General features: G+C 36.6%; 4 protein-coding genes and 1 long non-coding RNA gene across 13 annotated transcripts in view; 1 reads left to right on the forward strand and 4 right to left on the reverse strand.

Moving 5' to 3' along the window:
* Positions 1 to 18,747: 18,747 nt before the first annotated feature.
* Positions 18,748 to 86,186, reverse strand: GRB14 (growth factor receptor bound protein 14). 3 transcript variants are annotated; one of them, XM_052674485.1, is made up of 15 exons: positions 86,082 to 86,186; positions 84,400 to 84,532; positions 65,417 to 65,584; positions 47,664 to 47,820; positions 41,723 to 41,844; positions 39,797 to 39,871; positions 33,124 to 33,261; positions 31,925 to 32,035; positions 31,635 to 31,730; positions 31,044 to 31,124; positions 29,289 to 29,405; positions 29,132 to 29,189; positions 28,955 to 29,042; positions 25,851 to 25,944; positions 18,748 to 22,686 (listed from the first exon to the last, which is right to left on the reverse strand). In XM_052674485.1, the coding sequence occupies exons 3-15, from the start codon at positions 65,477 to 65,479 to the stop codon at positions 22,540 to 22,542; spliced, it is 1,347 nt and encodes a 448-aa protein (XP_052530445.1). In that variant the 5' UTR covers positions 65,480 to 65,584; positions 84,400 to 84,532; positions 86,082 to 86,186; the 3' UTR covers positions 18,748 to 22,539. The 3 variants fall into 3 exon arrangements, with proteins under 3 accessions (XP_052530445.1, XP_052530443.1, XP_052530444.1); XM_052674483.1 differs by lacking the exons at positions 47,664 to 47,820; positions 65,417 to 65,584; positions 84,400 to 84,532; positions 86,082 to 86,186 and adding an exon at positions 43,325 to 43,448; XM_052674484.1 differs by lacking the exons at positions 47,664 to 47,820; positions 65,417 to 65,584; positions 84,400 to 84,532; positions 86,082 to 86,186 and adding an exon at positions 42,944 to 43,271.
* Positions 86,187 to 86,663: 477 nt separating this feature from the next.
* Positions 86,664 to 106,623, forward strand: LOC128076623 (uncharacterized). Of its 3 annotated transcripts, XR_008204543.1 has the most exons (5): positions 86,664 to 90,896; positions 95,540 to 95,591; positions 96,169 to 96,238; positions 97,906 to 98,097; positions 106,144 to 106,623. It is a non-coding gene; the product is annotated as an uncharacterized LOC128076623 (long non-coding RNA). The 3 variants fall into 3 exon arrangements; XR_008204542.1 differs by having other exon boundaries at positions 95,540 to 96,238; XR_008204544.1 differs by lacking the exon at positions 96,169 to 96,238.
* On the reverse strand, positions 103,937 to 179,583 carry COBLL1 (cordon-bleu WH2 repeat protein like 1). 4 transcript variants are annotated; one of them, XM_052674481.1, is made up of 14 exons: positions 179,467 to 179,583; positions 137,364 to 137,543; positions 131,335 to 131,536; positions 130,034 to 130,262; positions 128,642 to 128,680; positions 127,714 to 127,811; positions 127,337 to 127,570; positions 120,723 to 120,864; positions 120,067 to 120,135; positions 114,644 to 114,902; positions 112,176 to 112,261; positions 109,978 to 111,596; positions 108,234 to 108,419; positions 103,937 to 105,237 (listed from the first exon to the last, which is right to left on the reverse strand). In XM_052674481.1, the coding sequence occupies exons 2-14, from the start codon at positions 137,453 to 137,455 to the stop codon at positions 105,151 to 105,153; spliced, it is 3,342 nt and encodes a 1,113-aa protein (XP_052530441.1). In that variant the 5' UTR covers positions 137,456 to 137,543; positions 179,467 to 179,583; the 3' UTR covers positions 103,937 to 105,150. The 4 variants fall into 4 exon arrangements, with proteins under 4 accessions (XP_052530441.1, XP_052530438.1, XP_052530440.1 ...); XM_052674478.1 differs by lacking the exon at positions 179,467 to 179,583 and adding an exon at positions 179,129 to 179,438; XM_052674480.1 differs by lacking the exon at positions 179,467 to 179,583 and adding an exon at positions 178,680 to 178,782.
* A 22,345-nt stretch (positions 179,584 to 201,928) lies between these two features.
* Positions 201,929 to 222,599, reverse strand: SLC38A11 (solute carrier family 38 member 11). 2 transcript variants are annotated; one of them, XM_052676008.1, is made up of 12 exons: positions 222,455 to 222,599; positions 219,689 to 219,806; positions 219,190 to 219,264; positions 217,951 to 218,085; positions 216,547 to 216,612; positions 214,413 to 214,519; positions 213,800 to 213,879; positions 207,310 to 207,380; positions 206,776 to 206,937; positions 205,702 to 205,814; positions 204,933 to 205,064; positions 201,929 to 202,697 (listed from the first exon to the last, which is right to left on the reverse strand). In XM_052676008.1, exons 1-12 carry the CDS (start codon positions 222,497 to 222,499, stop codon positions 202,452 to 202,454), a joined length of 1,350 nt encoding a protein of 449 aa, XP_052531968.1. In that variant the 5' UTR covers positions 222,500 to 222,599; the 3' UTR covers positions 201,929 to 202,451. The 2 variants fall into 2 exon arrangements, with proteins under 2 accessions (XP_052531968.1, XP_052531967.1); XM_052676007.1 differs by lacking the exons at positions 216,547 to 216,612; positions 217,951 to 218,085; positions 219,190 to 219,264; positions 219,689 to 219,806; positions 222,455 to 222,599 and adding an exon at positions 215,842 to 215,996.
* Positions 222,600 to 255,267: 32,668 nt separating this feature from the next.
* The window catches only part of LOC128077060 (sodium channel protein type 2 subunit alpha-like), a 73,915-nt gene continuing 40,824 nt past the window's right edge, over positions 255,268 to 288,358 (reverse strand). The window contains exons 18-28 of the mRNA XM_052675704.1: positions 286,416 to 286,901; positions 275,696 to 275,816; positions 274,973 to 275,127; positions 273,821 to 273,994; positions 268,986 to 269,108; positions 266,813 to 267,094; positions 263,441 to 263,494; positions 262,270 to 262,407; positions 260,474 to 260,578; positions 259,126 to 259,396; positions 255,268 to 258,519 (exon numbers count right to left, since the gene is read on the reverse strand). Of these exons, the coding sequence (XP_052531664.1) occupies positions 257,327 to 258,519; positions 259,126 to 259,396; positions 260,474 to 260,578; positions 262,270 to 262,407; positions 263,441 to 263,494; positions 266,813 to 267,094; positions 268,986 to 269,108; positions 273,821 to 273,994; positions 274,973 to 275,127; positions 275,696 to 275,816; positions 286,416 to 286,901 (3,102 nt within the window). The 3' untranslated portion in view covers positions 255,268 to 257,326. The remainder of the gene's footprint in view (positions 258,520 to 259,125; positions 259,397 to 260,473; positions 260,579 to 262,269; positions 262,408 to 263,440; positions 263,495 to 266,812; positions 267,095 to 268,985; positions 269,109 to 273,820; positions 273,995 to 274,972; positions 275,128 to 275,695; positions 275,817 to 286,415; positions 286,902 to 288,358) is intronic.

Below are 288,358 nucleotides of genomic sequence, written 5' to 3' on the forward strand. Positions count from 1 at the left end.
AATAATCATGCAATCTATCTTTCTCAGAAGCCTGTTAACATTAACTTTAATCCTCCTGCACTTAAATTATGCTATGTAAGTATATTGCTTATGCATCTAGGAAACTTCTTTTGCACTCCTTGTTTTGGCAAGGCACCTGCTCAATGCTGGGTCCAAGACACATCATCCTGCCACTGCTGTTTTCCATTCCACTAGTATTCTAAATTAATTAGCTGAAGGATTTTTGGATTTTATAGATTTACATATAGTGTAAAGAGTATAGTGCAAGAGTGAAGAGAACTGATTTCCTTTCAATGAAACAGCTGTAATTATTTATAATTAAATATGGAAATTTCTTTAATCAACATGCAACTAAAACCAACAACAATCAGATCCTTAGACTAGCTTAGAAGCAGTGCCAGAAGCCTAGCTGCATTGACTACAAATAGATGTTTACATGTTTTAAAGAAGCCCAATTTTGGAACAACACAAGTATTTACAATGGAAAATTCTTTGTAATTCTATGTCTGTTTCTATGTTAGAAATGTATAAAATGAGCAAATTTACTTTCAATTCTAATTAGAATCTCTAATCTAATTAATCTAATTTGATCTGAGAGAATATAAAAATAAAGAGAAAACACAAAACCCTGTACAGTTTCTTTTTTCTTTTTCTGGATATAGATGAAATCTGGGGCTGACGAAACTTTACTATTATGTACTATTAAAGATTACCATCATAATTTCTCATTCATATCTACATTAACTCAGGTAATGAAAGAATCTATCAGATAATGATTAATATTCACAGAAGGATTCACAAATCCTTGGATTCTACATTTGAAAGAGGTGAATTTAAGAGACGAGTATGTTTTCCATTGGCTTACCATCTTCTAAGGCCTACCAGATTTACACCTTTACAACTGCAGCACCAGTCTGAATATCAGCCGAAAGGAGAAAGTTGGAGCACCTTCAAGAGTTTTGCCAGACAGTGCCAGAAACATAACCAGATATGATGCAAACTTGTTCTACTGACACCTCACAAATAAGCCCAGAAAATAATCTTCCAACTAAATATACACATTTGTTTAGAGCTCATAACTTCAGCTGATAGTCAGAATAAGCTACCACAGAACATTTTTCTCCACTTTATGCCATAGTCTGTGTATTCTTCAACTTTAGAAGGCTATACAACAACCTGTGCAAGTACAGTAATGCAGAGTACCACCAACTGAAAATAAGAATTCTTTATTATAATACTAAAGCATAATATTTAAACTATTAGGTGATTGAAATTTTACACTGTTATCTTCACCAAGATGGTTTCCGTTAGGATTTTCATTCTATTCTTGTAACCATGACAATTGCTAACTATAATTTAGCTATCCACTTAAAAAATATCTTCATTAACATAAACTGTATCAAATTCAGTCAGTTTTGATCTTGCTGCAGGGAGTACAACCTTCAAAGTCTGATAACTATCTCACCTAACTATTTTTATGCCATTGCAAACCTAGCAATTGGTTTACTGATGCATTCAGCAAACAGGATTTGTGAAATTCCCTCAGTCATGTTTTTCCATCTCTTTAAATCTATACCTGGTCGACTTGCAGAGTTTTCTTTAGCTTGCTAAATTCCTGCAAATCCAATTCTATTACAGTGCCAGAGTAATTTGTATGTGGTTTTGTTTTAGAAGACAGCGACCCAGTCTGGCACGCCGATGGCTGAGAGGCAGAAGTGGGCAGATTTACCAACAGACACGGGAGCCTCCTGGGGTACATGCAGCTGCTGGCAGCTGCCCCACCACCTCCAGGCACTTGAAGCTTTGCACAGGTCCCTCAGCACACACATGCTATAGGGCAGGGGACAATTCAAGCTTCTAAACCCAGAAGCTTGCTCTGAAAGCTCCCGGCATCTGCTGGCTCCCTGTTTTCTTGTTCCTGCTGCACAAGTAGCTGGGCTTGACCTCCCCAGGAGACATCAGGTCCTCTTCCAAATGAATGCTGAGCTGCAAAAAGGAGTCTCTGGGGTCTTGGATCCAAAACCATACATGTTCTGTACCCTAAATACGATCCCCTTTTTTTCCTCCTTTCCCAGTGGTGGAGAATAGTCAGTGGTTCTCAGCAGCAGATTGACAGTCGGTCTCTCTTTAAGTTACTCATGAGCTAAAAAAATAATATATCTGAATTCTGTGAAACTACAGTAAAGGGCCTCAAAATGGCCAATTTTGGTTTTACAGTGAGTTCTTCTATCAGAGGTTAGAGGAAAATAATTCCACCAACTTCACACTATTAACGAAGTCTTATAGCCCAGATGATACAAACAAAAAACTATTATGTTATAGTATGTACAACAGAACCAACAGTTCTTATTTACCCTCTCTTCTGAAAATATTTTTTCCCTCTTTGCAATGCTTTTTGAATCTTGTACTATGTCCATTTGCACACAGGATTGATGAATGACAGTTTTTTGGGGGGCAGAGCAATCATACACACACTGGCTCACTACTTCAGTGGCCAAACAACGTGCCCAGGCTAACAGAATAAGTGCACGGCAGTCCTCATTCAGAGCCCGAGGAAAGAGTACGTGGAATCATAGAATGGCTTTGGTTAGAGGAGACCTTAATGATTATTTAGTTCCAACCCCCTTCCCATGGGCAGGATTGCCAATCACTGAAGTAGTTAAATTACTTTTATATTAACTGAGAACACAGCACACTGAAACCAATTCCTTCTCTGTTCCTTTCTCAATTCAATTTTTTTCCATTCCATACATTTTCATGGATACTGTAATCACAGTGTCCAAACTGTTACATATAGTTTAGCACTCAAAGCTTGTAATTCAAGGAACATGATAAATCACAAATAGCACACACGGAACACTGAAAATTATATCAACCATCGCTATAAAAATCAAGCTACAAAAGTATACTCATCACATGGATAGCTCACTCAACAAGTCTTTTGCCATTGCTTTATAACACAAAAGATAGCTTAGGTTAAAAACGTTTGGTTTCCCAGTTCCACCTTTTACAAGAAGAGCGCTGAAAGCCTGGAGCCAGTCTCAGACTGCAGACCAGCAGCAGAGTATGTTACAGTTCCCTGCTGTGCTCAACACACTGATGTGAGAAGTGTGAGAGAACAAGGACAAAGCTTTGCCTCTCCAGCTCTACCAGTTCTGGAATGTCCTGTGTAGCAACTGAAGCAGCCATGCTTTTATTTAGCTAGACCAGCCTAGAACCTAGAGTGCAAACTGGCCAAACAAATGACAGCAACCGAAAAAAATAAGTTATCATGTTGTGCTTGGAGTCAAACCAATACAGAATAGCAACGCTTTTCTGCTGGGAAAATAAAAATAATAATGAGCACACCTTACAAAACTGATTAAGTAACAAACTGCAATTTTAACCGTTGTCTTTTAAGGTAAAGAAGATAGACATTTTTTTAGCAATATAACCGTATTTCCACAAATACTTGCTGAAAACTGCAACTCAAACAGGATGTTTTACCCTTTACGAAGGATTTTAATAGAGATACTATTTTGATTAAGACCCAGGGAAAATCTGAAGTCACAGAGCAGAGAGAACAGCTCCTGCTTAGAACAATGAAAAACAAATATCCCGTTGTTCATAACTGTTCTGATCAGAGGCCACATTAGCTTTTGTGGTATTAGGCAACAGCTGCTTAAAAACTGCCTTCCTGCAGTCCAGGGGACAAAAACACAGTGTTGTAGATCATTGCTTTTCTGATAAAACTAAAAAAACCTAGGGTGCATTTTAGCTGTTAATAAAGGCTGCAAAAGCCACTTTCTCACACCCCACATACTCTTCTGGTGTGTCTTCAAGGCACGTTATTTCTTTTTAATCATACATTACCTGTTAGCAGCTCTTTGTCAGGAGATTTCCAGCCCCTCTGCCTTTGCTGTGTAGGAGGAGGTAGCTGTCACCCACTCTTTTAACTGCCTCCCTCAAATGCTGCAGAAAAATCTCACCCTCCACTCACAATTGTCCCTCTCTGCTCAGGAACCATCACCACTTATCTTCCGTCACCTGGGTGCTCAGCATATTTGTTTTTATCCTAAGGTACTGCTGAGCAGCCTTTTACAACTGCCTGCCTAGTGCATGCAGACACTTTTCAACCAACCTGAAGCATCCTGGACCTCTTCTGCTCCACAAAAAGCAAGTTGCTACAACACGCCTGCTTGAATATTACCAAAGCACATGATCCTTTGGATCTTCACATCTCTTTTACAGATTTTCATCTGCAAACCAAGTACAGATCTGTGACCTTCCTCCAGTCGCTCTTGCAAAGGAATTTTGAGAGCAATAATTGCCACATTTTGTTTCAATAGGATTTTTACTGCTATTAAATTTAAACCAAGTATGAGTTGCAAATTGCTTCTAGCCTAGGGCAGACACATCTTACTCCAGGGCTTAATACTTTATTTGACCCTAGTTTGACTTCATATCACGATCTACAAGACTAATCAGATAGGTGGCTTCAAAGAGGCTTCGGGCATTAGCTTTTTAGGCCCCTTTTTCAGAAATTGTTCCTCTCAGAGCAATCACAAAATAAATAGCAGACAGCATAGAAACAACATTGCAACTGTTTCCAGAGGATTTTTTATTTTTTTTTTAACCTCCAAACAAGAGTGCACCATATAAGGACTTGCAAATCCTTTATACACAGCAGTGACCTTCCCTAAGAAATGTTAGGCATAACGCAGTAACACAGGTGCTATCAGGTATAAAACCAATGTGGATAAGCAACTTAAATGTGTGCAACACTCATTTCTCCCTTTCAGAAATTCTGACTTCTTACAGAATTGAAAACAAACACCTATAACATATAAGCCTACACAAGCAAAAGTCATATTTTGCATTTACAGCAACTTTGAGAAATACAGATGTACAAGGGTCTGAAAGCCTCAGGTCTTTCTGATCAATAATTATAGTTAGCATCTGGGAGGGCTATGAGAAGCCTTCCTACTACGTTTCTGACCCATTTGCCAACATTCATGCTCTTAAGTATCTCATGGATGGTGATGAAGTTGCTTTTCCATCCCCGCTTGCGTGCTATCCCTAAAACTCATGAGGTTCTTAACCTCTGTTTTTCAGCAATAGATGTCACCAGAATAAAACAATCTTAATAAACACATCCTTGAACATTTCATTTGGAACTAAGGTACCATATGTAAAAAGGAAAAATAATGATAAGTGATAAACGGGATAAAGATTTTAAGGATATTTTATTGTATTTAATTAATGTACCATTTTTACTAAGTTGCTTTCAAGTGAAATGGCTTTTTACCAACTCCTTTTGAAAAGGTTAGAAGGGTATTCCCTGAGCTACAATCATTAGCATATAGATGTCTCTAAGTGTTAATTTCTGTTTTCAGTGAATGAATGTAATTTAAAATGAGGTCCTTTCAAATCAGTTAAATTTGGACATTTTGAGAAAGATAAGAAAAACAGACTCAAGCATGAACCCCAGCAAAACCTGCTTCTTAAGGATAAATATTTCACAGTTTAAGAACGTCCATTGCCACATGCTGCAAATGATAGATTTCAGGAGAATTACGGGAAAGGGTAGAAGATGGGATTAGAGTCCTACCAGCAGGTGACAGAATCCATTAATAGGGTTAACAGTAACAAAACAAAAAAGGGCTTATTTTTATATTTCTGTTTTTAGAAGAGAGTTGAAAACCAACCTAGAAATTGGAGTTGTAGCAACTAGTTTTATACCTAAAGTGAACTTGTCTTGTTCCTTTCTTTTTCAGTTTTATGCAACTAAGGAAAAATAATTTAGAAATGGATCCAGGTCACAGTGAAATGAGTGACATACCAGCCATCGCCTCCAGTTGGATCAGGCTCGAGAGTAATTTCAAAGTTTTCATTTTAAAACACCATAATGCAGATTCAGTACAGTGTCCAACAAATGTGACACAGTTGTCCATCTGTCCATGTCATTTTCCCTAATAAGAGGGTCTCCAGCATGCACACGCTCTCTAACATAGTTAATACAGACAAGGAACATTCATAATTAAACATCTCACTCTCCATCTCAAAACCATATTCTCACCAGATCACAAAATCGCTGAAATTATATTTTTTCAGAGTGATCAATTCCAGTTTGGATATCTTGTGAATCGGGGGGACTGGAGGGAGGAAGGAAACACTTTCATCTTTGGCATGTTTTCTCTTGATAAAAGTCTTCAATTATGTTATCAGAGTGCTCCAGTCCTTCTATACTTTGGAAAACAGCTGTGTGGTGCTGAGCTGCTGCAGGGTTAAACCACAACAATTTCTCCAAACAGAAGTCAATATTATTCCTTCAGTACAAGATTCCTATATCCCCCTATTTTATATTCAAAACCAAGCAATTGTACTGAAATAGCATTTAGGTTGCAGAGTCAACATTCAACAGACAGGAAACGCTACATTAAACAAGCACTAGCAACTAAATTTGTACCCAACATACTGTTTTGATTTCAAGTTGTCTTCCTGGAAAAGTTCATACCATCAAAAGCTTCCCTCTCTAAATACACTGGTTAATGTGCCTCAGCCTCTCTCAAGATCTGTTCTCTTGCCTTCCCCCTCCCCTACAACTGCCAAAAGGCAGCTGATGTCAGCTGCAGTATGGATACAAGTCTATTTGGATTTGGACAAAGACCAGCAACATGATATATGGAATAAAGTGAGCAGATGGAAAGAACACACAGCTTTGATACTCCTTTTTACCCCAGTCACTTTTCTGCGTAAGACTTGCTTGAAATATGCTGATTATGCAAACCCTGAAAATTAGCTTTACATTCTTCAAATAAAAAAAACCACATACATTATCTGATCTAGTATTAGTAACATACAAGCAGAACAGCACCTAGATGGCATTGCTATGAATTACTGCTAATAAGTCCAGCTTGAGTCCATCAGTCATGCAGGGCACTGCAGGTACCTTCAGCCTCCACACCCAAATTGGCCACAGAAGAAAGGAGGAAGGGAGAGAGGCAATACAGACAAAGAGGGGAGTGAGTAGAAGAGCGAGATTGGCCACATAAAGACACCTTCATAAGGTTTTCCAAACTTACATTATGTGTAAACATTTTCTGAACTGTCTATTGGATTCAACAGTGCACTTAAAAACATTTACTTGTAAAATTTTGAGTGGAAGTTCATAAGTAATCCTCCACTGTTACAAGGAAGTCTATGTCCTCCTTTTTCAAGCACTTTCAATGAATTCTGATTTATAATTCTATTTTGCAATTCCTCTTGAAAGATATTCAGGAAAAGGATGGTATACTTTTTTCCCCCCTTACTAAGATCCTTAAAGTTCTGTTATACTGGGTTTTCTTTCCTGCATATACACGCAGCACAGTTTAAATTTAAACATAAATTTAAAAAATATCAAGCTATATTTCCTCACATTAACACTTCCACACCAAAAATGTAAGAGTGTTCTTAGCAAAGTTGCAAATAAAAAAAAGGCATTTTTTATTTTTTTGCAAGCCCTTCATGTAAGCAGAATCCTTGACTGCTCTTAGTGTGTATGAAATGTGCACAGTCTTTAGAAATGCAGATAATCAAAAAAAGAGCCACTAGGGACACAAAGTAATAACATTAGCTAATGCCACACAGTAATGTTTATTTAACAAATCTGTGTTGCATGCCTGACATTTCCCCTGGCATCAATTTATTTTGTTTTGCTTTTCTCTGATAGCAGCACAAATGCATTTAAAATGTAAACTTATTTTACACCTACCAAAGTGTATACACAATATAATAAAAACATATACATCTTTTTTAATATCTTATGGGAATACATACTTGAGATGTGCAGAAAACCCGACAGCCAAAGTAAACGATCTAGATTATGGAAAATGTTCATTTTTAGCTTTCCCAATTGCTACTAAAACTGCAATTGTCAATGCACTGTACATCACTGCATTATGTTATTTATAAAGTGCCACAATGTGACAAAATGATGCTATCCATCAGGATCTAATCTTAACTGAAAGTGGCAGGGGAAGCAGAGCAGACAGAAAAATATCTTAGCCATCCATTCAAACCAGCAGTTTAGAATGGTTAGAAGAAGCCATTTTTAAAAGTTTAATTTACCAATTATGTGTAAAAGTGTACACAAATGATTGATGAAGCAGATTAGGATGAGATGTTTCCACTTCATACTTCTCAGTAGCTGAGCCATCTCACACTCCACTTCCATCCCACCATCTACCACATGGCTTCATTCAGGCCACACTTCCTTCTTGAAGGCCTAGATTTATCATCCTTCCACCTCAGGATCAGTATCTTTTTTCCATTTGGAAAGCCCACAGAAAACTGGCAGCTCAGTGCTCAGCAGAGGTCAGAAAAGCAAATGGAGGAGCATTATGAATTATAAAGAGGGAAAATGAGAACAACAACAAAACAATCATGATATTTGGATTTGTAAATCCAAATTTACTCAGATATTCCACTCCAAGCACAGCTCTGATACCCTCATTATAGGAAAGCAAAGCTCAGAAATGCTCAAGAATAATCAGGAGTATAGAAAACTTACAAAAGGAAGAGAGCTCAACCTGTTTGCTTGTCTCTCTCCCAAGGGAGGAGAGTTACACCAATGTCTGGAAAGTAACAAAGAGGAAAAAGTGACCACAAATCACCCTCTCTCTGCTTCTTCCCCACAACATCTACAGACAGAAACTACTAAACATGTCAGGCAGCACTTTTTTAAAAAACAAACAACAAAAACAAACCAACACTTCTTCCACATGACAAGAAACAAAACTTCTCCTGAGAGGTGGTGAAAACCAAGTGTATTAACAGGTCCAAACTAAGCTGACAACAATTAATGGTCCAGTAACTAATTAAGAGCTGATCAGCTACAGCCTCCCATAAGGAAGCTCTCCAGTGACAGACTAATGACACAGGGGAGGGTACCTCTATGTAACTCCTGTTTCCCATTCCTTTTAGTCAGCATTAGCAATTAACACTGGCAGAAAGAAAATACGGAGTTAATTTTACTTGATAGAATTTTGAGACTCTACCAGAAGTAGGTAATAATGACCACCTCAAAGTTATTTCCACACTGCCCAATATTTTGCAGATGAAGGGAAGATCCTCCCTCTCTCATGGTAGCTGTTGCTATAGGCAAAGGACTATTTGTCTGTTCAATTTTATTTAATTTCTCTGATGCCCTACTTTGCTTTCTACATCACTCATACAGAGTGAGTCAGTCTGTGTTTCTACCTCCTGCAAGCATTAGAAAACTTTCAGGTGCAGGAGCTTGGGACAGAAGGTTGCACATGAGAGAGGATACAAGAAAATCATTCTTTGAACCCCAAGGAAATTTTGACCTTCAAATAACCAAAACAGGCTCATACCTCCTGTTACAGGCCAGACTGTTTAAGAATGGAAGAATTAAATTACAGTGACAGGAGGAGGTTTAATAAGGAACAGTATTCACATGGATGATTTGGACTGTAATGTGAAATTAATACTGTGGGGTTTTGTTTTGCAATTTAGACTGTTGTTAGGAAAAAGACCTGGATATAGAAGCTATTTTATAACATGGGATTCTTACTGCTTTTGCTGCTACATCAGAATCTGGAAGAACACACTAGGACATGCTGCCATATGGTCGTATTTGCTCAGTTGCCCAGCTCCATCTATTTTCTTCCCCAGCATGAGCGCATCTTACAACGTGAAAAAACAACATTAAAGAAAAAGGTATTCTTCTGGGTATAATGTATCATTTAAAAGCCTGTTATCCCAGATATAAATAACACTGTTCACTTATTTGACTGATAACTCCTTTGCATAGCATAGAAACAGAACTTGGATGCTTATCCAAAGACATAAGGTTTTTTTTGCATTACAAAAACACTCTGTAGGTAGGAATTGTTGCAATGAAATACCAAGGGCTTTTTTTTTAAAAAAAAAATAAAAATAAAAATAAAAATAAAAAAAACTGATTTTTTGGTATACTGGTAAACACTGTTGGTATGTATGCTGTACATAGGTTACACTTCAGAAATTTCCATAGTTTTCCATGCTGGTCACCAGTAATCTATCTAACACTTGTTCAAGTTTTGTGCAATTCTTACAAGTTCACCATCTTAGAATCAGTTTAGCTGATGTTCAGCATGAAGCAAACAAGTCAGAATAGACCTCCTTACTTGATCCTTATGTATGTCTCACACGCACACACTTCTTTTCCTTCTGGAGATCAATAGCAAATAAATTGGCAGAAGATACTTCCATGAACCATATACACAGATTTTTGGTCCTTCCTCACACAGATTTACGTGCTCTTAGCTCTTGCTCATGACTACCTCTGAAGAAAACTAACACCAGTCAGTTAGCAGAGGAAATTTTACGTGCTATATTTTTTCCATATTTGTGATGTGTAAGCTCTTATCTCTCATTCTCCTTCTCGTTCTCCCTTCTCCTGAAGATGTTTTCCAACAAATATATACAAGTGCTTATGTCAGAGTAAGGTAGTTAAAGACTGTAGTCTGTGCTGTTTTCATTCCCTTCTTCAACACCCACATTGTTTATCCTTATAGCACCACTCCGGTCCTTTCCCTGCCACAACCATTTCTCCTAACCTGCCAGATGCCCTTTTCTGCATCTGTTGTTGGCTCTAGTTCAAGTTCAAAAACCTTGAAAAGATACAGGCAAGATTCCTATTGAAAATCCATGATGCAGGTCATTATTTTGGATTTTGGAAGTTTCAGCTGTAGAGGAAGTGCCAAACCCACTACTTCTCTAAGTCTCACATTTTTCTACTATATATGAAGCATCTCAGAGGCATATAAGAATCCTTTGGATTGTATGCACACGTTGTTTTTAATATTGTTATCTTAAAAAACAATTATTTTTATGCACTTCTATTGCAGATTGTTTCCATGCCCCTTCTTAAAGGGAAGATACAGAGCAGAATGTGGTACAAAATGTGAAACTGAAACAGGAGTCTAATTCCAAAGCATTCATGTTTTCCCATGTTTTGGACTGACAGAAGTGCTGCTGACTAATGCATTTGATTTAGATAAGGAATTTATTCTTACTCCTCTTCCCACAGATAACATATATATTTATTATTAGAGATGAAAATCTGTTTGAGAACACTAATTAGAAATGAAGTAGTGCTTTGCACAAACAGATTCTCCTTTTCCAGATGGTTCCACTAATACTCACTAATAAAAAGCCCATTTAAGGAGCTTATGTCCTGTTAGATTGAAAGAGGCCAGAAACAGCACAATTATGTCAGCAATTAATCTCATTAGAAAGATTCTGTGTCAGTTTTGTCTGGGAACTCCGTACCTTTTACAACTTTGCTCTGTACAGATTTCATTTCTGCAGTGCAACGTGCCTGACAGCCCTTCAGCAGCAAAGCTGTATTTCTGGCTGTTAAGACAAGGTCTTAACTGGAATCTCATCAATATTTGAGCATGCATGTATTAATGCGAATCCTTGAGGATTTACCTTACAGTTCTACCTCAGTCTTCCATTTATTATCAAAGTAAACATACTGCCTACCGATCAAAAATTTTGAACTGCTATATGATGACAGAGTTCGGTCCACATATCAAAATCTTTATCCTAAGTACTGCTTCTATTGGTGAGTTACTGATCTATTTCAAATGACAAAGCTCCATCGTCTTTGTCTATTCCTACTACAACATCACTCAGACAGGAAGTCAGAGCAATATATTTTTTCTATGTGAAATATTTTAATTCAAGGTTATCTTCACATTGTTTCATGCAGTAGTGAAAACAACACATTAGCAATTGTGAGAAGAAGGTAACACACACTTGTAAGCTGAAACACAATACCTTCTCAAGTAAACACAAAATAGGACCACAGAAGACTTACTAGCTACCTGCTAAATATGACAAAAATTAGTAATCAGATCATACCAAAAAAAAAAAAATAAAAAAAAAAAAATGATATGAGCAGTAAGAAAAAAATTCTACTCAAATTTGGAAAAATGAAAAGTCATATTTTATGTTTCTTTCCAAGAACTATTCCAACTCCAAGTCTAGTCCTTGCTCAGTTCCTTTCAGTCAGCTAAAGAGTTTTTGTTATCTTCCCATACTCTTTGAGGTGGGATTTCTCATTACCAATCTTCATTTAAAATTCTTCTAGCTTCTGAATATCATCTTCTTTCCACCTACACAGAGTGGACCAAAAGAACCTTCCCTCCTCCTTCCTCCCACACTGATGAGAAAACAGGCCTAAGGTCACAACTGGCTGCACCTTATTCCTCAGTGAAGTCTGTGTCCACAGGCAAAATACTTTGTCTTCCTGTGCCAGCTACACTTTCTCCAAGCTGGGATAATGCAAGTCTCCATTTTCCTGAAATCAACTCAAAAATGCCCACACCATGGATGTGCCCTGACACACAGGTAATGAAAGAAGTGCCTCATGCTCATGGTGAACATTTTGTGTGTTCAGACACAGCATTAATAGAACAAGAGAACCTATTCCCCAAGACAAATGCTGCAGTCAAGATATTTAAACTAACATTCCTGCTCCTGGGAAACAGAGACTCCTTGTAAGAGGTACAGCCGAAGGACAGTTCATTTTATTTCTTTAGAAAAGAATGGTGTTATTGAGCTTATTTAACACTTCAAATGTACATGCTTTTAAAAATAATCATCTGCATTATGGAGTTTGTGACATCATGAAAGATTCTGCAAAGTATTTTTTAAACTGTCCCAGTTATATATGTGAAGAGAAACTATAAAGATCAGAATGAAAGAACAATTCTTAAATTAGTACAAGGGCAGAGCAACAGCTTTTTTCAAAAATGGCTTTTATGCTGAACATGTTTGCAGTTTTCAAATTTATGGGTGTAGCTGTCGACATGTATATTCACTTTTAGAATATCGTCCTGGCTTAATGAGGTCTCCTGGAATGATTTCTTTTTAATAAAATCAACACACTTACGTATGGTTTCCACCTTTCTACTTTTTTAATTTTAAACATCCGTACTACTCTTTTGCGGAGAGATCACAGTGAAGTTTAGTTTAAAACTTTACAGTATTTAACTGCTTCAACACTTCCGAGTCACTCAACTCTCAGTGAAACTTTCAAGTAATGATTGTTGCCATAAATTCTTCCTCAACACAAGAAACAACCCAGAAGAAGTCACAAAACAACATTTTAGTTACAACTGCATACCATCACCAAATGGTGACATGTTGCAAAACAAGTAAGATTTCTCACTAGTCACTCCACCCAATCCTCATAGTTCTCACACATACCATGCCTCCACCCCACTTCTTCCTGGCTCACCCTTTCTGCACATCTCTGGTTTATGCTGACATTTTTTAAGCAAGGCAGAACATGAGAGTCAAACACACGCTCCTCAGAACAAAAAGTTTCCCTGCAGCATCTATCTGCTGAGTGATGCGTCCAGAGTTGTTCCATTAAACCACTGATGTTTCATGAGCTCAAAACTGCTCCACAAGTGACTGACAGTAACAATTCTTAAATTCATACACAATCCAGCATGCATGCCTCCTAATTGTGGGTCAAACAGATTAAGACTTTTTCCCCCTCATAAGCAGCTCTCTCACCTCTATTTCACTTTCTCATCCAGTCTTCTAGTTTTTAGGTTTTTTCAGAGTTGAAACTGCCACAGCCTGATTGACTAAGCCACTCTAGCTCTCTATGCTTTCTGTTAGGGCTCCTTTTCTGAAGTCTCTTCAGGAGCTCTCTCTGTTTGTTTCATTTTTCTTCTCTTGAACTACCCACACATAGTCTGATACCCGATAAATGCAACTCACCCCTCTGTAAAGGTGCTCAGTTACCTCAATCCCAGCTTCTTGGGATTCTGAGCAGTACATGTTCATTAATCCACTCCATAGCATGTTTCTGCATTAATTAACCACATACATAGAACCCATGCTTCTTCCAGATGACATAAAAAGTTTGCTAAAAACTACAAACCAACAACACTTTTAATGGAACAGTGAAGGCATTTTCGTCTCTTCTGTGCTATAAGTTACAGGGAAGGTACACAACTGACCAAAGAAATATTTCAAAGTGAAAAAGATGAATTTATGCATAGAGACTACGAAATAAATACAGAGGGAAGAAGTTGAAAATCTAGTAGAAAATTCTTGAAATTCCTTGAATCAATGTGATGGTGAAAGCATGCTCATTCCTCCTTGTGTTTCTAAAGTCATCTGAGCAACATTACTTCTAAATGGAAGGAAGAACAGAAGCAGAACACATTTTCCACAGATTAAGGAGTATTTCACTTCATCATATAACAACAACATCTAGAATTTATTTATTTACTGCACCTTAGCAGTAAATTACTCCTAAGCAAAGGGGTAATGCAATTCAGCTGTACATCTTTGCCATGGGGCAATGGCCATGTGTACTTTCGATGCTGTTTGAAGTTTTGTGCTAGTTTTATTTCTAGCAGAGACAAAGAGACAATCAGATCACTCCCACAATGCCTTTCAGTTCCTAACTCTACAGTGCTGAGCAATGAAGAACTTCTTATTCAGAAGTATCATACATATTATATTTTCACAAGGCCAAGGGCATTTTCAAATATAGATTCCTAATGCAAATCTGTTCCTGTAAAGACTTTGGTGCTGCTTGCTGCTTCCGTCTCTCCCCAACCCCTCCCTCCACCATGCAAGTTGGGTTTTGTTGTTGTTGGGTTTTTTTTGTTTGTTTGTTTGTTTGTTTTAAACTATTTTCTTAGGAGAAGGATGGTTTGTTCTTTAAAATGCTGGGAAGGTGACTGGTTTGTGTGTGTGCACGCGCGTTTTTTTCCCCTCTTAATCACACAATACAGGATAATAGATGCAAATCATAATATCAGTGTACAAGTACAGAAGAGGAAAAGCACCCCTAACTTTCAGTTCAACTTCATACAATTCTCCTCATTTACCTCGAAATATTGGTATTATTCAGTCATAGTGAACCCAGTGACCACAGTCCATCATTAAATGTAATATCAGCTACAATTTCTACTTCAGAACCAAGTGAAGCATCACCTTATTACACTTCCTGAATTTCCTGAAGCCCTCCAAGTTATTTTTGACATCTTTGATCCTGACAACACTTACACATTATCTTGAGCATATTGAAATCCTTTACATTATATACAGCACACAAACAAGCACATGCATCCTTTCAGGAGTAAGGACTTCATTAATTGTTCAGCACACAAGTGAACCCCTTTGTATGTTATATGCATATGTTAGGAAAAAAATAAAATAAAAAAATCACTCTGATGACATATATCTTGTTCCAAATGTTAATATCTTTTAAAATTAACTTACCCTTCCACTCTCCTACACACATCACCTCCTTTACATTTTCCTTAAATGCCTAAAAATAGCTAATTCTGCATATGGTCTGAGCACCGCAGCCCTATATCATGTAACTGAGGAAAGAGTATTTTAGTTTGAATAGCTGACCTCACATCCATCATCAGAAGATATGTTTCCATGATTTCTCTCATAAATATATAGCATACACTGCAGATATTGTGGCAATTGCAGAATTCTCTAAAATTTAACAAATACATTTTTTCAGTAAATAAATAAAGTCTGAAATCTTTGTGTATGTTCTCCCAACTGCATCCTATAGCGTGGTAAGAACCATTTGAAATAATTAGTTCCTTTTCTTTATTTTAAGATTTTTTTTCCACATCAGAAATTTTCTGTTAGCACTAAAAACAACAACAACAACAAAAAAAACCCAGTCCAAACCCCTGATTCTATTTGGGAGCACTTCAACCTACCCCATATTCAGGAAAGTCACAATAAGGACTCACTCACATACTCGGCTTCAGCAAAAAGAAAGAGAGAAGGAAGAATAGGAAGAATCTCATTCACTGTCCTCTCAGTTTTTTTCTACCAACTTGCTTACTCTAAGGAATGTTGTTTGCTATGCCCTTTCTCTTTTCCCAACTAGGTAGCTGGCATAAAAGGGAAGGCTGAACTAAATTTGTGTAAAGTGGCGCTTCAACTTAGCTCAGAGCGAGAAAAAAGCAAAAAAAGAAAGCTGTATATCTGACTTGACACATCTTCCCTAGGACTAGAGAAATGCCTCCAGGACTGTGATCTGATAAGGAAGTTCCTAGGTCACAGTCTAGTTTCAAGCCACCAAAAGGCACGACATTTGGATAAAAAAATTAGTGTTTTTACTTGGACATATTCTCTGCTGCAAGATCCTAGCTATACAAATTCAATGGTGACAGCAATACAAATATCTGCCTTGAGACCCTCTCTACAAAAGGCTCTGCTCCAGTTCTGCTGTCTAATTCAGTCAGGTCTGGTAACATTAGTTGCCATAATGGAAGCCTAAATCACACTAACCATAGCTTAATATCTGAAAATAAAGACACTATAATTTATAAACAGAACAAGGAAAAAAAAAAAAAAAAGCATGGCACACAAGGTGTGTATCAACCTCTCTTCATAATTTCCACAAAAACACCCTAAAGCCAACCAACCTTTGTGAGAGGAAAAAAAAATAAAAAATAAAAAAATAAATAAAAAAATAACATCACTTACTGTTTATGCTGCTCCAGTTGACACACACCACCTTCACATCTCCTTTCCACCCCAATCACAGACCCCTATTAGAGGCAGACTTTCCAGTTCTGCTAGCCTCCAGCACCTGCAGCTCATCAATGCCAGCTGATGGGTCACTCCATGATTTCCAGGAGAAAACAGGTGCCACTAGCAGCTCCTAGGCTGTTCAGAGCCCCTTTTCCTCAAGGCCCACCGAAAGAGGGATCCCCAGAAAATGCTGGAGACAAAGCCTTACCTTAGATCACACCTCATCCACAGCAGCATCCCTCAGACACACTCTTCAGTGGGGCTGTGCTGGTCAGTGAATAAGCAGAGCTGAAAGGAAAGAGGGAGAAAAACATTAGGCCACCAGCAGCTTCAGTGCTCCCTCCCCCTAGCCAAGAGCTCCACTTGCTCCCCTAGGAATGGGACTAAGGGCCCACAGGGCTGCTCTTACCTATCACACAGGTAGCAGTCCACAAGGGCCACAGCTCACAGCCCTGGCCTGCAGAGAGGTCTTGTCACATTCCATCCTGTCTCACAAGGTTACTACAATCTAATATATTGCATGTGACCACAGACTAGCACATGCTGGCAGGCCTCACAAAGCCAGCAGCACTGTCTGGCTCCCGCCATGGGGCTCCCTCAAAGCCCACAGCTGGGCAAATCCACCACAGCTCCCTCACCACAGCTGCTGTGCTACTGGGACTCTTTTCCCTCAGGAAAGAAAAAAACAGTCCCCGAGGGCCACCACCTCACTTCTCTAGTTACTCCCTTAATGGGAAATAAAGTGATTGATTTTATTTTCACCACAGGAGGGGAGCCAACATGTCCTCCAGCACTAGTCTAGCCAGCCTGTTGGCCACATCTCCCTCACACGGGCTCCAGAAGGACCCTCCTGCTACCCACCCCAAATGTGCCTAACGTGCAAAATGTTCCTAACGTGCAAAATGTGCCCTGAGCACAGCTGTAACAGCCTCGTCTCACAGCCCTCTCTGGCTAACTTTGCCTCATGCTGCTGCCCATCAGCTTGCTGCTTCTGTGCCCTGTGCTCCCACACCTTGGGCCTCACCTGAGCACCTGAGCGGTTCCCATGGCAACTCCAGTGCCACACACATGCCTAAATTGAGCATATGCCTAAATGCAGTGGGAGCTCCATTTGGGTACAGAAACTGCATTTTTTAACTCTAAAGCATAGAGGAATGGTGATTATTATCAGTGTTAGTCACAAAATTCTGTTTTGAAAATGCAGCTCATTAGTGGATCGAATTTTCCCAAAATGCTTGAAAGATTAATAAAATAATCAACTTAGCAGAGGGGGAAAAAAGCACAAACTATCCCTGTAAGGAAATCACTTTATTGCCTATACGTGTGAATGAGCTGTTTTAATACCCAGGTTCACTGCCTCCTCTGCGTTTAATCTCTTTCCTTTTATGTCCTAAAAGACTTTCAGGCTTTTTTAAAATTAATTATACAAATCATTAGTATTAAAAAGGTAATGGTTTCAAGAACAAGCTTCACAGACTATCTGCATATTTAATCATCTCTGCTAATAAATTTTTAATCACTCATTGAGTTCAGGTTCTTGTCTTGGAGCTTAACTTGATAACAAACCTAGCAACTGGTAGAACTAATTGGTACAGAGAAAGTGAATAATTTATAAGAGGAAAAAGCACTGGGTGTTCTGGAGGTGTGCAGAGACCACAAGTCACAGATATTTCTGGGAGGCAGCAGGAAAACAGTGGCTGATGACTGGAATTTTGTGATACACTGCTGACATCCAGAGGCCAACAGTCAACACTGTTCACGTGTGTGAATGGGGCTGTAAAGCACAGTGTAAAGTCAGATTCATTAAGTTTTAAATATTCATGCTCTTCATTACAGTTAACATTAATTGCACTATCATACACATTGATTATGCATAGACCATAAGTGTTAAACCTCTGAAAGCTTGTAAGTATGCTCAAGTAATCGGGCATATCCCATATTTGAGGATTTCAGTGAAATCTACAGCTACAAAATTGAAATTGGAAGCAAAATGCACTACTGTGGTAAAGAATAGCAGTTTCAAATATCATAACAGTCATAAAATATTATTTTATTAACCAAGGAAAAATATATGTGAATTATATGCTGCTTTTATTCTTCTAAAATAAAGCAATATGTGAGATTTCTTAGTGACAAATGGTAAACTGATTCGCAAGCTATGTGTATGAACAGTTAAGCATTAAGGAATGGCTTTTATTTAGATGAAGACAACTAACCTTAAAAAACAACATAGCAAAAAAAAAAAAAAAAAAGTTTATTCCTTTAAAATAACCTGATTTGTGCATTAAAATTAAGATGCTCCAAGCCCACATACACTGCAGAGAAATTCTACCCCCAGGGAAACACAAAAAACTACAATTCCGTAACCAGGATGTAACAGACAACATTTGACAGAAATTCAATTGTCCTTGAAAGGCCCCACTTGTAGTTAGTTACATATGTAATCCTCTTTTATTTAACGGGTTAAAGCTCTCTTTCAAAACGTTTGGTTTGATGAACTGAAGGCTTGTTATATGTCTAAAAAGTCATTAAGTGACTTAATAAGATTGTTAAGTAAAAACATTCAGAAGTTTAAAAATGTCATTTAATGCTGCCCATGGAACCTTAATTCTGCCTGTATGTGTATATACATTAGGAAACACCAGTGAATTAACTTTTAATCTCCTTTGAGCCAAAAAGATTTTAAGATTGGAAGCTAAAGCACAAAGGGCATGCCAACAAATACAATGCCATGCTTTAGAGCAATCTGAACTAGCTCACATCTTCCAGAACGCACCGCTGCAGGGCTAATTACCCCACACAGAAAGATGTGCATGCAGTTACACTGTTTCTGGTACTTCTGCAAGGCAAGCCGCTCCCCTCCTGGCACTGCTCTACACAGACACACGCAGAAGTCTAAATTTTGAAATCTGAAGAAATTATGAAGTGTTTTTTCAAACATGATGCTTCAAACCTAGTTTGACATTGATTTTTCTCTAATTAGTTTAAGCCTGTAGACTTTGACCTCCCCAGAGTAAAGACAAAAACATATATCTTTCTTGTATATTAAAATAAAACTTTCCAAACAATATCAATTGCAATTATATATATATATATATATATATATATATTTTTTTTTAAAGGTCTTTAAATCCTTTGGGAGGTAGACATAAAATTCCCATACTTACAGAGAAGTTAGCTGGTGGAGACAGACAGACCAGTCTGCCCAAAATAGTACTGATTTCACCCTGCTGTTAACAACTCCTGATTAGCCAATTTTCTTTGTGAAGGTGGGCACCAAAGAAGTGTGTACTCTTTCTAATTAGAAGCCACAGTACCACACTGAAATTCTATTTCAACAGCGTTGCCCACACCCTCAAAGAACTTTATGGTCAAACATATACTGAGTGATATAATAAAAAACTTGCCATTTTTCTGACAAGAAAATAGTGCTTGCTAGCAAAGATCTTGTAAGTCATACATCAACCACCTGTACCATTTAGCACGTTTTCAAGTACTGCAGGATCTCAGTGTGGGTTTTTTTTTGTTTGTTGCTTTTTCAATAAGACTACTTCTTCCATGCTGCTTTCACCAGTAATACTGAAACGTAGAGGTAGCCTGTTAACTCATTTATACACCAACCTAGATTTCATTAGTTTTACTATTTCAGTATAGTCATAAACAACCACACATTTCAGAAAATGTATGCAGATTTTTTTTTAGTGAAAAAAAAAAAAAAAAAAAAAAAAAAAAAGGTTTTATATTATTCTTAGCAAGATTTCAGTTTAGACTTTAATTAAAAGCCCTGCCAGAATGCAGGAGGCAACACTTTATAGGATAACAGTGCTTTGAATATTTGCCAGCTAAAAACTCTTTCAAATGTCCAAAACCCATGCTTGTTAAGCAATACTGCATTTTAAGTGTTGACTTGTCTTGTTTTTTTTCACTCATGAAAACAGAAGAAAGCAGGCAAGGATTCTTGATGGTTGATGTCTCTCAATAGTCCTCACATTCACTTTTCTAAAGGTGAAAAGATACATACTTACTGAGTGGTTAACTTCTCTACCAGTTGTACAGGCAAATACGAAAATACAAATGGAAATGATGGCAAAGCTTTCACGTGTCCAGACAGACCACAGAACACATTTCATTTGTCAGATAATAAGAAAAATGGGAATGCAACAATTCTCTTTATTCTATGCCAATTTCTGAAAGAATACAAGGCCTCAGAAGAAATCCCGTTGCTAAAATAAATCTGAAAAGGTTTTAATTATAACTACATTTTTGTAATTACAATTTGAAATTATATTCAAGGTTTAAGAGTTAAATTTATTAGTCTGTGAAGAGTTTTACAAGGCATTTCTAATGTAATGAGCTCAGACACCACATATGTTGCATCTTTGGTACACATTATGAAGAGTTGCTTTTTTAATGAGCTTTAAAAACTCTATTTGCATATCAGAGGAAAAGGTCAGTGATGTGTGGATCAAGTCAGTAAATTAAGTATCACAGCATTATGTTATTATGATTGCCTTCCACAGGCACACAGTAACTAAACCATAGACTGTAGCTATCATATTCTAATGCAACCATTTACACAACCCTACCAGCTGATGTGCACTGGCACTACTGTATCTTGTGTCCATCTGCTCTGTCCCTCGGCCAGGCCTCCTTCACTTTCCCTCCCCACTAACTCCTACAGCAGAATACCTGGCGTGCCTGACAATAGGAGAACAAAAGCAGGAATGGGCACAGGGCCAGGATTCAGCATGATGGTCCACCTCTAAGCACTACTTTCCATTACAGGCTTTACTTCAGGGCCACGTCTTGGACCCTCATAATGAGATCAAACCTATAGGATAACAAAGCATCAGGACAGGGGAACATCTTTCAATTCAAGCTCCACTCCACTTAAGCCTTTGTGCAAGGATGCAGAAGTATTGCATCTTTTTCAAAATACAGATACTAAAAATATTTCTACTGCTATGGTTCAAAATTTCACTCCACCTTAACAGATCTTTATAATTGGAACACCTGGCAAGATTGGTTGACTTGTAGCTACATTGAAATGTGTAATTTCGTGATAAATAATAAATAAGCAAGGAACCAACTGCAAATACATTCTTGACAGTTTTTCAGCAAAAAGAAAAAAAATTGTATTCACCTTTATTTGTTCATTTTAAGGGCCAATGAAGTTGATTCCCTTCTCAGCTCTAAAACAAGCCACAGTAATTAACAGGGGTATATGTGTTAGAGACTGTAGGTGTACCTCTTTATGCATATTTATACACGTCACTACCAAGGAAAAAATGCTCCATCTTTGCATAAAGGTGTCAATCTAGTCATTAGGTTGGACAAAAATAATTTTTAAATAATAGCACAATTGAATACAGCCAACCAGTTATAAGTAATTTTAATGATTTTTGCTTTTTGAATGATAATCCTCAAAGTAGAATTCAAAAATATAATGCAAAATATTTACTCATTTTATTTACAAGTAAAATGTGCAGTTCAGCTTATCCTTACCACAGTAAATTTTCTTTTTCTATGTGATGAATAGAAACTATAAGAAACATTTGAAAAGACAAAAAAAACCCCTAAGAACAAAGAACTTCTCTTCAGTTATATTTCGGTAGAAGGTACACAATATAATTAAAAAAAAAACAAAAAAACAAACAAACAAAAACAAAAAAAAAACAAAAAAAAAAAAACACAACTTTTACATTGGGAAAAAAGAAAAAAAGTCCGAGACAACACTAAAGAATTACATAGGAAATAATATATATATTTTAAAACCGTGGAGTTATTTTGCTTTGACAATCACAAAGTTCTTATCTATACTGAATGTACTTTACACTTTTTGGTAGCTAAAACTTTGAACCTTTAAATGTAACATTTTTACCCTTCTGACTACACAAACTGCCTTGAGGAGAAAAAGTATTCTGGTATCTTCCCTTTCCTTTGATGAAGCAACAGATGCTTTGGTTAAAGAGGAATTCGCGCACAATAGTGTTTTAACTTGCAAGGTAGCACTCCTTTATTAAGTTGGTAGAATTCCACTAGCTGGATGAGATCTGTAAATCTGGTATGACCATCATCAAGGGTATAGAACAGCTTCCCATCATCTTCCAACTGTAAAAATGGAAAAACAAAATGGAATCAAATCCTCTTTTGATATGGTATTTCTTCATGATTAAAGTACTTGTTTGAGAAGTCTTCTTGTAGACCAATTCATTATTTTACAGCTATGGAAAGAAGGAAAAATGAAAGAGATCACTGACAAAAAGATCAAGAGCAACAAAAATAATGTATTCTTTAACTTTTCTTCTAAGATAGATCCACGCCTAAAAGCAAAGAATAGTTTAATAAGCATCAGAATACTCGCTTTGAATTGATAATATTATTTTATGCCTTTGCTTTGGAGTGATAGAATTAATATACATACAGTTTTCACAACAAACCAAGTTTCAACTTCCTAATACTTTTCAACCTTATCTCCATTCAGAAAGAATCCTATTGACATTCAAAATCTTCAACGTTTAAAATCTGTATTTCCCTATACCAGCTAACTGAACATTAGCTCTCGCAAAATTTGCATTGCACTGCTGAATGTATAAATATAAATATAATTGTGGAGGTTGGCAGTCCTGCCTGTGAGGGGAGGGTTGGAGATTCATGATCCTTGAGGTCCCTTCCAACCCTGGCCATTCTGTGATTCTGTGATACATTTTCTTAATGTTTCCTCATAAGCTGATACATCTAATATCAAGAAGCTTCAGTGTGATAGTGACTAATTAGCATTAATGTAAATAAGGAAGGGAATAAAGAAGATTTTTAAAAAATTTTAAAATATTTTAGAAGATTAAGAGAGTAATGAACAGAGCTTTCTGAACTATGGCTAGTGTAGAGCAATATTTGCTGTGCTACAGAAAGATGCAACTATCCTACTTGAGAACAGTGGGAGAAAACGTACTTATCTCTTACCTGCAACTAAGTTTTCTCACTTGAAGCAGCTGTTGAGCTGTTTTGCGATTCCTGATTATTCTACTCCTTTCTACCAAATCTGGAAGTAGTTTGCAATTTCTCTATTCTCAAACTTTGATCAATTTAATTCCAACTCTGCTAGTTAAGAAATTATGACTGTGCGCATATATATAAATTCCTGTGTTCCAGGCAAAACCATAAAATGGATTATCATACACTGAACTTCCCTTATCGTGGTATTTTTCTGCCAACACACTGAAGACAAGGAAAAGTTGACATTTCAGATGTGTGTTGTCCAGGATGTCATTTTTAGGCTTTTTTTCCCTCCTCCAAATTACACCCCAAACCTAACGTTAATTTCTACATCTCTGAAGAAAGCAATCAGTATTTTTTCAAAATAAAAGTTCATACTGAATTTATGTTGCCCAGGAACCTAACATTTTCTGCAAGCTAGGAAGACTGCAATGAGAGAGTATTTATTAGAAAAGGACACTCCTGGAAATAGATACAAGTCTTCCTCAACATGGACTACAGAATAGCTCATTTCAGGTTAAACTAAACTGAAATGAATTTCTATCATCTTGGAGTATTAGGACTGAGGAATACATTGAAGATATCAAATACTCTAATTTTCACAGTATTCGATTCCAAACATTTCCCCAAAAAATTCATTTTGAACTATTTACAATCAATTCCCTGCCACCCTCCTGCAATACTTGTTGCACATTACTAATGTCAATATGATGTAGATGTTAATGTAGGGAAAACTTGAACTCACGGGATATACGTCCTTTCCAGGATAACTTTAGTCTTAATTAAGCTAAAATCTAAGAAAAAAAATACATTTAGAGACTGCTGTTTGTGGTAGCTTCCAGCCACATCTGCTCTTCGAGAAAAGAATATCTGTTTCCTGATAAGAAAAAGTGGTATCTTGAACTTAAGAGTTAAATGACATCTCAATGAAGTAGTGTCATACAGTATTTGTACAGAGTTCAGAAGGGTTTTTAAACCACACAACAGTTATCCTAAAGTAAATAGTAGAAGCAATCACAGTCAATAGAAACAGAGACCTTAAACCTAGGATTCTGATCACTGAGTATATGCTGATGCTCACACAGGAACCAGGATATAGATATCACCTTTGGAGGAAGGGTTCCTGCACTATTTGTAATTAACACAACAAAAATCCCAATCAACTATATTTTACCAGATACTGATTCCCTTCTTTTCTCTTTCAAATAATGCTTCAGTCTTATTTTACAGGATTTCTTTTTTTTGGGGGAGGAGGTGGATATCAGGTACAATCCCTAGGTAAGGCATACAGAAATTTTCTGAATGATCATATTTGATCACCAGATCAGGAGAAAAAAAAAACAAACAATCCCACAACACAAAACACTACACCGATTTCCACTGAGAAAAAGCAGAATCTTCCAGAAATTAGTTTAGTTTAGTAGGAGGAAATGTGTAAGCTAGAATATTATTTGGTCTGGAAGAAAGGCTCTTGCCAAGATAGAAGAAAAGCTGCAAGTATTCTCAATTATGCCAAGCATCTGTGGCTAAAATAGATAATGTTAAAAGGCTTCTCATCCTAACAGACGCAGTCTGAAAAAAAAAAAAAAGAAAAAAAAAAAAGAAACCTCCATTATAAACCTCCTCAAGATGAAGTGGGATGAAGTGGAAAGGATGGGGAAGACTGTCCATTCAGACAGAATTGGATATCCTCAGTGAAAACTGATGGAAATATGACTTTAACTGAAGAAATTTCAGGTTACCTGTAAGTAATTGGACTAAGTAAGCAACATTTTTTGTTAAAATTGTCCTACCTAAGAGTACATGGACATAATTATACTACAATAACATGAATCATGAAAAGAGGAGATTAGAAAAAAAATTTTCGTAATAATCAAATGTTTAGACAGATGAGGCAGCAATACACATATAGGCCAAAGGAATCTACCTAAATGAATGACTGAGAAGAAAAGTCATTATGATCTTTATTAAAATACAGTCTTCATGCAATCACAGTTGCTTCTAATACAGCTCAAATAGATTTGTGCATTTTTCTAAGATATTTATTAGGCAAACCAAAATGTAGGATTATATAATAATAGTCATGATTTATAACAAATCAACTGCAAAGGCCATAAATTTTCAACTCTAGAATATTTATGATTCAGGTGATACAGCTGTTATGTTTAGTATATTCAATATCTACTTTAAAGCAGCAAAATGGAGGGGAAAAAAACGTAGCACAATTATTTGATTGTATTGGTTTATAATGGTAAATGGAAACTGAAAATTTTACTTACTGGTACAATTTGAAAATGCTTTATTTTTAATCCATGACTCAATGACAGTACAAATGTTCTGGGATTACTTTGGCTATCACGTACCAAGAACACCCTAAAAAAGATTTGAAAATTTTCAGATTAAGATTACTCTGAAGCTTTGTTAAACATCCTCTAAAACTGTAGTAGTTTTGAAACAGTAAACACTGTGAGAAGCAGAAATAATCTTAATTACAAAAATGCTTTTAATCAGTATTCCTTTGAAAAAGTGTCACTGAAAATACTTTTTCTTAAATTCTTTTTCACCTTGAGTATTATGTGCATGAATAATATGCATGAATGACACTGCAGGCATTTGTTTTTACACTGCATAGAATTACAGTGCAACTCTGCAGACAGAAAAACACCCTCAAAGTGCTTTGAATTAAATTTTTCCTTGGACTCTGACAGTTACCTAAATCTCAAACTTTAAAAGGAAAATTTGAAAGGTTACTATTCAACAGGAAGTCTATGGAAAAGGTAATGCAAGACTTACTAAAATGATTTTCACCTTACCCATACTCATAAATGCACACTCATATCTGTACACTGTCAAAATTCCCAATTCACAGTCTATTTTATAGCACCGTTGTTGAAATCACAACACTCTCAATGGCCAACAGTGTCAGTGCAACTAGTTATTTGATTTCAGACAGATTGTATACATAGCTTTGCCATAACCTTGTAGAGTAATCTGGTGCAGATAAAGGATGAATATAATCTCACTGGACTGTAGAGTTTGCACTACCAGCAGAGATGGACAGTTTGGTGGGCAGAGGGAAATACCTGGGTTCACAGCTTTGTAGCAAAGAGTTTGAACTGCCTGTACTATGCAGGTCTGGATTGAATATAGCTAACAAATATACCAAAGAAGAGAAATGAAGGGACAGTCACAGGAGCAACCATTCTCATTTTTCAGGAGGCAAAAGAAACAGGCAATGTAGACCTGCAGATGTCAAACAAGTGAGAGCTAGCCACCCACTTTTTCCCAACCATGTATCAGAAATGGGAGCACAACTGTATGAAAAGAAGGGATTTCAGAAGAAAAAAGCAGACAGCAAAAACTTTCAGTACACTTTCACAGGATAACAACTTGTATCCAAATTTCTGAGTACTACTATTTAAATTCTAAATATTTTATGACTTCTGTTTTTACAACAAAGGTAAGAAAATATATGAAATTAAGAAATTTTGAGTTCATAATGATTAACATTTCTATCAAATTCAGACTAATTCAGAATGTTGATACTAATTCAGTTATGAAGGAGGGATAACTGCCAACCCACCATACAAAGGTAAGATAACGATTAATATTTCTCAATATTTTCAGGCTCTCCTAATAAGCTCTTTCTCACCATCTAGTGGCTTTTCACCCCTTTCCAGGACATCAATTTTATTTACTTAGTTATTTTTACAAAGCATAATTTCAATCTTCCATGTGTTTGTCACTAAGAATTGGCTTTGTTTTTAATTCAGAAAAAAAAAAAAATAATGATAAGCATGTGCCATTTTCTGAATATCCAAATTGAGTTCTCTATATTAAAATACCATGATTCACATCAAACACTATGCAAAGTAATCACGAAATGTATAAAAAAATGCAGGTGGATTAGGATTTTTGCTGTCATTTTGTTTGCTGGAATAGAAAAGATGTGCAACATTTTTCCCCTTCACATAAAAAGGTCTTCACTCTTTCCTAACTCTACAAAAACTAACCTATTTTAGTTGAAGAAACTTTTAATAAGATCACTTTATTATGAAGAAAGGGCCGTAGTTCACATAAGCTTAAAAATATTGGTTGGAGTTTTTAAAATGTGCTGGATGACTCCAAAAACATTCTCAAAAATACAAAAGGAATTTTCTGAATGACCAATTGCATTTTGTCGTGGGCCTTTTGGAAACGCTATTATCCCACTCATCTATTGAGGGCTGATCAGTTTGCAATCCTGTCAACCACTTATCACTGAAAAGACTTTAAATGTAAAGGGGTAAAGTTCAAAATCTGCAATGCTGCTAAATAAACGCCTTAAGGAATGTTTCTTCTACATTTGAAGAGTAGGTCCAAAAGAATTAAGGTGGGCTATAAAGGAATATGATTTTTGCAGTCTGTAACTGTCATTTATTTATTTCAAATACTGAAATCTTTATTCCTTTCTACAATAGTCCTTTCACCTTCTCTTAGCCACATAAACAGTCTATTTGTTGGTATATATGGTATATGTCACATACATAGGAGATCTCTGCTTGGAATCAGTTTTATCTTTTAAGCACCTTAAAAGGTTCAACTTGAATACTTTTTTCCAGCATACACTGCAGCGCATTTATGTCTTCATTGTAGTTCATGAGTACGTACGCCAGGTTACGACTGCTCACACCACTATGTTATAATCAGTTCTAAGCAGAGCACTCAGGATTATCACTCTCACCAAAATCACAGGGCTTATCTGCAAATAGCTCCAAGAATGTTTCATTCACTCACTGAATGAATGAGACCCGATTTCACACGGGAGTGCAAAATGTACACAGGAGTAGGAATAAAAATACAGAAATGAAAAATATCAGGATTTAATAATGAAATATATATTCTGTCATTTTTCTCTGAATGAATATTTAAATGAGAGAAAAATAGAAGTGATTAGCCCTACCCTAATATTTATTATTTACCATTAAGGAATAGCAGGATCTCTACCCAATGGGTATCCCTACATAGTTCATTTTGGAATAACGTTAGGCAGTTTTCTGAGTTTCCTTCACTCTTTCATCACTAATAAGAGATACAAAAGACACCAGTGCCAAAGTTGATAGGTCACAGAGAATATTGTGCAAATACACAGCTCAGATGCTTGGCTCTGAGAGAACACAAGTAATCTGTCAGTGACAGAACTGAAGTGTTAGATCACCACTTTAATGCTTCCAAAAGACATAAAATAGAAACCAACTGATCCCCAGATAGCCCTATATAAAAGAATTTTTATTTCTATTAGGTAAGTGCAAAATCTTTCTTCCTCCATCTCCCTCCTACAATAAAAAGTAGAATTGTTGGCTAGAAATATGTCTCAGAAGAGTTATTTAAAGAATTAGCTTACCCATCTACAAGCCCATGCTGTAAAATAAGTCTCTGAGCTTCATCTCTAGAGATTTTGTGATGAAACCATGACTGAGATCTGTGAATAGCTGTAGGAATAAAGATATTTTTAAAATATATGTTGCCTTTATTGAAACAACTGCTGCATTTTTTCTATAATGAAATAATTCACACATACCCATGTTAGACATGGCAATAGGACTACAATGTGAGTTCAGTCGTAGGCACCCTCTTCTCTGTGTGAGAGAGAATTAAAAATGATTTCAATACCTTCTTGTTAAAAAAATAAATTAAAATCAGAAACAGTATTCTGATTAAAACAAAGATGTTTATACCCGCCAGGCTAATCCTTCTTCAACTGCAACTGAAAGTGCTTCTGTTGGATTTTCTATAATTCTGCTTCTGTGTCCTGAGAAATCCATTGCAACTAAAGAATTTTCAGAAATACTTCTCTGCAAAAGAGAAAAACAGATCTAGTTTGTTTCCCTATTTTATTATTTTAATTAATGATGCATGTTTTAAGACAGAGCTTCTGAGTAAGTGTTGTGTTTTATAAACAGCGTTTCAAGTATCTGCAATGTTTCCCACAACAGCAGAACTCATTATACTCCAGGTACACCTCTATACGCTGCCACAAAACTAGATTTCACAGTCTGGCAGGGCAAACCATCTTATTTGCAGTACTGTATTCATTCATACTTTTATACATAAATTCTACTTACACATGAATACATACTTTTAACATAAATTCTACTTACGCATGTTAAGAAACTATTATTAAGTTGTCAAATACACACAAGGAACTCAGCAAAAGTAAAATAACAGGGCAAAATAACAGAGTGTCTGACTGTGGGAGAGAAAAGGGAACTTCTTGCTGCTGGCATGGGTACAAATTAATGAGGACTGTGAAATCTGAAAATACTTTCTTTATGAAATATGTCCATCAGCTTGATCACTTAATTCTTGAGTTTATCAAATTTTCTCTTTAATTCACAAATTATAGTCAAGTATAAAAATTGTACCATGCTTGCTCCTGTTTATATATTTGGTTTTAAAATCTACATGAGCTATATTGCATGTGGCTGTGCAAGAGGAGACCAATCAGTAATGGCTTCCAGACCCATTATGAAAGTAGCAGCTGGCTATCACTAGCTTTTTGTAACAGACAGTATAAATACAGTCAGTATACTAAGTGTAATTTTGAAGCCATGCTTATCAGCAGTATTAGAAAACAGTATTTTTGTGAATCCCCATAAAGGCAAATATACATCTTAGCTGTTTCAACAGCAAGAACTACGTTAAAAGCTTCAAAAACAAACAAAAAAAAATCCACCAACAAAACTGTCATAATGGACCCTGGCAACAAGCAATTTTTACACAATTTAAGCAATAAAAAGCATAAAGTGCTACACATCACTCAAAAATAAATAAATAAATAAATAAATAAATAAATAAATAAATAAATAAATAAATGAAGTGGCTGGGATAAGTAAGACAAGGTTTTAAAAGGACAATCCAATCCCAAATTATCTGGCTGGGGAGACAGACAGATCACCAGCCTACAGACTACTATTCCTCCAAAATCCAGTTTTGCCAAATTATGGTACTCCTCTGAGCTCCAGGCAGTATTACATCAGATTAAATCCTATTTAAATAAATAACCACTTGGGGGAAAAAAAAAAAAAAAAAAAAAAGACAGAAGTATTACCACATACTGAAAAAGTTTCTAAAGCTTCCTTATTCATCGTTTACAGTATGTGTAACCTTAAACACTTTATTCATTTTTAATGCATTTACAGTTCTGCTACTTTTTTAAAATCCTCTTCGACAGTGATAATAAGCAAATAAACTCCCCAAATACTGAATATTCTACAAAAGAGAAAAGCCTGCTAACTCATCTGAACTGTCCAACTTGTATGAAATAAGTAAATTAATTAATTAGCTCTCTCATCTACCCTAAAGATTTCACACACTCAAAACACATTTAAAATTTGCAGGATCAGGTCACTAGTATAACTGACAACAGTCACTTGAAAATAGCATGATTACAGAAACAATGTATTTACTCATGGAGCTACTGTGGGACATACCATAGGTGTCATACTCAAAGGGCTGCAGCCACTTCTACCCTGATAGGGTTGTGTGTAATTCTGATACAGCTGCATCCCATACTAAAAACAGAAAACAATATGGTTAGCATTTTGAACCATAAACTGAGTAAACTTTCTTCCAGACGTAAAAGGCAATGCTATGATTCCATGATTTTTTATCATTATAAAATAGGCACAAATGCTGTTAAGATAACGAAAAACACAACACTGTTTTTGCTTTAGTTTTTCTAAATGTACATTCTACATGAAATTCTGCTTATTTAATACACCAATTGACCTGTGCCTATTTTTTCCACAACAAACACATTTTAAAAACATCTCATGTATTCTTCTGGTTTTGTCTGCCATTACCAACAGTGTCTTTAAATACAGCCAGGTTAACAAGCAATATCATTCCCTCCTTTCAGTGATTCCAGTAATTTTATCTGTCTGTTGAAAGTTCAGTTTCTGTTGTACAAAATTGATATTGCTATTGCATAGGAACCTATAATTGTTATTTCTCTACTTCACAGTATCAAAATTTCACATAGTAAACTTAAGAAAGAAGTTAACTCCACACAGAAAAGTTACCTTAAACAACCTTATTGCTGTCATCCAGCAGGTCCTACTTTGTTCATCATCCGCACAGAGTTGTTTCAGGTCTCTGGTTCCTCCTGATTTGTTAGGCTAGAAGGCCACAGCACATTTTTTTTTTTAGCATTAATGCATATCTTGAAGATAATACCTGTTGAAATAAAAGCCACTAATTCTCCTATTTTATAATAGACAGCTGAACATTGTTTTCAAAAGCCTTAAAGAAACTTAAGCTTACCGAAAAACTGTGGCTTGCTTTAATATGTATCAGAATGATAAGCTTGTACCTTAAAGCAGAATCCATAGCTTGTTGGTGCTCCAGAAATCTTTTTGCCTGTCAAAGACATGTATATATCACTATTGCTGAATTCACAGAAAAACTGCAGATGCCTTGGCTCCTATAAAGAAGAGCAATGTAATACAGTTAGACTATTTTCATCTAACCTCTCCAGGTAAGAAACTCAGAATAGTACAGTAGTTATCTTGTTCCAAAATAAGGACTTATATCTCAGTTTTAACGTGACACTGTCTCATGAAATCTAGAAAGACGCAACTCAAAATTCACTTCCTAATGCAGAGAACAAATACCTTAAACTAATCAGAAAGTTCATTCTTCCAGAGAGAAAGAAAACACAAAGTGTAAAAGTTATTAGATTTCTGGGAAAACATCTACTAGATTCAAGTCACAGTAAGAGTAGAAGTTGGAAATTTTGAGAACAGTATTCATTTCAAGCACCAAAATAAAATCTACTTTCAGAATTTGAAAAAACAGCACACTGTAATAATTACCATTCAGTATTAGTTGTAGCTGTTACCTCCATCATCCAAGATAAGTGTAATTAAGTCAAGCAAAAAAAAAAACACAAAAAAAAACAAAAAAAGAAAACCAAAAAAAGACATTGTTGAGGGATGCAAAAGTAGCTCAATTAATACTCTCTGGTGGATAACACAGAAAATTCAGAACGGTGAAAAGCATGTGCTTTAAGTGGTCTGTACTAGAAGTGTCCCTCATCCTATTTGACATAATCAGGCTTAATTTCTGCCATCAAAAGTTTGAACTAGCAAATGAAAACTGAACAATGATAAAAAATTTGACGACTCTAAAAATCTTCCCTTAAAATCCTTCCAAATATAGTTTTTAGTTTAATTTACACATTGAAGTATTGTGTTCAGCTTTCAGAGCATCTACTTACAGTCCAGAATTTTAACTATTATAAAACGATTTCACTGATTGGAAAAATGTTACCAGAACAAAATAAATTTAATAGAAAAAAAAAACAAAAACCCTATGTTTTCCTGATACAAAGCTTTTCCCATTCTGTATCTCAATCTCTGTTTCAAATTACAACAGATAAAATATGATTTCCTTTTTAATCACATTAAGTTAAAATTTAAATTTGAATAAATACTGCATTAAATGACAAATATATACAGATGTGCTCTAAATTGAGAGTTCTTCCCTCTGTTGTTTTTTTCCTTGCCTTACCTTAGATGTACCTTTAGTGGAAAAATAAAGGCCAGATCTTCTCAAAACAAAGTATAATTTTTTCCATGATTTTTTTCCCTGCTCTTTTGCATGTAAATAGCCATGAATCTCAGGATATGTGCTGGAGCTTAGGAACATCTGAAAGAAAATATCAGGCATGCATTTCTTTTTATCTGAAGTCTTCTTGCTATTTCATTAACATATTCAGGCAAGACTAAGAGGAATATATCACTGAAGCCACTATTACACCATAGTAATTCAGTTATTGGATCTAACCTCATTAAGTGTACCTCTCATTTAAGACATAAAGACTGTTACATAATTCCAAGGTATGAAAGGCAAACTACATATTTATATGGAACATATGGTTTGAAATGAGAACATTAGTTACACAATATGTTAACTTCAGCAGCAAAACTAGTGTAAGAAGTTCTGATCCCATATCTCAGACCCTATTTTTATAAAACTGCAAATCAATGCTACCAACAGAAGGAAAAAATATGACAGCTCTCCTCACCCTCCCCTGCCTGTTACAGACCAGAAAATGGAACTGATGTAAATTAGAATTAATTCAGCAAACAAAATATCTATATCACAAATCCACACACATTGGGAGGATACAGTAGTGAGTTGTGAGCTCAGTTGTTGTGAGTTTTCAAAAGAGGAGGAAACATGAAGTCTCTGGAACATGTGTGATGCTGAAGTGGGTGCTTTAGTTGTACCAAGAGCCATACCAGGTATTTACTGCATTCAAGGTCATGTGGAGGAGACTTTTTGGCTGAAAAAATCTGCATCAGGAACAAGATAGGAAGGGTTTAAAGTCTCAGGGGGATCAGCCCTTTTGCCTCCAAAACCACAGGTTTGCACCCTCCTTGGAAAGTCAGAATGATATGGATAGACAGAAGTTAATTGATTCACCAAGAGCAGCTAATTCATGCACTGTCTCTGCTCAAGACATTCACTGACTTCTGCTTAGCCATTTTAGCCAGACACTGTCAGAGAGCAATGCAGGTGTCACATTGTGAAGACCAAGCATAGAATTCTATTCAATCTGCAAAAGCACTTACTAAACTTGTCAACAGCGTTAACTGTATTCTAATTCCATTTAACATATTCAATTCTGTTCCTCTTTAACCATTAAAACTAACCAAAATTATGACTCACACCCAAACATACTAACCTAGAACTTTTCAAATTCTATGTATGCAAAGGAATTCATGTTATTACTACTCTCTTCAAGGAATTTTGACCCAAGCTGGCCTGTAGTAACATAAACAATATCTAGGTTTCAAGGACAAGGGGCTTTCCTGCTGACATCTGCAGCTTTCCTTGTTGTGAGCTCCTCCTATCTGCTGCCACCTCCAGAAAATCTAAGCTGATGACACGAAGCAACAGATTTCCAGGCAAGAGCCTGGCTGGCACCAAACTGCAGCAAAATTATGAAGCAAATGTGATTTTGGAAGTACACCAAGTTTTTCACCACTGAATAATGGCATCCAAATCAAATAAACAAAGCTACTTTCATTTTTATTGTTTTCCTACCTTGCAGTAGATGCATGTCAGTACAACATGTACAACACCCCAAAATGATTAAATTCAGCTGTTATGAATGCAGTAATAAGGGCAGGTTGCATGTGACAGGGGAGCACCCAGAATATCTAGCCCACAACTGAGAATGCATTATGAGAGTTTCACCACAATTTGTATGAATAGTAAATTACAAGACTAGGTACATCCATCTACATGTGCTGCTGTCACATAGCCATGTACAAATATAGTTTAAGCTATTTCATCCATACTGACAAGTAGGTCCTTCTCAGTGCTCCAATCTGTTAATTTTCCCAATTTCCCCATTTGCCATGTATTAACAAATTCAATGATTGTGAATACAAAATAGTTTTTCAGAACAGCCTTTAACTCCATAACAAAATTCAAACTGAAAATTTAGGATATTCTAAGATGGTCAATATATATAAAATCAAAAGAGCATCTCTTTAGGTTGTAGTATCATTGCAGAAGAGAAAATGAGTGCTTTGCTCTCAGTCTGCATGAGCATCTTCCCCACAGTTCCGGTCATAAAAGCTTCCAAACAGAAGCACCATCACGGAAAACACATTTCTTATGCAGCAGGCCAGAGTGCAGGAATAATACAAATCTCAGCTTCAACATTCACTTCTGTACCCGTGCTATCAGTGCTATCAAAGGTAGCAATATTGCTAGGAAAAAGGCAATTCTATATCCATCTTTCTTTCTAAGACAGTTGAAAACTGAGACAGAAAATGCCATTAACTGTAACAAGAAATGAGCGGAAAATTTATTTCAGAGTGAGAACTGAATATATTTGATAAATATGTAAAAATAAACACAGTAGAAATCAAAGTCTTTTGATTTTTTTAATGGAAGCACATACAAGATTAAAGTCTATTATGAGAGAAATAGATTGCTGTTTATGCAGAAAAAAGAAAATCAAAATAGGCCAAAAATCTGGGAAGTCTTTCATGTAGGTAGAAGTTGTTAGGAGAGTTAAATGATGTTATGTTGCAGGCAAGTATTACTGGTTACACAACACGCTGAAATAAGTTTGTGCCCGGACTCTCATGCAGTGAAATATATAGTGTGATGTGTGGGGTGTGTCAAATGTCACCATGTCTTTCAGATACTAATATATGATAGCATCAAGGATTGGATTATTATTTGATTTGCTCTACGACCAACAAACTTAAAACCAACCTGAATAACAAACAAAACAAAATAAAGAAAAAAGAAAGCAAAAAGAACAAAAACCAGTGGAACAGGAAAAACATTCCACTATCTTAAACGAATGCAGTAGCAAAAAAATGCAAAAAATACTAGATGTTACTTGAACAGAATAAAGATCAAAAGCTGCATTCTTAATGACACAGCCTGTTTGTCTGCTTTCGGACACTGAATAATAATGCCTTCAACTTTGTCAATGGAAGAATGGCTGCACTGGGGGAAGAGAACAATATTTACAGAAGTCTGTGCTTCTCAAGCAGATACACACAATTTTGAGAGTTAAACAGAGCAGCTGTTATTTTCCTAAGGCTCTGTGAATTGTGATTTAATTTGATGACTGATTTCTTCAAAAATGCAATGACTGTTGTCCATGACCTAGTCCAAGGCTATTGGGAAGGCACAGGATTTTCCTCTGAGCATGCTAATAAATGTGAGGGTCGCTAAGTAAGGAACTGATACTGACGTGCATTATTGCCTCCTTTAAACTTCAGTCATTCTGAGGGGTTTAGACTGGGAGAAAGGCCAGCAAAGCACAGCGTGGAAGATGGCGAAAGGGAATGTGCAGATTAGAATATGTCTGGAAACTGATAAAAGACTGTAATTCATTGCAGAGGTCTTCCAGTATGAAAACTGTACCAGAGTCAGAAAAAAAATGATCAGGAAAAGAGGGACATGCTGCAGCAAAGGGCTTAAAAAAAAAAAAGCTTGGATCTTAAACCCATGAAGACAAGGAAACAACTAAGAATATGGAGAATGAGATGGAAATAGAGAAAGAATAAGAGGAAAGGGCAAAAGGGGAAGACCGTATTGGTAATTCTAACTTTCGCAAAATTCTGAGCATTTGCTTTTGTAATTCTGTTCTGTCTTTAATTTTTCCATACGTAACATTCACGTTTTACATTTGTTCAGGAAACATACATGCTACTTTCTCTAATATATTCTACACCATGTGAAAGTTTTTTTTTTCATTGCCCTGGAAGATGGCTTGGACAGCTGCTATCTACAATAACTCTCTAATGTACTTACATTATGCACAAAAAGCTATTAGAAAGAAGTAATGAAATTGGTCAATATGAGTCTTGAACTCCGAACTTCAAGTCTAACTACAGAACTTGAATAACAATCACATGTATTCAACAATCAAGAAGGAAGGAATAGGTCTATTCTTAAAGTAAAAGTAGAAGAAAAGCCACAAATGCCCCAGTAACTACAACCTTCCATAATGAAGTTGTGTCATCACTGCATTTAAATGCGACTGACATCCTGCATGGCGAAAAAAATGGTAAAAATTGAAGATATTTGAAAGTACAAAATTGGAGAAATTTTACTCTCAAAAGAAATGTATCATTTTGGTCCCATAAAATAATTTCAGAAGAAATTTATTTACTTCAGTGAGGTTAGAATTTCAGCTAAGAATGAAGAACTCAGTCCTGTCAACACTATCTATGTTCTGCTGTCTATTCATTAGGAATTCTGTCTTGAATAAGAATCTGAAAGGATCTAATGTATATCTCAATGCACATCCAAGAGCTGCTCCAAGAAGCAGACCACATTTTAAACAAGCCACAAGTCCTATTTAAAATTACATGCAACAAGTTTCACATCTAATTAAACCAAGTGAATGAATTTATTGCCCACTTACGAGAATTACTAATTCTCACACAAAACAAAAAAATCTCAACACATAAAAATAACAGAATATTCCATTGTCAGTGAAGTCTCTGATTAACATCTACATATTGCTCTGATTTTTATTTTAAGGCATCCTACTTGCAAAAATAACTTAATATGTATTCCAAAGAACCCAAAGCAACTACAACTAGACACATGCATATGGAACGGTCACACACTAAGCAATATAATCACATACTTCTTTACTTTTTAAGGCTAAAGATCTTTATAGTCAAGATTAAAACCCCGCCTTGTTACACATAGATATTTGGCATACTTCCGAACTAATGATCTTATTTAGCACATGCTAAATAGAGAGGAGGCAGGTAGACATTTTGCTTTCTTTTTTTTTTTTGATGCCATTTAGATATTCTGATTTAAAGTCATGAGACAAAAATACGTGCACTTTTGCTTTCAACGAAAGTCAAGAAAATCATACTTGAAAAACATTTTACTTGCTTACAGGTCAATCCACAAAAAGCTATAAAAGTATCAGAAGTGATTTTTTAATCATTTGTAAGCATTGATTTGTTAAGATTAATGTCTCTCTTGATACCTGACCAAGCACATCACAAATAATAATGCAGGACCATTAACTTGTCTTAACGAAAGTTTCCAAGGAAATAGCAACCCACTGTAAACTATCAACTGAAGAGCTCTGCTGAAACAAGCATGGCAGCTACAAATCTGAGTATTTATGTCTACTAAGTTTTGTTAGGCCAAATGCAATTAAACACGCAATACAACATAAAATAGCAACAGATAATGCATCACAAGAAATTTGTCAAACTTAACAAAATTGGATATAACTATATGTATTCAGAACAATTCTCAATCTGATCCACAAGCCTTGCACATTTTCCATGTATCACATATGTTCTGTGCTGAGGGCTGAAAGAGGTTCTGTGCAAGGGTATAAATGGCAAACAGCTTCATCTTAAAATATTCAAATATGAGGTTGTTTGCAAGCAAAAGAAATGAAATAAAAATTCTCACAATAAAGGGGACAAGATTCGATGACTAAATTAAATACTTGCCTTACACTACATCATCCTTTTGCTGTGTAAACAGAAAAAGTGAATCGATTTTTTATCAGATAAGCAGCATCTTCTGATGTTATAAAATTTGTATTTAAGTTCATAAACATGATTTATGTAACAGTATGCATCAATTACATTTTATGTGGAACTCTTTAAACTACATTTGGGTATTTGTTAGCATTCTCTTTTTATATATTAGTATATATAATATATATATAAATACAAAATATTTTGTATTAAATACATACATGCATACATTAATACATAAATAAGAGAATGCTAGCAAATAGATACATCTTAACAAACATATATATAAGGAGATAACTACTTAGTATAGAAGAATGCCTTGAAATTTAGTTCTTTAATGTTTTTCATTTACTGGTAGAATGTATTGTATAGATGCACAAAAATATCTATTTCCATATTACTTTTAGTTCTACCTTAAAATATCTCTTCTTATGTTGCCTTTCCAATCATTCTTTATCCCCAAAACTCACACACAGGGTTGTTGTCTTAAGACCAGTGAAAGTTCTTCTATTAATTAAATTTCCTAGTGACAAGCAAACAAGAGTGATGTGTATGTTTCCACCTTTATTACTCATTTTTCCCCTCTTTCAGAAGTAAGATGATGATCCCTGATATGGTCATTCTGTGAAATTATTCCCACTGTAAATTAAAATCTTGTGTCCACTTAAAAGATGACTAACACTGAGTGACCTACCATTTTTTTTTGTAAGGTTACAGTAGCCTTCAAGCTAACAAATCATACTAGTCAGTCTAAATTTTCTACTCATTAAGTTCAACCATTTAACTCTTTTTTGTATCCATTTGTGTCATACTGCCAATTCCTCAGTATTCTAGTGTTGTGCTGCTGTACGTGATAATTATTTCAGCACTATAATCTTTCAAGAAAACTGTTTAACCTGAAAAACTCAACATAGGTACTAACCATTTTTCTTTAATGCATTTTAGCCATTTTTGTGCTATCTGATTCTGAAAGAAGGTGCCAATTCTCAAGTATAGTCATATAATAACTGTCTGGAACATATACTCCATATTTCATAAGGAAAATAAGTCATTAACTATGTTTTGAGTTACACAAAAGCTACCAACAGATCTTACAGTGACAAAGAGATATGCTCACCCAATATAGACAACTGTGAATTCCAAAATATAATGGTTCATCTCCTCTAAAGGTTACATACCTGTAATATCCCAGAGTGTTTTACAGCTGCATTGGTCTCACTTGAAAAAGATATCATATGATCAGGAAAAAAGCTCTGCAATGACAATAATTTGTATCAAAGTTTTATAAAAAAAATCAGTATTAAACTTTGTTTCTCTTATGGATGAAAAAAAAAAAAAAAAAGCTTACTTTAGTATCCTTCCTAAATTTGTGACAGCCTATGTTTATTTGCTGAGTAACTTAGAAATATGAGAAAAAACAAGAGGGTTTCACACAGCAGTACAAGTCATATTGCAGTACCTAGCCTTCAGTGTTCTTCTAGTAGTAACTTCTACTGCTGTTGACAAGTAAGACTCACCAGGGGCTTCAATATGCTACAAAGTAGTGATACACACACCAACATACTAGAAAACACTGTTTTCTATTATTTTTATTATACTAGAATCTTAGTAAAATACGTTATAACTCCTGCTAAGAGAGAACAAGTCCTTTAATGTTTTTTGGGTTTTGTTTTGAATTATCTATTTGGAATTATATGAATAAGAATCAATACTGAAATGTGACTACACTAATATGGAAAGGTTAGAAATTCCACATTTAAGGAACTGCCAATTTCATTATCAATGGAAGCACCAGTGGCAATTTATGGCACAGACCTACAGGTGCTGAGGTTCAATATAACCATGTAGGTACGAACCTGAAGAGACTGACCATTACTAGTAGAGTTTTCTTGGACGGTTTTGAGGCTAACACTCCCTTGACCTCCCAATGTTCACTGATTTTCACTTTTAATAAAGTTGAACAACTGCTAGGGTTAACTCACATTAACTCATTTCTAAGAAATGCTACACTAGGTACACTCAGAACAACTCAACGTGAATAGTAAAGGCTTCCATTAGGCACAGCTGCTGGACGTATTCACAGCTGCATGCTTGCCATGCTTCACAGCAGGTTCTGTTCACTGGTACACACATATTTACTCTTTGAAAGCTTCTCTAACTGTACACTAACTCAAGCTTAAAATTTTTCACTAGTACACTGGTATCTGTTTGACATGGAAATACATGACTTGTCTAGAGAAACACTCATGGAACAAGAAAATGCCCTCAAATCTCTTCTACATTTTGCCACATCAACATTTATCTTTTCAGTTACATAATTTAGCTTCCCTTCAACTTTTCACCTTTTAGCTTCTCATTCTTGTTCGCTATTTCTCCCTTTGACATCTGAAACAAGCTGGTTGTGCAAGAGGTAACATTAGGAGTGATACAAATATACTGTGCATATGAGTAACCAGATGGTGAGTTTCTCCTTCTATGCCAGAACTGCTTCCACGGCCTTTGCCATCAAGCAAGGAATGAATCAACAGTATTAACCTTTGCCACATCTTTGAGTTACAAGTTGTCTCTGCTCCCTTTCCATTCCTAACAAACGCTAACTTTCACTTCACTTTCACTTACTCCTAATAGGTTATGGCTGCTCGTGGCCTTTTGTGTCAGCTGCCATTTAGCAGCAGCTCAGAAAAGCTGCCATTGGGCGGTGCTGGGCCATAACGTTCAATTTCTGCTTTAAAAATAAAATAATCTTTTCAACAGATGCCCCTCCTTGTTTTGCTTCATGTTATACTTTATATTTTGTTGCCACATGATGGAAACTTCAAAAAATTCTCACTTTGTCATAGGTCTGTCTGCAAATCTCAAGCAAGTCCATGTCTCTGCTTCGCACCTCCCTCAAAAAAATAAATCATATTTTACAATTGCAATAATGTTACTGGCCAACAGCTACATACACCGCAATATATTCTTATGCTTTTTATACATCTTCCATATCACTCCTTTAGATTCACATTACACTAACAGCTTTACAGTCTACCTGTGCATAACAGAAACTGCGATTTTGCAGCAACATCAAGTAATCACTTCACATACAAGATGTGATGACTTACCACGGGATTTTTAAAAAATTCATATTTGACATAATTTTTTCTAAAATAAAATTTGCTTTCCTCTTCCATCCCCCAGCTTGACTGGACTTCCATCACTAATTCATGGTCTTCTATAGCTCTTTCTATTTAAAAAAAAAAAAAAAGATATTAATCCAGCACATAATCTGCACCTAAGAGCACAACAGCACAACATCAAAACACAGAGGTCAGATAATTAAAACAACGTATGTTACAAAACATTAAACAAGTAATCTGAACACAGTCCATTAATTAGGTCCATGTTACACCAAGTTATTGTTCCACTCCCACTGAATTGGGCCCAGCTTCAACGTTTGAGGTAGTTCACATTGGGGTTGTTTTTCTTGTTTGTTTGTATTGGTTTGTTGCTCTTTTACATGGGGTCAGTACCATTATGCTAACCAATCCACGTGTTCCATGCAACAGAACCCAAGCAGCTCCTGCCACATGCTGTCCAGGGCAGCAGGAAGTGGATCATCTCAACAACTCATCTCTGTCCACCCTGCCGGGGGCATTAAAAATGTCTTTCTGACACCTTCCTCTAATGCAGCATTCATAAGTTGAAAACTGTGCATAACATGGAAAAAATGCCTTCTTCCTTGGACCATGCAATGTTTTGAAGCATTTCTAAAACTGCAGATGCACACAGGGCATTTCAACATTTTAATGCTTTTGCACAAAACAAGGATACTTTAAGAACTTTAGCAGGTGTAGCACTAGCATTCAAGAAGCAAAGGGTAAAAGCCATGAAAAACTAAAAGGAAAACAAAACAGACATCTAAAGTCTACAAAGTGAGTCCTAAAATGTGCAGTTTGGTTTAGCAGAAGATAAAAGGGAATGGAAGAAAAGACAATTCAGTTATTTGTACTTGATGAGCATATTGGAGAAGCATAGGAGGTCAGAATCAGTATTCTCACTATTTTAGACTGCTCCTGCAGCACATATTCTTGATGGAATTTTTCAATTGTAAAGCAGTATCGTAGGCATTTAAGGGAAGACACAGCCTAAGAACTTTCCCGTAGATGTGCTGGGCAAGTTTAAGGGCTGCATACTCTGAGTAATGCAATAAGACTGCTCATAGTGTAGATCTAGGAACAAAACGTAGTCCTTCCTGCCAATTATGGAGTTTTGACAACCAATTCTGATCACACATTCAAAGGGAAAAGGCAATTAAAATATATTATAAAAATCATGCAACTCACGCAATTTTCTGATCACATTTCCCAGACTTCATTTCATTATCATAAGAGATTTATGATACACTTTAAGTGAATTCTGATCTCTGTTGCTCCAAACTTTCTAAAAATTGTGAAAGAAAACTTAGGGTAGGAGGCAAACTGTGCTGTTGGTTGTTTGTTTGTTTTTAAGCATAATTGGCATAACATGAAATTAACATAATAATAAAGGCTAAACAAAAAAGTCAAAAAGAGTTTGACTTTCATTAAATGCAGCATGTGCAACCTTAAAAAAAAACAATCAAACCTCAAATTTGAAATATCAAAAATTAATTAAAAAAAAACCAACAAAACAAAACACAACGAAGTCTCTTTGAATTACAGCATCCTTTTACTATCTTCTCTTGCCTTCTCCTTCATCAGTCACTGCTTCCTGCTTCCTCACTCAGGAGCCTGGTAAGTAGCAGCCTGCTGTAGCCTGCAAATCTGTAAGTTTCTTCAGGAGGTTTAGAGATAATATGCTCATAAAGGTAAATTTTACCTCAGTATGAAAGTATGAAGCACACTACTAGCAGAAGACAAAGTACACATTTGATTTACATAGCAAACAGAAAAAAAGTTAAACTTCCACTGAATTTAACTCATTCTTTAAGCCCATAAAGATGGAGTTTAAAAATCCTATACGAAACTTACATTTTGTAAAAAGATCAAACGAAGCAAATAAATCATGCAGCAATTCACAAAACACAAAAATTCCCCTCCCAAAATACCGAAATTAAGCAGAGTATTTTAAAAGTTTGGACAGGCTGTTCTATTCCAAAACACGTTCTTCAATTGCAAGGGGGAAGAGACGCTAAAGAATTGAAGACCTTACATAAAAAGAACATTTTTTTCTTTTCAGAGAAAGCTCTCATCTAGGATGACATTTAAAACTCTTGAATGCTTGGCACTGTGACATTTAAGAAAATACCATTTCCTCAAGAGTTACTTCTTGGTACAAAAATAAGACATTCTGCATCACCTCAATGGATGGGTAAAGATGCTGTTGGGTTTTTTTTATTATTTTAAAGGTATAACATTACAGAATATTTTACAATTTATTGAACTCATTTTGATAAAAGCAGCAAAACACTAAACTAGTACACCCCAAAACACAGTCCCACAATCAAATTACTAAACGTTGCCATGAGGAAGCTGCACTTTGGTTTAGTTAGATCATTTTTTTCTCTTCCAGCTGACACAAGGAGTGTTCTCCTTTCTCTCTGCTATCTCTTCATTATCACTATCTGTAATACAACAACCAACTGCTACAAAGATCCTTCTTAACTGTGTTAAGTAAATTAAGGAAGGCACAAAGATTCGATACTGAAGTGCACAACATAACAAATTTCAAGCAGTCCCCTCTCAAGCTACCCAGCTGAAGGTGGTGAGAGAAGCAAAATAAAGCAGGAAATGCATTTGCTCCAGACTACTGCATAGGTAACGCTTTGTGTGATTTCCCATCTGGGGAAACCAAAAGCCTTCCCACAAGCAAGAAAATTGCTCACTTTCACAACATTCTCACTGGAAAAAGAAAAAAATATATCAGGGTAAAGAGGATTCTCTTTACAGAAAGAAACAGCTATGGAAACAGCTTTCTTTTTTCACAGCCTGCCCTGTGGCAATGGAGGAGGGATTCGGAGTCTCTAGCTACGACACGGCTCATCTAAGGCTCGCCCCAGCTGCTTCCATCAGTCCCAGGTGAGGTGGAGACAGCACCTTTGAATTCCATCGCCTGGACTACCAGGCCACCTCGCCGAGCGCCGCGCCCGAATCACGCGATATACAGCGCTACAGCAACGGCCGCTCCCCGGGCACCGAACCCCAGCCCGGCTGCCGCCCACCCTGGAGCAGCGGTGCGCGGAGCGCGGGCGCCACCCGGCGGCCAGAAGAGGCGCGGCAGCGGAGGGCGGCACCGCAACGCCCCGGGGCTGCGGAGGCCCCGGCTCCTCCACGCGAGCGGCGGGGCGGTGGTCTCTGCTGCGAGTAACTTTCTTCCTTCTCTTCTAACCTTCACACGCAGATATCTCTGCGCACAAATGAGGACGGGCTGCAGTAATGTAATTAATGCCTGTCTTGTTTAAAAGCAGAACGCTGTGCTGAGCTCGCAATCCTATCTAATTCCACAGCATTCAGACAGATGTTACACGTTAAAGAAAATGTTTGCTAATTGATGAATTAATTATTAATCTCTTCATACTGGAATTTATACTGACACACTCGCTCACAGTATTTCTCTTTTCCAAACCCAAACACATACATTTAACTTGGGAGCAGAAAAGGTCTGTCCACGTTTCCACAGATCAAACTTACCATAGAACAATAAATAGCAGACAGTTCAAAACTAAACCACCATTTGATAAATATTTGATCACACTATTCATCCAGTACTTAAGGACATGCTTAATGGAAATCAAGATCAACACAAAAAACCCTTCAAACAAAAATCTGTGTCATTAATATAATTCCATTATTATTCAGTATTATAAAAAGCAGCAAAGGTATCTCAGGTTTTCCTCTCCTTGGCCAATAGTGCTGAATTCCCATTCTCACCATCTAGGAAAAAAAATTTCTTCAGAAATGAGCCCTTCACTTCTTTGTAAACCTACGCCCAAAGCAACTGGACTGCCTGGTGAATGCAGGTCTGCACACCTGATTGCCAGCTATCACAAGAGCTCCACAAATAACAATTTGATACTGAAAGCTCCCAGCAAATAATTCAGATTGAACAAATCATGCTCTCTGACGGAAAGCGTACTCTGCAATTAAACAAACCTCAAGAAACAATGCCACTATTACTCTGGCATACTTTGCCAAAAACGAATTCTTCAATAGTTCTACACACTACTTAGACAGCAGTCACACTATAAATTACAAAAAACACTTCTAGTATTTATACAGCAGTGCTGTCTAAAGCCATTTTTATACTCCCTCTTCTGTACCAGTCAGTCATTTACAGTCTCGATTCAGATTTAACTCTGACCCTACTCTGAGCTGGAAGCATCTCACAACTGATGCATTCCGTGCAAAAGGTTACAAATATCTTTGAAATGTTACAAAGCACGAAAAAAAAAAAAAAAAAAAGGAAAGCGTTTGTGGCTGTCTTGATAGGATAAAGGAGCAGAAAAGGGCAAAAAACACTTTCAGCTTCTATAGTTCATCTTTAAAATATGACTGTTAAACATAATACAGTTTGAGATTCACAGCCAAGTTTATTTTACACAAATGCATGAGTGAAGACTCATGCAGATTCTGTTAGATACATACACAGTGAGAGAGTTTAATAATATGTTTAAAACTTATCTTAAAAGTTTATTTATGTGTTTTTATTTTGAATTGACAGTACTGTGGTTACCAGGTATCAGTGCTCTCTTCAGAGAATTAAAACATCCAAGGAGTTTCTCTACATATTTTAAAATGCAGGAAGTCTCCCATAGACTTGTTTCTCAAACTTCTCCTTGCTCTAGTATTTGCTGAGTCTGCCTATGAGGTTGCAGAAAAAGCTTTGGTAACTCTGGCACAGTGGTAGAGCTTAAAACTAGTATGAAAATGTTGACTGATAGGAAATTCAAAATATGCGTTTTTATGGCATGAATCTTGCTAGATTTTTCTGATGTAATTTCCAATCAAAAACCAAACACAACAGAATCCCAAACAGTAGGACTGTGAAAGGAAGTACAACCATCTGATTAGAGTATCAATTTAATAATACATTTTTTAGCAGGCTTTTTAATTCATCTTTTGCTGAGCACAGGCTTTCCTGTGTCCTGTATTTTTCACATCTTTGCAATCATTCTTATTCTCTCTGTATTTAACTTGACTTAACGTGCTTTATACTGCAAAATTATTCTATATATATTCTATATGAGAAGGAACAGAAACCAGAAGTTAAAATTATAGTCATAAACTGAAACCACGTATTAAATCTTTAAATTGTATGTCTGCACAATACACATAGAGGTTGGTTGTTTTTTTATTTTCCTCTCTAGGAAAGCACTGGTGATGCGGAAGGAATTCAAGGAGTTTCATTTCTAGCAATTTAGAATATTAAGCATAAAATCACTTCAGCACAGTTCTCTGGTCTGCAACTGTAAATTTAGAAGAGTGGTTTTGTTTTGCTTTTTCCCTGGACCCTCCCAAAGTCAGAATAAATCTAGCAAAACTGGTTACACTAAAAAATAGATAGCCTTCTCTGATGTTGTTTGTGAAGACTTGAGTTCAGCTGTCCAAAAGGGATAGCACAGAGTGACCACTTTCTGTCCTTGATGTCAGAGATTTCACTCAGACATGCTGGGAATAACAAATATTTTATTTGGAATAAAAATATCCCAACTCCTGCTAGAGATAAGCAGTAAATACCAGTGAAAGGGGAAGAACTGCCAAAGAAAAGCAAGGAAGAACAAGGAAGAATTTCCAAAGAGAATCTTAATGGCCACTGTCTTCCAAATCTCTCTTACCGATGCAGATGAAGCAGTGTGAGACAAGATTACTGTCACAAAACTCACTTTACTGAAATGCTATCAAAAATAAGGGAAACAGAAACAACATCCCCTCCTCAAGAACAAATTCACACACGCTCTTTCATCTCTTTTTCTAATCAAGCTTATTACAATTACAACTCTATGTGACAAAAAAAAAAACAACCAAACAAACAAAAAACAACAAAACAACTTCATTTACTGTCATACTGTTGTACAGAATGTCTTACCTAAGCCTGTATGAGTAAGTTCTTCAAACAGTGTCCAGTTGTGGTCATCAATATAGTGGTTCTTCAATATCAACAGCTGACATACATCCCTGGCTGTTATATCACTCGGGATTTCCAGAGTTTTGCTACTGTCATCTTCACTGTACACTTTAATTACCTGCAATAAATAAAAAAAGCTGAAATATCCATAAATTTAATCTTCAGTTTAGAATCTATAGAATAGATTGGTCCATCCATTTTAAACGAGTTGTAAGGGACTGATAAATAATCATTTATCAATGACACAGATGATGGCATTGAGCGAACCCTCAGCACGTTTGCAGGTGACACCGAGCTGAGCGGTGCAGTCAATACACTGGAGGGAAGAGAAGCCATCCAGAGAGACTTGGACAGGCTGGAGAGGTGGGCACATGAGAACCTAATGAGGCTCAATGAGGCCAAGTGCAAGGTATTGCTCTTGGGCTAGTCAATCCCAGGTGTTTATACAGACTGGGCAAAGAACCCCATGAGAGCAGCCCTGAGGAGAAGGACTTGGGGGTCTTGGTGGACGAGAAGCTGGACATGAGCCAGCAGTGTCCACCTGCAGCCCAGAAAGCCAACTGTGCTCTGGGCTGCATTAAAAAAGGGGTGGCCAGCAGGGAGAGGGAGGTGATTGTCCTCCTCTACTCGGCTCTTGTGAGGCTCCATCTGCAGTACTGCATCCAGGCCTGGGGCCCCCAGTACAGGAAGAATGCGGAGCTCTTAGCGCAGGTGCAGAGGAGGGCGACTAAGATGATCAGAGGGCTGGAGCACCTCTCCTGTGAGGAAAGGTTGACAGAACTGAGCTTGTTTAGCTTGGAGAAGAGAAGGCTCCAGGAGACCTCACTGTGGCCTTCCAGTACTTGAAGGGAGCATATAAACAAGAAGGGGAACAGCTGTTTACGAGGGTAGATAGTGATAGGACAAGGGGGAATGGTCTTAAACTGAGACAGAGGAGGTTTAGGTTAGATATTAAGAGGAAGTTTTCCACACAGAGGGTGGTGACACACTGGAATAGGTTGCCCAAGGAGGCTGTGGATGCCCCATCGCTGTAGGCATTCAAGGCCAGGCTGGATGTGGCTCTGGACAGCCTGGTCTGGTGGTTGGTGACCCTGCACATAGCAGGGGGGTTGAAACTAGATGAGCATTGCGGTCCTTTTCAACCCAGGCAATTCCATGATTCTGTGATAAACAGCATACTCTTACATAAACTAAAGAAGAAACCACAGAGGATAAGCAATGAAACTGAAGGACTCTACAAATGCAGAACTATGGAAGTTCAGAGCTAGTTAAGAGAATAGCAATTTGATTCAAGATACTCACAGCTCTGTAGACAACAGAAATAGGAGATGCTACAGAATTTCAAGTTGTCACTACAAGAACTGGAGCTATGAAGTTGGGTTTTTTTGTTGTTTTGTTTTTTTTTCTTTTTTAAATTGCACATATACACCGGTATAGAACCAAAAACATCAACATGGGGAACAACCACCACATGGAAACCAGGAAAACAAAATGTTCTGTAAGATGTACATGCAAAAAACATAGTACAAGGTAGACAAAGTTATTGTTGTTGTTTCTTTTTTAATCTCAGTAAGATTAGCAGTTTCTTTATTCTACTACGAATGTTTGATGGGAGCAGAGGGAAGGAGACAACACAAATTTTCATGACATATCTTTGTCATTCTGACTACTAAATTTCAGTAAGAATTCAACATATGTTACTGTTTCATAGTCCTGAAGAGTTGGGTATCCACTAAGTTCCTGAAAAGGTGAATCCTGGGCTGAACCTGCTTATGCTTAGTTTCAAACCGAAAGGATGAGGAAATCTTATTGCATACCAACTGCTGGAAAGAAGGCATGTCAATTTAGATATTGTTTTGTTTCGTTTCTCTGAAGGAAACGGAATCAGTCAATCAGATTAAGCACTTTATTCACTTTATAATGGAATGCATATCTACTGAAATATGCTACATGTCCTACCTGTCTCCACTCAAAAAAATTAAGAACATTTGAAAACCTCTCATTAAGTCATAAGTTCATTCTTTAAAGAAAAATGTTGCAGGTCAGGATTGAATTAGTTTCTTACTAAACTAATGCTTACTTCAAGTATCGAAAGAACACTGAGCCACAAACTGTTGTCCTAACTTGTTACTGTAACTCCTTATTTGTTTTATGCCAAAGCTGGTAGAAAAATCAGCTGGGAGTTGTAACAGTACTTCCTGGCACTTGATTTCCTCCAACTAGTGACAAAAATACCCCCACCAAAAATTAATTTTAAAAAATTAAATATCAAAAAACCAAACCTGTTCACATATGCTGTCCTAACATCTGAACAAGAAAAGTGGACTCCATTTGAAAATCACTTACACATCAAAGCATGTTTACTTACTCTCTTCATTTTACTCCTCTCCAAAAATTGCTTTTCATTATGTAATTATATATACAACAGTTCTGTTCAAACTTTGGCCCAGCACAGCAAATCAGCATGAAGTCCATGATGTTTTTCTTTAATACTTCAGCTAACAAATAGCTAACAGCTTAGGATTTCCACATGGAATTCAGCCATCCATGTTATGACACTTACAAAGTGGTGAAAATCTCTCTGATTGTGAATTGACATCCTCAAAACAGAGTCCTCTACAGAAAATTCAGGCTTCAGAGAAAGTCAATCCAAAGTCATCACCAGCCTAAGCTACAGCCAAGTACTTACATTTAATAGAAAAGGCAAAAAGACCACATCAATATTAAATTAAGCATTAATACTGGCAAAACTACTGTGGCTGATGGCTATGATTGGTTTTATTCGTTTATTCGTTTTTACACGTTTGTAGGCTTTGGCAGCATTCCTTCCACTAAACAAGTTGGACTGGTAACAACGCAGCGTGCTGGCAGCATGGTCTTAACCCATACACAACAACTTAAACCTCTATGCCAGATACACAAAAATTGTGGTCTGCTGATAAGGATAAATCGGCACGAAGTACATAAATTCCTGCAGTATTTACAAGAATTCAGAAGTGTGGCTGACTGCACAGTGAATGGGGCGGTGGGCTGTACAGTAGAATAGACAGAACAGCCTGCCAGACTAAAGCATGTCCTACTCTGGAGAGTACGAATGGGCAGGGACAGCTTCATCAGTCTCTCTGATAAATGTGGGTCAGGATGAATCTAAAGAAATTTATAGTCTAAAGCACCAGAAAGGAATGACACTATGGAAGAGGAAAGTAAGACCAAAGTGACTTTCTATATATTTCTCCACATGCTTTCATTTATGCCAGGATGAGAAACCACGCTGGTACACTGGTTAAGGAAACTGCCAGTACACACCAGCAACTACAGTTTTCTCCAAGTACTCATCAAGTTAGGTGTTGGGCATGTTTTACAGCAAGAGCACGTACAGCCCATGCTGAGGCCCTTGATGGATGAGTTTTAGAGAAACTCTTTCTAAAAGGGTTAAGAGCAGCAGTGCAGACGACTAGATTCTTATTGCTGGAGAAACAGAAAAAGACTTTTTAAAATGCTGAAGACAGCAACACAAGTCATGATAATGAGGTGCCTGCAGCCATTCAGCTTGGGGAAAGGAAAGCCTTGGAGGTGGCCTTGGACTACAGCAGCACAGCTAAAACAAAACAAAATAACAAAATAGAAGAGTTTGTATTCTCTGAGAGTTTTCTCACTTAAGTTTCTCAGTATAGGGATATAAATCCTGTGCACATCTTGGACAACTGATCATCTCAGCTCATAGCTATGACACGTGCTACATTGTAAAATACATGCTTTGCAATTTTTCCTTTCCTTGCAAAGGATTCAAATGCAGCAGGAGACAACAGACAGGCAGTTACCTAAAAGACCCATTTGAACATTTTTTACATTTTTAGTTTAATGAATTGAATGTGATGTGTAAATCTCATTATTTAGAGAAACCTTCGAGAGATTTTAACTAGAAAAAGTTGCTCAGTCCACATTTTCTGCTGTGTCAAGTGTAAGATTTGCTGGGAATATACTTGTTCCAAAGGGAGTGAAACACATGAAAAAGGACCAAATCAACTTCCCATTTTTCCTTGCAAATGTGTTGCAATAAATACTTCTCTTCCTGAAAGTAGATGATTCAAGTATTAAAAGACTATGATAGAGATGCAATTATGTTAACATCCTATAAAGATTAGAATGCTTGAATGGGTACTTCTTCATTTTTATTAGCATTTATTTTATTATCATTATACATTAGGTTAGCCAGTCATCCTCTTTTTTTTCCCTAATTTTTTTCTCAGAAAGTAGCACACAAAAAAAGAGCTGCTATTTGAGAGCAAGCTAATATTACCATTGTCATTACCATGCACTCTAAAGCTTACTCCTAATACCAGGTAATTTGCCTCGACTATAACTATTAGTAGACTGCAAGAAAAAAAAAGGCTGCCTCAGTCATGCTCAAATTGCCTTTCCTGTCTGATTTATAAACACAGGGATTTTAGTTCTTCCCAGAGGCCAGAAAAAAAAAAAAAAAAAAAACCTAACCTGAATATTTTCCATTTAAGCCACTAACAGTAAGAAATTAGCAGCCCCAAGATCTTAAAAAAGGAAAGCAAAAATCTGGGCAGGACAAGCATCAATAATTTTCACTGCCTGCAGAACTAGACAAGGAGGTACAACTTTCCTATGCATCTTCTTTCCATTTTTCAGTATTTTAAAAGTCAATCAAATTCCCAGAAGCATGTGCAATTCATATTTCATTTCTCCAAATATTCTATTGCTAAGAAATCTTGCTTCAAAATAAAATATGTTATTCTATTTTACTCATCATCTTAACTCAGAATGTAGAATAAATGTTTCAAAATTGAACTTACGATTTAACAAAGAAGAGGGAAAGAAACACTGTTGTAGAAGAAAATCAAAAGAAAAAAAAATCAGAAATTGCTTAAAAGAAAGAGGTGTAATTAAAAAGGCATATAAAGCAATATGTGTAGAATAACCAAAAAAAGGCTGGACTTTAATCTCTCAAGTTTTCTTGCACACTGAACCAACTTTCTCACTACAGTAACTAAATAATGCATTTCATAGACTTTTAAGACAGAGTGTCCAAGTCTGATTCTTCAAAATTTTCAAGCCATCTGTTCTGGAAGTTCCAATCTGCAGAAATGACATAAACATATGGAAAGACCATACCCTATATTGAGCAGCTTCAAATTTCAAACTCTGTGTCCTGACGTGTGAAAAAGGCCAGGTAGATCAACAGAAAAAGAAATGTAGAACACATGGAGTCTGCATAGGGGTGCCTTCATCAAACGACCTGACAGTTACAGGACTCTGACTACTCCTCGATAGCCATTAAGACAATGGATGGTCAAATATTGAGCCACTTTAATAAATAAAGACACAAGTATCTAATTTGAGCTTGTAATTTTTACATTTTTCCCCCATAAATAAGTAATCATATATTTTATACTTACATAAAAAATTTCACTCAAATTTATATCAAATATTGTATGCAAAATCAGGGATTTTATCATCCAGAGTGCTGGACTTCCCCAGTGTTCCTACTAACTTCTGTCAGGCCATTTGCCTGAAGCATTTGTTTTCCATCCGCTAACCTTGCCCCCTGCTAGATAATATTTTTGTTTGGTTTGGTTTGTTTGTTTCTCTCACTTATTTATCTTGGCAGAGGGCAGGGGAATTTGAAGTTCATCTGAACAACAAAGGAAGCACAGGAAATTTCTAACATTTTAAACTGTTTTATGACTTCGAGCAGCAGGTTTTTAGAGACCCTCCTTTTAAGACAACCAAGAAATTTTGAATTCATTAAAGTACTTCAGGACAGATTAACTCATAACTAGCTAGAAAAAAAGAGGAAAAAAAAGTTTGTGGAAAAGTTAACTACATGAAAGCAAGGCTTTCCTCTCAAATATCCCAGTATGCAGTTAAAAAACCAGTGTCCAGCATTCATCCAAAAGGAGAATTTCTAGGCTAAAAGGATTCGTACAGTTTGCAGAAATCTACATCTGCCATTTAAGAAAAATGCACAGCTATAAGATGTAGCTGCCTGCTGCAAAGCAACTATTTTCTCTCTTACTGCAAAAGCCTTCAAAAATTTGTCCTGTAAGTGTCCCTGTGAGAAAGAGACACAGAGAAATGAAGCACAGGCAAAACAGACAGAGAATTCATTAGTATTTTAGGCATGCAAACCCCAAATTATGGTCTTCAAGCTTGTGATCTCTCTTCTGAAGGATGGTTCACAATGCACTGCGTGATTTCTGTGCAGACCAATAACTGTGTGGGAAGGCAGGAATTGTCACTCAGTGACTAGGCATAATTACATGCAAGCCTGTACGCAGGAGAAGACACATCTGAGTTCTAGTATGTTACCCACAAACAAATTCCTGTGAAACACTGGTCACATGGAATCCAGACTTCTTACTTGAAGCAGATTATAGCTTCAAAAGGCAGAAAAACATACAGACAGTAGCACAGATGATACAAACATAAGATTTATATCTCTATCATGCATGGACTCCCTATATTTCCACTGACTTTAAGGAGGAAAATTTTAAGATACTGCCAGGAACATTTCCTATTCTGTAGCTCTGAAGTTCTGAAATGCCTTGCTTTCTTCCTGAAATATATAACAGAAATAAGATTAAAAAAAAACAGACAAGGCAGAAAGATTGGACGCTTTACAAGAAATATGAAATGAAAATGCCACCTTTTACAATACCACTATCAAAAGTTCTAAGGGGAAGTTGAGCACTTTGTACAACATAAGACATATAGTGTAGGCTTGGGAGTAGTGTAGATGTGTAGATGCGTAAATACGTTGTATTATTCAAAAAAAAAAGGTTAAATTACGCAGATCTTCAAATTATAATAAGCTATGTACAGAAATATGCCAGCGAAGTTTTTTTGAACAAAGGTTATGACAATTACATTACGATGTTAGAAAAAAAAGCGGAATGAGGACAATGCTGACTTGCAGTCATTTAAAGACAACGTCAGTAAAACTGAAGAGAAACAAGGTTTGAAAGGCAACAAGCGAGTCAAAATGATAGTATAATTATTTAATCTTGAAGTTTATACATACACTTCTTCAGAAGCAAAAACAGCTATAAATAGCAATAAAAGCTACAAAATATTTAAGATTTCCATATAAAATTGATCAAAAAGGAAGATCTATAGAGAGCAGCTTCCACACTTTGGACAATTAACTCATAGTACAACTATTTTTAGAGCAAACAAGGGATATTATTAAACTACGGTTGGATGGTGCTTTGCTCAGTTGCTATAATTAGATCATTAAATATCAAAAATTACATTGCAAAGTTCATCATACTTTAAATAGGATCTACAGTAATAAATAACATACAGATTAAACATTGAAAGTGAAACCATAATCAGCTATCACCACAACAAATCAAGAGTAGCAAATGCCAAGGAACCTACTAAAAAAAATGTAATAAAGTCCTTAAAAATGCATAAATACATATGGAAAGAGGGCAAGGCACATAGGAAGATTTATTTAAATAAGAAGTCTCAAATTATCAGGTTTTCACACTATGGATACCCCAAAGAAAAGCAGCTAAAAAAGCATTTCAAGTACAACTTGTAAAGTGCATACGAGTAACTAGGAGTTGTGAGGGAATTTAAACAACATGGACAAAAATAATAATAAGTAATAAAGTCCCATGGAATAGCATTACACTATTGAACAATGCTAAACGTGTACGTTAACATTTAACATGGAAGCATCTGAAAATACTCCTAGCCATGAGAAAGGCAAAAGTTTCCTTGCTCCTGTCCTCTATGTACCACTTATTTACAATCAGCTAATAAAACGTGTACCACTTTTCAACCTCAGTGAGTGGTACATACGGATCCCTGGCTATTTCAAACCTAACACATAGATATGTAGATCCTGATTATGGAGTTTTACCTCTTATCCACTAAAAACATGAGGGCCACTCCAAAAGTAACGTCTCCTGTTTTATTATGGTGGCCCACAATCCAAGAGGTAAATGTTGGCAATAGAGGTTGCACTTTTCCACCAACATTCTGTTACACTTTGTTGCCATGTGACAGATGGCAGTGGAGAGGTAGTCTGACAAAATGGTGTCTGACATGGAAGTGCCTATGAAACAAAGGTGTGTCACTGAATTGTTCCGTGTGGAATAAATGGCACCATTAACATTCATTAATGCTTGCCAAATGTTTATGGAGACCAAACAGTGAATGTGAGTGTAGTGAACTGCTGAGTGGTACATTTCAGCAGTGGAAACTGATGGTCACCTCTACTGGTGCACATTTTTATGACTCTTGATGAAAATACATATGTAATGGAGACGACTATGCTGAAAAAGAATGTTTTGTAGCTGAGAATTTGCTCTATTAAATGGTGTTATTGAGCACTTTCAATTTGTTTTAGTTTCCACAGAAATAAATAGGAGGCATTACTTTTGGATAGACCTACATAAGCAAATGATGAAGACAGTGAAGTGAAACTTGAGCAGAATTCTCTAACCAAGGTGAACTAATTTTAAAATTCAGTGGAGAACATGACATAATCTAGCCTTAGAACACGTACATTTGTAAGCAAGCTAAGGTCCCCTAAACTTATATGTCAAAATGTAATAAACTTATGTGTCAACTTCAGTGTCAAAATCCCCATGCTCCTTTATATGGTTATGTCCAAACAACACAGTTCACAATACAGACGTTAAGTTCTGTAAGCCAAATATACATGTTCCATGCCCTGTCATCCTCCTTGGGAGCTACCAACAGTTTTCACAAAACACATAGGCAAGTGCTAAACTAACTAGCAAGGCACAAAACTCATCTTGCTAGTAGCTATGAGTTTCATATTTTTCCCTGGAAATCAAGTCCTTCATCACAAACGTTGAAAAGCTCTATGGGTCAATTTAAGGAGCAATATTCATACTGGGCTTGATTATTGCATAGAGGTTAATAAGAGTGTACTTTCAAGTGTATTTTTCTTCATTAAAACTTAACTTAGTGCTAATAAAATATGTCAGACAAGTGGAGATGACAGCTTATGAGTCCTATTAGTAAACTTGTACTATTCAACATCTTCGGTCCTTTCCTTCCACATTGACTTCTAAGATTTAACTTTATATATTATAGTAATTCACAGGTTTATATTTTACTGTTACTTTACAATATCAAATCTTAGAATACAGTTATCATATGCTGATATAGAATACAGTTATCATATGCTGATAGACAAATACCCAGTTATACAAACAGAAATACTAAAAGAGCAGTTAGATGAAGGGTGGACTATTTGATGGATAAACAATTGGTTCGATTGTCACAGCTAGGGCTGTGGCCAATGGCTCTGTATCTAGGTGAAGGTCAGTGATGAGATGCCACCAGGAGTCCATCTTCAGACAGGTGCCACTCAACATCTTTATATTTAGTAACATAAATCATGGGATCAAGTGCACTCTCAGTAAGAAGTGATGAAGTTAGTACAACAGAAGGAACGGGCATCATCCAAAGGGACCTGACAAGCTTGAGAATTAGGCCCACACGAACTTAATGAGGTTCTACAAGGTCAAGTGCAAGGTGTTGCACTTGAGCTATGGCAAAACCAGATATATATATGGACTGAGAGAAGAACTCACTAAGAGGAGCCCTCTGGAAAAGGGCTCATGGATGAAAAGCACTACATTAGCAAGCAGTGTGCACTCACAGCTCAGAAGGCCAAATGCATTCTGGGTTGCATCAAAAGAGAGGTGGCATGCAAGCTGAGGGAAGTGCTTGTCCCCATCTACTCTGTCCTTCTGAGGTCCTATTCGGAGTACTGCATCCAGTTTTAGGTTCTCCAAAACAAGAAAAATGTGGAACTGTTGGAGCAGGTCTAGAGAAGAGCCATTAAGATTATGAGAGGGTTGGAGCACTTGTCTTATGAAGAAAGGCTGATAGAGCTAGGCTTGTTCATCCTGGAGAAAAGAGTCCCTTTATGGAGCTTATAATCAGGAGCAAGATAGACTTTTTACACAGTCTAATAGTGAGAGGACAAAGAGAATGGTTAAAAACTAAAATAAGGGAGATTTAGATTAGATTAAGGAGGAAATTAGAGTGTGGTGAGGTGCTAAAACAGTTTGCCCAGAGAAGTTGTAGATGCCGCATTCCTGGAGGTGTTCAAGACCAAGTTGCATGAGGCCCTGGGGAACCTGATCTAGCGTCTGATTTAGAGGATGGCAAATCCGTCCATGATATGGGAGCTGGAACGAGACGATCTTTAAGGTCTCTTCCAGTGTAAGCCATTTTGTGGTTCTATTACTTAGAAAAAGTGATGGAAAATCATACTACAGGATTCAAAGAATCTGACTTGAAGGAGGAACTTCAGTAATTCATTTTCTTTTTTTAAGTCTTAGAAATGGTGAATGAGCAGAAAATAAAAATGGTTCTCAGTACACCAGTGTGCATTATTCCCCAAATTAGAAACATGATGTAAGTTATCTACAAACTACTATATTTTCCAAAGAAGTCATGTATGAAGATTGAAGGAGAAAGGATTTTTAATGTATAGCCACTAAACTATACTCATGGATTTTGTTTTCTGTGCACTACAAAGTTAAGGGCAGAAATTTATCAGTCTTATGTTTGAATAGCTTGTCCCTTTTTGTGTCAAAGTGTTAACATTATTTAAAAGAGGCTTTCTGTATTTAATAGTGCAGTTTGTCTAACATATCCTTCACTTGTCAGAGATAAATAGAATGTTGTGTCCCAGCACAAGAGAAAGAAAATCTGTTACTGCCACGTTCTGGCTGCACTGTGTGTTTCTGAAGAGATAGAAGCTATAAAAAGAAGTACCTATTGTTTCTACCAGGGTTTTCATCCTATGTTGCTGGTTTCTTAGCAGAACACTTCTCTTGATGAAGGAGAGAAAGACTAAGTCTCCAAATAACACCAAGTTTTATCAACTAACCCAAGTTACTACAGGAACACAGACAAGACAGGGAGCACCCTGGGCATGGAATTTAGGCTCTGTAGTTATAGGTAGCAAATTAATAGTAGTGTAGTGCAAAAGCAAGTCACTAAAATGAGTGGAATAGAAAGATTTTTTTAAGTGGATGATGTAGTAATAGAGACTAATCATTTCATAAATTCTGTGTATTTTGATAATATTTACCTCTAGCAACTTGTTCTGAAAGGAAAATGAGGTGTACAGATTGAACATTCTTCACTCACACAAGAAAACTGTGAATGCACCTATAAATTTCTCATCTCTTCATATGCTGTGATAATCTAGATCCAGAGGTTTTCTGAACTGTCTAGCTGTTTCTATTCTTCACTATTCATAAGCCACATTCCTATCATCATAAATGTATGTAGTTTGTGTTACAACCTTTCCAAAAGTCTTATCAAATAGGATATTCAAAAGTTTGGTGTCAGACACCAACCCAACAAGAGTCAGAAATCAGTATGACCACAAGAAGAAAAACATCAAGAGTTTGTATATGCAGTTCGTGGATAATTTGAGATGTCGCTATGTCTGGCTGTTAAGCTGGCACAAGACAAGCAAAGGGCTCCAACTGATATTCAGTCCAGCCACTGTTCAATTGCTAATCTCTTGGAGAAGGGAATTGTTCAAACAAAAAGCAGAGTAAGTTGTCTAAGAAGAAAGCATGATGTTAGGTTGGAGGTGGTAACATGAAAAAAAATGCTGAAAAAGACTGCAAAGAAAGCACAGTATGCAGAGCACTAGAAAAAGAGGATTCTAGTAGGAAATAAAGGAGAAGCACTGAGGATATCAGTTGAATGCTTCTCAGTTTTTCATAAGAATTTTAGGGGTGACAAAAGGAAAAGGTATCAGCAATTAAACAAACACTACATATGGGAAAGGCACCACAGATGATTCCCAAAGTTATTTATGATGTCCAAGCAGATTATTCGAGAGCTGCAAGTCAGCAGTCCAAGATCTGCTAGAGAATATGACCTGCCAGAGAGAGGAGATAAATAAGTTACTAGGCAGAATGTAAATGAGGAGTAAGACACCTCATCTGTCTAAGCCTTCATGAATTCAGAGCCCCAGGTCCAGCAAAACATCCACTTCTTAAGCAAACAAACAAAAAAACTTAGCAAGTCAGGCTCAAGAAGCTGGGTACGTATTCTTGAAAAGTCAGACTTGCCTTGCTTTGTGGTGTTCCTTAGGCACCCATTATGCACTGTACTGTACCAGAATAAATCTCTTCTCATGCAACAACTGCAAGCTATGGAAAACAAGCTGCCATGAAATATATAATCATAAATAAAAGAGTGAAAGCAACTTACTAAGTGCAACAATGAAAAAAAAGATTTTGGAATACAATACCAAGTGTTAGAGACTAAGATGGATTGGAGCCAAGATAAAATCTTCAGTATTACAATAGATTTATATTGGTTAAAAAGCTTTGATCATACAATCATAACTTCTGTTTTAAGTCGTGGCATTTCGTCGGAATGAGTCTTGCCTCTGTTCCTGACCCAAACAAGAAGTGAGGTTTAGTGGGGCAGGGCAGTACGCATAGTAACACCATGGAAATGACAAATGGGTTTGCATCTGAGTTACTCCCTAATGAAAGGTGATACATTTTCTTTGCATGTATTCGTAGATCTCCTTTTATCAAAAGTAACTAAAATCTTCTAATTTTTCAGGCCTTTGCTTATGTAACAAAGCATACTACAAGTCTTACACAAAAGACATGTATGTGAAATTTGATTTAAAACATGGGATTTCACCAGCACCAGCTTCTCGCTTCATACAAAGCAACGTAGCATGATAAGTAAGGGATTTACTACAAGTTGAAATAACTATTTAGAAACGCTCATGATATTCTTCAAGGCTCGATAACAATCTGAAGGTTAAGTTCTGACTTCTTCAAGCCTAATTTATTCCAGAGGAGAATAAAGTACTGCGGCTAGAAAATGGCCAAGCACTTTTTTCAACTGATGAAAAAGCTGCTTTTTTCCAAAGGATTTCTGCCAGCAGAAAAGGATTTTGAGCAGAGTAGGCCACTAAACACAGCCAATTTCCTTGGTTACTCTATGAAGGTTGCTAGATGTTCAAAGAAGGCAAGAAGAAACAAAAAAACACATCAACGATCTGTTCAAAAAATGAAGAGAGAAGACTGCAACATTAATTGTGCACTAAACCTTGTCAAACTATACAAGGGACAAGTAATGACCAAGTACATTAAGCTTTTGAGTTTTTAAAAGACTTTCTAAAAATCTCTGCACAGTCATTACTCACATTCATACACACATATGCAAACATCCCCACTACCTTTCATGGCAACTACACAACACTATATACATGCTATATATTTTAAGTTCCGTAAGTTCGATAATCGACAGTTTTGTATACAAAATATTATATAAAATTAGACTGCTTATAGAGACTGGAACAACACAGGACAGAACAAAAAAATCTCACATCCCCCATCTCCATACAGTTAGTGTAATTTTGATGTTATTTATATGCTGTGAGATCATTTTGATACACAATAAAAATGGTAGGAAACTATAATGGTTTCATGTTTGTAGAAGCATTTACTGTGACAGGCCACGTGGTATACGGTTGTCATACCAGAATCCATTTTTAGATGACTGAGTATAAACAGTAGAGCACTGGATTAAGAGGATTTTGGCTAAAATCCTCCTTACGGAGGAAAAAAAATCCTGCATTATCTTCCTCCTAAGGAGGTCCTGTCAGTAGCTCTTTCCTAAACATTACCTGGACCTAACAAGACCTCTCCCACAAAGTGAAAATGCAAATCTGCCACCCTCCTTCTTCCATATCATCCACAAACAATCTCTATAGTCATGCCAACCTCCACCATGAGCAGATAACTTAAAATCTGCAAGTGCAGTAAGAAAGAGGACTGAATTCTAGGCAATTCATCCATTCATATCTAGCACGATATTTGGATACTCCATCTAACAAGTTTCTGAGGAAAGAAGTTTCCCTGGAGACTTTCAAGACAAAGCTGGATAAGGCCCTGGGCAGCCTGATGTAGCTGTGGTGTCCCTGTTCACTGCAGGGAAGTTGGACTAGATGGCTCTCACAGATCCCCTCCAGCTCTAAGGATTCTATGATTCTATGATTCTAAGTAGACACCTTGAAAACAGTTTCACCAAGTATTTAATATTATCAAGAGGAAGCGGGAATTCCAGATCTCCCTAAATAAAATGCAGCCTATTTCTCATATTTCTCATGGGATTTCAAATCATTGCAGGATGTTGCTCTTCATCTTATTATACTGTACAAAAGGCAAAAGAGGGCATGGTTGGTGTTTATATATCTTTAAATGACTATTTTTCAAACTATCCTTATAAAGAGATGCTTCATACATGAATGCTTTGTCTGTTTCCAGGTATCTGTAAAAGCTATCCATTTAATGACACCATTATCATGTCACTTAAATTGCCTTTAGTAAGATTTCCAGATTAGCACATTGGCCAGCATGCAATCTAAAATATATTTTCCTTTTCTAATCATTCTTTTAATACTCAATTTATTCTTCTAATCACTCAATCTAATATTTCTTTCAAAAGAAACATTTCTTCCATTTAAGAGAAACAATGTAATCTCTTCAAGGATCACTGGAAAATATTCATCCTGAGTACACAGTAACTGTTTCACATTTGTGCACTACAAAGTTCCCAGCTGCTGTGAAAAACAACCCGTAACTCCGTTCTTACACTTTGCATCCAATATCAGGTGTATAAGTACTCTTTTACTTATCAACATATATAGCACTTCTGCAGATGTTTGTCTTTAATAAATAACTGGTTTGTAACAGGCTGTAAAACAATGTGCTGAAAACATTATGATCTTTCAAATGTAATGTCTTAAAAACATTTTTGGAGGAGTATAACGTTATTCACAAAACAAAAAAAAAAGATTAAAGAAACTTTCAGCTGTGTTAAATTAATTATATGTGTAGTTTAGTCCATATACTCACTATAAATCTGATTATAATAATATTCAATAGGCATAATTCCCCATGCTTTCTAATCAAGTCATTTTTCTGTCTGCGCTAAAGGATTCTTGGAATCTAAATGAGGCTCTGTAGCTTTAGTTAAAAATACATTATTCAAGAAAAAAAACACCATACCAACTGTGATAAGTACTTCCTATCAAATTTTAAAACAGAAAGCATGAAAAATAAATTGGACAAAGGATATTACTTATTTGGAATGAAAATGAGGAAAAAACATTTATTCAGCGAAGTGGTGGAGCAGCCATACTGTCATATTAATAATGAAAAATATCACCTTCTGTGTAGGAGAAAAAAAAATAATCTCCAGTACCATAATTAAACAAGAGTTCTTACACAAACATTAATGCCTAAATTAAAGTAATAATAATTTTGAATGATCAGTGGCCTAAAATAGTATTTTATGAATTAATGCTGAAGTTTCTCACAACTATGCAGTGCTACCATAACACTTCCAGACTGGCAATTGCCAGGTACTTTCGCATCATAAAAAACAGAAGTTGTAGTACTTTCTGTAGAAGGTGACCAATTTCAGTTAACAGAAATACTATTTAAAGGGAGAGCTCAGCACAGTCAACATGAAGATCCTGTGTATTAGGATAAGAGATTATGACTGAATTAGATCTCTACGTTTCTCATGCCCATGATAAATGTATCTGCACACATACACACGTATTACCCTTACAAGCAAGACTCTTTGTTGCCTGCTGCCTGCCCTCCTTTTTTCCCTGTAGTATTTCTTCTCCAGAAATTAAGTTAGTGCTATAGAAATAACAAAAATGATCTTCTGAATAGAGAGAAGAGACACATTTAGGAAGAATTCTATAGACAAAGATATAAACATCACAGCAAATCAGGTCACAAATTTGGCATACAATGAGCTCTCAGTGAGCATACAGATCTCTCAGAACTTTTTTGCAGCTATGCAATCCAATAGCTACCCACCTAATGCAACATCCTCTGCTGCTTCCTCCTCCCACCTCCATAAGCTTTATTTTGGGCTTGCAAAGTGCACAGAAAGAGAGAAGTCAATAATTACTGACTGCTAATTTAACAACAGTGTGAAAATATTTGTTTTAAAATCAGAGAGAATGTGCAGAAAACTTAGTCACTGTGCCTCAGTAAAGAAAAAATTTTAGTATTGCTCAGAGAATGATGCTCAGCTCTTAAAAGCAAAAGAAGGAAAATATACAATACAGTTACAACTGAGTTTCCTAGCCTTCCAAATGTTAAACTGAACAAAAGTTACACACCTCTTCCCTCCCACACAGCACCATATGCATCTCTAAGCATTCCAGAGGAGTCCAATACAACCTTCCAGTACAACACTTCAACAACAAAAACCTTCAGCCCCTAACATACTGATAACCCTGTAACAGCTGGAAATAAAAAAATTAAGACAACTGAAGATTTGAGACAGGGACAGGAGCACTGGGAGGCAGGGAAAAAGGAAGTGAAGGGAACCACACAACTGGGAGAATGAGTGCTGGAAAGTCAAACTTCAAATAACTTTTTTTATTTTTTTATTTTTTTTTTTGTAGAGTCTAAGAGATACACATCTTGCACATGTCTGAACTTGAAAAGTAGTTTATGATCACATAATTAAGCTAGCAGTATAACCTAATCTTTACAAAACAAATATGCTAAGACTGTGTTTCCACAGGCTTCCCTTGCAACCCAAACAATAAAGTAATCAGACAGACTAACATAAATCCTAAATCAGTAAGAGCTATGCATTCATATACTGCTCTAGACTCACTGGACTCAAGCCATAAGAAGTATATGCTGCATCCTGTGTGAATTGCTTAAGAGTACCATTTAATACCATAGCACTATTTCAGTGAAATTTCATTCCTCACACCACTGGTATATCAAATGCCTCCGCATAACAGAAGAGTCTTTTAACAGTGATCCGAGCACATTATGCAGCAATGAACTCGTGAAAGGTATCTACACTTTAACAAAATAAATCAAACTAACAAATGACTTATAGTTAATCTGAACTAACTTTATTGAAGTTAATATAAGTGGCTTAGTGGTGACGTATATTTCCATAGTTCACGTGTATTTTTACCTTTACAGTTATTGTCAATGTACTGAATTACTCTGGGCAAACCCAGTGGACACAGCCAAAAAGACTTTATATTGTTTCCACATTTGAGTAAGATTAAAACAAAACAAAAACAAACAAACAAACAAACAAAAAACACACAAAAAAACCACAGTGGTTACTACAAAACACTGTACAGTGTTACCTTGATTCCCAGAGTACGTGATGAACCACACACCAGTAAGATGCTAGCCGGAAACGGTGAAAAAAAATCATGCTGCATTTAAAGCTGATTCGAAGCCTATATAAGTGGACTCCAATCAGCTTTTATTGAGATAACTACTGTATCATATTAAAGAGGCTTGTTTCAATATTCTGAAATGCAGTTGACACATTATATTTAAAAATTATATAAGGATGTGATCAAAATAAATTTCTTTCATAAAGAAATTATAATTGTAACAGCAAAAAAAAGCACAGTAACAAATATACATAAACACGTCTGTGTGCACACAAAAAATATTTTAAGTAATGAAATTAAAAAATTTCCATTTATCAGAAAACAAAAATTTTTACTACACAAGGAAAATAACATAAAAATTAAATGTAAGCATATTTATTTAATTTACTCTAAGCAAATGCAATATCAACCCATACTAAAGAGAGTTACAAGATTGATTTAAATGCCATACCCGTTTCTGCAGAGTTATTGGCATTACTGCAGGCAACGTCACTCTTCTTGAAGACAAACTCATGTCTGCTTTTCTTAGAACTTGACAACCTTCACTCAGGTGATAACATGAAACAGAACAAAATACTTTGCAATATTCCTTGAAGTCTAAATTCTCATCACCCCAATCCTGTAGAGTCAGTGCAAAGAACAGAGTAAGGATGCAGTTAATGCCCCTCCGTTTATGCAAATCCAGTCCTACACAAAGGCATTTATGTAAGGCCCTGGGGTAGGACTAACCAGAAATCAACCAACCAAAGAGCTTGAAAACTTGTCTTCTGTCCTTGGGAAGGCTCGCACTGATATCTCTGTCTATGAAAACAAGCAGAACAGCACACATTTCTATCACTCAGAATCCTGTTTTTATTGCCCTAATAATAACAGCAACAAAAATACTCAAAACTACACCATTAATAGTAATAATTTTAAAAAAAAACCAAAAACGCCTGTTAAAGATTTCATTCTGGCAGCAGTTATTGAGTGGTCATAGCAGTGATGTTTTTTTCCTGGCCTTTTCCAGGAAATAAAATGCGTTTCTCAACCAGTGCTCCTGGTTGTAGGGTGTCAGGAAAGTAACTGAGCATAAGAATAAGAGTATTGAATCCATTCCTTGATTCTTTATCAAAGAATCACTTTCTTCAAAGCAAAGTAATTGCTTTTCACTTAAAATAACGCAGCTTTTATCTCTGTAACACAACAAAGCTGTGCAGCTGAAAAAGTGGTAGGTAAAATATTATGTGACCAAATATTTTATGGATTCAAGTTGTTGATCACCCCTACTCACATATTTATTTATGCATCAAATATCTCCTTAACAATTAATTAATTAAGCCTGAGGTTGCTCCTTCTATATCAAAAAATGAAATTTTTCATTCCTTACACGATGAGGCAATATAGAGCTCTATCCAAGGTCTCTTAAAATGCTTAATAGCAGAAATAACTTCCCTATTCTGTTGTTACACAGCATGAATACGGCAAGGATTCTGTGGATAATCAAACCATTAAATATGTTTTAGAACAGTGTCGTTGGATATTTGGATTACAACTCTTGATTAAGCTGTTCATACCAAAAAACATCATAACCAGTGAAGACTGCAAACATTTTGCAAAATTATTTCTATCATTCATATATTTATAACATCTCAACCAATAACATACCAGATGCGGAGAGAACTATCATTTCATAGAAAGTTACTCCAGATAAATTCTTTAATACACATCTCATTATTTTGATGTACTAGAGGTGTTCAAAACTGACCTGGCAAATATTAGAACAATCCATGCCAAAATTCACCTTATCATATTGATACCATTTTTTCCTAACTGGAAACGAACACATCCTTTTGTTACCCCAAAATGTCTAGAGAAAAATATGAGCTACAAGACATACAAAATTATATACTTGCAACTTAAAGATTAACCATGTGTTTAATGTATGAGGGCTGTTCCAAAAGTAATACCTCCTATTTTATTACATCAGCCAGCAACATCAGAGGCAGATGATGTTGGTGTGATGGCAGAAGAGGTTGAACCTTCCCTCTAATATCTCATTCCATGCTGTTGCCATGCAAGAGATGGCAGTGGAGGAGCAGTTTGACATAATGGATCCTGACATGGAAGATGCCTATGAAGCAAAGGAGTGCCACTGAACTCTTCCATGCAGAAAAAATGGCACCCACTGACAATCATGGATGCTTGCTGAACATTTACAGAGACCCACCAGGGGAGATGAGCACAGTGAGGCACAAGGTGGTGCATTTCAGTAGTGGCAGCAGCGACCATGCGTTACCTCTGCTGATGCAGATTTTTATAAGTGTAGTGTGCAGGCTCTTGACCATCACTGATGAGTACATATCTAATGGTGGTGACTATGTTAAATAACAGTGCTTTGCAGCTGAGAATTTGCTCTATTAAATGGTGCTATTGTGCTTTTTATAACTGTTGCAGTTTCCATGGAAATAAATAGGAAGCATTAATTTCGGAGTGACCTATGTAATTTGCTATTGTGGAGTTTTGTAAATAGCAAAACATACACAACAATTTACTGGAAGCAGCAAGATTATTTAGATTTCAGGATTTCAAAACATCTATTCTTGTGCTAGGTTACCTTCCTGAAATCCTAAAATCTGTTTACATCAGGTAAGTTCTGTTGATGAACAATGTAAACAAACATTGTAAAAACAGCAGAAAACAACAACAAAACATACATCTCCAAAACAACAACCTGCCATTAATTGACAGTTTTACCTGTAGCTCTCAAACAGTAATAAGTCACCACCAAAGAATAGGATGTAAAGATAAATATCTGCATAGAGTTTTAAAACCTGTTGTCCTTGACTATGACACACAGATAGAAAAGGAAAAAAAAAAAAAGACAAGAAACTGATGTCAATTAATAAAGAGATTTCGATTGGAGACAGACATTTGATTCTTGCGCAGTCAACTTTAAACAAAGGCTTTTAACAAAGCCATCACATTAGTTCAAAATATTACAGATCTTTGCCATTTTCACAATTCAATAATAAATGCTCAGTTTTAACTTTGAGCATATAGCAACAAATCCATAGTACATAGCCTTCTAAATATAGTATAACATATTATACATATTTACTTCTATTTTTCTCTCAAGCTCCAGTCCAAAATTCTTATGACTGTTTTGAGGAAACAATGAAATACAAAATTATTCTGGAAATCATGTTTAAGTGTTAATTCTGTAATATTCTTTTCCAGTAGAGATAGCTATGATAAATGTCAAGTGTTTGCAATTAGGTTTTTACGTTTCAGGCGCACAGTTTTTTATTTCCTATGAGAACATTTTATAGCATGATTTTAAAACTTTGCTGTAAGACTCAGAAAACAACTTGTGGTACTAGAGCTTGATCCTCTAGGAATTTTACTCCCAGGAATATTATATATACACATCTGCAGCACCAGAGCTACAAACTCCCTCTGCAATCTTTTTTCCTTGGATCTTATGGAAAAAATATTTAGGAAGCAATAACTGTAAATCTCAGTGCACTGCATTAGTAGCTTCCATTGGGAAAGAAACAAAAATAGTCCAAGCCATTTTTCCCTAACCCTGAGTATCGAAGGTCCTTGTCTTTCCAAAGCACATGCAGCTTTTTTCATTCTATGAATAATACTGACCTATTTGCCTACAAAACAAAACAGGGGATCATTTTCTTTAGTAATACTATTTCTTTGTTATCTTCTCCAGCCACATACATAGGCCAGATCTGTTTAGAAAGAAGCAAACACCTAACGTTGTGTTTGACTTCTGTTACAAATGTCAATATTCAGATCTCATTTGACTTTTAACAAAAAATATACTCCAGTCATGTACTTCTACTAATGAAAGCACACTTTAGTTGCACCAAAAAATGCACCAAGGAATACTTTCACCTCTTAAATTTCCCAAGCACCGGGTTAGAAAAAAAAAAAAAAAAAAAGCCATCTCAACTTCTGAGGGCATACCTTGTATAGTCAGTTCACCATATGAAAGCTAAAATGAATACTGTTGATAAATGTGACATTAAAAAGAGGTTTTGAAAGTCTATACACCTGAAGGCAAATATGTAATCACCTTGTTTTATGCAAGTAAAGGATTTGACTTGTCCACGGCAGGTCTGCAAGCAATTCTGCTGGTGGACAAGAAGAAAATCAGATCCAGCTCACTTTCCAGAGAGCTCTGTGAGATGAATTTATTTATGCAGCTTTTTATTCCCATTTTGGCTTCCAGATACAGTTCTGAAACACTGAGCACTAAATAGTGAAAACACTTCTTATCAGATACTGCAAAACATAAACCATTTCTACTTCTTGCTACTAAAGAAAGCATAACTAAATTGACTGGGTAAGAATTGAAAAGCCCTTGGTAAGCATTAGAAGCTCCAATGCTTTATAATACGTGACAGTGAGATATCCTGCTAGTAGAAGAAGGTCAGTGTTGTACTTAAGGTACTGGTTATGGAGTCACAACAGCTGATTTTATTCCTGGTTATGCCAGACATAACAGGAATGTGAGCATTTATAGGTAACAAGCAAATCAGACACAGCTTTTGCCCTGGTAGATAAAAAATCTCCAGAGAATAGAATTCCATTGAAGTTTACAAAAAACTTTGACACTACTTTTTTGTACTTGTTTTTTCTTAAACCTAGGTAGTACTTTTTTACACTAGAGCTAATTACACTAATTTTACTGATGTAAAATTAGGTAAGTTAAAGTTATTTGTTATGCAGCCTGCATTTGTTGACAAAGTACTTCTATCTACTTGGCACTGGTCAATTCTGTCTCTCCACTGTAGGAAGAAACACTTATTCAATTGGCATGACTGCGGCAACATATACAGGCTGTTTTTGGAAGAGGTTTGTCAAATAACTATTTCCTTACAGCTTAAATAAGGTTACCCAACAGGAAAAAAAACCCTTTAACGTGATGCGAGCCTTTCTATTCCTACAGCCCATTATACAAAGAAAGATAAGGTCTTATTCTTCAAACAGAATATGCAATATACTGTCTTAGAGCGCTGACAATGTCTGATTCTTATGCAAAAATAGTTGCATTAAAGTAGAATATATTATCTGTAAAGCAATGTGCATATAACTTACCTAGTAACTTCTAGTAACTTGCAACATTATGATGTTTACTCTTCTGCCTCTTCAGACAATTATCTACCATTAAATTAAGAGATTTATGTGCAAACAAAGAAAAAAAAAAAAAAAAAAGAACCAGCACAACTCATAAATTCAGCTCTTCCACATACAAGGTAGGCATTACAAAGAACATACCACGATAGAGCAGTGCAATGCAAAAGCAAGAAAACTCTACATCCTAAACTGTGCACTGGAAAGACACCTCCACATTTGTCATTTTGTAGCTCTCAGCAGACAGGCTTATTTGCTGGCAAAGAAGAATGTACTGCACAAACTCTGATCTCCTGATCACTGAATTAATAACCCATTTGTCAACTTTCTCCTTCCCCCTAGTTATAGCTACGATATAACCGGGTCAAATTGACCCTTACTCATACATACAAAAAGATTCTTGGATAAAAATTCTCAGAAACTACTGTCTGAAAGTCAAGATTACAAACTGGTTTTATTAAAAAACACTTCTTTTTACCAAGTCTTTTTCTCAAAAGAAAGTATGTTTAGCAATATACACATACAGAATTAAAGCAAAAAGAAATATGGGTTAGAGGAAGAAAGCGAGAAGATACATGCTGAAAAGCTGGCTTTGGTTTTGCTGTTTCTGTATGTCCCTCTTCAGAAGGAGCTGCTTTCATTTCAGAAGCAGAAGCCTTGTTAGTATTTTAGTATTTGTGACACAGAAATCAACGAACAACAGCAGTCAGTCAAGCATGTGAGAGAGCTCCACAAACAATGTATTTTCCTCACTGTATGCTCAGACTGCTTGGACTGAATTGGAAATGTGTTTTATCTCAGTCACAACAGAAGATATCCTCTTAAATCTCATTTAGAAGAGTCCGTAAGAATAATTTTACAAGTGCTGATTTTCATATTTATGAAATATAATAACTACTATTATAATATTATTATAATAATATAAATACAAATATAATCCCTAGTTCAAAATTGCAATTAAAATGAAAGAGCTTAACAGATAACAGATAAGGTTTGTATCAATACATAAGCCCAAAATACAAACACTTGGGGTACTTTTTTCATCATTTCTGCACAGTAGCTCTCTAGAAAAAGCCTAAACCTTTCCCCTCCAGTAATTTATATACTACTCATTTTTCAGCTATCCGACAGATGATGTTCAGCTGAACATGAGCCAACAGTGTGCACAGGTGGCCAAGAGAGCCAATGCCATCCTGGCCTGCATTAGAAATAGTGTGGCCAGCAGGAGCAGGGAGCTGATCATCCCCCTGTACTCAGCACTGGTGAGGCCGCACCTCAAGTACTGTGCTCATTTTTGGGCCCCTCAGTACAAAAAAGACATCGAGACCCTGGAATGTGTCCAGAGAAGGGCAGTGAAACTGGTGAGGAGTCTGGAGCACAAGTCTTATGAAGAGCAGCTGAGGGCGCTGGGATTGTTCAGTCTGGAAAAGCAGAGGGTCAGAAGAGATCTCATTGCACTCTACAACTTCCTGAAGGTAGGTTGTGGTGAGGAGGGGTTTGGCTTCTTCTCCCAGGCAACAAACAGGACCCGAGAAAATGGACACAAGTTGTACCAGAGGAGATTTAGGTTAGACATAAGGAAAAGCTTTTTCTCTCAGACAGTGGTCAGACACTGGAATGGCTGCCCAGGGAGGTGGTGGAGTCACCATCCCCAGCAGTGTTCAAGAGGTGTCTGGATGAGAAGCTACGAGACATGGTTTAGAGGCTCGTTGTAGCAATGGTAATGGGAAGCCTAGATGATCTGGTAGGTCCTTTCCAAGCTTGTGATTCTATGATTGAAATACCCCTTGTTGGGCCTAAAATGCTGAGTCATTTCTGTTTAAAAACTCATTCAAGATTGGGAAAAGTAGCATCCAACTGTAGTCCATCCTTCAGCAGTTCCAATGATTTATTGCTTTAGAATACCTTACGTCTTCCATACAGCTTGATTAACACAGCAGTTACAAATTCCAGCTTCACATCAATTCTATTCCTGGCATCCACTTTTGCCAGTTACTGTTGAAGCATAATGGGAATCTGGCATTGTCTTTCATACATTGAAACCTTCTATGTGTTTGCCCAATGATTGCTAGAAAAGAACTAAGTTATAATGCTTGACTTCCTTCAAGAATGTATTAATGTTTAATCTTGTGTGTTGTTAAATAAAGCTCATTGTCTCACGGGCGGAAGTACAAAGGACAAAGTATAAAATTTTATTAGAAGTAACCGAAAAGGAGCACTTCTCCAAAATCCATCTCGCTTCTGATCTTATTTTAAGAAATATGGGAAATACACAGAACAAAAAAAGCCTATCCACACAACGTATTTTCTTGGTTATTCCCAATTTCCATGAATGAGGAAGCTATTGTCTTAAGATCGTAATAACGGGTAGTTTTGTGGACACCTGGGTAGAAATGAATCCCACTGTCCAGTTGCCCAAAGAAGTCTTCAGAGGACACAAGACAGAAACTTCCTTTGAAAGTTTCATGTTCTCGAATTATCTGAATATGATAAGCTCAAAGTGATTTACCATTATCTATCAGAATAATAATTATACAAATTATACAAAAAATATAAATTACTTTTTTAGCTGTGAAATTCAGGTTTTACCTGGAAAATGAACTTTTCAACACAAATGTTAATATAACACTACAGAAGAAACAAAACAGCCTACCAGGACAATCTGAAATTAGATATCCGTTACCTCCTGTAACACACATATGCACACAAAAACCCAATACTCTGAAAAAAAATCTAGATTAAAAAAAGAAACACTTCAAAAATATAATGAAAACAATCAGATATAAATATTTAAGTGCAACTAGATAAAAATTACACATAATGCTACAACACGCTAATCCAAGAGGGGTTCTACTATGCTAGAGAAAGCTACTGTTATTATTAATAACAATCACACAAGCCTGGGAAAAAAAATCTCCCCTTACATTATTTATCTTCATAATTTGTGATTATGGAAGTGTTCACATTGTAAGAACAATAGTAAAAAGCAGAACACTATCCATTAATGCTGCTCTAAATTTGTAAGCACCGAAGAGCACAGAGTTCTGCATGTTCTCCAATTCTCCATACCAACCTGTGGAATCTGAAATCCTTGTTATACAAATAGCCCATGCAAAGGTTTTTAGCTGCCTACTTCTGCAATCAATAGGTTCAAAACAAATTGAAACATATACTGCTAACAATGTTCTATCTATCAAGTCATAAGAAAACCTTCATACTGTAAGAGGGCTATATAGCAGTGAATTCTAATGATTACAAGATATTCTTGTAAACTTCTAGCCTGTTTTCTTAACATTTGATACCATTACTGTGTCATTATCAAGTGCCTGCAGCTGTTCACAAGCTCAAGGCCTTAATGTAATCAGTAACAGGAGTTATCATAACAGAACTCATATAAAAAGGCTATTTATAGCCCAAGAATGCACCATTGAAAAATCCAATTTTGACTGCAAGGCAATCTACTATATCTTGTTTTTCTGTGGATCTAATACCAAGCTGAAACGCAAACAGACAGAAATACCAGTGTGCAGCATATACACACCCACCAAAAATAGGCAGGAACGATCCATTAGTACACAAATTGGAAGCACAGGCACGTCTCTAAGATAACCAATATACATTTCTCTCTCAAGATTTAAGTATTAAATATCATGAATGCTATTGGGCTGAATACGAACTTCTTAAATGTAAATGAATGTTCTGTGACTGAAGCTGGAGAAAAGAAAGTTCATGCTGTTATCAGAGCAGAGGTCTAATTTCTTCTCCCTTTTAATTCCTCCTCCCACAACTGTCCTTTTGCAAAATTTTCTTTGGCCTGATTAGCATTTTTTTTTAATCTTCCTATTTGAGGTGACTCCTATCAGGACTTTAACATGAGAGGCTTACTTAATTAAGTATGCTGTCCTGAAGATTTCCCTTTATCTTTATTCCCTAATTGAAGGCATTCATAAAGGAATTAATTCCCTTAGAAGTAATCATTTTAAACATTCTCACACAAAAAGGAGAATATGAGCAGTGGTCAACAGCCACCTCCTGCTTATGATTACGAGATTTTACCACTTGCTGGAGAAACATCCCATCTTGTTAATAAAATGATCAGCTGCTAGAAAACTTTGGAATCCCTAAGACCCAAAAATCCCATTGAAAGCTGTATCAGTACATAATTTGTAAAAAAAAAAAAACCCAAACCCTCAAATACATATTTGATTTTAAGTAGATCAGTCTGAAAGTAATGCCTTCTACTTATTTCCATGAAAACTATAACACTAAGAGCACAACTACACACTGTCTGATAGAGCAAATTCTCAGCCATAAAACCCTACTTTTCAACATAGTTGCCACCACTAGTTTTGCATTTTCACCAGTGATGAACAAGAGACTACCTACCAGCTCATAAAAATCTGCAGTAGTTTATGGAAAACCACTGTTGCTGCCGCTGCTACTGGAAAGCATCACCTGCCACCTCACTGTGCTCACATCCACTGTTGGGTCTCCATAAATACACAGCAAGCATCACTGAATGCCAATGGCTGCCATTTTTCCCCGAATGGAGGAATTCAATGATACCTCTTTGCCTCATAAGCCCTTCCATGTCAGATGCCATTTTGCCAGACCACCCATCTGCTGGCATCTGTTACACAGCAATAAAATGTAATGGGATACTGGTGTGAAGGTTCAGCCTCTACTGCCATACTGCCTCTGACGCCACAGGTCACGATAACAAAATGGGAGGCATTACTTTTGGAGCAGCCCTTGTAGCATAAAGATTACCTCTGTAAAGAGCAAAAAGACCATGAAGCAAAAATTAGGGGAGAAAAAAACCCCAGACAAACACTGTACTAGTGTCTCTGGAGTTATCACTCCAGATACTTACACAAGTAAGTTCCCATCTATTTCTTGTAACCAACATACACATCTAGAACTTCACTTTCAAAACACTGCTGTTTAAGTCTTTTCAGATTGTAAATAAAAAAAATTTAAAAAAAACAACAGGAACTGGGGGAGGAGAAAATTCTCAATACTTTAAGAATAGTACAGCTTCAAGAGTCAGAACTTTAAACAGCAATCCACAAAATTTTTCAATATCCATCTTAATGATAACCTCGAGTGCGTGATACAAAATTATGAATGTTATTAAGCACTGTTCTAATAACCCAAACTGTGCATCCTTTGAAGTCAGATAGGAATGTTAATCTGTTTGGAACAAAAGACAGCTCAGACAGCATTCCATAAAGAGAAGATATCATTAGCTTTCTGGTGCTGTAATACTTAGTTTGGCATCCACTTCCCAAGAGTATCACTCACTCACTGACAATACCACCAATGAGGAGCTGCCTCAAAAAATATCTGCTTCGTGGATCGGTCAATGAAAGGTGCAGAGCTGCAACAGAATGGACTAACCATCTCAGTTCTCCTGTCTTTATACAAATGTAGCCATTCCTGGCTTCACTTATGAGTAAGAACAATGTTAGTACCTACCACATCTTCCTTCTGAAAACTATGAGGATTCAGGCTCCATTGGTCAGAGGTTAATCTTTTAAAGCTAAAGTGAATAAAGCTGAGTTATCGGTAGTAACTCGGCAACATTAAAGTGGAAGTTCCCTGCAGCTTCAGTGGGCTTCAACTGTCTTTTGTATATTTGAAGAAATTGAGAGCGTTTTTACCATTGTCTGCTTCAATGACCACATACTTGTATAGCACTTTGGAGAGATCATGGAACCAAAATCTCAGGTGGTCAGGTCAGAATTCAGGAGATGAATACCAAAGCACAGATTTCTGGAGAATCAGAGTTTATATATTTACAGATGTTTTCTTCACAAAGAAGCTACTGCAGTGTGCCAGGTTTCTTACTCCAAATATACCTTTTCAAATGATTCAGAGGAGGCAGTTTATTGTACTGAGAAAATGTCCTAATAGAGAAGATATGAAACTCAGTTTTGAATTTCAAGTTGATGAAGCCTAAAATAATCAAACACCAAAAAAAAATGACCAAAATCATTCAAATTTGACAAACGTTGACAAAAATAAGACCAGAATCTTTGACAGTACTAATGATTTTTTTTGTTTTTTAACGCTACAAATACAAAATAATAATAATAATAATAAATTCTGACAAAAGTGAATTAGAAAAAGATTACAGAAGCAATACCTTAGAAACGAGTAGAGTTTGACCTTGTTTGTTTGTACATTACAATGGGGAAAAAATAAACAAACAAACAAAAATAGCTTGTCTTTTTACCAGTTAGAACGTTTGCTTGGGTTGTTTTTGGACAGTAACAAAGGAACAAAGTACAAAGTTAATTTTTAATAACATTAAGAGTTGATCCCAAGTTTCACAGAAAGAAGTTTCTTTTCTGCATTAAAAAAAAAAATGCAATAATGAATGAACCAATGTAAAAAACTGCAAAAAGACAGGACATAAACATAGGATTATTATGAAGGTGATGTTTCAGCCAGGCCACTTGAATATAAGCCAGGCAATATCCTTTACTGCTAAACTCTGAAATTGTTCAGCTCTGCCTCCTTATTTTTGTCTAAATAAACCTGTAACTTTATTCCAGTTTCAAAATGACTGGTCAAAGCACATAGGTGTGTGCCTTAAAATGACAAGTTGTAATAGTACTCTAAATAACTTTAATCTAATGTAACAGCAACAAACCTCTCCTTGATGGGAGGAAACAGCCCTTTAAACAAAGAACAGACATGGAAACTAGAGCAAAAACCACCAGCTGAGTCACTGCAAAAGGGACCAACTGAATCTGGTCTCATATTAGAGACTTCAAATAAAAATCTTGAGCTCTCTAAGTCAGCTCTTTGTAGGATGTTTTTTCTGTTAGTCTGTAAACTGGTTGGAAAGACTTTTTCCCTTTTCTTCTGCATCTCAAACTGCCTTTTTTGTGTAATTTAAGACTTGTTTAGGAGCTGAAATGAAAAAAGACTAAGAACTGATAAAAGAGAATGTGTGCAATGCTCTCCAGCCTGGAAAGAAATCTGGCAAGAAACAGACGGACTGGAATTACAGAGTAAATTTAACTAATGCATCTTTTGGTTGGAAAAGATATTTCAACCCTCAGGCAGTTAAAAATAGTGCAAACCCTGGAGCAACGCTATTTAAACCGCAGTTTCCAGACCTCCTTACATCTAATACAGACAGAGAAAGTAAATACACAAAAAATAATGATGGGTATCTCTGGCATAATCTTCCAGAACTAATCAATTTAGGGTGTTCAGGCACAATTTTGTGCACAGATAACACAGGTAGAATAGACTGAGATGGAAGTGCCTCACCACTCTGCATCTGTGTCCTACAAGGTTGGAATTTTTTCTCTTCAAGTGCCCAAAATGCACATTAGATGCCATAACATACTGTTCATTGTAAGGACAAACAACAGAATTATTCACTTGACAGCCCTACTAAGAGTATAGGAAACAAACATGAGAAAAGAGTTCTTATCCTTCAAAGCTTGAAAATAGAAGAAAAAGGCTACTGTGAGGAAACAGAGGCACAAACTAGCCCCTGTCTACACAAAGACTGTACACACTAACACAGTTACACTAACGAGCAGTCATTTACATACCCAGAATAAAGTTTGACATAGCACTAAATAAATAGATAAATAAATATTTCTGGTTTTCAAAGTAAGCTCTAAAAGCATTAAAGCAACAGCAAAGTTAGTCAATATTGTAAGCCATGTACTCTATATTAGCATACCAAAGACTACTTGCTTGAAAATCTGTCAATTATTACAGGTCAATAAAAGTGCTTGTGCTTTTGCTTGGTTTAAAAGTCAAGAGAATACAAGAGTATTTCAGCCAAAAAAATCTATCACTAAAAGTTTAAGTATCATCTCCTTAGCAATTTATGTCTGTTAACAGAATTATCTGTAAAACTTTCAAGAATGAGGTTTCAAGAGGGTACACTAGAAGACCCTGAATTATAACAGTAAAAAAATAGAAATTTGACTTCAATTACAACAGTCAAAGCTCAATATAAAATGTAAAATTAGAAGAGGAAACATTTAAAGAAACATCCACTTTTTGCCATAAAGTTGCTCTCAGTTCTTTGCCAAAGAGCTTTATGTGAAAATCTGTTAACACAAAAAAGTGAAGTGACATTCAACTGCAAGCTCCAAAAGTAACATCTCTTGTTTTGTTATGTTGGGCCAAGATCTCAGAGGCGTACATTGGAAATATGGCAGCAGAGGCTGAACCTTCCCACCAATATTCCATTACACTTTGTTGCTGTGCAACAGATGGCAGCAGAGGGGCAGTCAGACAAAATGGCGTCTGACGTGGAAGGGTGCACGAAGCAAAGAGCTATCACTGAATTACTCCATGTGGAAAAAATGGCACCCACTGACATTCATCAGTGCTTGCTGAATGTTTATGGAGACCCAACAGTGGATGTGAGTGCAGTGAGGTGGTGGTGCATCTCAGCAATGGCAAAAGCGAGGTGAAACACAAGCCACGTTCCAGTCAGACACACACATTTTTTAACAAGCTTATCATGTAGTCTCTTGTTCATTACTGGTGAAAATGCACAGCTAATGGTGGTGACTATGTTGAAAAACAGTGTTCTGTAGATGAGAATTTGCTCCATCAAACAGTGTTATTGTGCTCTCCTGATAAATTAAGAGTTTCCTTGGAAATAAACAGGAAGCATTACTTTTGGATTGATCCACATACAATCAAATATGTATGTGAGGGTGGTTTTTTTTTTAATACAAATGATTTCCTGGAAATAACAGTGTGAGAGTATCTGGATTTGGATTCTAAACGATAACAATATCTACTTGTTTAGAGTATCAATGAAGACAAAAGAGGCAAGAAAACATAAAAAAAAAAAAATTGAGTGTTCTTCCCCTTGAGATTCTCTTCAGATTTATTTTTGCACTTCTAATTGAATTTAAAGAAACAAGGCACTAATTACCTTGAACTACTTTTGTGATGAAATACCTCTTTGGCTTATCCTTGAACAGGGGAAGAACTGGCACTCCAATGCAAGTTATTCAGGTTTTGCTTTCAGGAAGACTTAAAAATTAATATTAAATATATAGCAAGTTAGTTTTAGTTCATTTGACCAAAGAAAGCTGAAAGTATACTAATGAATGGAAAGTTATCATTTCCTACAAGAAACATTTTCCCCCACTTATATCCATTTTGATCTTTATTGGAGGCAATAGTACTAGTTACTAATTTTGAAAATTAAAACAGGAAATGCACAACTGTTTTACATGTTCAGTTCCTTGACAGTTCTTACAGAACATGAACTCCAAGACACAATTAGGTTTCCATACGTGAGCTCACTGGTTTCATCTAACAACAGCCAATACTTAAAATATTGTCAAAAAAAGGCAACATTTCCCACTATGCTCTTAGTATAGAATCATAGGGGTTGGAAAGGACTTCTGGAGGTTATCTAGTCCAAAACCACTTCCAAACCAACTTCTCTACAGTGGGTTTCAGAGGAAAGTGTCCAGAAAGGTTTCGAGTATCTTCAGACAACAAGACTCCACCATCTCTCTGCACAGTTTGTTTCAGGACTCTGTCATCCTCAAAATAAAAAAGCCTTTCCTCATGCTCATATGGAACTCCTATGTTCCAGGTTGTGCCTGCTGCTCTTTGTACTACTGCTGAGCACCACTTAAAAGAACCTGGCCCCATTCTCTTGACACCTGGCCTTTAGATGTTTGTAAATATTGATAAGATCCGTCCTCAGTCTTCTCCAGGCTGAACAGTTCCATGTCTTTGTCTTTTCTCATAAGTGAGATGCTCCAGGTCCCTCATTATCTTTGCAGCCCTCCACTGGACTCTCTCCAGAATCTGTCTTTTTTGGCAATTCTACAGATGTGGTGTCACCAGGACAGAGTAGAGGGGGAGGATCACCTCCCTCGACCTGCTGACCATGTTCTTTTTAATGCACCCCACTGGCCTTTTAACGCACACCACTGACCTTTTAATATACCCCAGCAAACTTGCTGAGAGTACATTCTATCCCTTCTTTCAGGTCACTGATGATGTTGTACAACACAGGATCCTGGGGAACATCATTAGCTACAGCCTCCAACTAGATTCTGCACTACTGCACACAACACTCGGAGCTCTGCTAGTCAGACAGTTCTCAGACCACCTCACTGACCATTGGCCTATCCCACACTTCCTGAGCTTGCTTAAGATGATGTTACGGGAGACAGTGTCAAAAGCCTTGCAGAAGTCAAAGTACACAGCATCCTCCCTCCCATCTCTCCTCCCATCTACTGAGCCATTCACAGTATCATACAAGGCTACCAGATTGGTCAAGCATGACTTCCCCTTGGCAAATCCATGTAGACTACTTTCATAGCTTCTGATAATCTTCTTCTCATGCACTTGCTTAGAGGTGACATCCATAACAAGCTGTTCCATCAAGTAAAATGCTATTTATATCAAAAGCACTCAATCCCCTTCTATTTTTCTTCTAAGGACACCAAATTTGATGATTTCATACATAGTAAATTATATAATCCACAAAATGGTTTTACTATCCATACATTCAGCTGTTGATTTCATCTCCATATTACCCTCTTAAGGGTGAGGATATTAAAAAGTGACTCACTTTTTCGTGAAAAGGTAGGGAGATGAACCTGGATGAAAGTAGCAATGAGACAAGGGAAAAAAACTCAGTTTACTAAATATAGTGGTGTAATGTGAGATAACACAGTATAATACAATGTGATTGGAATTGAAACTAATAAATCAAATAAGATGAGGAAGAGTTTTCAAAACTGAAGTCCTTACTCTAATGTTGTAGGTAAAGCAGACAGGGAGCAAAGAGGGAAGTCTCATGGCTCTCAGATCATTTTATCTTTCCCTCCAAACAGAAAACTGAAAAATGAAGTCTTCTGGGAGTTGTAGTTCATACTTTTCTTCTGAGACCAAGAGACCAGAAATATTGACAATCCACGGAAAGAGATGGAAAGCGAGGGGGAAAGGAAGAAAGACAATAAATAATCAAGTTTGCCTCTGAAAGTAAGCTTGTTTTAATTACTGTTAACATGTTGAAATTATGAGTCTGAGAATATAAAACAAAACACTTCCCAAACAGAGGAGAAACAAGGAGACCAACAGCTGTGTTGATGAGACTGACTGAACAACGTTCAGACACACAGATGTCCCACTTTCCAAGCACAGAGGCAACCCACTATTCTGCTATGTGGCTTTTACAAACTTATTTCCAGTAAGTCAGCCCCACAAACAGACATGCTGTTCAAGCAGCACGTTCAATGCTTTAAAAGCTTTATAAGGCTCGTGGTAATGGACTGTGAAAAGACAGTAAGAACTTCAGCTTAGGAAAACAAGAGTTCAAAATAACGTTTGTAATATATTTTGAAAGATATTTAAGTATCCCACCCCTTCAGATGTCATAGATGTTATGACATCTATGATTATCTATTATAATATATATATATAAAAGATATATAATATATATACATATATAATATATATATAAAATATATATAATATATATATATATTATAATTATCTATTATTATTATGACATGTTATGGTAATGGCACCAATAGATATTTCTGAAAACTTCTTTTATTCCTTAGAAATAGAATATATCTTCTGGAGATAAAAATAAGACAAAAGAGTTGCACATTCATTTTTTTTTATTATTTTAGAAACACATATTTTGATAATAGTTATCTATTAGATATAAGGAGAAACCCACTCTGTAATTTTTCTTTATTATTCCTGAAATTAAAAGCATAGCACAAACTAAATCAAAGAGAAAGCAATCTAAAACAAGAATAATTGAAAACATATGTAGATCATCACAGAGGCAGCAGAAATTATTCAAATATTCTGGCAGCTGTCAACACTGTATACAAAGAACAAAAAAGTAGTAGAAGAACAAGAAAAAAGAGTGCTTAAGTTTTAGCTCACTTATCTTAAAAGTTAGGAAACTGCAACAGTAATAAGTGTGACCTTGGGGCTACTTTCAGTTAGAGGCTTCAATACACACTGATTAGGTGCGTGCAGACAGAGTTTTTGCAAAGTAGACAAAACCTGAACATGGTATGGAAATACCACGCTTCCAAGCACGGCCTCCACAGCCAACTGTTGGAAGTCAAAGCCAAAGCCGGTTTGCTCCTCCTATTTGCAGATGCACTTAGCATTCATTCCCTCTCCTTTTCACAGTTAAGTAATTTCACAAAGATATTAGAAGACCTCAACTTGAATTTCAGATATATGAGTTTAACTCAATAGCTGCCATTCACACTTAGACTTTAATAACATTAGATTAATAACAAAAGACCAGTCATGCTGAGTCTGCCTAATGCTCTACCTCACCCAACACAGTTTCTCCACATCTAGGTAAAAGGCCTGTGGACAGTAACTTGTGGTCATGTAAGAATGCCTCCAGAAAACATAAAGACTCTAAATTTTTCAGCACTCTGGAAAATGGATCAGGCTTTCCATGCATGCTATTATTGTTTTAACTCACCTTGTTAAGTAACCAGCTGTTTTCGTTTCTCCTTCTACCAGAGAGTACTATATTCTTTAGTGAAAAACCAGGAGAAATGGAAGGACTGCAAGGAGAAACTGTCATAAAAACGTATAACAAGAGTGCTTAAGAAACAGAAGTGAAATCTGTCAAGAGAGGAACTTCAGTTTCTGAGCACCCGAAGATCACATTTAGCTGATTTAACTGATCGTACCAGTCAGTAATTTTAACCATGACAGGCCACAAAAGCAGACAGCTGACCTTTGCATATTAATTCATGGTTGGGAAATCTATACCTTACAGTTGCAAGCAAAAAGATCACCACAATGGGCACAATTTAAGCTAGCAACATGAGTATTTTGAACAAATTTTTTTAAATGTGGCTTGCAGTCCTTCTATTCTTGAAAGACGGCGTTTTTCCTGCCTCTGTGAAAAGACTATGAATACTTCAGCCTTGCCCAGACATGAAGCTAGCATGATTCTACACTACTGTATCAGCCATGCTTACATATAAACTGACCAGAAATACTTCACATTAGTAGTCTGTTGGTGGAAAGAAAAAAAAGCAGTGCAAACAGTCCAGAAAGCCACTACAGTTATTTTTAGAGAATATGTAATACATGGCAAGAAAGAATCTGTGGAGTTTACCAAACATAAGAGAGGGAAAAAGAAAGAAAGGAGGAAAGGAGGAAAAGAAAGGGATCTCATTAATGCATCAACCCAAAAATTTGCTAGGTGAGTCTCCAGCATCTGTTCTTTATAGCAGACACACAGAAACAACCATGGCTGGTCACTTTCAGAGAAGTCCATAAAGACACTACAATTACAAGAAACTTTAACTTCCATACAAATTCGTGATGGAAAAAGAAGAAGAAAAAAAAAAGAGTGAATAAATATCAGCAGTGTAAGCTTTTACACCTTCATTATTGCCCCTAAAATTATTAGAACAGAGATCTCACAGACCACCAAAACACACAATGTGAAAGAGGTAGCACCTTTAATCTCACGAATGCTCCATGTCAGAATTCTTTCCAGTCTCAAAAAAAAAAGAACAGAGAAATGAGACAGGTAAATTTTTAAAGAGTAAGATAAATCTTCAACATCAGCAATCCCCATTAATTGGAAGCTCCTCCTCTTTATCCTCTATCCCTGCCTGGGACAAGGAATATGCTGCACTAGGAGCACAGAAGGGCTGTCAGTCTGCCCCCTCGCAACTCCCCTTTGCTTACATTTTAGGGTATTTATAGAAGCATAGTAACAAGACATATGTCATATACATGCTTAACAATAATTGTAAACATGCATACAAAATATACACAGATACACACTTATATATAATATCAACTATGCACACACAGATAAAACACAGCCATGCCCAGCGTTTATTCCTTTCCTGGCAGTTACTTTTTCATTCAATTACTCTAGCAAAATTAGACTTCCAGATAACAGGAGCTGTTGAGTGATTGTTAAAACCCTCCATGCTATAGCACTAATGACAATAATTGAAGGTAGAGAGGAAGAAAGAAATCAACTTCTTATTTAAGGATGTAAAATTTTGTCTGCTCCTTGTCCCACTTTATTAAAAAAAAAAATAAAAAATTGCAGAGTCACATTTTTGGTCTGTGAAAGAACTGTCAGATTCTGAAACCTCATTTTCTATAACCAGTAATGGTCTACTGAGAAAATTACACCAAATTACAGAAATATGGAACATCCTTATTAAAAAAATATTGTAATAGGCAACTTGGGTTTTCTTCAAGCCTTCATGAAAACGGTTTAGTATTCGTCAAATAATAATTTACAAATCTTACCTGTTTAGTTCTTGAAGTTGCCTTGGGCAACAGACTTGCTGACAAAACTGATGTAAATGGAGAACAACATAGCTCAGGAAACGGATTTGGAATTGATGGGATTTCCAAAATCTTGCCGTCTGTCTTTTTTCTCCTGTTCAATAAAATACAGAATAATAACTATCACAAAAACTGCCATTAAAATTGCAGTAATCAACTACATTGCATGCCATGCTAAGGAACCAGTACCCCGATAGTTGCTAGCTGCAGCAATTAGCTTCTTGTACGGTTACTTTTTAATCAGTAGGCTGAATCTATTAACATACAGTGCTTAATTCTACTTGAAAGCAATCCAAGTATTCAGCTCTGAATATAAAGTTGTTTGAATACGGGTAAGTCTTTGCAGAGTAAGAGCATGGATATATTTACATTGGCTCCTAAGGACATCGGTAAATATTTTGTTGTTCCTGTATTCATGCCATTCCCTATGTACAAATATTACAACAGCGGATGCATGTAACTTCTCAGTAATACTTCCCAAGCACATCACAACTACATATTAATCAAACAGAAACTTTTTTTCCTCCAGAACCAGGAGTCAAAGTGATTGACAAGACAGAACAGTGCAGAACAATACACTCATTTCTGTCTCCAATTACTTTTGTGTTTGAATCTCCATAGCCCCACCACAATACAAATGGCTCAGTAGTTTCTGGCGACTTAAATCTAATTGTGTCACAAATATAAGCAAGCAGCACTTGCAAGAGTTGGGAAGATAATCACTACTATACTTGCAGAAGAGTTCCATTAGGCACTGGCTCAAAATATTACATTAATAAGACGGTGAAATAAGACACTGCTGCATTACAGGACATGGCCGTCTTACACAAAAAATATCAAGGAGCACTTTTTCTGCTTGATTTCATTTGGGGAGCAGGACCCAAAACACTCAGGTATTTTAACCTGCCAACAGATAACTAGACCCTTCTGCATGTGGGAGCTGATAGCTCCAAGCTTAGTATTTATTACATTCATCGGTGTTATTCTAGATTTTGCATACTGATTGGTACAAAAGTGTAGGAAACCATCAGAGTACAGTAACTGTGGAACAGCAATGGATCTCTTAATGGAAACCCACGCAGAACCTTCACTTAAAGTGGTACTAAGCACTAAAAAAAGAGCAGAAACTATCTGTCGTATGCGGTCTTTCGATACATCCTGAACTCCAGTCTACCAAAACCGATCAGATGCGTCATAAAAAGCCCAGTCACACGTTCCTCGCCCAAAACCAGAGCTCCATGCCTTGAATGGTCAGCCCTAGCGGCTCCAGCCCGGCGGCACGAAGAGGGCTCGCTCTGCCCGGCGCTGCCTGTTGAGGAGGAGCGGCTCCCTTTGCCCCGAGCGGGCAACGCCACCTCTCTTCACCTCAAACTGAGAAACCTCTTTTAAGAAAAGGGAACAGTGGGAGATGCTCCGCGTCAACTGCATTTCGTATAACCTCACCTCGCAACTTTTCAGCGCGTTCTGGGGCCAGGAGCTAGGACTGGGAGCCCTCCCGCCCGCCTTTACCTCTCCCCTCAGCGCCAGCCCCTCCCGCAGCGGAACCGAGCGCTTGCAGCACCGCGAGGCAACTTCGCACCCCGCGCAAGTCGTGCCCGGCCGCCCCTCTTCCACAGCGCCCTCCCGGCGTTCCAAAGCCTCACCTGTCGGGGGGCGGCGGCGGCTCCTCGCTCGGAGCCCGGGGCGGCGGCCTGGGGCAGCGCACCGCGCCGCGAGAGCCGCTGCCCGCGGGCTCTGCCGCCCGTCCGGCGCCGGGCGGTGCACCGGACCACGGGGCGGCCATCGGCGGCGGGGACGTCCCGGCTGCGCGCGGGCGGCACGTCGGCCGGCGGCCCCGGCCCCGCCGGGCGGAGGCTGCTCTGCCGCGGAGGAGGAAGGAGGTGAAGGAGAGGGGGGTAAGCGCCGCCCGGGCGGCGAGCCGTACCGAGCGCCTTCCCCGGCACACACGTGCGCGGGCGGCGGCGGGGGCGGGCGGCCGCCGGCTCCGCGCCGCGGCGGGCAGGGGGAGGAGGCGGCGACCCGCGCCCTCCCGGCCGCCTCCTCCTTGGCGGCGGGACCGAGCGGCGCGGGCAGGTGCGCGGCCCTCGCGTCAGCTGCCCCCCTCAGGGCATCGGGACGGGCCGTCGGTGCGGGAGGAGGCGGCGTGCTGCCGAGTGGCGCCCGACGGCGGCGACTGCGCGGGATACCGCCGGCCGCGGGGCTCGGCCTCCGCGCCTGGTCGCTGAGTAACGCTTCCTCCATCGGTGTCTGTGGCACCTCGGCCGCCCCTCGTGCCGCGGTGGGACCCGCCGCTGCTGCCGTCTGCGGGCAGCCTGCCCCGGCAGCGTTCTCAGTGCCTTGCAGGTCATTAACCGAGCTGCCCGATCCCTCTGTGAGGTCGGGAATTCACGATTACGCCTCGCAGAAATGCGGAGTGAGCAAAGCTGGGAAATGAAGCCGTTACCTTAAAGCCGAGCAGGCAGCTTGGGGAAGAGCTGCGTTCCCAGCTGGGCCGAGGGCGCGCGTTCGGCCTCAGCTTCCCCGGAGCAGAGCGGGAAGGTTTGCTCCTCGTGAGGAAGCTCCGGCTCTGCTTCAGCTACACGCGATGCCAACCATGTGGCTCCACGGCTGTTCTTATCAGTGTTCATCCTATTACTCGATAAAAATACCCCCTCGCTGCGTGGAGAACAGTTTCACAGCATGAAGCGGAATGTGTAAAATCACATAAGCCATTGAATAGGATAGAAAGGTAAAATAATTCAGAGGTTGGGCTCAAGCCCTGGCAGAAACAGCTGTATGTAGAAACCTGATTTTCCTTAACTCGCTCAGAAGCAGAGCTGACATCTGACTGATGAGAATAGAGAGTGCTTTGGGATAAACATGTTTTTCTGCTTTCCTGAGCCCACTGAAGAAATTCCCACACAGAAGCCAAAATTTTGAATTGCAGAAAGATGATATCTTTTTTTTTCCTGAAATAGAAGCAATAATCACAGTTTTCATTTTAGCTGAGTTGCAGATGATTTTGCAGGATATTTTTTTTTCAATGAAACTAAGGATCCCTTGTCTTGAGAACAGTTCATTCTGTGTTCTGCTGACAGCAGAAGTGCAAGTGTGAGTTGATTGAGAATTCTTATATACGGAGACTGGCAAACAGATCCGGAATTTTACACTGTCAGATGATTGATTTGATTTGTTTGTTGCTTCCAAAGGGCTATCTTTTTATACATTTGCACAGGCCAGACTAATTCTGTCTAACTGATTCACTTGTAAATATGTATGTGGCATACAAAGCTTCACTTTCTTCAGAAGATTAGGAGGAAGGACAACTGTGTGTGTGTTCTGGTTGGAAAACTGGGCTCAGGAAGAGATAAGAGCCCTTCAAGCAGCTATCAGGTTTTAAAAAGTTCAACCATGGAAGGAAAGTATGTTTTGAGGTTTTCGGCCTATTTGGACAATTTATTTTGTAGCTACAAATTGAGGTACATGGTAGATTTCTGTGCTTTAGGCTTCATCTCGTAATTATTTTTAAATGGAAAGCAAATAGAACAACACAATTAGAATATTATGAAATAAATATTTACTTGCTTCAAAATAACTTTGCTAGGTTTCTAATGAGTCATGGCAGCAAAAGAGCCCCTTGTATAAAAAGATTTTTTTTTAAATTGAAATGCTGTTATAATTTCACTTGAATGTAGTAATTTAAGAATTCTTAAATTCTTCTTGTAGACCATCCTTGTGCCTTCTGCTTTCTGTGCACAAACAAGACAACGCAGTCATCACAAAGCTGAGGCACAGGAAGACCTAAGGGATTGCTTCAGCGTAGCATAGGAAGCATTGTGTAGATGAGAATGTGGGACTAGTTTTTTCTGACTTACTTTCTCCTTTCGAATAACTGTAAGAATAAGAGATATTGCCAGAGTTTGACTGAAGAGATCTGAGAGCATTTGACCTGCACTCTGTTCGAGAGTAACATTTTAATTCTCTCTTTGAACAAGAACAAACCCAGTAATTGACGAACAATTACTAGTGCTGGTAATAAAAGGCTAGCAGATTTCTGCTAAGTCCTAGCACCAGAATACTTCTTGAACTGTGTGAATTGGCTTCATTTTTGTCATGAACATGCCTAAGCTGCCTAGTCTACTTTTTCATACTTAGAATGAGGGCTATTCTACTGCAGAAGCTAAGACTTACATTTCCTCAAAGCCTAATTTCTGGGCATTCTTCAATCTTCAACTCAGTAGGTTTGTTTTCTCTCTAAAAAAATGTCAGTTTTTTATTATCCTAGTGAGATCCAGGTGTTTCTCAAGTAAAATTAAAAATACATCCTGAAAAACAGATTCAAGCTATTCAGTATGCACCCCACTTTCAGAAAATCAAGCTCTTCAGTTCTCAAAAGCCCATATGCTATTTAGAACCACAGCACTTGATTAATGTGATAAAATTACACCTTTAATTAGAGTAAGCTTTCACAGGTATTACTGACAAAGTTTAAAAAATCCAAACTATCTGGTGATTATCTCTAAAAATTGTGAAGGATTTTTTTACTTCTCCCTTCCACATGTTATCCATTGTTTTAATCAAAGTATTTTGTCTGTTTTTTTAAACTTGTCTAAAAAACGTGACTATAGTGTCTTAAAGATGGTTCTGCATAGAAAAACAGTACCACACCTTTACACCATCTTCTGTCACAGTACCAATAGCAAAGAATTGTTTCTACTGAACCTACTAGGTTGAACCAACATAAGTAGTTTTCTTTTCCCAATACAAGGCTATGACCATGCTCAAGTCTTATCTCCCAGTGTAGCGTTTCCTCTACAAGCTCCATCTGTAATTTTTGTGACTTCATTGTATCAATGCACTCAGAATATGCTGAATACACATTAAGTTTTCTTCCTTGTGGTCCTGACATCAGGAACTGTGGTGGTGTCATTGCGCCTTCGTGAGCTCTTTGGAAGCTCATTTTTAGCTTTGACAACTGGCCCATCTGTTTGGGCAGTACTTCAAGAGAGCCAAATTTATCCCGTAAACACTTGGAGATATCAGTAGTCAACTTTTTGGCAGTCATGCATAACTCTTTGAAAGTTTATCTGTGGTTGAATGTTTTGTAGGAGTTTTGCCTGTTGTTATAGCTGACATCGAATGTTAGGTTTAGAATTACTGCTAAAATGTGTATCTTTCATTGCAGATAAGGAAAAGGTTCCAAGGGATTAAATCAGTGATGCCGAGCCCAGTAGTTTCCAGAAGCTGCTATTCAAACTAATCTGAAACCTCCCTCCTCTATGCATGCTTGCACAAACCACAGCACAGTAATGCTTCCCCTGACTTAATGTTCTCCTTCTACACTTCTATCTAGAAGCAGATTTGTGCTGTGTCTTGTTACTTAGTTTGGGCTTGGGATTTTTCTCTATTGAAAAGTATGAATACTTAAGAGTACTTTTGTAAGAAACTTGAGCTTACGGGTGGATTTTACCTCTAGCTTTGACAACAGTGTTTGCTTTTTCAATAGCAAGTTCTGTGATTTCCTGTGACAGCTTTGACCTCAGACCAGAACATCTCCCTTCTGGAATGTCACCTTAAACTGCAACACATGAACAGAATTAAATTCATTGCAGGGTTTTGAGGATGATCAATCAAAACGAAATGAGATCTCATGATTTTAGAAATAGATCTTTGTAGCTAAATGCAAAAAATGAGGTTTGATATAGGTATGACTGTGTGTTATGCAGGGGCTGTCAGATGCAGGTCAGACAAAATGATATACCGGCTTCTGCTCCCTCAGTCTAAAGTTGTATGAAAACAATCATTCAGCAGCATCTATAATAGACTGTACACTAGCTGATGTGATTTGCACTGGCCAACCTTGAAAATCTTTAGGGCACAAAGTTCCATTCCAATTAGAACCGTGAAAGATCCAGGTGAATGTTACATGTGGATGGATTACGTTGACTAAACCTTCATCTAACGGGTCTGAACCCAGTAGGCTACGTGTAGTCTTTTGGGTAGTTATGAATAGATGAACTGCATAATATACTGCCATGGTTATTTGTGGAAGAGAATTGTCAAGTGTCAGGGAACTAATGACACTGCCAAATGCTTGTAATTACAGTATTGCAGTGGAAGAAATAGTTTTATTTGAATACATTTCTCTGCTCCTATTAATCTCTTATATATATCCATGGGATAACTAATGTTTTCTTAGTGCCTCTGGAATAAATACAGTGAACAGTGAACAACTTTAAGGATTGCATAGCTGAGAAAATATGTAGTTAAATTTTGAAAGTAGTATTTCACATCAGTAGAGTATTACTGATACTTTTTGTATCCTCCTTTCTAGAATACCTTATACAAAGAGAGAACCCAATTTCTGGCCATGTGTATCTTCAGAATGTTGTACGCAAACATATTCACTACGGAAGGAAGGCTGCATGTTACTATGCTATCTGAGACCATTTGTGTTAATCCGGAGCACAGAAATTCAGGTGAGGTGACATGTTGGGAGATCAGATTAAAGATCCTTTAACAGTAGTCATTTTGTAGATGGGGAAACAAAATGCAAGCATTAAGTAAAACAAACACAACCAAACCAAACCACCAAGGAATGTAGTGCTAAAAGGAGACCTTTTTACATACAACCACACCACTCCTAAATCCAGCCATTTGTGAGTTGCTGCCAAGGACACTGAAGCAATAGTACAAAAGCTTACCTTCTGATACGCATGAGGGGAAAGGGAGATGAGGAGCTATTTGGGGCAAAATAATATATATATATGGTCAGACTCACATAGGTTAGTATTTAAATTCTGCTATCAAAGTACAAGTTTGGTACAAGAAATTTATAGTCAAAATGAATTATGTATTTTTGAAAAAAAAAATGATGTACAGTGACTCATCTACCTAAATGCAAACTTCTACTAATTTAAATACCTATTCTACCTTGTCCTAGGGAGAGATGGGTTTCGTGTTCATCTGCTGTCATATGTGACAGCCCAGTATGTGTTTTAGCTATTCTTGGACACTAAATATGGCAGCAGACACTTGTGTTTAGGTGCCTAAATTTTACTTACATTGTTTCTTCTCTGCTTCTCCAACATGCAGCTTACAATATAGATTGTCTATGAACTTATGAAACGAAATGAAATTCTACTGATTTTTTTCTTCAAAATTTTTTTCTTCAAGTCATTAGAATGACATAGCCCAGATTTGCACCCACAAATTTGCACCAGTCCTAACACAGCAAAAGCAATATTAAATCAACATACCTGTGCTTATGCAATTTAAAATGCTTTGAAAATGGGCTCTGGAATGGAAAGCTTGGCTGGACTTTAACTATGCAGAAGTTACACAGCTCCCAAATAACAGAAAGTAAAACAAACAAACATTTATCTGACCAGCTGGGATTCCTGGTACTGCAAATATTGGATAGTATCTGCCACTATCTTAATACATCACCTGATAGGGCATTTAGGACTCTTTGTGATGAATAAATCCCCCAACATTAACACAAAGAAATGGTATTTGCTCTGTCTCAAAAGTTTTTCCAAGAAATCTATGTTCAGGGAGTATAGTATGGAATAAACCTTTAAAAAGAAACCTGCTGTTCATGTTTTAAAAGCATTGTGCTGAGTAATTGGAAGTTTTTACGTTAAAAAGTTATTCATGCAAAATTTAGGAACACTATGTAACAACAACAATCTCATCACTTATTATGAACATAATTATAACAAAATCAGTACACCTAACATTTTAGTGCATTTTTTCCCTTCATGCAGGTGTGTAAGCATTTGCACCTTTATGTGCCTGAATGTCTTTAAAAACTAGCAGTAAGTAGGTATTTAGAGTATCTGACTTTATACATGATACCAGAGCAGTGACGTGATTTAACACAGGGAGAGAGACAGAACTCCAGAGTTCAACTAAAAGCAACTATGGCTCTTAGTGTTGACAGCCATTCCAGAAGAACTTTTTGTATCCTGTGACTACACTGGAAAACTAGGGAGAACTCCCTCCTGACTTAGGTAACTCAAATCTGACAGTGCAATTAATTTGCTAAGTGACTTTGAAAAGATCTAGTGGAATTTGTGGCTGAGCAAGGAATGCAAACTGCAAGTCCAAAATTAGTACTCTAGCAATCAGGCCATCCTCCTTTATAACTATAAAGGTTTCTTCTTTCTAAAAATAAAGAAGGCAAAATATATTAATACTTCAGTACTCCTGACAGTAATCTCTAAGGCTAGTCTAAAAGGTGATTCTGCACTGAGCTGCAGTGCTCTGGAGTTGTTCAGTAGCCACTCTATTTTAAACGCCTTTTTTTTTTTTTTTTTTTTTAATAGTACTAATGTTAACATTGCAAATAGAAAAATTTTACAGGCCTCTGGCCAAGAAATCAGAAAAGCCAGATTGTGTCACTAAAATGTCCAAATCATTCAAACATATATACGTTACCCCGAAAGTAATGCCTCCTACTTATTTCCATGGAAACTAAAACAGTTACAAAGAGCACAATAACACTTTTTGATAGAGCAAATTCTCAGCTACAAAACACTATTTTCCAACATAGTCTCCCCTATTATCTGTGCATTTCCAGCAGTGATGAACAAGAGCCTGCGTTCTGTACTCATAAAAATCTGCTTGCCCATCTGGAATGTGGTTTGTCTTTCATGTCACTGACACTGCCGTTGAAACACACCGCACACCACCTCACTGTACTCACATCTACTGTTTGGTCTCCAGAAATGTACAGCAAGCATCAGTGAATGTCAGTGGGTGCCATTTTTTCTGCATGGAAGAATTCATTGACACACCTTTGCTTCATACATACTTCCACGTCAGATGCCATTTTGTCATGCCCCTCTGTTATATGGGTCACATAAAATGTATAGAGTATTGGTGGAAAGGTTCAACTTCTGTTGCCATACCACCATCAACATCTGCCAACATAATAAAACAGGAGATATTATGTTGTGAGCAAACATATTAAAACAGGAGGCATTACTTTCAGAACAGTCCTTAAACGTGGTGCATGTTAGGTATCTTGCCTAGATTCTTATTTACATTCTGTGAGCCTGCATGATTTTAGTTGGATAAGCTATTTTTCAGTATATCTGGAAGTAGCCCATTGTTATTGCATTCAGCACAAATGTAATGCAATCAGTGAATAGGGTTAATTTTTGAACGGGCTGTTTTGCTTCATTGCAACTTAGATTCAGGCAAAAATGGGTGTACACTTTCCACAATATTTTGAGTTTCCATGAGCAACAAGAATTTACCATCTAAGTATGACACCAGTCTTCTTTCAAAGTGGCTTTAAAAGAAACATATATTCCAATCTCTTTTATTAGGATAGCATTTACAGAACATTTCTCCTTTTGCTTATTTGAAAGGAAAATTTACCACTAAGTAATTTATTAAGACATTAAAAACCCATTTTCTACAGATAGTTTGGCTGCCTCTCAAGCAAGGATGTAGGCTTCTATTGCAACATATTGGGAGCTTTTAAAACCAAAGCAATTCATAATAAATTTATTCAAATTGACACATTTCTGGTTACAATGCCTTCATTATTTCTTCAGAGTTATGAAACATGAATTATATCATTGTAACCACAACACCAGTGAAGGAAATCTAATTTGCTGTGAAGTATGTTTGTGAAGTCACCAAGTAGTCAAAGGCATACATTCCATCATTTTCTTGTAACATTTTTTATATTAATGTTTTTCCAATGAATATGGTATTACACCCTCATTACGTTTTATTTTCAAATACATTCTTACACAGCAGTCTCTGTATATAGCTACATAACAAATCAGAAATAATTATACCATTAAAATCTATTAAATGTATACTGAAGTGTATTACAGATTTTTTTTTGTATATTTCAAACACTTTCTGTGTAAGCTGTATGTGTATTTTTTCATCGCAGTTAGCTGACTAGCCAGTATTTTATTCAATTCAAATTAAAGCTGAATTAAATGAGCACAGCATAAAATTCCCAAACCATGAGAACAGAATCATTGAAGTGATCAACATAAATGAAAAAAAAAAAAAGACATTTTAAAGCAAAATGAAAAGGTTCTCCATAAGTATTTTTTCTCTCTTAGACTTAATTTATTAAATTCTTCCAACAAAATGAAGCGATGTTTTTTTAAAGGAGCTGATAGCCTCTTTTACATCTTCCTGGATGGAAAGATTTTTTTTTCTCTTTCACTTTGCTGTCAGAAATGAAAGCTTGAACAGCAATTATTAAAGGTCTGAATTTGCATTTTTCAGCAATCTGGAGAAATGAGAACAGCTATTGTTACGATCGTTACCGTTATGAAGTTTTGTCCACACTTCTTCTAACAAAGCTGTTGGTCAGCTGTTTGTTAGATGCCTTTCCAGTTATCAGATTATTTCATAATAAATCGAAAAGACCACCAGATTAAAATGATAGCTTCATGTATTCACAAATGATAAATTCTCTATAAATGAATCAACTGGATGCAGTGCCATACTAGCAGCTAGCGTAGGAAATTTGAAGAAGCTAAAAATACAGTGATGGACTTGTTTGTAAATAGCTGATAGGACTTTGTCTCCAAACCCTGTTCTCTTTCTACCAGTCCTCCTTGGTGAGGCAGCCTCTCAGAACTGAGAACTGACCTCTCAAGCTTAGTATTGAAGAGCTGAGTGAGGGAGAACGTTAAAAACACAATAGCTCTTAATAAAAACTTATTGGCCTGAAATACTTGTGAGGAATAGCCTGGGAGAATAGAGTGCAAGATTCCTTCTGGAGTAGTGAGAGGCCTAGGCTACCTTTGCCAAAAATCAGACACATTCAGATCATTGTTTAACTGAGCTGAGTAAAATAGGCAACCCCAGCCTTTCTCTGTAAATGAATATCTACAGACCTGCCTTGGATTACCTGCAAAGCCAGTTCAAGCATAGATCCACTAAAATGGTGTCTCAGAAGCTTCTCTTCTATATAAGTACCTGACAGGAAAATATGAAAGCCAAGCAGGGGGTTACTGTTCCTACGGAAGTTTGAAGCATGATTAGGTGATTATTTTTCTTATACTTTTCCCTTACAAAGATTATTTACTTGGTTGTCTTTTTGTTTGTTTCTTTGTTTTTTTCTCTTGGGGATTAGATGTCTGTACATCCCTTGTCTGTAAAGATGGAGCCTTGCATGGCATCCTCTGGTAAGTCTCAGGCCTGTATAGCTGCAAAATCTGTTGCTTCAGCAGTACTGTGGAAGACTGCAGTGAAGGACTACAGCTGCTGACAGTCTTTTTGCCACTGGCCTTTTACTGAACCTTCACTGCAGGGCCTGGGCAGCAACTGCCCAAGTTCAGTCCATTGCAGCGTAAAGCAGGAGAAATGAAGTGAGGTTTTGGATCCTCCCACTTTTGTAATGCTTTGGAAATGAGAAAAGATTAACTTTCTCTGCAGAGGCTGGTAATCAAAACAGTGAGAATACTTCTTGTTTTTTTGGTTTTTTTTCCTTGTCCTGCACAGGACGCCATATATAAGCTCAGACAGATACTGAGAGAAAAATTGAAAGACAGCATCTACATTTTCTGTACATTCCTTCCCTCTTTGTCTGCTGGTATGATCACACTTGGTCTACCTTGCTGTACTCTATATGCAGACTGAGTAAGGGATGTACTAGAAGGGCCTCCCAAGAGGAGTGAACTCTGAGTCTGCTGAATGAAGGTGATATGCCACAGTAGTGGCAGTAGTCATAGAGAACAACTGAGGTATTGCCATTATTTCCAGAGTTCAGAGAGTGAATACTTTTCCAGTGTCCAGTTGCTGCATAACTAAGGAAAAAGAAGTAATCTAACAGGTAATTTGTTTTCATATTGGGATTCCATTTTTCAGAGATAATAGAATATATCAAATTTTGACCCTTTGCAAACAGGCTTCAACAAATTAATTGCTGAGTAAAAAACTGAATTTAATATTTACAGTGTAATTTCTCACTGGAATGAAGACTCAATTAGAGTCTCAATGATTTACTAAAGACATTTTAAAAATAATGTCCAAATAATGCTACATAAATTAAACATGATGTAATTGAGTGAACAGCTAAGTGGCTCATCACTGTTGATTCATGTGGAAATCACGCAAATTTTACTGATTATTATGCATTCATTCAGTATTAATACAGATACCACATATGCTTTCATAGTGATTCCATTGTTACTCAGCATTCATTAAGTTTTAATGTACCATTAAGAAGTTATCAAAAGACTTATCTAAAAATAACACCACAAAGGTAGTTCATTTAAAGACAGTTAAAGAAGCATAATTCACTTTAATATTGAAATACAAATTAAGTCAGTAACGAATCAGCAGAAAAAAAATTAGGCTGTTTAATTGCAAGTAAGACCAGAAAAAATATTTGAAGTAAAAGCATTCTCCATGTTCCAGATTTCTGGACAGCTAGCAACATTTCTATGCAAAAGTGATCATGCAGATAAGTACATGGCCTTCCTTCAACTGATGCTGTACACTAACCTTCAGTATAGTCATTCACTACAGTGGAAATACTATTTTTAAAAAGAGAAGAGTACAAATTATGGCCAGATTACCTATCATATTCAGTTTGTTGGATGGGGAGCAAAAAGAGACGAGAAAACCAGAGCAATGTTAGTAGCTTGTGCAAAGCACCCTCTTTTTTCCATTTTTTGCCTGCTAGGCCTCACAATGTGCTTCTGCTAGCAAAATGTTTTTTCACAAGTGAACTCTAACATGTAAGCACAGGTCGGTCAGTCTCACCTCCGTGCTTGGCAAATTCATGGAGCAGACCCTCCTGAAAACTATATTAAGGCACATGAAAAACAAAGGTGATTGGTGACAGCCGACATGGCTTCACTAAGGGCAAATCATGCCTGACAAATTTAGTGACCTTCTGTAACGGCATTACAGGATTGGATAAGAGATCAACTAATGCCATACACCTGGAGTTGTGCAAAACATTCAACATATAAGCACATGACATCCTTGTCTTTAAAGGATTTCAGAAGGTGAATAATCACCTTCATGCAATTCCTGCATGAAATAGGGTCAACAGAAATTTCCATCAGAAAAATTGATGGAAAACTCTTATGTAAAGGTGGTACATATTAGTCAAAGGGATGTCCTTATTGTAAGTTGGAGCTAATGAACAACTATCACAGTAAACCGAGCAACATACATACCATAACCTTAAGTTTTTAAATATTTTGTTCACTGGCTAGATGAAAAGACCATCTTTGAATCAGATGATCACAGCTGTGACTAAATATGACTTAGCAAGTTCCAGTTCAACTGGAATAGCAATTTAGAACCATTATGTGGAACTATCTCTCATAAACTGTTGATCTTGGAAGGAGACAAATGTATCCTACAAGTCACTCATAGAAAATAGCCTTCTTTCATTATTTGCCTTAGAAACACGCAATTGTTAGCTTCCCTCAAACAAGGAAAAGCCTCACCTAAAAACTGTGCTGTACATCCATGCCACAACAGATACCATGATATGAGAAATCACCCTTGTGTAAAACCACTTATTGTACATGAAGACATGCATGGCACAAACAGACTGAATTGGGACTGGTGATCAATGCCTCTTTCAGTAAAAGAACGAGAAAGGATAAAAGCCAGAAAGTGGAAGTTTACAACAAACAAACAAGACAATTCTCCAGTTAACACGTGGTTAAGGTAAGTCACTGCTCAAAGTTTACAAGAGTTGAAATAATGAATAACCAATTCTTGATCAAGAAAGCTTATTTAGGCCTAAGAAGTACATTGAAGTAATTTTCACTGTGGAATTATCTGAGCTAAGAACTGTTGAGATCATAGCTAAAGTAATTATTCTATGTGTGTGCTATAATCTTATGCTTTTCCCTAAGTATCAGTTTTGATCCTTGTGAAGAGCCAAGAAATAGGCTTTGCAAACATTCAGTTTGACCCATACAGCTTTTATTCTTTAAAGTTGAAGCAGTTTATTGCTTGAAGATAGCACTGTTACCACCTGCTCTGGTGGAGCAACTTTTGTGTGTGAAACATGGTTATGTCATTCTAACCATACTTCTTTCTTTAAATTTAAAAAAAAAAAAAAAAAAAAAAAACCATTAAACCAACACTATTTCTTTAATCTTGATTAGTTACATTATCTGAAGATCCTACAGTTCTTGTTCTATTCTCCTGCTTACCCAAATTGCTTAACACTTTCAGGTTATCAATCTGAAATATCTGCTTTTTATCAGGTTTTTCTTTGCCTGTTTTTCCTTTCTGAGACAGAATTGTTCTTGCTGGATTCAAGCTTGAGGTCTGCTATACTACTTTCCCTCCTGATTAGTAGTGCTAATTAGCAGTGCCTACTGATCAGTAGGCAACTAACATTTCCCATCTTCACCAAATTCTGTTACTGAATGAATGTAGTAGTTTCTGCAGCTGGCAACAGCTCCTCCTGCCCAAATTTACTGTTGAAGAATTAACCTTATCAGTACTGCAGCTTTTGAAAAGGGTTAACAGCACACCCATCCTTGAAGTGAGGCACCTGACCACATAAGCGCTTGGATGTCCATTTTTCTCCCAGTCCTCTACAATTTAAAAGGAAGTAATTTGTGATCCACTTCTTCACGTTTGTTTTACCCTCTTTGCATCACACAGGCATTGGAGTTTAGAACTGCAGCAGTTTAGCACTCTGTAGGGGCTTGCTTTGTATGTGAACATTATAAATGCAAGTGTACCCTGATGTGGTCCATATCTGTGTGTCTCAGTAAGTTTCAGATTCCAGAAAGCATTTAACTGACTTGCAGCATTTGAAGAAATTGAATAGTTTCTGCTGACCAGATCAATCATGTTTAGCCAAAGTGACCAAATGCATCTCTCTCCACATTTCTGTTTAGTTCAAACGTTTCATTTAGAAAATTGCCACTGATATTACAGAAGATGATTTTCACTTTCTGTTAAATCAGAGATAAATTTATTTCACAGTTGCTTAAGGATTTATGTTTTTGTTCTTACTTTACCTTTTCAGTGTAGCCATTGAGTCTTAGTTCTTGCTCAGGAGCATACATTAAAGTAGAAGAGAGGAAACATACAGGCAAACATACAACCAGCTGGGGGGAAACAAAGTTGACTCCAATAGTAGCTTATTATTTTTGTCAGTAGAAATATATCAACCATTAAGAAGTCTGCTAGTGGTTAACGTGCAGTAGCACTAGTACACTAAGTACACTAGCACTTGGCAAGTAGCCACCGTTGGCCAGATTTATACAACAATTTCTGCAGCTGCATCTTCTGTGGTCTTAGATCTCCCCCTGCACTGAGATAGGCATCAATGCTTTACCCCATGGATGTTCAGTATTGCATAAGAAGGCCCATTATTTAAAATTCCTGTTCTTGTATTTTATCACATTTCAAAATTAATTTCTATGCACTCTGCTGTGTTACTGTGTTGTTACTGCTCTGGCTATGATGACATTAAATATCACAATCTAAGCAAGGTCAGTCCAGCTTAGTACTCAGAGCAAAAGCTTCACGTAAGCATGTTTACCCTCTGTGTGATACAAGAGAGATTGCTTTGAAGACAAAAATAGGAGGTCTAAGAGGTCTGTTCACATGATGTGACAATTTTAGTTATGCGGAGGTGAAAGCCTCAGCTCTCCAGAGAAACTGTATTCTAAATAATTGTATTTTCCATATCTTTCAACATTTGCAAAAGATTCATCTATGTCATTTTAGTGCTACAGTCTACACCCGACAGATAAGTACAAAACACTTATCTACAACCACATCTCAGTTTCAGTGTTTCAAACCAGTGGAATCCTTATCTGAAAGTAAAGGCTATCAGCCAGTAGGCTTCTTTAAAGCCCTCACATAGCCTATGTTCCATGTTTTCTCCTTTGGACCTCCGTATGAAGTTATTTCAATTAGCAAAATTCTCTAATGAGCACACTGATGTAAAAAAAATGCAGTATTCTTTTTTCCATTCTTACCTATTAGAATTTAAATATCTGAATGCTACATGAAAGTAAGATACTATTTTAAACCACCAAACCTTATGCAGTAATATAACCTCATGCAGTAATCTCTGCATCAAGCTTATGATTTATGATCTTCACATATACAGTATAATGACTAATTCAAAGTTTTTTTGTGGGAAGTTGCTTTAATGGTTAATTTTTCTCTCTTGTTAGAAATGTTGACCTTCTTATGCGAGTCTTAGAGCTTTGACTCCCATTAGTGTCAGCAGCACACTAATTCATAAATCAGAGCAGGCTTAAATTTACACCTAAGAAATGAACAGAGACAGCTGTAAAGGAGTGATGACTCTAGTAAAAGAGAAACAGCTTAATATTTCAAGAATTACTGACCCAGTATAGACATCCTTAGGTGCTGTCCTAGTTCATTTAGCAAGAATGTCTAATCAAAGCCCCTGTGTACCTCAAGTGACATTATTTCATTAATTAATAATCTGATTAGTCCTCCCGACAGCATACTGTGAGACATTCAGGGATCCTTCACACTCGAACATGTGAAAATATCTTATCAATTGCACATTTGTTCAACAGTTAAGTTCAATATGAAATTCAGATATGAAGGAAATTTGCAGAGAATTGTAAAACAGCAATGCACCATTGCTTTGACATCACGTGAACACAGCAACAGTAAAAAACAGAACCCCTTACACTGACAATTGCCCTATTTTTAAAGTTTAAACAGAAACCTTCTCATCTTTGAAGACTAAGGGAATACTTAATGAACATTTCTTAGCACACAACAAATTTTCATCTTCACAGTAAACTGAATTACAGGAGACTTCTGCAGATTTATAGTTCACTTAACTCAGTGCAACTAGATACCACAGCTGCATAAAAATGCAGACAAATCAGATGGTTAAATTGATAAGTGTTTGATAGATACGTAAATACTTTTGAATATTCAGGTGATGATCTGTCTCCAGTTTTTGACACTAAATTACTAAGGGAATATAATATTTAATTCATACATGGCACACAGGTATACTACGAAGAATCATGCCAATGCAATGAAATTAAAATAATAGTTAAGGCTTTGCATATTAGATATTTCAGTTTATTCTCTCCAAGGAGAAGGACCAAGGGAAAGGTCAATCAGCAAGCTATGTTTTTCTGGAGGAGTTCAAACTGATCTTAAAGCTTCCCCTTCCTCATCAAGAACTCCGTCGCCTTTTTACTGAGTAACGCTTGGGTCACTAAAACTGGCAAAATCTCTTCTTATATTTCCCAATTCAGTTATACGTAGGTTGCTCTTAAACTAATGCCTTAACTTATTTCCATGGAAAATACAACAGATACAAAAGCACAATAGCACTGCTTGATGGAGCAAATTCTCAGCTACAAAACATTACTTTTTAACATAATCACCACCATTAGTTATGCGTTTTCACCAGTGATGAACATCCATTGCCAAGCATGTGTGATCACAAGCCTCATGGTCCATATCCACATCATTTTAATGACTGATGGTTTTCCTTTATCTTAGAGATCTTCATGCTATATGGTACCATATAGTATCAAATCACAAGTAGTGAGCAAGAACTAGGGCACTGATTACTAAATATATTTCCTAGAATAGCAGCATCCAGTGGTTTAACATCTTTCAGCTGCAAATATGAGAGCTCTTCTCTTGGCCTCAAGGCCTCTAGTCACCACTGATGATTTCCAAGCATTCTCTGGTGATGAATTAAGCTCTCCCATCAAAACAGCTTCCCTTTTCCAGGTAGCTCTTAATTGTATTAATTAAAGCAGTTGTCTTGATTTTATTCCTCTGCAGAGTGAATAAAAGAATAAACTTTAATAACTAAAATATTTGTTTTAACTACTAGTTTTTCTCCCAGCCATCCACTATTTACAAAGCCTTAAAGGCAGAATCAGAGCAAGATCCTCTTGTGCTATACCAGTATCTGCTGTTTCGTGATGAAAGAAAACTGTATGTCTTTTCTAGGGTCTGTTATTTTGTCCATACAATTATACTGACATAATATTTACTGCAGAGTCCTTCATTTTCTTCCCCAAACATTTTGTTTACTGTTCAAAAGCAGCAAAAGGTATGAGAAATAGTTGCCTTGTGTTGGAAAACATCTCTAGTACCATTCCCCAAACTAAGTATTTTTGGGCCAAAACAAAAACATACAGATATTTTCCATACACATAAGTCATCCACAACAAAAATTTACTTCTGCCAAGCTTAGGCTTGCTGTTGCTAGAAAAACTTGCTTTATTACTTAAGAAGATGTTTTCTTGTTTGAACAATTAAGAAACACATCAAGTTAATCACCAAGAGTTTTAATAGAAGAATTTAAGAAAAAAATGCATCTCTAGCAATATAATAGCAAAATATTAAAATATCTTACATGTATGCTGGAAGAAGGGAGAAAGGGAAAGTTTGCTAAGCAATCTTGCCAGCTAGTAACAGAAAATTGTATTGACAAATTTCACAGTACTGCTGCATGTAGACATTTAAGCCGATTACCAAGCAAGTTCAGTTACACAGATGAGAAACCTTACAATTCAGGAAAGACGTTTTTAGTCTTAATCTCTATTACATACAAATTTGTTTGCCTTCAGGAGTTCACATCAAAGGGCAGCATAATTTTAACATGGAAGTGAGAAATACAATAGTAGTACAGTAGCCAAATGCAAATAAAAGAACAACAAAGCAAGGTTATTTAATCTTTCCCAAAACCCAGAATGTTTGGACTCCACACACTTGGTTGAAATAATGAACTATCATGTAGTCTACAGATGGAGATTACATTGTAGAAAATAAGATTTAGTCACCTCCAGCAGAGAAAACAAAAGTTTGAGAGCAAGTATGTAACTCTCTCCCACTCAAGATACAAACAACTACTTTGCAGTGCAACCTCTCTGTGCCACTTGTAGATCAGCGTGTTGTACAGGAATGCTTAAAAAACGGAATTCAAATATCACAACAAACACAGATGCTTTGTAGATTGCTAGGAATGTGTTACCATCTTCAAGACTGTCCCTCAAGACAAAGAAATCTAGAAAGTACAACCCAGTTAGATGTTACAAAGCAATTACCTCTTCTATCTCAATAATTTCAAGTGAAAGATGAAGCGGTGTTTTACAGACAGATCCCAAAACAGGTCTTTTGAACTACCATGTAAGGTTTCTCCTTGGAATCAGCCCTTAACTGGAGGCAAGAAGTGGAAGGAAAAGGAAGTGGTGGCAAGCACTGACAGAGGACTAAGTTGTAGGTATGAAAATACAAGAGAACAGCAGCGAACACATGTTCATCAGTTCTCTTTATGAACTTTATTCACTAAAATCTTTGAAGGGTTTCAGCATTAGGTTAACACTGTTTTACTTGTGATCAGTAATTGAGCCTGTATTAGAAAAGTAATGGGATTTCTGAGATTATTGCACAAAAACCTGGCAGCAAACCACCAACAACCTGCTGAAATGCACATACAGATCAGTTTCTGACAATGAGTTATACAGTGACTCTAAAGTATAAAATAAATATGTTGTTAAAGAATAGAAACTAAATATAATTATTTTTATTTAAATCAAATCCAGCAAGAAAATATTTTAATATGGCAAATATCCCAGCGGCATATCCATAATCTAGCTATTTCATCATGAACGTGAGCCAATATCCACTCTCCCAAAAAGTCTCATCTTGACAAGAAATGAAAAATAGATAAAATATAATAGGAAACATTTTCTTTTTATATATTTATATATATATTCATTCCAATTTTGGTATTTAACGCTTAGTCTCTATAAATAGAAGCTCTCTGACACAAGAATGCTTTATAAGTGTATTATCATGCTGTTTTAAGATTAAAATATTTTATATGAACAAGTGCAAAGTTCATTCTTATTCAAATATCCAATTATACATTTTTAAAATTTCATTAAGTATCAAAATTGGAATTTGCATTTTATCCATAAGTGACTGTATACTGATGAACATTTAAAAATATATCTAGTTCACAAAAGGCGTTGTTCATCTGAGTGCTAGGGAAACAGTATATACAATTACTCAAAGAGAAGATTGGAAACATCATGTAGTGCTAATGTTAAGAAAAGTTTAAGTAGTACAAAAATTGCCAATAATTTATGCCCTGATTTTTTTTTTCTTTAATATATCCTACCAGGAAAAAATTCAAGGAGATTTAAAACCAAAATACTTATCCCAACTACATCAGCTGCAAGAACAACATCTTTTTCTTTTTTTTTTTCCTTTTTTTTTTTTTTTTTTTTAAAGAGAAACAAAAGTATCACATATAGTTTATCACATATAGTTTTCTACTAATTACAAATTTAATTTAACAAAGTAATATGGAGGCAGCATGTGGTAGATTTAAATTCATACAATCTGTTAAAGTAATATGCAACTGAAAATTAATGATCTAAAATCCTTAGATTGCTTTATATCTGTAATTTCAGCATACTGCTACATTTGCTCTGTCTTGAAGGCTGAAATCAACAAATTTTTGACATTCATTCCCACATAAGCAGAGCTCATCTGCACCTTCTCTTAAACCTTTTTAGCAGCATAATCAGCTTTATATAGAGAAAATTATTACCATAATTTACATATTCTAATAATCTTTTCCAAGGCATCAAAGGAACCCAGTGTCATATTCCTATACCAACTGATAAAAATATACTAATCACTTTCAAAAACTGGTAGTTACTGTTAGGGTGGCCTATGAAGGAGCAGTAAAGTGCAAAATATTGGGTATAATATCTAGCGATTCGCTTTCGCTTCTGTGGAATACAAATGGTTACGCCTGGCTCTCCCATTGACAGATGCAGCGTTTGATGGAGGACCAACCTGAATGGAGGGAAAAAAGAGAAAAAGGAAATATTAACCTAACTTTTAACGTGCTTCTGTCTGGAGTGTGTTACAGGGTATTAATTTAAGAAAAGTGCGATACTGTTCCTACAGTTAGTGCTCTTCTCACACAATGAACCATCTCCTACATCATCTCTGAACAAAGCACATATATGCTGCAGAAGTAGGATTAAATGTTTTTAAGTAATTTCAAACACTTCTGTCAAAAACTTCAGTGCATAACTATTAAAAACATGTAAACTTTTGTCAATCTCCAGACCTGGTTGAAAAGAAATATATGAAAAAATCATTCAAAACAAATATTTTAAATAAAATATTGAATAGAACTGATTTTTAACAAAATCTGGCAGTCATTTATGACATAGGAATGTTTCTTGGAACAAACAACTTTAAGGATAGATAGCAAAGATCTGCTTTTCACTGTAGCTGCATAAACCAGTAACTCCAGTTGGAGTTAATGAGAGCCATGTGAGCAGCATACCACAGCACGGAATTTACTAAACAAAATGAAAACATTTTGAAGAGGAAAATAGTTAAAAAGAAACCTCAGATGACCCATTTTAGGTTCGTAATTACTGAGGGTCCTATTCAACGTAAAAGGACAGAAACACAAAAGGCCACAGATCTTGGCGTTGCATACTGACAACTTATTAAGTAAAACAGAAAAAAGAGGATTTGGACAGTGGTGCCAGCTTCCCCCTCATTTTTTACTAAATGACTCCCTCATAGAGCTGAAAGAATAGAGAATATGTTGAAAGGTAAATACAGAAGCAGGCACCTGACAGATCTTTCCCCACTTTTTTTTTTTGCTTTCTACATTACAGCATGCTTTTATTCATGCTCACAGCCTTTCATTCTAATTGGTTTTCCTGTCTTTACCCCCAGTCTCTACAGATGCTACATGGGGAAAGAACATCTCCCACTCACAGGAGAGTGAGAGAGGGACAGGGGAAGACAGTTTTTAGTCATCGCTTCGCTCTTCGTAACGCCATACACACATGTACGACTGGTAAGGACTATGTGGGTCAGAGACACTGAAACATCTCTATTAGAAAATAATGAACAACCATATCACTTTTTTTTTTTTGTCTTTAGTATGTTCTTTAGTATGTAACAACAGATTTCTTGAATTCTGAAAAGCACTTCACAAATTTATTTTTAAAATACTTGCGAGTTACTGTTGTAGCCTGCAGATATTTCCCATAGAATCATAAAACAAAGTTATACACTATGCAAAATAAATAAAAGTATTATTCACAGTGTCATTGGAAAAAATACCTTAATAAAAATGCTTGAAAATACATGAGCTGCTCTGAAAGCAATGCCTCCTATTTTATTACATTGGATCCTAATATCAGAGGCAGATGGTGGTACGGTTGAACCTTCCCACCTATCTTCTGTTACATTTTGTTGTCACGTGACAGATAACAGCAGAGGGGCAGCCTGATGTGAAAGTGCACATGAAGCAGAAGTGTATCATTAAAATCTTCCTCGCAGAAAAAATGGCATCTATTGACATTCATCAACTTGCTGAACATTTATGGAGACCAACAGTGGATGCGAGCACAGTGAGGTTGTGGGTACTGCATTTCAGCAAGTAGTGACAGTGGGTCTCCTCCACTGGTGCAGGTTATTACGAGCATAGCCTTATAGGCTCCTGTTCATTGCTGGTGAAAACATATAGATAATGGTTGTACTTATGTTGAAAAATAAGAGTTTTGTAGATGAGAATTTGTTCTATTAGATACTATTATTGTGTTCTTTGTATCTATTGTAGTTTCCATAGAAATAAACAGAAGGCATTACTTTCAGAGTGGCCTACATGTATTTGTGCAATCAAATAGGTATAGAAAAAAAAAAATCAGATGGAACAGAGAGACATGATCTTTTAAGCTCCTCTGAACAATACAGTATTTGCTTCATCTGAACCTGTTTTTACAGTGGCTTGTGGTTAGTGATATACAGAGGTTAGAAACAACGCTCAGCGCATTATGTAGCACTCTTACTGACTACTAGTTAAGCATGCTTATCTAGCTGTGGACAAACTATGCATTTTTATAACCTTTGTAGGAAACAATTTTCCTATTCAGCATAGAAATACCAGGAAATCTGTGTCAGAGAGATTGTTACAGTGCAATGCTGAATCAAAATCTCAAGTATTTAAAACAGGCGATTCTAATATCTACCCATCAACTGACATATTTTGATCATAGGGGAAATAAAAACTTCAATTAACAATAATTTTAAAACACCCTCACATCCACTCACAACACTTCACTTGCTTTTATTCAAGTTTCAAGTGGGAAAGGGAAGGAAAACAAAACCTACTGAGTTACTTAAGTTTCTGCAATGAGAAGTTATTCTTCAATACAGAATGCAAAATATTAATGCTGAGTCAAGAGAGTTTTGTGTGAGACTATCATTAAATTGTCTGGTTACAAATCTAAAACAATAAATTTTTAAAGTCTGCACTATTTTACCCTGTGAGAGTGCATCTTAGGAGGCAGAAACCAAGCATCATTTTTTACCTGAGGGAGTGAAGGAAAACAGTCCTACCAGGACTATCGACAAAATATTGAGAAATCTCTTACTAATGATGCCAAGGAGGAGGCTTGAAATACATTTACTAAGAATTAGGGAACTGATATAGTCTAATAACTAGAAAAAACAAATATTCGAAACTTCTATCTACCTGACTAGAAAAGACTGCAGCTGAGTCTAGGATGAAGCTGCTTAGCATGTGCTTAAAATCATATATTTGTGCTATCTGAATATATGAACATACAAAGCTGTGTATACATTCACCAGTTCATTCTGCAAAACTGAACTCTCCTCCCACCTCCCTTCCCATTAAAAGACCCCATTCACAGCACTTCATGTCCAAGCTAACTGTATTTAGTGTCAGGCATTAATATGATAATCTTGAAGGATGCACCATGAGTTCATTGTTATGGATGCAATGATGGAAAACTCACCCTTTTCAATCTGGCAGCGGCTTCTCCAGAGCGGATTGCAGCCAGCAAGCTCTGGTGGATCTGTTCTGGGTCAGAGCGCTGGACTGGCATTGAGGTTTGTCTCATAATGACAGGGCGTGAGTGGTCAGCTGAAGCACCTGACTGTGCCTGAATCTGTTGCTCATTATTGCTCACATTGCTGCTTTTCTAGAAACAGAGGAAGTGAGAAGGACAAAAACAAACAAACAAACATCCTTTAATGTTCATTAGCTAATTAGCAGCAAGGAAAAAACTAAGTCAACTCACATGAAGTCACATATCAAACTGTGCCACTATAATATTTGCTTTGTTCAAGCTCTCAGGTATTAGCCACATTTCTACTGTAGCTCTGGGAACAGATCTTCAATTTAGCAGCAACAAAAAAGATATAAGCCAAAAGGAACTTACGAAACTTATTAAAATGATGAAGTAATTCCTTCAAGATGAGCATGTGATACCACAAAGTGATACGATATGGAAAAAAACATTCCAAAAGGAAACACAAATATAAAAATAATAAATCAAGCACTCAAAAAACCCATGATTTTATAACTTGAAATTATATCTCAAGTAAATAGGAAAATATTCAAGCATTACAACTGGTTGAGATCCATTGTTTTTTGTTTGTTTGTTTGTTTGTTTTTGGTTGTTTTTTTGTTTGTTTTGTTTTGTTGTTGTTGTTGTTGTTTTCCTGATGACTTGACAGGCTTTTACTCCAAAATGTCACCACCTAAATTTAGTTCCCTTGACACCACACTGTAGCATAATTAAGCACTGCTTGAAAATTGAAATTTCTAACAAAGATCAGTTATAAAGCATTCCCAGATAAGTGCCATAATCACCACAACATTTATTTTACTAATGAAAAATCTAAATTTAAATCTAAATAAATCTAAATTTGACATAAAACATCCCAGAAGAAGCCACTCTGGAAAGTTTGTCAACGTGTTTTGAACCGCAAGCAGAAAGGAAGAGAAGCATTACTGTATTTTGAATCTACCAAACAAAGATTAGCCTCTAACTTCCATACCTGAAGAAAATGGTCATTATAAAAACAGAATTTCGAATAGTACTGCTTCTTGTCAGAATACTGCAGAACTGTACAGAATATGCAAGACAGCCAGCATCTACACATCACAGATTTATGGATGTGTCAAGCTCCCAGAACAGCTCGAAATGGCTCTCTGAATTTTGGTATATTTCCATCTACACATTTGCAACATTAATACCTTAGTGGATTTTTATGACTTTTTTTTTTATTATTATTTTTTAAAGTTTCTCTCACTCAGTTCTCTCACCTGGTTCAAGTGTTTCTGCCATGATCACTTGAACCAAAACTCATCACATTACTCAAAATTAAAGAAACCAATGTACCAAACCATAAAAAACACAAACCCTCTGAACATGAAAACAGGTATATACAGTATAAGTAAATGATTGTTTAATTCACTGCTCTTCGAAGTTTTAGATGCTAGTTATGGCAAGAAGTAATTATTTCTAGTACTCAAAATGCGACTGTTTTCATCTTAGCTAGCATTCCCTTTTTTCTAGTATTTCATTATAATGCTGTGCTACTCCCAGACACCAGAGGTTGTTCACACTGTATCAGTACAGCTCTTTCTGATAAGCAAGCAGTTCAGAGATAAGCCAAAGCCTCTGCTCTGCTGAAGATGACATTACAGTGGATCACTGATAAATATATATATATATTAGTAATAAAGTTTACCTTATCCATTAGACTATACTGTGGCCCTCCCGTGATGCTGTGTAAGGAAGGGTTTTTCACTTGAGGCATGGAGGCAGCTGAGGAGAATTCAGCTGTAGAAGAGGCAGATGAGAGTTCAACAGGAAATTCTTCTCTTGGTGCCAGGCTAGAGGTTGTACGCGTTTTATTGAATGACTGTGATCTTTTGACTGCTGAGGAGACAGCAAGTGCAAAAGGGGATGGCCTCGAACTGGAGTATGGCTTTGGAACTGCAAAAGTTCTTAGAGTTTTTAGGTTCAATGGTGCTGGCTGACAGGAGGGAAAACTGGGTGGTTTATTGTTTTTAACAGGAGAAATGGAGGATTCAAGTTTTTTCCCATCATCATCCTTGTCTTCATCTGCTGGAGAAGAGGAGCTACTTGTTGTATGTAATGAAGAAGTTTCATCAGGTGATGAGATATTTTTTTTCATCTCTGTATTTTTAACTTCATTTTGAATGGAATTAGGAGCACAAATGGTACTTCTGGCAATTGCAGATGATACATAATGACCTGAAACTCTGCGCTGCATCTGCAGATAAAAAGAACTAGGCTTAGTTGTAGGACTTAGTGCATTTGACTTCTCCTGAGTCTCAGAAGAAGTATTTGAATTACTTAAGCTTAGCATTAGTGGAACATGCTGTTTAGAAGACACTGTTTCTATTTGATTGACCTCAGTGGTAACCCTAGCTCCAGATGGCACCCCATGTTCAGAAATGCTGTTCACTCTGTGCAGCAGATCATTTTTTGCAGCAGGTATATTTTGCAGACCAGTCTGTAAGTGACCTGTACTTTTTGGAAGATGAGGAATTTCAGTTTGCATGATGAATTCTTTGGCGTCTTCATACTTCAGAGAGTTTTTGGAAGCAGTTACCTCTTGATCCTTACAATCTCTAGCTTCTGATTCCCAGCTCTTCATTGTTTCCAAGGATTTTGGAGGAGGCACAATTTTGTAAGTAGTCATTCCAATTTTTGGTATGTAATCTCTTGTAATTTCATTAGCAGGCTTAGGTTTAGGTTTCATGTCTTGTCTATAAAGAGGGTAACCCCTTATAGGAGACCCATCTGGAGTTTTTGTAATTGTTTCTGGCGAAGTAACATTACTGCCATTTGTACAAATATGAATTTCATCTTTCATGGGTATCGTTTTTTCATATGAAACTTCTTGTCTCTGAAGATTTTCTTCTGTTGAAGTTTCTTCATTCTTACATATTCCTTGCATCACCCGAACACCAGGGTTGTTTGTGTCTGTATTGTGTTGAAGGACCATTCCTTTGAATGTGGATGATTCATAGTCTTGGGGGACAAACATTTCTTTCTGCACAGTCCTTTCCAAATTGCTAACCAATGGACCTGTCTGAATTGCAACATCCTGAGTTTTTACGGTGTCCAGGTTGGTTTGACTTGCTTTCTGATCTTGCTTTCCTGGAATCAGTTGAGTGTAATTCCTATGACTTATGGCAATGTCATTTTTAGACACTTGGCAGTTTGATAGTCTGTCAACTTCAAGTTTGCTTTCCCTGAAATCTACTGCTTTAATTTCTGCTGTTTGCTCTTCTCCCCCTTCTTCATTTGTTGTAAGAAGTGTTCTATCACTGTGATCTTTAAAAGAAAGATTCCAGAAATTAATACAAAGGCCAAGGTTTAACCTTCCTACTTATATCACTAAGTTTCAAACATCCAACAAATTTAACTACAAGGACTAGCTCCTCACTACTATTATTATTTTCCTTAATACTTACTTTTAAAAACTATAGTTATATTTGCCTAATATTGCTGAATAATTCTCTTCTTACTCGGATACTCTTCATTTATTATCAGCCTTCTGGTGTCATGCATGAATTACTACAAAAACCTACTACTGGATCATCTTAAAAAGTGCCAATAAATTTCGGTTGATTGTAATAGGAACCAGTAAGGTGAACTCAAAGTCTATTCGGTATTAAGTTAGATGCAATTTTTATTTAGTTCCATCTTTGTGGCTTCTGTTACATGATTTTAATATCAAAAGTGTTTTGTTAACTTTACAACAACAACAAATGTGCTACCAGTTCTTATCACCTCATCTCAGATACACCAGAGATAGAGGAAGTATAAAGAAAATAATTTTATTATCACAATTCTTTAACTGTCTTAAAAGGAATAGAGTTTTCTTCAATAAAACAAGTAGGAACTACTCACCATAATTTTTATTTTGTTCCAAAATTCTAAGCTTCCTGTCTATCTCAAATGCAGCTTGGTCACTGCTTATCTGAGTCTGTAGTTCTCTGCAAAGCATAACAGTACATTAAATATGTTGGTATCATTCATTTCAGTAAACAGAAAAGATGCAAGAGAACTGGCAGTGTTCTCCAAACACAGATGGAGAAATCATTCTGCCAAACACTGGAGTACTAAACAGAATTATTATTTTTTTTTTAAGCGAGAGGAAATGCCGCTATGATATTTTACCAAAATGACATCAGCTCTTCACTCTGCCATGTATGCATAACACGATCAGTTTTCCTTTTCCTCGTTGTTTTGTTGTTGTTGTTTATTCGTTCACTCTGAACAAGCCCCATTCTAGTTAAAACTCAAGTTACAGTGAATCACTAAGGCAATGGCTTATCATTCCTTAACAACATTTTTAGTGTGAAGTCTTAGGACATCCTCCAACATTTACAACATATTTGATTTTTGTCTCCAGCATAATCTGCAGGGAGCTGCACGAGACACCAATTGCATATGAACTGTGCAGTACAGACTTTTTGAAATACTAATGAAAGATGCTCTGTCCCTTTCAAGAAATATGCATAAAATATCTTACTTGCATACTAAACATTTTGCAAATGCATGCAATGTTTGTTCTATGATCAGAGGGGACAAAAGAACTGTGTAAGTGCTCAAAAAACTCTCTTCTGTTTTCAGAAAATAATGAGTATTTGACTTCAAAAGTTAAGTGAAAAATGCCAGCACATTTAAAATTTCTCATTAAAAAAAAAAGTATCAGAACTTCAAACTTTTATCTCTGTGATACTTTTATTTTCTGTAGTAACTAATACTTCATCATGAAGATTCTAATTCATTTGCCACATCAAATGTATCATTAGGAATCACTGTCATTAAATGAAGCATCTGCTTTGAATCAGTTCAAAAAATGAATTATCCATCCTCATGTTGCCTGTACAGTCCAAAACGTACTGTAAACGTCCAACAGCAGCTAAACAGAATCTTTCAAAATATGCTGGTAGAAAGTTAAAGCTCAGTCCTGCCCTCTGTACTCTTGCCTATCTTCATTTCCTTGAACAGAGCTAAGGGACTGAATGACAACCATTTGCAATGGGCTGAACTGTTTAAAAACAAACCAAAAAGGAAAAAGGAAAAGAAAGTCACAAAACGTCAGAATATCAAAGTCACCCGACCTATCTTAAAACATCTGAATTACCAGATTTTCATAAACAAATGTCAGAGAAACATTAGCTCTCATTCCCATCTCTATGATATTTCATGAAGGAAAGGATTTCTGAACTTTGAAACTATGGTGCAGTGCATACTAGATGATACTTAACAGTATTATAGGCCACAAAAGGCTATTACAAGTCAGGGGAGAGGAGTGAGAAAATATCCCCATGACATCTGTCCAAACTGGCACAGTAACACAGCTCAGATAATTTGCAAATAAGAGAGAACTTAAAATGACGCTTGGCTGAGGAGCCACCTCGTAGTTCCTCACTGAGCAGACACACCCAAACAACTGGCACAGCACTCAGGACAGAATACCACAGAATTTGCGAAGACCAACTTTGCTCTGCATTGACAGAAAGACCCTTGACATTCAATTCAAAGCTTTCTATATTATCTTCAAAGTTTCTAGCTACTATAGCATTCACACATTTTGTTTTCAGTATAATAACTGAAATAATTCTTGCAATTTAAATCGGGAACAGTAGCCAGTTCAGCTGCCCCAGGAAACACATAAATAGTGAATTACAATAACACAATGGGACTTCTTAGGACAATCAACACTGATTTGAACCAGGCACTAAATCATGTTGGGAACCTGCAAAGTAGAAAAGAGGTTTAATAAAAATGCTACAAGGCAAAGTTACAGCATCACCAAAAGAAAAAAGGAGTGGTTAAGGAAACTAATGAATCAATTCTTATTTTTCCTGAGAGCAGATGAATCCAGACAAGAGGCTAACAGATGAAAAAAAAAATAAACAAATACATAGAGCAAGGTAACAGATGAGCAATAGATCACCGTAGCAAATATACCTGTTTTCCACCAACTATATGAATGAACTTTTAAATGATAATTAATCCACGTCATTCTACTTCACTCCATTCCCTTCCCCTCCACAGCAAAGTGCTCTAGTAATAATGCTAGATGTTTTAGAGATGGGTTCAGCTGTTCCAGAGTCAGGGTGTTCTAGTAGTAACGAGAAGACGGTCTAACCAGAATAGCCAGCAGAACATTTTGTGATTTATGTTGAAATGCTTCATGAATTACTGCATCCAGATATGTGCTACAACGAAAGCTAAGCATACTGAGTTCATTCCTTTCTCACAATTCTCTATTCTACGCTCCACAATGAAACAGTACCCTGCATTTTATTTGCCTCCCCCATTCCTTCTCCAATGCTCCTTTCTTTGTCACAAAGCGTACTTACTTGCCATCTGTGCTCATATTTTCTTGCTTTTCTTCCTTGAAGCTTTGTGAGTTGTCTACAGAAACAGTGCCAGGAACAGGAACTGATGAAGCACGATCATTTCTTTCAGTTTCCAGTGGTACCTCTGTAGAGCTGAAGGCTGCAGTAGACTCTCCTGTCCTGAGAGCGGTATCTATACTTCCATTTTCTTCTCCCTCCTGCACACACATCTCTTCCTTTTCATCAATTTCTTCCAGACTGTATTCTGAGGTCCTTGCACCTAAACTCACAAAGAATAGGGAGGAAAAAAAAAAAAAAGGAAACACACCTTCAGTGTATAGATAAAAAAGAACTGTGAAGCCAGCTTAAGAAGTTTGATTTAGTAAAATGGGAGTTCTCTTAATATAGGGAAGATGAGGAAAAAAAAAAAAAAGAGGAAAATAAAAAGAATCTGTTTCAATTTCATATTAGTTCTTTTTCAAATATCTCTTTTTGATGAAGATATGATTATTGTCATGCCACTGTCCATCTGTTTCTGCATCTGTAACTACTGCATAATGTTTTCCTTTGTTTAATTCAAGAACTAAATTAGTATGGATAAAAATATATGTAACAAATACCATGAAGACAGGCAGTTTATTTCACACAGATTTCTAACAGCTTTTGTTAGCTCTCCAATGAGGTTTAAAATAAATGGTTCCTTTTTATCAGAGTAAGTACAGTAGAGAACTAAAAATCAACTTAGTCCAACTAAAAATCTGAACTTAGTCCATGTTTTGAACAAGCTTGTTCACCACTATCAAAATTTTCCCACAGTCATCCCAAGGATATCAAAACATATTTAGATGAGTCTTGTGCACTGTCCTGTGCAAAACAAATAAATAAATAAAATTAAAAAAAATACATGGAAAAGCATTAATTCACAAAAATAATGGAATTTTCAGCTAGACCATAATTTAAAAAGTTTAGTTACTGGTTTAGGACACACAGGACAGTGCAACTGATGTTAGGCTAATAAATCTAGTATTTTTGATTTCCAGAGGGACTGTCTCCGGCTTTCCTTTCCTGCCAGGAATCTTCCTACACCAAGATGCTGATTCACATTTGTCAAGTATTAGTGGGTAGACCATAAACTTAACCTCTCAGCTTTGCAACTCGCATTCTGCAAAAACAAACAACATAACTACAATTTCATCTATATATGGCAATATGGTGACATGGAAAGCTACTGGAAATAATAAAGGCACATATAAGCAAAGCACTCTGATCTGAGCAGAGTATTCCTGTTAGCTTTGCATACATCAATACCTATTAGATAGAGGCCTAGCAGTGGGCTGAATCAGCAAGTTTCAAAGCGCAATCCTACTGCAAAAAAGGCTAAGATTGAAAACAAAATACTAGCTTGAAGCAAGCAATCCTGGAAATGGGCAGAACCCAAAGCATATTTCTTTAATAAAAAACATCTTAGATGAATTTTACTGTACAAAACATTATCCTTCAGCAGACCCAGTATTTCTACAGAAGTATCACTGAAGAAAGAAAATAAAAACAGAGAACTGTATGTGACTTGGAAAAAGTCTTCACTGAGAACAAAAACATTTCTTTTTCCAGCACAGTCATTAGCTAGAGTTCAGCAGTGGCATCACTGATCTCATCCACAGTTGCAGAGCAACTACTGAAGTAAAAAATTTTACTATTTAATTCTAGTTAGTTTTTCATAGTGCTCTCTTGTAAAAATGCTTTGCAGCTGCAGACTAAACACTGTCACCAATGTCATGGAGCTGAGTGCAGAGGTGATCTAGATTTCCAAGGAAAGAGGAGAAAGATTGCAAAATGGTGCAGGTGAATCTCCTTTCACATTACTTAAGCACGTGTTGATATCAAAGGGATTTCTTCAGACTTCACAACCAGTAAGGGCCTTTTCCTTCCTCCCTCACCCACAACTATTTGAAATCTAATTGTGGAACCTATTGTGGAATCTTGACTTATACAATAAAGCACAGCCAGGATTTCTAACAAGACAAACAGAATAATTCTGGAGTTGCTATGACTTTATGCCTAATCAATGCAGTCATCTCTGTCATTCTTGCTCTGAAGAAGAATTATAAAGGTGAAGTGAGCACGCTAAATTTCTATTCTTATACTGATGGGATGGGAACTTTGCTTGGCTGGGTAGGAGATCCTACCGATTTTCATCTTACATGAAAGTCCATCCCTTGCTGTGCTAGGATCACTTCCAAATCTAAACTACAAATGCATAATTCCAAACAACAACAAAAACCAATCCTACATACTTTTTTATGAAGTGCCCTTTGTACAGCATTGTCAGCAGAGTATCAGACTTGCTTAGTCTTGCTTAGTTTCATCTAGCAGTTTTAAGTCTGTAACTATTACTAGCAGATCTGGGCTGCCAGTGCTGCAGCAGAATGAAGTGTTTATATACTGAATTCATTCGCGACACGTAACAGCCATCCTTCATTTACATCATGCAGATGAACAGTTTGGATTTTATGACTTGTTTCCAAATCTCTCTTTAGAATTTTATATGCAGCATATCACTAAGAATTACTTCTGGCAACACCGGATACACATTGCACTCTTATTGCCTATGTATTCTCTATGCAAATATGTATATAATATAAACTGTACTTTTGTCTTGTGCAATTGATTCTCTATGAGCATTAATCACTGAGTTTTAAATAGTTCTAAAAGAACATTGTTAAAATCTACACAATGGCACTGTGAATACCTGATGACTGCATTACCAACTGCATGTATCCTTTAAGTCTGTAAGAATACAACAGATAACAGAATGACATTTCTCTCGAGCCTTTTTACGCTTGCAAATAACAGCCAGAAAGCCTGACTACATCATGTAAACCTGGCAGTGGTTTTGCTCAGCCGTATACTCCTTGAAAAGTTTAAGAGAATCTGTAACCAAGAACATTATACCAAGAGATTTGTTTAATGGGAAATCATGTGAAAATCTTCAGCTTTTTTCTTTTTAAAAATTTAACCTTTTCCTTAGAAAAAAAAAGAAAAAAGAAAAAGCATTAATTAAGCTTTGGGAAGGGGAACAAAAAATATAACTGAGAACAAATTGTTCTTTATAATTCCAAATGTTCAAATTAATTCTCTTTAAATGTTTATTCCGTTAGATGTCTTCATACCAGTTTTGTCAAGGTGCAGTCTGCTTTCAAATGTTGCCTATTCTGAACTACACAGCATAGTTCCAATTGACGTACACAGCGCTGGTAGCTATGCAATATTAAGACACCAAATAACCCTTACTGAACACTCATAATGGTTCTTTATAGGGCAGAAGGTAACTCTACTTTCGTAACTTAAATTTCCTTACTTGCTAAAGGAGAAACGTGCAACATAACTGCTTTGAGAATGTTAGTCACAGCTGAGTAAAAACTCAATGCTTCTGGACCCCTGACACTTCAAGTAGTATTAACAAGAACAGAGGAAACTACTGAGTTAATGTAATGCTAAAATTACATCCAATTTAACAATTGAAGAGATACTGACTATTCTATCTTATCTATATTAAAAAGTGCCCAAATTTGATAAATAATTTTCAGACCAGGATTAACTCAAGAGTTGCAAGATTAATTTGGCTGCAGGTAAATACTGGTTCTCACAGCATGTACTAAAAGGACCCTTTATAAAGAGGCCTGTAGACAGTTTCAGAGATGCCACCAGAGAGCAGTAGTATCCCATGAGGAAAAAAAAAAAAAAAAAAAAAAAAAGAAATGAGACAATGCAATGTAACCATCTCTACATTAAAGAAAATGCATTGCACTAAGTCTTCGGCAGAGGATATTATAAGAATACAAGACACCACAAACAGAACTAGAGAATGCAAAATGTCAGTAACTGTGGAATTAAATCTCAAGCCTCACAAAGACTGTTCTAAACCCAATAAGGATGATTATTTTTTGTCCATTTCTTTCTATATTACACAATAAACATTTAATCACAAGAAATCAAATACCTCAAACACAGGTTACTGAGTCTACGGAAAAGTGATCAAGCTATTGCTAAGAAGCTCAAGACTGCTTATTTGCGCAGCACTTAAGATATTATACTTGTGGAAAATTAAGAAATTCTATCTACTTATCTTAAAACAGAAACAAGCTCAAGAAAACAACAAAAAAGCTTAATATTAAATAATAACCTTGCTCTTCATGTTAGATCCATCCCACGTAGATGAATAAGGTTTTGAACACAGAAAACTAAGTAGTAATAAATATTAAGAATGATTCACTAAGTTATAATTCACCACCTTTCTTCTGCTACAACTAAAAAAACAATATTCAACAGTTTTCAAATTCAGATGCACAACAGAAGCTAATACTTTCTATTTATCAAGTACACACTTTATTCTTCAAAGTGTTTGCTTGCTATTGTTTCTATTAAATGTCACAAATGGAGATTTGTGACACAAATTTACTGATGACTGATCTTTCTACTTTTTTTTTTCCCCTTCACCAGAGACCTAAGGAAGCAGATGACATTTTTTTGTTCTTCTTTTGGTACATTTATGTTTTGTTTTGTTTTTTTCCTTAACCACTCCAACCACCATTTTGACTGACAATTCCAATGAACTAACTGAAAAGCTATTATACTTGAGTGCCTATCAACTAAAACAGAACCTCATACACTACTCATGTAGTTCCAAATGTTTAGTGTTCATATATTTCATCCTTAGTGAAATATACAGAAGACTAATTTTTCCAGATTGCGCTGGCACTGATTATTCTAAATGCTTTACAAAATTGTAAAGGATCTAGAGGTCTTCTACCTTGTATCTGAACTGTACTTCCCAATAGCAGTACTTAGTAGTACAAACAAGAAAACCAAGACCTTACAATAAAATACTGTTCAGCAGCTAAGGAACTGTATTTTGAATAGCTATACTTATCATATTTTTCTACAGTACCCAACAAATGAAATAATTTATAAAGAACTATGTATACATACAGTTGATAGTTACATTTATAACTTATGTTTTCAAAGGCTGTTCAGATGCAAACCAAAAAACAAGCACAAATTTTCTCCTACCCCTAAGATTGTGCATGTTAAGGGCAGCACAACAGGATTCTGGAAACAAGACTGTGTTTTAGCTTTTGAATGTTTTGTTATGGGATATACAAAAGTCACCAAGATTCTAGCTTGTTCCTGCCTTGTCTTGTGGATAAAGAGGGGATGCTTAGTTTCTTAAATGTGAAGCATAGAAATCAATACAAAATTTACTGTATATCTTTGTTATAGAAAATCCTATTCATCTTTCAATTGAAAAGTTAATTGATTTGAAGCACTGAAGTTAGTATGTACTTATCTACATGTCTGTATCTACAGTATAGTAATTTATTATTATGACTTACAACGGTTTATTATGACATACATTTAACTGATACATTTGGAAAAAAGCCAACCTGTTTCAGACTGCATTTCACCAGCTCTTCCTTCCACTTCAGTAAGGACTGATTCTGTTGACTCTGTTACTGAAGAAGTAAAATACAACACGTCAGGTAACAAGTATCGTCCCTCCATTTCTATGTTAAACTAATATCTTACAGACTGCTGAGTACTTCAAGAAATGCACCTTCTCTTAAGTAACCAGTGCTTGTTATCATATTTCCCAGGTTTTTTAATATTACACCTTAGGTATTTTTGAACCTCAGAGAGTTGACTTTTTCATCAAATGAAAGAATTATAAAAGTCAAGAACAAAATTTTTCCTTCTTGGCCCATTTCCTATTAATTAGGCCCCTCTATTAATCCCTCTCTGATGCAGAGAAGCAAATCTTCTCTCCTCATATGTGTAACACAAAAACAATTGCTATAGTTAACAATAACTAATTGGGTGAGTGTGCATATTTGATACTAATCTGTATGCCCTAAAACTTGTGTTTTTCACACTACATCAGTCAAACTCATAAAGTAGCATTACTATTTCCCTAAAATCCAAAGATCTTTAACACTCATATTTTTACTTAAAGTTCTTATCTTATTGGGCAGTGTTTCTTTAATGTTTAGCCAAATTGCCATGCCTTCTGTTGCCTCCTAATTAAAGAGTATAAAAAGATTACCAGTCTCATTACTGCTTTCACTTTGATCTTCTGGTGTTCTAGAGGGTGGTGAGGGTGCTTTGCGCTTCATCCTCCGTAGAGAGTTCACAGAAGCTGTGTCACTGAGCGGCAGAGAACCTTTTCTTACTAATCCCGAAGGGGCCTATGAAGGTAGACATGGTGGAAAATGATTATTAGTAATGAAAGACAGAAAAATAGCTCTTGTCATTATTCTCCGTAAGTATTTTTAATATATATTTGGACAAGAGAGAGTGTCCACCTATTACCAAACATATGATGGTTTCTCACTTTTTTACTTCAATTTAAAAATAAAATAATGAACTAAAACAGTACTTTCTAGAGAAACTGAATATATACATAGAGATGCAAGACAGCAGAAAAACAGTCAGTTATTATGTATAACATAAAAGATAATTTTTTCCTTTATAACCTACTAAGGCCATTCTACAAAACTCAAAGAAACCTCCTAAGTAGGTGAAGTAATTATGAAAGAACGCTTCCTTCAGCTAGACACAACAGAAATTACACAGTGTTTCCTTCCCTGTTCCTTCAACAGCATACTTAATTAGACTAGACATGTAACTAATAGGATTTTGTTACTCTACTTAAAATACTTGAACTTTTGTAGAAATTTCTCTAATGCTATCTTTCACAAGTTATATTGGAAAGCACAACTGTGTCATGGTTCTATGTTTTTGTTTTTTGTCTTGTTTTTTTTTTATGGTTTCAGTATTCCACATCAAAACATCATGTAGTGTACGGGGCATTAAAGTGTCACTGCCCCAATCCCAGCTACCTATCCCTGTACATTACAGCAGTCATGGAATCTGGCCCTTCCGGGTGGGGGGCGCTCTCTTGCTGCCTGGCAGTGGGTGCTGGAGGCGCTTTCCTGGCCGTTCCAAGCTTTTCAGGTTTGACTCGGTCCCGGGAACTCTCTCTCTCTCATCTTGTCTGATTTATTAATCCCAATTTCAATTAAATTGTATTATATTTTGTTATCTTGTATTCCAATATTACAGTAAAATAAGTTTTCCTCCATAGATTGTTGCCGCTGCTCTTTTCCTCCCTTCCTTCCTTCCCATTTCTGTGGGACTGGGGTGGGGGGGGAGGGCAGAGGCCTGTCGCCCCTGTCACGGACATAGATTGATCTAGTCAACTCCGTGACAAACTGTCTTATCTATTTATGTTAAATTGCAGTAAATCACAATAAAAATAATTATACTAACCACCAATGTTCAACTGTAATAATCCCCTCATATTATCATAGCAGAAGACTGAGTTCTTAATTTACAAATAATCAAAAGCATTAAAAAAGAAATCAACGAAGATTACTTATGTGGTACCTACTGAGGCTTCTGTTTGTATGCTCCAACAGTCCAACTGATCTTTAAATTGTTATCTAAATACACTCCAATTCCAAAAGACAGCAGCTGTAAATCTGCCTGCCACTTTTAACTACAGTTTGCCTCATGCTGAAGAAAACTTCACTTTTATTTAGTTTCTCATTCACCATTCCCAAACAGTTCTACAGGAGATTAAATTAATAGTATTCAGCATCTGAATTTTTGCAGGATGGAATGTCAAATTTAATGTTACTTCCACAAACAAGGTTTTATTATTATTAAACCATCCCCGTCTTGCCATTGGGTTGGTTCTGTTTCTTTCCTTGTGGTATCTACTCTCCAAGTTGCAGCCCCTCTGCTCCATTCAGAGGTCTGCACCCTCAGCTGCTTTGCACAGCCTCCCTTCAGCTGCTGACTCAGCTGGCATGGAGCTCTATGCTCATTCACTCAGTAAAACAGATGTCACCAGCGTTCCACCTGCATAAGAAAGGGTGTATGTGTAGGGGTGAGAATAATGTTCTCAGCATAAGAGCACAAATGCTCCTAAAAGATTTTTATAAGCCTCTCTCCTGCCCTTTGCATTCAAAGAAATAAACGGTTTGCAAAGAGATTTCGATAAAGTACTAAATGTTCCAGTTACGGTTCAAGTGCTGAACAGATTTTCTAAGGAATTATTCAACATATGAATATTAAGAGCTTTTAAACCCTAACAAAAACTGTAATGTGAAAACAGTACTTTAAACAGATGGAAAAAAATAATGGTATTGAGATATATTTGACAAAGTTTTAGAATGTACATCTGGGCATTCATTTGTCATACCAGCTAAAGCTGCTTTATCAGCTGAACTTTAATTGAAGTTTAGGTTAGCATCCCTGAAGTAATTAAAGGAGAAACAGGAGTGAACACTTTTGTGTTAACTTCCACAACAAGAAGAACATTTCTACTTTTCACACTGTACACCTTCCTCATTCTGGAGAAAACAAGCATGGACATGAAAAGTTTTAGCCTCAAATGTATGTAGAGGCATTTGGCACCAAATCCCACACCAGCTTAAGCCAACACTTACAGAGACCATTGTTTCCCGTGTTCCAGCCTCTCTAGGCTATGGCAGACATGGTGCTGACCCCTTCTAACATTTTAAAAAAAGCAAAAGAAAGCCAAATAAAATAGTTTGCAGCTGTGATAGAAGAAAAACGTTAAGTACAGGGGAAAAAAATAGAGTGGAGCATTTTCAGTGTGTTTAAAAGCATACCATGCAAAAACTGTCACTATGTATGTATTTTCGTATTACCAGCACCCCTTTTGTTCCAAGGTTAAGCATGTTTAGAAGAGGCCATACAGGGGAAGAATGTCAGAATATATTAGGAAAAATACAGTAGACAGTGTTCTGCACAAAAACCCAACGTTACTCATCGCCTGCATGATTTGTCTGAATCATACACCTTTTCCCTAGCTCTAAAACTCGCTAGTACAAGAGGTAGATGAAACAAAAGGGGGACAAAGTCAGGTATTTATATAGAAGACATAGGTGATGCAGTATCCACATCAATTCCAAATCATTTCAAAATGGTATCAGATGGTCTTCAGGCAAACTTAAGCAAAAGATAACAGGGCAGCTCAGAGCACTGCCATCCCACAGCGAGCACTGGCTCTACTGAAGTACTCCTAACGCTCATGGTGCTTGCCGTGTCCTTGTTTTACTGAGCTTCTGATCTAACTTCTGAAGTATGGAACTCATCCTCCTTAGCAATCTTCCAAGTTGTTCCATGACAGTGACTAATAAACCTCTTCAGGCACACTTTATGCTTTAGTTGCTTTCTAACCCCTTTATTTTACTCCACCAACTCCTCCTTTCCTTTCTTTTCTAACAGGGAGACTGGAGATTTCAATTTCTTTGAGATTTACAGTTGAGTAAATAAAAGCTAGCTGTATTTCTACAGTTGTGCTGTTCTGTCCATCATTTCAAACCGTACATGTTTTGACTAAAAACATTCATTCCTATCCAAGCATAGCTTATGTATACTTCTTTACAGTAACTGGAAACAGTGTAAGATGACAAATACTCATGAAAAAGAAATACAAATATATCACTATTTACTTTCTATAAATAAAGCATTTGGAGGAAAAATAGCAACTTAAAAGAAATGCTTTTCTTTTAAAAAATAGCTATTACTAGAATACCGCGTCCACTTTTATGAAAACAGAAGATAGACAGACTGCATATATGTTTAAACTAGCTTGCTCTAAACATATTTCTGGCAAGAGCCACCTTGCCCAAAATTAGAACCAGTATATAAGGGAGAGGTTTTCCATTTTGATTTAACATTGGAATTACTGGACAAAAATACATATTTAAGCTGTAGTAGTCATCTTCTGCAACTTGCAAAGAATGAACAACTCATGCTACCCTAAATTGTATAATCTACAGCCTTACAGCCATCATACTAATTTCTCACCTAAAAGTAAGAAAACATCTTCAAAAACTACTTTGGTAATCATTCTGAAACTGAGGTGGAAAAAAAAAAATCTTATTTTCATGTCAGAGTGCAACTGTTCATGTAAAGAGAAAGCAGTTTCTTTTTTTAAGAGAAGCAAAGAAGGTGAAGGAAGTAAACATTAAAACCCTTTTTTTTTTTTTTATCATGAGAAATTGGACTACAATACACTGTGAATATGCAGAAAGACAACAGTGAGAACACCATTCCCTTAAAGTTGGCTCATTTCACAGCTGTCTAATGCTACTACTTCGGCATGTTGCTATCAAGACCAGGCAAACAGTTTATCATGATAAAACTGATATTTCAATCTGCCTTCTTGGATGTGACCCATTGTTCCACAGCTGCTATGAGGGCATTTCTGCTAGGAAAATGTTGCCCGTGCAGTCCATTCTTCTTTGGCATAAACAGAAGGAAGTCAGAAAGCACTAAATCTGGACTATGTGGCAGGTATAGTAGGACAGTCCAGCCAAGATTGACAATACGTTCCATGGTCTTCAAACTGGTACGAGGCCTGTTATTGTTTTGCAAGAGAAAGGTTGTTGTTTTCTCTGGCCTGACTATGAAGTTCAAGCCTTCAGCTTAGTTAGCATCATGATGCAGAGGTCAGAGTTGAGAGTTTGTCTGAGATGCAGGAAATCTGGAAGAATCACACCTTACCAATCCCAAAGCACATCACCTTACCCACTGAGGGCTGCATCTTGAACTTTTTATTCAACAGGAAATTCACACATTGCCAATTTATGGACTGCTGTTTTGACTCTGGCTCATATTGGTGTTACCACATCTCAGCAAAGGTTAACAATGCAAAATCCAGGGAACTATCACATTCAGCCTCATATTGTTCAGTAGGTCCTGACAGACTTGCAGATGATATTCTTTCTCTTCCGCCAGGAGCATCTGTGGAACCCACCTGGTGCAATCTTTGCAACATTCCAGCATTGTCATTGTTGTTTCCAATTGCACTGAAGTTGATATTCAGTTCCATAAACAGTTCCCCGGTCACAGTCCACCAATTTTCATTGATGAGCATATCAAGATGCTCTTCATTTCATGGTGTGACAACTGCGCATGGCTGCCAAAACATGGGTTGCCTTTATCATCACAATTCCCACTGCTGAAACGTACCACTCATCACCTCACTGTGCTCACATCCACTGTCTGGTTTACATAAATGTACAGCAAGAGATAATGACTGCCAATGGGTGCAATTTTTTTCCCTCATGGAGGAATTATATGACACACCTTTGCTTCATATGCACTTCCATATCAGATGCTATTCTGCCAAACTGCCCCTCTGCTGCCATTTGTTGCGTAGCCACAAAACATTATGGAATAGCAACAGAAAGATTCAGTTTCTACTGCCATAACACCAACACCCACCTCTGAGGTTGCTGATCAACATAATAAAATAGGAAGCACTAATTTAGGAGCAGCTCTTATAGATAGCAAAAAGAAATCTTACATGAATTAATAAAATTCAAACTACAGCAAATCTTCACATACACGTAGGTCCCAAGCTTTGCAATACACAAAAAAAAAGTAATAACAAATCAGAATTAAAAAGGAGTCATTTCAAAGGAATCCTTTTCATGAGTTATTCAATTTCTGTCAAATCACTTTAGATTAATAAAAAATGTCAGTATGAAATAATAAATCCAAGTTATTTCATGGAGTGACAGATTCAAAACCAACAGAATTTTTTTTCCCCTGAAGTTCCTTTTATTAGAATACAAAAAGAAACAGTTGTCTCTTAATGTTAAAACTTTTCAGCAAGATAGAATACGCAAATTCAGAATGTATGTTAAACAGTGCTCTCTTGTGGTCCTGTGCAACAGTAAACAATCAAATCAACATATAAACAAAGTCACAGCTTGAAATTTCTTTCTTTTTCTTCCAAGTGTAATAAACAATAAATCCCTCAGACTTGCATTTCATTTAGTTCTATAATTTATCTTTCTAGCATGCAGATAAACTCATTTACTGAAGACCATCTTTAGATTCTGGTTTTAAAGAAAAAAAAAGAAACAAGAAAAAAAAAAGATTATTCTCAATTTAAAATGATAATGGAATTCCTAACTGGCAATAGAGGTAATATCTTGACATTGCATAATGTCTCATTTTTTCCCCAAATTCCATTGGCTGAATTTCTGCAGTGCAACGAGTATATGGGTAACTTAATATATATCCAGCACCTCATGGCTTCAATTAAATATATTCCCATTTTACTAAAATAAAACTTCAACTTGCTGGAAGCACAAGATTCTTAAGAGTACTTCCCAAGATTTTCACCTTTTTCAACCTTTTTCAAGTAGCACGATGAACAAACTACTCTTAATCATATATAATTGAAACATTAAAAATGACAGGAAAAGAAATCGATTACAAAACATGCTAAAATGAGACCATGTAAAACAAAAAAAAAAAAAAAAGAGAGAGAGAATATCTGTGTAAACTTTAAGTAAAAAAACATACATATATTATTCATCCAGAAGAGCAAGAAAGTCCTCACAGCTTATGCAGCTGTGATATAAAAAGTTTATTTTGCTTTTTCAAAATAGATCAGCTACTTTGGATATATGGCAAGGAGACCAGAAGAAACACATCTTCCAATTTCTGTAGTTATTTTCAAACTAAAATTTTCAAAAGCAAATACTACAGCTTTATTTTTCACTAATTTCAAGCATTAATTTCAAGGCAGATATATAACAAGGTTATTGATGTTATCAGCTCTAAACTTCTTGTTTTAGAAGAAGTGAAAGAAACGCTACTAACCTGTTCGTTTCTGTCAAGGCTGTTAGATTTCACAGTACCAGCTTCTGTCCTGACTTCTGCAAGTTCCTGGGGGGCACTCTGAGAATTTGGTATAGGTGGTAGAGGAGCTCTCCGTTTTTTCGGCATTTCAGATGGCAGAGTGTTGGAATCATACTGCTTGCTAACACTGCTAGATCTCGTGGTAAATGTTGGCCTTGGCTTGCTCATTAATGGAGTTGCTGGGGCACTGGCAGTCTTGGGATTTGGGTGGGAAAAAAAAAATATATATATATATATATATATATGTTACTTAAACTTTCTGGAAAACATTCAACAGTATTGATGGATCACTATGAATATGTTTATAACTTTGTATAAGCAGAACTTTTATATCTTACTTGTTCTCTTTTTTTCTTGCTTCGTTGAAAAAAGCTGAAAAACCCTTTGTTTTCTTTCTCTTTTAAAACATCTGAGTTTTCAGACACACGATAGGAGTCTAAAATAGAAGACAAGAGTTCTAGATGTTATTTTTTGCAGAGATTATTTTTCCTGCATTCTTACTTCTTCTCTGCCTGTCATAAGCCTTCTGGTGTAATATACAAAGCTCACCACAAATCACTTATACTAATAGTTCTACTAAAAGCTGCAAAAGGAACATGTTTCTTACCCTTTCTCAGAGCTCAGAATAGATGAGTTTCAGCTGCTATTAATACCTCCAGAACTTACCCCAGCCCATCCCACTTGTCAAATGCTACAGCTCATATGAAAAGGCTATGGGAGGGAAAAAAGCATCAGCTCTCCCCAGGTCACAGTTCCTAACAGCTTAAATACAGAGCATGGTGTGAAGCAAGGCAGGACAGGTACAGGCCTCCAGTTGGCATACACCACCGAAAGACCAGGTAGGTGCTGCGCATCTAACAGGAATGGCAGTCATAGTAAAGATAATCAAATCTTGCTTTACGTGCCCTTATTCACATCGACATTTTGTAAATATAGAGGTTGTCTTTCTGTAATTTTTACTAGATTTTATTTCCATCAGGAAATCCCACTGAATGCAAGTGCAGTAACAAACAGAAGGCAGTAGCAATACACCACAGGATAGGATGAATGCAAGCACGAGTATAAATTTTGAAGCAATCTAAGTAAAATCATACAAAAATACTTTATACATAGTTGGGTATATACATTTGTACATTTTTTTTAATATGCATTTATGATAGGTCAGAGATGATTGCTGAAGTCACAGTTAAGCAGATATTATTACAGGAGAGAATGATAACGTCATGCAAGTTGTACAGTTTTACAGCCTATTTCAGTAAGGCCTACCTTTCAAGGATGGCAAGTTTAAGTCAACTGGTGATGTGGCTACAAGACAGACAAAAAAGAAAGACAGAAAATACCCAGTGGAATGAAGGATGCAGTTTTAAGTTACAAACACAGAAAACCAAGCTGAATCTTATGTTAGGAAAAATAACTGAAGAAAATAATGCATATATTTATCACTCAATGCAACATAAAATTTAACAGTGAGTCTGAAGGCATACAATGCAGACTGCAATGCAGACTGCATGGAGAGCAATGAATATAATGGAAATATAGTCTGAGTAAAACATGATTTAAATTGTCATATAAAGGCACACCTCACCATTTACTTTCATTAAAAGTGAAAAATTCAGAGCTTTTAAGTTGTATGCAAAATGGAAATGCTAAACTACTTAGTATTGAATGAATTGTAGTTTGTCTGAACTTCCTAGTGGGCAACTGTCTTGTGGGAAGTGTGTCCCCTCCTGCATTCTCTCCTAAGGATTTTTGGCTGTTACTTCATTCAAATGACATGCAGTTTATGCCACAAAGGCAGCACTGCCAGTCTGTAGAAGAAAGTGGCAGTCAGATGACAAAGAAGATAATTCACTATGGGTGCATGTAGTTCAAACAACACAGTTAAGCAGTAGGTTTTGTTGGTATTTTTTGTTTTTGTTTTTTTCCCTGTGACAAAAAAAATACTCCGGTTTTCTCCATGGAAAAGGGGCCTAATTTCCAAATCTGACATTCTCCTGCAGTTCAATATAACTGGTCTTTGGGAAGTATTTTTAATCATGGTAAAATAAAGATAGTCTTACAGCTATAGTGAAAACCAGAAATAGAATGGAAATAGAATGTGTACACAAACATAGGCAAGTTAGTTAATACTGTTCCTGTTGGACCATAATTAAAAAGATAATTATTGTTCCTTCATGACCTACACAAGAAATTACCAAACAATGCTCAAATTACACTGAAAAGCATTATCACAGTATTCTAATATTTCAAAATTATAGAACAAAGCTGTGTTTCTATAATACTTCTGTTCTCAGCGTATTACGATCCTACACATTCTCTGTAAGCTAAGGGAAATTCAGCATTACTGGTATGTTTTGAGAAAAAGCAGGGGAAAAAAAGGGATTTTTTTTTAAAGGATGCTTTGTACTTGGCCACCTATGCTCCTTTCTTGGGATAAGTAAAGGTACACTTGTCCCAGTTTCAATTTTGTGGCATATCAATTAAGCACATACTGAATTGTGAGAGACTAATTTCTTCACGAGTTGCTTTCCTTCTTTTTTAAAAATAAATAAATAAATAAAACCAAGCCAAACCCACTCACACCAAAGCAAATCTTATGGAAATACTATCTAATTATCTTTTCAATAATAACAAGTTATCAAAGGTATCTTTTCTTACCTCGACTGATATCCATGGCATATAATTCTCTTAGGCCAAGATCATTAAGAGATTTTGTCACATCAAGTGCTTCTTGAGACTGATAATTCTTCAGTAAAACAGTGTTTGAAGGATCAAATTCACATTTACTACAGATAATTGGTATGAGTTCTTGAAGAGGTGAATATGGACTAACTCTTACTACCGTCTTCTGTGTCTTCTTGTAGTTTATCACTACTCTTACTGTTTGCTGAAGAGAAAAGAGTTCCAATAAATATCCTACACAAATTTTGAAACAACCAGCATTTTCATAACAGTCTTACAGTAATCACCAGAATTATGATTAGGCCAGATTCAATATTATATATTCAGTAACAATACAAGAGAAACTAAGAAATCTTTTGTAATTCCTTTTTTACCCAGTGAAAGGACACTTGAAATAGCCTGCTCCTTTAGCATCTGTCATTTGTCTGCCCAGCAGGGAACACACATGGACTAGGATGGCATACCATCACACTAGGTAGCTAGAGAAGACAGCAAATGAGCAACGAGAACCTGCACAACGTGTGTGCACAGAACCAAGTTAAAAGGGCAGCTGAAGAGGATCCCGACCTCATGTAAGTGCTTTAGATAGATTAAAACAAAAATAGAAAAACCACCAAAACCACCACCACCACCACCACCAAAAAATCACGGTATTCTTCTATAGTGACAGAGAAGGACAGACAGATTTAGGCAACTCCCAGAAAGTGCTTCAGCACTTCTAAAAGCCCCTGAGTTCTTGAGGGTATATTTAAAAAAGCAAAAAAAAAAAAAAAAAAAAAAAAGCAAAAAAAAAAAAAAAAGCAACATTATTAGAAACTTGTAACATGTTCCATGTAGCATGTAACAAAGGAAAATGAATGTGTATTCACAAGGTTGTACGGGTACTATATTTTTTTTTATGTCCATAATCTTGTACACAACATGACAGATGTTACAAGTTTTTGATTTTCAATTTGCAGAAGGATGTATTCAGCCATACTCCATCTTCAAAAATGTTCAGATGCACACTAAGGCCACTAAGGCATAGGATCTCAAATAATATTGTGATGTTTCTTTCCTTTGGCAGCAAAGATGCTTGACAGAACAAATTAAGATATATTTTTACTTTAGGAGGTCATTAATAGTACATTGACAAGATTTTCACAGGGGTGCATAGTGAGAGGATGAGAAATAACAGGAAAATGTGAAACAAGAGGCTGATCTATCAGCTTAAGTTGTTGAATACAATATACAATAGTAATTCTAGTTTCTCAGTACGCTATAATTTTAGTCCTCACCTCTGGTATCACTGGAGCAGGTTTCTTCTTATCCACTTGTTTTGGTTTCAGAATGACCTTTTCCACTTCAAGCATTCCCACTGGTGTATTAGGTTTGAATTTAATCTGGCTGTTTTCTGCTGATATCAACTCTATTGTGTAACTTGAGGGGTTTAAATGATACTGTGCACAGAGAAAGATCAGCAAGTCCATCATGGGCTTCCTGTCAAATGCAAATCAAACAGCTACAACAGATGATAATTAAGCAGGCTATTAAACAAAGTATGATGCTAAGCATTTATCCTTCCATGACTAAATAGTTACTGTCAGGCACTGATTTTAAATATCTTCAATTACAACAACAAAATTAAAAACAAAAATGAATTTTTTTAAAAATCACTAAAATGAAACAGATTATATAGAAGTATAGCAAGAGCTAGAGCAAAGGGGGGCATTTTTGCTTATCTAAAGTGATGCTTTCTCAGGACCAGCATGGAGATGCGGATTAGCCACCTCATCTGACCATTAGTGGGAACTGCAGTAGTTGTGATGAATGCCCTTCTGTTCAGTAAATAATATTCTTCCACAGCTTCAAATTTTTATATCTACTCTGAGGTTACAAGAGACATGAATTTACAGAAATTCTCAGCACGAGCCATGCAGAAGAAGCAGGTAAGATGAAGTTTGAGGAAGTCACCTTTCAAGGATTTAGGGTTTGCAAAATAAGAGCCATGCAGATAAAGGTGAAGAAGCTAAATCACAGTACAGTAGTTGAATCTCATTTTCATTGATAAAAATCTGTGAGATGCAACAGATGTCCTTTTCACAGCGAACCAAGTCCAGGCGCATTTTACATACATGATCGCTATCAGTATGCCCTTTGCTCTTAGTGAGCAGTGGGGAAAAAAAAAAAAATCACAAAACATATTAAGATAGTCTGAACATTCCCAGTTGCTACTGGAATGAATTTATTGAAGTTGTACTTCAAACGGAAGTATAATAGAAAGATTAAATGCACTGAAGATAAGGAGAGTATGCCAACTTTGTACACTACTGCCAACTGAATACAGTTATAGAATTACCAGGTCACTGGAGCATGAGTCCTAATTTTTGGCATTGGATAATCATTTTTAAGGAGTATTTCATGTGGACATCCTCCACATTTCCCAGTTATAATTACAAACAAGGGAATATATCACCTACTTTGTCTCACAAGGATATTATGAAAATAATATAGAAGTTTGAAGCAATCAAACGATACATTGGAAAGAATGCTGAAGTGTCTAAGTGAAAATTAATGCAAGACTTGGCTAGTTTGTGTTTATCAAAAATCTTAAATTCTAGATGTAAGCATAACAGATGGAAGTCTTCTGGTAGCATAACAGAATGTGGAAATAGATATCTGAACAGTCATCAAGCTAAGCAGAATCCTAGACGACAAAGATTATGAATATATTTATACATTAAGTATGAATTTTAACAGACTTTTTATACAATCCAGTTCTGAAAAAAGAATTAAGAATGACTGAAGCTTAAAAATCATTGCAGCATTATTTTTTCCCCTTTAATAAACCCTAGAATTTAACTCCTATTTTCATCTCTTCTTAAAGAACAATCCTGTGCCTCCCCCTAAGCAGACTGTCTTCTAAATTCTACTGGCTCAGTTGGACTCCCTGGTGCACACACAACTCCTTCCAGTTACTTCTTTTTCAAGAGAAAGCTTCTGCCTAGTTAAGTGGTAGAAGAGATTCCTTGCCTCAGGAGAAAAAGGCAGGTGGCATAACAAAGCCAAAATACATGGAGAAATAATTCCCCATAAAGTGACAGAAAACGGCTATCAAATAGTCTGAAAAGATATAAAGAATGTAATTAACTCCCACGTCTTCATCTAGATGATGTATGTCAGCCTAAAAGTACCATGAGAAATGCAGTGAAAACTAAATTAAAAACAAACAAACAATGATGACAAGAAACTGTTTTTTCATTTAATAAAAAGAAAGACTTTATTTCAGTTCTTCATTTATATATCACAGCCTGGTTCAATCACAAGGAAGAAGGACTATTCTGTTTCTCTTACTTCTAACCCTTAACAAAACAACTGCATCCATCTCACTCCCTTTCATTAGAGAAGATAAGGAGCTAGAAATGCACATTTCACTGGGGGTGGGCTGGTGTGGGAGGAGGCAGCCAGAGAAAGCACCACAGAGAAGTCACCACTAGAAGTACTGTCTGCCTTCTGGTTAGCAGGCTATCCAAGAAGTTTACCTTTTCTCCCAGCAGGAGCAACATAGGAACGCTGAAGATGAGCAGGATAGGAATTCATAGGCAAAGGTCACAGAGAGCCCTTCAGTGCAAACACACCACGGTGAAGGGGGCAAGCCCTCACCTTAACCAGTCACAAATAGTGGCAGGCCAGTAAGCAAGAAACACAGCTGCCCATAAACAGACAAGTATATGCAAAAGTACATAAGGGCAATGTTTCACTGTAAATTTGCTTTCTACTTCCAAAAACAACTTGTGTGACTAAAGGATGTCAGACTCCCCACACTGCTGGAGGCCAAGATGCCAGCCACGAGCGCTTTACATTTCCTTAGAATGATACAAAAAGCAAATTTTCGTAATCACATTCTCCAAAACTCATAAAACTACTTTTTGTTAAACTCTTCCAAGAACGAAGGTACAGAAGTACATGTAATACAGTAAATTTAACAGCTTTCAAATGAGTAAAACTAAGAGGAGCTTAGCAGCAATTTTGGAGTATAATATCTGCTGGTGTCCATTCATCTCATTTCAGTAAAGTTATTATTCGCAATTACTTTAAACTCATTACATTACTTAGTTTTCTGGAAATCTCTCATGACAAGTGTTCTTGCACTTCTCCATTCCTTATCTGTTTTCCTCTGGTTATTCCCATATGACTATATGATAGCAAGAACTGGCTAATAGTTGTCCCATTTATGATGAGTTTCCATCTAGAATACATCAAACTATATTATGTTTATAGCAAGTTGAGTTCAAAACCAGCCATTAAAGATATCACTTCAAATACTGGACCAAGCGTTTCAAGAAAATATCCATCAAGTTTCTACATTCTGCCTTTTTTTTTTTTAATTACGTATTCCTACCTAATCAAGTTTTAGAGGCACGGTCTTCTCATCATGAGTATAATGAGAAACACCACCAAATAGACAAAACTCAGTTAATAGCCACCATAAAGATTACTAGGTGGGCAGGAAGATGAACAAAAATAAAAATACATACGTACATAAAATAAACCTACACACAGGCAATTAGGCTTCCTATAAACCTCTGATTACTTAAGTATGTAGCTCCCTGGCTAAAGTGCTCATTAATGCTACTCTCTAAAAAGAAAAAGGCATTTGTTTTGACAGAGAACTACAAAAAACACCAAACCCTCCAGAATGTGTTACTAACAAATGTAAGTACAATAGATTTTGGAAAGTAGGGCAACACCACAAAGCTTGCTATTCACCATACAGAGTAAACCAACAGTTCTCTAAGCAAACCCTAATGACTGAAAATACTCAAGAACGGATCAAATGGAAACTCAAAAGGCTGTAAAGAAACGAAGTTAGCCAAGCTAAGGTCTGAAATGTGTCTGAAATTAAAGCCATAAAAATGCAGACCAGGAAAATAATTCAATGCACAAATTCCAAACAAATCAACTGTAAGATAGTTCACTAGCACATACAATTGAAACTAATTATTTCAATTAGAAAAATCTTTCTCAAACTACATTTCTTCACTATGGGAATACAAGTCACTAAGTAAGGAAATTTGTCAAATTATTTTTCTTCTTCTTTGGCTGCAAACAATTCTTGAATTCTGTGCTCTATTCAGAACTAATGAGAAGACTCAAAAAATGTCACACTGAAAAACATTTCAAAAACAAATCATGAAAAAAATTTGAAGCTTTGTTAATTCCTTTCTTTGAACCACGTGCCTTCCCCCATCATCACTGCTCCTATCGTGACTTTTCAAAAATAAATAAATAAATGCTTGCTCAGAACACCATGAGAAATCCTTCAATTCTGAATGGTTGAACTGAATCATCATCACCAATGACTACAAAATACAGACTGGTGTCTAGGCTTACATGAAGGAACCCACACAACAAACTCTATGCCCGAAGTTTCAAAATGAGCAACGAGCGATTATTACAGCCCTCCTTTCTGTTCTCAGTCTCTCAGTTTTTACTTTAGTTGTCCTTAAACAACTCAAGGATCCTTAACTTAACTCTCTTGAAATCTTTTCCTCTGAAAAGATTTAGATACAACAGATCCATTTTTATCAGCCACTGCATACCACTCACAAAGATATTTACCTATACAACATCTTATTCCTGCTATCCACTACTCCAAGGCAGGGAACAAACCACCCAATTTCACCTGAGAACAGTGGAGATGTTTCTTGCAGCACATGATTGCACAAATCCCCATTTCTCTTTTTCCCCGAATATGAGATATAAAAAGGTATTTCCACTCCAAAGCTTTAAAACTGCCCACCTCTGGATACCAGCAAGACAAATCAGCAGATTATGTCATTTTCAGTGCTGTCTTGCTTATCTGTCCACAAAATACAATCTTCTAGACAATGCAAAGCTGAAAGAAAAGATGCTTTGAAGCACAGGTCCTGGATAGTATTCCCCTTCACTGTGAACGAGCCTGGGAGCACTAATGCAGGTTATTTGTCAGGGTACCATTTAAGGAATTGACACAAAGACTCTCAGTTGAAAAAGAAAAAAGTACTAACCAAGGGATATTAAAACTGATTGGAAAATGTCTGTACTTCCTAAACACTATCTATTTGCAATGAAGTCTGACTGAGTGAGGAAATAAGCAATTTTCTGGCACTTTGTTCTTGGGAAAGCTAGATACAGCAGGTGTGGTACTCAGAAGCATGGACAGGAGGAGTGAAGAAAAGGGGGAGAACTGCTTGACAGTGAGCATATGGAATCTTATCTTTAAGAAATTTAGAAAATAGAGGAAAGAACCACATTTACAGACAGAAATATTCCTTGCTGTAAACTTACTAGCAGGACACTGTAAAGTATCACAGTAGTAACGAATTATTTTAGAACATCTGTTTTTAAGAAATATAATATTTTCAGGAAATATGAATTAACTTATCCTGAAAAACTAGATGATGTATGGAGAAAAAAATAATAATAATCCATACAAATTAATTTATTGCAGTTCTGATGTGTGATACCTAAAAAATGACTTCATCAACTCTAGCAAATGACAAGGCATGCAAACAGACTTAAGCCACTACAGTCAGTATCTCTGATTATAACGTGAGGTTGGCGTAGCTACATGTTTATGTTACTCAGCACAGACTGGCATTCCAACTGCTCTGATCTACAGAAGGGTTTGCACAGGATCTTCTCAGTAAGAACAGAATGTTAATTATCTCAGTGGGTTAAGTCCCAGGGTTTATGATTTCAACTCACCAATCAATTTCTGATCTAAAAGTGACTTGGGAGTTACATGCACAATCCATTTCATCAACTAACAGACTGAAATATTTATTCCAAATTAAAACCAGGTTCAGCAAAACATATTTGATTTATTAAAAAAAAAAGTTACCAAAGCTATAACTAGAAGCTTTCTTTGAAGCTTTATATATTTTGTATGAAATGATGATTTTTAGGACTACTAGTAGGCAATAAGTAGAAGTGCTGAACACATGACTTTGCAGCTTAGTAGGAAGCAGAAAAGTCTAACAAAGAAAAAGCATATGTGAAAATTCAGTGTACCGCACAAACAGCACTTTTCTACAGATCTGCAGTGATGAGAAAGAACTACAGGTGTATCTTTGCATCCTTATAGGTGCCATACAGACCTTCTGCTTCAAAAAAAACAGTCTTCCTAAAAGGTAAGTAAAGTATATGTTTTCAAATTTACTCAAAAACACCCAGTCTTATAAAACTTGTATATTTTACAGAGTGAGTTATGCCTGGATAAAGGTTGAAATAAACTTCAGTAGGAAAGGAAAATTAAACAGAAATGTCATTCCATGTAACATACCTCCCATTAACCGTAGTGTATTTGATCACATCTCCTGGCAGGACCACTGACAGTTCAATGTCTTTATCAATTACATTCTCTTTCTGTTCCATGATGATGTTGGCTGATTCTGTGTCATCAAATGGACAATCAGTGACCGTTCTGGCTTCAGATGGAGGAGGAGGTGCTTTAGCTTTTCTTCTGAAATAAATGGATACAAGGTAAAGTCAAATATTTGATTCCAGGCCTGCAAACTAACAAGTTTTGAGACAGGAATGAATCATGAACTTAATTCTTTTCACTCATGGCATTAAATCAATATGTGTAAGGAAAGAATGAGAGAATATTTTGCACTTACAGTCAGTTGTGACCAAAGATAAATAACCAAACTAAAATATCTATCTTGTCAAATAAAAATGGATTTGTTTTTGATATGGTAAGTTTAAATACAAATGCCCAATAATGCGAGTCCAAAACTAAAAGCTTTTGTTAATATTTTAAATATACACTCAAAAATAAATGAATTACTTTTCTTCTCCCTTGAGATAGAAAAAGCCAAGACCTTATTTGAGTGTTCTCCAAACAGACTTACTAGATTGGTATAAGCAGAAATACTGAACTACACTGCACGCAGCTAAATTGTGCTGTATGTTTAATCTGTTGGATAGACAGGCATGGCAAAAATCGTACTTTTCCCCACTAATTTATTCTTTTAATTATTAAAACTTATTAAATAAATTCTACCTACTCTACTCTATTTGGTTCTATATAGTAATAAAATAGCAGTATTATTGATCTTTCCTGACATTTCAGTCACAAAATGTTTCCACGTTTTCCTGCCACCTCTGTTGATTTCCTATATTTATTCTCTCACTTTTCTTCCCAGTCTTATTTCTCATGCATACACAAAAACCTTTGCAAAACATTAAAAAAATCTAAAATGGTCCAAAAGGAACATTTTCTACATCTCAATTTGTTTATGCTATGCTATAAATTCTGTTATTTCCTACAACAAATAGTAGAACGTTCCCTTCAAAGTACTTTAGATTTCACCAATATAATCACGAGGAAAAGATACTATTATTAAGAATTTCATCATTAGAAGAAAAAAGCCCTATATGGACATGCACTGTCTCAAGAGAATTTATTTCTTAAAAAGAGAAAGACTGGAAGGAAGCCACACTCACTAAAAGTTAAACTACAAACGTATATATGAGCACGCTATTCATTCCAAAATTATGATTGCAGTTTAGATCTCAGTGTTGTACCAAACTTTGTTTACATTAACAACAAAAACATTGACTTTTGGACTTATCCCACAGAAGTAACATAAAACACGTAGCACAGAATTAGAAACATATTTTTTGGCAAAACAAAGTTTAAAGTCACTTACAGTGAAGAACAAACAAGGTCCAAAACAACAATGCAAAAGATGACTGTGTAACGAGGGTTCACATGACTGAGCTGTTTCTGAAAGTACTTGGAGTTTTGAACTTCAGAACTCTGTGCTGAATAATTAACTATTCACAGCCTCTCCCAGCTCATCAGAACTCCTAAATGTCCAAACACACCCAATGAACATTCATCATCAACATTTGTCTCCTCTCTGTTCATATTTCAAATTAGCTTTGTTGCACACCTCTCTCCATCTAAGACTCATGACATGTGGCGTCAGCTGCACATTTAGCTTCAGTCTCTACAACAGTGTGTTATGAATCAAGCTGTTCTTTACTCCTCCTCTTTGTTTGTTTGTTCTGTATAACCTTAGCTTTCATCTAACTGCCAAAAACAACATAATTACAACTATTAAAAAACAAAAACAAAAAGCCCTTATAACATGTTACTTAAAAAAAAAGAAAAAGAAAAAAGAAAAAGAAAAAAGAAAAAGAAAAAGAAAAAGAAAAAAGAAATCTATGCCCAAAGCAAAGCAATATGCCTTTCCCCTTCTGTACTCATCTTCAACATCTTTAGGCAACTTCAGGTTATTTATCACAAATGAACTCAGAATTCAGTCCCTGAAGATTACATGCCATCGTTCACAAATGCTAGTGGACTCTATTTTCCATTAAGCAGACAAATGCTATTTCATTGCTGGAACTCCACTACTGCTACAGATCATGCTCAACCCAAAACAAACTCATCAGTAAGTGTGCAGCCTTAGTAAAATGCAGGCTTATTTATAGTGTTCAGCTTACACTACAGAGAGCTAAAACTAGAAAAAAGGAGACAAAATTTGTGTGCAACAGTTGGAAGATGATGGGAGACACACTCATGAAGAACATAAGCACATGATGTGGGGTTAGGCAGTGTAGTGAGGTCGACTTTCCATTTACCCCAACAAAGAACAGCAAACCTATCTTATCTACAACAGATCTTTGTAGATTTTTATGGCTAGTCAGGTTTATGTTTCCCAATCCACTCAAAGGAGGAGAAACCTCCAAGTGTATGTTGTCAGAAGATATACTGAGCTTTATTAAGTGTCTTACTAAGCAACAGATATCCCCATACTCTCATTTTCTGTTTCCAGATGTCACAGGGACTTTTTTCTTCATTTTTTACCTATTCTCTCATGTCTTGTACTCCCCCCAAAAGAGTTGCATTTGGTCTTTCAAGGTTTGTTTGTTTGTTTGTTTTGGAGACCTGCATTCACATGATCCCTGAGTTGCTATTTGGTAATGCAAACAACATCAGATGTTACTACATCTGTAGCTGCAGAGCAAAAGCAGCAAGTGACAGGGTGGTGGGAATCCACTTGCAGGAGTACTTTTAACCTGCAAGCCCTCCCCTCCTCTTTTGCACAGTGTAGTCAGCAAGAAGTTGCTACAGGCACCTTCTCTCAGGCACCCTGAGGGACCAACCACCAAAAATCACAAAACCAGCATTATCCAAATAACTCAAGTTGGTGGAATCATTTTCAAATTCTTATCCATCATAAAAATCAACCAAGCAAATGCCTGGTTTTCTCTCATCTCTTCATCTCTGCCAGAAGGCTGCTAGCATTTTTAATAATTTTGCTACAAACACAGAATGGTTAAGGCAGTTTCTTCTCTGAATGTTAAGTAAGGTAAAATGCAATTGTAACAATACCAATAACAATAAATACCAATCATATAAAAATAAACATTTGGAAGTCAGAAAAAGGTGCTCCATATATGGTCCCATTCACAGCACCTTTCATGTTCAGATGGCTTCCAGATGTGCTGGGAGCTAAGCAGGCCTATTCTAATCTAATTTGCAGAGTAAATATTAGAAGTTAGAACAACCCAAAACATTATTTTATTGGCTACTACAGAATTAAAGGAGAGATGTGGGAAGAATCAATATACACCTGATTTAGCCACAGCATACAAACGTGAGTTAAAATAGAAATTTAAATCAAGTAAGGACAAAGTTTAATTAAAATTCCCCTGGAAACTGCGCAGCAGCGTCCCACACAAGGTGGGTGCTCCCTGCTTCCTTGCCCCCCTGCTGCCTGACTGCTCTGCACAGACACAGAGGTGCCAGTCCACACCAAGGGATGTGCTTCCCCAGTTTACCATAGGATAAACAACTCCAGCCACCCACTAATCTGTGACATGAGTGTCATCCATTTAATCATATGAAGTAGAAAAAACCCCACTTTCTTTCCTAATTCTTCCCAGTCCCAGAAAAGGCAGCTAGAGGATGTTAAAGAATTCTTCCAGCTAAAATACAGATATATTTCACCATTTTGTTAAGTAAAAGCAGTACAGCTGTTCAAATCAAATGCAAGGCCAAAAGACAACACTTTAAGCGCTTCAGGTCCCACTTTTACAAAAATAAGTTCCGTTGCTGTATATCAACATGTTTCCTGCTTGCAGAAAAATAATAAAAAAACTAATAGTGCCAATGATTTCAATGTGTGAAAGCCCTTTTTGAAATAAAGGTCTGAGTACAATAAATAAAACTATATTTATTTGATGTTAAACTGGAAAAAAAATATAAAGAAGTTTCAGAAAAATCCCATTAGAAATCAACAAGCAGTGTATTTTATAACTAAAGTATCTTGCACCAGTAACTGGCAAAAGGTCCTTTAAAACAATGAGAAATACTTGAACTTACAGTGACCTGGATATTTCAGTTACTGCCAGCACTTCCTCTTGATAAAGATCACTTTCCCCAAAAACTGGAGAAAAGAGGAAATCTATCTGCTACATTTGTACACAAGCAAAGGCAACAGCATAAACAATCCACCTCTTCAATTCCTGATTTCAAAGGGTATTAATGTTTACAGCACTTAACTTCCAGTCTTGAGCAAATTACTAAGACACCACACAGAGGCACCTTCATAGCTCTTTTAGTGACATTATTTTGGCTCTAACCTCAGTAGGACCAGCTCTCAAGTCTTCTATAGCAATTACTTAAATGATCACACAGGAAAAGACATAAGGGATATAAACTGAAATTGAGTCAGCTCTGAGGTACTGAAAAAATTCACTCAATCTAGAAGAATAAAAGCTTTCTGCTGTACGAGAGATGGATTTAAGTTTGTTAAACAAACTAAGTTTGCACTGTGACACTAAAAACACCCAATTATATGAAGGAGAATGCCAAAACTAGTAGAACTTTTTTTTCCACACTGAAAGTCAGAAAAGCATTGAGATCACCTCCAGAAAGGAAACAGGCCCTTCAGTAAAGCTTCTTCTAGATGTTTTCTTGTCTTTGACTTCTCATTCAAAGCAGTTATCACAATTATTACAATGCTGCTCCACTGCTACGTAGCTGAGGCAGACAGCGGAAATCTTGCACATCATCTGTTCAGTGAAAGAACAGTTAACAAGAGTTCAGGCTTACCTCAGTGTTTTTCACTTACAATGATGCATCAGTTCTGGGCAATATACAGGCTACATATTTAAGCCACAAATATCCTCTACAAGCATTCCCACTTCAATACTTATCTTTAATGCTCACAGATTTGTCATGTACACTAAGTAAGAAAGCACCAACTTTCCTGCTGTTTATTCATTATCCCCAGAGATGTAACTGATTTCACAGCACCAGTGCTGCATATCTTCAAGATCAGATGCTACTTGAAAGGAAAATGCTCCATGACAACCATCACATTACTGTGTGATTCTGGTAGCTATAGGCTTTCCAAGGTAAGTCACTCAAAAAACAAAACAAAACAAAAAAAAACCAACCACTGAACAGAAGCCTTTCTATCTCTTATGAAAATCACAACTATATATTTCGGATGTCAGCCCCTTTAAAAAAAAAAAAAATCTAAGTATTTCATAAGACATAAATTGGTTGGAAAGCTGGAGCTCCCAGTTGAGGACTTGATAATTACATAATCAAAGATGTGAAAAATGGAATAGTACACAATAGCATTATTTTCATCTGCAGTGTAATTACAGATGGTTTCTTTTCCTTACTGAAACACAGTTCAATTTTCATCTGCATTGTTCTTCATCTGAATGCCAACAATGGCACTGACATACCTACCCCATGTACAACATTTTTCTTCAGAGTACATTTTGTTACAGTAGTTACAGAGATGCCGTTTATCCGCTCTGCATAATCTTGTGATAGACCAAAATGAAAACACTTAAGTAGGACCGTTTCTTTTTCCACCCTTAGCACCACTAGCAGAGCAGAACAGCATGTGTGTGAGCATAGGATTCACCTTCTATGCATTTTTCTACCTCTGATCTGATACCTGGCATCTGTGCATTCAAAGCAAAAAATTTCTTCCAGACATCCTACCATATGAGCTTCTGTTATCCTGTGCCCTATTAGTAAAGGACACAGAAAGCCTGAGTCCCCATATATCTGTTCATCATTATGAGGAACCATTGCATAATATCGACTACAGTCAGAGCCTAATGATATTACACAGAGATACAACAGCGTATGTGCTTGGGTTATAGCACATAAGCATCTTAATATTTTGCAATGCTTGATGAGTCCACCTTCCAGCACATACTTAAAACTGTATTTATTTCATACCACAACAGAAGACCTTTGTTGTGTTTTTTTTTGTTTGTTTTTTGTTTGTTTGTTTTCCATTTTCAGAGACTTATCTTTCTTATCTTAGATTCACTCATTCCTATCCTTGTTTTTTTCCAGTCCAAGTTTCAAGTTGACAGAGAAAAAAGGACTGGAAGTTCTTTACTTCAGTTAACTGTAGTTCTCCTCAAAAACAAACACCACCACCACAAAATCCAACCATTTTCAAAAGCAGATTTTTAATTTGATTTCTAAGGTTCTAGAGATTCCTTCCTCTCCCTCCAGTGGCCATTATGCTCAGAAAATGGAAATGAAACCATCGTATGTAACTATTTACACTACATTCTAACCATCTTTCACTGTTGCTTGCTGCATCCTACCCCTATGCACACACATTTCTAACTAGTTACTTGAAAAAAATGTAGAATTACTTCAGTAATTTAAAGTTTCAGTAAAAGAAACAAAAAGTTATGCTATACATATACATATATTAAAACTTCCTCTGCAGTGTTTTGTTTCTGTGGTCCAGGTTTCTGCAAAAAAAAAATTGCAGTACTACAGTATTATTATATTTATTCTTAAAATTAAGCAGCTAGCTGCTCTGCCAGCATCGTGACATCTATATAATGTGCCAATCAGCGTAGATGCTAGGCTTTCATCTCTAGATCAATATCACTGTTTGATACACAGTCTGCATGTTTATTTCCACTATGAAAGCATCAGTTGGATGTTAAGATCAAGGTATGGATCAATGAGAGGCAAGCATGGTTCATTCTTGGGAGGTTATCCCTTCAAGCCAGACTTATGGTATGCGTAGAACAAAATGAAAGAAGTGTTTGTTGTATCTGCTCCACAAATAAATGTGAACTTTCAGGCTCTAAACTCATACACTTCCCTGTTTGGGAAGATTCTGAAGTTACATTGTTTAGTTACTGTACCTACCAGGCACTTCAATAGCTACAAGAAAAAAAAAAAAGTACAGAAGTACATTTTAACTCCAATTTCCAGTTGGAGAAATAACCATGAAAATCTTGTAACTCTTTGAGACAGTGAAGTATTACACAGTGCAGTTTCTATACATATTTATAAGTGGGAAAGAAGATAAATATTGCAAATTAATCTCAGTGTTTACAAAAATATTACAAAAGAAAAAGATACTAGAAAGAAAGGACCAAGTAAAGGGTTCTCCTAAAAGGAAAACGCTTTGTGCAACCAATACACTGATATGTCAGTAGTGATACTACAAGTGATACGATTAACAAGTTGATCTTAGATCATCTCTACGAGTTTACTCAGAATCCAGCAATCCTCTCTTATTTGTGTCTACATTTAGGAGACACAAACAAAAAACACCCCATCTCTCTTCCCATAAATAAAAAGGATCAAGAATAAGCCATCCCAGGAATTAAGATGTGTTTTTAAAGCTCTCAATAGAGAAAAAACTTTTCCTAGTCAATGGAATGTGTTGAATCCCTCCTTAACTGTCCTCAGAGTTCTAGAGAAAAGATTTTTTTTTTTTTAGAAGAGTTTTATGCTAGAGGGAAGTAAATCACTGGACTGGGACCGTAACCATGACAGTAAGATGAAAGCTTCATGGAATCTTTCGGCAACTGGTTCACACTGAAAGCAAGAAAGCAGCAAGTGAATCCTTCAGTTCCCTCCAGATCATTTAGAATAGATATTCACCTGACTGTCTGTCCCCATGGCAGTGGCAATCTTGAAAAGCATGTTTGTAATGGTAGCCCTCCTAGCATTAAAGGGACACCAACTCCAACTTCAACGTAACTAACTCAAATACAAGTTTAAAACTTTTTGGGGAAAAAAAAAACAACAGGATTTTTGTTCATCACTCTTACAAATGAAATAATAACTATGAATACAGTGACCTTTTCAAGGTCACTTAAAACAAAAGAAAGACTGCCCAGCCTTTGCATACAGATAACCATCAAATCTGTGTTCCTTTACACTGCTCAGTGAAAAACAGTGAGCTCCTTTTTAGGCCTAAGAATTGTCCTGCTGCTAGAAGACAGCCAAGAGCTTGCAGTGCTATCAGGCAACAGAGAGTAAAATAATAACAACAACAATTGTGCTGTAAATTAGCATAAACGTTATTATTAAGGAATTAGAAAAAATACATTCTTATACAAATAAATCCTTTATATCACACCCTGTTGTGCCAAAAGCAGTATTACTTCTTAAAAGGAGAAAATTAAAAAGAAGAGTTGTGGAGGAAAATTAGTTCCAACAACATTACTTTTAAGGAGGTTCAGATCTTGGACTTGTGAAGTATATAATGCTAACACAAAATACAAATTTGGCAAGCAGTGTGCAACATGTCTCTGTAATAAGCAGATACTTATTCCCACTCGCAACTTTTTCACAAATTATTGAAAGTGAAAATGAAGTTAGGTTTGCTATCAAAAGAGAAGTGAAACAACCTGAACAGCATTCAAAACTAAAAAAACTTCATATGACTCATTTGGTCTTTATTATATTTACAGTTATGAAAGCAATCTGACAGAAAGGAAGGAGCAGGGAAGAGAAAGCAGTAAATTTGTAACAGTGATTGAGTAATATATAACTGGCTGAATAAACAGGAAAAGAAAACAAAGAGCAGCTTGATCTGAAAGAGGGAGCTTAACCTTTGATACACTAGTAAATCTAACAAGTATTTAAAACTCAAGCAAACATATGCCAGCTCCACTAGGAACAAACTCAAACCTTTTTTCAAGAACTTCTGTAAAAGCACACGTGTACAGATATTCTTTTCCTGTGACCAGCAAGAGAAGTTCAATTAGGGGCTCTCAAATAGAGAAAAACCTAAATCTGCCCTCCTGGCTGTTATCTACTAGCCATGAAAGCAGGTATAGCAGCACATCTTTCAAAGCCTGCAGATGAAACGCTTGGCTCTGCTCACAGGTTTTTTAGCTGCTGTTCTGAACATCAATGGAGCAAAGAATTGCCAATTTATCTGAGCTTTTCTTCTGCGGCTTTTCTCTGCTGTTCAAAATTGTATTTTAGAAGTAACACTGGAGGCAGGCACTGGATGGATTTAGAGGCTGGGCAAGGCAAGAAGAAAAAGCCACCCAGTACCACAGCAGCCAGGAAAGAAACTAACACAAATTCTACTCCTTTCCTCCCATACACACAGCCCTCAACACAGCTGTTGAAATAGGTGCAGGTGGGCAACACAGGAAAAAAAAAATAAAAATGCAGGTCAGGTGCTAGGAAGCTCTGCAGTAACAACAGAAAAGCAAAGCTTTACCCCCTGCTGCCTTCAGCTGCAGGCTCCCAGTCTCCCAGCTGCAGATCCACTACAGGAAGAAACGAGTCAAGCACATGATGTGACTTTGAAAAGAACTGCCCTGATTTCTGGTCGTCAGGCAGCTCTTTGGAACAAGCCAAGCTTTCTCCCTGGCACAAAGCTCTTCAGCTACCAGCAGCCTTCTCTTAGCAGCTGGGCCATTTAGGCATCTATAATTTGGTAAAACTCCAGTGTTCTGTACATTTGCATAACCAAGAAATAGAAGAGTTATTAAATGGGAGAAGAGACATGATATCAAGCATTGGAAGGCATTGAGAAGGCAGGAAAGCTTTCAATCCTAAGGCAGAAGCTTTAAAAAAAAAAAATACACAAGTTACATAGATGTCATGGGATGTGAAAAGAGAAGCAAGAAAGAGCTACCAAGCATGAGAACCATGTACTACTTGCACAGAACCATGTAAGCAAATGAGGCATGTTATTTATTACAGAAAAGAAAATGAAAGAGGAAAAAGTTAAGTTCAGGCTAGGAAACTGTACCAAAATAAGTGTTAGCTTTACTAAATCCCATGAAAAGAATCCCCACACTTTCATTTTTCAACTTAGTTACTATCCTGAAAACTGGGGTGTAATAAAAAAAAAAAAAAAAAAAAAAAGATTCTCCCCACCTTGTATGTCACTCAAACATTGTGGCAAACACTCCTACACTCGTTGCAAAACTAAGAACAAATGCCATGAGTGCCCACCTCCTGCTCATCTCTCAGAGTTACCTCCATGACCCCACATCTCTCAGAGCGCAGCAGCAAAGTCCCTACCCTTTGGAGCAGGGTAGCCCCCCTGCCACCCTTAACCACAGTGCTGCTGCCTCAGCCCAAATTCAATGTGCAGGGAGCTGGGTGGTGGAAGCACAGAAGAAATGCTGCCCCAGCTCTCTTCCTAGCATCACCCTGGCAGCAGTTTTCATTCCCACTTTTGCTACCACTAGCTGTGGGAACCTCCTTCCCCGTCATCCCTTTTAACTTGAGCTCCCCCCAGGCTGGCAATTCAGCACCCCAAAGAAACACTACAACATTCTCCCCCCCCAAACTCATCCTCTTCTACATGTGAGAGTTGCTGTTAGCTCCCTTCTTCACTTTCATCTGTGGACTCAAAATCCCCCAAATCAATTCTTACTGCAACCTTGCAGCAGGCACAAAAGACGACATTTCTGCAAAGCAATCTGACTCCTTGCACCATAGTGGATGACATCAAAGCTGGTTTGGATGCCCCAGCACTCCATTAGTAAAAGTCTTTGCAAAGAGTACAGACATTCAGCCTTAACTACACAGTAGGGAAAATTTTTGTTCTTAGTAACTTCTTTAACAACTATCAGCAGCAGCGGCCTCCTCTACGGAATGTAAAGAAACTTTCCTATGTTACATAGATGAGTAACTTGCTCTGACTGCTGGGATACAACACTATTCACTCCCTTACCCTTTTCAGCTTCTCCAAACTCACTGCTGAGTTTTGAACATTACAATTCAGCACAAGAAGCGTACCAACTTCTACATGAAGCTCAGCTGAAGGTTTTTTCTCAAATTCTTTTTTTTTTCTTGTTGTAAACAAAATATATCTTGGCATTGTGCAGTTAGAGTCTATTTAGGTATTATCAAAATGCTTTAATGCTCTGTGATAAATGAAAGTGCTATGTAATACTAAATGAACACACATTTTTATCTTGCTATAAGAAACAAAAAGGCATTGACTTCTACAAGCTGTTAACAACTGCATCTCTTCCAAACAAAACTTCATATCAACATGAGATGGACAATGAAAATCAATCAAAGGCAGAAAAGCCGTGATGTATCCACGTCATACAACATTCTTCATTTAACACAATCTAATTTGAACTTCTGGGTGGCCACCTGAAACTTAAAATAACAGACGAAACTCTTCTATACCCAAAAGTGCAGCACTGAAATTCTAGCAGTCCATCCACTTGGATATACTGACAGGTCTTTATTCACCCTTGTCCTCGAGCCAGGAAGAGGATAAAAAGCTTTTTGTATCTTGGACTGGAAGAATTACACAATTCCTCTGAATGCAGCACTACAGACTTTAATTCTTTCCTTTTACAGGTCTGTATTTGGATTCTGACAACTTAACTACTACCTTATCCGTGAATCTGCCTTCCCCGCAAAAGCATAGACTTAAACATTACTAGAGATGCATAATTATGGTAAATATTTTTCCTCACAACGGGAGTTCAGGCAAGTTAATCCAAACAAGCCAGGAAATGCTGTGTAAATACCAATAATTTCATTCTTAGTCTTGCAAAATATTTGTCAGCAAACATTTCCAGAATTCCAACCTACTCCAACCAGAACTGTGCTGCATGTCAAAGTTTTACCTGCATATATCTAACACAATAGCTGCTAGACTGACATTCCCCAGTAAGGTAATAAAAGTACCACCTGGAAGCCATTCTGGTGACCATTTAAGCAAGAGGAGGGGGCAGGAGAACAGTTAAAATTGGTTAAGCTACTTTTCTGCCTACCTCTAAGAGAAGTCAGGTTTCTCTTCTCCATTAAAATCAAGTGAATTCCTTTCAACAGCATATGTAGGTAGAAGGGCTGGATCAAGCGTGTGCATGGCAAGCATGCTCTCACTCCTTTCTTTTACCTCTGACATCATTAAGCCTACCTATTTATAATCCCACCACCTGACCAAACAGCCTACACAGTACATCTGAGATTTGTATGGTCATTAATCCTGACACGTCTACTTCAGCCAATTCAAAGGAGTACTAAGTAGCTTTGTTGTGTCTTTATGATACCGTAAAAAGAATCCTATCCTGTTTTCTGTGCTCCTTTTCTTTCTACAAGAAAACCTTAATGGGAAACCTTTGAATTAGGACTCTTTCCTCTTTCTTTTTTTTTTATCCTTCCCCATTTTTCCATCTGTAAGATATCCAACTAAACAGTTCAGATAAGCAGATTTTGGTGACTAGATAAATGCTTGGACTGCAGAGGAAAATAACTCTAAATCAAGCTAATTTGATCATCAATACTGCCTATGAAATGACTGACACACTAATCAGTATCACAAACAGAAGTACAACAATTACGTTGCCTTGGAAGAAAACAAACTTTACAGTGTTTGAAGTAGGACAATAACAGAAGCATGACACCATTATCAAGAAAAAAACAGAAATTGCTTCAAAAGCAATTCTCAGTTCATTCATTTCTTCTCAAAGTATACAGAAGCGTGAAAACTGCTTACAATTCAATCTGTCCAGGTGATGGGAAGGAATGCAGCCAAACTCTTTTGGGCAAGGACTAATATCAGCTGTAGCATCCTGCAGGTTCCTATCATTAGTAGATGCTGCTTCTAGATCCATATTAGGCCACAGGGCATTTTGCAGAGGTCTGTGTGCCGCTTCAGAGAGAGGGCAGCATCTGCAAGTCCCTGTGCACAGCGCCAAACACTGATAGCTCCTTAGCTGGCTTCTCTCAGCCTAGAAGTCTTGCTACAAGTGGCCACTCAGCACCATCTCAGACAGAACAGAACCCTAAATCAGTTGTACCTAACATGCAAGGTTAAATGAAACAAACCTTCACAACAGTGCTCAGTGGGCATCCACATAACCAGCGGGCTGGAACTAAACTTCGAATGTTAAGGATACTAAGAAGAAAAAGCCTTGAAACAAGCTTAGTAATTTGAAAAGCTGAGGTCAACAGGGTCACAGATCCAGGCAGCATTGCAGGACTTAAAACAACCAGTAGTAAAATTTTCAGTGCAAACAAACAGGCTATCAGTGCAGTCTTTAAGACACCGATATATTCCATGTGGCCAGTTTGTCCTATGTGGCAGAAAACAACTGGAAATTCTGCTTGGAATCATTCATTTACATCCCGCTCTATTGGTTGCAGCTAGAGGTGTTCAATTAATATTCATATTAATATCCATTTCTCTCCTATCTGAAGTATCAAGTTTGATCTACTGTTTACTTAAATTCCCTTCTTGCAGCTTTAAAAATGCCTCTAGTGTTTTTTTTTGTTTTGTTTTTAATGAGTTCCTAGAATATGTACAAAAATATTGAGAATTTTTAAAGACCTGGCCAAAAGAGTTTAGACCGGGTATTACAAAATAAAATCTAAGGGAGGGCAATTAAAATATTTTCTTAGAACTTCTTCAGAATTTTCAAATTCTTCTTATTTTTCCCATAAAACAATCTACTTCAACTACACATCTTGGCATTGCTGCATTGGAAAAGATGCCCTAAAAAGGAAACATCAACTACTCTCAGCAGCAAAAGGGAATACATGTGAACATTCATAAACATAGAATTTCTTGTGCCTGTAGACTTTAAGAGAAAGCAGCAATCTATATTGCTAAATAAAACAACACTACAGCGCTAGATACAAAAGTTTCTGAAGAAGTCCCTTTCATTTGTCTAGGGTAGATTTTCAGGAGCTGTTTCCTACTCCCTAAACCACAAAATTGTTTCTGAGATATGAAGATAGGAAGACTTGCACATACCAGCAAGTGAAGTAAAACTAACTTCCCAGTACTTATCTTTTCAGATCTCTAGTTAATCACAGACAAGAAAATCTGAAGATAACCAGAATACTGAGCATTTCTGTACTGAGGAAAAAGAGGAAAACAAACAACACCATCCCAAAAAGAGCCTAACGGTTATCAGAACACAATGGATCTGTACCATTTATTGGCATTTGGAGAAGTTGTCCAGAATGCTGTTTGTTTTTTTGTTTTTTTAATCCAGTAGGGAAACGACTGAGGTTCAAAGAGCTTCCAGCTCCCCACTGTCTCTATTGTTATAAACAAAAGACTTTAAAACAATCTGATATTTCATCTAATCCTGAAATAGTTATGATTATTTTTTAAAAATAATATTTGTGAGAACCTGGAGTCTGAAAGTAGCAAGAATAGCAGGAAACCTGGATTACCTAGCTAAGAATAAAAATCCTTCCAGGTTACATTCCTGCTTTATTAAGTACTCTGTTTCTTCAGTTGCTTTGTACCTACTGAGATGCCATCTCATATGTCATGGATCAGCACAGACAAGTCTCCAGGGAAAGGCAAACGGTTTTGTTCTATCAAAAAGAACTGGAGGGGAGGCTTCCAAATGGCTTGGAACCAGACCAAGAATTTTTCTTAGGCAAGTCACACATCAACAAGGAAAGTTGCTTAAGCATTCAAAATTGAGGGGGACTTGATTATTTTTCCATTATTTAACATTTGGCCTAAAGATTTTGTGCAATACCATTAGACAATTTCTACTGCATGTTCTCCCTTCACTTACTTGGAATAATTAGAAAACAACAGATCAGTACAAGCACAAGCAGTAAATGTAAGGACACGAGCAGACAGATCAGATCATGACGTCTCATATGAACACTATATACTTCCTTCAACCATACCCAATGATTGTCTCTGAACCTACTCCAGTTCCATTATATCCTTCTGGAGAAGACAGAGACCAGAACTGTTCATCATATTGCCTTTACAGATTTAGAAAGTGCCAGAATCACGTCTTCTCTTTTCATTTCTTTACCAATTTACACAACAAATAGATTCCTACTGAATTTAAATCTAAAGAGAATTTCACCCCATTTCATTATCCAGTCACTTGTTTTGTAAAATTCTTCTAAGTTTTCACAGTCACCTCTCCTCTAATTACCATGAATAACAGATTTTTACTTTCACCAAACTGCCAGGTCAATATTCAGCCTATTTGCTGGTTTATTAATACACCAAACTAAAAATTCTAGCAGAGAGGCCTGTGGAACTCCTATTTTTGTGCAAATTAGTAGGTAGCCATGCAAAGCTCACCATCATATGCCATACTTGTTTAGTTTTCTTAAAATGCTCTTGGTTTGAGACTAGCAGAATCTTTCACTAAGACCAGAAAAAACTCTCAGCTGCTTTCCCCTCAGCCATTTATTTGGTCAGCATAGCAAGTAAGTTTTTCCTATAGCATTAAATAAGACATTTACACTGTAGGTACATTGCTACACAGGGAGTTCCTTGTTTTATTTCAACTGTGCTTGCTGCATCAGAGTCTGCAGAGAAACAGATTTTGATCATTTAACTTGAACACTAAGCTAGCGCTTACAAGCTCTCACCACAGCTGAGCAAATTAAGGACAAAATAAGAATGCTTGCTAAAAAACAAACCAAACAAACAAACAAAAAACCAACCTTATTCCAAGGTCGAAAGGGCTCTATTTTAGGCTACCTGCCCATCCCATGAGTTACCTGCCACAACATGACTTCCCTTAAACTGCAGCGTGACTCTTCCACCTCTCTATCTCAATAAACCTTTTATCCTCATTTTAACAACAATTACAGTTCTGTCTACTCAGCAAGAAGGCAACATGCAAATATTCAGAGTATTTCAGACCTTGCTGAGTAACATTTCATCTCAATCATTACGGATACGGCTCATTAATCCATTGCTGTTTTTAGTATTTTCTTCTGTGCCAGTTTTCTTCCCAAGAGGACATTTTCTTTTTCCAGAACCACAAATCAAGGGAGTTGGGAAACTCTGCATGGATTAAACTCTATAGAGGAACATAAAATAATGGAGAAAGGAAGAAAAAACAAAACAAAAACAAACCATGAAAGAAAAGCATAAAAGCATTAAGATTAAAAGTCACAACAGAAACCTGCACAATAGTGAAATGCTTCAAATCATGTTTGCTGTTCAGAGAAAGAGGGGATACTAGTAAACATTATCCAGAAAAAAATATTTACTTAAAAACAAAAGGAACAGCAAATTGCAAGGGAATCGTCAGCTTTTAGTTTGAGGGATTCACATGTGCTTGAGGGAAAAGACACCAAAGTTGAGGGGTCAACTGCCCCAAAACTCCAAGAAATCAGTTCTTCCCCTCAGAACACTGAAGTTATACCCTAGAAGTAAACTCCTACTCCTGTGATGGTGGTAACATCAGGGCACAGTGTTTGCTACAAATAAGATACATGACATAAGAGGCAACCTGAGTTGGAAACTGGAAGACTTTTCTAGTATTTTTTGTGTTGATTTATGCAATAGAATATGGGTAGGTAACAGATGGTATATTATGTTTTTCCTGTTTTGACACAATGTAAAAACATGCCACAGATGGCTGTAATGTAATTCTCATTAACACACTTATATTTTCACAGTTTGGTATAGCAATAATGAAACTTTGAGGTCTGGAATTTCCTGTTGGTTAATTAGTGGTTAGGTTAATAGCTCGGGGAAGCACGCAACTCAAAAAGTTTCCTTATTTTTTAATCATATAATTACTATATTCATATTTATGGGAAAGCTCTCAAGAGATTTCATGTCACAGTGAAGCTACCTTTACAACCCTCCCTCTGTTTGTGAAACAACTGCATTATTTTACACAGCAGTGTGTGTAGGCAGGAGAGCAATGAACAGCTCTAATTCAGCTCCTCTGGGAAGTTCCAGCAATGCTTTTTATTTTAGAGATACCAACATATACTTAAAGAATTCTTTAAACGCACATTAAATCAAATGCTAGGGAAAAGCCAGGATCAACATTTCTTGGTCTGTTACTGGTATGTTGCAATAAAATCACTAATTAATTATCAAGTAATTCTGTGGTGGTTTTTGAAATCCCCATTTATAACCCCTCACAGAAGCTTGGAGCATGACATGCATAGCAGTACAACAACATCCCATTACATTTGGGATCTAGAAAGAGGAAAGGAATAATTCACCACAGATCTCCTACTCGGCCTACTGCCATGAGAAAAACTGTTGCTTTGACACAAACACTGCAAACTTCAACAGGTTAGCAGTTCAACTAGCAATGTAGGACTCACAGCAATCCATAGGCCAATGAGCCTCCATCATGTTCCTCATACTGCAGAGTGACAGCAAGGATGAAAGTCCAACCCATGCCAGCTCCTCTTCCCCTGGGTAGCACCAGAGGATCCCCAGCAGATAACCCATATCCACACATGCGTTAAAGCACAGTGAAACTGATGCCTAGGCAGAACTAGCTCCCAAAAAATTACTGAATGGCACTTTTTAAAATGGTAAGGATTCCAGAGAGCCTAGCCACTATCAAGCTATCATGAAAAAATACAATGTGAAAAACACAACTCGTGACTTGGGCTACAGAGCTAAAGAAAGCCAAAAGCTGCAAGGCAAAAAGTACCTTTTAAGCTCCCCAGCTCACTTATGACAGAGAACAGCAGAGAAAGAGAATCTGGATCTTCTAACAAATGCCTTTTTCTTTAAAGGTCAATACAGAGATATTTTGTCAGATTCTGGAGCCCTCCCATTCCTTCACACTTTATTTAGACAACATTAAGAAGAACCGAACCAACATTGTTTTCCTTAACTAACAGAAGCAGGGCATGCACACAAAGCCTTTATGGAGCACTAAATGTCACTTTGGTATTCACCGACCACATGTACCCAAACACAAACAATTGAAAAAAGATCTCAAAGTTTTTGGAGATCTGAAAAGTACAGCTCCCAGCAGAGTCCCTTTGTTTCCTTAAATCACTGCCAGGGGTCTAGGAAGTTAATGAAAAACTGACAGGCAAAATAAAGATCCTACAGACATTTTTTCTTTTGGAAAATCCCATGCTTTAACGCTTTAATTCAGAAATATTTCAGATCTAGTTACACATAAAAGTTTTCATAATCACATCCATTTCTTGACAGAATATGCTGTACTTTGCCAGATCTTTTCAGGGCACCATTACTATATAGAATTTAGAGGTAGCCTATGCGTACATACGATACACTGCTTTACATGTTTTCTGCTATACACATAGACACAGCAACCACTCCCTCAGTTGTTCAGACAGCATATTCCATGGGTTACCTCAATCTTTGGAGCTCATATGCTAATTGGGTGATAAATGACATTAAATATATGCACAGTCAAAGTCTATGATGCAAGTTCCACAATTTCTTAAAGTTCAGTAGGAATGAAATGATGGAAAAATACCACCTAGCTGTACTGGGATCTGTACTAAAATATGTAAGTAAAAACCCTCCCTCTGTTTAACAATGACAGCAAGTAATTTAGGTAAGAGTTTTCCAGGAGCTTATACTGGTGTACAGAAGGATGCTCATTCCAAAGGGACAAACAGCAGTGTGAGCCAAAAAAATTCAGGACAGCAAACATGGCACATTGGGAAACAATATGCCCCAGGTTCACTGCTATGTGTGACAGGAATGAGGAAGAAAAGCAGTGTTGTCTCTTACTTAACATGCACACACACAGACTCCTTGATTCAGATAAGCACCTATCTACTATCAGTATCACTGTCAACTTAACTGGGAGTATACCGTACCCCTGCAATGGGAAGCAAAGCATATCTGGAGATTCTCCTCCACACTTAAAAGAAGATATTTCAAAAATCAACAAAAAGAGTTGAAAATACTTCCAATATGGAGCCGAATTCTAGACACAGCACAAACAGTATGGTAACCTCAACAAACTACTTGAACATATCTTTAAAGAGATTGAAGGTAACAGGTAAGCATCTTTAAAAGCTTGCGTTTGATTTTGCCTACTTGAAATCATAATTTTAGGGCAATATTCTGAAGAATAGTGCTGCCATCATACTTGAGCTTTATTACACATGTAAAACATTAGCGAATTATTTTTAGTAAGCCAGCACTACTATCCTGTCAAGAGTAAACATAGAAAAAAATGTATTCTGCAAGCTGAAGTGGCACTGGCAAAGACAGACAGAGCTCACACTTTACCATACACCCTCCTAGTATGTTGCTATGTCCACCTGAATGCAGAAGCCTTCCTCGTGCTACCTCAGCAAGAGCTCACAGATGCCATGAAGCTGTGACAAGACAAGCCAGGTATTGCAGAGGTGTACGCATGGGTGCACAGCTCATCGCAGCGCTGTGCTGCCTGTCTCATCTGTGAAGCTGCGTGGGACAAGCACTACACCAAATTCTGCCTGGTGAAACATACCAGGTTCTTATAAGCTTTTTACATAGCAGGGCCATCAGCTCAATTTTTTGCCTACTCAGAAAAGATTTTTAAAAGAGAAAGTGAGTAATCAAACACATCACTTCTTAAGTTAAAACTGTAATCTTTTTCTGGTTCAGGGAATGCAGTGAGATTTTTTTGCTAGCCAAAATTTCTAATGCAGAAGGGATTCAAGCCTAGACCTGCAATACACAAGAAGGCATGTGCACGTGTACCTTTCAGTATTCTGGTTTACGTTTTAGGGAAGAATAATCAGAATTGTCCATGACTTACATTTGAGTCATTCAACAAACATTCACTGAATAAAAAACAAGATTTTATGTACAAAGAAGTTGTTCTCATGTTGCAACTTTCTGTGACCTGAGTGAATTCTTCAGTACCTTCTGCAATAACTACCTTAAATCACAGACTCTCTACCTTACACAACCCACTACTGCAGAAACCTGTGTGGTACAAAGAGCAAACAAGCCTCCTAAATAAAAATGAAGAATCAAAGACCTGCACTGCTTTCCCTCAGGCACACTTCAAACTTTGGTTGTTACTGCCCAGAAAGTCAGGCTTACAAACAGACACATTCAACCACAAGTATTAAAGTACTCAAAGTAGCTTAAAGAAAATACAGTACAGTCTTAACTGCTTCCATTCAAATGTTTTGCTTCAGTGAATAAGCATAGAATAGTGAGAACTCCAGCATTCTGCTTACGTACACAGTGCATTTATATTAAATGTAATAAAAATGAAATGGGTTATTGTCAAACAAAGGAACTCTTCTGCCAATGCTGGAAAAAAACCTGAAATTTTAGCTCTCCCCATTTATAGCAGCAGTGCCACAGAACAAGCAGCACAATGTAGATGTATGGACTGCAGCATCAACTCTTTCCACCTCTGGCTTTAAGACTGTACAAGAACTCTGGCCCCACATTCACGTTTCTCTGTCCTCACTTCCTAAGAAAAACACACAACTCAGAAGAAACTTAGCTTTCCAGAAAAAAAAAAAAAATCAACTGCCATAATAAGGACAAATTTGAAGATAAGCACTGCTTATCAAAGAATGCATGCACAGATTAGATATACAGATTGGTACCTACCTGTGGCACTTTCCTGGTAAGGAAGAGCACAGAGCTGTGCTGACAGCACTGAAGCCCAGCAGCAGGCTGGCAGGCAGGGACACTCTGCCAGCCCAGGCAGGGTTTGCACTCGGCCCCACACCCCCACAGAGCCAGGTGGGCAGCGAGTGCCCAATAAAGGGGAGGAAACTGTGGCAGCCAGATCAGGCCTGGGCAATGCTAATACGGAAAGCCCCACAGAACTAAAGGGCAGGACAATAAAAGCCTCAGATGGTATCCCAGTGTATGGTTACCATAGCTCATTTCATTAAAAAAAAAAAAAAAAAACTACTTTTGTAGCAAAAAAAATACTGAAAGCACATTCAAAGCATTGCAACAGCAATTCTTACAGAATAAAGGTAAAAGTTTTTAACACTCAAAAGTTTGGGTTGAGCAGCTGTGCTTGCACAGCCATCTGCAGGTCAGCTCCTGTGTCCAGAGACAGGCAGTGAGACACAATGCTGCACCTGCAGAACTGCTGCTGCATTAAGGGCAGTGCTGGCACTGCTGTCTATAAGTGACAAACCAACCTGGTCCCTGCCCTGCCTGACAGGCTGAGTGACACACAGGAAAACACAGGGAAAACCCTGCCTTTCAACTTGAGATTCTGATAAGACAAAGCAGGCTATGAGGAATAAAACTGGTTCTGCACTGTAAGGCAGGCTAGGCAGGTAAAGCACTGAAAAGTTCCTTCTCAAATGCTTGCCTGCTATGAAACACCCTCAGCCTTGCACTGAAAATCACAGTGTTTAACCTGCAGGTACTTATCCTTGCTAAGATTTGGACCCTTGAAAATGCTGTAAGGCAAAGTACAACCACTGATCACAGCATCGCTGCTCTTAAGTAGAAAGTTCTCACTCATTCTCCAGTTAAAGTCCATAGAATCCATAAAGTCTATCAAGACCACAGAGGACTTAAATGCAAAATATGAGGGCTTCTCCAAAAGTAGTGCCTCCTATTTTACCACGCTGGACTGCAGCCTCAGGGGCTGGCAATACAGGCTGAACCTTCTCACCAACATTCCGTTCCATGTTGTTGCCATCTGACAGATGGCAGCAGCAGGGCAGTCTGACACAACAGCATATGACACAAAAGTGCAAATGAAACAAAGGTGCGGAATTGAATTCCTTCACGCAGAAAAAAATGGCATCCACAGATATACATTGACAACTGCTGAGTGTTTATGGAGATGCAGCAGTGGATGTGAGTACAGTGAGGCAGTGAGTGCTGCATTTCAGCAGAGATGGCAGCAACAGTGGGTGACCTCTGCTGGTGCAGATTCTTACAAGATGCAGGCTCTTGTTCATCACTGGCAAAAGTGCACAAATAATGACGGCAATTATGTTGAAAAATTGTATCTCGTAGCTGAGAATTTGCTCTAACAGATAGTGTTATGTATTTCCATGGGAACAACAGGTACGTAGGAACTATTACTTTCAGAGGGACCTACATAAGAAACCTAGACAAGTGAGTTATAAGGAGGAACTGTCTTCCCCCATAACTGACTACATACCTAAACCATACACATATGTTGCACTGATAAAATACGGAACCACTTAACATGCTCCTAAGTTACAGCTGTGAAAGGATGCACTTCTTTCCCTTCCCTGCTCCAGTTTGATCTTTCCTTTCCAACAATCTAAACTAGCACCGCTTGTTGATTTAACGCAGCAGATGAATGAACTGCCCAGAAATCCTCCTTCTATTCTTTCCCCTAGGCGAGTTCAGAAGGGACACATCGCTGCTGCCTCACACAAGTCATGCCAGGAGCGCGCTGCGTGCTCCCAGCTGGAGCGGGTCTGCGGCCAGCAGGACAGGCATTGTAGCACTTCTCCTACAAACCCTTCTCCTCGTGGTGGATGAGCAGAAACTGCTTAGTTTCATAGAAGCCATGACAGAAAGAGCCACAGGGTGGCACTGCAGGTAGGCTCCGTTTTGAAACGGTTTTCGGTTGTTTTTTGTGTTTTTTTTTTTAGTTTTCCAAGCAAACTGGCACATACCTTACTTCATCTGTATGAAAAAGCAAGCAGACTCGTCAGTATTTTTTCTTTATATCGTTCAGCTATCCCTAGCACATAAATCATATCTTAAAAGAGACAGTCTACTGCAAATATATCAAGGTATTTTATAAATACATTAAATGGTATTTCAGAGCATAAAACAAAAACAATGACATTTTTCTAAAGACTCCAAGAATTGGCAAGCATTTTTGATTTACTAGTTCCTTTTAAATAACTAACAAATTCACAACGCATGTGCATTTTCATACAGATGTTATAACATTCTCTTCAAATTTTGTCTTCTAAATCAATACTGAGATTGCAAAAAATCTTTGAAGAGTGCTCTCTGAAGCATTAGGTAGGACAGCATTACCTCCTGAGAAAGTGAATAAAAGTCTATGAAAAGAGGTCTTAACACTGCATTCATTACTATCACTTCCTTTTAAGACACTTTTCTTCTCATGTATAAAGGAATCAAAAACTTTTAATGCAAAACATAAGACGTAGGAGAGCAGTATTATGAAGCTGGACTTACAAGTCTATCTTTCCTGCTGTGTTGTTTTTCCTTCCCCAATTTCAAACTCCTGCCATTTCAGTTAAAAGCCAAAACCAGTTGGTTACAAGGAAAGCTATTTCTGTTCATGCAGTGAATAAACTGATATTCAAAGGAGATTTGGAGGTCAGCCAGGATTGCAGTAGTTTCTTTCCATTTTTAAACAAAAGGCTTCTTCAAATTACAAACCTGATATTCCTGTAGATTCAAAGCTAACAGATAGCACAAGACCATGCACTACCATGAGTCACCTGAAGACCTAGACCATTTTAAGTTCTCAGTTTTAGAGCACTGTCAGCAACAATTAGTATTCATTGTCAGTGCTTCTAGTAATAATAATAAAAAGTTGTACTTCAACTCAGTTGCATTATTTCAGGAACTAGAATGCAACTCATCTGCTGTCATTTTTCTTATCCCAGAGGGCAAGAATTCTAGAGAAAAAAAAAACAGTTATTCCCTTGGGCAGAAACTGAAGAGAAGATTAGTAAGTATTTCAACTGCCAAGTAGCAGTATGCCATTCCTTCTGCTCCAAGCTTGCTCCTCATATTTCTTCAACCATTTGTATATGGAAATTCAGTTGCTGCTAGATATCATGGCATTAATTTATTGGAACATAAATGTGTCACCATACCAGTGACTTCAGTGGGATCCAAATCAAAATAATCTCCTGCCTTACCCAACATGTTATGTAATAGTATTGATTTCCAAGGTTATATAAATTTTATTCAAGCACATTATTTACCCATTGTGGTGACACATATACTAAAGCATTCTACATTTTGATCAGTGATCTCAGGACATGTGCCTAACAACTACTAAATGAGCAAGAGAGATAACATGGTAAAAAATGCTGCATTTGGTACCAAAGCCTCAGTTCTAGGAATTGGTACTTCTTAAAATCATGTATTTAATAGAGTTAGGACAAAAAAAAAAAAAAACAACACAGTCAAAGGAAAATATCTTTTGCTCGTTATTTGATCTGCTTGGGGATGGAGAGTCCTGAGTGTTACATCTTACTTATATACTTTAACTTTAGGCTAGTTGGGTTTGTGATGAAGTGTCTGCCTACACAAAACAAGAAGAAAAAAAAAAAATAAAAATCAAGTATTTCAATTTTATCTCACAAAAATCAATTGCTAAAGACAGAATTCAGCCACTTCTAGCACTGTCTCATCCACACAAGAAAAAAATCTGTTTTTTATATCTCAGCTATCCAAAGTTAGAGTATGTCATATGAACTTATTTATGCAGATGCCTAAGAAGTTCCGTATGTTTTCAACAGTCTAGAACAAAAGAATTTATTCAAGAACAAAAAGAATAAAATTCAAATGGCTGCACAGTTTTTGTCACTGTAACACAAAGCATTTATGTGCAACTCTTAACAAAGAGCTGCTTTATCACACAGAACTTCACACTTTTCCTCAAAAGCGCAATCAGTACGTAGCCCGAATTTGTACACAACCCACAGGAATTTAGATATATGAAAACACATTTTACAAGGCAAAACAAAACCCACACACAACTGCTCCCATCCAGCACTGAGACACGTTCTTGCATTCCCATGGAAAGTCAGAAGTGAAAAGGGCACAGCCACATATTCCTTTGAGGCCTTGCACAACTGAACCACTGGACAACGAACAAGTTTTGGTCCCCCATCACTAGTGCAGACACACAGATCATGGGAACTCATTTTCTCTGGGTCACTTGGCTACACAGCTGTGTATGTCATTTGTTTTCAGACCAAAAACGTCTTCTTTTAGGAGAACCATAGATTACTGCAAGATTAAAAAAAGACAAAAATATCTGTATTACTATGCGTGGTATGGCTGACAGTTAAGCTAAAAACATTCAAAGCTACTATTTCACTGAACGGTGCAAGAGCACAAATTCTGCAAAATCAAAAACAGTTCAAAGATATCTTTGCTGCATATCAAAGACTATTAGTAACAGATCACCCTCAGGAGTCCAAGAACTATGTTCAGAAGCCCCATCACACACTGATGATTTTATCTGTCTTCTTGCTGACAAATGACTAAAGTTTGTGTTACAGTTCCACATCTTTTCTAGGGTAAGTAAATTTATTCTATCATCTGCTCACAAAAGAGAGATGAGTAACAGCTATCAAGATTATGTAACAGATCAAGAAGCTATTTCCTTTCCTGGATTTTTACTGTTGCCAGTTTTAAAATATAGCCTGCATACATACAAACCTAGGGAGTCAACGTACATGAAAAAACAGATGTAATCATGTAACTGCAACTATGAGAATACACAAGTGGTTTTGTGTTGAAAGTGATGGGACAGCCACAAATTATGTTTGACAGACAAAGTTAATCAAGCATTGATTCAGACATATAGATTGGGATCAGAAAAATAAACTGCAGCTTTTTTGTCACTTAAGATATGTAGAGAGGCTAAAGAAAGCTGTGAGAAACTGCTAGGAGACACCTAAAGTCACCTGTTAAATTAAGCACTATGGTTCACAGACACAGAAGCAGACTATGATTCTCGATTGCTCTGTCTTCATCCCCCTCCTCTACAGTTTATCACATTCTCACCATCTTCTGTTTCTAAGGATCAGCAATTGGCTACCAAGCCTTACTAGTTCCAACTCCTAATCACTCTGTAAGCTGCTAAACCATGCCTCTGAGCTATTCAGTGCACACCAATGGCGTGGCTGAATCTATTTTCTAAAAAATAAAAATAAAGTAAAGCAATTAATTAACGTGGCTAAATACCTGCTCATAACAAACTTCACGCCAGTCCTCTACTTCTGTGTGTGTAGTCACATGTCTTCTCAAGCTCAACATCACATTTAAGCTTATAATACTATTTTCTGCCTGTTTGGAGATGTGGAACAACAGGGTTGAACAAGGATACATCTGTCACAGAAACACTGCAGTCTGTGCCAAACATTTTTTAGACTATACGTTTATAAGTGCAATTCAGCAGTCTTTAAAAATATACCATTAGCTTTCTGTGGTCACATGTGGCTAATGAGTATTCCAGGTGGCTGTCATAGGAACATAACAATGAGGTAGGCTTCTGAGAACATTATAAGGCAAAGTTCACTGTTAGGACTAGTCATAATTTCTCTATCTTCTTATTTTCCATTTTTCAGCCCAAATTCAGCCCCTCCATGTCATATTCTACTTTTTTAAAATTACAGTAAGAGGAAAGGCAACTGTTCCCACGTCATAATGGGCAGATCTGCCACAAAAACAGTAGCTAGATGTTCCCCCCATCCCATACTTCTTACACAGCTGAGCTAGAAATGAAGGAGAAACTGAGACTAAAAAGAACAGATTTTGGGGTCCCATTGTGTTTCACCATGGAGATCTCTCTGAAAAATACGAACATTTTATAGCTAAATTCCAGTCTGAAACTCTCCCTTTTGGACATTCAGGAGATATAAATCACCTTCCTATTTTGGAAACCTCTTGTCAAGTATGACAGTACTACGTTTGAATCAGATATTACCAATTCTTTTTCTTTGTTTTACAAAAAAAATTGTAACATACCACAACATGAAGAGACAAAACAGATCTCAGAGTTATCAACTTTATTTCACTGGATTTAGTGTACATAACCTCAGTGGCTGTGCCTCTTCTACAGTATTCTTTAATGTTTTAAAATAAAACTTTTGAGATTCACCACACACAGTGTGCATTTCAAATACCTACCCTGCACCCATTATCCTTCTGCTACTATATGTTTTGGGACAGGGATTTGCACTGAAGAAGCCATAAACTGTTATTTAATGCCAGAACAGGATACACAGTTCGAAAAAAATGAATGAATAGCGGGGGAAAAAAAGAAAAAAAAAAAAAAAAGGACTCCTTTAATGCTACACTCTAGAAGAGATGAAAATGTTCTTTATGGAACACACTGTTGGACTATGAAATAATGGCTGCCACGCTCAAAAACAACAACAAAAAAACACTTTAAAATAAAATAAGATTATGAACAAACAGTTGGGATCCAAATTTAAGACAAAACAAATTAGTCAAATTGAAGAGAACGTCCACTACGGCTTTAAATTACAAGAGTAACTTCTGAAATTGGGAACTAAAATAAATACAAAAACCGGAATCTATCAGCAAAGACTTCCCACCCCGCACCCCCCAACAATTCACAGTATGCATCTTTCACAACAAACCACCTGTGACACCACGTGCACACTGCAGCATAACAACATTTAGTGCATGCAAAACCAACTGACTCATAATCACACACAATGTTCATGCACAGATTACTAAATGCATCAATGCTGTGGGACCATGAAATAACTTCTGACCCATCATCAGAGAAATTCCCGTCCTTAAAGACTTTCAAAATGTGATTGAATAAGGTCCTGATCATCTTTACGTTTTTCTTTGAGCCACAGCTGACATGAGGTGACCTCACACAGCTCCCTCTAACCTAACTCCTGACTCTGTAATGCTGCACTCATAAAGACAGACTCTAACCCATGCCTTCTGCTATCCACAGCTCAGCTAACCTCTGATTAATTTGCTCCAAATAAAGGAGAAAACAATTTGCATTTGCTGAAAACAGAAAAAGACATTACAGCTAAATTCTTGAATCCTGAGTAAGTCTACTAATCTAGATCAGTGCTTGCAGCATTTTTTAATTCGTAGATTCCTAAAAAGGTCTTTCAATCAGCAGATGCTAGCTTTGCAAGCAATACAAATACAGCTGGAATAGACATGTTCTCTAGCTGTTTTGTAAAAGCTCGTGGGCCACAAGCTGGTTTGGAAGCTGCTGACATAACCTTATGGCACAGTAAGGAAGGTGATAATAAAATCATTCACTCTACTTTCAGCCTTTTCATACAAGCAGCAATTCCTATTATTAAGGGGGGGTGGGCATGTTTTATGCATTTTGGTCATGTGTTTACTGACTGATGTCCAAGCTCCGTGGAGCACAGACTTTCACTTTTTGTTCTTAAAGATTTCACCTAAATACCAGAAGACTTTCACTGCAGCTAAGTGGAAGTAAGGAATCAGAAGCTTGTGTTTTATTCAGCAAACAAGTTTCAAATTTCCCAAAAGTGCTATGTAGGACGTATCATACTTACTCTCCTCTGCTTATGAAGCAAAAGCTGAAATGCCACTTGAGCAATCCCCCTGCACTTCCTACTATCTCAGTATTGCACAAACTGCAGCAAGCATCCTTACACCAGAAGACCATTTGGAAACAGAAGCTGAGGTTTATCAATCAGGACTACGAACTGCAAACACACAGTGCAAATAATCCACATTAAATGCAATTAGCCAAAACAGGTCAGATGAAAATGGCACAGGCCAGGGTTAGCATACCTTCCATAAAACAAATCTGAAGTTTTCCTGAGGACAAAGCTAACATTTACCAAGTGAAACTAGAAACAAGTGAAACTTAACCATTTTAATTAAAAGCCTTTGACAAAGCACCAGAGATGTGATGACAAACATGTTCCTTACATTGTTTTTTTAAATCTTTATTTATTTTTATTACTATTACTAAGGCTCTTCAGAATTGAAAACGGAAGCTTGATTAGTGAAAGAATTCATCAGAATTTATCAGCTTCCAGTACTAAATTCCTGCTTGATTTAATTCCCAGGATATCAGTTATTTTTCTGTTAATTGTAAGGTCAGAGAGGACCCTATTTAAGCAATAAGCAGCAGGAACTAAACAAACAGAAGACCGGATCTGTAATTGAAATGTGTTTCCTGGAGGAAAGGAGTAAATCAGTGCAGATAATGTACTACAGAAGAAAGGAGGAAAAAAAAAGCAAAAAGTCACATGTTCCAAAACAATCTGTTCAAAAAACTTCTCACTAGAACATAAGTAGCTCTACAAAATTAGTGCCCCATTAAGGAATTTACATACTTAGCAAGGTTTAAGTTACTAATCAAAAGCAACAGCTATTTGCTTTGTGGATAAAGAGTTGTGATACACAACTGAAGTTACAAAACAACCTGCACAGCCACTTCTGTCTGTGTGAGTGCACATCTGAGACAAGAACTCTAGAACACAACCTCATTCAATAGCCATAAAAATAATTCCAAATTATAAATTATATTATTCCAAAATAATTCCAAATAATAGCCAAAAAAAATAATTCTGGCAGTATAGTAAAGAGGCATTCAGAGAACTGGAACAGTTCAAATAATTCTTAATGCTTTTGAAATCCACCAGTTACAAGGCCACATTCAGTGTTATTTCATGGCACATCTCCTGATACTGGGTTTCTGGCCTGTGGATGAGCATCATGCGTTTATACGAACAGCTGGAATTTGAAATTTGTCTTTAATGAACATAGGATATGACTACTAAAAACTGTATGTATTTTCCAAAAATCACTGGTCTCTCCTAAATCATTGATCACTGAAACATTAAAGTTGGAAAAAAGCAGCAAGACTGCCAGCCTACCACCACCATGCCCACTAAAACATCTCCCCAGGTGTCACATACATCCTCCTTGAAAACCTCCAGGGACAGTGACCTCACTGCCTTCCTAGGCAGCCCGTTCCAATACTTCACACTTTCTGATTTGAAATTTTTCCGAATATTCAACATAAGTCTCCCCTGGCACAACTTAAGGCCACTACCTCTTGTCCTATCATGGTTACCTGGGAAAAAGAAGCCAGCCCTCACCTCACCAACACCTCATTTAAGGCAGTTGTGGAGAGCAACAAGGTCTCCCCTGAGCCTTTTCTTCTACAGACTGACTAATCCTAGCTCCCTCAGCTGCTCCTCCTAAGGCGTGTTCCAAGTGGTTGATAAACCCCCGCTAAAGACACCAAGACATCTAATAACTGACCAACAAATATTTTCAAATAAATTAATTTCTAACCCCAGAAAAGGTTGCCCCTCCACAAATTAGGCAGAAGTAACTGTACAAAAAAGACATCATCTCCATACGCGGCCAATTCCAGATGACGTGGCAGAGCAACACAGCTGGAACTGGCAGGACTTAACAGGCACCAGGGAACAATCCACATCCCCGTTACTAAACCACCCTTGGCCTGAATATGGGAAAGGAATTTTCTATTTCTATAATAGAAAAAGGAGCCATAAAGAGATAAAAATAACCACTTTGTTTGTCCCATTGAATAGGGGATTAAAATAACTGGCAACGTTTTAAGTCATGCACCAGAGGTGGATTCACCAGGTCACAATTGGAAAAGGAGAACTGCCAGGCCTTGATAAGCATGGCAATTACAGTTCTTTTATATACAGAACCACTCCAAGGGAGAGCAGCTTCCTTACACAGCAATAACAGCATATCCTTTGATTTATACAGTAGTCCTCCAGCAATACAACCAACATCCTGTTTTCATCTTAAAGTACAGCTGGGTAGGTTGCCTACAGGCTTTATTTATCAGAGCTCTTCTAACCAAGTCCATTCTCATTATGAGAAACAGCACCATCCAGTTCAGCAAGCATTTCTTATCTTCCCAACTCTTTCCTTCTAAAAATTCTGAATGTGATATCTACATTTAAGTACTACATTGATCTGATATAATGAGAGCTTTGAAATAACATTTATAAACTAAAGTAAAAATGCTCCCCCCTCCTGGAAAGTCATGTAAGAACACCCAAGAAAATTCAGTTTGTGGCTTTCAGAGGAAAAATCAGAAATATTGATTGAATGACCTAAGCTGTAAGATTTCATAAAGCCCTCAAAGCACAGATTTCCAAGATCAGGAATTACTTTTGTGAATCCTCCCCAAATTTAGAAATTTTCTCCAAATAACAGAGAATCTCAATAAAATGCCTAAAAACATAATATTTCTATTAGATACCTCTCTGACTACTTTAAATATTTAATAGTTCTGCATCCTGTGTTACCACAAGTGAGAATTCTGCTACAAAATCACTTTTCCACACTGTTACCCATGAAGGAACTAGCCAAGAAGCATTTTGTGTATGATTTACATTCATACTCCGTGCCCATGCTATAACTCATGAACATTCCACTTGCATGCTGTCACCTTTTAGAAAGAGAAGTATTGAGAATGCTTAACTGTTCACTAGTGCACTTGCTCAAAACAGTTTTAGAAGTTTTTCACTTGTTCAATGTAATTCACAAAAATCTAATAAAACAAGGAATGTGTTTCTAGTTATAGCAACATTTTATATTGATTTACATTCAAACAAAGGGTAAGCAGCATACCAACAGAGCATCAGTGGAAACATAAATGCTTTATCAATAGGGCAAGGTTCTCATTTAGAAAGTAATAACCCTGATTCAAGTGAACAAGAGAACTTAGAACTCGTCTGCACTAGTCAGAAAAAGGGGATGGTGTGGGGATAAAGATGGAAGACAGCCAGAAGTACCACCAGCAGAGCTACAGCAGTAGAAACTTCAGTGTCCAGAAGGTACGTAGATCTGAACACCACCCACACCACAGCTTCTGCTATTGTCCTTAATAGTACAAATTAGGCCAGGGACAAGCTGCAGGTAATTCATTTGCTAAAATCTAAGACTTGACCCAGTTCCCTCAAATCTACTATTGTAAACCAATGCTTCAGAGTCTGATCAAAAGGAATGTGAGCCTTGTTTTAAGATACTGAAAAATAGCTGCCCATTAGCTTTTCTCTCAGCTTAATACTGCTATCTATGTAGATGACAGGAGAATGAGACACCAACAAGAGAGCTAAATTCACCTGAGAACTCTGTTCACTCTCACTCTACAAACTAGAACTCCACGTGCCAATGGCCCCCAAACCCATTAACCTCTCCCAGTTGCCATGTTTTCTCTCCCAATAACAAGGGTTGAGTTTCAAACACCTCTCAAAGACATCTGTAGAAACAACTCTAGCTTCCTATCATGCACGAGTTCCAGGTTGCTTCAGAACAACAACCAGAGAGCCATTAGCCATACCTATAACAAAAACAGTCACAATTTTTCACATTTTTTTACATGGATTTGAGGTCACTGCCATACTGCAGCTACTGTAAAGAAGAAAGCCTCTCTTTGGGGCCAGAACTTCAAAGCTTACCCTTCAAAACAATATCAAATTAAAAAGAATATCCTGAGGTGAACACAAGTAAGAGAAAAGAACAGAAAGCAATAAAAACCTTGCCAAACTTTAAAAAAAGACTTGTGTAATCATAAAAAGCTGGTTGCCAACATCTAAGTGAAGAAAAAGACTTAAAGAATCTACAATAAACTTATTACTCCACCAACTCAAGAGCAGCAGTAAATCTGCACAGCTCAGAACAAGACACAAACTCCTTTCCACCTAGGTAGTCCATATAAGACACATTAAGGTATTCAACTACTATCAAAAGAGAGTAAGAAAAGTCCTTAGCCTGTAACAGATCTCTGAATCCTTAGAGTTGAAAGGAACATCTGAAGGCCATCTAGTCCAACTCCGTGAAACGAATAGGGAGCAATCAGTCTCTCATAAAGAGCCATAAAACCATTCCTTTCTTGTTGTAATTTAAATGTTTAACTCAAAACATTTGTCAATTAAAGCCACAGATGAATGCAGTGAAGATATGACTTGCTGGTACAGCCCCGTTAGTTTAAGGATGCGATTCAAGTCTGCTGACATCTCATGTTACTGTCAGAATGGTGGAGCTTAAGGACTGAACTTTTACAATTTCTGCTAAAGTTTTGACATATTTCAGCTCTCCCTTCCAATCCTTAGTAAAGTATCTTTGCAAACAAACTGGAGCTCTTTCTACCGCACTGAGCACCTATTCACATGATTCCACAGATTGACTAAAGGCAACTCAGTATACAACCAAGATGTGAATCTTGATCTGACAGGATGTGGGAAAGGCCAGTAACTGTAGAGTTGTCCAAATCTCATTGGCTTTTATCGCATTTTTACATGACTTCTAAAAACTCAACATTATTGTTTCTAATCTTGGACCACTTGTTTACATGTAAGAGAAGAATTCTTTAGATATTCAACTATTCTTCTTTTCTGAGACTGGTGTTGGCAACGACACTGTACACTTCTCAGTTAATTAGGGTAGGATTTTTGAAGGGTATTTCTATCTGAAGTTCTTCCAAGAACCTCTGACAAGCCTTTGTTTACAAAATAAACAGTTCACTGGGCGCTTCATTTCTTACTACAGATTTGTGCACCATGAGCAGGAAGAGGCAGCATCAGCTGGTCAAAGAACAGAGATTTAACTCAGAAAATGCGAAGGTTACACAGTCAGGGCATCTGCTATGAAAGGCCCACTAGGCCTGTAGGCATACATCTGATGGACAAGGCCCAGCAGTTAGCAGTCACTAACCTGCAAGGCAGTGGCACAGCTAAATTCACACAGGGCTGCACACAGGCTGAAGGCCTCATTAGCAATCTAAATTCTGAACCAGGTCTGAACTCAGTATTGCTCCGGTAAGGGAGCAATAGTGATGTCCCTCACTCTCGAGTTTAAAATATCAAGCATATCCAACTTAAAGGGCAAGTTAATCTATAACCAGTGCTCACAGCATGCCATCCTCTGCCAAAGGCAGGATCAGCACGGCAGGCTGGATTTTACCCACAAAGGTGAAGATTTTAAGAGAGTTTTGAGATTTCAACATGCCGACCCTGCTGTCCCCACAAGGAGGACAAGCCACACAACAGCAGTGACCACAACTTGACAATCAAAACATCTAAAAAAAAGTAATTAGATGAAGTAACATTAGAAGTATTAGCCATTACCTTTTGTCTTCATATTACACAACTGTAAACATAAAGCAGAACTTATTTTCATATTTCTTTTAGAAGACTTCCTAACTTCAGCTCCTGATTACACCCTATGCAAGTAAATAAGCCCATAAAATGGTTATGATCTCCTCTGCTCACTCTAGACTTTTACAGGCCTGCATTTCATTTTTAGCTATCTATCAAAATACAAATAACCACTGCCAACATGATTACAGCAGTCTTACAAGGTTAAATCAGTAACAGAATCATGACCAAGTTTCTCAAATAAGAAGTGCCTTACTACAGTAAAGATACAAGACAAAAATGTGGGGTTTTTTGTTTGCCTTCTTTTTAATGTAACCTCATGTCTTATAGAAATGCTTTAAACAAGGAGAAGGAGAATGTATTTTGTCTCAAATGAAATTTCAAGCTTTACTACTAAACATGTTAATCACTAACATCCAAATCTATATACAAACAACAGAAGCTTGAAAACAAATAGTTTTTTTCTTGTCCTAATGCTTCTATTAACTCATACAGAATAAGGTTATGGTGTTATAAACTAAACTGGGGCCACAATTACAGTCATACTTTATTTTTCTCAAAGCTGAGATCTAAAAATACACCTGATTATCTTTTGGAGCTCACAGATGTTGTACTAGTGTGACATTTCTCATCTCCTCTGCAGAAGGGGCACAGCTCCTATGGACATGCCACGGATCTTGCCATGAAATTGCTCAAGTTACCAAATATTTGGTGTTTTTTTGTTTTGGTTTGTTTTTTGTTTGTTTGTTCGCTTTTAAACTCCATCATTCATCAATACTTGTACAAAATACTGGTTGGTCGGCATTGCATAGGATGAAATTACAGCATTTACATCCTATGTCACTATTTCCAAACATTCTGAATTCTAAATAAAAACTTATTCCGGATTAAATTGCCAGCAAGCAGATTTAAAAAGCAAACAAGAACAACAACAAAGCGCCTTGCAAACCCACTGGCTAGCAGGCTTTATGTATGGGAACTACTGAACCCAGAAAAATTTTTCTGTGAGTACACGCAGGGATGGAAAAAAGAAAAGAACAATGACAAGAAAACCATTCTTAAGCAGTATCTTAAAGACCACCATCAGAAAAAAAGAAAAAAAGCACAACAATTTATTTGTCTGAATATTTCTAAAAGTATTGAGATGAAGTCATTTAATAATGTAAAGGTTTCATTCAGCTTTCACAGTTCATGGCACTTCTATCCTCTCCCTTTATTCATGTGAAACTTATAGATGAAGAGGCATTACAGCAGTGTATTTTGGGAGGAAGACTGGAAAGTTTGCAAGTGTTTGGGCAGCGAAAATATGAGAACAGTCAAAAAAAGATGCTTAGAATCAAGACAGATTCCAGCAGTTCAGACAATGATGTCAGATCCTTATTACTTTTCCAAAATACACTGCTTCAGATTCTCTCCATCTCCCTTGCCATTAACAGTCAGCTCTGAAAGACTGCTTTTATAACACTGATTTTCCACCTTGCTATTCTATGGAAGTGAACAAGCATTACCTTGTGTGCTGAGCCTATTCTCACTATACCAAAGGGGAGGCAAGCAGGGGAGATATGATTGTTCTCCTTCAGTGTAGAGCAAAAAACCAAAAGTTATTTTAATTACAAAATCCTCTGACTACTGTACATATCATATGGAAGAAAATATTCTTTCTACTCTCCCCCGAAAAAGGAAAAAAACCCCACCAAAAACAAATAAACAAAAAAGACAACAACTTAAGGAGTTGCAGGAATACAGATACACCTCCCAGGTAAAAAATGCTTTCAACACTGTTGTCACAAGACCTTGTAATCAGATAGCTCAGCAGATTAGCTTCTACTTGCATTATAGGATCCAACTGTTCTGCCCTCCAGTTTGGTAGCAAACAGGGGACTAGGTTCTACAAAGGTCAAGAGCAATGCAATGATACTTAAACATTTGACAACATTACAAATAATAAGAACTCAACTTATAGTATTTTTCCCTACTGTACTTCTAATTATCTCATTACCTACACATTGAAAATATCTGCACATTAATAACTTGCAAGCAAGCATTCATCACCCTTTTGGAACAAGCTCTCTGATGCTATATGAGCCAAAGCAGGTAACAGCCCACAAGACCAAAGTACAACACCCATGTACAGCTCAACCAGATTCCACAGCAGATCATTACTTGCCATGCTTGGAGAGGTCTAGGGAAAGGACATCATCAAACTGGTGAGAACCCGATATCAGTATTTAACTACACAGCCTTATGGAACAGCTGAAAGAGATACTGAAGCCTTCCAGTAGATAAAAGCATAAAAATTAGCTGCTATACAACCACATACAGAGCTTTAGTCTTTGGAAGATGATCTATCTAAAGGTCTGAAATGAAAGCAGCTAAAATACCCAAGAGGAGAATTAATGCCCAAGAAATCAAAGCAAATTAAAATAAGATTTCTAAAACCAACAGAGAAATTCTTTTTAGGAATACAAATGTGAAAAGGGACTTGATTCTGAAGACAAACACATTTTGTTATTTTGCAATGGAGTGATCTTTAGAATTAAGACATCACTTCATAGTGACAACAGGGGAGATGCAGGGCAAAGAACAAAACGCATGATCATCGGTATTTGAGAGAAAGTCAAACTCACACACAGAAATTATTGACATTATTTGGCGAGCTGGAAAGGTTCACTTAGATATATTTAAAACGTATACATATTTAGATACATAAATTTACACAAAATCAAATTACGTTTTCTAAACCAAGTGGTTATACTTACAGAACAGAGATAAATAATAACATTCAAATAAATGTGCAGGAAAAATTGTTAAGGTGCAGCTAAGAAAGTACACTTTGGAAGCTATTTCTCCAATTTAAATCTTTGATGAATTAATGCTCCCAACAACAAAACTGATGCTTTCTTGCAGGAAAAAGCTCATGCCTACCCAAAGATATTTATGTGTTCTATTTTCTTTAACCAAAAATAGCAATCCTGACAGCTCTAGTCTTGCAGAACAGTTGACATATACAGAAGCTCCCCAGGGAGACATTTCACTCATAGGTTAGGGATGCATCTTTTACCCACACTCATCTTTTTGATCCTTTACAATCACTGAAAGATGCACAAAAATGGGAGTGCCCTTTCTGAACTTTGTGATCTCCAAGCAAATGAAAAACAAATCCAGGAACTCTTAGTTTGGTAAAGATTCCTATGGGATTGCACTCATAATGCAGAAAAAATATGTTTCCTTAACTATGAAAAAAAAGCACATTTCTACACTTAACCATCACCATGCAGATTTTAAGTTAGAATGCCCCTACTTGAACTCAAAGTAGTAAAAGTTTACTTTCATACAAAGAGTTGCACTTTTAATTATGAAACCATATTTAGGAGAGTATTCAAGTGAAATCTCACATTTTTAATTGCCTGTTAAAAGTCAAAGCAGCGTTGCTTTTTTCCCTGCTGAGCTCCCCATTGACACATGCTGCACAGTTTCCTTTTCATTGTGCTAATGCTGGGCATAGCCACAGAACTCTACAGGAGTCTAGGAGAAAACAGCTTCTTGTCATCCTCGAATGCTTTGACGTCAACTCACTGAGTTGCAGAGCAGAGTAAAGCAGCAGCAAATGCTCCTGCAATGAGCAGCTCTTTCTCAAGCAGCCTGCAGCCATGTGAGCATGAAGCCAAAGCAGCAGGTCAGCTGCTGGGGAGCTAGGGAGAACTAGGTGAGAAGGAAGAAAAGACCTGTTTTAACTTGCAAGCAGCCATGAAAAAGAACACTCTGCATTCCTCGCTCTCTTAATGGAGTGGATACAACTCACACTGGCTTGTAAATTTCAAGAAAAAATAAAAATAAAAATAAAAATCAGAACTATTTATCTGAGCAGGCGCTAACTAAGAGCTGCTTGGATAATTTCGGATCTGCCACTCTCCAGCATGCACAAGGCTACAACAGCAGCAGTTGGAAACGACAGCGGCCACGCTGTAACTTGCCGTAACACTGAGAAAACTTCCACACTACAGTCAAAAAACAGAAGCAGTGCTGGGCTTCCTGAAGGGAGGCCTATTTAGATGTTAGTAGATTAAAGGAGAAATCATTTGTTTCTAAGTCTGAAACATTCCTGGTGATTCAATTTACCTGTCAGATGACGGGATGACTATAAAGGTCTCCTCTGGGATCTAAGCCTTTGGATCCTTACAATGGGCCCTTTTCTTCCTCCACCCAACACAGATGCTACTACTCAAAATAAACAGTGATCTTCAGGTCTACATGAACACTGCAGTCTCTTATAAAGTTAACAAAAGCATCCAGTAACAACAGAAAAGAAGAACTTCACATAAGATAACATTGAAACAAACCCATATTCTGGTCCAAAACACCTTTTTTCTCACATGCCTTTGAATTAATAACTAGCTCTCCTTTTTGGAAGGTAGCATCATGCTGGACAAAGCTTAGAAATAGTTGCTGATTTCTCTTTTGTATACTACCCTCCCACACAGATTTTCACTCTAGCATCCTCATTCCTTAGCCCCCTAACGTTTCCTTGATCTCATTCCCACAGCAACATACTCCAACAGGGAATGTAACTGCTACATACTCAGCTATGACTTCAGACTCAATGTTTGAATATCCAAACCAGCCACTAAATACAACATTCAATTCAAAGCACCACTGTGTCATGCAGATATTCGATGTTGCCTTGGCTAAGGCAGACACATTAAAATGAACAACAAAATCACCCTGAGAAGTGTTCCATATACATTCCAAATTCAGATGACAAACACTGTTCCCTGGAACAGGAACATTCAAGTGGCTCCTGATTGGGATCCATCCACAAAGTGGTTAACTCCTTGCTTTAAACACTCAGCAAATGCTATGGGCACAAGTTCTCAAAGTTCTTTCCATTTTGTTATTTTTCTAATTAGTTCTTCTTCATCGGGTCATGGGAACAAGAAAAAATGAGCTATTTATCTTGAATTCTTGAGCTAAGAGATACAGTACTTTTAAGATCGGATGGCCCACTGCACGCAGGCCAACGTACATTCTGATTCTAGAGACTGCTATCGAAAGCACAAAGGTATTGTGTTTATCCACAAGTATCTATACATGATAAAGTAGTAAGCACATCATTAGCGACAGCCAATTAATTGGAAGTAAAAATGCAGTTCCAGGCCTAACCCACATTTCACCAACTGGCAAACTTGCATTCTCCACTTTCCCCTCCAACCTGCTGCTATGGTGTGGCAGCTGACCACCTGCCCTGCCGTCAGCACTGCCCTTTCACACCACAGAGGATCTGCATTCGTACTGCAACTAATCTGTGGCCAGGCTGGGAACTGGCTCAGCTGACAAGTTGAAAGAGAGGGAGAGAGCTCAAACCAGCTCTTTAAGCTTGATGCCAGACATTTTTCAACACTGAACCACAGCTGATGTCTCTGGAGATCTGTAATCTGATTGAAATTATTTGATAAAAAGAACTCAACGGTTGTATTGAGGCAAAGACACACAACAGATAAGTTAAATTTCTTGTTCTTTCTGTAAATACCCACATCTATTTCTCAAAGGCAGCTCTAACCAACTGAAAAGATTTTTGTCTTGCTCCTCTTATTAACTTCAGTATGTCCACCAGGCCAAGCTGCCAGGGAATGGAGCATAACAACACCAGAGGAGGTTCTGAAGCACCCAGGCACTGCCCCATTCTGCACTGACCTCTCTGCCTTCAGCCCTGGAGAGAAGCTGTAGCCCCCAGCTGTGTGCTCATGAGATATAGAAATAAAGATAGAAAGTTTTTTATTGCTTTGCTAAGGCAGAACAGAAGCTGCTTTCTGAAAGTAAACATACGTATGATTAAAGGGAACAAATTAAATCATAAAATTATCATAAACCGATTAGAACTGAATTAAAAGGCATACCTCAATGTCATTCTGATATTTGAAAGAAAATGAATCTTTAGTTTACTGAAGTTCAAATTTGCTCCAGTAGTTTAACAGCACATTTACTGGCAATACATTACAGTAAAAGTCTCTGTCAAGTAGTGAAATCCCCTTGTTAACATAAAAATTTATTTACACCAGAGGTTCAGCACTGCTCTTGTAATAGTAGGAAAACTGTGGTCAAGATGCTGGATACCACCCACCGTCAATTTTTTTTTTTATTACTTTTAAGTATTAAGACACACATTTTCCTATCATCCCGTAGCACAGTGACAACACAAAGCCAATTCAGCTCTGAACAGGAGCTCTCTGTGTCACTGGCCTGGCAGGAGTGCGCTGCCAGGAGTGCTCCTCAGACGCAAGGCAAGATGGATGAACTATAAAACTATTAAAAGTATGTCTGGCTCATCCCAGCAGAATAAGAAAATTCCATACAGAAGAGCCACAACATAACATGGAAGACAAAATTATACAGAAATTGCAAGGCTAACTAAATAGCAACACATGAAAACTCACAACACAGCATGGCCACATCTACGCCCCCCTGGCAGTATGCATCAGTCCTACCAAGCTGTGCAGTTACCACAGATTACACCTCCCAGCTTCAAAGAACACATTTGCTGGTAACAGATTCCAGTTGTGTTTTACCAACATTCCCCACCTGGTCAGGCAGGATAGGAGGAGTCACAACGCCACACCACAGCATTCAGTAATGTGTTTGAACAATATTGCCATTTCAAAAACACAATGTTCCCTCTAATCTCACCCAGCAAACAGGACTACAGCACTGCTGACTGCTCTAACGCAAGTCTGTGGACCCTCGTCAGTAACTGGGAGGGAGCTGCTGGTACACACAGATTTTTTTTCCCCAAATCCAGCATTTGGATGAGCAAAGGAGACTATCTTCAGGAAGTAATTAAGACTGGCAAGGTTGAAATCTTGTTGTAACAAGTAAGGAATGATAAGTCGATTTTCCAAGCACTAAATTATGTGGGAACAGCTGATAAAAAGCCTGAAAATATACCTGCAGGGCTAATGAAAACAAGCATTGCTGTTAGCTACAAAACTGAGACACGAACGCTGGCAGGTGCCTTAAGCCACATGAAGGGAACACACGAGCCCTCCTGACTCGGGGAGCCCGAGCAGCAACACAGCACAGCCGGCAGCACTAGGGCAGGCCGCAGGTCTGTGGGATCTGCTGGTGTGGCCTTCACTTGTTTTTGTGTTCCAGCCCCAAGGAGAACAGAGGACCTTGAAGGCACAGTGGTTTAGTGCCTTCCTAACCCGTTATCATGCTCCATCCCCGCACATTCAGTTCTTTCAACTGAACCCATGTACAGACTTAGAAATGCAGTAATTATCTGTACTTAACTATACCTTCTACACTGCCTGGAGCTGTCAGCTCCACTTCTGTGTGGCCATGCATTAACGTGGGACTGACACAAGGACCAAGCTGAAGAAGCACCCTATTAGTTCTCCACGTTCGTTCGCTCCACCATCCATCATTCACACTGATTTGATCACTGCTTCAAGTACCACCACCAGCTCTGAGAGCTTATAGCGCAACCAGTTAGCCAACTAACACAAAAGCTCCCAGAAAGCCTCGGCTAAAACACAAACGCCCTAAAGCCAGCCACAGGGCGCATGCTAACCCCGCCACGGGGTGAGGGCCCTCCGTCGCACACCCGAGCCCTCCTGCCGCCCCGTCCCCACCTCGCTACACGGAGATACAAAGCATCTCTTGAGAGTTGCATCTTCCGGCGGGCTGTAAGCGACTGATCGCCCGCCGGGTAGGGCTGGCGCCAGCAACCAAGCACGCCGGCCCCCGCTTCTCCCCGTACACACGCTGCGTGTTTACCTCTCAGACTCCCACCGAAGCGCTACGCCGTGCTCCGTTCTCCCACACCACCGCGGCTTCTGCACGGACAGCGGCGGTTACAGAAGGTCCCGAGGAGCCGCTCCCCGCACCGCAATGCCGCCCGGCAGGTACTCCGCGGATGACGGGCGCGCCCTGGGCGAGGCGTGAGGGCTCGCGACGCCCTCGTCCCCTCTGCCCGCAGCCCGTTCCCGGCTCAGACGGCGTCCGAGTGCCGTCGAGGAACGGAGAACCGCGCGCCATGCCCCCCTTCCCGCCCCTCCCGCAGCCGTTTAACGGTCACCGCTCCATCTGCCGGCTCCACAGGGCGCCGCCGCCCGAGCGCGTGGAAGGAGCCCGCGCCGTTGGGACCCGCACCGCGCGCCCTACGCGCTCCGCTCATGCCCCCCGTCCCCCCCCCCCCCCCGCTCCGAGCGATGCGCCGCGCTTACCCGGAGGACGGCAGGACGGCCGTCTGCGGAGAACAGCCAGCCATGCTTGCGGGACCCGCCTCACCTGCGCGGGGTGGGCTGCGGAAAGCGGCCCCGTCCCGCCTCACCCCCGAGCGCGGGCATCCGGCTGCCTGTGCCGGGGCGGCCGCTCGCCAAACCACACCTCGAGCGGAGAAACGGGGAATGAAAACGAAAAAAAAACCAAACCACGCGCACACACACACACACAAAAAAACAACTTGGCGGCGAGAAACTTGAAACGCGGAACCCCCGCCCGCGCAGACACAGTCTCGCTGTTCCCGTCCCGACTCCTCCCTCCGCGGCCCGCCTCCACCCACCGGCTCCAGCCCGACGCCCGCCCGGTGCTGGACGAGCTCTCTCGGCCGCGGCCGTCAGGGCCCGCGGGGGCAGGGCCGCTCCTCTCGGCTGGAATTTTCCTCTCCCCGAGCAAACCGTCCCGGCCGCCGCCTCGGGCTCAGCCCTTCCCCATTCCTGCCAGCAGGGCGCGGGGCGAAGCGCCTCCAGGTGCGGACAGCCCGCGGCAGCCTGGCTGCGAGTACCGCCAGCTGTGCCGGTGTCACACCGGGTGAGCAGGAGGTGCCGGCACAGAAAACACGCAGCTCTTCTGCCCGGTAATATTTCGGCTACTGCTAAGCACAAGTAGAAAAACAGCTAGTAACAAAGTGTTTATATATTTATTTTTCTCCCTGGGGGAAGAATTAGAGTACTGCATTGAGGTATATCTGCCCTTTTTCACAGTAGTTCAAGGATTAAATATGTTGGGGAAAACTACTTTAGTAGCCCCTTGTATGTGAATACTGTGCATGATCTGTGCATTGTTTAGTATGATAGCCATCCCTGTCTACTCTGCCCTGCCGAGGCCATCTGGAGTACTCTGTAGTGGGAGTACTCTTGTAGTGGGCTCCTTAGTTCAAGAAAAATGGGGAACTGCTGCAGAGTCCAACAGCAGGCTACGAAGATGATAAGAAGCCTGGGGCATCTTCTGTATGAGGAAAGGCTGAGAGATCTGGGACCATTCAACCTGGAGAAGACTGAGAGGGGATCTTATCAACATTTACAAGTATCTCATTGGAGGGAGTCAAGTGGATGGAGCCAGGCTCTTTTCAGTGATGTGCAGCAACAGAACAAGGGACAAGTTCCATAAAACAAGCAAAAAATAGTCACTTTACTGTGCCTATTACCGAGCACTGGAACAGGCTGCTCAGACCTGTTGTGAAGTCTCCTTCACTAGACATGCTCAAAACCTGCCCAGACACTTTTCTGCCCAACCTACTGTAGCGAACCTGCTTTAGTGGGGCAGTTGAACTCAATGATCTCTGGAGGTCCTTCCCAACACCTGTGATTGCATGATTCTACAATTCTATGATGGTAACAAAGTCTGTCTTCTTCATCTACGCCATTCTCACTTGCTCTGTGCTTCATCAATAAAGATTTTATTTTGCTATTGCTTTCTGTTTCTTCAATGAGATTAAATAACCCCGAAGCTTTGACAAACTCGAGAGGTTGATCACAGCCTGAATAACCACATGCCATTATCAGGCACACCCTATGAGCCTGCCTCAGTTTCAAAACCCAAAAAAAAGCACCGATGAGTCAAGGTGGATTTTCCATAGCTTTCAGAGTTCAACAAACTTACCAGAAGAATCTAAAGAACAATCTCAGTGAAGAGCTTACATACACCTCTGATCCTTTTTGTCTTTTGATCGTCCACCCTCTTTTCTCAAATTGTTCAGCCACATTCTAGATTAGGATGAAGGCTGAAAAGTAATCCCTCTGGATATTGACAGTTCCTGCAGTAAGGGTGGGTAACTTTTTATTATTCAGAGCATAGCCTTAAAGCATTAAGTTAGTTTATGATTCTAATCAGGTACTTTTGGGGCAAAACGTTTAAGTGATCCCTTCTCCCAGATGCTCAAACTTCCACATTGCAAAGGTATGAGATAACTCAACACTATTGTGCTGCTATTTGAACTGAAGACCATTATATCTGATTATACATTAGTTAAAATAATTATGTAAGTTGGTGTAATGCTGTTATCTCTTCTAGTACACTTTACTGGACCATCAACTGATAAGAAACTGCTTTACCATTCTCTTTAACATTTCATTTGAAAACAACTATATACTATACAGCCTATTTCTATGGGTAAGTACTAATCCAGAATAAAGATTGCAATTAATTGAATAGCTCACATGGGCTAATAATGGAAACAAAACTAGGGAGAAAAGAGACTGTCAATATAAGAGAAATAAAGTAAAAATAGAAAACATTGCTACCAACTGAGATTTTCAGTGAAGAGTGGGGATTTATCTAAAAAAGCAGTTCTGTCAGTAATGCTAATCTCATTTCAGGGGAGAGGTTATGCTTATCTTCTTACACTAGCACTTCTCTTGTTCAAACCTCAGTTGTCAACTAAGCAAGCCTGAAATGCTGATTACTAGGAACACCACAGGCACTAAACTCAAGCGCACACAAGCTGTTCTGCAGTAACAGCTTTCTGGTGACTAGATTTAAAACAGTCGCTTTTCTGAGACACTGAAGGTAACATTTGTCCCAGGGATTTTCAAAACCAAAATCTGGACTGATGTGACATTTTTTTTGTTTGTTTGTTTTAACAATAGAGAATCAGTTCTGTGTTTGTACTTCTAAAGAAGCTGATGAACAAACTCTATTTCTATTTTTCTAATATTTTTATATTAGAAAAAAATTTCATTTATTATTATTAGAAAATAGTTTATTATTATTTAGTTTATTATTATTAGAAAAAAATATTAGTTTTTATAATATTCAGAAGTTTGTCCTGAACTCAAAAAAAAAACAGTGCTCACACAAAGCAAATGTAACTCTCATACACAATAAACAGAAGACTGCAACAAAGGATACCAAATAAGTGGGTTATTAATGCACTATATGTCTCCCCAGTTGAACATTTTAAATGAAAAAAATAATATCTGAAGAAAAGTTCAGCGGCTTTTTCAACCTAATCTGAGAACAGAACATTGTGGAGGTTAACAGTGTGGCAGGTTATTAACTGCACAGTTGCAATAATGTCATCCTTTGTCTATGGATTGAGGTAGAACAGTCACTTAACTGGAAGCATTAACCCACGTGGCAAGCTGCCAGTCACTGTGCTCAATGCACGTACTTGGTGCCACCGTATACTTCAACACAAATGTTTGCAGAGTATTACCCATTTCTGATTACTGTTAGCATAACCTTCAACTAGTGGGAACTGTTCTTCCCAATGGCTAGCTGAAGGTGAATTTCTACCACAGGTAAGGACATGGAGTTCCAGGAAACTACTAAGTATGAGTTTTTCATACAAGATAAATTACTGAAAACAACGTCCTGTCTGTTCTGAAAAAGCAGTATTATCCCATGGCATTTTTGTAACAGCTGGTGGTTGTCCTAGATGTCTTTGGGAAAACTACCACACCTCCATCCACACGGTGGCTGCTATTCCCTGTTCAAGAGGTTGCCAGAATTGCAGAATACAAATATTTTGGGATAAAAGATGCTACAGAAATGTAATACACTATGTAATTTTCAAACAGTTTATTATTTATTATTGCTTATGGCAGAAGTTACTGAAAGCACTAAACAGACCACAAGAGTCATACGTTTTCCCTGCTGTAAAGCTCTGCTTGCAAGGTCTGTTTTAATTTATTCATAATAGCAGCATATTACTGGCATTGTGTGATTGAAGGATAAAATTGAATGTTCACTTGTTGCAGTTCTGTAGAAAGAAAACTACACTGTATCATACAGTCATCATTTTGCATGATATTGTGCAGTATAGGTGTGGAATAAACTATGGAATTGTTTTCCTTGTGAAGCTAATTTTATGATGCATAATTAAATAAGTTAGAAAGTTGGGCTGATTTATTCTGTTGTTATTCCAGACATGATAAAATCATTTTTTTCCACTAAAGTATAACAATAAATCAGGAAGTTATTCTCTGACTCCTGCTTTTGCTTAAATGAAACCAAATCTGCATGTAATTCTCTTTTTACAGGACAATCAGTTTGCATTGCATTCTGTTGAACAGTTATCTTTTCTGCGTTTGCATTCCAGCATGTGGGTGAGGTTTTAGGGAGCATGCACACACATGCCTACAGCCACTAATCGTACTGCTGTAGGCACAGGGACAGGTTTTTGCACCCACCTTCATTATGGAATACTATACGCATCTAATCTATAACTATACAACAGTATAACAAAAATTTTGGTAACATCTTTTTTTTCCAAGGAGTTCTGAAAGCATTTCTAAATAACTTCTTACTATCATAAAGAAGTTAAAACCATTACATGTAGTTCTCATATTAAATAACCTCAGTGCCTGGAGACTAAGCAATTTGCCAAAATCCCAGCTAGTTAACAGCACAATTGGGAATAGCACAATTTTGTATTGCAACTAGATCTAGATGCACTCTCTATTTTCATCAGATAATCTTAAAAAAAGTGAATTATAATAATTAATGGCATCTGCCTGGGTATGTTTTTAAGTATATGAAAAATTGATTTTAAGATGAACAGGTTCAAAGTTTGCAAAGATTCACCAAGTCAGTCAGACATACATTTGATAAAGATATCCTATATAATATGCTGATGGATTTCTGTTCAGTTTATGGTATGACTACTGATTTTATTTTATTATTTTAATTGCAGTAGGACATGTAAAGGATTTAACTCAACAAGATTACACAGGTAGTATAATTTAGTCTTTGTTTTTAATATTATGTTTCAGTAATTTATATTTGCAATATCTATGCTGGCTATCTGCACAAAAACAGATTTCACCCTCAGAAGGAAACAGATCACGTTATTCTAAATTGTGCGCAATGCAATTGCCTGTGTATGTCGGCCTGACAGGTGAACTTGTCTAACACTAAAGCTACAAAAAAGCACCCACATATTATCAGGTAAGTCATTTTGGTTCTTTATAGAGAGTTATAATAGTAAACTCAGGATCAGATCCAAGAAATTTTCTTCTTTCTTCAATACACTCCAAAATACATTTTGCTACTGTAAGTGTACATTACAACCATTTATTTTCTTAGAGGTGCATTGCCCTGTTGAGGCATATTTAAGATTAACACAATATACTACAATTAATTCCCATTGCTACCATTATGGTTTCACTCTGCTACTATTTTATTTTTGCTTTTGGATCATCACAATGAACATTCTACCACATTACGTATCATGATTACTAAGTCATTTTGCTGTTGAATTGTGTTTCTGAGAATGCATTAAATAAGAATTAGTGAGGTGGAATAAATTTGTACTCAAGTAATACGAGAAAGTTTCAAATGATGTGGAGTATTTGGTGGTTTGAGATACAGAATCACGTATACCCTGCAGTAGCCTGTTGCAATGTTATTCTTTAAAAGATCTTTGTTTAATGCTTTCAAATAATGTTAACCAGAATAGTTGCAACGAAGGACAAAATAAGAGTGAATTAAAATGCTAGTCTTAATACTAGTTCAGAAGAAACTACAAATTCGCTAAATGGCAATCATCATAAATTTACAATATGGATTTTCATATATAACTAAAAAAGTAAACTGTGTGAAAGTCTTCAACAGTGAAGTCTGCAAAATCTAAACAATACAAAATATTTAACAAGAAAAGTGTTTTTGGAAAAAAAAATACATTAAAGGATCAAATGATTTGTAATGTATTAGCTTACCTCATAACACACCACAAAATAACACCATCAGTAGCATAATCTTTTTCTATGAGAAAAATTCACTTAGATTCCAGAGATTTGGGAAATGCACGAAAACTATGTAGTATTAATAAGCTACAAGTAGTGAAATTATCTTAGGCCCTCAAGGCTATATTGCTGTGTTTACATCATATTATGGAAGCAACATACTAGGACAGAAGCAGTATGCTGCCCAAATCTCTCTCTCAGACCTCTAGGGAGGTCAGTTAAACAGTAATTGTGGGTAATTCTACAAACCTCATGCCTTCAGGAGGCACTGCATACATTTTGCTAGAATCCAGTGCTCTACATTTTGATGCCTTTGAAGCAACTTTGAAGGAGTTAAAAAGCCAACTCATTGAGACGTTATGAAAGGTGCGTTATGACTGGACAAATTAATAAACAGGGAGGAGAGAAGGAAGAGACTCTCCCTCCTTGGAACGCAAACAGGAGTAGTCATGCTGCTGTGCGCACTGTGCTTACTGAAATACATGCTAGGGAACTGCTGCTGGAACAGACCCCAGCAGAACTCCAAGAGGAAACCTATTTCAATGTCTTCTAAAACAAGATGGCACTGGGATGCTCAGCACCGACAAAACTAAGATAACTCCAGCCATCTATGCAGATACATTGAATTCTAGAGACTTGAAGAACTCTGTTTGCTGTAAATAATGCTCACCTCTCCTTCAGATGGAGACAGTTTCAAGTACACCTTGCTTCACTAAGTTCTACTGAAGTCAAACTGTAGACATACATGCCATTGTGATAATTCCCATAAAAGTATGTTACCTGACATGCTAATCTTTAGAAACAAGAACAAACATAGATAGAGCTGCAGGCTGCTCAGTTATGGCTTAATGTCTCATATTTGCCTCAAAAGGGGAATGGAAACACTGGTTGCAGAAATTCCTCGAGGTCTTCAGCTGACTATTACTGATCTGTGTTGAGAATTAGCATAAATAATTTCAAGTCATTTCAGCTTCCCTGCTTTGGCATTCTTTCTTTTCTACAGACTGCCAATGCCTTCCTACAGAATTACTTAATTAGTGAGCATCTGCCAGTAGTCAACACAGCCTGAGCAGACATGTCAGAGACAGACTGAAGGTAGCAGTCTCTGATGAGATTCATACAGCTAGCTACTCACGTTCAGAGCCAGGTTTCCTGGAGAATGTCAAAGCTAAATTCTTTATCTCTACTGCTATCTTAGCAGTGGCAAAGGGACAGAGCTCAAGGATAGCGCAAGTATCTTTTCTGGCATGTATGTGCCAGTATTCATAACAAGTAAATACCATAAAGAAGGTTGTTACACAGCAAAGGGTCTCACGTGTAAGTCCATGTTGATGTAGACCAGAAAAACTATTTGTACAAGAGCTTTGTGCAAATTGCAGTGTTTGAGAAATGCACAGAACATCTAGTAGTACCAGTTTTCCTAATTTTTAATTGAGGTATTATGTCTATATATTAGGGAAAGCATTCTTCTGGCATCAAACTTGCTGTTAGTTCATTCTTTCCTCCTTGCAAAATTTCTATACTAATGTCACTACTTACAATCCACTAAGCATGGCACAACTTGGACAGTTTTATTCATATCTTGAGAGAAAAGAGAAAAAAAGACTAAAAAAATGCTTGGTTGTGCATTGTGGCACAAAAACAAATTTAATAAGGCAGAGAATTCTCACATGCTAATTACGGTATTACCTATAGTGGCTTATATTGCTTTTTACTGTACATTTACATCAATTAATTCACCCTAGTCAAGTACCATGTACTAATCAGAAACAAACACTGCATGAAATTATCCACATATTTTCATTAAAAATGCAGTAAAATTTTAAAGAAGGAACAAGTAAGGCTAGAGCTTGAAACGTTGCATAACAAACCAATAGAAATGCCCTTTGCTCAACCTGACTTGAGTATTAGACTAGATTTAGAAGACTGCGCAATGTTTTCTGCACAATTAAAAGATCTGAAGAATCAGCTTTTATAAAGCTAGCTCATTTAAGATATAATTATTTTTAATCTTTTCCTTCAGAATAAAGAAGCAAAAAAAAAAACAAAACACAGCTGTATAGAGCATAAAGAACATGTCAGTCTCACTCCATGTAGCTCCATTGCCACAGGTTTCTGTCAGGAGATGTGCAATTTCCATTGCTGTTACATACTGGAGCCTCAGGCCACTCAGCTGCCTATAAGAGCATTATAGCTATTTCTGTCTTTGTGGAATGGGGCCAAAGCTTTTCCCAGGAATAAAGGACATAAAACGAAGAATGATGTTTTTATCTTCATTATTTCTTCTTGAAGAAGGCCAAGCTGATGGAAGACAAATTCATCAAGAATTGACAAACACCAAGTGCTCAGGAAGTTCCTGAACTACAGACCGCAGCACAGTTTGTGGAAGTTACACGTGCTTTACTTCATCTATAGTTCTCTCTCAGTGTCCGTTTTTGGTCTGTCTTAGAGACAGGATACCAAGTTAGGTAAGACCTTTGGTCTGACCTAGAAAGTTAAGTCCTTAAGTTCTGAGATTCATTTAGATATTTGAATGTCTGACAGAGAGGCAGAGAAATGCCTAATTTTTAATAAAAGTGAAGGTGTATTATAGACATCTGTGGTTTCTTTGAACCTACTCTAATTATTACTTCAAGATTTTGCCATCAGTCTTATTTTTTCCATTGTAGTGCACCACACCTCTCATTCATTAGGCATCCAGCGAGCTGGCAAAAGTAGTTGGGCAGTGCTAGAAGGTAAATTACAGTTTTGCTGAATGTCTTACTTGAATGTTGACTTCAGAAGCACCATGGAAAGTGGTCATGCAGAATGGCTTCACTAACATGCCTAAGGCCAGTGCATGTGAAAGTGATGGTGTAAGGACAGGAGATGTTTTATTTCTTCTAGCAGCCCAGTAAATGCCAGGCTGGACCTTACAAGTCAGCTCATAATAGTCAGATCCAAGTTCTCTGGCTTCATTCCAGGCTAAAATTCACAAAGACAAATATATATGCTAATTAAAAGCATGAGAGTCTATTTAGGCCAAACAGTTAAAGAAAAAAAAGACAGAATCAGAGTTGAGCTGCCCAGGTACAGGAGCAAGCAAGGGGGGAAAAAGTCATCCTAAATTTTCATACACTTTTTATTTTGCTACTTGTGAAAACACATTTGAGAAGGTACAGACTCTGGTCAACATGGTATCAATTTGGGTTAAGTCCCACAGCCATTTTTCAAGTGAGCTAACTCTTGACTTTGCAAACAGAGCCCTGCAGCATAACCTGTTTTAAGAAATTCAAGATGCACTTTAGAAAATCCTTGGCTGAAGGTCAGAAAATTTTTGAAACGTTTAAAGTGAACAGAAAAGTACAGGGAAATAAAGCTGTGTGACAGCTCAGGAGATAGATTCCTGCAAAGGAAATTGTTTTAAAAAGTAGATAGTGATTATCAGCATTAAAAAGAAACATATTTTTCAGTATAAGATAAAAAGACTAAGACGAGGAAAAAGAGAATCAAGGAGTAGAAGAGTCCAGCAAGGTCAGAGCACATCTAGTTGTGTCTCAGTGTACTGGACGTTCTGTGACAAGAAAAAAATAATGATCTTGTGCAGGTCGCACTGGTCTGAAGGTTAACCTTGCATTGTGAGGATTTAAACCCCAAGACACTCAATTTTGTCCAGATCTGTTTGGCTGTTAAGCTAGATGTACAACTATGCGTCATAATTTCTAGCAAATAAACTATTTTTTTTTAAACTTTCTCAAGCCATTTTTTTTTTCAAGTCACACACCACTGATAAAAAAATATGCAGAATGCAGGAAGTTCAGTAAGAATTTTGCAACTATTTCATTCTTAGTCAAGAGTCTGACAGCCCACATCTTTGATTAATTTAAGACTGAATCAGGAAATTGGTTTGTTACTTTCTGTGTGAAGAGAACAGAAGCAGAGTGATACAGCTCCACCAGGCAGCTACCATTCTAATGTAAACCTGAAAGGTCATGAATCTGAATTAGATCTTTTCAATTGAAATAGCAGAAACTAAATTTCTAATCACCTAAACTCATTAATTCAGCATTAACGGGTTGAAATTACAGAATGCAAAGTAAAAATAACTTTGCATGTTTTTCAATAACGTTTCAGTCCTTCATTATAAAAATTATATTTGTGGCTCAAACAGCAAACAGTAGTTTAAAGATTTAAATGGCTGATAGTTAGCCTGAATAACACGTCTACTCAGTTTATATGATGTTTATGAATTTCAAATGAGACTAACCTATATGCTGTGTGGAGTACAAAGCAAACAAAAGCGAATGTGATGTATATTTACAAGAGTCAAAGAATCTCAAAAAAATTGTGCTATTTTCCCAGTAAAACTTAACATAATTTACAGAAGTTGTAGTATTTCTTAAATCCTTCTGTACAACAGTTTACTCAGTGTTTATCCAGCAAATCTGCCATTCCAGAGTTCTCTCTAGGTTGCACCAGATATTAGAGAGTATTGTGCACTAAGAAATGCCATAGGAGACAGCAATCTGATTAGAACTGTAGCATTTCATTTGCAGCCCATTTCAGTTACAGGTTAACATAAATAATTTTTAGAAGGAGAAAATTAGTGGTTTGTAAAAGCAAGGTACAAATAAAAGGCATACTGGCAATTACAGGAAAACTTTAGGAGCTGATTGTAGTATGCGTTTTAGATTTTGCATACAGCTTATCATTTTTACATGAAAAGTCTCATCAAGACCAAATACACATTCCAGAAATCATTGATAGCTTTACCTTGCCCCTTGAAACAAAAACAAAAAAAAAAAAAAAAAAGCCACTGAACAGCGATCTCATTCATTTATAAGTGCCAGCTCAATATCTGTTAAGTCTGGCCAGAACATAACATAGTAAGCATAATAAACAATATGGGACCTATTCAAATTTTAACTTTGTGGGTTTTTTTGTTGTTGTTGTTTTTTGTTTTTTGTTTTTTTTTTTTAAATGATGGGGAGTAAAGGAAGGGAGCCATAATGCCTTTTCCCACTTCTTAGAAATTTTGTTCTTGTCTGCTTCAGGATCTACCTCAATAGCAGGCCCTGCATGAATAATACTCATGTTTAATCTGCAGTACATGAAACAAAAAAAAAAGCGGAATAATACGATGGTTAGAATTCCCTGGCAAATCTAGAACAAACAAGTTCCAACACCTCCAACCCCCTCTATCTCTACCCAGAAGCATACAAAAGTCAGGTAACTACTGCAACTTAACCTCTGTAACAACACCTGATCTCTCAGACCTACCGGGATTTTTTGCATTCCCATGCTTAGATACACGTATGCAACATTTTAAGTCTAATTACAGGAATGTGGCAGAGCCCACTGTAAGGAAGGGGGATGCGACAGAATGACATCTGTTAACCAGCAAGAAAAACTTCCCTGAATTCCCTGCACCTGGCAGTCATCGTAACTCCATTCACTATTCAAAAATTGTTAAGGCTCAAACTCTCTTACTGGAAGTGTGAATAAGGAGAAAGGCCCCTGTATATAAAATATGATGGAGAGCAGCAAGTCTTAGCACACCATCTGCAGTGACTGCACTCAAATATTTATTATGCACAGCTCCACTAAGGAATAATCAATAAGCTTTGCCAGAGAGCTGATGAGAGTTCAGAGGAGAAAGCTGTGTCAAGCAGCCTGTGACAGTATAAAGAGACTACAGAAATATATGCATCCAAGGGGGAGAGCTGTCAGGCACTTAGAAGTTAGCATTCAGTCACTCTCAGTTTCATGAATTCGTGCTGGATTATTACATGAAAGGTAACCGAGCCTTTAGGAGAATAATTATGCAGAGAGCTATAACCCCACTTGCAGTCCTAGTGATAGCATGCTCTTCAATACAGGTGCAGCTGCTGCCATGGATGACCTCTCTGACAAGCACCTTATCCTCACCCTAGTGTTCTGGATTCTCAGTGATATACATCACAGTTACTTTGACTTAATGAATGGTGACTTCCTCAGAATATTATCTTCTGGCTTGTTATGAGTGAATGCCCAAGGGTGAATTGATTAGGATCAAAAAGAAGCAAAAAAAATTCTCTTTCCTCTGTTTCTTAAGGCTTCAATTTCAACTATTCTGCTAATTTTCTAACAGTGATTTCCACCCCAGACAGCTAAAGATCAACAACTATCTTGCAGAAAGGATCTCAAGTGTTCTGTGATCCAGTTTGTCCCTGCAGACTAAAACTGCACTGCCACTGTTTGTACAGCAGTTGCCATTGTGTGATACAATGGGCCTAGATTCCCATTTATCAGACCTGTTCTTCCAGCTATTCTACATTCCTCGCCTTCTCCATTTCCAGGATGGGGAGATCCTTCCTGAGCCTCCCAAAGACGCATGCTCTCCTTTCAAGGAAACAACATTCTCTTTAATAATTAATTTAAAAATGAAAAAAATGCTTTAAAAAATATTTTGATTAATCATCTTGATACGACAACCTCTTTTCTCTAAAGCTTCATGATTGTGATAACGTAAATGTCTTCCTATGCTCTAGCTTGATTCTTGATTCAGGAAGTGTTTTCCAAAATTTTCCTATTTGCAACTCCTGTTGCTCTCTGCATGCTCAATGCAAGCTCAGTGGAACAGCTTTATTTATTGAAAAGGAGTTTAAAAGCTTGGCACTGCACATAAGCAATGATATTTTAAAAATATTGCAATGCAAAAAAACAACTTTTTAATTAAACTGAAAAGAAAGTTCAGTACACAAAATGGCTTTTTGATCAGGAAAATATCTGGCCATCTCTTATAACTTTTCTTACAAGCATGTTTTTCAGACTTCATTATATACCCAGCTACAGGCTTTTTTTAGGTCTTTACAGAATGCAGGTGTGCTCAGTAAATTAAGAACAATCATAATGCTCATTCATTCACCTTTAACTGAAATAACCATAAATAATGCCTTGAATTCACTGTCAACAGGAGAGGAATGATGTACCGAATAGTATGAATGCCCTCTACTGGTAGAACGAGAAACCTCTATAATTCCAGGATTTGAGTTTGTCTATTCATTAAGTAGGTACTAAAAGTTAGTCTATATTGGTCCTCATAAGATCACACTGACATTATCTGAAAATTCTAAGTGATGCAGTGAAATCTGCCGATATTGTTGACAGTTCAAAACCTATCACAGACCTCCCCCCATTTTAGGAGGCAGGCTTACAGAGGCCTGTTCTGAGCCTCCTGCTGACTGTCCACCCTACATGGTCAGAAGTTTCAGAGTCTGACAGAATGATCTCTTACTGCCCACAGAAAAAACAGCAGTCAGCAACTACAGCCTGCCTGAACTCTGTGACACTCGGTCCCACGAGCGTCTTCATAGCATATCCGTTCTGGTTTTCCATCTGGCCAAGTGTACTGGGGATGAGATCAACAAAAACATAAAGATATGTGCTCAGTTTCGGGGAAGAATGATCTCACCCTACAGCCAAAGCTGAATGCAAATACAGCTAATTGAAGACTTCTGCATTCAGAGCATGAAACAAGGCTTTAAAACAGTCTTTTCTGGAATAAGAGAGCTGACAGACACTAAATGAAATGCGGTAAATATCATATGCAACAGGAGCAACAAAGCAACAAAGTACTGAAAGTCAGTAAAAAGCAATCATAGCAACATAACAAAGACAAAACTACTGCCTTGCTTAATATTAATCGTCACCTATATCCTTATTATTTCCAAAGAAACATGCCTAGAACATCCTGAGCTGGGGTAGATGAACTTTAACAAATGGCACTGAATTCAGCTTGCACATGAGCTGCAGTTCTAACTTCATATGCAGTACAGAATGCAGCTACTGCTGCATAGAGAGATGGCTTGTTTACATTTTTCCTCAACTGCCATAGAAGTTCAGGTTCTATATGCAGACCACAGAATCAAAATATCATTACAACACTTGCCTGTTCACCAAAAACATGAGCAAATGGCTTCATTTCTATATTTGAGAAAGCAAAGAGACACATTCTATATCTAGGAGCCAAAGCTACCAGCAAAATAACGACTGAGAAACACAAAATTTTGAACAGTTCTGAGTTCAAAGAGATGTCACAGCATACACAGCTTCCAAACCAGATTATTGTGACACTGACAGTTTCAAAAATACCTTTCTTTTTCTGTTCATGCATACAACACAAATGGAAATCAGTCAGTCTCCATATGGCTTTCGACCTGCCTACCATTCTCAGTCTATCAGAACTCCTATGCCATATTTATAGTCCCTTAAAAATCACAGTTTTGCATTAAATCCTAGTGTACATTTCTATACTTTATGCCTTTTGTCAGGGAAATCAGCAACCTCAGTGATGCAGAACACAAAAACTAAGGAGACTCTTCTCATGGATGCTGCAGATAAACCACCTTTGGAGGGCTACAGAAAAATTACAATAGCTGCAATGAGCAGAACTTTTTTTTTTTAAAGCCCTATATTATTGCCATTTTTTCTACATGCAACTTAACAGAGACTAAATAGATCTTCAGTATTCTTCCCTCACTTGCATTGAAAAATTAAAAGTAATTCCACCTATTTCACTATTGTAATACTGTAATGCAATAGAAAACACAGCAATGATAGCAGAGTTGCAAAGTCCCAGGCTGCAGCAAGTGAGTATATGCCCAAGTGCAGCAGCTGTGGACACAGAAATAAAGGAAAAAAATCTGCTTACCCTTGGAAGCCCTTGGAAGGCCTCAGGAAGGCAGAGATCTCCAGCAAGGTACCCTTGCCTCCGCTGCCAACCCTTAAATGAGGTCTGGGAAGGGGTTTATCCTGGCTCCACCCCTTCTGGCCACTCAGAGGGATTCCATGCACCTGAGCTCTCCTAGGTTGGCCCTGCCTTCCCACCAGATGCTCAATCACATTTCAAGCTGTGACTTAGCATTTCCACTACAATTATGTTGGCCTACAGCATCAGAAACAGATGGTGGTATGGCAGTAGAGGTTGAACCTCCCCACCAATATTCCATTACCTTTTGTTGCTGCGTGACAGCAGCACAGAGCAGCATAACAAAATAGCATCTGACATGGAAGTGTGGATGAAGCAAAGGTGTGTCAATGAATTCCTTCACGTGGAGAAAAATGGCACCTACTGACATTTGTTAATGCCTACCAAACATTTACAGAAACACAACAGTGGATGTGAGCACAATGAGACAATGGGTGATACATTTCAGCAGTGGTGACAACGATGTGAAAGATAAGCTATGTTCTAGACAGCCATGCACAGCTGTCACACCACAAACTGAAGAGCATCTTGATCAAATCACCATGTATCAGTGGATTATAATCAGGGAACTGTGTATGGAGCTCAATATCAGCTTCAATGCTGATACATAATGGTGGCAACATAGGAATACAGCAAAGTTTGCATCACACGAGTCCCACAAAGAACACAAGAACAGAACCCCGCACGCAAGTCTGTCAGCACCTCTGGAACCAATGAGCCCGAAGGTGACAATTTCCTGGATCATATCATTACAGGAGATGAGATTCAGTGTCATCTCTATAAGCCTGAGCCAAAACAACAGCCCAGAGAGTGGCAAAATGTGAATGTCTCATTGAAAAAAAAACCTCAAGACACAGCCCTCAGTGGGTAAAGTGATATGCATCTTTTGGGATAGGAAAGGGGTGATCCTGTTGGATTTCATGAAACATGGATCACCAGATTGCAATGCTGACTAAACTGAAGGCTAAAACTTTCAGAGTCAAGCAAAAGAAGAATACAGCTTTTCTTCTGTAAAACAATAACACTAGGCCCCACATCAGTTTGAAGACCATGAAGCTCAATGCCAGTCTCTGCTTGACTGTCCTACCATACCCACTGAGTAATCCAGACTTGCCTCCTTCTGACTTCCATCTGTTTGGGCCAACAAAAGATAGACTACGTGAGAAGTATATTTCCAGCAACGATGCCAGAACCACTGTGAAAGAGCAGGCCACCTCTGCTGGTGTAGAGGCTCTTGTACATTGCTGACAAAAATATACAACTAACAGTAGTGACTATGTTGAAAAATAGTGCTTTGTAGCTGAGAATTTGTTCTATCAAGCAGTACTATTGTGCTCTTTGTATCTGTTGTCATTTCCATAGAAATAAGTGGGAGGCACTACTTTCAGAGCAACTAAGTACAATAGGCTTAGCAGCAGGAAACAAAGACTGATATTTGTTATATTTGCATTCTGTGTGTTTCCTGTTTTTAAATTGCTATTTCTTGTTTCTAAGGAATGCTTTTGTGTGTGCTCAGAAATTGAGAGTTCTGCATTTGTCTCCACTGATACACCATTCAAGTGCTACACATACCCCTGTCCTACCAACGGCCAGGTTAATTCATCCTTCACAAAAAATGACAGCACCAGTTTACCATTTATCACATTTTTGATCCCAAGTGAAATTTCTCTTTTTTCCAGTACAGCTGCCTAAAGGCAGTTACTGCCAACATTAAACATTTATGAAACAGCTTCATTAACATGCCAATACATTTAATTATGGAACTGACTATACTGCTTGTTTGGCGTTTACCAAAACACCCAAGCTAGGTTCATTTTCACACTCTGTTGCATAAACTGAAGTGAATATTTATCAAGGTGTCTGTGAGTGAAATATCCAAGACGACAGGGACTGTAAAGCTGACAGCTTGCAAAGTACCTGGGCATATCATTTACAGCATCTAGAATACAGCATGTCAACAGGTTGTCACAGCCTTAGACTGGAAGTTAACAGGATGGCAGAGCATGTTAAGTTTGCTTTGTTTGTGAATATGAAATTAACACTGAATTTTCTGTTTTGAAGAATGTCTAATAGTTGATGTATTGTGTAGAATCTTCTAAAGCTTTTAAATTACTTTTAATGTTACTGATATTTTTGCAGCTTAATTTCAATCCAGAGATTTTTGTTATTTTCCTGAAATTCAAAGTCTACAGGTTCAATCACCTCTTCAAATATCATTACAGTTACTTTACAATCAACAAGGCAGATCATCTTAGTCCGATTATAAAATAGTGGAGTTTCAAGACAAAGCTTGTAACACATGAACTGAGATTAATTAAATCCAATAATTATTGCTAGAAGTAAAAACAATAAGAATTCAGAAAACAGTTTTCGGGAAGTGGTGGATGCTCTGTTTGTCCATCCTTACTCACATTCCCAATTCATTTCTTCATAGAACAAAAAAGAACAGAAAATAAATTGAAAATCTCAACTCAGTTATGCTGCAATTAATTTTTGAGCACCACCTGCTGGTCTCCTTCTAAAACAACTACCAGATTCCCCAACTGCCAGTGACTGCTAGATAAATATCCAATGTCTATTAACTTATCACTTACTTTACTACACTATTTATTAAAAGTTCCTATACATCATCAACATATTAGAGAAAATAATTCATGTAATAATTCAAAGAATTCATCTAGTAACTGAGGATTTCATGAGATATGTTGGAAAGTTTAAAATAGCTGATGTTGCCAATATACTTTGTAAGACTGTAAGTTAACAGTGATGTTTTTAAGTTGAAAAGGTTTATAAGGTAGAGCGAAAATTAAAGCAACTTGGACAGTTGTGTTTTTTTTTTTTTGTCTTAATGTACCATGTCATTCCTACCACAACTCTTGTCAGCAAGAACAGAAGAAGTATCACTGCCATTTTATATTTATTGCAGATTCTCAGATTCTGCTGGAAAGAGTTTTAGAGAAATCTACAAAAACAGAACCCTTAGTCTCAAATGTATCAATTAAGATTACTTCCTACTCACCCCATGTTTCTATCAGTGAAAAGATATGGTACCACCTGCTTTCCTTATCTTCCTTGTGGCTCCATTCCAGATGAAGGCAGGCCTAGCATTTCTTCCAGGACATAACAGGGTCTGATGTTAGGAGCCTACATAGTGACAAGGCTAAGCATTAGAAAATCTGTAGCCTTATTCTCTTCTTCATCTCCCAAGAACTCTAAATAAATATTTGTTTCATTTTGCTCTTCCAAAAATATTTTGCAAGATAAGAAACTACACTCACTTTCTGTTAAAGACACAAGTTTGAGTGAACCTTACTGTTTCTTTCCCACTCTGCTAACAAAAGAACTTCAATGTCATCCACACATATAATGAACTAAAATACTTTAAAAATACCAATTACTTTAAATAAAAATTAGTTTTACTACCACAGTGGAGCTACAGCCTCCAAGACATAGGCATAAAATGGTAGCTTTTAATACACTGAGCAGTTATCTAAATTTGTACTGAATTATTGAACTGTCAGTTATTGATTCATTCCCATTTTAAAATTGCTTTGTCTACTGCTCAAAATACTGTAGTCAGGCAGGATATACTTTGTATAACTTTTGATGTGTGGCAAGAGACTTCTGTCAAAATAAAGTCTGGATTCCTGCTCTGTCAGCAAACAAACATGTCTATTTTGTTCATATCAAAATGCTTACATTTTCTGCATTTTTGTTAACCAAGTATGTTCAGGACTGAGACTTTGGAGCCCTATGGAGCCTCACAACAATTTAAGTCCAAATAAAAGGGCTCATTGAACACTACTATTCAGGAATATTTCAGAATGGAATTCTGCTTAAAACTTCAAGAAGCACTAAGAATTCAGAAAGAAACAACAAAAAAAAAAACTTATTCATTAGGATCAAGATGGTTCTAAGCAGCAAAAGGGCAATGAATTCTTAATACTTATCAGTAATGTGTGGGAATCCCAGGGGCACTGACACAGTTGTATTTACAGTGATACTGATAGTACAGCTAGTCCAGAAGTAAAAATCCTGAAATAACATACAAAGAAATGTTTTTGCAATTCCTTTAAAAATCCACTTTAGTCACTGCAGCATCAAAAAGCAGCAGTTTAAAGGTTTGGCTTATACTTTTTTTCCATAAAGAATAAGTATTCTACAAGGAAAATATGTAAACAAACAACTTTTTGTCTCTCACTGTTGAGAAGTTTACTGAATCCTTCAACACCACAGTTGGCCTATTTGCCTGGTTACAACTAGTTCTCTTTTCATCTTCTCACGCCAATAACTTCCCGCTCTGAGTTTATCTTAATACTCCTCATAGACTTGTATCAGTCATGCGATACTCTGCCTAGTGCCTACTGGCATCTTGACATGTAGGATTTGCTTCATAATTCTATATTGGTATGATCATGACACATTTTACTTATTACAGGAAAGGACTAGAAGCTGCTACACAATTCCCTAAATCTAATCATAAGCAAAAATCACTTATAATACATTCTTATCTCAGCAATTAAAAATATAGTCCAGTGAAATATACTTTACATAGGTATAACACTGGTGTTATATACTGTTTTCCGAGAGCTCTCAGCTTATATCTAACTATAGCACAACAAGAACAATGTTGGGGTTTTTTTTGGCTCTTATGTTGGAAGCATTAACCACAACTGGGAGCATTTGCAAATTTTCAGTGAAGTTCCTTCCTCAGTTCCAGGAGTCTCCTCTGATGTCTTAGCTAAACTTTCAGGATGTTTAACTTGTTGCATCCTGCTTTAATTCCAAGGTATAAAGCCTTCTGGAAAGCTCCAAAACATCTTAGTCTTTCAAGAAATAAAAATTTACAAGCCGATGTCTACATGAAGAAATGCATCCTATAAAAATAAGGTAGGAACACACTACATACAATTTATTACACAATACAGCATGGAACAAAGGTCAGGGAATATTTCTAGCTAAGTCTTCTCTAATACGCGTACAGTTCTTTAATGGAGTTTGGTATATTAGAGGAAATTGTAATTGTATCTATTAATGAAATCTTGCACTTTAAGTGCTTATATCAATGTCTTTGTTCAGTTGGGGTTTAACAAGGGAGATGCCAAAGTCAAGTTTTCTTGTACTGTCTGCTTTTCCCTGACATTTTAACCAGTTCTTGCAGTGAACTTCAAAGCAGTCACAACTATCTCAAACCAACTCCAAAAGCATGAATGTTTACAGCAAGCAGACTTGCATCTTTATAACTGGTATTCTCAGACAGTAACAATATGATATTGATCAGATATTTGTAGAAAACAGATAGCAATATCAGTTCTTAATTTAAAATAACAAGATTCCTGTGCAAGTTCCCATATTTTGCACATGCAAAAGGAATGAGGTAGGGCCTCTTGTCCAGTTTCACGAGTAATTACTCTGAAGTATAATGGTATGGGTATTTGATCCATACCAGAACCTACTGTTTATAAACAAACTTGAACACAGATGTCCATGGCATAGCCTTCATAACAACCAAAACAGATTGAGACCAAAGCATTTCATATAGCAATAAAGTCAGAAGCTATCCCACTGAGGTCATTAGCTGAATGTAAATTGTAATTACAATACAGCATTGAATGATGAACTAGAAAACTTTATTTCCTTCATTAGCCTGAATTATGTTCTAAAAAAAAAAAAAAATCCAAATAAACATTGCAACAGGACAGAACTGAAGAACTGCTTCTTAAAATTAGAACTCCATGTAAGAAAACCAGTATAAAAATACAAACCTTCTGTGCACTGTTTTTCTCCGCAAGAGGAGATTTTTCCCATAGCAGGAAGGAGTGAATGTTGTCAGTCTTATGTTTTGCACACACATTTTTTCCTACCATTTTTGTGTCTTTTTTCCCCTACTAGCGCTAAGTGCTTATACCAGACTCCTATTAAATCCTCACACTACATTTTCATTTGCTATTCTCAGAAATACTGAAGAGTTAAATACTTTCCCTGCCAGATCTGATTAATACATGTGTTCAGATATAAAAATTCCATCAAATAATGTATAGGATAATGTCCATTTAGCAAACCCATGCCATTTTACCCGCACCACAGAAAACCTTGAGTTGGCAAATTCAGTCTCTAGAGAGACCCTGGTGATATATGGAGTTTGCCCACCTACCAAAGTAAAAATACTTCACAAATGTCTTGAATTGAGAAGCATACTGCTCTAGAAAGTTAAAGAACTGTCTGCTAAGCTCCTACAGGATTGCCAATTTTACATCTGGTGTCAGGAAATGCTTTCTCAGCTGCAAAGAAGGAATTCAGTAGAAACAGTGAGTCATGCTACCAGCTTTTGATGTGAAAACCCTGCCAGGGAATGCTTATGGAACACTACTGTTCTCCCTCAGTCTGGGCTCCATGAAGTTTCACTGCAGAGTTTGGAATTGCTACCAACACTCCTTCCTATTCAGTGAAAAAGGCTGTCCAGTAGGACAACATGGGTAGTAATTATCTTGCCTTCATTCTCAATGAGCTTCATTAAAGCTAGCAGCTTATAAAATTGCTGTTTTTGCCTTAGTTGCTTGGTTGCTTTTTGCTTTTAAAAAAAGTTAAGTACATTCATTACTAATTCTTTATTGTGGTTGTACTTTTTTGGTGCTATATTTCCTCTTTTTAGGTTAAATATTTTCTGCTGCATCAGGACTTCTACACTGTAATACTTAGGAGTTTGGGTTTTAATTTTTTTTTTTTAATATATATAAAACATACATGTTTTATGCATTGCCTTTAATGATAGCTAGTTACAGCTTTATTTTGGGGAGTTTTGTTTTAAAAAAACCAATATTTTTATTACAAGTTTTATTATGACAATAGAAAGGTGATTCTTTCTGTATTCAGAAAGCATACAGCAGGTTATTATTTGCAGTTTCAATAAAAGTTATACTAATAATACTGGGAAGGAGGGAACGATAGCTTCTAAAAAGCCATTTGCCAAACTGCAGTTAACTAACTTCAGGCAACTACAGTTAATGACTTCCCTTTCTACAGTACGCTAATAGATGAAAGAACCCCACCTTCCCCTGGCAAGTTCATGACTGAAAACCAATGAGATGATAATTATATGGTGAAATGGATGCAATTAGTTTTTGCAAAACAATCTTTTAAGAGGAAAAGGAGCTTTACCAGCAACACAATTAACTGATGACCTCCACCTTACTTTTTAGCACTTCATAATTTGAAAAGCATATGAATCAATTCTACATTTCTAAAGTAGTAAGGCACAGAAAGATTTCACCCTTCATAAAAGAGAAGTAAATGTGATTCAATATCAAGACAGTAGAATCTTTAAGTTGAACAGGCAATGTGCATCCTACTGATTAATTCCCTTGAGCCTGATTCTCAGAAGCAAGGATTACTTTAAGCAGATAACATACTTCAAGCAGAAGAAATGTAGAAACAATTAGAAAAACACAAAAGCTCACGAGTCTTCTGATTCTGAAGTCTTCAGCAGCTGTCATGAAGTAACAGTAATTTTGAATTCCATTCTCCACGTGCAGAAGGAGGGAATATATTCAATGACCACTCAACTAAGTGAAATGAGCTATACTGGCTGCATCTAAACTGGAGAAAAATATTCTGTCAATAGTAACAAGTGCCTGGGCAGTTGAAGTATACTTCAAAGCTGATTCTTGTTAGGGAAATTTATAGTGTTTACTCCCAGTTCTCTCAGACAGCTTTATAACTTAGAGGGGAAAAAATAAAAACCAAATCTACCCTCCCAAAGACTCTCAACCTCCTAAATAACATCTCTCCCCACAAAAATAAATAAATAAACAAAGCAACAGTATTTAAAATATTTACTTTAAAAAAAAAAAAAACAGTACTATGCTAGCATATTATGAAAGTATTATCACCAAATTTCTTGATCCTTGCTTAAAAATTGAATTAGCAAAAAAGATTTGAATGAAATAGCTTTGTCAAGCAGGACAAACAGAGACAGAAAGCATAACCATTTAGCTGTATAAAAACCTGAGTAACATTGCACATCCAATTGCTGAAGTCTGGTTAGCAAAAAGAATACCAATAACCTAGATAAATTAAAAGTTGCCAATGCAAAATACATAGCTTGACTTGATAAAAAGCATTTTTGAAAGTCCAGCATTTATAGGGAGGGTAAGGACAATCCTTCAGATTTTTACCAGTAATAAATTACTCATTCTATAGGGGTGTGTGTATTTATACCACTGTCTAACATTAACAAATCCTTAACATTAAATGAATTTTGGAGAACAAGACAAAAAAAAAAAATAATCAGCAAAATGTAACAAACCACAACCAAATCTGAGATAGACTGAAGCACCAGTACAAGGTATGCTTTCAGTTCTAAAGAACACCTACTGTAAAATAAGGCAGAATTAATAGATGTTTTTCATTTTGACAGCACAAGTTGAATACATGAGAGAGACCTACATATTTTCTCTCAGAATGGCAAAAAACCTCCGTACTATAGTGTATTAATGAATATACAATTATTATAAAATTAATAAAAATAATTAAAGCAATGAAACATAGGAGATGTCTACATTTCTCTACATTTTATCTAGTTTTTAAGCTGTATTGGTGACTTACTAACAAAAAACACAGCCTTTTTGATTGGTTTGTCAGTTGTACAAGTAATATCCACAGCAAAGCACCTCTGAGAGTTTCTGCTTCAGAAGTTAAAAGTTTTACCTGAAACAGGATGGCAGTATAAAAATCAAGTAGGTAAATATAGTTATGTGCACATGAAAACAAAAATCTTTGTTCCAGGTATGTTTAAACTGGAACATATGGCTTGCTGGAAGATGCCCCGATCTAGTTCAGAGATCAGAGCATTACCTATGGGGGAAGTGTACTGTTGTGAGAAGAAACATTACTAGCAAAGCAGTAGAACATTTCTTTTCCATGGCTACATTCCTGGGGATGCAAGATAGTCAAAACAAACCCAGCTGTCATCACTAGCACACCCACAGCAAGGATCAGGCAGGAGATGAGATTATCTGAATGGTTCCATCGCTCTTCAGACAGCCTTAGATAACACGCTGTTGGGATGATAAAAACAAGTGGGGTAGCACTCAGAACTCCCTGCACATGGGAAACAAAAATAAGAAAACTCTAATAAGCATGAATACTTAGAACCTGAAGAACAAGAACCTGAAATGGTAAATAGCTGTTATAGATTGATGCAGCAGTAAAGCTGGAGAATAGAGGCCTTTTCCAGCACTGCTAAATAGAAAACTTCCTTTTCCAATTCACAAATAGTTTGTAAAAGACTATCTGTGCTTTGGTGATACAGAGTATTTTATGTTTGGAAAACTTCCACTAGATCATTAGATATGATTAGCAGAAGTTTCTAAGAAGCTAGCTTCAGAAGGTCCAAACATAATAGTTCTTCAGTGTGATAACTGACATAAAATATTTAAGATCATTTCACCTGGGAGTCTAGATCTGCCTTTGAAGAAGTGGAAATAGCATGTAGCATGTCAAAGAATTGTGATAAGTTTTATGACTTGATTTACAGCAACTTCTCTGTGAAAGCTATGCTCCCTTACAGAGTAAACATCCCTTACTAAAAATTCAGCTTCTCTTTAATTGTTACGCATATAAATATAGATTAAAAGCAAATTATCAAAAACTATAGTAGAGACAATGTTGATTAATACTTGAGTAGCAAGCCAATAAATCATTTTATGCACAAATTTTGAATATCTGTCACAAACTTTAAGAAAGCTTTTTGCTTTAACTAAATTATGGTGAGGTGGCAATTCAACATACAGAATACCTTTACCTCACTGTACACTCTTCTGTACATCTTAACAGGTTCTGTCATAAAGAGTGATCAGTACTTGCAAGAAATATTTTTCATAAAAAATAAGGCTCACAAGTATGCGAAGAAAGGCAAATCAGCATTATAAGATACTAAGTCTGTAGACACTCGACTGCCTCATGACTGAATGTTTTCCCTGGAGAACTGACAGCAGACAAACATGCAAGCTTGTACTTCGTTTTAAAAGCAGAAAACAGTGAAAAGGTAAGCAGTCAAAAGTGGCAGTAAATGCCATCTCCAGTGAAGAACCAGAAAGCAGTAGAAAGCAGTCCTACTATAGGACCAAAAGTCTGCTGAGATCAGTTCTCCTTCTTATACAAAAACCTCATTCATTAATATTAAACTTAGTCCATTCTGCCAGCAGCAAACAAGACCCCAAACATTCTTTGTAAGCACAGTTACATCCCAGAAATACATGTACCTCTAATGTCAGCTTGTCTCAAGATATGAGCTACCCACTCAAAAGCCTAGCTAACAACTTCTGTTTGAATCCAAACAGAACTTGGCTTGACTGTTCACTAAATGCTTAGGCGTCTTTGGGTAAACATACTGCATTGATGGAATATTTACTTATGAGAATTACTTTAAAATAATTCAAATAGGAATTGAATATTTATTGATGCTAAAAAAAAAACTCATCTACTGTTCTCTAATTTAAATGTATCCTTAAAACATGTAAGAACTTAATACACACACATATAGAAATAAGATGCGCACACAGTTAATGAGGTTCATTTTACTAGGATTCAGATATTTGATCCAAACAGGCTTGTATACATGCACAAATATAGATATTTTATTAGTGTGTATATATGTACACAAATCAATTTCATTCACTTGTGATATAAAAAAAACAGGAAAAAAAAGATAGAAAAGAAATTACCATGTCACAAGTGAGGACCACTGCTTATTTTCAGATAGTTATAATTTGGAAAAGGTTAGCTGAGAAGAAACTGTGTAGGTAAGCATTTAAAAAAGGAGGGCAACTGGATAGTTCATCTGAATATCCAGATCAGCAGTATAAAATGCAAGCATGCTCTGCAATATCATTGCTAAAGAATCACTCACTACCTCTCAGTGAACAGATAAACTGCACTGTAGATTAGAACAGTGTAAATGTACTTGAATGTATCATGTAGCATAAAAAATAACCTCCCACAGTTTGGTAAACAAAGCAGTTCTCATAAAATCAGGTTATGATATTCATGTACAAAATCATTCAGTTTTGCTCCCTGCTAAACCCAGCAGGTAAAATTTCCAAGTTGCTATGAATTCCTAAAAAAAAAAAAAAAAAAGCCATCCAACCACTTGAAGTTTTCTCCCTAAACATTCTCTCTAATTTAATTACATTGCATAATTCCCTTTTCTTCTGAAATTAATATAAACAATTTTAACATTTCTAACTGAATGCATAAGATTTCTGCTAAAGCTACAGATAAATCAGAACTCTGCTTTATGATTTATTAAATAGAAGAGTACACAGATTCACTTACATTGAGCTCTAAAACTATTCCAAGGCAATCATACACTAACGATACACCAGTCACCACAGCAATGATCATTACTGTCACAACAATATGGAAAAGCGTTGAGAGGCCCCCGTGGAAAAATACATTGGCAATCACCTGAAACAGAATCACAACTTTAAACCTTGATTTTGCTCTCTATTTAAACAAATAGCTTATAACAAATCTTCTAATGTTAAGAAACAAAGAATGGCTGAGAATATACTGATTGAACCTTACCTTTGTTGCTCCAAGAAAACATCATCTGCTTCCAAAAGTAACTCTTAACAAATATTAACAAAAATCACAGAACACTTTCCAGACTGGCTTAGTACAACTTCAGGATTCATTTTCCTTTCATTTGGATGTTACAGAATAAACCCAGTTTCTATTGTTTATTGAACAAATGGATTTCCTCAACAGAAATACTTTAATCAGGCAGAACTGAGAGGCATAACAAATATGCTATTTTTAGCTATTCAGCATAATATCAACAGTAGCACTTACACCAATCCTGGAATTCCATGCAGCCCTTATAGCTATTAGTATTATTATATCATTATATTATATTATTATAATATTATATATTATTATATTGCCAGAATCTAAACAGTACATGTACCATCATATTCAGAACAGCATGCAGCAGAACAAGATATGTTAATAACCATTACACATCAATCATTGACTTCAACAACAAGTGAGAACACTAGTAACATATCAACATTGTTTAAGGGAGAACGTAACACATGCTTACCTCTCTAGTGACAAAACATTCTAGAGGGAAGGTCAGAATTACAGTAACTCCATAACAAAACCTTCCAAACGTAGCAAGGTTGTCATCTCTACAGTAGTTTTCAAATATGTCTCCTGAGGTATAGCAAAACATCAATTAGATTGAACTTGCCTCATTTGCTTATTTGTAAACTGAAGAATAAGTTAATAGAATCGCTGGAGTAATAGAGACTTCCTAATTCCCTTTCCTCTTACATCAAGAAGTTTTAATATATACATATCAGAGTGCCATCTGTCACCTTCCCCTTAGTATCAGTTTTGTTTGAAATGTTGGTGCTTACCTTGGTAGGAAATAGAAAAAGCTTACATGTGACAAGTTTTAATTTAAAAGCTTCCATTTAAAAATGTAAGTCACAGAATAGTAACAATTACACAAGAAGACCAGACTCTGTGTAACAGCATTTCCCTTACAGTGTCTAATCATAGCTGGTGAGCTGCAGTGAAGAATTTCAAATATTCTGAGCCTGAATGCCCATTATAAATATATGGATTATTAACCAGAACATCTTTTTACATCTAACAACAAAAACATTGATAAAGAATTCAAATCACATTTGCTTAGTGGCTATAACAATGAATCTGGAATAACAATCCACAAGACTTAAGAAAGACTGCCAGACCACAATAAGAAAGGATGTAGTACATTGTCTATCTGGCTATTATACTATTCTACTATTTACTACTTTCAGGATCACAGTGGCAAAGAAGGAATAAAGCGTGCTTTGGAGAAAAACATCTGAAAGATTTTGACAGGAGATGCAGAAGGGAAGGCAATGTTGAGTTCTCATTTAGAGGTGGAAACACTCAAAAGGTATTTTCACCAATGAGGCTTTCACTTGGAATCTGACACCTACTACCATCTATCCAGCATCTTTGTACCCTGTCTTGGTTGATGGATAACTATGAAAATAGTTGTCCTAACTATTTAGGGCCATAATGGGTGCAAGAACACCAAAATCATACAAAGCTGTTAACAACAGGACCTGAAATTAAGGACCGCAAGAAAGCATGAAGGTTGAGGAATTGAGCAGTTTACCTTCTGTGTATCCTGTAAAAGTCACGTATCCACATGCAGCAAACAGTACACTGATAACAACAGCAAGTAAAACAGACACATGTGTGACTCGAGACCAGTTGTTTAATGTGGGTTCTTTCAGAGAGCCATATATTAAAAAGCTGTTATGGTGGCAGATGAATGCTGAAATACACATAATAGTTGAAGGAAATGAATGAATTCATGTGTGTACATATAAAATAAATTGAAGTGTGTACTCTCTCCAAGGTAGGAGAGTAGACGGAAGTTTGATATTACTCATTACTGAGCACAAACATTAAACCTACAATGAATGGAACTTCTATCTACTTGATGAAGGTTTATAGTCATCTTGAGACTACTTCAATTGCATTGCCCTAAAATGCCATAGTGTTTCTTCCCCTCTTCCCCATGAGTATAAAAAAACATCCCAAAACTTAAAAAAAAAAAAAACAAACCACACAAATTCTAGGTTCAAAAATATCCAAGTCATTTCTTAAAGTTGATCTGAAGACTGAAAATACAAAAATGACTTACCAAAAGACATCACCCCAATGGCCTGTATTGCATTTGATTTTGCAAATATCCATGCATTTTCTGATTTGGGTCTAAAACAGAAATTGTTTGTTATATTATGCTCTTTTCAACCATCGGTTACTAAAAATAATTTTGAACACTATGCTGTAACACAGAATTCCTACCTGAATTAGGCCACAGTGTTCATCAATAATAAGTTGAAACCAAAGAGATGCCTTTTTCACCTCTTGTTTTGAGGAAAGTATTCTAGGAACTAATTCTTACAGCTAAAACTGTTTCAGCAACCAATTATGTAAATAAATTATTCAAGTCATCATTTATCAAGAAACAGTAAACGAGAAGATAAATGCTGTTACAAGCTTTGGATGAGGTCTTCTCAATCCAAACCTCCGACTATTTGAAGGCATTTTATTCTTCTGAGTTTACACATGTAATGCACTGTTTCTAGAGACTTATTTGTAGACCATATATCAAGTGAGGCAGTTTGTCTCCATTTACACCTTTTTCAACTGTTCCTCATCTTGAAGGAAGCTAGTTCCTAAATTAATGATAAAAGTTGAAGAAAATATACAGAGATGTTGATAACCAGGCAAGAACGCATTATCTTCCATGTCTCTAAGATAGATGCCCAATTTTGGACCTTAGAGAAGGACTACAGAAATCTGTAAGCAATCTTCGTTAAAATCCATTTGATATATGAAGAAGTTTCCTAAAGAATCAAAATGAAGGGAAACATCCTTTCCCAAGCTTGCAATTTTCTAAAAAATATACCTGGAATTCACAAGTTCAGCCTTTTTTTTTTTTTTTTTTTTAATGCTAAAGCATAGACAAAGCATGAGTACAGAAAAGCTTGCTCTTAACAAGTGTACTGCTGCTAGCTTTGATTGCTCCATTTTTATTTAAATTTTTTATTTAGTTCTTCAAAGGTAACATTGGCAGCTTTGCCTCTCCCTCTACCTGATAAGTGAGTGATTTTGATAGCACAGCATAATCCACTACAGCTAAGTTCCACTGCTAGCAAATTTTTAAACCAAATTAAAGAAAAAAGTTCTGTTGCCACTTGTTTCTGTTTTGAGTACTCATTATTTCTTCATTACTTAAATAGTCAAGTCTTCCTTTTCCATATTAAACACCTAATTTCTAGTATCCAGTGCACATTCAGCTTAGGCTTAAAACAGCTTTTAAACTACAGATGCTAACCTTAAGAAGAGAACCTGAGCACCAATATCGAGCTTGTTTTTTGAGCTTGGATGCTCTATATATTTGACTAGCATGCAGTTTCTAATATTAAGCACTTGAATACAGCCCTCCTAAAACATACTTCAGCACATAGATGTAATCAAATCTAAGGATTAAATAAATATTGTGCATTTATCTTGTGAAACAGACATTCTGATCAAACATAACTGCTGTTGCTCCTTATATAGAGTAGCTGTCTTTAATTTGATACCAGTGATTTCAAACCACTAGAGATGTCTGTGAATAGTTCATATTCACAATTATTAATGCCTTTTTCAGGAAACTATTCACATTTGATTCAAGAAGCAGTAACAGTATCAAATATAGACTACAGAAAATAACATTACAACTATTCAATTCCATCACCACTAGAGGTCAGCTTTAATATCAAATATACAGAATGGAAATCTGTTGTATCCTTTGATGACACAATTTTTGAAAGTCAACTTAGTGCTTTTCTATTCACAGTCAGTATTTAGATTATCTAATGTCCAACACAGAAAAAAATATTTCTAAAACAAACAGAAATAAAGAATGCATGTATATTAAACACTGCTCTATTAGACAATCACAACAATTCCACACATTTTTCTCTGAAATATAGCACACCCTATGAAACTATCCAGCCATATCAAATTCCTACAAATATGGACTTAAAAAATGGAATTAGAAAGTATATGAATTTTATTTGAAACATTGTGAATGAAGTAGTCAAATAATTTAAAAACAGTCAAAATGTATCAGGAACTAACTTCCCCACTGCAGTGTTAGCTCATGCACTGGCAATATGCAGATTGAAACACTGCTTGGTTTTTCTGAATGAATGGCAAATCAGACAAGGAGGACTACTTGGAAGTGGGGAGGGAGTCCAAAAGAACAAATCCTGTCCAGATCCACAATTTTAACAGTCAGCAAATGCCACGTCATAGCAAGCACATTGTCACAGATGACACATGCAACAGTATACACAGCTCAGCATTTCTTACAGTAAGTTACATAATCCTCCATATATTTTCAAAGACATTCTCAAACCTTGGGAATAGGCAGATCTCACACCGGTGTGCTATGTAAACTAACAAGTGAAAGGAACACATGAATACTCACTATTTCCAGATTCCAATTAAACTTCATGTAAAATATTTGCATAACAGAATTTCATCTAATACATGCTTTTAGGTGAAAACCAAATGATTTCACAAAGACTTGAGAAATACATGATAAAAAGATCCAGTAGTGAGTATCATGGTCTAGGAACAAGTACGCTAGCCACATGCAGTGTAAGGAAAGCATACATAAATTTATGTGAACATGTAGGTAGGTGCATACAGAGGCTGACAAAGTATACCAGAATACCAGGTAACACTTTACCTGCTTGGCTCTCAAACCTGCTGCTACTTCTAAAGACACTTTTGCTTTGTTTTGACAAGGATCTTTGTTCTGACCCAACCTGATCTACTTCATTGTTATTGGAACCATGAGTGAAAGATTTCATCTTCTGCTCTCACAAGAACAGCAGTAGCTGTGAACACCCACAAATGATAAAAAGTAAACCAACTTATTTCTTCACTTTCAGTTTATAAAAACATAAACTATGCATGATAAAGGTTTTTCCCTCATGCTAGAGAAGAAGCATAACTCAGGCAAAACACAAAAAGTTAATATTTGTGATGCTAAATGCATTTAGAGAAAGCTGTACTATCTATAATATATAGAAGTTACAAAGCAGCATTAATGCTTGATAGACAATGTAACTGTGATTGTTAAACAGCACAGACAAGGTAAAGCAATATACCAACCCTACTTAGAGCTACTTAAATCTCCATTTTTCCTTAATGAAGAAAGGGCCTGTAAATACAAGCTTGAGTCTTACTGTTTTGAATTTCACCACAATAAAGTTTGTCTTCATTTACCGTTGGTTTAAATATAAAGAATCAACTTTCTACTTTCAAGTTATTTTTCTGAGCAGTTACTGTGATCAGCTGCCAGTTGAGTAATTCTCACATTCTATTTATGTGTAGCAATTTTCAAATTTTTTTTTCCCTGTATATTTTTGTATAACACAGATACTGGCATCATGACATTCTTCCCAAAAGATCAAATTAAAGTGATCCACCTTTATAAGATACTTAAAGTATTGCTGTATATTTGCAGTATTAAGTTACCTGAAAGCAGTGTGAGATAACTCTAATCCACTGGCTTTGATCACAGCAGATAATTTCTTAGCTGCATCAGGTGGAAATAGAGCAAGGAATAGGTCATCTAAATGCATTTTTTATCCAACATCTTAAACTACTGAGAATAAGAGCAGCAGATTTTATTTGCAGGAACATTACATCCTTCAAACAATAAGAGAATAGCCAGTCCTAATCAAAAGCAAAAAAAAAATCTCAGCTTCATATTTATCATAAGAGGAAATAAATTAAATCAAGTAATCCCTCAACAGAAATACAGGTCTTCTCTGCCCCAAGTAACAAGAAATGAAAACTCATCATGTTCCCAATTGACTCTCCCCATTCCCAAAGCGACTAAAATATAAAACAAAATGCAACACTCCTAGGCCACATAAGTGCTGTTTTCAGCCTACGGTTTCAAACACATGAAATCATTGCAAACAATAATTTTACAATAAACTTCATGAACAGAGTAAAAGAAAGCAAAAACTGTCAGCTCATAATTCCACAGAGAAGTGTTTGATATTTACACTAGATTGACAACTCAAGGATATTCACCTCAAGTCATTTCACAAAACAGAAAATATCAAACCACGTAAACAGGAGCTTTACAATCCCCAAAGAACACAGCTGAAAGGGGACTCGAGACACTTTGGATGTAAGATACATCAAACATTAGAAGTGAGACTATGATGCCTCTGCTTTATTTACAGAGAACTTAAGGTAGCAATTTTGAAGAGGTATAAGAAAAGAGACAGTACTGGAACTGTGTTGAATTTATAGAAAGAATTACTAAAGGGAAACAAGTTACAGCTTATTATAGGAGTTTAAGCATTAGGAAAGGAGGGAATAGTTTACTGTCCATATTCATTATGGTTAGATTGAGAGATAGTGAATGTGGAATGTAGCAGGAGAAACATAGTTAGGAAAACTTCCTAAATGAAGCTAGTTAAGAACAGGACTGGAAAAAAATCAAGAATAAGCTGAACAATACCTGTCAGCTGTAATAGATCTACAGTCAATTCTGCCCTGTTACAACAGCAGAGATTAAATACCCTTTCCCAGCTCCATCAAGACTTGCTATAGTTGGGCAAGTTATTTTCCTGTATGAGGATCTTGGGTGGTATCATAACCATACTTTAAGAAAATCTCAAAACTCCTCTTTTATTGAGAAGGACTCAAGTAAATGCATTACTTATTTTACTTGCTGAAATACAAGATTGGGCACATTAAAACATGTAAAGTGTGTTCTTTATTATGACTATAAAAATGAGAGAGTAAACTGCTAACAAAATATTAGAATGGGTCTTTAATAATTCAAGTATATATTAAGTAAACTGTAAAAGAAAGATGGAATGATTATGAGGTAAAAAAGTGACTAACAGTTTATTAATGTGTTAGATGAACTTATGAAAATAAGTAGAATAGGAAAACAAGCATGAAGGCAGAAGGAAAAGTCACTAAAGAATGGAGTGGTAAGACCTCAAGAACTACTCAAAAAGCAACACAACTTATTTTAAGAGACAATAAAGCCATGTACTTCATATATTTCGATGCACAACCGCTGTTGAGAAAAAGCGTTACCGTAGTAACAAAGTCAGAAGTAGCTTCTATATATAAACTTCTTCCTTTTTCAAAAGGGAATTTTGAGATTTCCCTTCCAAATACACTTTTAACACAGTAAGAAAAACAAGTCACTTAAGGAAAAATAAGGGCAAGGAGAAGAACACAGGTAGAAATCCAATGTTATTTCAAGTTCTTTATTTCTGTGGATGACACTACTTCCCTGGCACAACTTCGTAAATTACTACTTTAGTTATGTTGGAATCACAGAAGGGCCTGGGTTAAAAAGGACCACAATGATCATCTAGTCTCAACCCTACGTCCACAGTTGTCAACCACCAGACCAGGCTGCCCAGAGCCACATCCAACCTGGCTTTGAGTGCCTCCAGGGACGGGGCATCCACAACCTCCTTGGGCAGCCTGCTCCAGTGTGTCACCTCCCTGAGTGAAAAACTTCCTCCTAACATCTAACTTAAACCTTGCCATCTTATTTTAAAACTCTTCCCCTTCGTCATATCACTATCAACCCATATAGACTCTTGTAACTCCTCCTGCTTATACACTCCCTTCAAATACTAGAAGGCCACAGTGAGGTCTCCCCAGAGCCCTCTCTTGCCAGCATTAAAACACAAGTGTCCTACAATTAGCTCTTGTGCGTTTTTCTGACTGCTGTAATGTATTTGTGTGCCAATGTTTAAATAATCACAATGGAAGAATCCACTCCTTCCAGAAACATTAAAAACACTTTATGAATTTCCAATAAATAAAAAAGCACATTCAGAAACTGTTTGCCATCTTTATTACTTTCACATTCAAAGTATAAGGAACAAGGGATAAATCAGACCATCTAGGCCAATAATGAAAGTTACTAGATTAATAACACTTTTTTACACTATAATTATAGAAATATTGCCACAGCACACAGTCACGAGTGTATTTACGTAGAAAATTCCAATATCCAACATGAAGCACTACTTTCAGAGCACAAATGCTGGAAAACACTTTTGCCTGGTTGTATGTTTTCTCAAATGACAAAGTCATTTGACTTCTGTTACTGTACTGTTCACTTATTTTCCTTATTTCAATTTTTTGAAATAAGGAATTTCAAATTCTATTATGAAATCATTAACATTAACAAAAAAATACTGCTAAGATGCTACCTGTTTTGGATTCCTGATATCGGCCAGCTGACAGTAATGGACAAATAGACAAATTCTCAAATGACAGGCAATCTCACGCTGAAGAACTAGCTGCTATTACAGGGCTCACCAACATTTTCCAATTCATCTGTCAGGCTTTTTTTGAGACTTTGTAACTTTGCATATATGCAATGGAAGGAAGAAAAAATGGATTCAAATTTTAGTAGTTCATTTTTTATTACTATCAGTAGAATTTGACTTCTTCAAATATATGTTCCTACTAAAACAACCACATTCAAAACTATAGACAAAGTAAGAATGATGCAACTGATTATACATCCCAAAAATTTGCTTTCTAGCAAGGGTAAGAATACTTACACCTGTGGATCGAGCGTTACTGTCCTCACCATCACAATAACCAGGATGACAATGGTTAAAAGCAAAGAAACAAGAGATACCTGTAAAACACACAAATTCAGTCAGTAAACTGCTGAAAAGACCTATTCTAAGCAGTGCAATTTTTAGAAAGACTTATTAACCAGCTACATTTCTAATTATCACATCAAATATTTATATTTATAATCCTGTGCCTTGTCCTACACCATCACCTTTTCATTTGTTATTCTCTTTAGATCTAAAGTGACAAATTGCAATTTAACAGTAAGATATATATTTCCATTTAAATATTTGTCATCAGTAGTGCGCAGTATTTCAAGACCTGATTTGCAACACATACTGCTCTAAAAAAAAAAATAATAATAATAAAATATCTGCATCTACTAACAGTAGATGGGAAAAACTAGCCATTCATGTAGAGACCAGAGTGTTGTTTATACTTCTTTAAGTTGTCTGGTATTTCCTGGGTCAGAAAATGGTCTGAACTTCAAAAATATTTAAATTTGTTGTATCTAGTTGGATGCAATTCAATTCAAATACCTTGAGTTATGCATGACTGGCACTTATTTTCTAATGGCATATAAAAAAAGTTTACCTTTCCCAATTTTGCTATGTCACGATACAAAGATAAAGGCAAGGTAAAGATGATAGTGGTAAAAAGAATTATGAAGCGACGATCAACAAGCACATTTTCTGATCCAACTGAAACAAAGAAGCAAGTAAGTTACTTCTCTAAGAGCTGACATGAGAAATATATTAGTCACACTCAGAAGTCTAACAACTACAAACTTCAATGCTAAGCACATTTCAAGATAAATAACAGTGAAATAAAGTCTAAGTATTAACAGGGATGCTATACAGAGCACATGCACAATCAGAATATTTCTGCAAATTTAACCAACAGTTCATCCTACATGCAAGTGTAATGCTCTAATCGGATAATAACAGCAGGGTGGCAAAGTCCTTGCCTACAGCAAAGAACAAGACCAAATACAGCAGATAAAGAAATGAAGGAAAAGAGCTGCTTACCTTCAGAAGGCCTCAGGAACACAGGAATATCCAGAAAGAGATGCCCTCAACTCCACTGCCAACCCTTAAATGATCCTACTCCACACCGTCCAGTCACTCAGAGGCACTGCACACACCTGAGCTGCCCTGGGTTGGCCCTGTCTTCCCACCAGGTGCTCAATCACCGTTTCAAGCTATGACTAAGTATTTCCACTACAGTTATGCACATATCCTACTCTGGAACTGTGGCATTTGTACATAGAGATTACTACTAATCCCTTCCATCATAACTGGATCAATGTTGGCAGACTGTAAGTAAAACTAACATTTCTTCCTGGATATACTGCTTAGGATTTTTTTTACAGCGCTGAGATCAATTGTTGTGCAGCAAAAGAGCAGCAAACTCTCAAAAAACAGCTGCAAAAAAGTTGAGTAGCAATTGACAAGAGCAATGCATAGTTCAAATGTACAGCTCCCTGATGCTTTGGGAGATTATAATGCCTTTTCCTCTTCTGCTTAAATAAGCATTTTACCAGCCAGGTGAAAAGATACATGTTGCTTCCATTAAAAAAAAGTCACGCTGTATATGAATTATTAGATATTCACTGTCTTTATCAAGCTGAACAAAGCATAACAGCTAAAACCATATCCTACACCTTGCAGACTACTTTAAATTATAGTCTTCCTAGTAAAATCAAGTAGTTCATACAAACGCTAATTTGCACTTCACTGCATATGTGCTGTTTTGAGTTTAGTTTGCCAATGAAACACACCTGAACTTAGCTGACTTTCTGCTGAAAGAGATAAGTACCTACAAATTACTCAATTCCACTCTGAAAACTTACAATCAGAGAAGGATAAGAAGCGTGTGAATGAAGACCTCAAAATGTTTTTACACTATCTGCAGCAATTGGATGGATGAATACAATGGGAAAGGCATTACAACAGAAGTGCAATAACAGAAGGACCAACACGATAGAAAGGTGGCTATACAGAAGGGAAAGAAGAGTGCTCACCCATATCAGAAGATTCCAGGTTTGCAGAAGAAAGCTTCACCAAAGAGAGATCTCCAGAAAGAGATCCTTCCTCAGTGGCAGTAAGCCCTTAAATGAGGTTTGAGAGGTGCAGCCAGGCTCCACCCCTTCTGGTAGCACACATGAATTGCCTTCACCTGTGCTCCCAAGGCTGACCAGTTTCAATCAGCAGTTCAGGCCATGACTCAACAGTTCTCATGTGCTATCCAAGAGACCATCTACAGTTATATATGCAGTTTATGACCAACCATACAGGCATGCTTAAATGTGCATTAAATCCATTATATTGTATGCAAGTCATCCAGAACTATTTACTAAATGCAGTGTTAGTATTTATGTATTTATTATAGCAAACATCAAAAAATATGACAAAATATATTCTTGTTATCATATCAGTGGGCAAGAATATTTGCTTCATATCATTAAATATTGCGGCCTCTTCACTAACACTGAGTACAATGAGTACCAAGGATTAGGATTTGCAATTTTGCGATTTAAAAAAAACAAACACACTTGTAAAAACAGGCTTCAAGTTCATAACTTAATTAACATTTCAGAATAATTCAGACACAAAGTAACAGGCAGATTACTACTTAAGTTTGCTACGGTACGATAAGCCTTAAATAAGTATGTTACATTCCTACCTAATAATTTTTTTCCATTCTGAAATTTTAAAACACATCTTACCTCCAGGAATTCTCAAGAACACTTTAGTTAAAGTGTCTCCAGTTATTATGTTGTAACTAATCATAGCTTAAAGAAAATTTAAAAAATGGTTAGTACAAATCAAATATAGATTATTTGATAAACCATTAAATAGACGTATTGTGTGGACTTCAGGATGGCATGCCACAATCTCCCTTGTACGAATTCTAGTTAACACCAACTTTTAAGATTAAGGCTGAAGACAAAAAAAAAAAACAAAAACAAAACAAAACAAAAAAGCTAACAATTGCCTTTCTTTATTTCAAGCAGGTACAACCTAGAAAGAATCTAATCTGATAAGCAAGGCCACTGTGCTATTACCATATATACTTAATACAGATGGGAGATAAAAAAAGGCTTTAAAATTGCTTTATTCATTTCCAACTTCAATTCTTTGTCAGTTGATATTTAAGCTTCTGTTTCAATTTAGTAATGTTTTTGTATTAACATAATAAATCAGTCCTGCAATAAAATGAACAGGGTTTCCTAGTTCATATCAGGAGTTTGTGAAATATTTCAGCCCGAAGAAATGATGAAGATAACAAATATGGATTTCCATTACTTTTTCTCATGAATAAGAACTGTGATTGTAATGTATTCTGCACAGAAAGTATGTGTGCATACACACACACACACGCACATATACTAATGTGGATAATGACCTTAACTAACACATAAACATTCACTGCTGTGAAATGATAAGTTATTAACACTATGTATGTAAATAATTTCAAGCATGTTTTGTAACTAGTTTCATGTTGAGGACTGAGGTCTTTACAACTATTTCCCATATTCTCTGTGATGTAGTAATTACACTCTTAAGTCAACCATAATGGATCAGGATTTTCAGACGTAATTCACTATTTCAGTTTAAGGGATGAACCTTGATAAAATAATTAACAGGTACCTGCAACACTGCTGCCTGCAGTAACTCCAACCTGACTCCCTTAACTATCTCAGCTACCTAAAATGACTTCAGAATAATTATTCCTAAAGGACAAATTTTGCTCTGGGACTCCTCAGTCACCAAATTCAGTCTATTTTCTCATATCATTATCACCACCTCATGCAGTCCTATGTGTGCTGCACTGTTTTTCTGGAAGCCTGCTCTTCCCTATTCTCATAGCTAAATTCTGTTGTTGATTTTTAAGTGTGTGAATTTTTGTGTTATCACACTTCAACTCATTTTTATTATTCTGGTTCTCAAATTCAGTGAATTCTTCCTCAGTCATTCTTCAGCATTCTACAATTATTTATATATTAAGAAAATACGTGCATATAGTATACTTTTTAGAGTTCTTGAAATTTATCAAGTAAAAGAATAAAATAATGTGAAAAACCTTACTATTTATAAAGCTCAGATATCCGTATTTTATGTCATCTTACCAATAAATGGATATAAAAACTGAAGAGTTGAAAGAATTAGATAACCTAAAAAACCATATGTTTTTCTGACCAGCTCTTGATAGGTGTTGGTACTGGAGAGATTTCCTCCTTTGATCAGTAATATAATGGAATAATCTGTTAAAATATAAAATTATTGTTAAACACTAGCAATTAATAAAATGCTAGAAACTAGAATTTAGTTAATACTCTTTTTCACTCTTTAAAAAAACAGGTCTGTAAAAATGAAAAACAGCAGCATTAGAAGACCGGGGAGGAGAATGGTAAGGGAAGTCACAGTAAGAAAACAGAAATCTCATCATTTTTTTAGGTAACCAACATGGATAAAAAACCAAATATGTAAGATTCAATGAACAAGGGAAAAGATTACTAACTAGATGAAACATTTCATTATATTCAGGTAGAGTAAAACACGACCAATGCCTGTGTCAAATGATTTATCTTGAAAACCAGAGACTGAGCCACTCTTGTATGAAGAAGTGCTTTGACAGAGAGCTAATGTCATAGGTGGAATGCTCCAAGACAGAACCTCATCCTTTTACGAAGAACAGTATGGAATGTGCTGTTTTTGCATGCTATGCTTTAGTATTTGAGTACCATGTAATTTTTCAGTCCGGATTACTTATACCACAGAATTTACTACATTGGATAGATGTCTTGACAGACAGGGCTAGACCTCGTTTATTCTTTCTCTGGTTTTCACTTAGCTTGTAATTCAGTATCTGTGCTTGTAATATCAGTATCAGTGCTTACTATCTTCTGTAAAGGTGACTTCTTTTTGAAGGTAAATCCATGATTATTTTTTTTTAAAGGATCACAATCAAAATATTCAAAATCATAGTTACTCTGGAAGATTTTAATTCTGCAGTACACTTGAGTGATATACAACCCACTCAATGATCATTGTCTAAATTAGAATAAAAACAGTAGACTAAAATAGGTAATTATAACACACAAATGAGATCTATTCTTCCAAATGTCATCTTGACCTAGTCTAAGAAATTAGGCTTCACCAAATAAAAGGTACACAAAAAGCAGCTTTATATATTGTACAGAGTAATTCTCTACTTTTACTAATCGGCTCAGGGGATTAGTGAGGTGAAAGTAATTCCCCATTTTTACTAAGTTCATAAACACAACTGTTTAAGCTAACATGTTCAAAATCATCTAAACTTTGCAAAAAAGAATTTCACTTTATAACACAAACTGCTTTTACAATACCTGTGATATAGGCAACCCCAAACAGAAGCAGTACTCCTAAAGGAAAACCAGCTTCTTTCATTGAATAGGGAAGTCCTGTAAAAAAAAAAAAAAAAAAAAAAAAAACCTAAGAAATTACAGAAGAACTTTTACAAATATTTATTTATAATGACAAAAATAAAGAAATATTTGGATTAAAAAATAAACTGCTTTCAATCTCCCAGATTGGACCAGAAAGAGTTAATAACTTCAGAAAAGGTTAAGACAAAGGGCCACCTCTGTGTGAGAAGCACATGTTTAACCAGTACTTTCTGGTCATTACAGAACAAAAGGCTGTAGGGTATTTATTCAGACCTGATCTCAGCTGACAAAATTGAATTTTCATATAGTAAGAGAATAAAAGTAGAAAAAAAATTCTTCAGCAAAAACAGCAAAAAATGGAAGGACAGCACTTTTCTCAACACTGCATAGTCATGTACACAAACAAGGCTGAACACATGCTACTGAAAAGTACACATACCTATAATACCTGATCCTATGATGGAGTTGATAATGTTAAATCCAGCTGATGCCAGATCACCATTTCTTCCTTTATTCCTGGGCTTACTAACCAGGGCTGTATGGTCATCTGTTTCTATCTGTTTCAGGAAGACAAGGATGAGATTAAAAATAGGTGATAACATGAGTTTTACATATATTTTAAAAGGTTGCTTCAAACCAGAAAAAAAGAATTACTTTCATTGACACAGATTTGTAAAGGTATTTTGATAATTACATTTACTTTTTCCAGTGAGAAATCAAAGGGGTGCAAAGCATCTAATTCCTTCATAAGCCTGAGCCATAATCTTCCGTAATTAATTTTTCTCTGAAAAAATATAAGTAGAAGAAGAAAAATCTATAAAAACTCAGAGTTAGGCTGTTAAGGAGCTTTATAGTAGTGTTGAAAAGGCAGAAATACTAATCAAGTATTTTGGAAAATATTTTGATTAATCTTATGGCTCAGTAAAAATAGCCCCCCTGAATCTGGGGAATTAAATCAATTTCAAAAGTTACTTGTGAAGTATGTCAACATATTAAGGTGTTCTAATTCAAAGTTTTCTCTGTTCTTTTCTATATTTCTGTGTCTTTCAGTAGTTTATTTTATCATCAAAAGTAAATGACACCATAGGATTGGGTAGCCCCAGAAGGTTTCTGAGGGAAGGTCTGATACAAAGCAAAATTTAAGGTGCACATTTGTAGCAGCTCCAGCAACTGAAGAAGTTATCTGCAAAAAGAATCTCTGCATGAGCATGTAGTAGTCCTCTTTGCCAGAGGACATCCTAGCTTTGCTCTTTATAATGCCAATATTTTAAAAGAAATCATGTAATTAAAAAAGGAACATGCATTTAACAGAGAAAATGCCTTTTGATTTTTCTACAAAAACAAAACATTGTACACTTACCATGAAAATAAAACCATTATTTCATGGATGCAAGAGCCTATTTAACACGTATATCTTCTAGTACAAACTCAACAGCTACTTATTTAATTGAATACTTTAACCCTTAAGCAATAATAACATTAGAATAGTAATGCTGTCTTAGATTAAAGGCCTGTATTGTCTGGTACCTCATTTTTAGCAGTAGCCAATGGAAGGTTCATTGGAAGATTACCTCGTCCTAGCTTTCAACATCTTGCATACCTTGGTACATCTTGGCTTATTCTTGTTGTGTTAACTTCCTTAAGCAATTATTCCTTGAACGTGCCCTTTTAAGAAGCTCTGCATATTCTCTAGCCTCTGCAATGTCCTGTGGCAAAAAGTTCCACACCTTAATTATGCATTACATGAAACTTTTTTTTTGGTGAATTTGCCATTAAACATTCCAGATGGTTTCTCCAACAAACTTGCATCACCACAGAGAAAACAACCATCATTTCCTACTTCTTCTCTCCATATCACACCTAGTTTTACAGGTGTAGTGGAAATACTAAGTCACAACCTGAAACAGTGATTGAGCACCTGGTGGGAAGGCAGGGTCAACACAGGGGAGCTCAGGTGCATGCGATGCCCCTCAGCAACCAGAAGGGGTAAAGGCAGGCTCCACCCCTTTCCAGTCCTCATTTAAGAGTTGGCAGTGAAGGTAAGTGAATCTTGTTAGAGATTCTTACCTGCTTGAGGCCTCCTGAAGGTAAGCAGATTTTCCCCATTTTGTTTTTGTATCTGTGGCTGCTGCATTTGGAGTTGTTTGTTTTTTGTTATAGCATGGGGTTATGACACCTTGTTATCATTGCTAAACTTTCTATTACATTTACAGCATTACAAAAGGTAGGATTCTTCCCCCGTGGAGTTTATTCTAGACTTATGAGTAGACTATGTGATCTGATACATGCAGCAGGAGTATTCCTTGAACTTCAATGACTTCTGCTACCTATAGCATAGCTCGTAAAGAACTCTGCTAAACTAGAATAGCCTACTTCCCTATTTTGAGTAATTACTGGAATAAGAACACAGTGCTTTCTGTACAGTTCAAAAGCCTTATAGCCCTTAAAACTATCACAGCAACAGGCTCTTGGAGTGGCTCTTAAGAACTGTGAGACCAACTGTATGCCACCAAACAGCTGGGCTTGCCCACAGTCATACTGATAGAATCAAAGAATCACGGAATTGTTAAGGGTGGAAAAGATCACTAATGCCATCTCATCCAACCTATTCGCACCATGCCCACTGACTGCATCCCTCGGTACTACATTTCCATGGTTTCAGAACGTCTTCGGGGACAGTGACTCCACCATCTTCCTAGGTGGTCTGTGTCAGAGCATTACAATTCTTTCTGAGAATAACTTTTTCCCTGGTGTAACTTAAAGCTCTCCCCTCATCCTATTGCTGTTGAATGGGAGAAGAGACTGAACACACCTTGCCACAACCTCCTTTCAGGGAGTTGCAGAGATCAGCGAGGTCTGCCCTGAGCCTCTTCTCCTAATGGAACAATCCTAGCATATATTGATCATGACAGACCCACCAGGACTCAAAGTACCTGAGTTCTAGCATCCAAGTGAGAGCCAATTTTGGCTGTATCAAGCAGTCATAGAAATATACATAGGCTCACCAGTTTACTTTATTCTTATTCTGCTGGGTACCTACAGCTCAATTCTTTTTCATTGAGTTAAAGAGAAACTCAGAGATAACAAAAGCTAGGGCTGCTGCCAGTCTCACAAAGCCCGACGAGAGCCCAGTCCGCAGCAAAAACCATCGCCCCTCGAGCTCCGCAGCCCCCTACAAGAAGCCGCTAAGCGCCGCCGATCTCACCTGCGGAGCCCCGGCCGGTGGCTGCTCGATCCCGCCACGCTCCATGGCCGCGTGCCGCTCTCCTCGCGCCTCCGAACCCCCGCGGACCCCTGAGGAGAAGCGGAGAAGCGCGGGGCAGCTCTCGCGCTCCTCCCGGGCAGCCTCCATGTGGGCGGCGCGGGCTCCTCTCTGGCGGGGGGGAGGCACGGCGGTCGGCCGCCTCCCGCCTTTCCACGTGCAGCCGGCCGGTCTCGCTCCACATCGCCCGCCTGCACCGGGGCCGTGCCCGTATGCAGAGCCGTTACTGCGTTCTTTTTTTCCCTCGGTCAGGTTGAGCTACTTGAAAAGAGGTAAAATTACTGTGCCGATGTTTGGAATCCTTAGTTACGTCAGTTATCTTCAGCTGAGAGCTCGCACTGAGAGATACTTTGTAAACATACACTTTGCGTGTATTTTCCCGTATCTTAAGCAAAACTGTAAACTAATGGCAAGAAGTGATTGCAGATAGCCATTGACTTCATGAAGAACTACTGTAGGCAAAACTTAGGGTCCATGCAGCTCCAAAACAACATTGAGAGCTTTCTGCAAAGACTGGAGGGACAAATCAGTGGAGCTTGAACATGAGATTTTTAAACAAGATTAAATTATTAAAGAAAAAAAAAAAAACAATCCAGAATTATGAAACATGCACTCACTAAATGGCAAAAGAAAACGAAGCATGGTAATTTGCTTTACGAGTCTTAGCTCTTATGTTTGACAATATTTTGCTAGGTTTGCAGTGGTTAAAGGAGCCAGTATGCTGTGCATCAGTAACTTTGTCCTTAAAGATCTATGATGCATGTGATTTAATATGAAGAGCAAAGTGCATATGAAGAGCATATATGATACATTTGTTATGTAGCTTAAGCACATGAGCTTCAGCTCCTTCAAAAAGAAGTCTGTAATTAACTCCATGACAAGTTTGCAGTCTGACATGTATTGTGGTGTGACCAGTCAGGTGATGCGAGTCAGCAGAGAAAATTTGAGAGGCCTCAAGTGTAAAGAAAAGTCCCTGTGATTCAGTAGCAATGGTAGGTTTTTTCAATTTCCTTTAGAGTTCTGTCTAAAAACAAGTAGTAAAGTTGTTTGAAGGTAGAGTGTAATAAAACCTTATAAATATGGAGGGAGTGGGGAGGGAAACAGCAATCATGATAAAAAGGGTCTTTTGTTTTTAGTGGAGAGTGTTTTTGGAAGTTTTCCTTAGTAGGACTCTTCCCATTTGGAAGATGATGCAGAGACTATGCCTCCAACTGAATTATCGTAGAGTGAATGGAAAGGATCAGCAATAATAATTTAAGATAATCAGGTGTATTCATCTTGGAATCCTGAGTTAATTTGTATCCCAGGAACAGTAATTGCTAAGCTTTTGCTTAACAGGGACAAAGTGATGTTGGAAAATAGCCAAGGTAACATTAGTACTCTAGGAAATCATGCAGGAAACTACATAACCAATAGGCCTGACATATTCATTGAGCAAAATAGTAGAAACTGCAGTAAATAATAAAATACAGTGCCTTTGAGCTGTGTTGGCAGAGTTTTGTGGAGCAGCCTGCACTGCTACAACAGTTGTTTGATAATGGCTACTGCTAAATTGCTGAATGCCAATAAGAATGGTCATTCATAAGCACTAAATGTATTAAAGCAAACAAGACATTAATAAACAGCGAACTCAGTACTGTTAAGTTGTTGGTACACTCCAAGGATGTGTTCCAGGTCATCTGAAAACATAAAAGATGAGAGAACTTGGATACAAAGCTGGCATAGAAAAAGAAAGGCCATGTGATATGAATTTACAAACATGAAAGAATTCATTGGCTGTTATCTCTTGGTTTAAATGAATGACTAAATTAGAAGTAAAGGAGCATTTTTTTGTAAGGGGTGATGTAATCACGTGACACTTTAATGTCAAATTCATTAATCTTTCCTGAAAAGGTCAGTAATCTTTTACTTTTCAGTAGCATCTTTCTCTATGAGGCAAACATAGTAAGAAGAGCTGCTGTTCTCAATACTGAATTAATTTAGATGTAAGATACCCGGTAGGATGCTACAAGTTGTTATGGACCACTTCTTAAGAAAGATGTTGCTGATAAGTGAGGTGTTGTAATGTGTTTAAGCACAGTGGAATGAAAACTGTCCCTCTTAATTGACACCCCTGCAAGGACAGTCAAGATATACTAGGGAATGTAACCTCCTTGTCTTGCAGTTGTAAGCAGTCTGCTAGCCCTGCCTGTTTGATTAGCCTAAACACCTGGTGTAAACCATGTTACTGGACTGCTTCAGTGTAGGCTAAATAAAGACATGGGTACTTAACTACAGCCCTGGGTTATTAAGTAGGCAGACTTATCTTTGTTCTCCTTTGGAGTCTCTGGCTTGTAGTATTTGCTGTCTTCCCCTTATTCAGAATTTTGCAGATATTTTTGTTATACCCATTTTTCTTTACTTGCTCTTATTTTACTGTAACTTCTTAATGTTGGGAGTGTTCTGTTGTTAGGTGATAGAGATTGCTGTTCTGGTTATGTTTAAAGGAATTGTAATATGCAGTGTGTATCATAGTTTGGTTACTGGTTGTGAAATAATGGATCAGTAGGTGTTGCCATGAGATTTGAACTCTGTGCTCTTCAGGCTTTTTATTTCAGTTACTCCTCTGTTAAATAAACAAGGATAAGCATTTAGTGAACCTACTCCTGATTTATGGTACCTTACACTGCCAGCCATGTGATTATCTTAATTGAAAGAAACTTAGAGAGCTGTTTTAGTGTACATTAAACTTGAAATCCTGACTATAGGATTGCAGACATAAAAACAACACTACTGTATTATTTTAGGTGTCATAGTTATACCTATATTCTTACAAGTGGGAGACCTGGAGGGAGGAAAGTAAGATATGAGTGACTGAAAGTGTGCCAGCCCTCAGCCAGCCTAAAGGATTTCAGTTTTCAGAAAAGTAGAAGGCAAGGGCAAGGATATGTGTTTTGCTAGCATGCATTTTTGTTTTTGTTAAATGTTTTAAGTTTCTTTGCTATGTGCATAGCTGACTTATACTGAGTACAACCATATTATGGCTACCAGTTAGCTTAATTGCTCAGTTCCCTTTCTGAGCTGTAGTGGAAGTTCACGCAAGTGTTGGTATTCTGCTGGATGTTAGTGGTTCACCAATCACATGATGTGTAGTACTGCAGCTTTCATTATTGTATTTCTCCAGTGCCTTAGCAGATCCTGTATGGAAGTAAAATCTGTTTTGAGTGGTATTCATTGGCTTTTATTTTCAAAGTATTGAAATTAGTGTCACTGTATTAATTTGTTACTAGCTCCTGCTGTTTTGGACCTACCTTCCTGTGCTCTAATCCTTCAGTGTCTTCAGAACAAATACAAAGTGATGACATTATTTGCTTTTTAGGGATTCTCTTGTGTTTTCTGAAATAGATAATGAACTGAAATTATACTTAATATAGGGTGATGTATACTTTATGTACACTTAAATACTAATGCCTTCAATGTGATCAACTGTGGCCTCTTTTGGGAAAATGAAGCTTACCTAGTATTTTTCTTCTAGATAAGAAACTTTGGTTAAACTCAATCTCAATCTACTTACGTAAATTGAATACAGAGCATTCAATTATACAAGTATCACAGTACATTTTTCTTTTATTGATTTACATTGATACTGCATTTCTAATATGCAATACTAATTATTTGCTAACGCTTTTAATTCCTCTTTGCAGAAATAAGTGGTTTTTCTCATGGTGATATACTCATTGAACTCCTTTCTGAGCTGTGTTATAAGGCAGCTCATGCAACAGGGATTTTTAAGAGCACAGATTTTTCTTGGGACTTGAAATCGTGCATTACTGCTATCCATTAGGTGTCTGCAAACTTTCTTTGAAAGACTATTGCTGACAAACAAAACCTCTGATATCAAAATGTCAGCAGTTAGTAACGACGTGCTTTATCCTTCAGGCACCAGGGGGCAATATTTGACTTCTTTTAGTTGGGTACTGTAAAGTGCTGGCAATCCTCAATAGGCCTGTGTGTGGTATCTGGTACATGCTGAAATCTGACAGGGTTGTCTTTTACTTCAGTTACCACATATACAGGCCCTAGAGTAAGAGGTGTATGTGGTTTTTTTAAGAAGCACTATTACAATTGTAAATAAATGGTGAGAATAGCCCTTGAACTCAGAATCTGTGGGTTTTTGTGATATCTTCAAGAGAATTTGTCTAAAATAGAAAATATAAAATACAGTGATTCTGTTCCAGCTGTTTTTCTCAATAATGACTGACATAAGTTGACAGAAAATGGTCATAAGTCTTAGTAACTTGGCGTGCCTTAGAGTGCTTTCTCCAGTTTTGAATCTTCATCATCTACAATCTCGTGTTTTTCTTTGTTTCTGTGCAGAGTAAGGAGATAAGGTGGTACAAATCTGATGAAGAAAGCTGGTGTTTGAGTCGAGCCATGTGAGTATCTATGCTGCAAAAATTATAATTGCAACACAGATTATAGCTGATGATTACTGAGTTATTAAAAATTGTTTGCTGTACTTTGGAAACTATTTACTCCCTGTAAGTTTTTCTTTGTTTACTGTTTTAAAGTCTGTGTTGTGGACAGAATATTAATGACGAAACTTTGACCGTGGTGAATTCAACAGTATAACTCTTAAATGCTCTGTGATATTTTTATGAGTATAGCATGAGAGTTCACAGTTATATACATTAGAAAGATGTAATCAAGTATCTTATGATGTTTCTTGTTGTTGCTTGTATGTCTGATGGAATTTTTTGTACCTATAAGGTCCCCTGTTAGGTTTTGCAATAATGCAGACTTGGGGGGACTTTAATCAGTGAAAAGATGGATGTGCTTTAAGAGGGAGTAGGAGAACAGTCGGGTTTTCTTTTCTTTTTTTTTTTTTTTTTTTTTCAAAATGACTAGCAAGGGGAAGAAGGAAAAGAAAAAAGTAGAAATGGATTGTGGGAAGTAATGATTTTAAAATGTTAGGACAAAAAAAAGGAGGCAATTGGGATTGTCAAATGTCTTGCTAATGACTTCTCTGAAAATTAGTTTCTCTTTTGATAGTGTTAGCAGCATTTCAGATATTTCTTTCAGAAGTATTTTCCTGATGTGCCACTCATAAAATTATATGTTCGTTAGGTGACTAAGTGCTTCCAATCATGATTCAATTTGTAATCATATCTGATTGCTTATTTTAACATTCAATGAATGCGCTTTGTGAAAGGCAACCAAAAAGTTTTTGGTAATGTCTCTTATTTTAGAGTGAGATCGAAGAGCTGCATGCAAATGATTTCTTTATTCTTTCCATATATTTATTTCCATAAATAAAGAGAAGAAAAAGGAATTGTAAGATTTTTGATCTTACTTTCCTCTTTAGACAAGTTTCCAAATTTGTGTTGTCAATTTTAACTTCAGTGAAATATTAGAGTTCTAAAGAGTTTATTCTATTCTTTATTTTAGAACTCTATTCTGGAGTTCTAAAGAGGCTATTCTATACAATCCAAAAACTTGATAGAGCAGTAGTTAGTCAAACATAATCCTACCACTATGTCTAGGCTCTGTATACTGCAATACGGAAACTTTTCTGTTAGTAGTGCCTTACAGACCTCTCTGCATAAATTACAGGGGGCATCAGTGAACCTTTAGTGTTGTCTCTTGCTTCAGAATAACCTGCTGTCAATTAATTCAGTCTAGGAGTGAATTAAATTTTGTGGTGGTTAATATTTAATATTTCTCACATCAGTTTGTTAATATTTGACAAAATCAATCCCAACCCATGAGCGGGTCTCTTTGCCTTCAGGGGTAGTGTGATGAATAAAATAAAAAAATTAGTATTACATTTAATTAACCTCATGCAGAAAAATGCTTAGTAGTATCTTCTAAAACATTAAAAAAAAAAAAAAAAATTGGGAGCAAGATAGATTGTATTTTCAGAAAGATATTTCTCATTTTAACATAATCTTCCTGTATGATGTTGAACATGCAGTACACTTTCCTCTATGAATGAATTCCCTACTCCTAAAACGATGAAAATGGTACTTCTCATCTTATAGGATGTTGCATTACTTTTTTCCTTGGATACTAGAGTGATGGATACTATAGAAATTACTACAGGAAAACAACAACAATCTGTTAGACTTTATCTCTTTCAAATCCAAATGAAGTTATTGTAAGTAGAAAATTAAAGAATAAATGCACTTGCGTCAGGCAGCTGAATTTATTTCAATTTTGATCTGCTCGAAGTGACTTATATAGGAAGAAATGGGAGAAGTTCAACTTATTAACTGCATGGAGCCTGCATGAAGTTGCTAAAAAGGAAAGCTATGTAGGAAGAGCCTATAATTTTAATTCCTATCTTTAGACTTGGATTAATGCCCGGAATAGTGACAAATACAACGTCACTGGGAAAGACTAAGAATCATCTCCATTGGTAATAAGAGCTAACTGAAGGAAAGGATAGCTGCATACAATTGACCTGTTTCCTAATAAAAAAACAATCTTTCCTATTTTCAGTACAAGTAAATGGAAAGAGACTTCTTTGCCACTCAAGTAGCAATTTTTGGGGGGGAGAATGTTGATAATTGTGTATGTGCGCACAAATACATGTATAATATATGTGCACATATAAATATATCCATGATATATTTCCACACGTGCACCTAACTGTGGTCCTTAGACAAATTCAGGTGAAAATATTAATATCTCCCTTGAAATCTGAAACATGCTTTCTGTAGGGAAGTTATTCACAGAGGCAGTTTAAGAGCTTGGAATGAAAGATACATGCTTTATGTGAAAAAGTCTTTTTGATAGAAGTAGAGGCAGCTTGCATCACCTAATTTGTCACCTCTATCACTTAAAATTTATTTTCAAAGTATGTGCAGATGCTCTGGTTTAATCATCAGACTTTCTGCATGCTTTAGTCCAACACTGCTGCAATAATCATCCCTTTAGAAGCTTGTGTTTTTACCTTTTCATCCACAAGAAACACTGCCTTAACTGCTACCTCATTTCTGCCTGCCTTCCTCTGAAGGAACTGTGAGCTTTTGCTGATGGGTATGCGTTTGAAAAATAAACATTTTCCATATCAAGGTGTATGGGAACTGCTGAATCATAGCCTCAACCTCAAATCGACCACCTGAGGCAAGCAATGAGTCAGCTGTGGGAGCACAGGTGAAGGCAGTTCAGCTGTGCTACTGGAAGGGGTGGAGCCTGGCTGCACCTCTCCTAGATCCCATTGAAGTGCTGACTGCCACGGAGGAAGGATGTCTTTTTGGAGATCCCTCCTCTGGAGTTTTGCAGTGAACTCAGGATGCGGGTAGAGAATTCTATTCTCTTTTTGTTATTATAATCTGCTTTGCCAAACTTTTTTTTTTTCCACAACTATAACATCTTTATATTCATTGATTATACACGAGGTAAAAGGAAATGTGGTTGTGTCATATTAAAGGAACAGGTTATCTTGTAATAGATCAGAATCGCTCCTTGTGCAAGTTAATAATATCCTTGGAAAAGTGGGTAATTTTTCCGGTTGTCTTCATAGCTGGAGAGAATAATAGTGATTCCAGTTCTTACCTCCTTTATCCCAAATTTGAATAATTTCTCTCTGCTTTTGAGTTGAACTATTTGTAATGGCAAGATGTGATGGCTCTGACTATCTTCTAAAAGCCTCTAGGAAAGTGAGGCTCTGGAAGAATGATGAAAGAAGGGCCAAATGTGTGAGAAATTGCCTTATTTTGTCATGAGTAACTGGATAAATTATTCTTTCAAGGCTCTGTGAACTCCATTTTATATATATATGTAAAAAAAAAAAAAGGTCATACCAGCTATGTCTATGCATGGAATAAGGTGTTGAGTGGCAGTGTATGAAGAAAATCTTCCCATATCTGCTGAAGTTTTAGTTGTCTTAAAGTGTTTGTTTGTTGTTTGATGTGGAGTTTGAGGGTTGTAGATTTTTCTTTCTTTATAGCACTGTAGAAGTATGGTCAGCTTTAGATGAATATAGAATTGTAAGCAGTTCACTGCTAATATTGTCTAGAAACAACCAAAGAAACCCCCAAAACAGCAAGAAAACTTCCAGAAAGAAGACATGAGACATGAATAGTAGACATACTCTCATACTGTGTAGAGAATTTGCTTATACAGTTTATCTTTTTGCTGAGTATTTTCTAACCTAATGACTTCCCTCATTTCTGGAAGTGATTCTCTGTGTTAGGAAAGGGTAAACAATAGTGTATGAAGGGTGTATCCAGCTTGGGTCTATGCTGAAAGATCAGTTGGCTTTGCCTGAATTCAATTCGTGTTCAGTATGACAGAAGGTAATCTTCTAATGCACCTTACATTATCATGTGGAGGTATGTGAATACAAGCATTTAACTAAAACTAGATACCCTATATTTTCAAATACTTGCATATCCTGCACCTGACTTTTTAATAGTGATGAAACTTGATAGCAAATGTAATTGATTTGTTAGTCACTATAAATTTTTCTTACCCCCTCTATTACATATAAAGAGGCAGTATTGTAGGCAACATCAGGTTTACATATGTGTATACTTTAGGAGATGCATATTAAATCACTGTTAATAGGTATCTGGCTTAGTACTAACTGGTAGAGGTCTACTTCCAGGCTGAAAGGTTGTGATAACTCAAACGAATATTTCTAGGGGTGCAAAGACATGTTTTAAATAATAAATTGTATGAAATATCTTGTTGAAGCCTGTTGCTGACGCATATTATTTAACAAAAGCAGGAGTAGGAATGTGACGATACAGCTGAGCAAAATACAATTCTAGTTATTATGTGGGATTGCTAAGGATATAAAACTATCACTGATACTTCATTTTAGGAGTTCAGAGAATGCACTGTGACTAATTATTGATACAAAGTGGGGGGCAAAATGCTGTTAGGGAACAGAAGGTAAAATCATTTCACTACATGCAGCAATTACCTTGCACAAGCTGTACAGCCTTGAAATAGGTTGGGTGGAGGTACAGCTGAGTAGGAAGCAGTAAGACGGATTGGGATAACATGCTTTGTGTGAGAAGGACAATCCTGTAAATTTTAACCTTAGAAATTTAACACTGGCTGGGCTTTGAATTTCCAGATGTTTCCTGCTTACTGATAATAAAATTAGAAATATTTATATAATCCAGCTGATGGCCAGCATATTTCTAGTACAGTTTACCTGACTTGATTCAGAAGTGTGCTGATGTGGTCACAGTCACTGCAAACAGGATGAACTTAGATCTTCTTAAAACCAGGGAACGCACCTTGCTGTGAAGGAGCTGCATACCTTAATTCCTGTTGCAGCCAAGGGGTGGAAATACATGAGTTATAGTAGATTACTTCTGTTTTAAAAAAAATCAAACTTATTTTTCTTATAGTTGCCCAATTATTATTACTGAGCCATTAGATGATATTAAAAGCCAGGCTGACTTATTTGTCTCTTGTCAGTTTTATATAGCTAGTATTTACTTATCATGATGTACAGCAGCTGTTCAGAAGAGAACAGTTGCAATTCTGTTAAATCCAGCATTCTTGTTGCATCCTCCAAGAGCAGCAGATGAAGGCCAGGGGGCTCTTTCCCATGAGTGTAGCTGCTATGTCACTCCTTTCCCATCGTGCATATTGAAGAAAAGACCTAGTACTGAAGTCATCTTGAGCTACTGCATTACCATGCTAGCTCACAAGAGTGCAGTGTAGGGGCAGGCAGAAAGGATGTCGCAGTCAAGAATTAAAGCATAACTGATATAGTAAGTCTAATTTTAGGTGTAATGGTTCTGTCTGTTTCCTCACAAATGAGACAGACTAAAAAATGATCTCAGTAGGTATCATACATGAGCAGTGTTTTTTATAGTGTTGTTTTATCTGTCTATAATACTTGTAGATTATTTGTATATATTTGCATATATTAAAAAAATGCCCTTTCCCCTTTTCTTCTCAAATTGTAAAATATTTCACTTAAATTTCCATTCCCATCATGTTTGGGTGTGTTAATACTTTCCACAGTATCACATTTAATAACGTAAGAAAATATTTTACTGAAGATGAGCATAATCTACAAAAGGAATGTCTAGCATGCTAAATTCTAAAAACACTTTATTGAAGACTTTGTTTTAAATAACTCTTTCTGAGAATTGCTCTTCATTTAAAATGACAGCAGCTTTTGTACATACAGCATTTTAGAGGTGTTAAATCCATTTAATGAAGTACTGCAACACATCTAGTACGTACACAGCTATAAATACTCTGAGTGGGTAGTGAAGATCACCCGGCTAGATACATGTGCAAAATGCATGCCGCAGTATTGATCAAATCACTTAACTGCTATAAATAGCTTCAGGCAAGGAATCAATGTAGACAATTTGTGTCTTTTATTCTTACTCTGCTGACTGTGTTCTTTAGATTCAACTATACAGAGTTCTCTGTGCCATGAGCGAGATGAAGGCAAAGAAGGACCTTGTGAGTAGTTCATCCTTTGTGCCAGAACTTGGCTCAGATGCTGACCTAATGTAATCCAGTTTCTGAGTCTGATCCTTCCTAAGATGCCAGACAGTGCTTACGAGGCATGGAGGAATTTAAAATCTCTTTTACAAAGTTGTTTCCTGGTTTGTTACATTTCTCCCTTACATCTCCATTTTGAAGGGTCGTTGGGTGTTGTTGATCACTGTTTTTAATTTTTTTCTTTTCCTAAATGAGCTTACATTTTTATCTGTTCGATCTAAAGGGCCTATGATAGAGTTGAAACTCCAGTGATGTAGGCCTTGATGGTGCTGGAAATTAACTATAACGTGGGGTTATGAATAGGAAGTCTCACAGCAAGCATTCTGTAACCTGTTCAGGCAAAATTCAGACATGTTGCCTCACATGCTTTTCTGCCAGTTCTAAGTGGAAAAAAGTGGTTTATGATGAAATTTAAGAACAGTGTTGCTTTCAGAAGGAAATGGCCTTACAATTTTGGCTACCTGTTGTGATCCTAAAGCCAGAAAGAAAATCTAGTTTAATCTCATATAATACAAGGCTAACAATAGTAAAAGCAATGTTTTAGCCTTTATATACTGCCTAACAATTAGTGAGATGTTTGTTTTCAAACACCTTCACTTTACTGTACGTCTTCATGGAGACCTAGTTTTGTCAAAAAGGAAGTGATAAAATATGCATAGTATTGTTAATGGTACAAAGATAATAGACTATAAAAACATCCATAGAAATTTACTGCCACAAATTGAGGACACAGTACTTAAACCTGTCTTTAGGCAGTCAGTTTTAACTACATGCACACTTAGGCTTTGTACTACTCAGACTTCTCTACCTTTTGCTGCAGACATATCTTTTGACTGAGGATGGTTAAATAGAAAAACTACATTCAAGTTTTTTTTATTGACAGGATATGCATTAATATTTAGAAAATTTCTGAACCAAGGAATATTTTTAAAAAATGTGTCTGCAGCAAATAAACCAAAGTTTTCTGTTAATTGCTGTCACAGCAAAAAAAATCCACTTGAAGTCAAATAGCAGGAGTTATGTCTTGGATCAGTTCTGCATCCAGTACTATTTAACCTCTTTGCTTATTTCCTGAGTGATGGGATAGAGTGCACTGCCTGTGAAATTGCGTACAGTACAGCAATGAGCAGAGTAACAAACATACCAAGTGTCTGTGCTGCAGCACAGCTGGAGAGGAGGAAAAGCTCGAGAGTCAGGCAAAGGAGGAACTTATCGATGTTCATCAAGGGCCAATGCCAAATCCTGCTGATGTATGCTGTGGACCAGCCAGCTGAAATGCAGATCTCCAGAGAAGGCAATTGGGGTTCTGGTGTGTAACTGCTAACCAGGAGTTGACAATGCACTCTCATGGCAAAGAAGGCCCACAGCATGTGGGCCCGCATCACAAAAGCACTGCTGACAGGCCAAGGTAGTTGACCTTCCCTAGACTTGGCACTAGTGAGGTCACTTCTGGAGTACCATGTTGGAGCTCCTTCGTACCAGAAAGATATGGAGTTACTGCGAGTGAATCTAGAGAAGGACTGAGAAGGTGGTCAAGGGACAGAAGCAGGAGGGGAGGCTGAGAGCTTTCAATTTGAAGAAGAGAGCTCTTATCAATATGTATAAATATCTAGAGGGAGAGCATGAAGAAGAGTGGCTATGTTAATAGCGCTGGGACAGTAGGCTACAGGTACAAACTGAAACTCTGGAAGAGGTTTCCCAGTGGGGTTGTGGAGTCTCCATTTGCAAATACAAAGAAGAGTGGTCTGCAACGAACTCTAGGCAATGTTGCTTGATTAAGGAGTTGGACTGGGTGCCCTCAAGATGACCTTTCCAATCTAAACAGTCCTGAAATTCTGCAATTCTATTTCTCTTCAGGTACTGTAGTTGGGGGGAGGGAGAAGCCACTGGATGTGTGTACAAAAATCTCCGGCAATTGTGCTTAATGAGACTGTAATATGAAAGTAAGTATCAATTGAATACATCACTAAAATAATCTCTTTACTTTGGAGTAGATGTATTCTCATATTTCATCACCAACTTCTTAATCTGGGGGTTCTGATAGATTCTTCTATTGTGACTTCATTGCTCCATACAGATTTGTGAAAGCATTTCTGCACTGTCACCTTACATGGGTTCTGTTTGTCAGCAGCTGATGGAATGTGTGGGACACTTCATCTGGTACTGAGATGCAACTGTAAAAAGGAATATTGAGTAGCCCAAGAAAATGTTAGCACAACATAATTTTCACTTAATATAGAAGCACTTGCAGACAATCAGATTTTTCAATTTTCAGCACTGAAATTCCAAACTGTAGATCCTAGAATATTCCTTTTTCAGAATTTAAAAGCCTTTTCTGATAGAGATAGGTTAAAAGCTTAAGATTTTCAAAAAATATTTATTTTTCACTAGCACCAATGCACTGAGATGTGATGGTATGTGGGGGAAAAAAGATCTGGAACCTGATTTTTATAATTATGTTATTAAACTTTTTTTGTCAGGGCTTTCTGCCTAGCTGTAAGCATGTATGAAGTGTCAGTTTTCTGCTGTAGTAGACAGAAATTTTCTGCACTTGTAATCCACTGCCAGTGGTACAGCTACTGGCAGTAGATAATGTTTTAAGCATTTGCATCACTGAGCACATTTTACAAGCATTTTGAGCTACCCTGCCATGCATTCGAAGGAAACATTGTCTCTTTGACCACAAATTGAATTTACTAGCAGCGCTCCATTTTATAAAACAAAAAGATGCTTGTTTTTTTTACCAAATTTAGTTTTGAGTTCTAAATTTGTCTTTTTCTTGAGGTAAGCTGAAAGGCATTGCAAGCTAGGAAAATCCTTTTTGATTTCCTGTCAAAAATGAGGTGAAATATGAGAGTCAAATAGGAGATTACAGTGGTAGGGAAGAGTGAGAGAAAATTGGTTTTAAAGTAAAAACTGCGACATGCAGGTCTAGAAGCTGACTTGTTCTCAGATGCATTTGAAAACTAACTTATAGGGCAGAGACGTGTCCACCTGTTCTGTATGTTTCCAGTTGCCTGCATAGCTTGGTGTAGACTTGTCTTTACTCTATGGGGGTTACCATTCTGTTCAATTCTAGTTTCTAAGTTTGTGGGAAGTTATTAGCAAATCCTTCAGAGACTAAGAGTTTGGTAGTCTGTAGATCCTGAATTAATCCTGGAGGTCCTTTCCAGCCTTTACAATCTGTGATTCTGTAATTTCATGCTTGTAATTTTGAATAACACAGAGTTGCCCTAATTTCACATCTTTAAATGAAACTATTTTGTACTTAGTAAGATTTCATTCACCTAGTTGACCTTTCAGTAATAATTGTGTCCTATTTCAGCACAGTTAATGTTGTGATGTGTAGTGTATGAATTCTTCAGTTTCACCAAAAATTGTCTGCGTATTCAGATACCTATGGTATAACTCAAACCTAGAAGTGGATGGGAATCAAAATGTCCAGGTAGCAACAGAATCTGAGAGAGAAGAGGGGTGCTGGGGTTTCGTGTCTCTGTGGGAGACCAACAGTTGTGAGGCTTGACAGTGGTGGAAGTTGTGTATGGCAGGCGTCTTAAATTTAAGTCATGAACTCAGTTTTGATTCTTCAACAGTAATTTCAAGGTTTGTATTTCTTTTGCAAGATAAGTTTGCCTACTGCCATACTTTTTTCTTAATTATCAAGAACAAATCTTTTATCTGTCCTACTAGATGTTGCATCATAGTATGTAGTGAAGTTTTGGTGGATTCAGTGATTCAAACAATGCATTTTTCTACCATTAAGGGCGTCAAGTTACAAATAGATTGGGAAAGACAGTTCAAGGATCTCTCAAAGAGATGCAGATTGTGAAGTGCTTCAGCAGAGTAAGGTGTTTTGCTTACTTTTCAAAGGATATAGAAAACTTTCTTCTGCAGATTTTTTTTTTTCCTGTGGAGACTGATATGCATAAAAAATGTTCAAATGTTGGTTGTATGTGCAAGTGAGTAGAATGGAGGGAAAAGTGCTGTGAGCCTGCTCAGTCCTGTCTGACAAGCAGTCAAAGTTTCATAAGTGACTGTTACTCATCTTAGAATTGAGCCCACTTAAATACATTGAGTGTCTTGTGAACCTATTTACAGTGCATAAGCAACCTTCAGGAAACAGGATTTAAATATAATAGGAATGAAACTCTGGTATCAGCGTAGCTTTGTTCAATTTGCTGCAACAGAATAACAAACCAGAAAGGTAAGGGCATACCAGAACAACACAAATGATAAGAACTTTTCAACATTTAATTCTGTGAAAATATATTCATATGAGTCATCGGAATTATTCACAATTCACACGTTTTCCCTAATCCTAAAGCACAAATTCAGCATCATTCTCACCAGTAATAACTTGCTGATAGGAATTATTTCCAATTTCTATAATTATTTCTGAAGTTTTTCTTAGAAACTTTGGAACTTATTAATATGATTTAAATAATTACTAATTGGGAGATATTTGAGATCTATCACATTTTAAATATTTCTTTTGCAACTTCAGGTTTTTGAACTGAGAAAATTCTGTTCAGAGCATCATGTAAATGCACAAATATTGATACAGTAACAAGCTATTTATAGAGTCTATTTGGACTCCAGTGAAAAACAGAATATTTTGTTTCTGCTTACATAGCTTTTTCTATGTCATGTTGATTGCTGGTACCACTGAAACTCAAAATACTAGAATTTTCATTGATTTCATTGTATTTATTCAGCAAAAATGTTACATGAATAAGTACTCTGGAGGTTGAGGAATACAGCCAAATAGCTACTCACCTTTATAGATACTTAACGTTTATTTCTACATGTAAATTTTCTGGCTTTGTCTATTTAACATTGTGCAGCACATTAACATAGAAGATTAAAACAGTGTGAGCTGTTTCTGAGAGAAGCCCAAAAGCAGTGTTCAGATTAGAGATAAAAAGAAAATATGGCAATCAGAATTCAAGGGCCAACAAAAAAAAAAAAAAGAACCCAGAGCTTAATATTCAGTTGTTTTTTTTTTTAACCTTTATAGTTTGTCCTAATCTAGAAACTGTACAATCACGGTGCAAAGTTTTTTCTTGAATATTAAAATGTAGGAATATTTTAATGACATTTTAGAAAGGAGAGACTGAATGAGGAGCTTGTGTGTTTGTATCACAAACTCCCAACACCACTACACTATTTAAGGGTACATTTCTTGGTGATTCCTGCCTTAGATCACTGGTGGCTCACTTTTATTCTACTAACTCTTATCTAGTCTTGTCCTTCTCCCTCTATCCATGTCCTATAGGGCTTGATAGGTTCCACTTCTGCAGGAAGATTTATTTGTGCAATATTATGTGTAATAATGTCTTGTCTTGTACAGCTGATCAGCCTTAAGATTAAGTTGCTTAAAGTTTATGGAGCTGCTAAGTGTCATTAAAATTTATAATACATCCTTCTTTATAGCTAGATAGAACTTCTAGGTCTGAAATTTGTTCCTGAAGTTTTATTCAGTTCTTTGTAACAACTGTTACATTTTCTTTTGGCAATTGACTTATTCTTATTGAATGTAACAAATTGTCAGTGGAAGTTATAAGAATTAGGTCTGATTTACTGAAGGAGCAGTATCTGTTTATATCCTCCTAAGTATTTTTTCAGGACCTGAAAGGGACCTTAAAGTAATCATTGCAAAATCTTTTGCTTTCAATAATAAACATCTGTATGTAAAACTAAAATTGTATCACTTGACTCGTGATTTCTTTCTTTCTCATAGCCTTCTGTTTTTCTTTTGGTTAAACTGAATTTAGCAATGTATTTTTTATAATGTTTCAACTTATTTTACCCTAAAAATTACTAGCAAAGTTGACTCCATGCGATTGTTCTAGACTATAGCTCAAAAATGTTCACCTGCTAAAATTCTATGTACAGAGAATAGGGAGCAATAAAAGGATCATGTTAACAATCTGTCAGCTAACCCAGCAAACAGAGATGGAAATGTCAGCAGCTTCTCTGCCAGGAGGGATGAATCATTTCTCTCTGTCTGGGGAGAATCAGTGAACTGACTTGCCAGACCGTCTGCCCAGAGGTGTTGGCCAAGAGGAGAGAGTCTGCTGACTACAAGTCTGCTGACTAAGAGGGTAATGGATGTTCACCTATAATGGTTGCTCAGGAGGCACCATAAGCAAATGAACTGCACAACAAAATCAGGGAAGGTTAGAAAGATTAAATCCAAATGTAAGTGAAAAGTAGAATTGTTTCATAAAAAGATGCATGTAAGGTAAAGAAGAATCTATTAAGAAATAATGCTGTTCTCATGGTGAAAAGGATTCTGGAATAGGCAGTTCAACTGAATTCCATTATAAGTGTATGAGAGCACAGTTTAACGGAAGGGAAGCTGACTTTTGTTTTAGGACTTCTAATTCATGTTATTTTATTTCAAAGGAGCTTTGACTCTAGTATTATTACTAGAATACTACATAAAATTGCAATACCTCATCTTAAGATTGAGGAATTTAAACAGTGTACAAACCGTATTTATCCCATGATACTTGCATATAAAAAAACAGAAGATACTTTTGCATGAGGAAATGTAGATGGTAATCACATTGCTTCAGTATTCAGTTGGATGAAATAAATAGCACATGAAGTACAATTTTTCACTCTTCAATGTTTAAGATCTGAAACTCTTCCTTGATTCTTTTTTATAATCTCAGCATGCCAGCCTTTTTTCTTTTCTTGTAAATGAATATAACAGAATATGCTTCAGTCTTCCATAAAGATGTCTGTATTACTGTTGGCTGAAGTCAAAGATACAGGATCTGATCCCTTGTATTAGTAGCATGTCATTTACATTTATCTTTGTGTATCTGTAATTGACATAGGTAAAATCAGTTTCAGACCATATGCAGGGTTTTTTCCTACAGTACTGATTTTTCATCTCAGAATGTTTTAAGCCCAATCTAATGCCTTGAAGGAGCCTTTAATGTCAATGTGGTTTCTTTGATCAAACACGTGTTCATGAAAAATGTGGTGTTTGCAAGACTTCTCCTAAAGCTTGCTAGTTTTTCTAGCATCTCTATTTCTAAACTGATTGTGCTCATTACCGTCCTCTCTGATTTTACCCAGGCTCAGTTTCAAAGGAACAAGTATGTATTTACACAGCTATTCTCTTCCACTCCTTAAAAATACTGTATATGGAAACACTCAGCATGTGCCTCAGATCAGGAACTCATGTAGTAAAATAATTTACTAATATGTTGAATAATTTAAGTGAAAGTTGACGAAGAATAACAACATACCTAATTATGGAGATTTAATTTCCTGTGACTACTATTTTGCGTCCTTCATTTTTCATGTATGAGTTATTTATTTTAGGAATGCCGTACTCCATGAATGCAGAACATTTAAGCATTTACACTATTGTGCACTTGCCTGTAAGATGCTGGATTTTATCATCAATGTAGTTTGTACACCTTCAGAAAAAAAATTAGAAAATTAATGGGATGCATCTAGAAGACTTTTTGCAGCTGTTAATGCAAATTTGTGTAATCAGTGACATGTAGACTCTTAATGCAGAATGGAATGAAGAGGATTTGTATCAGTTTTGGCCAAAGGTCTGAAGTTCTGTGGAGCAGTTGGTAACAGAATACATTCCTTCAGAATTCAGCCTCTGTGCTTTAATGAAAAAGCTGTCCTTTGGAACAGTGACAGGGATGGCAATGAATTTACTCAGAATAGTAAGGTAATGTGCACTAAGTTCTGACTCCTTTGTCTTCCAGTATCTTTCAGAACATTGATATGTATAAAATACTGTGGTACTTCAGTTTCTGTTGGGAACAGGTACTGTGATTTGTGTTGTCCTTTGACAGTTTTTCCTGTTTCCCTGTGTTTGCCTGGTTTATAAGCTCTTTAGTGAACATCTTGTCTCTTATGTGTAGCACTTCTCAGGTTATAATAAATACCACATTAATAAATAATAGCAAATCCATCCTGAAATGCATAGTTAAATAATAACAGATGCCAGCATCAAGGAAAAAAATGTAAGTGAAATAAATTAAAAATAGAACATCGGAAAAAGTTTGCCAATGTAATGCTTATTGGAGTTTTAAGTCAACTTTCATGTGAAGTGTTTCTTTGTTGCAAGTTGTGTGGCTCAGTTACATGTCTGGATTTTTAGTAGGTTCTATGCTAAGGAACAAAGCAACCTGTATCAATCAGCTCAGACTTGAAAAATTTCATGCTTGAAGGATGCTCTGTGAAATTACACCTCCCTTACCTGATTTAGGCTTTGAAAGGAATTGCACAATCAAGTCTCCTGAAATGCTTACCTCTACTGTTCTTGTGTGTTTCTGAATGCATTTTAGTATCTGTGATTTGTTCTGCTCTCAGAGAATGCTACTATTATCAATTGTTATTTTGAATTCTAGTGTGACATTGTATTGAGTATTAGCTAATATGTGCAGAAGTGTTTTCTTCACAGAAATTCAGGGAAAATAAGAGTTTATTCTATCACAGTTGTTTAAATTTTAATTGCCTTTTTCAAGTAACAAACAAGCTTCAAGCTAAGACTTGCAGATGTTGAAAACTAGGTCATCTTGTTTATGCACAAACTGTGCTTGCTATACTGCAGAGTGATCATCTAAAATAAATAAATTAGAAAGCTAGGATATCTTCATTGCACCCAGCTCATTTTTTTCTTAGTTGTTCAACAATTATTATCCTATTTTTGACTTGCTTGGATTTACTTGAACTCTTGGACACTGAATGAATAATTTCTAAGGAGATTCTTCACTGTAAATGTGACCAATGGACTGAAAGTAAGACTGGTGTTTAACCAGGATTGATCTAGCTGCCTTTCTAGGGCAACTTTTCTCAGGGCAGGTCATTTTGTGAAAAGAACAAGATCATGCTTTAACTTGATATCATCTTTTCAACCATGAGTTTCATTCAAATCATGATGACATAAGTGTTTCCTTCCCTTGCCTCATGTTAGTCATGCCATATCCCCTCAGTTCCGTTTACTGAAGCTATTTAAAACATTGCTTCACTGAAAAATTATTATAAAAGATTTGCAGAGATGGTAGGGCAAGATTAAGAACCTTCTATTTTTCACTGGGTGACTGAGCTTTTAACAATGTTTTCTTCATGGTAAACAAATCTACCTCTTTTTTCTTTTTTTTTTTTTTAACAAAAACAAAAAAACCACCTCCTTTACAATTTCAAGGTGTTTAGTTTTACAGTGTGCATTCTCCTGTTCTCAGATGAAATGTTTCCATTTAATAGTGTAGGTAAATAATTTGCATTTTTTTATGCTGCTGCTTTCCCTTTTCTTTGTAGACTGGGCTCTTTTATTCTACTACATGGTTGACATTGTTACTGAAACTTTCCCTCCTCTGCCCCGTTTCACCATGTGGGAAGAAATGACATTTCTTAGTCATCTTATTCATCACTTCTTTACAGATCAAGGCACTTTACAAAGTAAAGTTTAAAGTTTGAGACAGTGAGCACATTCAATAGTAGTCATGTGACTCAACTGTCCATGGATTAAAGCAGAGTTTAATCCTGACAAGCATTTTATCAAAGTTTCAATCTGTGGTATCCTTTATCCATGTATGTTCAAATCTCAGTTACATCACTTCAGTAACTGCAGTATGCTCAGTAAAAATACAAAACAAGAAACTGGGTAGGATATGTAAAGCAGGGTGATGACATCTATCTTCTCTTCCTGAATGTTTAGAACAAGTATAGAGAAGTTTTGGTAATATTGATGTATGCATTACCTACCAGATGCTAGGTTGGATTTGTAGATACAGGTGATACCTATCCTTGGAACAGTTCAGTTGGCAGTGCAGCACTCAGTCACACAACAGATGGAAACAGCGAACTTCATAACTGAGTACAGTTGAGAGTAATTGGCTTATATGAGAAAGGAGATGGTTTGTTCCTGTGGAGCAAAGGTGAATGTGGGGGCAAGCTAAGCAGAGGAGAGGTTCCAAGGTGATCGTTTGTTTGAGGGGAGCAATAGTTAATTTGTAGCCTGAGAGGAAAAAGAATATCTTTCAATTACAGTCAATTGAAAAACCAGAAATAACTTAGCTTGACCTTGAAATTCTGTCTGGAATTTGAGTTTGGAAGGAAAACAAAGCAGAGCATACCTTAGTGAAAAATGTACTTAAGTTTACTCAATTTGTAACTAAGTAAATGTGAGTTGAGACTTACAGTTCATTTATCTGAAGCATCTTTTCCAACCTTGTGTGTTTTTTTTTGTTTGTTTGTTTTGCAGGTAGCTTGTTCAACATTAGTCTTGTGGATTTAGTTTTATTTTACTGTTCTGGTAGACATGTTCTTGATAGCATCTTTTAATGCAGTTGACTTGGTTTAGTGAATATGTATTTTGCATGTGTGTCACACAGACTCTTGAAGTAGCTTGAAATCAAAGTACTTAATTATTAAGACATACTGTATTATGCATAGTACAGTAATTTCAACTGCTGCTTCCATTTGCAGCAGTTGGGGCTAGCTAACCATGTGAACCATCTTGGTTTTTAATTTCCAGCTGAAGTGGTATTGTTTTGATGCTGCTTCTCAGATTTTATTGGTTTCGGAAGCTTTTTCATAGAAAGTAATTTTTGTAACGGTATTATCTATTACTTTCATCCATTTTTCTCCTAGCAGATTTTTAAAATAAATTACTAATTTCATGTGCCAGATTCTACATCACTGTCTCTGGAATATCTCTCCAATACTTAATGTAAGTGTTTAGAAGAGAAATCTGATACTGTTGTAGCTCATTAGTACCTACTGATCAAAGTGCATTTTTGAGGTGTACAGTGTAACTTGTGCACTGGCTCAATAATATCTGAAGAAAAAAATATATATACTGAAGGTAGTGCATTGTTACTTGGGAGGTTATTTCCTGCCTTTGAACTCTTATGATACTCAACTTTCTACCTGCTTCTCATGACATCTCTTTTGCTAAATGTGTTGCCTTGTCTGTAGAAGTCACTCTTGACAGGTGCAGTCTGCCCTGTCCCTAAACACCGTGGAACTATGCCCATAGTTTCTGATGGTAGGTACAAGATGTGCTCATGTGGAGGAGGCAGGGATCAGGCTATAGGTTTGGATGTAATTGACCATTGGGAAATACCCATTTAACTCTAGTAATTAGACCTCAAAGAGACCTGATAGTGGCCTTTCAGTACTGAAGGAGTTCCTCAGGAAAGCTGAGGAGAGATGTTTTATAAGAGCATGTAGCAACTGGGCGAGGGGAGATGGCTTTAAACTGGAAGAGTTTAGACTAGATATTAGGAAAAAATTCATTATTGTGAGGATGGTGAGACACTGGAGGAGGCTGCCTGAGGAGGGACTGGATGCTCCTTTCCTTGAGGTGTTCAAGGCTAGACTGGATGGAGCTTTGAGCAACCTGGTCTAGTGGAATGTGTCCCTGCCTATGGCAGAGGGGTTGGAACTAGATGATGATCTTAAAGGTTTCTTTCAACTCAAAGCATTCTGCGATTCTATGAAATGTTGCTCTGTTGTTACTTGAAAAATAAATTAATCCTTTCAAGAGGGTGACAGATGAACAGAGTTTAGACAAAGTGGTTATGCTGATCCTGAAAAAGACCGTAGATGTTCTGGGCTTTGCTTTGCTTAAAAGCACTTTTTATTTCAGTTTTAAAACTACCTAAATAGTAGCTAAATATTTTGACTGATGTATGAAACCAGCATCTTACATGGTATGGTTTGATAAGAGACTCCTATCTGATATTGGTATTGATAGCTTGAGGACAAAACAATGCATAGCAGAAGTGGTGGTAAGGGTAGACTAACCAGCTGCAGTTGCCGTATGTTTGCTGCCTTTTCTGTTGTTTTTTTTTTTTTTTTTTAGTGACTTGGCTTCTAGGTAGAGACAAAGATATTCAGTTTGTAGTGCATTACAAATATGTCATAGTTTACTACACTAACACTTAAAGTTTGTGTAAGATTTATTAGTATGTAAAGCTGATTAGCCCATAATCATGCTATTTTCATATGGAATCAGTTTAACTTGTGTTTGCTTGATTGAGAATACATTGTGGTACTTGGCCTGTAGATCTGATAGTTCAGTGGAAAACAAAATGGATTGTCTGATCTGCTGTTATGTTTTCTGAACAGTTAATGTCTTTTACTTCTGATTCTACATATGTGACAATTTTCTACTGTTCTTTATTATATTCTTGCAGACTGTCCAAGTTCAGTGTGTTGCACATCTTTCATTAAGAAATCTTTTATTGTCTGGTCTTATTACAGAGACAGTATGCAAAAATGAGATGCTACTTTACTAGTTGTAAATTGTGTAGTAGGTACTAAAAAAGTGGTGTACTGTGGTATATGTCCACAAGATGGCAGATTAACATATGTGACCTTCGGCATTTGCTGAATTCTGTTTTCAGACATGAAATCTGAATATTTATGCTAGAAAGCCTCTGTCTGGCTTTTGAATGGCATGTGTTGGAAAGAGTTCCCATAAACAGAGTACATAGGCATCTCACTACTGTGTAATGGTAAGGTCTAGTCAGAACTGAGCTAACAATGTACCTGTGCACTGAACCACCCTTTTCATTCTTCCTAGTGTCTTCCAAATAGTATAGTAGACAAAGCTTTGATGACAAATCAAGTTTTTTTTTTTTTTTTTTTTTTTTTTTTTTACTTTTTACAAAAGGTGTTGTAAAGATAGAAGAACAACTTTCACATTGTCTTTTGTGCTGAAGAAAGCATCCCAGGCTGATGGAAAAGCCAGCAAACATTAAAAATAAATTTTTAAGATCCCTAGTTCAGTAACTCATTCTCATTTAGGGAACTGCAGAGCCAACCCAATTCATCAGAACAATCTCTGTAAAATCTGCACATGGAGATAACTCTAAACCATTCTCTTTCTTTAAAGGCAGTGAGAATTCAGTTGTCCTTACCCTTCACACAGATTTCAGGTGGCCAATTGAACAGTGGGAATCCCTACCAGCCTGCTGCTTTTTCCTAGGGAAACCTGGTGTGCTGGGATGAGAAGAGGAAGGGAATAATTGCAGTCTTGCCAGTTTAAGGTCAGGCTAAGGTAGGAATGTGGACCCACATCTGATAGGTGTAAGGTGTTGCTACCTTTCAGAGTGTGCACACAACATGAGACGTGTCCTAGATATCTGGGATAAGAAGGAGGAGTTTCTCTGCTCCTGTTCTGTTAAGACTGTCTCCTGTCTGTGTTGGTAAGCATTTGGCCTACCAATTTACATTATTTATACTGTTTACTTCTTTCCTTTCTTAAGTGGCACCATGACAATAGTTCAGTCAGTTTCTTTGTGATTTTTGGTCAGCTGCTCTTTGGAACCTAAGCTGCCAAATTACTGCAGTCTGGATTGGTTTAAATGCAGACAAACAGCATTCAGTAAGCTGCATGCATTTGTACTGGAATAAAAGCAATGTATAACAACAATTGCAGCTCTCTGTGAAATCTGTGTCTATAATGCCTGCATTTTAGGCTATTTAGACATACAGCATCTATTTTATGATTTTGTACTCAAAAATGCATTTTGAACAACTTGAAAATGTCATTCTTTTAAATTTCCAAGCCACTGTTTGTTGATTCATTTTTATAAGTATTAATATAATCTGGAACTTCGGATTTTATACTTTGAAAACTGTTTTCTTTGGTTTCCACTAGGATCAGGCTGACAATGTGTGGCCTTGCTCAGCAGCAGCAGAACAAAGCTCTGCATTCTGGCTGCTTGTCTCACTGCAGGCAGGCAGGTGGTGATGTCCTGTCACCATGCCGACACACAGTCCTCAGGGGGCTCTGAAAATGATAGTGGGGAAGGGCACTGAGATGGACTCCAGGCTGGGGGATCTTTTGTATGGGTTGCACTAGAATACATGCCTACCCAGTCACATGAGCACGTGCTGCTTAAATGCAACAGTCAGAATACATCACTGCAGACAGCATGCAGTGACTGCTCACATTTAGCATTTAAAGTCATTGCATGGATCAGAAAGATGAAAGGGCTATTTTTCACACAGCATGAGCTTCTGCATCGTGGTTATCACAGAACTTCCCTGTGAGGCACTTCAGAAATGTAGATATACATGTATTGAGGGGAGAGCAGGTGAATGGGCAGCAGCTAGTGCAGCGGTTCAAGCGGGATGGAAAGGTTCTGTGGCTGTAAGCATGTCTTTGGACAAAGAGTAGACATGTTAAGGTGGGAAATGTTAATGGGAATAAACAGGTAAAATCCTTCAGCTCTGTGACTTCCTTTCGTATGTCCCAGGACCTTAGGTAGGTAGAATTAAGAAGGCAGAAGGTACTTAGCACATATGAACTGCCAACTTTCTACTGTGAAAAGAGTAGATTCCAATAGAATTCTCAGTGGTTACACATGGTTTGACTTTGTCCTATCTGAAAAATGGGATTGTCTTTGGTTTCAAGAGTGGCTCAGGAAGTACAGCCTTGTGACTTCCCAGTGTTTTCACTCTACATGCAGTAGGAAGGATGCGATGCCATCCAATGGGCCCTGGATGCATTTGAGGACTAGGCCCATGTAAACTTGACTTTCAACAAGGTCAGGTTCAAGGTGGTGTACTTAGGTTGGGGTAACCCCAGATATGTATACAGACTGGAAGAAGAACTCATTGAGAGCACGCTTGAAGAGAAGGACTTCTGGGATCCATCCTGATGTATGGAAAACTGGGCATGAGCAAGTGGTGTGCACTTGCAGCCTAGAAGGCCAGTAATACCCTGGGTTGCATCATAAGAGGAGTGGGGCCAGCAGGATGAGGGAAGTAATTTTTCTCTCCCTGCTCTCATGAGACCCCACCTAGAGTACTGCATCCAGTACCCCCAATGCAAGAAGAATGTTGAGCTGTTGGAGTGGTCCTGAGAAGGGCCATGGAGATGATTAGAATGCTGGAGCACTTCTCTTATGAAGAAAGATTGAGGAAGTTGGGCTTGTTTATCTTGGAGAAGAGAAGGCTCTAGGGAGATGACATTGCAGCTCTCCCAGTACCTCCTGGAAGCTTATAAGCATCATAAGACAATTTAAAGTGGTCTGATAGTAGTAGGACAGGTAGAAATAGTTTTAAATTACAACCAGAAAGGCTTAGATATTAGGAGGGATTTTTTATTATTTATTTATTTATTTATTTATTTATTTATTTTATTTTATTCAGAGGATGGTGAAGCACAGGATCAGCTTGCTCAGGAAGGTTGTGAATGTGCCCCATTCCTGGAGGAGTTCACAGCTAGGTTGGGTAGGACCCTCAGCAGCCTGACTAGTGGATGGCAGACCTGCCCGTGACAGAGTGTTGGAACTAGATGATCTTTAAGCTCCTTCCAACTCAAGTGTCCTGTGATTATTTTTTTTTAATGATTTTAGGCTCCTCTTCTGTGGCATCTCCTGTCTGAACTTCTGAGATGGGCTGAGAAGGCAGCAGGAGCTGGCGCTGTTACATGCTTCTTGTCTCTTCAGTGTTGCTCTGCCCACTGCTAGCACTGCAACCTTTGCAGTAGAACAGATAAGAGTCTCTGTTGCTGGAACAATTTAATGCATGGTTAAAAAGAGCTAAATAATACAGACTAAAAACTGATTAAGAACTGTCAGCCCTGAAGAGACAGGGCAAACAAAATGAAAGCTAGCCATGTGATTCAAAGAGATGTTGGTTATTGTTTGTTGCTGTTCATGTGATTGAAATTTTAAGGATTATGCAGCTATTGCTTTGTGTCTACAGAGGTGGCCAGCAGGGACAGGAAGGTGATTGTCCCTTTTATTCTGCTCTTGGAGTACTGTGTTCAGGACTGGAGTACAAGACAAAACAATTGGAGAGGGTCCAGAGGAAAGCCATGAAGATGATCAGGGGGCCAGAGCACCTCCCCTATGGAGACAGGCTGAGGGAACTGGGCTTGTTCAGCCTGGAGAAAAGAAGACTGAGGGATGATCTCATTGTAGCCCTTCAGTACCTAAAGGGAGCCTATAAACAGGAGGGGAATCAACTCTTTCAAAGGTAGATAACAGCAGGACAAGGAGAAATGGTTTTAAATTGAGGGAGGGAAGATTTAGGTTGGATCTCAGGGGGAAGCTCTTTACAGAGAGTGGTGAGGTGCTGGAACATGATGCTTGGGGAGGATGTGAATGCCCCATCCCTGGACGTGTTCAAGGCTAGATTGGATGGGGCCCTGGGCAGCCTGGTCTAGTATTAAATGCGGAGGTTGGTGGCCCTGCATGTGGCAGGGGGGTTGGAGATTCAAGATCCTTGCAGTCCCTTCCAACCCAGGCCATTCTGTGATTCTATATTTAAAACTTGAAGACATGAAGTTGAAGAAGTTTGTGATTTGTGATGTTACTAAGATTGACTGTTAGAGGACTGAGACTGCAGTACATCCAGGGATGCTGTATGTTCATAGGTAGTAGGAAGGTTGTCCTGATTCATATTTCTTAACGAAGGCAGATGAGTGTCAGGAGGAGAGGAGGAGGAGAGTAAGGATGGGAAGAAATTGTGACTTTTCAATAGAGAATTAATTGGAGAGTTCTGGCTAAATGGAAGAAAAGCATCTAGTTAGTATTGCCTGAATTTTTTCATTAAGTCCCTGTAGTGAGTGAATGAGTGTTACCACCTGGATCTCAGCTTCCTAAAGGACTATGCATGTAGTTCCAGCACTGCAGAGTGCAGCAACAGAAAGTTGCAGACAGTTGTTCATCTTTGTACTTCACATGCAGCTGTTCCTTCAGTCTGCAGCTTGCTCTTCATGATTTAGAAACTGAAAGCAGCAGTGACCTAGAAAATACAGAAATATCATTTTAGTGTAAAATATTTACAATCTTTAGCTTCTGCTAGGCAAATTCTGCAGAATAATGAACTGGGGGCAGCCATGCTGGCAACCTTCTTTTACTTCTGAAGTTGTCATTTACATATTCTAACTGAAGTGCAACATACAGCGTTCTTGTGTATATGTACATTGTGTGTATTAAAAGAACTGCTAGAACAGGAAATACAAGTTTGAAAAATCACTTTGGAAAGCTACTTGCTCAGTTACCAGACTGCCTTGCGTGCTTTATTTACAATTAAATACCTTGAATTGTCTAACTAGAAAACATTACTACTTCTCAGTATATTCTAAGACTGCTAAAACAATGGGAAGATTTAGATTTTTAGGTACCTGCTACATTTTAGGACTTTTTCTTGTATATCAATCATTAAGAAATGTAAGGTGTCAGCATCAGAGTTCTGCTGAACTTAGTTCACAGTATGTAAATATCTACAATGATGCTGGGTCTGGAAACTGAGAAATCCTCTATAGAGCTGTCCACTGAAGTGCCTCTTAAGGCTCTTTGCACCCTGTACATTCCCATGTATATGGCAAGTTGGGTATTGCTTGGTGTCTTCAGTTGGAAGTTAGAATCACAGAATTGCTCAGGTTGGGAAGGACTTTAAAGATCATCAAGTCCAACCGCAACATAACCATACTACCCTAACTCTAACAGCCCACTGCTAAATCATGTCCCTGAGCACCACATCCAAATGTTTTTTTAAACACATCCAGCGATGGGCACTCAACCACCTCCTTGGGGAGCCTATTCCAGTTCTTAACAACCCTTTCTATAAGGAAATTGTTCCTGATATCCAACCTAAACTTACCCTGGCACAACTTGAGCCCATTTCCATTTGTCCTGTCACAGTGAGAAGAGATCAACCCTGTTCTTGCTGTGAGTACCTTTTAGATATTGGAAGAGAGCAATAAGGTCTCCCCTCTGCCTCTTTTTCCTTGGACTAAACAGCCCCAGTTCCTTCAGTTGCTCCTCAAGGTGCATATTCTCCAAGCCTTTCACCAGCCTTGCTGCCCTGGTCTGGCACATTCATGTACTTTCTGTACTCAGGTGCCCAAAAGTGAACACAATGCTTGAGGTGAGCCTCATCAATACTGAGTACAGGGGCAGGATCACTTCCCTAGTCCTGCTCACCATAGCATTCCTGATACAAGCCAGGATGCCCTTGGCCTTCTTGGCCACCTGGGCACACTGCTGGCTCATGTTCAGCTGACTGTCCATCAGTACACCAATGTCACTTTGTGTGTCAGGCATCTTTCCAGCCACTCCTCCTCAAGCCTGTAGGGTTGCCTGGGGTGGTTGTGACTAAAATGCAGGACCTGACACTTGGCCCTATAAAAACTCATACAATTTGTTTACCTTTGCAACTTGAAAATTTTCACTGGGTATATTAGAAACACAGAGGGGCCTAGGTGGGAGTAACTGGGCAGGGAACTGAAATACCACTGTTGTTTTCCTTTTTTGCTACTACGTAAATTGGATGAACCAGGTAATTATTTGTCATTCAAGAAGGGAGATGGCATGCTAAATGGAGCAGTTACAGATTCTTACATCTAAAATATGTAACTGAAAATATGTGTAAATTCAGTATTTAAAAATACAGACTAGGGGTTAAAATGTTGCACTATGATGTGATGATGTTAACAGAAATGTAAAAATTATTGCTTGTCCTTGTTTCTGCACAAACTCTGCAGCACATGAATTAAGGATGTGACTGGTGCAGATGGGAGATGTTAGTAACATCCTTTTTACACAGCACACATTCATGGAAGTAGCATATGCTATGCCAGTTCTGTCCCTTGTCACTTTCAGAGTTTTAAAAGAATGTGCTGTTCCCTCGAGTTGCAGACAGCAAAATTCCATCCAAAGAATAAATGTAACCAATGATATGCATCCCACATGTTAAGATCTGACTGCTAATTAAAGTTACCATCCTTTTTTCTTCTGTATCTTTCTGTGCTTGCGTTTCATTTAATATTAGTTAAAAGGGAATTTATTTAGCTTTCTCATTGCATGCTTTCACATGCTTCTTATCTTCCTCTTATTTGCTTGAAGAGGTAGGATGAGGCCTTCAGTGTTCATAGAGACAAGATGCTGTTATTTTTTTCTAGGTCAGTCAATTTCTTTCCTTAGATCTGAGCTGGGATCTCTGAAGTGTATACCAAACTGAGCTTCCTGCAGTCATAAAACTGGATCTGCCACTGTCATTCCCCTGAAACAGAAATGAGAAAAATGGTAATAAGTGTAAATTTTTGTGACTGTCAGTTCTAGTTTTTCTGGGGGGAAAAATACCTAATAATGCAACCACTTAGAGTTTTTGTATGAAATAATTAGTAAATGTGTGTGTTAGCTTTGAATATTGCTACCCGTATGTGGCATGTTGCTAAAATGCTTTTTTTTTTGGTTTGCTGAGATGGGTATCACAGCACTAGACTACACTAGACTAAGGGAAAAGCCAGCATGACCCACTTTGACTTAAGATGGCCAGTTTTACTCATTATGGCTGTACTTTGCTTTTATTTTGCTCTAAGCACATACCTGGGGTATACTTTCTGATAGCAAACCCCAATGTTTTTACATTAGGAGACTGGTGGGTAGGATGTTTACAGGCCATGTACAGATTGTAATAAGAGTTTTAGAATGAAGAGTAAATAACATGATATTGAAGTTCTTGATGTTTATAGTTTAGTTAAAAAACAATTAAAGCAGGAATGCCAAGTCCATGTAAGGACTAGAAAATTCTTTTTGTATTTTTTTTGAAATATGTATTTCTGATAAGAACAAAGAATGCCTTTCAGGGATAATACCATTTTTTCCCTTCTTTCTGAATGTAGATTATGAGAAAAACATTACATGGCTTTTATTATCCAGGAAATGTACTTGAAGCAAAGAATGCTTGGGAGTGGATGCCTGCTTTACTGCTATAAATTGTTCATGATACGTCTTTTCTTATATGCATCAAACATAGCACTTGCTACAGAGATGCATGTGACTTGTCTTCTCTCCTGAGAAATGGTAATTGGCTTCAGTTTACTTAGGCTACTGCAGCACAATTTATTTTCCTAGCATAGCTGAGGTTCATATTGCAGCATATTTTTTCTTTGAGAGTGAATTATTTAATTTGTAAAGCGATGGAGAGTGTGCACTGCGTTACACAGAGCATCTCTGCTCTGTGGTATTTAGTGTAAATAGATCAAAGTACTTGACTATCTCCTTATCTTTCCTTGTTAAATTGTACATGAGCTAATCATAGTCTTTTAGAAAACATCCATTATAACCGACTTAGTAATCTGACTGATGAACTGTGGTTACTATTTGCTTTGTCTGTTTATAATAAATTATTTCTGTGGTTTTCTGCCTTGGTCACATGGTGTTATTTCTGTTTTCCAAGTGGGTAACATTCTTCAAACAAGCAGCGAGTAGCAAACAATGAAAACATTTTAATTATGGATTTTTCCTGTTAGTTAAGTGATTTTTCTTCCCGCTTGTATTTCCTTATAGTTTTTCAAAGGTATCTCTCTCGGAGAACTATAGAGATAAACATAGTAATTGCAATAAATGGCCCTTTAAAGAGATCTGAGGACTTCAGTTGAAATATATTCACAGAATTGTAGTGATTCATATAATGGCATAACGTACCATGCTGGAGATAAGCCCTCTGAGCAAGGGCTTTATTGATTTTATTACCGCCCAACATAATTTTACCTTCTGAATGATTGGTTAAGATACATATCTTAAGCAAATACAATACCATATGCAGCTCATGAGTTCTAAGAAATACTGCGTATTCACAGCTTCCATTAATTGATGAGTTAGTTTCACAATACTTCTTTTGCGACTGCACCTTCAGCTTTCATCCTTTGATAATACTTCAGTGCTGAATTAGCTTCAGTTAATTCTGCAAGCTCATTACTCTTTTATGACAGTGCACACGTTAGTAGTGCCTCACACAAGCTAATGCAGTAGTAAGACTTCTGAGAACGTTAGCTTGGGAATAGCAATAAGCTATGCTGTCCTGTGAATTAATTTGAATTGTACTGAATAAAGATATGTCTCTTTTCTGGGCATCCATGTGGAAATTTTTTAATCTAAAAACTCATTAAAGAAAAGAGCAAGTAATCAGCATACACTACAGGAATGACCAGGCTCTACTGTCTATATTACTAATACTTTCATTGTGATGGATAAGAGGTTTAATACATAGTGGAAAGCATTATGTCTGCAGTTGTATACCTTAAAATTCAGCTGTTCATGGACAAGGGCTAGTACAGTCATACAGTAAGGATTTTGCTAGCCAAAAGGAATCCTTACTTGCTAACTGGAAACTGTGGAGAAAACCATAATCTCAAAGTGGTAGGAACATTAAGTCATATTTGATTGGAATGACCTTTGCTACTGTTTGGCCTAGTAGCATGTAGGTGGTTCTTTCCAGTATTTTTTCTGTTCAAATGCTCTGAAAGCATAGGGGGGTGTGTGTGTGTGTGTGTGATGTGAGATATAAAATATACAAACTGTCTATTGATTTCTGTGGAAAAAGAAAGAAGGGACAGAAAGTGGTCACAGAAGAAGTGCAGGGTAATTAGGAGGATATACCTGCCCTCAAAGCAAAGCAAGCTGTCTTCCAGTCCAGGTTAAAGCAAGTCTTTAAGGCATTGCTGCGAGCTGAAAGCACTGTCAGTGGTCTCCTGCATTAATTGTGTACTAACGAAGCAGAGCAAGCAGTCTTGCAGAGTTCTGTAAGAGATTCCAAGTTTATGAATGTTCTTACTGTTAATTTTTAATTTCAAATTTGTAATATTGTTTCTCATGTACTATATTGTTTTGCCCTTGAAAAACATCAAAGCATCCATTTCATTCATTTCATTCCAATGTTACTGTTTAAGATCCTACATAATTGCTATTAACATTTTTTTTATGTGATCTTTTTACGCTGTCTCCTTGTGTGACCATGTATTATGGTGTTTATAGCTTTCTAGTATTACTGGAATAAAAGGAATCACTGCACAATTAAAACAACTTTTACCTGTTTCAGTTATGCTCTTTGGCTAAATGTTAGGCAAGACTCACAAAAGAGCTTTGGTGGAAAGCAATATGTACATATCCGTACCTCAAAAATAGCAGGCAACTTTGGTAACTGCAGTATGGCTTATTGAAACAATATCTCAGATACTGAGGTATGCCTTCATTGTTGGGAAGAATTCTTGAGGCTTTACTGAAAGGCTCTTGGCAGGATGTGTAGATGTCCTGTGTTATCCTCAAGCAATGTCAGTGGCAAAGAAGTAGACATAATGGAGTGTAGTTAAATTTGTTTAGTTTTTTTTTCCCTAAATTGCTTTATGTGAAAAAAGTTAGTATTTGAAAAATAAGGTATTTAGATCTAGTGATAAGGAATATATTATTATTAGTTATATAGCCAGCTTTTATCTTTTGTTACTCAACAAAAGAACAGAGACAAATACAATAAAAAATGAAATCTTTATTTTTTGGCTCATTTGTTATATTTTTATGTTGTTTATGATGATAACAGATTCCTGCATGCATTTCACCAACACATTACAAGTCAGAAGCATTAGTAAAAGAAATATCATACATTTAATGTTAGCTTGTGTATGAAATGCAAAGTGTCCTGCTGTCCTTGATTATACAAATGTGCCATTTTATTCTTGAGAAATATTGTGGGTCCTATTTGTAGAGGTCTAGTGCAGTGTGATTCAAAAAGAATAAGAATAGTCTATGTAAACAGATACTGCAAAATAGCAAGGATTTCATGAACAATGAGACTATCTTGGAACTTCTGATGTGATCAGCACTGGTAATTCACACATTTCCCTAGTACTTTCCTTGCTATGTCCAGTTACCAGATAAACTATTTGGAAACAATAAGCTGGGTTCCAGATTTACACAATTTACTTCACATTGAAATATATGCAAATATAATATTAAAACATGATAGTCTACAAATGCATCTTATGGTATGATTTCAGTTTGAAATTACTGTGGCTAGAAAGTAAACTGAGTGAATGAGGAAAGAAATATAAGAAACAGTGATCTAAACTTGAAGACACTCTTCTTATATACAAAACTGTTGCCAAATGGTATTTCTTTACAATATTTATATATGCTAACCACATTTTCAACAGGTTAAACAGTTTGAAATATGACCTGTACAGTCTGATTCTACACAGCATAGTAGCGAGTTCAAATTTAGAATGCAAAACTAAAAAAGCTCATCAATAGCTGCAAACTATTGCTTAATGATTTGAAAGAACGAGGTCTGGTTGGACAACTTTATTCAACTCACCACTGACATATGGCTTCCTACATTGGAGGCAGTGGAAGGAGCAAGATACAGCAGCAAAAGCATTGACATGCATCAGTGATGCTCTCCAAGCTATCTATAATGACACAGAATACAAAATGTTCTGTTGAGCTTTTGCAAATTACCCACACTGTGGTACATATCTGATGCAATTCAGTGTGGCAAAGCCATTTAGTTCTGTGCTCAAATGTGCATGGCAATATGCCGTTAGTATTTACATAGCAAAAGATATTTATTGGATGTTGGCCTTAATGAGAGAACAGAGTAACTAAATAATAATCCAGGAAAAAAGCTTAAAAACTGCTTAAAAAAAAAAAGAAAAAAGACTCCCAAGTATATTTTGGTGAAGCTATTTTTTCTAGTGTAGAAACCGTACAATATTTTTTTTAGCTGTGAATATTTTCACACAGTAACTTTTTCGTGCTTAATGATTCGCATAAAAATAAGTCATTGCAAATTCCTCTAAATTAGAGGAGACTTTCTAGGCACATTAATCTGGATGTACATAGTCTAGATGCATCCATACACATAGTCAGGATGCCTCAAATTAAAAAGCAAGCCTAAAACATGGAAGTTCTTAAAACCTTTAGCTTTGTGCAATGTCATATTTTTATTTGGGCATGACTGGTAATCGTAACATGCCTATGCAAATCACTTGCATCTATATGTTATAGAGAATCTGAGAGTAGAACACTTGGTCCTCATACCTCTTTCCCCAACATAAAACCCTTTTACAAAAATAGTCACATATAATAGTAAACAACCTGTGAATTAAAAAATGATACACTAATACCATTTTTGTAAAAATATGACAGATGTAGCCATTGAATTACAAACAGTGAATAGAAGTACTGTTCTACATGTTCTGCAATATGTGAAACACAAAAAACTATAGCTTTGCACGTATTTCAAGCTCCCTGTTCTCTGTGGAGCCACTTTATCCCTCATTCTTAGCAGTGTCAGCTGTAGTGAAAACAGTAACCTCTTGTCAGGTTTGTTACTCTGGTTCACAGAGTCACAGTTTGATGATGAAGGTTTACTGTTTTGTTATAGGCACTGACCTTATATATATAATGTATATATATGCACACACACACGCGCACACACACATATATGTAAAAACCGTCAGTTTGGCATAAACCTCCTGCAGGAGTCCAGTTGACGCTTCATTCTCAAAGACTGTAAACAAGCTGTCCCACAAGCAGAATTCTTACATTTTCACTTTTTATTTTCCCTGACATCTTTACCTTTGTAGTTCTTTTCTGCTTTGTCTTTCTCGTATTTTTCTTTATCTGGCTTTGTTACACTGTCATACGATGGTGGAGAAGTTGTAGAGGAACTCTCATCTGTTTTCTCTGGAGTGGAGTTCCCATTTAGTTTATCAATAATTGTCTCTTTTATAACAAGTCCATCTCCTTCTTTGTTTTTATTTTTGTTATATATACTGGATACTTTTTTAACCTTCAGCTTTAGAAGGTAACGCCTATAAGCACGCTGAATAATGAGAGCAGATACCTCCTCCTGTTTCCTTTTTAATGTAGTTGTGATTGGTTCATAGGAGACTTTGGAAGGATTGGCTGCCATAAATCGGTCTTCCATCTGTATTCTGAGGGCATCCATCTCCCCACTTTCCCCTAACACACGCTTTGTGAAAGCAAACAAGATGTCGAGGCAGTGAATTCTGTCACCGCTTACCATGGGCAGATCCATTGCAATCAGCTGGACCTTGTTTGGTTTTGCTATGAGAAGAGGAGGATCTAACGAAGCTGCAAAATCTGATAGTTTACTGTATTCTATGAATTGTGTTGCATCTGGATCAAACTTCTCCCAGACTTCATAGAACATCTCAAAGTCATCCTCGCTCAAGGGCTCAGCACTTTCTTCAGTTGCAACACTGAAGTTCTCCAGAATGACAGCAATGTACATGTTCACCACCACCAGAAAGGATATGATGATGTAGCTGACAAAGAAGAAAATCCCAACCGAAGGGTTGCCACAGTCGCCTTTAACAGAGCTCCCTGGGTGATCTTTATGAGGGTCACAGTCCGGCTCCCCGCTGTTAAGAATTGGGGCTAACAAGCCATCCCAGCCAGCAGATGTGGTAATTTGAAATAGGCAGATCATGCTGTTGCCAAATGTTTCAAAGTTGAACATGTCATCAATTCCAACTTCCCTCTTAACGTAGGCAAAGTTGGACATGCCAAATATGGCATAGATAAACATGACCAAGAAGAGCAGCAGGCCAATGTTGAACAAAGCAGGAAGAGACATCATCAGAGCAAAAAGCAGAGTGCGGATTCCCTTTGCGCCTTTAATGAGACGCAGGATGCGACCTATTCTGGCAAGTCGGATGACTCGGAACAAAGTAGGGGACACAAAATACTTTTCAATCATCTCAGCTAAGAACATACCTAGAGAAGAAAAAAAAGAATGCATAAAATAACAATTTATTCATTCATTAATTAAGGAAACATTTGTTTCTTGCTGTCTTGAAAACAATCAGTATAGGAAGTCTCTGCATTCTTATTTTTAGAAATGTAAGGTGATGTCAGAATTCCTAGAAAAGTTAATTATTGCAGAATATCATACAAGTTTTTTACTTTTTATTTAAAAGAATTATAATAGTACTGTGTTCTCCTTATATTGATATGATATCTAAGAAGGGAAATAAGCAAAAGTTATTTTATAACTTTTATAAGCAGAAGTTATTTTATGACAAGGCAGTTTAGTGTCTGAGTTCCACTTTGTTCTAAAAAGGCCAGAAAGAGAAGTTTTTCTTAGATACGATTAGTTCTTGATGATGAGCCTAGTGCTTTCTTTTATTAAAGAATATATTGGCTTAACTTATGCAACTGAGGATCTGCACTGTATGCAGGAAATTTCAACATTTAACATATTTTATGCTATAAAGTATAGAGATCAATCAAATTGTATAGAAAACAGAAAAATTCATATTCTTGAAACAGCTGCTCTCTTTTCTGTCCACTAGTTCTTTATTGAAAGGGAATTGCTCTTACCTACTATGGAGAGAATCACAACCACGAAATCAAAAATATTCCAGCCTATAGTGAAATAGTAATGGCGAAGTGAAATCAATTTGAGGACAAATTCTCCAGTGAAAAGGATAATGAACACAAGGTTAATCCGGGACAAAATTGTTTCCATTTCCTTACTCTGGTCATCTGTTTCTACCATCATCGTGACCATATTAAGGCAGATAAGTATCATGATGCTGATGTCAAATACTTGTTTGGTGACAAAATCAAAGACCATGCCTTGGAATTTGTTCTGCAAAAACAAAGACAGAATACTCCTTATACTCTGAAAATATTTGCTTTCAGAAATGTCAAATGGGAAACGAGTTCCTGCAAGATCTTGGGAGCGCAAGACCCATTCATAATATATCTGTTAAATTTACACCTAGTCCTTGTTGGATTTTGTCTAGGCCTTATATAGTGGATGAAGAAATGTACCACTGTTGACTGCTGGAATAGAAAGAGAAGCATTGAAATGATAATAACAATTTGTGATTGGTTTTAATTGTGAAATGATAATACCGAAATTGATAATATTAGTATAAAAAAGGTGGCATGACTTGATACCGGATAAGCACCCACCAAATAGAAACTCATTTTCTGATTCTTATCCATAGCTGGCTTTAGAATACCAAACTCTGGAGATCTATGTTAGATTAGCTGTGCTTGGTGAGGTTGCTGGACAGATGAAGTTGCATGTCTCAAACACTCCATGACTGCAATATCCTCATTTTCCTTTATTACTTAGCTAATTATTTATGGCTATATGCTTCTCCTTAGAGAGTTCACCACCCAGTGAACAAAGTGCAACAAGTGTTTTCCTTTCCAAATTCAGTAGAATTTCAGGAAATAGCAGAGTGCTTTCTTAACTTAGAGGTGAACATATTCCAGTTCATCCTGTACTCTCCAGGGCATTCTTTTATTCCATGGGATTACACTTCTCTTGCCCAGTGCCCCCTTCTGTCTAAAACAACAATAGGCAGTACATCCCCTCTTCCTACAAATTTTCTAAGACACTAAGACACTAAGTTTATCCAATGTGAACAAGGACCAGTAAATGAGCCAATTAACCCTATTTTTCTCCGGCTCAGTCAGGGAATTATGAAACTTATCACATTAACTTTATTAAATCCAACTTCATATATCAGAGTCTGTGTTTTTAAAATAAATACAAAAGATCTATTCACTCAGTGAAAAAAAGAGAAATTATACCTTACAAGAAAAAAAAAATATTTTTTCCTTCCAGACATATAACTTTTTCTTGTTGGGTAAAATCATATTCCCAAATGTATATTTAATATTAGTGCTGTTAAAGTCAAATTGTTCTTACCACTGGCCTTGGTATAGGTTTCTGTGGTTTTTTGGATCCCAGTTTTTTCATTGCATTGTAATATTTTTTCTGTTCTTCTGTCATAAATATATCCTGACCTCCAAAGTAAAGAAATAATACCAAAACTAATTACTAATGTGTTCAGCATTTAACTACAATATTCCTGTGTGCCATTTTATATTACATTTATATTTGTTTTATCCAACAAAAGTGATCTTTTTTTTGTATTTATTTTTCACATAGGGAGTAAGCACATGCACACGCCAAAACCCTTCCTAGTGCCTTCTGAGGCTGACAGTTGACTTTTTCCAATGCCCTTTTGTTCACTTTTGCTGACATGGCTAAAATGGTTCTTATTATAACAATGCTGTTAAAGAACTTGCTAATTAGGATTTTAGTGCATAGAAGCCTCTCTGATGCCTGAGATGTCCTAAATTCTAGATTGACAGTTAGGCTAGACAGGTCTAAAAGTGGGGAAAGTTTGGGGTTTAATGTGTGAAGGAAAAGACTGTTTGAGTCTAAACTGAGGGCAAAAGCTCTGTTGATGGGAACTTCAGAAAAGTAACCCAAGTCATGACATAGCGAATTAACAATTTTAAAATTGCTGGAAATTGTCAAGTTCAAATTAGACTGTGTTTGGAAATGCTAATGCTGCCAGATGTGCAACTGACTGAATTTTAGTGTAAAGTAATTTGTACTTATTAATGAATCTGAACTAAGTCAGATGGAAACAGCGTGAAAGTCACTGTTGACTCAAGTTGATATTGAAGCCAAAAGCCCATTCTTATTGGTAAATGTAGCCCCAGATGCCCTTGTGGCTCTTTTAGAATAATAGAATATGCTGAGTTGGAAGGCACACATACGGATCATTAAATCCAGTTCCTAGGAAATTGAAAAATATTTTCACACAAAAAAATTTCTATCATTCACAACTGAGTTTTACCATAGATTCTATTTTGTACTGCTGCTTTTTATTTAGTAATCAAATAAAACCAAATCAGATGAAGTTGCTTTTAAACATCACGCAAAGGTTTACACTTATTCTCATGTGATAGTTCTGTTCAGAAATTGAAGACCAGAAATAATGAGACTTTAAAATATTTTAAATGCAATTGTAATTTTATATTTTAAAGATTACCATAAATAAAATTATATACATAATAAATATTTTAAATATTTTAAATATTCTTGAATGTCAAAGGTATGTGGAAAAATATCCTTCCTTCTATACTTATACTTCATTATTTCTAGTATTATAAATTAATTTCTTTATGTCTAAGAAGCCCATCTCATTTTTCAGAGCTCAGGTGTTAGAATAACAGAATTCTTTCATACAAATTTTTTACTTGTATCTTTAAGCCTATTTATGAGATCTATTGGATTTTTAAGCCACTGTTTAATCAGTTTGCAGAACTAGTATCTATTATATCAACACATTGTCATATTGTAGCTTTAGTAGGTGTCAACAGTTTATAAGAGTTTATAAAACTAATTTCTTAATTAGAAAGGAAATTCTTCTATGGCAAATAGTGCTAATCTAATCAAGAGAATAACACAAATTCCCTTCTTAAATCTTCACTTTAGCTCTTGCACAATTTCTAAATTACCATCAACAGACTAATGATTTGTGTTTCAAAATGCTGAAATACAAATGTCATAATCACATCACAGAGATTGTGTTAAAAAAGAATTTTTTATCCAAAGAAGCAAAATAACTTTTTTTTCTTATAAAAATAAATTGTTAATTCTTTGTAATTAATGATTTATAGCAATATAGAAACATTTTCAATACTTATCTTCTTTTTTTGTTGGTTGAAGTTGTCTATAATGACACCAATGAAAAGGTTCAATGTAAAGAATGATCCAAATATGATAAAGATGACAAAATAAAGATACATGTACAGATTGTCCTCATACTTAGGTTGATCTTCTACCTACAAAATATTATAAATTTTATTAATCAAAAGAATAGTAACTGTAAAAAGAAAGTGTATACAGATTATAAATAGGTATATGTTATTTCAGCATTCAATTATTAAAAAGACTCTATGTATCCTTTCCCATCAGTATTTGGAGAATTGGAAGCTGACAGAATGATTATTTCTATGGAACTTTAATGTAAATGCACATAGATATGTGTTTATGTATGTACATACAAAGCTCCCAGCATAGGACATGCTTTCTATAAACTTCCAGTGAGTGTCTTTTCTGTGAATTTTATTAAATTGTGCCAAATTTCTAAGGAGGATTTTGCTGTGGTCTCAGTTCTTCCAGGTTTCACATCTCTGACAATGTCCGCATTTCAGCTGCACAGCTGAAGTTGAAGTTGAAGTTAATTAAATAGGATATATATTCTGACAGATGAATATCACTGTTTGATGACTGATTATCACTAGTGTGACTATAAGCTAAGCTGTGTAGAACTAGTTCAGGTATCTGTGTTGCACTTTCTTGTACTAGGCAAAGACAGTTGAAGTTTTCTAGCCAAAAATAAAATTTTAATTCCTATCATCTTCAACCTTAAAACCTAATCGCACTTAATAGCTGGATAACAAAAGTGGTCAGCCTAAATAAACAATGAAATGCATGGCTTTAAATTTTAATGAAAGACACATAAATTTAATCTATAAGAATTATGTTATATAGTGTTACGTTATATAATCATGGTAGTTGAAGGAAGTTATTAAAATGTCATCTTGCTTGTTTCTTTTCATTTATGTTACATTTTCCAAAAAAGATCAAGTTAAATGAATTTAATTCATAATGTTTGACTAGGAAGAAGTGGAATTAATTTTTTCAACTACCATTTCTAAGATTCCTGAAGGTATACGAAAGTTTCTTTCAAGCCTTAAGATACTTGGAAAAAAATGTTAATTCTTCATGTTACTGTATGTGTAATTTTTAACTCTGTACTAAATTAAATACATCAGAATATAATCAGTAGATGATTGAAAGTCTTACACTTACATCTCTTGAATCAACTGCAGCATACATAATGTCCATCCATCCCTTGAAAGTAGCCTAGAAGTAAAATTCAGTGTAAAAAATAACTAGGTTTCAGAATTTGAAGGTTTACTTTTAATTAAATCACACAAAAATTATAAACCATATTGAACAAACAGGAATATTAAAAGATTTTTCAGAGTATTACTGATACTTTGATAAATTATTTTTAGGTATTTCAAAAATATTAACTCTGGGCTATGAACATCTTAGCATGGACACAGAGTGTGTGCAGATGCAGGTTTCTACCTTGCAGATGACCAGTGATAGACTTAAACATCAATACTGTAGATATTTAGGCACGCTCTACAATCATTTCTGCTGACAGCCATTTTAACAGGCTTACAACATGAACTGATGGAGTCTGCAACATAGCTTCTGGGCAGATATTAACATGCATCTGAATGTTTTGCCCATGTTCACCATTCCATGGTATTTTTAGAAATGTTTTAATCTCATATAAGTAAAAGGAATAGACTCTATAATTAAAATATGTGTTGGTTCTTGAGATGTATGATTTACAGGAGACCCGAGGAGCTGTGAAAGAGCTGTGCTTAAATTTATAAAAACTGATTTCAAGTAGAAACTTTATCTAGGTAGTAAAAAACATTTGTCCTAATTGCTTTAAGGAGCAATTTTCATGGAGATTGAATGTCTGCTTGCTGAAGAACATCAGAGAGATGGTAGCTGAAAGTGTAAGTGCCTGCCTGTCAGGCATGGCTTCCACGAGTATTCATAATAAAGGAAAAAAAGTCTGAAATGAGCCGGTAAAGAGCATATCTTCTGAGGAACCATTCCAAGGAGTGCATTTGCATCTGTGTCTGCTAAAACTGAGCTCTCATACTTCGGTACAACTGCCAGCTTCCACAGCAGAAGATTTCCACTCTGGGAGCGTTCAGATGCAATGAACTACAATTGCAACATTCCACAACTTGCAATGTACTACATATTTACTAGGAAGGTGTATGGGAACTACTGAGTCACGGCCTGAACCTCTGATTGATCACCTGAGGTGAGCCATGAGTCAGCCAGAGGAGCACAGGTGAAGGCAATCCTAGACCTATTTAAGAGCTGGCTACCAGTGGGGAAGGATCTCTTCTGGAGATCCCTCCTTCTGGTGTTTTGTGGTGAGCCCAACATAAGGGTAAGCCTTCCACTTATTCTCTTTTGTTTTCATAGTCCAATTTGCCTAACTCTCTTGTTTATATTGTGATTGTAACATCTTGAGATCCATTGATTATACAGAAGGTATGCTTGGAGTCAAGCATCATAGATCGTTCTGCCTCAGTTGACAACTAACACCTTTTGGTGTACTTTGCATATTGTTAGAAAAGTATCAGAGTTTGATAACAGCTATAACTACAGGAGAGGGGCAGGGAGAATGCTAAGTGGAGATGTTCAGCTGAAGAAGTGACATGATACATGATACATGCCCAAAGATCTCTTAATCTCAGTAGAAAAGAAAAAGAAGAGAATATTTAAAAAGGAAAATAATGAAAAATCTGAACAAAAAGAAGTAAAGAAGAATGAAAGCTTCACAGTAGTAATATAGTAATTAAAGACTAATGCTGACTGGATGGGTGATACAGATAACGTTCAGATGCCGCTTCAAGAGACTTAGAAGTATATCTTACACTTTTTCAGAGGTTAGTATTGGTGATAATTGTTCACTTCAATTCCTAGTACAAGAGTGGCAGTGACATCTGAAGTTATAGATTTTGTGTTATCATTCAGTACTACACCTCATAACTTAAGAGTTGCATTGTCTTCAGAAACAAAATTCTTCAAGCAAGGTAGTTAAACTGGGAATCAAGGTCATCTAGGGATACTGACCGACTCTGAATAGAAGAGGCAAGCACATACATCTTCCTCAGAAAACTTGGGAGTAGTAAAAATCCCGTGATATTTCTGACATCTCTTCATACACTAAAGCTGTATGTCAAATTGCAGACAAGTGATTCAACACAGCTCAATCATTTAAGCATAATTGCTTGCTTGCTTGCTTGTGTTTGGGGTCAGATATCAGCTATCAGAATTAGGAGCCTCTGGCATAAATAATAGGAACACTCAGTACTTAGTTCAAAAACAGCTCTGTACCAGAGAGTATAAGAAAAGGACTCGAAGGGGAAATATAATTTGCAGACTTTGTGTTAGTTATGATAATTTTTAGAATAAATATGCCATAGTATACAAAAACATCTACTAGTACGCTATATGTAGCATAATATATATTTAGTTTATTACAATGTCTTCATAAAAAGACATTCATTAACAGAATAAGAAGTTTATGAATCATGAATATAATTTTTGTAATGAAAGTATTTTACGTTTTCCCATTTAACCACACTTTAATGTCTTCATAGTTTCATGTACTTTTTAATGAATGTATAATAATGTAATAATGCATGTATTTCAGGAGCAAATGCTGTTTGTCCATGAGTACCAGGAAAAAGTGTTATGAAATGATCTTAATAGTCAGGATCTGTTTGTCAGTAACTATCCAAACTCAGACCCTTGTACAAGCATTGTACTACAGGAAGAATTGTCTCCATGCTACACGAAATGCTGGGTACCCCAATCTCAGATATTGTATTACTTATGATTCCTTTCCCTAACCCACTTCAAGGTTCTGAAAAATCAATCCCCTCTTAAACCTGCACTGGAGATCCTCTGGGTTATTATGTTCTTACCTAATGATAAACTGGTTCCTTAGATGAGCACAGACATAAAGAAAAATGCACTCTATCTTGACCTGGCTGTTGACAGGAAAAATAATTTCCTAGTGCCTAAATGTGCTGAGATTAATGGATTTTAAATGTCGAAGATGTTGCTGTGGATTTGTAATGATATCCAGGAACAGATTATATGGGAGGCCTTGGCAGTAGTTGTTCACATCAGATCAGACGCTCAGCTAGGATGTCTGCCTTTTAAACTGCTCTTTGCCTTCCTGTCTTAGAAGATAACTAAGTTTGTAAAGGAGAAGAGAGACCTTTTTAATAATTAGAGGGACCTCTGAAACTTTTTTACTGGAACAAGAAATTAAATCCATTTCTGAAGTTTATATTGTACAGCACTGGTACAGATTCTTGTACATCATTCCACTTAAAAAGACATTTTTATCATGATGATGAGGCTGTATTGTCTAGTCTGAAAAGTTACTCTACTACTATTCATTCAAAAATTACAAGTGCAATAGAGGCTTTTTCAAGTTTCTGTTGTGTAAGCCATACATCATTGCTATAAAGAAATTATTTCACTGCTTAGCAGACTTATGTTGCCCATTTACCTGGGACTTCTTTAAAGAGAGCAAAAAGAAAAAAATATGAATTTACTTACTACTTGAAGCAGAGCAAGATACCCAGCTCCTACATTATCAAAGTTTACTTTCACATTTTTCCAGCGGGCACTTTGATTGTTTTTTATGAGTTCTTCACACTGAGTATAATTGTTGACATCACTGACATCAAACATCTCGCCTGTTGTGGTGTTGACACAGTGATAGAATTTTCCAGCAAACAGATTTACTCCCATGATGCTGAAGATGAGCCAGAATATCAGACAAACCAGCAATACATTCATGATAGATGGAATTGCTCCTACAAGGGCATTTACAACCACCTATTAGAGAAATTAGACAACACAGTCAATTTATGAACAGAAAAATTAAAATACTTTTAAAATGATGGAGCTGCTTTAATATGGAACGGATAGTGAATGTAAAAGTAAAGGGAGAAGCATTATTTGAGGTTCAATAAAAATCACCACTGAGATTACCAAAAGCAATAAAAAAAAAAAAAAGATATGAAAACATAGACGATGAAAAAAAGGGGAAACAAAAGAAAACCTGTTAGTAGCAAGATGGATTCTTAGAATTTGTGTGCTCTAGAGAAAAAGAAAGAAATGTTAAATTCCAGCAATACAAATCAAAATGTATAAATAAGAAATAAAAAAGAATAAGATAAAGAATGATGATGTGAAAGACTGAATAAAAATGTCTGCATTTGAAACCATTACAAATTATTTTATTCGCAGAACATACATATAAATTGGAACCAATGTATTTTATTTATATAAATTGGAACAATGTAACATAATTAAGTACCTTTAATTTAATAACAGCATCTGTTATAAATCTTAGTTTTAAATTGCCTATCTCACTGTAGTTGCTCTTCCACATATGCACATTTTTTTCAATTGGAGCACTTAATACAATTGTGCTAATAGATGTGAATAAGCGACAGAAAAAATCAGATTAAATCCCTTGACAAAAATGTAATTTAATTACTTATTGTGATTGAACAAAAATGATATACAAGTAATTTCTTTTTACTAGACCATGTTTACATATAAGACTGCAGTAGCTTTATGTATAGTGAATAACTATGTACGGTTTTCAAAATAATAGTATTTTTCAAATCTATAACGACTGAAAATGTCTAAGATCCCATTTATTAGATAGGAGTTTACATACTGTCTGTAATGCAAATTGTACAAAACATAACGGTGATGTGTCACAAGACACAGTCCACTATTCTGGCTGGTGAGGCCAGCTAGGGTATCATCAGCCTCTATCCAGACAGAAACTACGCTATTTTGAGTCTTAAGACTTGTGAATAAACTAAAACCATATCACAGCATTCAGTATTTTTAGGTGAAGACTAAGGAGAGATTTCTTAATAACATTGCATTGTAAATTTTTTACGTATCGATTTCGCCAGGAAATAGCATAGTCTGTGTTTACAGCAGACAGATGGCAACAATCTTTTTTGTCAGATTGACAGAATTTGAAAATAATTATTTCCTCAACAGGAAGGATTTAGCTGTGGAGGAAGAGGGGTCAGATGGCAGCAGATGTATTTATATGAAGTAAAGGACACTTGAGGAAATGGTTTTTCAACTCCCCTCTTCTCTATTTCTCTATTTCCAGCCCTATCTGTATTTCAGGTGTTTGTTCAGAGAACCTTCGCTTAATAATATAGCATGTGTTGTGGGATCTTTTTCCCAGACAGCTAGATGGAGAGCCACAGGGAGGTTTCAGCTGCCTTTTTCTCACTTTTGTCAGTTTCTTCACCTTTTTCTTTCTTTCTTTCTTTCTTTTTTTTTTTTTTCCCCTGGCTAATCCTGTTTCATCTGACAAACTGAAAGAGAACAGAAATTAACTTCAGAAACTCTTGAGAAAAGTCCCTTACTAAACTGAAGAAAAAAAAAAACCATCTCTGTTCTTTTCCTCTTCCGTGGAGATCTACAAATAAATGGAAATTTTAACAGCCATGGGGCTGAGATAACACAACTCTGCAGCAGTGAGGCAGGCAAATTTGAAGAGATTAAGATCCAATATCGAAAAGTTAACTGCATGCATATCTTGCACTTAAGGACACACTGAAATCTATTTTCCTACACTTTTCCATGAATTCTCCCTCTGGTGTTCTTAGTAGGAGGCATGAGTCTCATAATTCTACATTAGCTTTTGTATTCACAGTTTAACGTGGGCTCATTCATTTTTTCTCACCCTCATTCCTTCAAACCGTGACAAGGCTCTTAAAGGTCTTAAAGCTCTTAATGTCCGAAGCGATTTAATGGCACCAAGTTCAGAATAGCCCAAAGCATTGGCTATTAAACTAACCAATGAGACCTATAAAAAAAAAATAAATAAATTAAAAGTCATTCTACAGTTTATTTAAAAAGAATACAAATTGAATATACAGAAAGATCAATGGAAGAAAGCTCTAGATTAGTAACATTTGAGGATGAATCCTATGATTTTCATACTCCTGGTATGTTATACGGAGTCGTGTTTGGAAAAAGAATATGTGCTATGACATATCTGTTATAGTTGAACAGTGAGATGAAAGCACAGTCCTGGTGAAAGATAAAGTCCTCAGAAGTACATGAAGATAAAAGGGCAATACTTTCATTAAATTTCATTAAGAATTAACCTTCCTAGAACTTTAAATTTCTGCATATATCAAGATACTTTATTAAATACTGACACTATTTGTTCTATAATTCACTAAGAATATCCTTAATAGTGAATTATTTGTAAATCAGAAGCATATAATAGAACCAACAGCCAGGATTTTTATGAAATATATACTGACTGAGGTATTACATTCTCCTTTGCTGGTCAATTCTCTCAAGAACTCTTCTAAGCATAGGAAACATGCAATCTGTCTGATAGATGCTAACAGATGCTAGCATTATAAAAGTAACTGTTTGATGATCTACAGCCATAGTGAGTTCCTGATTCATGTTTCAATGAATTTTCTATTACAAGTCAATTCATGCCAAGAAGGAGCAATTAATTTGTGCTTCTCAAATAGAACAGATTTTAAGCAGTATTAATATGAAAAAAAGTACATTCACTTACTTTTGGCAGTTTTAGAGACATGAGTGAGGAAATATTGTACTTTACACATGTTTTATTTCAGTTTAACCACCAAAAGCACACAAAACGTATAAATGAACATAGGCATATTTCAGTCCTTAAAAAAATACCCCAAACGCTCATTCCTGTACTTCAACCTCAAGTTCTTCAAATAAATGGCTGTACAGAAATAGGTGGTATGCCAATAAGATTTTGACCACTATATGGAAAGATGGTTTCCTGTGTTACTAAAAAAATTCTTTCAGTTGATTAGTTGATGATTTTTCTCATATAGGTATTACGTTAATAGTTTCCCAAGAAGGCATTTCTGACATTCTCTGAGGTAGGGCGTTGGACGAAATACAGCCTTTCTTATGCTTTTCTATTATGATCCTATACTAAGATAACTTTCTTAAAATGTACTTGGTTAAAAATTCTTAGTTTCTGATATTTTACATACAACTATGCAAAGTTTATTTTGTTTAGGTGCATAGAAGCAAGAAGATTCTGTTCCCTTACTTCCTGACTGGAAGGCTTTGGTTTCATGCATATATATCATATGGAATTCTCTTTGAACTGTAAAATTGGTAATTCCAGAAATTTATTAATTTCTGGATTATCCAATATTATCATATTGGGATATGCATAAGACATACTAGACTGTCAAGGAAGATGAACTGAAATCTCTCCTTGGATCTAGTATCCCAACATGGGTATGCGCACCTTTTTTTCTTCTTATGAGGCCTTCAGGGCAGCAGCTGTCTTTTACACTGTGCTTACAGTATTTAGTATATTAGTATAATGTGACCCCGATCATTTTCATAACGTTGCTGCTGAATTATTTATTTTCAAAAGCTAACCAAAAGATTGAGAGAGCACTTTAATTAAATTACTTCATCTGTTATAACAAATAAGCATGAACTATTTTCGGTCATATTTCCAAGCAGAAGTAATATATAAATCATCAATATTATCAACTTTTAATTATCTACTCCACAGCAATCCCAGTTGAGAGATTTTTTTTCTCCCTTAAATTATTCAAAAATTGTATTTTGAATTCTAGCACGCATGAGCAATTTCAGTGTTGAGATACATGAAGATTACAGATTTCATTCTAATTTCAGATAGATACATTACTGCCCTGCAGTAGTTGGCAAATACATGATTTATTTAAAATGTAACTTATTTTCATTTCTTATACTTACTTCCACATCAAATAAAATTTATGAACACAATAATTTAGAAATAAAATGTCTATAACAAATAGTAGGACTACCTTCTAAAGTACATATAGCATAAAATATCCACCTACAGTTACATATTTTAGCAGAAAATGACACAACTTTAATAACCAGCAAACACACTGGATATTCCCAAATGCCCCATCGTCTTCCCAGATATCCTATCTCCTAGCATTGTATTTGAAAAACAGAACTTGCAGTCCTTACAGGTGTGCTTTAAATCTTGGACATAATAATCTCATGAAAGATGGCTTCTGAACAAAGATGTGAGTAAAAGAATCAAGGTACATGGTGACAGATGCTCTAGAGCATTTGGTTGAACTGATTTAAGATATGACTGTTTGAAGCCTTAACTGTACACCTCTGCCAGTTAGAGTCCCTGGCCTAAGAGAATATGTCCCTGCTTCTCATTTAACTGCGTACAAAATTCAGTATCTCAGTTTAAATCACCAGTGAGTGAATTTAAACTAATTTAACAGGTTCTGATTTGGGGTCAGTAAGTCACAGGAATTTTCCCTTCTGCCCCTTGCTACAGATGTTGCATCCAGTAGAAGAGTTGGGTAGAGATATGGCATAACAAGGTCTTAAATGGAGGTAGCCAGATGTGCCCAGGGTCATCTGCCTTTGCTGTTAACTGACAGAGCTGAATCACACTTTCTTCATGTAATTTTTAAAATCCATTTGGTCACAATAACTGAAAGTAGCTGTGGCTATTTCTTGCACTGAGAGCTAGGTATGTAAGATATTAAATGTCGAAACCCTGAGGAACTATCAGTGTTTACCCTTGAATAATTTTAAAGGATGAAGTTAAACAATTCAATTATTTTTAGTCACGTATAATGAAGAAGGGCTCACTACTTCTCATTTGGAGAATGCTACTGAATCACTGTTAAATCTCTCCACTGAAGTATTGTAGATCCTCTTCTACAAGTAGGTAACATGAGTTCATATTTTTCTTTCAAATATTGTCCAGTCACGCTAAAATAATTGCTGAATTAGCCTTTGGCACAGTAAGACATTTTTTTGACACCTTCTGGAACACTGAATGTAGGTATTCAAAAGTAGAAGGTTCTGATGTCATTTATGTTTTTGGTTATAAAATTAAGAATTAATGGAAAAAGTTGGCAAAATAAGCTGCTTTACTTGTGAAGATGATGCTTATAACTGAGAGCCTGCTCAGATAACAGCATTTCTGAGGCTAAACTGTTATTAAGAAACCATGGAGTATGGCTTAGAATAATCAGTTCACGTTTATGTTACAAAGAATAATCAAAACATGAGTTCTAGTTTATCTAAAATAAATTCCATTCTTAAGGTAATCCTGGAAAGAAGTACCTGTCTACTTCTTTAAGATCTTCTTAGGAAAACTATTTACACTGCTCAATACTAGTGTCTGTATTCAGCAAAGAGCTCAACAATATAACAAAATTAATGTGGGCAGGTAAAAAAAAAACAAAAACAACACATCTGTTTTGAGTTACAGGCCAGTTTAGGTAGGGTTGGGTTGTTTTTTTTGTGTGTGTCTCTGGTTTTAAAAAGTCTGACATGTTTTCACTACATGTTCACAAGTAATAACTATTTATGGATCCAGATTTTATTCAAATTTCTCAAAAAATACGGTAGCTTGTGTAGAAACTACATTTGAGCATAAACTATATACACGTCCAGAAATGGATGTTTGCCCTAAGATGCCATCTCTGAGTTAAAACACTGAGGATATGTATAGCCAGTGAACTGGGTCAGATAATGTGTGAGGCAAGGGACCAAAATATACTGGGAGTAAAACCAGCTTTGATCCCTTCTGACAACATAAGCAAGGCCTTTGCACAGAAGGATATCAGAGCTGGGAAGTCAGCCAAGAAAGTCTGTATTCTCTTCTATCATAAACCGTGCCAAGACACAGTTGATTTAACTATTCCAGATTGTCAACCAATTAAAACTTTTTAAAATCTTTTATATATATATATGTATATATATATTTAATTTTTTTTTTATTTTACTAGAAGTGATAACAGGATAATTTTGGGGGATGAAGTTCTGAGAATTCAGGTGAAATCTAGACCAAATGTATCATTTCAGTTGGAAAACAGCAATACTTCTAGAAGAAATTGGCGCAAAGTGTCTTATTTGCTAAGTGTAAAGAAATGGCCATTAAAAATATAGCATGAAAGGTTCAAAATTAGTTTTTAGTTGTTTATTTTTTCATAAAATCTTAAATTTGATACATCCAATTAAGAATTAGCAAACTGATGACCAGTTTGTTTGATGACCAGTCTTCTAGGTATATAAACCTACTTTAAACATCACATCGGTATGGGAACTGTTGATCACGGCCTGAACTTCTGATTGACCACCTAAGGCAAGCAATGAGTCAGCTGTAGGAGCACAGGTGAAGGCAATTCAGCTGTGCTGCTGGAAGGGGTGGAGCCTGGCTGCACCTCTCCTAGATCCCGTTTAAGTGCTGACTGCCACGGAGGAAGGATGTCTTTTTGGAGATCGCTCCTTGTGGAGTTTATTGTGAGCCTACAACACCAGTGAGCATTTCCATTTATTATCTTTCCACCACAATAATCCTACTTAGCTTAACCTCTGTACGCTTTCTGGTTGCACAACATCAAAATACAATTGGAATTTTTTTTTTTTTTGCATGCTAGTAAAAGGAATACTTATTAGTAGCAAGCTTTACAACATAAAGAATACTACTGTGAGGTTTATAGTATTGGAGACTTACGTACTTACATCAACAATCAGAAAGTCCAGCCAGCACCAGGCATTAGTAAAATATATTTGAAAACCATATGCTACCCATTTTAAAAGCATTTCCAAAATGAAAATGTATGTGAAAACTTTATCAGCATATTCCAGCATGGTCTTGATAGTTTTACGCTGTTCAATATATATATCTTCAAAAGCCTGTGGGAAAATGGATAAATAAAAATTCAGCTATTACTAATGTTTCACAGTGTAAATGATTAAAACAAGCAGGTGAGATGTAATCTTTCCCCTTGTTTTCTGCATCATCATTTTTACCTACTTATCACCCATAACCATGCTGCAAATTGGAGCATTATTCAGCCTTGTCTGGGATTTCTCCAGTACAGCGTATTTAATGACATAGATATCCTATTTTACTGTAGGAAGAGGAGACAAACTCGAAGCATGATTTTCTTTCCTGCTTTTGTACCAAAAACTGTTTGCACACACATGCACACACACAAAAAAAACAACCCCAAACAACGAAACCCTCTCTTAAACAAAAATCTAATCTGAGCAGTTTTATCCTCCATCAAACTCCTGTCTAAAAGTCGAAGAGTGATTTGCTCCAGTTTATACTATTCACAGTGCAGAAGATGATCACCTTCATTAAAGATGGGAAAGTGGGTAATGTGAATCCTACTGGAAAACAGTTTTTTGGTTTTATTTGCTATCACATTCTTCTTTATCTTCTGCCTTCAAAACAGCAACAAAATGAAGAAATGTTTGTCAATGATTTTTTGTAAGCATCATCCAAGGAATGGCAGAGCCCAGAATGAATTAAGGGCTTGAAATCATACCTTTAGCTGTATACTCCCTAGAAACAGATTTTCTTTGTAATAAAAAGTTTTAACAAACATGCTGAAAATTGGTAGACAGTTTGAATCTAAAGTCACTGGCTAAAATAACACTGCTCTAGCTTTGCAGGGGTAAAACAAAAGTTTCACTGAAGAACTGCATGTAAAACAAACATTTTCAAGTTTGAGCCAGTTTTAGTAAATAAATCATGAAATTGTGGAATAAGAGTAGTACAGATCCAGTCAAAACAGGCCTTTCCGATGCAATTTGAATTTTGCTGTTACTTGTGAGAAGATATCTAAACATTTCAGCATCTGCAATTTTTTACTTTTAACTTACTAGTGCTCCACTGCTGAGGAGAATCATGAAGACAATGAAAGTCTCAAACCAGTTGTGCTCAACTATGCTGTAGCAGGTTTTTCTAAGATTCCACCAGATTTTTCCTTTGCCATCCTCTATACTTACTTGGCAACATGGAAATTTCTTCACACAACCTGCATTAAATTAAGAAATGTTAGGATTTAAAAGCAAATTATTCTCATGTAAAAAAAGTATCAAAATTGTTAGTAGCTGTAATTAATTTTATAATATTTTTTAAAAATTAAAATAAATATCGTGATCCTATTCCATGTGAATTTAGATAATTAGTAATTTGGATTGAAATCAGACAATACTAGATGTAATTAAGAGTAAACTATACATTCATATTTTTGACCATTGATATTTAATCATTCTTCTTGCTGGTAGTCTCACAGAAATGAAGCTCCAAATTTTAAGGGCTCATTCGTGTAATGAAAATGCATTTTAAGAATGGAAAAGTTAATTAAGTTCCTTAGTTACAAGATATAGGCAGTGGTCAGGCAATGTTACTCAAAGCCCAGGGAAACCTTTTTCTGGTGTCTGATTTCCAGCGTTCTAGGCTTTGAGCATTTTCTTTTTCACTGTAGGGGACACGAAGTTCCAACAGATTTTAAAGAGTCCAGAACTTAAATATGTCTAATAATAGTGCATTTTACACTAGTAGAACTCTAACACATCTCAAGTCAACAGTTATTGTACAACCTTCTGTAAAACAGGCTTCTGGTTCAAGAGCTTCTTCAGGTTCAATTTCTGCTTGCTCTCCCTCTCCAGGAGGGGCAATATCAACTGTGCTGCCTTCAGATGAACTGGATGCATTTAGTTTCTGCAAGTAAAGTTCCACAGAAGAATTTTTTCTCATTAGATACATATTCTGTAAAAATTATACTGAAAAAAACTGCCAGTCTCTGAGTTTTGAAAAACACTATGTTTACACTGATAAATATGCATAAGTAAAACCACAGTAATGAGGTGTATGTTGTATATTTCTATTTCTGAGTTTACCTTCTCATAGGAAACAAATATGATTTAGCTACTGACCTGATCCATGTAATGTCTTCAGAATTCGAGGCTCAGTGGAGCTACAACTGCAGATCTTACATATACCACACTCAAGCTATTTTCTTTTTTTTTTTTTTTTTACTATACTAGATTACACTGCAGAAGTGCCTCAGACTTCCCAGGAAAATGATCTAACAGAATGAACTAAGTGTACTAAAGGAATTAATCCCTACAATTATCTACACATCCACTGCAGATGGTGTTCTCACAAACCTAAAGCATATCTGGATGAAAGAGTTGTAAATTTAATACTACATTTCTGCCCTGGAAAGTACAAATTACCATCTCTGAAATCTCTTTGAATTCTAATTTCCTGAGAAGATTTAGAGACTTCCTGAGGTCCCTTCCATCTGAATTTTTCTGTCATTCTACTATTTGTATGTAGTCAAATACTATAGTCCTCACTATGGTAAAAGCACTCATAGATGCAAAAACTCCAACAAAGCAGCTCACATTACATAAATCTTCTCATCAAATAAAATTTGGATCAGGAAAAACTGTGTATCAGTCATGTAAGACTGCCCATAATTTTCTTCTTTTAAGAAAGCATAGTTAGAATGGACAAACCTATTACAGTTGAATACAATTAATGCAAAAACTGAGCACAGAACATACAACTTGTTTTCATTTGTCAGTATTGTTTATGTATTAAATTTCTTCATCCAAAATACATTTTCTTTATTGTGAAATAAGGTTTGTAAACTGAAAGCAACATTAAAAAGAAAAGCATGGCACTGAAATTCTTCTGGTTTATACTGCGTAGCAATCATTCATTTCTAACTTGCATTTCTAACTTAAACACTGACGTTGTTTATGAGATGACATAACAGAAATTTTTACAGTTTTCAGCTAAGCAGGTCTGGCTGTGAAGTTTGACCTCTGTTAGAGTTTTCTGTACAGTTTGAGAGAGAATTCTCAATACCAAGCATTTTTCTCATTTAGCTTTCAAAATAGTGACATTTTTAGAATATGTATTAAAAAACTACTTGTTCAGATGATTTGAATTATTTTATTTTAAATAACAGATGAAAACTTTTTAGAAAGTAAATGCTATTTATTTTCTCTTTCAGAGAATTGATGCAAATTAAAAGAAGCTATTCAGTTCTTCAGTTCAAACCAAGTCCTTTCAGAAAAAGGCAATGGGAGCTGAGAGATTTTTTGAAGCAAAGGCATGCATTTCTTTATATAATTTGGTAAGTAATTCCTCTCTCATATTCAACTCACATGAGATGATTTATATTTAAAAATAATTTATGCTGGGTAATATGTAATTTCAGGGCTGTTTCAAGAAGCCCTTTTGCTCTCACATGCATCCATTGTCAATATGGAGTCAATCAGACCTCAGCTTACACAGCTGTAACTGAATTGTGACCAAAAATAAAGGATGTGTTGCACAATGGAGAGGTTTCTGACAAGCACACTGGTATTAGTTTGAAAACCATTCTTTCCCTTTCCAAATACCATGATCTGTCATACCTGGAAAATCACACTGACAAATGTGAAAATATTTGGATATAAGCATATAAGCGTCAATGTCTCTCCTTTCATGCTGCGCTTGCTACTGTGATTGCAAAAATTTACATACATAAAACATTTATTGCTGCATTGCCTGTAACTGAATGATTTTACTGCTGGTCATGCAGTAACTGAACCAAAATGTTCTGTGCTTTGCATAGCGGAAATATTTTAAACTTTGCTTTCTGTATTACATTTACAGACCAAAATGCACTCTACTGTAGACTATATTAAAAATCATTAACACAGCACCTAATTATTCACATATAAGATTGTTTTTTTTTTAAAAAAAGGAAACAATTTATAAGTCAATTCTCTTACATATCATGGTAATAAAAGAAATAAAGATTAGGAAAATTGTCACAGAAATTATAGGCAGTTTCTTCATTAAATAAAACCTAAATCATGTGAGAACAATCATCTGCCACATTTAAGTTAGAAAAACTAAAAGTCCTTTATGGCTTGATCCATCATCATTAAATCAATTACTGACTTAATAGTAGAAAGAGAAAAGTTCATAGTGAGCATAAATAATTAATCTTTATGAGTGCCAATTAAAAGTAGTCAATTCTTTAATGGCTTCATCCCATGCAATCAGATATCTGTTTCAGATAGTCCTGTCAGCATAGCTGCTAAAAACAAGTGACTGAATTGCAATTTATATACAGTAAAAAAACTATGATTTTCTTAATTATTCTTCAAATAAAGCATTCTCTTCATTATTTTTCAAATAATCTCAGCAATTGAATTACTGAAAAAACCATGAAGTTACTAAAACTGCTCTTCTTTGCTCCAAGTCCCTACATTAGGAAAGAACCATTAAATTTTAAATAAGGTGACTTGAATAGTATACCTTTTTTCTAGCAATAACGCTAACGAAACTAAGAAAACTCAAGAGACATTCCTTTCAGCTCATACATGTGCTTATCAGCCTCTGGAATATGCCATGCCCTGGAAATACTTGTTTATGTCTTCAGTGATACAATACCACATTTTTCTTTACAAGGATACATTTGAAAGCAATTGCTTATGATGCAGCATTCTCAAGTCCTAGGTCAGCAAAACAACATGCTTTTCTAGTGCAGAAGCCTGAGCAATGCTGTGGAAATCACACACAGAAATAAAATCCCAAAAAAAGACTACATCAATGGGATTATATTTTTCAGAAAATACTGTCATAAATCTTATTGTTTAAATACGTAATAAAAAAAGCTTCATCACCAACCCAAACACTTGGCTAAACATACATATAATCAGCCTCCATATCATCCTTTCAGAGCAGTGCATCTATTTTCAACAGCTTAGATCATTAAAACAAGCTTTGACCAACAGCATGTTAATGTGCCCATTTACGAGAAAATGCATTCACTTAACACCCAGTCTTGCTCTCATGTGATTTTGTTCTATATTTCAATAAGAGCAAGAGCAGGCAACAAAAACTTTAAGCTTTACAAACTGCTTCATGATTCAAGTGACAGTAAAAATAAAGGGATTCAGCCATTACAAATTGCCTTTAGTAATTTAGCCATGTTGTATTATCCTTTGAATCTTTAAAGCTGCACTGTAATTAAGTGACAAAGTATCAAGTAATGGAGTTTGATGATTCCAAAGAGATTCTAAACTTATTTTAAGTCTCAAATCTTATATTTGATGTTTATATTAGGAAAACAACTTTAAAAAAACTTCTTCCGTAGAGCTTTATTTGAGTTTGAGGCATATCTTGGTTTAAAAATTTATCATTTAAATTAGAGACTTTTCAGAACACGCAGCAATATAAATTTCTGTTGGTGTCACTGAACAATTTGTACTACAGTATAATGTCAAAGATTACACTGCACAGTGGTACAAGTGGAGCAGTATGGTTGTTCTTTTGAAGCTGCTGAGACTGCCTGAATGTGCATATACAAATAACAACTTTGAATCTAGCTGTAGGACTGAAATCTCAATCTCAATAAAATTTTGATTTCAATTTTTACTGGGATAATCGGAACTTCATAGTTTCATATAACTTCAGTTTCTGTGTAATATTTCCTGTCCTATTCCCAAAGCTCTGCCAATGAAGCTATGATGGACATTATATTCACTCACAGTGAAAAAAAAAACAACTAGGGTAAATCTACACACTTTTATAAAATTTATACATTTTATAAAAACAGTGCTGACTACTCTACAGTTATTCTCGTTTACTCTGAGTAAAATCTGCCAACTCAGTCACAGACTTGGTTATTGTGAAACACATTCAAAAATATCACTGTTTATGTTGGAGTTTAACATTTAAGAAAGGATTTTTTTATTGAATGGCACTCTGAGAATTTTTTTAGAGGTTTTTTTTTTTGCTAAGTATAATTTCAGCAATTATGAAACTGTTCTTCCTGCAGTTTATAAAACTCAAGATATGCACTGCCCAAATGAATACAGAATGTAGTTCGTAGCATCTTGAGGACTTGCATTACAGTGCATTGCAGATTTAAAAATATACCAATGTAATTTTTATACAAGCTACTGTAATTAGTTAAATTGTATTTATTAATTTCATTCATTAAGGAACTGAAGTGTGGCAATAATCACTACATAAATGACCTAGCATATTTCATTAATATATACATTTATAAGGGCTGAATCAAAAAGGGCTGTTTTTATTTTTTAAAAACTGTGCATGCTCCCTTTTTTCTTTGGCCTCGTTGAAGTATAACATTCCAGTACTTTTATGATCCATACTTCATAACCTGCAGAACATGCAGTTATTGCTAAAGACTTTATTATAATATCCAGAAAAATCATTAGCAGAGTTAAAAAATGTATGTTGGGGCTGCCAATCCCACCTGACCATGCTGTGATGTGAGTCCCATGACTCAGCAGAGAGCAGCTGTGCATGTTTCTACTATCTTGCAATGGATAGGGAAGGAACATAGCTGAATAGCATGCAGGCCAATCAAAATCCATTAAAAAGTGATTATATATATATATACATATATATGTATAACTTGCTTAGGTAACCTGTGTGAAAGTGGTGACACGTTGCTCTACCTGGTTAAAAAGCACCAGAGCTGCATTCTTGATTGCTCCAGCTTGGTTTTACCCCTGTGAGAAGTAAGAATGGTAGGTAGTGAAGTTCAAGACACAGGATCTCTAGTTTTCTTCTTTTTGGAATTTCTAATTCAAATATGTCTTTAACACAATTAAAACATAGTTATTAAATAGTTTATGATCAGCTGGCAAAAAGGGAAATACATACCACCTGGAATGCTCTACAAACCTTTCTACAGAGCTTGTAAGTTTATTTTACTAAAATAAGAAATGCAGTAACTAGACCTAGTACTCTGCACTCTGAAATTGTGAATCAGAAATAAAAATGCAATGATTAAATTCATAAAGTCACGATTAGCAGATTTGGAAATCATTCCAGTGTTTATAGAGTGCTTTATGTGTTTTAATGAAAATTTAAAGGTTTAAAGGTTTTGGTTTAACATTCTCATCTTCATTTAACTGGCTATGTGACTATATTTTTATTTGAAAAAAATGTACATAAAGTAAGCAACATATTTTGAAGATATATGTTTTCCCATTCTTTCTTCATACTTCTCGTAATAGTGGTGAAAGTTACAGATGGCAATGAAAGTAAAAATATGTAACTTAAGAAGTTACCATCACTGATTTGATCAGTTGGGAATTTAGGTGGTTGAATATTTTAAAGGAAATGTGATTAAAAAAGGATCTTCCAAAAGATTCACAGATCAAATAACTACTGGGTAAGTTTTGGCTAAGAAACTCATTCAAGCTTCTCAGCAATGCTTAACTTCTGGCACACAGTAACTCTGTTTCTTTTTCACTTAACTACTCACAAAACACAAGCGACCCTGATCAGACAACTGAACTTATTCCTGGGTTTGAAAGCTCAGTAGATTAGATGTTGTAGGATATCTTCCCTTTTATTAAAACCATATGGTATGACTTCAGAATTGAGCAGCCTTACTTCTCAATGCAAATTTATACTGACTGTAAATTTACTTTAGATATAAAGACTTCTGGAATTCTGCATGATAGACGCCTGCAGATATTTCTTTAGTAGTGAAACCAGCTTTACATAGCTGAATAACATCTTTGAAATTACTTTTCTATGTTGAAATCCAAAACTTTATTCACAAAGTTGTGATTCAGAGGTAACGTGCAGTTATTAAGTAGTATAAAAACACAACTAGTTAGCAGTCTGATTTCTGGTAAGATTAACATATTCCATTTACATCACTAGCAAGTATAGTATACATCATTAGCAAGTATATTTTGTAATAGAAACATCATCCACAAGTTAACTTTAAAAAACAGCAAATTATCTGCCAAATCATTGGCAGAACTATTATTAGTTACTTCTCTTTTTTAAAAATTACTTTTAAAGTTATTACTTTTTAAGTTAATTATCTTGAATATCATATTTTCAGCACAGAAATTTGTTATTTATCTCACTGGCTACTGCACCTCTGTTTTCCTGTAGTAGGTACTGATAAAATCCTCTTTCAATCAAATCTTCACTTCTTTCAATTACTTTCAGGCAACTATTATGCTAAAATAAATGGTAACTTTTAATGTCTTTACAATAAATCCTCTTTCTCATCCAGATCTCAAGTTTTGCATATTTAGTTTTTCATTATCCACTTATACTTCATTGTACAGTTTTTCATGAAATCTTAACTTACTTGCTCTGATTTTAGAGTGTTTTATCATCTGTGTAAGGTAATCAATCACATGCAAAAAGGAAGCTACAAAAGAAATATTCTAGCATAGTATATGTAAAAAGAAAGACACTTTTCATTAACTTCAATAACGTTAAGTATAATATTCAATTAAGACTGCAGGTTTATGTGTCAGGTGTTGAGACAATAGAACTTGAGCTTTCACCATGTCAGACAGCTACTTGGGTAACTTCAAGTACATGATGTCAAGTCATTGCAAAATAAGCAAAGAAAAGGCCTTTTCTGAAGCTGTAGACATAAAAACTAGAAGATGTATAGGTTAAGATGTGTCTTGGGAGAAGTCAACTGTAATTTGAAAGCCAAAGTAGATTTGGAGAGACTTTAACACAGAATTGGGTTCTTGAAGACACTATCTGTTTTTTGCTTGTCCTGAACCCTTCAACCTGACTCTTGTGATACAGTTCTGAGTTCTTTAACAAATCATATCTCAAGTACATCTTGATGACAAAATAAGTACAGTGAAAAGAAGTCTGAAGTCCCCTGAAGGCTGGGGAAAAGCTTTCCTCCAAATAATGAATAAACTACCACCTTATTTGGGAATTAGCAATAGTAGAATTGTGTGGGTTTGACTTCTGGCCAGGCTATCCTGATGAACATGACATTGCAGTCAAATTCTTCTGAGTACATACAGTCTTTTTTTTTTTTTTTAAACCTGGCATTACATCCAAACAGGCTTCCCTAAATTTCTATTGATATCTATGAGAAAGATCTTGTTTAGACCTGGAACTTACAACTGGGTTCCAGAATACCTTCTGGAAAAATTGAGAAGTTACTTATTTATTAACTGGGAAATTAATTAGCAGGTGTTTTTACAAACAAGGAAAAAAATAAAGGAATCAACCTTCCAAAACCTTCCAAAAGTGGCTAGAGTTGTTTTGTAGCACAACATAACAGATAACAAAAATAAGAAAAAAATAGCATTTACTTCTCAGAAACCCACAGTCATATATTCTGTGGCATTTTATCATGGGCATCTTCCCACCCCCTGCTTCTATCGTGACCTCTTGTTGGTGACAAGCATAAAATAATCATTCTGCTCTTAACATCAGCACCAATCAAGAAAACTCAAAAAAAGATAAAGCTCATTTTACAGTTCAAGCTTCCCAGAACTCTGTTGCTAAAAATATAAATAAATGAATAAACCAATTATTAAGGGGGATATCTCCTGAGGGAATTTTAAGCATTAAGCACTGCTGCTGTTAAGGCAGGGGATTTCGCCCCATCTCTTACCCTCCTTTTGAGGACCAGCCCTTCTCCAGTCAGGAATGTTGTCTCAGTGATATCCCTTGAGAAGCAAGATAAAGCAAATAATGGTGTACTTTTCTAAAGAGGTAACTTCAACACTGAACCAATATGTCCTTAATTTCCCTTAGAAGAAAATCAGAGGGTACCAGGAGACATTACTGTTGACTTGGCAGAATAAGATTAGGAATTCTGGTAAACTCCTGTCACACATCAGAACAACTGTTCATATATTACCAAAGCGGGTGCATTTTTATGAACACAATAAAATAGAAGTACTTAATCTTTTCTCTAAAAATAATCCAGAAAGAGTGGGATAAAGAATACAGAGCAAAAATGAAAATCACTACAGAATTCACATTTTTCAGAGCACTTTTTTTTAGGTAGCATTCACAAGATGTACTCTTTTGCTGTACAGATAAATGTGACATGGTAAACAGTTCTCGGTGAGCAGAACTTGAGGGAAGCACTATTGTTCCAGCTTTGCAATGGTAGTGACCATGACACTGTATGGAAATCTCAAGGCTCTACTGATGCCCTACATTTATTTTATCCCCATTGAAAATTTATCCACAACATCTTAACATGTATGTATTTCATGATTCACTGGTTGATTTTCCACAGGCACTTGTAATTTTCACTTTCATATTGTTTTTACAGACATCTGGATTTTATTTCTGCAGCCTGCAGCCATAATGGTGCTTTTAAAGTTCATTTAAAAAGGCAAAATCGCTTTTGATTTAGCATAGCACTGAAAATTCAGAGTAACCTTAGAAAAAGGAAAAAGTATGATGCCTGAAACAAGAAGAGATGGGAATGAACAGAGCAACTGACTTGTGAAAATACCTTAAAATTGCTACCTTAATTCATTTTCGTAGGATGTACTTACACCCTTCAGTTTGAAAGCAGAGGAATTTCTGCATTAATGTTGCAATTAGTTCTCTCCTCAGCTATTCCAATAAAATACATAGTGGTGCACTGTTAAACTGATCCATATAATCAATCTTAAAGAAGAAACTATGAAATAATACCTATGGGACAGCTGTTTAATTTATATTGCTTCAATGACATGCCTTGTACATGCACTGTGGCAGAGAAGGTAGTAAAGACTGTTAGGGAATCTGGAAACAGATGAGGATGGCAACCTCTGAGCTCTGCTGCTGAGGTTAACTTGTCCTGTAACCACAGCTTATTACCTTCTGAACTTCCTAATGCACAATAAAAAGTTTTGAAAAAATTATGTATTCAGAAAATTTTTAAGCATATATATTTGTAAGGCAGATTTATTAGGAAGGCACTTATCACTGTATTTCTCAAAACTAACCACAAGGAAAGCTGAACATTTAGATTGAAGATTCATTTTAAAGAAAAAGAATCAGAACGTATCAGAAGTCTTAAAAGACACTGCTAAAGGTTCACTGAAAGAAAACACTTTCACTAGATTAGCTTACATGAAAAACACTTAGCTCTCAGACTCAGAGAAAGCTTGTTTTCTGATACTATATGAGCTCATGATTTGTATAATTTGCACTTCTCGATTCTCTTATATTCGGAAATTGTTATGACAATTTACATGCTACACCACAGTATAAATTAATATTTGTCCTGTAACTGAGCAATTCGATGGAATATCTGGCTTTTAAACTTACACTTCTTATGCACAGTAACCTTCACTGTTGCAGATAAGCACACACTCCTTATGTTACTCATTTTTGTTGAAGAAAAAAAGCATAGTATAATTAACTGGGTCATGGTAATCTGCTAAACCTATGTGATATAGTTTGGTATTGCTGTGGAATACAGCATTATTTGAAAATAGAGCAGCTTTGCCACTGATACAGTCATGAATGCAGGATTTCTTTATAGAAGAGCTTGCTTTATAGTAAACAGATGCTTTTGTATTAATAACCTACCTAAGAACATAACAGCAACTGATCCAATTGAAAACATATTTATCCAAGGTTCCTGATCTCTTAAGCCTTACAGTTCCTATATTTTTAAAAGCACTGAAAATAATTTTTCAATTTTTTTTTTTTTTTTTTTTTTTTTAGTCAATGCATTTAATAGTTTGTTATTGCTCATCACTCCAGTATAGTAACTTTTCTATTAATATTTTGATCACCTGACCATGTTTGCTGGGATGTGAGCTACTTGGCTTCTGTATTTTAGAACAACTTCTGTTTCTTTGCCCAGTAAGAATAGCATAAGACTTTCACGTAAATTGCTTCTATATGCATAAATACTACAACGTCAGTGTGCCCTCCAGGACAGCTTGAGATATTGCTGTACTGTGGCATTGATCTATGTCTGAATTGTTTCAGTTCAGGCAATATTCTCTTAACCCAAAATCAGTATGAATGTTACTCACAAAAAAATTTAGATAATTCAAAATGCATAATTTATTCATCATTCCTCAGGGTTCATTTTTAAAACTACTCTAACTACAGAAAAAAAATGCATTTTCTTTTAAATTTGTATTTGATTAGATATGCAAAACTATACACTTGTACATTAGTCTTCTACAATAATCTTATTCCACAAATCCTAACCACATTTAGGTACACAAAGGATGTTTTATGAAATGTGTGCTAGCCCCAAAACTTCATTAAGAAATTGTAAAATGAATAACCATATGATACATCTTCCAAATGCTAATAAACAGAGTATTAAAAATGTAAAGTCTAAGGATTCTTAAGGATTCTGAGGATTTTTTCTTTGAATTGTATTTACTTAAAATAATAAAAAGTAAAATATAGTTACAAACAATGAGACACTATTGTGAAGAACTCTGAGTACGAAATAGACAAATATGTAAATGTGTGACTACAGTGTAATAGTTAAGACACAAAAGCTCCTACCTGTTTGCTTTCCTCCATATCAGATTCACTGCTAAATTCTTCTGTGTTTAAATTCTCAAAGTCAGATTCTCCAACAGCAATTGGTACTGTCACGGTGAGGCCTGGGTTGTTTATGAAGGACATATAATCACTTTCATCAACAACATATTTTTCCACACTGCTGCCTGTGCCTACACCACTGGTAGTTCCATTCCCATCTTTAAGATAATTCATATCTTTATTTATTTCAACAGCAGTATGATTGGAAATGCAGCTGTCTTTCTTGTTGTTTAGCTCTTCAAGTGCTTTGATTTCTTCTAAAGCTTTCTGTTTTCTAATGAAGGCTTTCTGTATGAATTCCTGTATCTTTTTTTTAATATAATCTATTCCCTTCTGAATTCTTGCCACAGCAATCTGGAGATTGTTCATTTCATTATCATCATCTGTAGCAGCAAGGTTGTCTGAGCTAAACGAGCTCAGCAGCAAGGCCAGAAACAGGTTCAGAACCTAAAAGATGAGAGAATACAGCTATGTAATAAATACACACATATAAGAAGTTCATATTTTTACAGGATAATGTAAAAAAGCACAGATTGTTTTAAAGAACATTCACACTTGCTAATTTTAGACACCAATTTGTAATACCCATTACAAAACCTCTCCTTACTGGTCTTGGTCAATATCCAGAAGCTGAAAACAGACAAGCTAACATCTAAGCATTTTTACTTCCTGATTTTACTTTTTTTTTCTTGATATAGCAGGGTTGTTTAAGTGTACAATGAAAAAAAAAAAATTACAAAACTGTAGCTGTACACATCCATCAGAGGTCTGAAATGCTTCTTTCTAAATCTCTTAGTGGAATCGCCTGGAAGTTAAGTAGAATTTTAAAAGTATCATCCTATAAAATTAGATAGATTTTTCTATGGTGCATTTATTTTAGAAACATACATCAGTTAATGCTATAATAACCTACTTACATTTTCTACATAGTGTTTGAAGGATTATACCATAAAATTGTAATATTCTGTTAATTCTTGTATCTTAAGTTCTATAAAGCTTGTCGTAAAAAGAATATTTTAAAATGAAATTTTTACTTTAATCTCTGTTACTAATAATTACATTATTTATAATTGTTTTTTTTCCTTTTTCACTTGGCAACAAAGAAAAATTTATTTGATCTTATTGATAGGAATTCAAAGTAAAACAGACTTTCCTCATCAGCAGATAACAATCCTAGCATCAATATTGCCTGGGAACTGTGGTTTGTTACTTCAGAATTCAAATATTGTTACTGTTATTTTAATGTCACCTCCAATAAAGTACAGTTATTTCCCTAAATCCTACAAGCAAAAAATCATTTCATACCTTCAGTTCTATATATGACAGCTTTGTATAAAATCACATTATTAAAGGAATGGATTGGTAAACAGCTGAAAAGACTTCAACGTGGTCTTCCATGTATTTGGATTAAGTGGAGGCCACAAGGCATCAAAAGCTGTCATGACATTGCAAAATGACAACCTACATCAACTTCCTTCCACTGAATTTGAGAAAAATGCTTTGTTCTCTATCATATTTATGTAATTTCAAGATACAAAAAAAACCCCCTCTGATCTACCAAAAAAACCTCATATCCTATCCGAAATAAATTTCCCCTTATTTAAATGTGTTAGACCTCTCATTTTAACTCTATTCAAAATATAATACTTTCACAGTTCCTCGAAAAACAACAACAGATCTGAATAAGTAAATATTTGAAGGAAAGATGAAGTAATATGTATTGGAAACAGTATTTATATCCAGAAGTTAATGCAGAAAAAATAAGGAGTAGTTTACCAATCATAAATAATTTTCTCAGGCTTGCACATTTCTGCAAATCTAATGTCAAGACTGCAAAGTTGTCTGAACAACTAAGACATAAACATTGTGAATTCTATGTCATAAAAATAAATCATTAAAATCGG

Source organism: Tympanuchus pallidicinctus, unplaced genomic scaffold (assembly GCF_026119805.1).
Source record: "Tympanuchus pallidicinctus isolate F22 unplaced genomic scaffold, pur_lepc_1.0 scaffold15, whole genome shotgun sequence".
Lineage (NCBI taxonomy): Eukaryota > Metazoa > Chordata > Aves > Galliformes > Phasianidae > Tympanuchus > Tympanuchus pallidicinctus.

Bases quoted from the DNA above. Each gene is read 5' to 3' on its own strand.
- GRB14 (XM_052674485.1), bottom strand. From the start codon at position 65,479: ATGAGTTTGTCTTCAAGAAGAGTGACGTTGCCTGCAGTAATGCCAATA. The intron at 41,845-47,663 runs GTAAGACATTCT...TTTTTTAAATAG, and splicing joins ACTTACTCATACAGGCTTAG to AAAGAGCTATAGAAGACCAT. The intron at 39,872-41,722 runs GTAAGTCATCAC...TTGTCATTGCAG, and splicing joins AATTTTTTAAAAATCCCGTG to AGCTTTTTTCCTGATCATAT.
- COBLL1 (XM_052674478.1), bottom strand. From the start codon at position 179,172: ATGGCTGGCTGTTCTCCGCAGACGGCCGTCCTGCCGTCCTCCGG. The intron at 114,903-120,066 runs GTTGGCTTTTTT...TTGTGAGTTTAG, and splicing joins TGAAATGCAGTCTGAAACAG to GTGCAAGGACCTCAGAATAC. The intron at 112,262-114,643 runs GTAAGTACGCTT...TATGCTTTGCAG, and splicing joins AATATGAGCACAGATGGCAA to AGAACTACAGACTCAGATAA.
- SLC38A11 (XM_052676008.1), bottom strand. From the start codon at position 222,499: ATGGAGCGTGGCGGGATCGAGCAGCCACCGGCCGGGGCTCCGCAG. The intron at 219,265-219,688 runs GTATGTGTACTT...TTTTTTTTACAG, and splicing joins CATAGGATCAGGTATTATAG to GACTTCCCTATTCAATGAAA. The intron at 205,815-206,775 runs GTAAACTGCTCA...GCTATACCTCAG, and splicing joins TTTTACAGGATACACAGAAG to GAGACATATTTGAAAACTAC.